This window comes from Chamaea fasciata, unplaced genomic scaffold, assembly GCF_029207755.1.
Source record: "Chamaea fasciata isolate MVZ Bird 193981 ecotype frontalis unplaced genomic scaffold, bChaFas1.0.hap1 SCAF_7, whole genome shotgun sequence".
In the NCBI taxonomy this organism is placed as follows: domain Eukaryota; kingdom Metazoa; phylum Chordata; class Aves; order Passeriformes; family Sylviidae; genus Chamaea; species Chamaea fasciata.
The window spans coordinates 11,947,789-12,217,974 of record NW_027094092.1 but is presented as its reverse complement, the minus strand read 5'-3'; the positions used below and the strand labels follow the sequence as shown (position 1 = coordinate 12,217,974).

The 270,186-nt window shown below is 42.2% G+C and overlaps 3 protein-coding genes and 1 long non-coding RNA gene across 15 annotated transcripts; 2 read left to right on the top strand and 2 right to left on the bottom strand.

The window, feature by feature from the left end:
• The first annotated feature begins 32,283 nt into the window (after positions 1 to 32,283).
• RRAS2 (RAS related 2) lies at positions 32,284 to 74,586 on the top strand. The gene is made up of 6 exons (XM_066187589.1): positions 32,284 to 32,597; positions 63,255 to 63,342; positions 63,823 to 63,925; positions 65,316 to 65,424; positions 72,525 to 72,643; positions 73,112 to 74,586. Exons 1-6 carry the CDS (start codon positions 32,493 to 32,495, stop codon positions 73,197 to 73,199), a joined length of 612 nt encoding a protein of 203 aa, XP_066043686.1. The 5' UTR covers positions 32,284 to 32,492; the 3' UTR covers positions 73,200 to 74,586.
• A 12,112-nt stretch (positions 74,587 to 86,698) lies between these two features.
• On the top strand, positions 86,699 to 225,708 carry TUB (TUB bipartite transcription factor). Of its 10 annotated transcripts, XM_066187581.1 has the most exons (14): positions 113,910 to 113,938; positions 137,536 to 137,648; positions 184,866 to 184,917; positions 186,267 to 186,429; positions 197,525 to 197,662; positions 206,084 to 206,251; positions 210,160 to 210,231; positions 211,168 to 211,289; positions 212,075 to 212,266; positions 212,845 to 212,957; positions 213,929 to 214,043; positions 219,074 to 219,172; positions 219,582 to 219,753; positions 220,160 to 225,708. In XM_066187581.1, the coding sequence occupies exons 2-14, from the start codon at positions 137,608 to 137,610 to the stop codon at positions 220,291 to 220,293; spliced, it is 1,581 nt and encodes a 526-aa protein (XP_066043678.1). In that variant the 5' UTR covers positions 113,910 to 113,938; positions 137,536 to 137,607; the 3' UTR covers positions 220,294 to 225,708. The 10 variants fall into 10 exon arrangements, with proteins under 10 accessions (XP_066043677.1, XP_066043684.1, XP_066043676.1 ...); XM_066187580.1 differs by lacking the exons at positions 113,910 to 113,938; positions 137,536 to 137,648 and adding an exon at positions 86,699 to 86,899; XM_066187579.1 differs by lacking the exons at positions 113,910 to 113,938; positions 137,536 to 137,648 and adding an exon at positions 113,761 to 113,885 and having other exon boundaries at positions 197,528 to 197,662.
• Positions 225,709 to 235,227: 9,519 nt separating this feature from the next.
• On the bottom strand, positions 235,228 to 252,368 carry RIC3 (RIC3 acetylcholine receptor chaperone). Of its 2 annotated transcripts, none has more exons than XM_066187576.1 (6): positions 252,239 to 252,368; positions 246,416 to 246,639; positions 245,764 to 245,842; positions 244,170 to 244,263; positions 239,333 to 239,481; positions 235,228 to 238,237 (listed from the first exon to the last, which is right to left on the bottom strand). In XM_066187576.1, the coding sequence occupies exons 1-6, from the start codon at positions 252,366 to 252,368 to the stop codon at positions 237,750 to 237,752; spliced, it is 1,164 nt and encodes a 387-aa protein (XP_066043673.1). In that variant the 3' UTR covers positions 235,228 to 237,749. The 2 variants fall into 2 exon arrangements, with proteins under 2 accessions (XP_066043673.1, XP_066043674.1); XM_066187577.1 differs by having other exon boundaries at positions 239,333 to 239,478.
• Positions 252,369 to 253,577: 1,209 nt separating this feature from the next.
• Positions 253,578 to 267,424, bottom strand: LOC136291717 (uncharacterized). 2 transcript variants are annotated; one of them, XR_010721677.1, is made up of 3 exons: positions 267,244 to 267,424; positions 260,607 to 260,769; positions 253,578 to 255,819 (listed from the first exon to the last, which is right to left on the bottom strand). It is a non-coding gene; the product is annotated as an uncharacterized lncRNA (long non-coding RNA). The 2 variants fall into 2 exon arrangements; XR_010721676.1 differs by having other exon boundaries at positions 260,612 to 260,769.
• Between the last annotated feature and the right edge of the window lie 2,762 nt (positions 267,425 to 270,186).

Below are 270,186 nucleotides of genomic sequence, written 5' to 3'. Positions count from 1 at the left end.
TGTCTGAAGTTAATTCTGGTGCCTGGGACTGAACAAAAGATACCTATCTCTCTGAAGTTCCACCTAAGCCTCAGCTTTCATAACCTAAGTAGCTACTGAGAGAAATGGGTCTTAGTTGTTTCCATGCAGAATTTTTGTGATGAAAATAGGATTTAAGCTTGGGAATAACTGACTGATGATCATCTCTGCCCTGTTTGGATCCAAGCAAGTATCATCTCATGCACAGCCACGCTGCAATGTCAGCACTGCAGTAACTGAGTGTGAATTTAAGTTTCCTCAGGGCTAGGTTTGGGACTAGTACATCAATCAGATCATTGATAAAGTAGACAAGAAAGGTTGTGATTCCCTAGAAGTTGGTCTGAAGTGATGAGGGGGTTTGCTGGTGTCCCAGTCAGAGCCAAGTTAGAGCTTCTTGGAAATATGAGCAAGATGGAATCTGAAACCTGGAGCATGAGAGGCTTGGGACTGGCTAAGGCTGGGCTGTTGCTCCTCACAGGAGAAGGATAAGGAGGACTGAGGGCAATGGGATGGTTTTTCCTCTTGTGCATTCATTACAAAATCTACAGGCAGGTTCTAACCATGCTTGGAGTAGCAGTTATTCCTCTCTGTCTTGGGGTCGGGACCTCAGCTGACATCCTTAGAACAAACCTCTTGTATCTCTCACAAATTTGCTGAAGCTTGTTTCTACATAAAAGCTTAACAGCCCTCTTCCAAAGGGGATTAGGGATCTCTGCCAAGGACTGTGTTGTATTTTGAAACCCAGGTACTGTGTGTTTCCTTCCACAGTTGTTCACAACTGTACATAGTGTGGCAATATGTAACTGAAACAAGGGTGCTCCTTGGTTCCCCTACATCAAAACCCACAGGGATGAGCACTTCCCCATTCTCACACAGGCCCATGTACTCTCAGACCATCTGAAGCTTTCCAAAAGGCTCCATTACTCTAAATTTCTTGAAAACTTCCTGAAAATTAAAAATCAATCAGTTTTCTCGATCTCTGTCAAATTGTAGTCTCATGGAAGTACTTTTTGTGCCCACAGTGAAGGACTGTGACAGGAGACAAATGCAGTCATTTACCCTGGCAGACTCATTCTATGCCTGACCTCACCCCAATGGCATTTTGAAAGTGTGGGCGCGTTATTTTGTTCAGGTGAATCACTCAAAATTACCGTTTGTCTGAAAGAGTTTATCAAAAACTAATGGGATTTTGCAGAATAAATGGCTTCACAATTCTTCATCTAGCAGATTGCTGAGAGATGAAATGAGTCTGTGAGGTATTTATTAACTTCTGTGGGCAGCTCTGAATTTAAGAAAGGCACGTGCTTGAAACTTGTGTACAGGAAGTCTTACACTCTTTGTTTATCAGTGAGAAGTTTCTAATGCACAATCAAAATGCCAATCATCTATTTGTCTGCTGCCTATAACACTGTTTGTAACATTAGACTATTTTAATAAAGAATTCAAATTTTCTAAGAGTAAATTTCTAAAAATCAGAATTTTTAGAAAATTCTTTGGAATCCTATTTTCTGAACAATCAGTCTTTTCTACCAGCTCAGAACACTGGTGGATGCATAGCTCCTGAGAAGTAGGAGAAGGGTTTCTCATGAACTTGGAAGAAAATGGCAGCCATGATGCTCACCCTCTCAGAAATTCTATAAAGTTGATTGAATAGAGTGTCAAGTTTTGATTCCAGATGTAATTATACCCTAGAGGCAAGTGCATATTTAATCCTGAAGGATAGGAGTGTTAAGTAGGCAGGGTAGTTTTCCTGTATGGACTACTGCAGTCTTTAATTGTGCTGGAGGAGGCTAAAGCTTATTCTCTGCTTTTGTCTCTACGTGTCACATCATGAACATGAATCGGAGTTGGTACAGTGCACATGTGATGGGCAAGTGCAGTTTAATTCATGCAAACTCTGTCAGTGAGAGGGAACTCACCTCCCAAAAGGGACTCCTCACACTGGGCTTCAGCCAGGAGTGTGTTAACCATAGGCCAACAATTCTCACTGTAAAACTGTGATTTGAATCTTATGCAGATTGTCAGATAGGTTTTATGGGGACAGGGATTGTATGTTTGTAATATGTGCTAGACATGGATGGACCATGATATTCTGTGCCATCAGCTAACACTGCATTAGCTGAGCCAAACCATAATAAAGGCTTCAACTGATTTTTGCCTTCTCTTTACCTACTCTCGTGGATATTCTCATACTGCAAGGAGCAAAGGATTGTGAAAAAGAAACAAGGGAAGATTGTGTGTAGGAAGGGAAATTCCTTCTAACATTCTGTGGTTCTGTACTTTTCCATAATCACCTGTATAAGTAGTTTACTTTTACTCTTTTTATCTAAGCACTTAACAAATAATAATAAAGGCCCAGACAAAAAAAAAAAAAAAAAAAAGAAAAAAAAAAAAAGAAAAAAGGACAGTATCACTGTTAGATTGTTTTAATTTTGTTGGTGAACAAAAAGACTGTTCAAAGGCTGTTCAGCAATGCAAGGAAAAAGCAGATGGAAGCAGCGACTGTAAAATTTTACATTAGTTTTCAGCAGAATGTTTAATTTTTAATAGACATTAAGATCTCTTTACAGCTTGTTGTAAAGGCAAAATATTTTTAAAGTAGTTTTTTGTCGAGCATTCCGCAGATGGGGAGAGTTGATTGTCACTAATGAAGTGTTTTATGGCTAAGACCACTGCTGGAATAAAACTGTTGGCTACTTTTGCCTGCAGGTTCTGTCTGCATCAAAATCCTATATACATTCATTAAGTTTAGTTTCCTCCTTTCTTACTGCTCTTATTCATTAGTGAATACTGTGGGTTTCTTTATTGCATCTTCTTCATCCTGGATCATTATAGGGTCACTAAATGCAATTTTCCCTGTGGGTGTATATTAGCTGTTCCTGCTCATTTCACAACATTGTAATTATGGAGAAACCAGAGGTTTCAAATTATGAAAACAATTTGGTTTAATTTAGATTCAGTGTCAGCTGTAGGGGAAAATCCTTTTATGTACCTACTTTGTCAGGTTTGGTTTTTGCTTTTTTTTTTAACAGAAAAGGACCTGGATTTACTGCTCCAATGCCTCATAGAAGGCAGGAATCTTGTGGCAGTGTCCTTTTCTTATAGCCAGTGGGTTTTGAGATATTACTGTACTTTGAATTAAATATTTCTTCTTTCACTGGGCAAATGCAGGTGGGGTCCTGGGCATGGTGCAGTGAAGGTGATGGTCAGATCCCTCAAGGGCTGTGCTGTGCATGAGGGCACTGCCTGTGCCATGAAGGAAAGGGGAGCTCTGCTGCTTGAGGCCTCTTGCTCTGAGTTTTTCCATTTCTCCTTTGAGGGCAGCCAGGTCCTGGCATAGGGCTGGCTGCTGCCTGAAGGAATTGTGTTTCTCCCTTGTGCCGTATGCAGTGCTGGGAGAAACGGCAGCTTCAGAAAGATGGCAACTGACTCCTCTGATTTTTGGAACAACTACTTTTTTTCTGATCATGCTGGCATGGAATTGATTCCCCATCAAGGACAGCTAAGAGAGGGCTGTCCATGTTTTCCCTTTCTAAGTTTTCAGGGTAAGGGGTAGCACACCTTGCTTTGCACACACACTCTCTGTTACAGCATGTCCTCATGCTTCTTGTATTCCTCTGGATGGCCCAAGGAATGTACAGTTGTGCTCAAGAGGGAGAGTTGCCAGCAGATCCACACACTTTATCTGATTCTGAGAGAGATGAGGAGAAGGGGAAAGACATCTTTCACTGGTCAGTGGCAGAAATGATCCCAGCCGGGTTTAGTGTTACACTGATCTCACTCGTGTAGTTGGCGTTTAAACCCAAGGATGACAGGTGACCCCGTGGTGCTTCTGACAACAAAGCAGGTACTGAGTACAGATCTGCACACAGTGCTGCTGTTGAATATCAGTTGTTTCTGCCTACAGGACATCCATTATTCCAGTCCTCAGGCTCATGAGGAAAAGGCTACTGTGCAAGAGCTGCACTTGGAACAAATCCCTGAAGTGTCTGAGGGCCATAAGCCCATTTCACCTCTACCCATGCATCAAATATGAACTCATGTCTCCAGTGACTTAACTTTCTGCACCACCGGTCTCCAGCCCTCTCTGTAATGCTCTTATTTCTGGATGGGTCACAGGGGATCCTCTCAGCCTTTTAATCTCTAGCTTATTGTTTAAAGATTTATTTGTTTTGCAAGGCTACCACCAGTGCTGATCACAGGCCAGCAGCCATGGAAGGGAGCTGGGCAATTGGAAGAGTTTCCGCTCTTTCCCCAGTGCTCATCTGTGATGAGGATGCTTTGCAGGATTCAAGTAATTTGCAAACATCATCTTAAAACTGCAGGTGCTTAATTGTTTGCAGGGGAAATGTGTGAGAGAAAATGAGGTACAACCAGCAATCCCTTGATGGTGCAGAATAGCTTTGGTGGTTTTTGGGGTTTTTTTCTTCTTTTTTTGTAGGAGTGTCTTGTTTCCATGGCTACCCTTTGTTGAGATTCCTGCTGTTGGGATCAACTTTAAGTCTGCAAGTACCAGAGGGTGCCCAGCAGTGGGATGGTTTGGTCTCAGGAGGGGATGGATGCAAGGTTTTCCCCTGCACATGCAAGCAGCACCTCCTGTGCTGGGCTCTGCTAAACCCTTCTCTTTCTCCCTCACTTTAAAGAAGGCAGTCTCACATTTCATTCTGTGCTTTCTTCTGTCTCCAGCAGACTTTCCCACTTCAGTGACACACTGCCACAACAGGCAAATTAATTAAATCAAGAAACTTTAAAGAAAAACACTGATCTTTTTCCCTGCTGCCAAGACAAGACAGTATAGCCAAGGGAACACTGGAATTCTTGCTCTGATCCCTCTGCTCATCCAGTGTTCAGTCTGTACCCTGCTAAAAAACTCCAAAGAAAGAGAAAACCAAACCCCAACCAAAACAAAACAACTCCTGTCTCTTGGAACTGCTCCTAATTGCAAATGGAGATATTAATGTTGTTGTTTCTGTCTCATACTTTTCCCATGATTTTTCTTTTCTTTTCTAGATTCTCCCTTCCCCATGCAGGCAACAACACGTTGATTGGATGAAGTTTTAAATTTTGGTTGTTAGTATAGCTGTACTCACATGCCACAGTCTCAGGAGTGTTGGGTTGGAGATGAAGCAGCATTCTCTACACATTCACATAAGTAACTGTAATAATAGGAAAAAGCTTCTGAAAGCCTAATGGTGGTTTGATAACACCGGTAACTTCTAAAAGTTTGCTTGGCTGTTTCTGTGAGTTTCTAAGTGTGTCACGTATTGATTACTTGATTCCCTCTCTTCTGTGTTGAAATTTCATGTTCTTGTCAATGATGTGTGTCCAGAAGCAGTAGACTTCAAACCTATTCATGGGTATTTCTAACTCCTCGTTATCTCTCTCCCTTTAGAACTGATTGAATATATCTCGGGCTGAGCCTTTCTCTCTTGTCACAAAAAGGAGCAAAGCTGCTTGCAGCCTTTCCTCCTACTTATCTATTTCTGTAGCCATGAGGTACAAGAGAAATCTCAGCTTCTATTTTCTTCAATTTTCCGCTAAATTTCCTTTGAAGGTTATCTTCCCTGGAGGCTTCAACTGATCCATTTTCTTTTCATTTCCTTCTCTTTTTTTTTTTTTCTTTCTTTTTTTTTTTTTGGCACTGTGTAATGTGTTCATGTAAAAAAGAAGGGAGAGGAGAAGAAAGTATACCTTTCTGCTGGCATGAAAACTCCTCAGTTCTTACTCTGCTTCTGGGCTCTCTGCTTGGAGATCCTAAATACAGCCATGCATCTCTTCTGTGCCATAAAAGGGAATGCAGCTGTGAAGGATGTTATTTGAAGTTATTTTCCTTATAAACTTTGAATCAGGCCCTTTTGTAGGAGATCAGTTGTCCATATATAGATATAGATATAGATAGATATATATATATTCATATAATCATAGGTCTTTGCTTTATTGATTTAAGGTCGGTTTTAATTGGTCCTTACTTTTCTAATTCATCTGGAGCCAGTGCAGCTAAACCACATTTATCTTATTTTGTAGAGGGTTTGAGGTTAGGAGAGTAGTTCCTGCTCCATGAAGCCAGCTGGTTTTGCTCTAGGGTGGGAAATCCCAGCACTCCTGCCCAAGGTCTCTGCCACGACCAAGCAGTGAGGTGAGGAACAGGGCCATGCTGGTGGTGGGAGTTGAAATGGAATGTGCCTGGGTGCTTGTGGTGTCCCAGACCCAAGGTATGTCCCTTTCCCTGTATCCCTGTAAGGCAGTGAAGATGGGTTGTGTTTGCATTGTTCTCTCTCCTGATGGAGCTCATCATCATTTACAGAATTAATTGATGGCATCTTTTCCTGAGCACGCTCTGCCTCACCTTTTACTTTTGCCTTCAACACTCAATGTAGAGTTTTCAAGCAAATTTATCTTTTGACAATTTGACCCCACTTTCTCAGCCACTCTTCTAAGCCTTTTTATATTTTCTGACTGTACCTGAGTGTGTCTGTGAGCTGTCTGAGAGTTTGGTGAGTATTTAGAAAGCATTTATTTACACATTTCCCAGCATGTAAATAATCAAATGGATGGGTAAGTCATAGTCTGTACCTCAGAACTAATTTGGGGAGATTATTGCATCTCTCAAATTCAGAACCTCTCTTGTCCGAAAATCAACTTTAGACGTACTGAGAGCTGTTTGTGTTACAGGAAGATGTGATGCAATGCATTTCAGATCAGCCCTGCTCCTGTCACAGGCTGTCTGAGGGGGCTGTAAGGATGGCTGGCACCACAAAGTCTCCTCAGATTCTGGGCATTCTGTGCTAGAACCTCAGTCTGATTTAAACCTGCTTTTTATATTGACACCAAATTTCCTTTGCAGGATGAAGGGTTTGGCCTGTGGATTTCTTAGTTGAAAAGCACAGCCATAAAATCCATGAGAAAAGCAAGTTTTCTGTTCACAGCAGAGCTAATGTAGCCTTCCTATATATATTTGTATCTTCCTCACATGCTCATATCCACACTGCTTTTTCTTCTGCTTTTATAAGACTTTCTAGTTCCCTTTCTGTATTTCTCTGGACAAGCTGTAGCATTTTGGTCAATGTGGAGTTATGGAGGGGCTGACTGGTAGATCAGTATTGATGCCCTTGTTAGTCTTCCTGTTCCTTCATAGTATCCATTTTTTCCTCTCCATGTGACTACTTGCTCGGGTTTCTGTCCTCCACCTAGCTGATTTACATGAAGAAAAAAAAATGATCTCAAGTGGTATGTCAAATTTGGCTGAAATTTGTATTAACAGGAGTATCAGTTTACTACTTATGCTGAAAAACTTCAGTGTGCTCCTTTTTGGCCCCAAGTCATGTTATGTTTTATTGAAATATTTGCCCATGAGCTTGAAAAGATAGTAATAATTGAGCTTTCATCCTCATTTTTTTTTTTCCTGTGGAATTTTATTTATTCATGGGGGAGCAATCTGGTAGCTTATATAGCATGTAGACCATTGGCTATATGACTTTAGTAGGAGGTCATTGTGCCGATTAATAAAGGTATTTGACTGTGTTGCATTTCCTCTTTATTCATTGTATGAGCAGTGTTGGCGTGTGCAGTACACTGATACAGATTGTACTTTTTCATCCAACTACACACAGTCCTATTCTCCCTATGTTTTGCCTTTAAAGTGAACCACTTGTAGTTGTGAATGATGTGATTTATTTTATTAATGGTATCTTTGCTGCAGGCTGTAGCATTGAGTCTCTTTGTCCCCATGAAGTCTTTTTTATGACAATGAGAATATATGACTTAGTATTTGTTTCAGTAACAAGGAGACAACTGTATTTTGCTTGTACTTATTTTTTTCAGTCTCAAATTCTTTGCCCACTCCCAAAATAGACAAAATGGGCTGAAGCATATGCAAAGTTCCTAATTTCAAACTTAGAATTATCTATTGGAACACTCTTTTTAACTGGAGACAACAGCTCAAGAAAACCAATGCATTCCTTAAGCATATTCTCAGGTTTCGTTGAAATTAGTCTAAGATTTTGGGGCGAGTTCAGTATCTCCAGCCTGTTAACATTCCAAAGTTAACTAGAACTGCAGATCACTGTGTTTCTGGACTGCACATAGAGAGCCCAGGGCCCTGCGGAGGGTTTGCTAGGAAGGCAAATCCTTGTTGTATCCAGCTACAGCAAGGATTTAGGATGCAACTACATAGTCTGGCAGGATATCAGGAAACCCTACTCCAAGAAAAAGTGGCCTGGTGCTTTTATTGACTGCTCATCACCAGGGCTGCCCTTTAGGGCCCTGTGTAAGAAGTGACAGTGCTGCCAGAGTAATTCCTTCCAAACCTCGTCCTGCAGTTCTGGCTCAGCCTGGGTCAAGCCCAGCTCTCATCAGCATCGTTTCCTGCCCGCATTGGTGCCACTTGGAGACCTTCCACTGCAAATATTGATCCAGCTCACACTGCTTTGCTTATGAGATCTGAGGAGATGACAGCATTTGGCCTTCTGGCTGCAGGCTATTACGAATCATTACAACATGAATCAGATCCTCCACCTACCTACGAGGTACCACATTTGGGATTCTTTCCCATCCCCTGCCCACGCAGTCTTTAGCCCAAAGATTCTACCTGGGTAAGAAAATGTGCTGCTGGAAGGATCAGGCTGGCAGACTGCCTTCTGGTTTGTGTTTCTGTCTCAAACACATCAGCTTCTTCTGTTCATTATATGCTCACAGTAAGGCCTTGGGTGAGTGGCAATGTTTGGAGGTCTTTTGGCTCCAGCTGTGTCACTGCTTGTTCAGCTCAGTGTTATGATTCACAGGTCTGCATTCTTTGCACTGAATCAGACATTAGAGGTGCAAAAGGTCTGCACCTAGCACGCCCTTTGGTGACTCTTCCTTTCAGGATGTAAGTGCAGTTTCTGTTCTGCTTAAGAGGAAAAAAGGAAACAGGATTACACAGTGTCTCTGCAGGTCTGGACTGCTACGTGAACCCAGATCTTTGGTCCTTTGTGCTTGTGGAGAGCTTTAGGTCCTTATAATTTCAAAATATCAGTATTGTTTCCTTTTTGTTCCCTGATTATGTGTGAGTTGATACAGCAGACAGAATAAAAGGCACAGTGCATTGGGTAATCGATGGGGAAAAACTTTCTAAATTGTGGGGTTTGTGGATTTGTGCCACTCATTCTTTTCCATCACTCAGGGACAAATACACTACATGTGTATCTTCCCTGGCTTATTTGCCCTGACATTTCTCTTTTTTTGCTGCACTTAAAAGCATTGTTAGAATTGATATTACTCTGATGATCCTATCCAGGGTCTTGTTGATTGTCTCACTTAAGAGAAACTGGTGCAAGAGGTACTGTTAGGAGCAGGTCTTGTTCATTTTAGAGGCCAGCAGTCTTCCTTCACCACTAAAGCAAATATTCACTCCATGCTCTTAGAGCTCTTACATCCTCCTTTGCTCACCAAGGTGTTTCTCATGATTACACCGCTGTGCTTGTTCAGGGTGAGCTTCCCCCTCTCCTTGCTCCGTGCCCCTCCTTGGCATTATGTGTGTGCCTGAGTGTCCAAGAACAAAGGCAGGACTCTGACAAAAACCTCCTGCCGCACTCAGGTTTCTAGCCAGGCTTGCATTTCTGCTTGACTTTGTGTGTCATATTTTGGAGATTGTTTCAAGTGCCATCTCTCAAAGAAGAGATTACCGATTTCCTAAAGCCATTAAAAAAATAAGGTCAGTGTTTAAATCCCATTGATTTAGTGAGATATATATTTATCCCCAGCAAGAATCAAACTAGATTATTACCTGTGTTTCAGCAAGACCTGGATGGAAGTTTGTCTTACTGGGCTCCATAAATGCATGATGGGAGACAACCTGTATGTGGAAGAATTCACTATTTGAGGAGGCACTGCAACAAAGGGTAAACAAACCAGAATCTGTAGAAGTAGCAGATTCAAAACAGCACACAAATCAAGCTGGAAGTCTGACTCAGAAACTCATCTTTCCCGGGTGTGCCTAAGGCCCAAGTACTCCAGAACTTCCCAGGTACTCTCTTGCAGAATTTTAAAAACATTGAAACAGTAAAAAAAAGCTGATGACTTTAAGTCCATCATGCAGGATTCTCATTTCACTTCATTTCATACTGAGGAGACTTATTGGATGAAAGGTGAACTTAATCAAATCTAACACAGGAGCCTTTCTTGTCAGTGGGAAAGGGAGTTGCTGCCAACTTGTTTGGATAACAGCAGCTAGCCAAGCCTGTGTCCTGGAGTGTGCTTTAACCCTCAGCAATTCCAAGTTCTCCAACTGGATCACGGCAGACATGGTGGGAGCACAGGTTTGCAAGACCTTCATGTCTGGCCTTCTCACCAGCCCTAGTGTGGTGGCAGCCTGGACTTACTCTTCCTCAGTGAGAAGCACGCCAAAGAAACAGGTGCACAATAGTTGCAAGGTTCAAACTGGGGTTAATTTGTGTTTCATTTGCTGGATAGCAAGACTAAAAGGATAACAGTGAAGACCCTTCCTCATTTTCCTAAAGAGGTCTTATAAGTCCTTTGAAATTGGATTATTTAGGGGGAAAAATTCCTCAGAATCTCACTGCTCAGGAGGAGCAACTGTGATTTCAAACAGCCTCTGTCCTCCCCCAAACCCAAAAATAACCTAATGATGCTCTCAGGCAGAGGAGAGCTGGTACCTCCTTCTAGCACAGGCTGTTCTGAGCTGGAGTTGCTCTCTGCAGTGTCCCAGTGGGATGTGGGGTTGCAGGCAGGACAGTGGGAAGTGGGGTTGTGGCTGCCAGCATGGAGGATAACAGAAGAATGACTTTTATCCTCTTTCTGTTGCAGCTCTGCATCCTCCTTCCCACACTGTGAGGACACTTAAACCCTACCCTTTTTCTCGTGAGTAAGTGATGCGTAAAAAACGAGGGAGGAGTTGGTTTTGGTTTTAGTCAGCAGCAGAGTTTTGTGTTTTATTTATCTTTGGGGGAGTAAAAAATTCATGTCTGATTGTTCAGGATGGGAGATCTTGCCAATATTGTTCTGGTCATGCCTCAAGGCTATTTGGGAATTCAGTTGATGAAGTCCACACTAACAGCTAAAGACCCATACCTAAGAATTGCTTTTTATGGTTTTTATAAATCTATGAATCTTTCTTAATGATTTAGGTTTTGCTTTAATAAAACGAGCAATTTTTTAAACACAGCAATCTTTCCCCACATGTTGGTGACCTGAGTTTGTAGTTCAGGGGCCCAACAGTCACTGGAGGACGAGACATTTCCCAGAGAGGGGAACGCCCAGATCTAGTGGTGACATTTCTATGGGCCGCACTTGCTTTGCTGTAGGATCCATTCAGATGAGAAATTATTAAATTTCCCAGCTCGGATTTTTTGGGTTTTTTGTTTTGTTTTGTTTTGTTTTACTTGCATTTTCTTTACTTGTGCCTGTAAAGCCTTCCTAGGGTGTTGTGAGAAGTCATAAAATGTTCCTCATTCTCTGGTGCTGAACAGGTCCTATCCAGGGATGCCTCCTACCTGGTTTATTTCAGCTTACCTTTCACAGAAAATTCAGGATGCTCAGCAGCTCAAACCCCTGTGGTTTTACTGCATCTGCTTTATGATAGCTAAAATAAGTAAAATAATATGAATCTAAAAATAGATAAAATTATTTTTACTGGAAAATATTTGGCTTACAGTTCTTAGTCTGTTCATTGATGTCTCTCTCTGAAAGGAGAGATGAATCTCACATTTCCAAGAAGACTATAAATACAGAGCAGTGCAGTCTCATTTACTAATATTATGAAGCTAATTTGGCTGTAAATTCAATCCTACATCTATCTCTCTAAACCATCAAGTAAAAAGTCACCATGGTGGAAGACTGAGTTCCCAGCAAACATCTAAGCAGGAGCACAAGTCTCTACTCTTCCCTTCCTGTAAATCACAAAAACAGTGTCCTCTTGAAGCTCTGCAATTAGAAAAACTTTGTAGATTCAGTATGTACTGTGGTTCAAAGGCACCTTTTTATGTATATATATCCTTTTAATTTCTCTTTGCTTTGTGATTTCTGTCTGTTTAAGGATTACAGAATTTTTCTGCAGGTAAAAGCAGGAAGGTGTCTCCTCTGTTACTAATTTCAAAAAAATGACAAGAGAGAAACATTTGATAGTCTGCCTGGTGCTTTTCCAATAATTGAGTGATAATACACTGTTCCAGATATCTTGAGCAACTCATCAAGCCTTTCAGCACAAAGCAGGCCACTAATGGATGCAGAATCAGTCCCCATTAAAATACAATCATCTTTACTGGAAATGGTAAGCTTGTGACAGTGTACTCCAGTGTAGTGTGGCAGGGTTCTACCTGAGGTGGAATTTGGTGCGACGCACAATTTATTGTCACTGGCTTACAAGATGTTCCAGGAATTTCTTCTGATTCTCTGAACTTTCCCTCACGTCACCTGACTTTGACTCAGAGCCCAGACTGCAAAATGTAGTTTGGTTTATGAGATAAGGTTTTCAATTTCAACTTTAACAGAATTAAGTATTGACTTGACATTTATACAGATTCTGACTCGTGGGATGAATTGACTGATTAAAATGAGGACAGGCAATCTACCAGAGTGTGAAAAACAATGATGAATAGTGAAGAAATAATGACTGATAGTAATTAGGGAAGATTATATCATGTCTGTAGCTCTGTAAGGCCTCATACTGAATGATCTGCAAAAGTTAGTTGGAAGACCCTTCCATTAAAAAGCAGAAAATTCCAGTGAACTTGTTAAATGTGGTTGACTTAAGAATTTATTTAGTGCAGGTCTTATTACATCAGGTGAGTATTTAGCAGAGGTATGCAATATTATTCCCCACATTTCTCCTCCAGTGAAGAGGCAAGGACAAGGCTCACTTGCACGTCTGTTTAAAATTTGAACTCTACTCTGCATTTTTCATAACTTTTAGTATTACTTTCCATTATCTAACTTTTGAGTGACTGCTGAATAAAACAAAACAGAAATGATGAAAAGGTGCTCTAACAAATGTGTTGGGGGGTAACCTTTGTCACAGCTTTTAGAAGAGGGAGACTGAGCAAATAAGGAGCTGCATCCTCAAAGTCCTGGCTTCCTGTTAGACTTTATTTGCTTGTTTGTTGCCTATTTTCTTGGCTGCCCCTGTCAGTCTTTCCTCTTTAGTCTCTCCGCTGTGTCAGGACCAACTCATAGACTGTGAACTTCTGCACTGAAACTGTCTGAGTGAGCACAGGATTTGTCTACATTTTTTAATTCAATAGAAGTGGTGTAATTTATTAGAAGTGGTGTAATTTATGTTAATTATCCCTATGTTGTATTCAGAAATAGACTCTTAGTTTCTGTCTGATATTCCTAGGCAGTACCTTAACTCAGACAGTAATCTGGCAATCATATGGAACCTGTCAGCAGATGACCTTGAAAGCTGACTTTTTAGAACCAGATTTGTCATCTTTTGTTCCTCTCTATAAAATTTGTCATGATCTATCCATAGCCCCAGTCTGCACCGAGTTATACCCTGGAACCATGGGGAGGCAGCATGAAGAAGTATTGTAAAATCTCTCCACTAACAGCAGATGGGGGAAAAAACCTGCTTTGCTCCCAAAGGCAAAATATCTGGGCACAGAGACAAGTATCATTTATAGCAAGAGCTGATAATATTTTAATTTTTTTATTAACTTGCTTCCCTCTGGAAAATGCGGCTTGCTTGTAATGATCTCTTTTAGTGAAACTGGGAAAACTGTGAAGTGGTTCAATACTGACATGGATACACTTGTAGATTTCCTTCTTGCCTTCATATTCTTCCATTTCTTTTGCTCCAGTGTCTTGGTTTTATTCCTAGTATGTACTTGATAGGAAGGATATGATATTATATATTGAAATATTTTGATGTTCAGAGGTTTTCAGCTCTATTTTTATTCATGTTCACTAGCTTCCCACCCTCTGTTGTTTGGGGGTTTTTTTAAACTTAATATTGGTTTAAACTTTGACACCATTTCTCACCTTTCAATACCTTTCTTCATTGCTCTTCTTCTCTAATTTGGCCCTTAACCATGCCTTTAATGATGTCCTAAACTTTTAAATCTTGTTCTTTCTTTTTCTGTTTGACAACACCTAAGGAAAGGTTTTAAGGGAAGGATTATGTGTGATTAACAGTGTCCAAGGAGAACCCTCAGGACACTTCCATGCTTTTCTGGTGCACAATACCTTGTTCTTCTCTTTACTTAGGGGAAACAAGCTACTACAATTCTCAGAAGATGCTCCCAGCAGACCTACTAGATATTCACCTTAACCTGTGGGATAATGGGTTTTCATTTTGTCCTCTTGGTGGTGATGAGCATCAGGAGAACTCAGTGCAAAATCTTGGTATGAGGGGTAAGTAAACAATTCTAACAGTGGGGTCTAACCTTGGTTACTGTCATATCCTTCTTTTATGCTTGGCGTGTGCTACAGCTCTTGGAAATTCTCAGTAATTGCTCCTTTCCTTGCTGTTACTGCTATTTCTGTTTTTACAAATGCGCTAAACACAGCTTGAGGACACATTTAATAGACTGTATTAGCTTGATTCATGACCTCTGATCTCAGACATTTATGATCTCCTAAAGCCTTCCATGAACTGTAATTGTGTCTCCAATGTGCTTGAACAAAATCTCAGTTTTAGCACGTTGCAGCTGAAGAAAGGAGATGATGGCAAAGACACGGGGTTTCAGTGAGAAGAGTTGCTTGGCAAAGCTTTAAGGAAAGAAAGGGGGAAATGGCAGTGATGATGGAAGTGAGACTGTGTCAATCACTGAAGCTGGAAAACATGAACACAAAGGAAAGAGGCCAGCAAAGAAATTCTTTGAAAGAGTGGATTCCAAGACAGTGTGAAGGGAAAGATGGCTTACTGTTAGAGCTCTACTGTGACCAGCCTAGGGCAAAGTAAGGAATTGCTGTGAGGGGTTCGGGAGCCCATGGAGGGAGTTCAGAGATAATCCTATTGAGTGGGGCTCAAGCTTTCCTAGCGGGGGATGTCTCTGGTGAGATTTGAACTGAAGAAAATGAGTGTTGGTGAAACAACGCTTCAGATGCTGTGCCTGCTGAGAGAATAATGAGTGGTGAGGAGGACCGGAATAAGGAGTAGGTGGAGAGATAAATAGAATCTGTTTACTAGAGGTTTGTAATGGGGTGGACATGAGCTGCTTTTTATTGAATAAATAACTCTCACTGCAACTACTGTGTGAGTGAATCCTCCTCTTTATCCCTAATGTGTACATCAGTGAAGTCATGGCTGGCTGCTCCATGGCTGGCTCTTCCAAGGCTGGCTGTTTTAAGTGGAGGTGAAGGGCTGTTGCAAACCAGGCTGCAGCTCAGCTTTCACATTTGTTCAGCATTGTCATATTTGCAGTGGGTTTTTTTGCTTTTCTCATTCTACTAATTTCTGTTTCAGCTACCTAAGGGGATGAGTGGAATAGTATTTGTGTTGCTGTATTTCTTATATGTGTTATTTAAAGAAGGGCAGAGTTCACTAGTAACTAGTGCAAATTGCCTTCTGGGCAGGTGCTGTCTGGAGCTGAAAGATTCAGGAAGCTTTGCTCTGTAAGGATGCATGGACTGAATTGCAGCCCTCATGTTTCATTTCTCCTAAGCTTGGCCTTTAAAAATAAATAAATAAATAAATAAATAAACATAAATATTGGTTGCTGGATCACAGAATACCTCCTGTCTTAAGTACCTATATTTATAAATATTATTTTATTAGTTGTGGCGAATTAAATCCAAACATTCCGTTGCAGCAGTGGAGTGTGAAGAAAGCTTCTGAAAACTGAAACGCAGCCTCTGTGGCAGTATCAAAGGAAGGTGCTGGGGACTCTGACACAGTTCACGTGCCATTTCCATGACTAAGGTAAGGTAAGTGACCCTGTTGCCTTGCAGAAATCTGCCTGTGCCTGTGACCTGTGGCACACCCTCCTGAAGAACAAGGCCAGCTCCGTGTAAAGGTGAAATGGAATTGCCTCCCTTTATTGGTTATAAACTAATGTGTTTGGTGTGCACTGACAGATTGTTTGCAGATAAACACTAGGACACTTAAAAAGCAGATCTATTTCCTGTTTCTTCATGTATCCTCCAGAGTGGCTGCAGAGCCCTTTTTTAATGTCATATTTGATAGCTACTATTCTTATTAACTCTGTAGTGAAAACCTCACCAATTTCAGCCAATGTTGCATTAATCCCTTAAAAACGGATAGATAAGATGGCACTCTTGTGGTGAACTGCTGAGTGCTTTGCTTACCTCACCATGGATACTTCAAGCTCAGGAACCCTGCAGTGAGATCAAATCAAATTCATCTTAATCTCAGTGTAGTGGGTCAGGAAATGGTATAAATACATCTTTCTCATTCAGTAGGGAAAAAAACAGGGAAAGTATAGCCCCTTACTCTGTTTTGTTTCTACAACAGACTTCCTATATCTGTGTATTTTTCTCTTAATATGGTAGTTGCATAGTTAGAGAACCCAAGAGCTTGTTGATAGTCACACCTGTGCCCTTGTATATTTCTCTGAAAAGCATTTCAGTATCCAGTGTTTTAATTGTCTAACTAGAGATTCATTGCCTTCGCTTTTATTTCAGAGAAATCCTGAGTGACATATAAAAGTACATGCTGAATGCATTGAGATTTTTACAAAGGTTTTGTGAACTTACTGCAAACCTATTTTAAAATACTTACTAAGTCCCTAACAAGTAAGTCCTGAACTGAAACTACTAATGCAAGGAGCCACTTCTGATATTTCTAGGGGAAAAAAAACCCCAACAACAACAACAACAACAAAAAACCCAACAAAAAACCCCCAAAACAAACATAAAAAAGCATTAACTGAAGAAATCACTAAATTCACAGAATCATGGAATGGGTCTGTGAACGGACCACTGGGGGATCATCTCGTCCAACCTCTCTGCTAGAGCAGGGTTATGCCATGGCACAGGATTGTGTCCAGATGGCTCTGGAATATCTCCATTGAGGGACACTCCCCACCCTCCCCGGCCAGCCTGTTCAGTGCTGGGTCACTGCACAGTAATGAGGTTCTTCCTCATGTTCAGATGGAACTTCCTGAGCATCAGTTTCTGCTAAGGAGTGTGCAGTCTGCTGTACTTCCCACAGAGGTCTTGTTAGTCACTCAGGAAAAGTAAACTGCATTTGATGAAGTTCACCCTGGTATTTCAAGGAGGAGAGCTCAAATCTAGCTCGCTCTTACAGAAAAAATAAATGATCTGTTGAAACAATTAAACTGCAAAATGCCACGCCGTGCAATTTTGGCAGTGATCTGAATCATTACACACCTTCTCCCATTTGTGTGGGAGAGATCTCAAGTGGAATGCAAGATTAATTATTCTGTGATGGTTGGGTTTTCTTCCACTGGAGATTACCTCTTTGCATAGCTATGAGCTGCTGGTGATAATTTCTGTCCATGTCCCCAGTAAAAGGATGTCCCAGTGTCACAGAATGGAGTCAGAGGCCACTATCAGATACAGCTTCACCTGGTGCAGGAAATGGGGCTTGTTTCTATGCATGCTGCAGTTCTCAACTGTTCCTGTCTAACAGTCCCCATGTGACCTGTTGTGTTTGCACAGAGACCAATTTGATTTCAGAAAGGCTCTGTGCAGTCACTGCAGCCTGTCTTGATGTTATCAGCTGAGAGATGAGAGTCATAGATCTTAATTCTCGCTGTTAAGGAGTGTCAAAAATACACAGCAGGAGCCCTTATGTTATGTGTATATTACTTAGACCTGCCTGTTATCCCTAGGGCAGTTTTTTTTATACATTGAGACACAAGCATAATACAATCATGCTGCTTTGGATGTAATGTCTGTAACTGTGTGCAATCTATTCCCACATGGCTAGAAAAGGTGGTCTTTGCATTATGCCTCTTGTTATTGAATACAGACTGACATGAAAGAAGTGGTGAGGATGAATCCATGCTCAGATATAGCATCACACTGAAAGGTCAAAAACAAAACTGAAGTGTTGTCAACATTAGACACTATTTCCAAAAAAAAAAAAAAGGCCTATCTTTTACTCCCCACACTGAAAAGCATTTACACTTCATTGCCTGATTATCTATGAATGTTCTCCAATACTAAGGCAAGTGCCAAAAGAAGAGTCAAAAATCCTGTAGGGCATGGATGAATGACAGGTTTGTTTTTATGACTTCCTACAATGAAATGAGAAATGACTTTACTTTTCTGAGAGTGGGAATTGCAAAGAAATTTGGTCAAACATGTAGTGTGAAATCTTTGCTTTCAACAAAGCAAGAAGCATTTTCATCAAATCTGAAGTCATGGCTTAATAAAAGTATTTGGAAGCCAAAGCCTTTTAATCACTTTGGGCCTAAGTGTAAAAAATCTTAATGCCAGTACTAAAATCTGAATGTCTATCATTTCACTAAAATCAGGTAAATCCAAACAAAATGAAAATCCATACCATGGACAGACCATACCTTTTGGCTGCATCATCAAGTGGCTTCTGGTGATGGGATTCTTATGGTCCTGTTGAGGAGCAAGCTGGGTTTGCTTCCTCCTGCCTTGGGCCCCGTCCTGCCATGTAGGAGGCTCCTTGGCCACAGCCAGACAAGGATCCTCACTGCTCTGGACTGTGGCTGAAGCCACACTCTCACCTGCTCCCAGTCCCTGTGGGGACTGCTAACTTGGCCATACTTAGTTTGGCTGTGCTTGTGATCTGACGTGGTGCTGAGCTATGATCAGGGCTCTGCTGTTCTGTCTGATCCCCGGGCTGTACCACCGCCGTGTCCTTGGTCTGTAATTCCCTCACAGCAGCACTATGGAGCAACTGTCATGGGGTACAAGTTGCATTTTCTGCCAGGATAGTTCCTTGCTCCACTGGTTGTGCTCCCAAGAAGTGCCAGGTAGGCCTGTTAAGGGAGCACAAGGAATAATAATGTCTGTTGTGTCCTCCTCTCTTCAGAATCCTCTCTAGGTGTGGGCTGAAGGACACAAAATGGCAGCAGGCTCTGTACCACAAGGTGACCTTCTGGGAGTCTCCTTTCCACAACATGGAGAGGGTTAAAACCACCTGGGGTGCAGGTGGCCTTTTGTGAGGTCCATCAGGCACAGTCACTCCATGAATAGAGTGGTTGGCCAAAAGCCTTGGTAAAAGGGGAAATGGCCAGCTTCCCTAGAGATAAAAAACAAAGAAAATGGGACAGGATAGAAGGTCTTGACTCACTGTGGACAGGAAGGAGAAAGGATTTCCTTGGTGAAGAATGATTTTTTTTTGTCCTGCAGGATCCAACCAGCTGGTTCCTTTCCTTGCCTTTCTAGCCCTCGTCAACTCTTCCTCCCCCATCCATACAAGCTGCTTACACAGCCTTATTCCTCCTGCCAGTCTCTCCACTGCCTCCCAGGAAGCAGACAGCAAGCAAATCTCTCCTCACCCTCCCCCTTTTCCTCAGCTGCATGGCACAGCCACTTGTCAGCCGTGCTTTTTCCTAGCGGAACACGTAGCCCTCAGCCCATGATGTTTCCTGAGGGCTGGGGAGGCAGCAGTCACAGCTGCATGCCAGAATGCTCAAAAGGTCAAAAAGGACACAGAGGGCCAGGACAGACACAGTCAGAGAAACCATGCTTCCTCAGAGGCACAGACTGAGGTGCCCTGGGGAATGAGGGTAAAGCAGGCACACCTAAACCTTTCCTCTGGAAAACAGAATGGCATAGAAAAATCACTGAGCTCCACCCTACCTTGCTCAGTTGACCCTGTTAATGAAGGCATGGTCAGATACAGAGGGTCATCTGGCTTCTCCAGCTACCCACAGACTGCAGAAGATGAGCATAAAGCTGCTGAAGAAACAGTCCTTGCTCAGTCCAGATGGAAAGGATAGCCAGTTCCTTGCAGAAGCTGTGTAGGACACAACAGCCATCAGGGCTGCACTGTTTGTGCAGCCTGTGCAGTTTGCACATTTGCGTCTAGTCTGTCAATCAGGACCTGCCATACTGTAGTCAACGAAAAAAGCACATTTCATTTATTCACAGTATTTCATAGCGTGTGGTTAAACTAGCCCTGTTCCCTGCTGTTGTGCCAGTATGGCTTCACCACCAACTGCACAGAGGGCTCTCAGCCTCTTCCACTCCGTTCTGTGAATGATCCTGCTTGGACTGGAGAGCCCCTTCAAACCTGATGATGGAGGAGGGGAAAACACAGATACCACAAAGCCTCCTGGGGCAGCCTGCTGGGATGTCTGCAAATGTGTGTTGGTTGGTCCATCAGAGAACTGACCACTGACTGGCAGTCCTTGTGGGTTACGTAGTTGGAGCTGCCCTGGGGTGGGGTCTGAATGGGAGAATGGGATTGTCATAAAGGGGAATCCATGGAGAGCAGTGTTTTGGATGCTCAGTGAGAACTCTGACTCGTGAAGTCTAAACTGAGGTTGGATGAGGGCTGCAGGATTTAGAGGGTAGCCGACAAGGGCCACAATGAGCTTGAGAAACTCAATGCCTTTTTCTTCTTCCCCCAAGCAAAAGCTGTTCAGAAAGAGCCAGTTCACTGTGGGTGTCCTGAGGAGTTGCCTTGGCCACATCTCATTCTGCCTCTGCCTGCAGCCCAGCTCAGCGCTGGGAGGAGGCCTGGACAGCAGGTCCACAGGGTCGCTTAGAATAGGACATGGAATACTAACAGGAACATGGCCAGAAGAAAAAGGTGTGCAAAAACTCTTATCTCCTTTTCCACTCCTGTTTCACTGCATTCCTTGTTAGCAGGCAGTTCTCAGGCAAGAACTTCAGTGTTTTTATTTGCCAGGAGCCAAGTAGGCAAGTATTTCCTTGCATCTTCTAAGCTGTTCTGAAGAAGTGCAAATCTAACACACTAGACTTGATGCCAGACCCAGGAAAACTGCAGGTCACTTTCCGCACTTCTCCACACAGCTCCTGGAATGTGATAATGTGAGAAAAAGCTGCTGGTTTCCTGCACAAGCTCTGCTGTAGCCAGGGAAGATGTGCTTACCTTAGGGTTGGATATCTTGCCAGCTCTCTTGTCACCACTGAATGTGTTATTTAACATTGTCTCTGCTGATTTTCATTTTCACCACTTTCCTTTTTGTCCTTTGTGCTTTTTGAGATGTCATTCGTTAAAACCAGACCGCAGCCTTGACAGTGATTTTGGAGAATGTCCATGCAGAAGTTCTGTCTGGGGAACCAAGAAATTATTTAGTTGGGTAAGAGTTAACTGGAATACTATTCATTAGCATTCATTTACTACAAAGTAGTAAAGGTAAGTGGTGTTTTGAGTACATGAGTGAGTTTGCTGAGTGGTGAATGCCCACATTTCAGTGAGCTCACAGGTGTAAGCTCCTCAGTGTGAGTGTTTATTCTATGTAATATAAAGATATATTTATATTTAATAGTAAATTTAAATATTATTGTAGGTTTTTTCTATGATGATTTTGTGTGACTACTACTATTTTTAAATATCTTTCAAATATACTTTTCTTTAATAGGAGATTTGACAGTGAGCCAAAGTGTCTTAAATATTTTGCTTTATTGCATTAAGACTTTTAAAGATGGGAATTGGAGTTGCTAGGAATAGAAAATCCTAGAGATGTGTTTTTTCAATTTTTCTGAAAGAAATTATTTGGCAAGTAGAACATTTGTCTTGCACGATGCTTATCAGAGAAGACAGAATTTTAAAAAAATTGTACATTGAAAAAATAGCGTCTGATTACATACAACATGTTCTGCCAGATATTCTGAGACAGCACCAGAAGGCACCACATTTCAAGTGGCAACAACATGTCATGAAAATATCTGAAAAGTCTCCTTCTCAGTGAAATGTCTGTTTACCATGCACTTGTTGTCAAGCTAGCCTGTTTACTTTTACCTGAATTTCCCCATTTTTCCGCCTTTAGACATATTTTCTGTTTTTCAGGTAGATTCTTATTTTCAGTGACATAACAGTTTAAAAAAGCAGAATATTGGTTTTAAAATATATATTTAAAGGTAAATCATTCCTACAGCAGATATGTTGATCTCATTGATTCTTATTGACTTCAGTCTCTTGTTCTTATGGACGTAAATAATGACAAAAAAAACCAAAAATAGTTTTCAACAGCTTCTTCACCTGTGGTGTTCCTGGTGATGAGTTAATAGGCTGATTTAGGGGAAGATACAGAGTGTCTGGAGCAGCAATAAGTAAAGGGCTTGTGTTATTCATACCCCAATATGGCTCACTTGACTGATGTAGTCTTTCTAGGTGTCCTCAGGCATATTCCTTGGCGTGTTTGTGCTTGAATGAGATGGGATAATATGTGTCTGTGATGGGATAATAATATTTCTTCTGTCTGTCTAGATGGTAATTTCCTTGTGACAGAAACTGGATCTTACAACATGTTGGTGCAGAACCCACTGATGTGATCCACTAGTACTGCTTCTTTAAATTGATGGTAAATAACAATTTGGGCAAATATGAAAATTAAATGTTAATTCCTCAGCTGACCTCTCAGTACAATCTAATTTCACATATTTGAACAAGCACTTTTTTCTGCTTGGCAACAACCTCATGGGTCAAAACATGAGGGATTTGGCAAAATCTCCTACTACCACCTTTGAACCAAAAGCTCAAGTGCCTCTGAAGCTGGACAGAAGATATTGTGAATATAGGGTGTTTTGCTATGTGTGTAGGGTTTCCTGGAGGTATGCAGATCGGGGCAGGAGGAAAAGGAGTGGAAGAGGAATTACTCAAACTCTGAAACAGGCTATTTCCTCTCCTCTGGCAATTTTTCTTGCATTCCTCTGCCCCCATACCTAAACTGGGGCAAGCCAGAAGACAGCAATCTCACTTGTGCAGTGTATGTCTGTTGAGTTTTGGAAAAAACCGCCTTCCAGGTCCTTGAACTGCCATTCAGCAGTGCCTCACAATACCTTGTATCCTGAGAAAGGGTTCCCTGACCTGTTGATGACATGAAGAGCATGGAAAGGATGTTGACTTCATTGTTCATCCTGTCTTGAGATGTACAGGGGGTTTGATTAGCCCACTACCCTGCAGAACTCAGTGGTGGAATCTTAGAAAAGACTGGCAGAGTAAATCAGTGGTGAGAGAGTTTGCCAACAAGGAAGAAAATACAGCAAGAATGGTAGAGAGGAGAAAAAGATACATTTTACAAGATTTTTACATTGGTATTTCAATTCTCATACCCAAAGAAAATGAACTGCTGGACCTTCTCCTGTTCACCCACAAGTAACCCTTACATGATGAAATGACAGTGCTGAGGAAAATTGTTGTAGGCTGAGAAAACAGTTTCCCTAAGCCATAGCTGTGATTTCAGCTAGCTGTGACATTTGAAAACACAGCCAGACTAACCTGTCCTTTGTTCCCTAGCAGCAGAGATGCCCTGATATGTTCCATAGGCAGCTGTGATCAGTAGCTGAATTGACCCAAATAATAAGGGAAGCCTCAACTGTTGGGGCGTGTTGAGAGTATGAAGAAATGTGGCACTTTGGTGATAGGATGGATGAAAAAGAGTGTGGAGATGGGAAAAGTATTTTTTTAAAAGAAATTCATGTCCCCAAGCAGCTTTTAGTCCTAGAAAGAGTAATGCTTATGCATCTATGAACCTCTCTCCAGACAGGACCTTGCTGTACATACCCCATTGCTAACAACAGCACTGTTTCAAGACATCTCTAGGTGAGGAATCCTCCCTGCCTATTTTTAGCACTGGAAATTTAAAATATGATGTAATTGTTTTGAAGAACAGGTCTACTTGTGGTGCCTAGATGGTGATGCCATATTGCATGAAGTTTTGGTCATTTCAGACATCTGACGAGCCAAACATTAAACAACCAACAGCAGAGGGGTTATCACCATCAGATCAGTGCTGATGGTTCAAGGAAGAGCCCCACATTTCATATCAATGGGGAGAGAACCTTTCACTGTGCTCAGGATGTACATGCATTGCACAGATAAGTGCACACTGGAGAGGCAGGGCTGGCAAACTAGTCTGGGCACCAACGTCATGGTTCCACATGTAGATATACTTGTTTAAATATACTTGCAGTATCTCTATCCTATCCAGTAATCTCAGTTTTTTTAAACCACTCTGAAGTACTGACTCTTAAATCTCATAATTTCCTACACTCAGACATCTGGTAAACTCCATCTGTGCTGTGGAACTATGCTATTTCAAGGTCATGCATTTCAGTAAATGATTCCTAGTGCATTTTGCTCCTCTGTGGATTTAGAGTTCTCAGAATTTACCAGATAGATCTCTGCATCCAGCTGAGGTACAGAAATACTGGAACAATGAATTCTAGAAAAATTGTATCCCAACGTTAACCAGTGGGAATGGGTCATGAAGGGTAAAGGGAAATAGAACCGAGGCTGGAATTGAGTGGCCTGGCAAAAAAGTGAGTTTATAGGAAATAGCAGAGTAGGCAGTTTGCTAAATAAATGCCATGAAGCACAAGCACACATCACCTCGGTGCAAGAGGAGGATGGGATTTCAGTCAGACCAGTGCCTCAATCATTAGCTCTCCTTTGATCTCAGCATAAGGAGGAAATATGCAGAAAATGAAATGTAGGTCATCATGCTAAAGAGTTATACTAAAATTGTAATGCAAGCCTTTATCGTGGAAATTACACTCTAAGTTAGCCAGAGAAATAAAATGCAAGGAAGGATATTTCTGAAAGTATGTATGTAATAGGAGGGAGTTCAGGCTCAGATGGTGTAAAACACCAAGAAGCAAGAAAAAGCACTGAGGAAAGGGAGAATATTTTTTTCCAGTTTTTTTCTAATATACATAACTGCAATCAAATAACTAACAAATTCTTGTCTACAGACAGAACAATATGTGCATTGTTTCTGAATTGCATTTTCTTTTTTTAGAACTTTTCTTTAATTCTTGTGGTTATTCACGAGTCTTGTTTTCTTCCCTAGCATGCAGCTTCTGAAAATGTAGGACATGCGCTTTCTTGTTTCATAATCTAGGTTATGACTAAAATATTTAATAATACTAGATTGTGTGACATCTTCTGGATTGTTGTGCGCTGCTACCCTCGGTTCTGTCCATCAACCACTGAAAATCACTGGGCCCAGCTGTCCCACCTGCCCTGCTGCAGCTTTACTGCTGCCATCTAACATAACACAGGGGTTATGTAATCGCCTGATTATAAGCACAGAGAATCATAAAACCATACAATAGCCTGGGTTGGGAGGGACCTTAAAGGTATTCTAGTTCCAACCCCCCGTCATGGGCACGGACACCTTTCACTATCCCAGGCTGCTCAGAGCCCCATCCAGCCTGGCTTTGAACACTTCCAGGGATGGAACGTCCACAGCTTCTCTGGGCAACCTGTGCCAGTGCCTCACCCCCGTCACAGTAAAGAATTTCTTCCAAATATCTAATCCAAACCTTTTCTCTTGCAGTGTGAAGCCATTCCCCCTTGTCCTGTCACTGTATGTTTGCATAAAAAGTCCCTCTCCATCTTTCTTGTCAGCTCCCTTTAGATTTTAGAAGGTACAGTTAGGTCACCCTGGAGCCTTCTGTTCTTCAGGCTGAACAAACTGAATCATGAAAGACTGCACCAAGGTATAGGATGCATGCTGCTTCCTCCTACTCAAATGGATCTCAGGAGAAAAATATTTTGATTAGACACCATTTATTCTTGGAGAAGGACATATTTGTTGTCAGTTGCCTCCTTGTTTTCTTAGAGGTATTTACAAATAGTTTAAATATTTGTTTTAATACTTTTTCTTCCAGAAAATGAGAGTAGAGTGACGGATAGACAATTTTCTACTCTTCCTTTTTAACATTCACCTCAACTTCTCGCTCACTTTCTGTAAAGTTCTAAGGGTCACTATCAATGCCTCTGAGACTGCTAACCATGTACCTTACAGCAAATGTTGTGAGACTCAGATGATTTAGTCCAACCTACCTAATTTCTCACCCTTTATTTCTCTAATCAAGCTTAACTATCACCTAAGTGGATCTAGAGCAGCACCAGTGTGGGAGCTTTGGTGAGAAGTGGAAATGTGGCTTTCTTGGCTGCGCCATCTTGCCAATTCCAAAAATGCCATAAAAGCCAACCAAGAGGTGCCCACAAACTTTCAGGTTTTTGTAAGGTGAGCAGCGGAGTACTCTTGGGACAGGTGGTAGAAGCTGCTTCTCCATTTTGGAACAGCAGGATTGTGAATGATGGGAAGGTGTATGAAAATCTGGCTGTTCCCTAGGTTGAGATTCAGAGGCAGGTTTGGATAGCTCTGTGTTTCCTACACAACCATCTTTTTATTGTGCTGCCTCTTGTAGCTCTGTGGAAACATGATAAATGTAAGAACGCACACAGGCTCATAGCATTAGGGGATAAGAAGTTGCTTATGTCCTGTATGAGGGGAACAGAAACCAGCAGTGTTTAGCAGTTCTGGTGGTGTAGGAAAAAACCCAGTTTCTGAGTCTTGTGGGGGCAGAGGTACTGATCATACTGCAGTGGTACATGGAGTGGCTGTGTGCCTTAGTTAAGGTAGCTCATTTTCTGGCCAAGGAAGTCCAGCTGTGGTTTGTGGAATTGCCTTTCACAGCACTGCCAGTTCATCCCCTTCCTGAAGCCCCAACACTGAGGAGTGGTGCATGCAGTGAACTTGGCTGCTGAGCCCCACCAGGCTGGAGGGGACCTCCTGCAGGTGCCAGGAGAGAGGGGCAGCTCTGTGGGGTGAGCTGATGTGAGTCTGGCAGGCTGGGAATCCTGCAGACTGCCCTCATGTAGGTGGCACGTGCTGCCATTAGGGATGCACAGCAAGACCAACACGGGGACAGAGAGTTGCAGGTGTTAGCTCAGATCTCAACTCTGAACTCGCCACCTACGGGTTCTCTGCAGCAAGTCAGGAGCTGCAGGGCTCTGCACTCCACTGGGGGCAAGTTGTGGTGCTGCATGACAGCTGCCTTTCCTGGGAGACAGCCCTCAACCTGCCCCTGCATTGTGGAATGGTGGATGCCATTCCTGTAAACAAGTTATCCACCAAGGAATGGGCATCATAACACAATCCTCTCTGGGATCTCTCTGGCCCAGAGACAGTTCTCAGAAGATGTCATGAAGACCCTGCAAGTGGTACAAACAGTGACCGAGGGCACATGTGGAGCTCACCAGCCTCTGGGGAATGCTCCTGTCAGGTCCCATACCACGAGGAAGATGGGTCAGTCATGGCCACACTGGATGGAGGGGAGTTTGTGGTGTAAGGGATTGAAGCCACCAGCTCCTTGGTGCAACCTGGACATGGCCACTCTGCTCCAGAGGGAATGCCATCTGCTCTGAGCTCATTTTTGTGGTGTATCACAGCCAGTGTCTGTACCCTTACTTACCACCTTCACCTTGAAATAGACCGGGAAAGGTACAGGCACTTTTCCAACAGAGTAAGGGTTTTCTTTCAAGCAGTAATTTGGAGGTGATTTGTGGAGAAATTTCCATTTGGGATCACTTTCTCATTTTTAAAGTCTACAGGGGAGGTCTAAAAGGCTTGCGTTTCTTCCCTGCCTCTTTCTTTTCCTAGCAATATAATTAAACGGATAAATCAATACATGTGTTAAAATAGATAAATACATACTATCTAAATATACCTGGAATCACATAAATCAATCAAGACTGGATTGCTTGGTTTGGTGGAGGATTGACTGAAGGCCCAGGTGTGCAGAACCTGAGCTGCTCACTGAAAATATGATGTTGGTGCATTCTCTAAAAAAAACCAAAATATATATTGCCCCACATGTTGATTGCTCAAAGCAGTTACATAAATGTTAGGGAAAACACATAGCATCACAAACTTAAACAATCTTGTCTAAAAATCCTACTCCTACACAGTTTATTTTACTCTTTTCTCTTGGGATATTATTTCTCTGTAATTATTCCTGGGTATAAACACATGTGAATTGCTAATGTAATCATAATAATTAATGAAAATTGACAAGCCCATCTTAAACATTACAGAAAAAAAAATAGGACTTTTGTTTGTAGATCAGTTTCAAGCCTCCAAGAAAATGACACATTTTGAAGTGTTTACTACAGACTATTTACTGGAATAGGTAGATGTAAAAATAGATCAAGATTTATAAAAAGCTGTAGCTACTCGGCTGAAAATAGTTTTACTTTTTACTCAGATAGAAAGTAATAAGTATGTCTGGGAAGAAACAGTTTATTTTTCTCCCAGTTTCTGAGTGCTCATTGCTCATTACAAAGCTCATGTTTTTCGCATAGACAAGAAAAATTATCTCCTGTTTTATTCTGAATTAGGTCTTACTTTCCTATTTTTTAAATCTTTTTTTCCAAAGCTTTTTGTTTTATGGATTTGAGAAAGCCAGTTTTCTCAAATATTCTTACGGTCAGCAGTGGAGTCCTTGATGGGAATTGCAGCACATGGATGTCCTTTAGGTGACACTATCCATATGATACGAGGGGTGATATTTAAGGCCTGTTTGAGCAAGGTCGATCAACAAGTGCCAGTGATAGGTACAGATACAATCCTAAATCAGTGGAATAACTCAGAGTTAAAGTTACCTGCCACTCTGACTCATGTCCCAAAGATTTTTGTAACTTTTTTTCTGTGCTAAGCCTGAGAACAAGTTTTCTTCTAATTAAGCTCTTAGGTTCTCACGGAGCGCTTTTTAGCTTTCAATATGTCACTTACTGCATACACGTCTTCTAACCTTCCAAACCCACATCTTTGCCAGGCTGCCAATGTAAAATAACTTTCTGGATCTTTCCCTCAAGCACTTCCTGAAGGTTTTTTTTTTGGGTTTTTTTTTCCCCCCTGTCATTATATAAAGCACTATGGTGATCTTTCTTTTAAGCCTGCCATCTGGATGTCATTCCTGATTTTGTCTCTTTTTCAATATGCATATTTAGGCTAGACCTGAAGTGACGCAGCTTCTTTCCTTGCAACGCTTCTAAAAGCTGTTCTTTCTTTCCCTGCTGCTTCATCAAAACTTTGGTCATGGCTTCATCATCTCAAGTCTTGGTATTTCAAGTTCTTCCTCTCTGTTATGAAATCTCACACTTACTACCTCCCTAGGGATACGAGAACTGGTGCTGCAAAGTCTATTTTCCTTGGTGCATGGAACATTCCAAACCCCTTTTGCATCATCTTCCCTTGCTGCATCCTGTCAGTCACAAGTTTCTTGTCTTCACCTGCTGGGTGAAGTCAAGTCTTTCCCGTTAGTTGATCTTGAAGTGAATCCTGGAGTGTGTCGCTCCCTCTTATCCATGTCTTTATTCACATGTGTACCCCTTGTCTTCCGAAACCAGGGCTCACAGCAAGGGCTGCCCCTGAGGGAAGACAAGGTGTTGACTTGAGTCAGGGCTCAGGGTGGAGGGAGTAGAGACTGGCACTTCCAGGGCTGGATCTGCCCTGGCTGCCCTGGTTTTAGACTGTCTCTATCGTTGATATTCTCTACCTCTACCTATGTTTATACAGCAAAGAGTAAACAATTCTTGCTGACATCTTTGGGTGCAGTTACAAAACTACAAAGCCCACCGCTGTTCATTAATTGCACTCCATCTCCTGTTTTTCTGTGATCGCTGCTTTGTGTTTCAAAAAAATGTAACTCTATTTATGAAACTAGATTTCAAAATTTACAAATGCAAAGAATTTAACACTATTTTTTTCGCAATAGAATCTTTTGATCAGAATAGATTATTGCATTATTTTTACCTATTGTCATATATGTCAGTGTTATTTAAAGAACAAAAAGATTTTCTTGCAGAATTCACAAGATAGGATAGCTATATCAGTGACAATATTTATTGTTTTCAGAATACTAAATTTGTTTCAAATTATGTAAAATGAAACTGAAACCTAAAAGATAAGGGATAATAAAAATGTTTGGCTTTCTATGTAACTTTGAACAAAGAACTCAGATATCCTATTCCAATAGTTTGCATATAGATTAGTGTGTTCTTAAAGCTCTCTGAAAATCTACTTTTCATATCACTGCAATTCCTGGCAGTGGAGTTTAGTGGTTACTGTACTAATGGCCAACTGTGAGATTGTAGCTGTATTTTGATTAAAAAACACCCAATACTTGACAAATTAGCTGCAGCTTCACTTCCTCACAGTCTGTACTTTTGATTTTTCTTAGGCCAGAGAATGTAATTAAGAATTAGGAGACTTGTCCTGCTGGATTAATACTCGCATGGGTCCCTGATCCTGTCAGCGGCCAGTAATTGATTTGTAGGTGAGAGAACACCAGAACCAGGACACATGGGAAGAAACTGGGTTCTTTGTTTAGCAAACCTGCCTCCAGGCTGCCAGAGCTTTCGGGACTTACCTTCACTGCCCTTAGTAGCTGCTTTATGCTGCTTTCTGCTCTGTGACTTTGTCTAACCTTTTGTCACTCACATGCAGTTTTATTTTCCACAGTCCCTTGTGGCAGAGATTTCCACAGTGCCATTGATTGTGTCTGTGGAAAACAGTATCCTCTTTTATCCTTTTTTGTTTGTTTAAACTTGTTCCTTTCTACTATCACTGGGTGTCTCTTAGTTCTCCTATTTTGAGGCTTTCACTGTTCAACTTCCCTGTGCTGCTTAGGAATTTATAGACCTCTGATTTATCTCCCTCTCACTTATCTTTTTTCCAAACTGGAAAATATTAGGCTATGTATTCTCTCCTGTGTGAGTTGTTCCTTATTTCTGATCAGCATGAGCAATAAGGAAACGGATGTGGAAAAGTAAAAAGCAGCTTATCACTATAGGAGAGTACTGAGGCAACTGAGCCTGCCTGCTGGCATTCCTCTTCCAAAATATTGTTGTGAATCCCGGGGACAAATCATCTCCTTCTCATACAGTTACACTATTAACTCACAAGGTATCAGTTTGTTTCCGGTGTGTCGGACACTCTTCTCCTCTGAGACAGAAAGAGTGTTGAAGGCTGTTGTCGTGGTTTTGAAGTTTCGGGGGTTTAAGCAGAGGAATTCAGTTAAAGAATTGCAAAGCTCAGCATGACAAATTGGGTAATGGTGGAATTAAGATTAGGCTACATCATGGATTTGCCCCCATGTGTATATATGATATCATGTTAGTTGTTAATTAGCTGCACAAGCTGTAAATTCTCTGTGGATATCTGTTAGTTACTACACCAGGCAGTCAGAGCTGAAATATGTGTTGATTGTTGAAAGTCTGGGTTTCTTGGACAAGCAGGAGGTGGCATGGATTGCTGTCCCTTGCCTCCCCACACAGCTCCAGTGTCGTACAGATCAGGTCCCTTCAGCAAAGCTCCCATGCATGGCCACTGCTTCTGCAGTTTTGTGGGGAGGAGGAGCGTGTCTGTCTTGCTGATGTCATGATGCCATTCAGGAACATGATAACAACTCTCTGTCATTCTGTGTGGGCAAAAGGAAGCACGTATGTACAGGCGTGTAAGATTAGACAGACATGAGGTCGTTGCTTTATATCTTCACAAAAAGGGGAGGGGAAGCGAAGGAGGAATTCCCTGAAAGCAGGTCTAACAGCCAAACTTCTGTTTTGTATTTTGGCCATCTTCTAGTTGTTGGGTGCGCAGAAAAATCCTGGCCAGTGAGATATTAATCAAAGGGGCAGGACACCACTGGAAGATCACAGCAGCCTGTCCGCAGCCGAGGTGGTGCAGATGCAAAGGGTGAAATCACCACACACTGAAACCAGAGTACTCTGACCAAGTACAGAAGGGGATGAATATGGGGCTGTGACATCCAGCAGTGAGTGACACTCGGGGGAGAGGGTGGGTTTGATCTGAATGGCCCAAACCAGTGAGAAACCCGTTCACGTGCATGGTCACAAGAAAACCTGATGAAGAGTGGCGAAGGGCTTTAGTCACTACGACTTTTTCACATTTTTCCCTCTCAGTGGGAAGAGACATTAGCGACGCTTTGGCTTCAAACCTCTCTGAGCCTTGCCTCTGCATCTGTACGCAGGGTGACCAACACCTCCCTCCCCATCCCGCGGGCACCCCGAGCCTCATTAATGTTGATGAGGCACTCAGACGGGCGCCCCACCAAAGCCCATGGGGACATCGCTAATTACCTCCCGTCTGGCGGGGGGGCAGAGGGGACACGCGGGGGCCGCCACCACCCGCACGGCACAAACACAGCGGCGCGGCGGGGCCGCGGGGCGGGCACCGCTCATGCATATGCATCATCTCATTAGCATGGCGGTGCCGCGGCCCCGCCCCCGGCGGCTCCTTGTACGGCGGCTCCCCGCTGGCCCCGCCCCCGCGCACCCACCTAGTTAGCATGCAGATATGGACGCCCCGCCCCCTCATTAGCATGGCGGTGAGCGGCCCCGCCCCCGGCGGCCATTAGTGCCGCGGCGCCCTGGCTGCGGGGGCGGGCGGTGCTGCGCGCTCCGCTCCGCTCCGCGCTGCTGCTGCCGGCGGCGCTCGGCGCGGCGGGGCCTGCGGCTGCTCAGCCCCGGCGGCACCAGGAGGAGGAGCGGGAGGAGAGCGCCAGCGAGAGAAGCAGGCGTCGGACCCCGCGGCGGCGCTGCCGCGATCGCCCCGCTCGGCTCCCCCATGGCCGCGGGCTGCAGAGACGGCCCGGGGCAGGAGAAGTACCGGCTGGTGGTGGTGGGCGGCGGCGGCGTGGGCAAGTCGGCGCTCACCATCCAGTTCATCCAGGTGAGGGGCCGCGGCGCCTGGAGGGAAGCGCTCCGCTGGCCGGGGCCTGGGCGCTGCCCGGCGCGGGGGGGCCGGGGCTGGAGCCGGCGCGGCGGGCGGCAGCTCCCGGCGGCGCCGTGGGATGCTGCCGGCGGGGCAGCGGGAAGCCCGGGGCGGGGAGGCGGTGGCGTGACCTTGAGGGGCCCGGGGCGGCGGCGGTCGGGCTGGTACGAGCCCCCGGGAAGGTTCTGGAGGGCGGGAAGAGGCGGCAGCCGCCCCCGGCCCGCCGGGCGCCGCCGCCGGGGTGGGGTTCGCCGGCCGGGCGCGCTGGGCTCCGGGGCCGCCGCGGCGCTCGGGACCGGCGGCTTCGGTGTCGCGGGCGGGGTCCGGCCCCGCGCTCCGCCCGGGAAGCGGCAGGCGCGGCCGGGGAGCGGTGACACTCGGCGTCCGGCTCCGAAATAGCTGCCCCGGGCTCAGCATCTTGTGCCGGCCCGGCAAGGGGCCAGGAAGGTCCCGCCGCTCCCCCCGAGAGGAGGGGTGTTCGCGGCGGGGCACGCTGTGCGACCTGGGGCCAGCCAGCGCCCACCGCCCCTCTGAGCGTCTGCTGTTGATCCTGCAACTTGTAGACAATTGAACTTTTTCGTCAATTCATTTTCATTAAAAAACACGCCCGAATAGGCGATACAAAGGGTGGGTGTCAGTGTTACGAGGAAGATCTCGTTTTATTGTTTCGCCACGAATTCAGGCGTACCTCCTTTACTTGTTTTCATCCTTTGCCCTGTTGCTGTTAGCATTTCTACCTCTGTTTATGGTGGTAGGAGGAGACAACTCCTTGCGTTCTGCTTGCTGTTGTTGCTGACGGCAGAGCAGCAAATCTGGAGAGCATGGCTTCTTGTTTGTTTTCTTTTATTCCGCTGAGAAGAGGCGGTAATGCTCTACCTACCCCTAAGATGGGCTGCTTGACAGCGGGGCACGCTTGTCTTTTAATGCTTGAGGCAATGATGTCCTCAACCAATATTTTGTTAGAACAGGTGATCTGATAGCAAATAAACTGTTTCTGTATTTCAGCGGGTTTTTTCACCCACACATGCATCCATGTGTTCATTAGCTCAACTACTCTGTTAACAATTTAAGCTCTCCAGCATAGACTATGTAACTACATAGAAAACAGCGCTCTGAATTTTTGGGTAAGTGCTGGATATCTGAATGCTTATAAGATCCAGTATTGTACAGAGCATTAAAAGAGGGGAGACTTTGGGAGAATTCGTTCTGTGGAACTAGTTTAGTTTGAATGGTATTTTTTGAGATGTATTGTATGGGTGTCTTTTGTCAGATGTATAGATGGCTGGTCAGTTTTTGGTAAAATATTGCCTGGTTGGTCTGTTTGAAGGTGATGGGACTGGAATAACTGCAGTCCTCTCAGTGTTTGGATTGAATTCCTCATTGCTTGCGTATGGAGATAATTAAACCCTGAGTTTTCTGCAGCTGGTTTCGGGTGCCATTGACTCAAACACAGCACTGCTGCTTTAGGGTGGTGTTGCCTGGGTCTTGCTGTGGCAGTAATGTGTGCAGCTGGATATGGCTGCTGTTCTGAGATGCTGCTGTCTTGGGAAATGTTGCTGAAGGGATTTCTGGATTCTGTGGCAGCATTGAGGGCTTTGGGATGACTTTACCTTCGCAACAAAAATGCTGTAATTTCTACTAAAGACGTAAGGAGGAAAAAAAGGGAAGTTCACACTTAATGCCTTTGTAGAGCCATCTTTTTTAAGAGTAGTAAGGTTCTGCTGAGTACTGGATAGCATCAGTATCTGAGTACTTGTAAAAATTAATTCTTTCACCTAAAATTTTGAGCTCATATTAAGTATAAATATAAATTTTGGGTCAAGTCCTGTGACTGACGCTTGTCTCTCAGCAAATATCTGCAAAAGAGGAACCTGTGTCTGTTTTGTCACGTACAAGGATCTTTTCAAATCAACAGCGGAAAAATAAGTAGTTCACTTTGAAAGAATGTTGAGGGAACAGCACCATGGTGTTAAGCTGACACGTTGAGAGTGAATTCTTCCAAACAACTTATTGTCAGTTTGCATTAAGTTATCTCCATCTTCTTGCCCTCTCGGCAGCTTTATCCTGAGATAAAATCTCCCTGCTGCAAAGTGAAGTTTAGCAGAAAATTCAGTCTTAAAAAAACCCCAAACAACCCAGAACAAAACCAAAGAAAAATAGCTGGGATATAAAGACCTGGACAGTACTCAGGTACCTTAGAGAAGAGCTTTGTGTTGTTTCTGTGCCTGCTGTCTGGTTTTGGACAATAAGAGATGAGGCTTGGTGTGCTATTTATATCCCACAGCGTCTTCCTGAGGTCTTAAAGCTGTGATGTTATCAAGTGTGTGCTTTGCCATGCAGGCACCTGCATAGTTTCTGTACGGCAAGTGTATTGCCAAATAGGTTGTTTGTCTTTTAAGGCTGCACAGAAACTGCTCCAAGTTGTTTTAAAATTGATTACAAGTAAGTCACGTGCTTCATTTTTGGAATTTCTTAGGATTAAGTGACAAACGTGTAGTGGCCTTCAGTAAAACATGGATCAGTACTAGCTTTTGCTACATGACAGATCTTGATGTCAGTGGAGGATTTAAATTATTTTTCGTTTCTTTATTGCTTGTGTTTAAAATAAGGCTGTCACCAACTGAGTTTTGAAGCTTAAAAAGGAAAGCTTTTTTTTTCTTACCAGCAAATATTTCTACGCTTGGTTTTGCTTTCCTTTTTAATTTTGAGTAAATCAGTACTCTTGTACAGCTGTTGCTTTTACTTCAGTGCTGATTGTTTTCCAGTGGATAGGGCTTTTGTGGTGATAGGATATCATGAGGAATGCAGCATGCATGTGCCGCAATTTAGGTTGCGTCTTTGAAAGACAACAGGGGATTCATATTTGAAAATGGGAGAACTCTTCCTTGATTTCAGATAAAGGGAAAGATGAGAAAGTGGGGATGTAGGAAGAACCAGTTAATCTTCTTTCTTTTGCCAGCTTTCTGGGATCTCTGCACAGCTCATCCTTCCCTTCCTTGTTTAGACGATGGTGGGGTGGCAGAGAGCATTCATTCCTACCCGAGTAGCAGTGGCTGAGGTTATGGCAGGGCAAAGTGCTCTGGTGCTTGCTGCCCTGTGTGAGACTATCAGTTCCTGATGATTGTTGTGCCTCAGCCTGGCCTGAAACGACGGTGTGTTTGTAAGGAGGCTGAGTGAGCTAACCCATTTCATGCAATGGAAGCTGTTTGGTGTCCTCGGTTCAGCCTCACTGTGCTAATTAGTGCAGTGCAGGAGTAGATGAGGTGTAACTGGTCATTTGTGTACAACTGCCTGTGATGTTGGGTTTGCCTCTCGGACCTTCATCTGACACCTTGGAGTAACTTTAGAGTACAAATTAGCAGATCAAAGCTTTCAGTGGTTAGATGAGTAGTGTGTTCCTCAAAATTCTTCCTCTAGGGAGGTAAACACGGCTTAATATTGCTGTTGGTGGGCCAGGATTTCATCCTGGAAATATCAGATCATTTCCTTTAAATCAGGATATGATAGATGAACTTACTGCTGTTGAGCCTGTTCACTGGTAAGCCAGGAAGTGAAGATGTTTTAATTGTGGAGGAGAGTTAATGGGATTAATGTTGCAGCTATAAACTCTAGGAAAGCAGGAGTGAATGATAGTTCAGCGTTACACCGCAGCATTTTGTAAAAGTCTAAGTGGTAGAACTAAGCATTCCTTCTGTTATTGAAAACATACACAAATAATCCATCATGCTCACATCCCAAGAGGCAGAGAACTTTTAAAATGCATTGCAGTCAGTTAACTGGCCTCTTAGCAAGCTGAGGTATTTGGGAGTATGAGCTGTGCAGAGCACACAGCTGTTGCCACAATAGCTTTTCTCCAGCTGTCATGCAGAGGTCTGTCACAAAATACCCCACATTCCCTTGTAACTCAGCCCTTTGTAATATTCAGGTTTCCTTGCTCAAAGGGAACACAGCCTAGCAACTACCTAATCACCCTCTGATTTTTTTATCCTGCAGTTGCCATTTACTTCATGCTTTTTTTTTCCCCAAAACTGAACAGTATGTAGCTAGTTTTAGCAGTATGCAGCAAGAAAGCCACTAATATTTTATTCTTTCAAGTCTGCTGTGCAAAATACTGTTTATTTTTGATCAGAATTGATGAAATTTATTAGTCCAGGTGTTTTTTCCTCTTTGTAAAACGATGGCTTTTGTTTTGTGCCAATTACATGTATAGTTTTGCATACTGAGTAGGCTTTAGTGACTTGTATGAATGTATCAGTTAATAAATGTCACTAGATCCTTGAGATGGTATTGAACGGATGTAATTCAGTGTGGCTGAGATGAGCTCAGTTTGTCAGTCAGTTTAGTGTTACCTGTGGTAATGCACGAACATGTTTGAAACTGCCAAAACACTTAACACCATACAAAATCTGTGTAGGGCTTCAGTGTTTGAGGCTTGCTTTGTTTGTTTACTGATTTCATGCTGTATTTACAAGCTGAAATCTTACTGCCAAGTTTGTAAAAGAAAATACTTTTCCTACTGCTCCTAAAGTGTCTGTAACAAATTCTGATTGGAGCTGAGCTTACTGTTACACTCACTAGTGAGTAAAATAACTTGGATGTAGATTTTTGACTCCTGAATTTTCAGGCGCTTTGTCTGAAAGGAGGCATATGACTTGCAGATGGATGGGTGAGCAGTTGTTCAGGCTTTTTCCCCCCTTTTTCCTTTCTTTCCTGAGCTGCTACTTTCATGAGACTGTTCTCATTAACTGGCAATAAACCCAAAGGTGGGTTATCTCAAAGTGTCTTTTATCTCAAAATAGCTGTTGGGCAACAAAACGGCTTGTTCTGGATTTTATGCTCTATATATGAATTCCAAGCTCCAAAATAGAGTAGTAAAGTAGATTGAAAAGCAACAACTGAACGTGCAGCTGGTGTTTGAGCTGGCCTGCTGGGTGTTTGACAGACCCTGGTGCCTTGGTGCCCCTCTTCCCTGTGCTGGACTTGCTGGTTGTGCAAATCCCTCCACAGGTTCTGGGTATTCTGACTAACCCTCGCTGACCGTCAAAAAACGCTCTCGGAGTAAGCACGCAAGCAAGTTAAAGGAATAAAATGCCACGGATTCCAGGCTGCAGATTCACACAGGGCTACGCTGGGGCTGGTATGCTCACACTGATAAAGCCTGGGGCCTCCTTACGGTAACTCAAGGTGACAAAATACAGTTTAGGAGCAACTGATTGTCGACATCTGTTGAGGTTAAAGGTGGGAAATAAAATCCCCAATCAAAACAAAGGACTTGTGATGCAGTCACCTGGAATAATAAGGGCTGCTTGTCGCCCCTCTTGTGAAACTTGAACCGCTCGGCTCCTTGCTTCCTGCAACACTGCTACCAGGCAAAACTCTGGGCTCGCTCTGGTTACAGATCTACAGCCTGGGAATGTAGTAGGTGACTTCAGGCTTGCCTTGCAGGCAAGCAGGAAACCTCAGGCTGCATGTGAGTGCTCCAGTATAGCCAGCAGTGGCGTAAAGAATCCTGTTATCCAGCAGTCACGTCTTGGTACTAGTGCACACACAGGGTACAGCTGAGCTGGGTTCAAAGGCTGGCATAAATTTGGAGCAGTGCTTAAGTTTTGAGATACTCACCTTTCTGGTTTTGAGTGATTTACAATTTTTTTTCCCAAAGTGAAATTCCTTTGGGACAACTTAACCCCTGTGGCAGTCCAAGAGCACCTTTCTGTGTGTTAGCTCCTAGCAGCGGTTGCTTATATAGCGAGTAAATATTGACGTACCTTTTGGTTATCAGGTCGTCTCCTGCTGCCACTTGCACAAGGAGTGCTGGCACAGTTTCCCAGATCACTGCCTGCCATGGCCTTTGCACTCCTGGCCATGAATAGGCAGCCGCTGGCCTCCAGCCCTGTGCCTCCTTCCCCTGCTACAGGGAGAGGCTCCTGCCTCTGGTTTTGGCTGGAGCTCTGAATTCCAGTGCTCAGTAGTGGTGGTGGAGGGTGGCTCTTATAAGTAGGGCCCTTATATTCCAAGAGTTTGGAAGGGCCTAAATGGCTGGTGTTTGTGTACCTCGTACAACCTGTTCGCACTTAGCGAAAGCGTTCCCAGCACTGAAAATGTTGTGGCTGAACTCCTTGAAGTATCCAAAGATAAATACCAGCTTCGTGAAGTGGAATGTAGCAGGCTTGTGGCTGGCTGGTAGGAAGCTAGTTTTGCTGCAGACCTTCCCCAATTAGTCAGTCTGCAGGTCTAGACTGGTGTGACACAAGCAGAGAACTTCTCCCTTTTTTTCTAACAATTCAGGTGGCTTAACTGCACCGGTTTGGTAGTCTTGTCTTCAGTTATGGTCATAAGGCACTGTTAAAGGAAAATGGAACCAGATTAATGTACCACTTCTTGTTCTTATTCAAGAAGTATGTAAAACCAATATTAAAACAGAAATCGTGCCTGTAATTGGTACTTTTTTTTTTAAACTTGTTGCTCTGCATAGGACGTGTCCAAAGATTTCTGGATGTAACTTTGACCAACCAAGACAAACCCTTACTGTGAGGAGTAGGAGGGAACCAGATTGAAAGTTTAATTGCAAATAAGGTACTTAGGTGATGTTGGCCTGCAAGTGGTTTGCTGTACAAAGTTGCTGGAGTTCTGTTTTGGAATTTGAGAGATAGCAGTGGTAGCCTGCTACTACAGATTTCTAGTTAGATCCCAAGTGAATTATTTCTGTCTGGGTAGTGAGTGAGGCCCTTACTGTTCACCTTGAACTGTATCCTTCTTTACCAAGACCTGCTCTGTGACTGAGAACAACTCTTTTCCTGGTCTCTTTTTTATCTTCTCTTCTTTGGTATTTTATATGTGCTGTCTCTTGGCTGAAGTGTGGTTGCAGCTTGGGTTTGGGATAGCCTGTAGGGCACTTAATGGGGACAGGTAACACAAAAGAAACTATTTCTTTCTTCTCTTTGTAACTTAATTACTTAAAGTAGATAGCAGACAAGGGATGTTTGCTTAATATGTTCGCTTTGCCTTTTCTTCCTTTTTTTCGGCATCCCTATACTTAAGCTGGTCATGTCCCACTGAAGTTCATGATGGGCAGCGGTGCTTCTGGATGGAACTTTGGTGAGGTTGAAATTACTTTGTTATGGATTGCTTGCTTTTGCTAGGTTGTTTTTAAGAGGGCTGGCTGGACTGTTGTGCCTGGACTGTTCTTGGTTAAGCTAAAGAAGGTCATGCATCCACGTTTGGAGTGCTTGATCTTGAGGCTCATCAAGCATTGTGTGCAAGGGCTGTTGTTGCAGCGACGTCAGGGATGCTGATCTGGAATGGAGAACTTGGACTTATGCAGAGCCTCAAACCTGACTAAGTGAGGGCTACTGAGGAGGACTGTGTGCACTGCTCTAGTTGCATGGGGAAATGCCATAAACTCTGCCTACAGAAGGGAGATCCTGTTGGATGATGGAATTTGTGGTGAGTCTTTGCATCATACAAATGTGTTCATGCTAAATCTCACAAAGGATGAAAGAGGAGACCGTGCCTCTGGAAGAGGCTTGTGTGGAGCTCCCCAGAGCTGCAGTTGGCAAGTGAGGGCTGCATAGTGGCCACGAGGGCTGTGCTGGTGCAGATGGGGAGCTGAAGGGCCTTGAAAGCGAGGGCAAGTTGATTGTTTGCTTTTTAGAAGGGACTGGCAGTAGGGAGGCACAAGGCTGGGGAAATGTTTTTGTTCTTCAAGCCTGAAGAAACAGGGCTGTGCTGTAATTGAAGGTTTAATTTGATAAGCTAGTACTACAAGTAAGGAAAAATGTTCAAAAGGTCCCCTTGCTGTCACAGCAGTTTGCCATTATAGCTATTTACTCCCTCCAGTGCACCGAAACTCCGCAAGCCATCTGAGTTAAAAATAACCAGGGAATGTTTTTACCCAGGATCAGTTACCCTGTCTGGTTCACTGTGCAGTTCTGCAAACAACTTCATCTGGCAGTCGAGCTCATTTAACCAGGCCTGCACCAGCTTCTCAGCTGTGAGCAGAAAGTGAAGTGTAGTTTTTGGTGAATCCAGATAGGAATGAGTTCAGGTGATAGGAATGTATGCAGAAGGGCACTATTAAAGATAGCATAAAGTGCTGGCTGCTGGGACCAGCGTGCTTTAATAATTAACTAGATGTTAGCACTGACACATAAAAACGGTGCAGTTGAAGAGAAGAATTAGTGTAACACTCACAAGCAAAGTACTCCACGGAGGTCTTTATTCAGGGGACCTATGAGAAGCGTTATTTCTCAACAGATTAGCTGTGGGTACACGCATTAATAACTTTCAAATGTGTCACTTTCCTCAAGTCTTCTAAACCAGAAAATAAACTTGAGCTTCCACACAACTGAACAGCAAATTATTTTTCCAGTCCTGTTCAGAGCATTCTGTAACTGTAGTCATATAATATGTTGAGTCACCAGTTGTATTTGCTAGGAAAAGAAATTTTAAAATCACTCTCATTACCATTTTGAGTTTTCCTGACAAAACTAACAGCCCAGCTCATAGTGCAGAGCATCTTCAGTATTCCTCATTTAAGCAGACATAAATCTATAAACCTGCAAGCAAATCTGAGTGTTTTGCTTTGAATGTGGTAAGTAGACCATGAAATGGTAGGATGCCAGTGATAAATCTGTGTGAAAAATCTGGCATCTTTGGGTAGAAAAATGATCTACTAAATTTCTTCTGTTATTAGACTTGTTTCATGCAGGGAAAATAAGTGGGATTACTGTAATATGCACTGCGTGAGGTAGGGAGTTACTTAACTGTGTGTTCATAATATTTCTGTGTTTCTCCCTCCTTTTAAGAAGGTGCTTTATGATCATGTAAAAAGGTACCTGCCTATAATATACTTGTATATGTGCTGCCAGCTCTACTAAAAAAGCAGTGTTTTCCTCTACTAGCTCACACTAACAAACCTTCATTAGCCAAACCCAATAAAGTAATGGTGATGTATTTAAATGGATTCTGGCTTTGCGTGACCCAGTATTACGGAGAATGCAATAATGAGTATATTTTAACTTTGCCTTGCAATTTCAGTTGCTGCTCACGATTTTTTTTTCCTAGCAGCTTGTCTTTGAAGTCCTCCAGAAACTCAGCATCTTTGCCTTTGCATCCTATACTCTTGCCTCCTCTCAGACCCTAAACCTGAATCTTACCTGAATCTTGACCACATCCTGAGAGATTTCCAAGATGTGCCCATACGTGCTGTATCACTTTGATTCTCCTTAAACTGATGTTCCCCCTCCTTTTGAAGCAGGCTTGCATCCTGCTGGGAATTCTGAAAATGTCATGGATGGAGGTGATATCCTCCTGTGCTCAGCAGCACTCCTGTAGTGTTGCAGCAAATTCTGAAGCTTTTTTCTGATGGATGTATGCCATGATAAACATTTTCCAGACCCTCCAATTTGGAAGTGAACCTGTGAGGCCAAAATCGTTTTTAGCACATCAGCAAAGTTAACCAACTGTGCCTTGTCTTACCATCTGAGAATATTTAAAAGAGAATTTTTCAACTGTGGACATAATCTTATTTCTGTCTCTGTAGGGGCCTTAAGAGGGATGTTTGTGATGGTTTTTTTCTAGTAATAAATTGTTCTGTCTGTGGCATCCAGTGGACCAGTCACTTTAAATGTCCTCCCTTGCTGCTTTTATTGCTGGCTCTTAGCAGGTTGTCACCAAGCCATAGTGCTGTTGTCTGCTTAGCTTTGGAGTCTTGTGCTTCCAGCTCTGTTGAGTCAGTTTAACTACTTCTCTAGCTGTTGGGACAATAGTATTTTATGTTGTACATGATACTACCAACCGAAGGAGTACTAAACCTTAAAGTACTAAACCTTAAAGCTGGTTTGATTGCTGCAATGACTGCATGTCTAAGCTGCGTGCCATTCCTGGAATACGGGAGGTTTAATCCTCTGGGAGCACTCCAGAATCATCAAGAAATTATCAGAAGGGAATCAGGCTGCTCACGGTAACTTTTGGAACATGATTTTAGTATTAAATTTTACATAAAAACCAGACCTTCTGCCATAATGTAATTTAAGATGCCTCTGCTTCTAGCAGTTATATAGTTTGTAACTTGCTCTGTCATACCGTGTCAGCCTCGGGGTGATGCTGTAGAAAGGATCACAAAGGTCCAGGTAGAAGTGGAAGAATTCTCTGTAGCTCACGGGGGCCAGCAGAGCCATGGTGAGACCCTTGTGCAGGCAGGGTGGGTGGGACAGGCAGCTGCTGCTGCGGTGGGTTAACCACAGAGGATGATGTGTGTGCAGCTGGCTGCAGCCTTGTGCAATGGGGGGAAGTTAACCCGTTCCGGGGTGCAGGCTGAGACTTCAGGGTGCTTTTCCTCTTGCAGAGGGCACCAGGAGAGTTGTGAAATGCCCCTGTGCATAATCCTCATGAGCGAGTCCTGCTCTCAGAAATGAAGTCTCTCAGAGGTCAGAATGTGTCAGAGCAACTAATGGAGCAAGAGGTTTGTTTTCTTTCAGGTTCACCCTATAATGTCAATGCAGCTCTTAGTTTTTGAGGTGTTGTGGTGTTCTGGCTGATCCAGCTGCTGCAGGAGCCTGCACATCTCTGAGACCAGAGTCTGGCAGTGGGTTTGCTCTTTGATCTGTCCTGAGAGCATTACTTGGTGCAAGGAGACGTTTTAAACAGAGTGCTTTACTTTCATCAGGGATGTTTAAAACCTGAAGCATTTCTGAATTCCTCTATCTGTGACCTAAATCTACTAACTATAGAAAATGTTTTGTCTCACACAGAGTTTCTACTTTGTTTCTATCTTGCTGGAGCAGTACACCAAATATATTGTTGCAGACAGCTTCTTTGAATTAAAAAAAAACAACTTGAAAGCTCAGCTTTTGAAGTAGCTAAAGACATGTTTTCCTTTAGCTGTCTAGACGTTTTTGCACCCATTAGAATAGATATAGTGTCTATCAGGTAACTGAAGGATTTGACAAATTATTTTTGTCTGTTAAACTACTTTTACTCACGTGTATCCTACAGAAGTTGATAGAATTCACTAGCATTTGTAAATTTGAAATTGCCCAGTGTCTCTGTTGGTGGGACTGTATGGGAAAAGAATCTCAGATCTGAAGTAGTCGACTTCCTCGTCTCATTATCTGCCTTCTGCCGAGTAGGTTACATTCCACACATTTTTAATAGTGGCTTCCCCTCCTCCTTAGCTGCTTTGACTTGTTTTGTGGGAGGGCTTGAATATTTCAACTGACACACCAGAGGTCTTCTCCCAAAAAAGGAAACTGATTATGGAATCGTTCGCTTAAAGCAGATTTTGAAAATAATCTGGTCTGTGCTGATCTGGGTGTCTGTTTGTTGAAATTGTGACCTGGGGTTTTAAAATCCTATTGAATCGGGGATTTTGCTCAAGGTTTGAAGGGGTTTTTTTTGTTATGTGGTTGTTGTTTTTGTAGTTTAAAAGCTAAAATTGTACCTCGAAATTCTATCTTCTGTACATTTCTTCAATTTACAAATACTCCGAAGAAAATAAACATAAGCCCTGTGTCTTTTGAGCTGATCTCCCGAAAAAGGTACTGGATGCCTGCCTGCAGGAGGGAAGGGGGTGATGTGGAAGAATTTGTTCAGGGTGATTTCAGCAGATGAATAATTTAAGCTGCAGCCACTTGCTTCAGACTAGATAATTGAGGCTGGGTTTTCTAACAGCTGAACAGCTTATGTTAAAACTTAAAAAATTCCCTGCAGCACATGTACTTTAGGTAGCTGTTTTGTACATGAGTTAATCCCATGCCAGTTGAGTAGCATGAGAAATTTAAAAGTATCTCGACTTTTCCCCTGTGCTAGGAGTTGAGAGATGCTACTGTGCACTGTTCACCTAGTTCTTATCATCTTTTTGTTATTTCTTCCTTGAATGGACTGTCTCTCCTCAGTCCAGAAAACACATGATAGATATAGGGAAAGGGACTCGTGCTACTTGATTCTCCTGGACAAAACCCCGTGTTCTGTTATTGCTGACTAAACCCGTGCAGGTTGGAGCACTGACTTTTGTCAGCTTCCAGCCTGTGCTCTGAAGTGGGAGCTGTTGCAAATGAGTAGCTGCCTGTTCTCCCAGCAGTGAGGTGTCACTGCGATTCCCGGGAAGATATCCCCACGTTTGTTTCTATGTCTTCAGGATCTGACGGGCGTTTCCTAAACCTAAATCATGTAGACTGTCAGTGGCAAAACTTATTTGAAGAGGACTTTGTTATAACTCTGCTTTCCTGGTTAAAAAAAAATATATATATATATATATATATGAAAATCAGCAATGCATTAATGGGCTTTGATTCTGTCCCACATGTTTGTAACACATACGGTGCCTCCAGGCAGTTTTGAGTTTTGGTCATTATGAAAGGTCGAGTTTAACACATGCACAGGAAATGAGTCTTCTAAGATGTATGACTTAAATTAAAATACTTTCTAATGCTGGAAGAAAGCTCAAAAGAGAGACTACTTGCCTTTAATTGGTAGCATCCTCCCTGTCTTTGTAAATAACATCAGCTTTGCAGCCTGTTAAAGGCTGGCAGAGCTGTGTGGTGCTAATGCTGTCATCAGAGGGACCTTCACACTCGGCTACATCCAAGTTAAGCAACAAGGAAGATCAGGTCTTCTAAGGGGTTCCTGCTTGTCACACTGAGGGACTGCCCGTCCTGAGGCTTCATCTGTGATTGCTGGAAATCTCAGTAGTCCATTATTCTAAGGGTGATGAAGTCGAAGAACCTGTTTCTAATCTATAAAAATTGAGAGAAACTAATGTCCTTTCCTGTGGCTTTTGGTGCAGAAGGCTGTCTGCCTGTGCATTCCATGCTCTGTTTTCTCTTCACTGAATGCCTTAACCACAAGATCTCTACTTGGTAGAATATGGGAGCGGAAATAGCAGTAGGGTTTATTTTTTTTTTTTTAAGCCAACAAAAAAACCCCTGCTGATCAAAACCCGTGCATTCTAAAGCTGCCTTCTGAAAGTAAACAAATTGAAGGTCTTTGCATACTGCTCACACATTTCAAGACGGCATTTGCTGTACTGCTGCTTCTTTATACCTTGAAATGAAACATTTGCAGGAGTCCTTTGCTCAAGAAAGCAATCAAGTAATGACGTTCCCTACTTATTTGTGGCGATACTTTATTATGTGTCAGACCGGGGGAGAATGTTGCACATTGCAATTTGAATTTAGTTGTTGCTCTGTAGATCAATTTCCTAATGAAAACAAGTGGCTTTAGGTGATGGAGTATGTTCTTGCCTTCAGGACAGGATGTTTTAAGCTGTCTTCCCTACTAGATGCATGGTAAAGCCACTTTTTCACGTGCTGTTAAACTGTTAATAGCAGGTTAGCTGTACAGAAGGACTGTGACATGTAGTGAGTCTGGTTGGTTTGCTGAGTTCCTTAACTTCTGGACATGTTCTGAACTGGGACTGGGTAATTTACTTGCTGGCTAGTCATTTCCTGTCAGTGTGAACTTGCTTGCAGAGAGAACAACTTGAATTTTGTTTGTTTCTAATGGTTTTGTTTGTGGATTTTATAATTGCTGCAGAAGTTCTTGGGTTGCCTTCTTGCTCTTTGCAAGGGGTAGCAAGGCCTTCTTGTGCTGTCCCTTCTGCGCTCTAGAATCAGCCTCTGCAGGATTATCGCCTCCAGAAATGGAGAGTGGAGGGATTGCTTTGGAGAGGACTAAAAGGCAAGTAAGAGCAGCAAAGAGTTACATTTCGGGAGTACTTGTTCCTCTCCTGGAAAGTCTTACAGGACTTGTCAAGTTGAAAGACTGTAAGCTAGCATAGTGTGACTGATTATGGCATGGAAGTATCATTTGGCGTGTTGAGATGGTAAACAAAAAGGATCTTCCTCGTAAGTTGGTTCTAGACTTTGGAGAAATCTAATACTTTCTGTGCTATTTGTGGAATTCATAAAGTGCCCTCTTTTCTGAGCTTGCTAAATGCGTAAAGAATATTGGTCTAACATGGTTTTCAAAGGCAAAATATTTTAGTAATAAAGAAATTAGAGTTACTTTTTTGGCAATGGCAGTTCAGTGTCTCTTGAAGAAGGTAGCTTACTTCACTGAAGATTTGTTACAAGTTAGTGCTCTTAAAATCAGAGGTAGAGATAGCAGCTGCTAATGGAACCAGCTTGTCTGAACTGGAGAAATACAACTTGCATGATCAAATTATTTTTCATCAACCCATGTCCTTCTTCCCTTTGACGATCCTTGTATGTGGTTCAGACAGCGTGTTTACCAATGCTTCTCATGACCTATATTCCTCTGATGTGCATCTCTGTTTTCCTAACAGTAATGCTTTTTTCCTCAGCTGATATCTGTAAAAGAATAATGTATAGAGAAGTCAGCCTGTATCTTCTAATGCAAATTAGGTAAAAATCATGTCGCCCGGCTGCCCTGTGCAGGCTGGCCTGTAAGTTTAGAAAACAAGTTTATTTGAGAATTTATGTAAATTCTTTGTAAGAATGAGTGCACACGGGGCAGAAGGGAAACCACCTTGCTGGAAACCCCCGGTGCAGGTCTTGAGTATGTGCTGTTACTGAGCTGAAGCATCTGAATTTGAACCCTTAGTTTTTAGGTTCACACCTTCAACAATCTGAAAATCTCAAAGCCTGCCAGTCTTCTTGAGGAGGTGATGATAAACTGGTCAGTGTGAGTACACTGTAGGAGAGAAATAAATTCTTTGCATTTTTAGTGGTGTGCCTTCCTTATTTTCCCTTAAAGCTTGAAAGCCTGCTAAAGTACTAGATTATTTTATTCAGAACAGGAGTATCAGGAGAGGGAGAGAAGAATTTATTCAAGTGAAATTTGTTTGAAGAGTTGTTTTTGAAGGTTTGTGTGGACCTACCTGGGTGACTGCAAAGATTTAGCTCTTACAAAATGGCAACAGAAAACTGTGCTCAAATCTGCTTAAGTAAGCACATAAAGTTACAGTTTTGCAAAAGGATGAGAAGAATAGTTTGTTTACCTGAATTGAGCTGAGATGAATTGTGTGTGGTCTGATGATGCTTCTGTCCTCTTCTAGTTGGGATGGAGCATTTCCCTAAAGCAAAGCATGTGACAGAGCAAGATCCCTCAGCCAAGATCCCTTTCCTTTTTGTTGATGGTTGGTCTGCTAAGCCTTGGGATTCCAGCAAAGGCCATACTATAGATACCATCTTGTCAGTATTTGTGTGCCTGCAGCGTAGATGGTGTCCCAGAGATTTTTAATATGAGGGTCAGTTGAAGAGCAAGAGAAGAGTGCAGAAAGTTTCTAGATCCAGTGGAGTTTGCCTGCTCTTGATGGTCTCATGTTCTGTAGATGCATTTAATAGTTTTCAGAGTTTGTTGCTGTACTGTAGAAAGAGCATTTTGACGTTAAAGCGCTGTTTGCTGTATTAATTTGCCTGCCCAATTACTTAAGGAAAGCTGTGTTTACAGCTTTAGATGACAGAACCAAGAGTGGAGAATGATTGTCTGTGGGTCCTGCTGTCACAGCATGTGTGGCTGGGTCGGTATATGGAGCACTTGTGCTTCAAACAAGGAATTACCATACTCATTGTTTCATGACAAAAGGTCTCCACTGGAGAGCTCAGGTTCAACCTGGGCATCCAGCTCTGGAAGGAAATGAGGCGCTGTTTCACTTCAGCAGTTCATGTGCTTCTGAATGGGAGATGTTTGCTCTTAATTTGATCTTTTAACTCTTCTTCCCCTTGGAGGAACTTTACTCACAAATGGATAGAGAACTATTTTGGAACCTGCTCTAATGTACTGCTAAATAGGATGTTGAAGAAAAAAATACTAAACAGATTTTCAGTGATCCTAAGCTCTATGTGACTCTAGAAAATGCTTGTAGCTCAAACTGTGAATTCCTGAAATAAGATGGATTGCCTGTAGATGTGGTGTTCAATGCAAATCATGTTTTTTATCTGTTATTTGGAATCAGCTCCGCCATGGGAAGTGATGGTACTCGGTGTGAAACTGTTCCAATCTTTCATTTGCCTTCTTTATTGCTACCATAAATGGCCATACTGTAAAAACATTTGTTGACTGTGTGTGGTGTTTGATTGTGTAGCGCCTCAGCTGAATGTTTGCTTGCAGTTTCTTGATGTGGTTCGTCATAGATGTGGCTTTTTGAAACGTGAGGGTAGGTGTTTGCACATAAAACTAGTTTGTGGCATAAAGTAGAACTTAACATTAGAACAGGTCTCCCAACATGCATCTTGTGTGTGCTGTGTCTGTGTTTTAATGGGATGAGAATGGTCCCCCGCAGCAGGTGTTTGGCTTTTTTGCTTTAGTTATAAGGGCATGTGGTTTGGGGTTAGTTACATTCTCATTGCGTTCTGAGGTAGAACAGTCCTTGCTTTTAAGATACACATGCTCTAAAAGTTCAAAAGCCAGGATTAGCATCCAACTGGGTGCGTCCTCCAACTCAAGAAGTCATGTGAAAAATTCGTCTAACAATCACAGAATCAGTTAGGCTGGAAAAGACCTCTGAGATCATCAGGTCCAACCTTTCACTGATCACCACCAGCATGTTACCTAGACCATGGCACAAAGTGCCTCATCCAGTCTTTTCTTGAACATTCTTAACGTTAACATCAATGCCATAGATATTAATTAATGTCAGCTATCTGTATCTTCTTCTATTCCATGCAGTATCTGTGACAATTCAAAGTGAAAATTAAACTCCCTCTGAGATTTCTACCTGTTTCCCTGCCCTGTGAGTGGGGTGATGCTGACTAAGAGTGGTACTACACCCGCAGGTGCACAGGCGAAGGGGAAGAAACACTGTGGTTGGTTTTAGTACAACCAAATGTTTTGCTGGTAAATAAGGGGTTTTTTTAGATGGAAATCGTTGCTTGCTTAAATTTGTAGACTGACTACTGAGGGCAAAAGCGTTTTTATATAAAATTTGAGGACATAAATGTGTTTCCATTTGACACTCTTTTGACTTCATAATCTGGAGCTGCTGACGCTGAAAATTCTGGCACTGCTTAAGAGCATTTTAATTGTGCTTACTGGGGCTTTAGCATCTCTTCCTTTTCCCTGTAGATCTGCTAACAAGCTAATTTAGCGAGACAGTGCTTATAACCAGTTCTGTGCTATGAAATCGTACTCATGTCAGGATCAGCAATGGTAAAACCACTCAGTAGTTTCTGGTTCCTGGAATTTGACTGTGTGCACATTTCCCTATATGTGAGTTGCACCAATATTGGTCACAGTGTGCTTTTAAAGTCTTGACTAATTGGGAGGATAATGCTACTCAAGAACTTGCCTCTGTCAAGCTCTGTAGTGGATATTCCAGTTATGGATGATTTGGCTTCGTGTCTGCCACGCTGCTGGGGTGGGCCTGTGCATGGTGCTTGCTTGGTGGAACAAAAGGATGGCCATCCATGCATCTTCTGCCAGGAAGGTCTCTTCTGCCCAGAAAGCATCTCCCCCTGCCTTGTTCTGTGGTTCTGATGTTGATGGGACTTCTTGCACACTGTAAAATAACTCAGGAAAATATTTACTGCCCCATTTGATACTCTTCAGCTGAGTATAAGCAAATGTGGCTTCTGAAGGAGGGGCACAGACAATGTTAGGGTTGCACATAAGCTTCATGTGTCACTCTGCAAATGTGCTGATTTCAAAGTGATCTCACTCAGTAACCTTGTGCTACTGAGGTGCAGGGTCTGGAGATACTGCAGGACAGCATGTTTGGGTTGACTTGTGGGACGTTGATGCAAAACATGGAGTGGAGCCATAAATTCTGTCTTCCCAACCATGAGTCTGGTGGTCTGGGTTTCCTTGTTGTTGTTATTTATATTTAGGATAAAACTTTCTCTTTTCCTTCTTGCGCTTCTTCTAAGAACTTCAGCTATCTGCCTGTAATGTAGAAGTTCCAGTAGACATGGCTTTGCCTCTGAAAAACCAGAAATTAAGTGCTACATAGCCTGTTGTAAACAATCCTCATGTGCTGTACTGTGCCCTAGCCACTTGATGAGAAAACCAGGCTAAATTATGCTGTTGTCAGATGGGAAGGAGTAATAACCTTTGATCTTGAAATCTGCTTCTGCTGGTAGTGAGAGAGACTATGAAGACATTCTTCAAGGACATTAAGATTAAACTTCTCTGCAAGCACTGATTAGGCTGGAAAGGAAAGCACTGTACTCCCCTGGTATCTGTGTTGGAAAATACTCGGTATTGGTTTTTTTCAATGTGGTTTGTCCAGCTGACACTTTGTTTCAGTTACAGCAGTCCACATGGCAGGCTCTTGCTCCCTATGTATTTGATTTCCAAGCTTTTGTTCTTCCAGAAACCTGGAATTTAGAGGATAGTGATAATTATTTGAACAGTTATTTCTCAAGCAGTAGTGTCCACATCTGTGAGACTAGCCTCTGTTTAATGTACCTGTGCTTTCTGACAGGCATCATGCCTCTGGATGATCTCAGGTCAGCCCCCATCACTGAAATATCTGTGTTAGGTATCTCTCTGCTCACATGGGGTAGGATTTCTTCATCTTGCTCCGAAGGTGGAGTGACTTACTACGTTGCTTTGCTAGGTTCAGCTTACAATGGCTAAGTCTGGGTTCTTTTTCTTCCCAACATTCAGAACTGGATCTGTTGAACAAAACAAAGGCTTGTGTGCCAGGAAGGTCTGAACGTGCTGTCCCTAGCGTGAAAAGGCTTACGCAGAATGCCCTACCTTGGAAGAGATCCCCTTCCTTCCTTTCCACTCTCACAATTAGGTGGGTTAATCTGACACCTTAGGTCAGAGCCACGACAAAAAAATATTCTCTTAGCTTTTTGTTGTTTGGCTCTAAATCCCAAACTGAGGTTTTGAGCGCTTCTCCTTGATGTGTGTGGGTTAAAAATCAGATGCTGAAATTTGAATCTCTTGAAGAACTTCACTTGGCAGAGGGGACATGAAGGTTACGGAGCTTTTTGCTGATTTGGAAGTGAGTGGTGTGAAGTGCTTTGTTCTGCTTCTTGGTCCCTGAGGGAGCCTGTGTGCTGGCCCCGTGCAGAGCAGCCAAATCTGCAAGTACACATCAGATGGAAAAAAACACCTACTGACCACTGCAAATTCTCCTTCTTTCTGAGGTTTTGCTGCTTAGTCACAAACTTCTGAGAAACGGTTTCAGGTGGAGGAAAGCACATTTTCATTTTAGAGTACAGTGTGATTGATGACTGATATGGATGTGCAAAAAAACCCTGGGTACTCCTGACTGCTGAGCTGCTGGGCCTGCAGCGTGGGACCAATGGGCCTTGGGTTAATCAGCCTGGCTTGGTGTGGCTTTCGTGCCCTGTCACTGTGGTGTGTGGAAAACTTTAGAAATTGCTGTGTTAGAAGTGTGTGTTTAGTATGTTTTTGCTGTTGAAGTTTTTAGCATGAATTTCTTGTTGACGCCTTGCCACCTGCAAGCTGTTCAGACACCCTTTTCTAAAGGAAAGTTACCCAGTGTGTTTTTATTTTAATTAATTTTGCAGCACATTTTACCATTATAATATATGCACCATGCAGCCTCTGATGCTGGCACTTCTGAATGATTAACACACTTTGAAGGAGTCCATTATTTCATGGGTAGGCAACCAATTATTTCATTATCATTTAAAATTGTCATGCTCCAGAATAACTGCAATGTGTTTTACTGAGTTGGGTGAGGATCTGGGGGGAAGGCTGGTAATTATTAGCCTTGCTAATGAAAATAGATGGCTAAATAACACTTGCACAGCTGTAATTTCAGCATTCCTGGCACTTCTGGTTATGACACTTTCCAAACTTAAAGATAATAGTTATTGTCTGTAGTCTGCAAAATTAGTCTAGACAGTCTAATCTGAGGCCAAAAGGTTGGAATTGAATAAATATGTAATTTGGGCAAATAAAGCTATTAGAGCTGTGCTTATCTTCTTGAAGCAATAGTTCTTACTAGATATAAGTGCTATTTTATAGCTTTTTCCTAAATAATTAGCTTTTAATGATCAGTCAACAAATCTTTGAAAAATAAAGTACTCCAGACTTTGCTAATGAAACTGAGTGTTATTGTGTTGGATATTGTCCAAGTTGGTGTCTAAAAATTCCATGGAATTTACTGGTAATAGAAAAAACCTTACAGGACAGGAACTAGTGTGTTGCTATCAGTGTCTACAGTGATCTGGCAGTGTAAATAAAATGTCTTACTGAGCCTGGAAGAGTCATTTCAACATTTTTGTTTCCCAGCAGAACAAGTGGTATGATCAAAACTTCTGGAAGCTTTCATTCTTTGGGCTCGGTCCCTGTTTGGCACTTATATATTTACGCAAATAGTGTATTAATAAAATAGTTGTATGTATTGAAGTCGGGTCAAAAGGCATCTCTTGGTGATATTACGTGAACTTTATTAAGGTGCCTGGACATATAAATGTGGTTTGCATGGCTAGTATTTATTTGGATGAGGGATTTTTGTAATTTTTATGTGGCATTTTGAGCTCTCTGATCTTTTGATCGTCCTGAAGGCAGCAGGGAATTACGGTGGTTTGTCAGGACTGGGGATGATAAAACCTCCCTTTTTCACAAGGAGGTTGCTGTAGTTTAATTGTCGAATGGAATATTAGCCTAGAAATAGCTGGAATTTCTAGAAAAGCTAGAAATCCTAACTTGGCTCATTCTAGAAAACTGTAGGCTCTGGGTTTAGTGGGCTAGTCAACCTGATTGTATCTCCATGTTAAAGAGACGTTTTAAGAGGAGGAATGTGGAGAATTTACCTTCCTCGAGCTTTCTACCTGACTCTGAACCCGTCAGAATAAGAAAGGTGTTAACTTCAGAAAATTTCGATCTTAGAATCCCCCTGTGGATCCGAGGGTCAAACATTTTCCAGTACTTAAAATGTGAAATAGGGGTTAGAGTTGCTGGAGTGCAGCTTTGTTTTACTGGCTTGTTGGGCTGGAAAATCTTCTTACTTTAATTAATTTAATTAATGTAATTGTCTGGCTCCAAATGTCCAAAACCTAAGCTAGACAAGCTGAAAAGTCCAAGTTCATCAGAGTTATGAAGTGGCTGCTTTGTTAATAGACTGGGAATGCCCTCAACATGGGTCTCCTCGGAGCCACTAAGCTGCAGTCTGTTGCTGACTGTGGTATAGTTACATCTAAATTATGGAAGTGAAGAGAGATTTTAATTGACTCTAAGTCTTCTCCAGTTACTCTACTTAGTTTAGAAACCAAAATCTTTTAACTACACTGTATATCTTGAGGTGTTCTAAGGATTTCTTGCGTATAAGAAAAAGTATTCTGGGACTTCTGCCTGACCAGGGGATTTTTGGAGCAACTTTATTTTTTTCTCTTACAGCTGTAGTCCCCATTGTCTGGTTATACGCAGTCCTAAAATCAGATATGTACTTCTAAAAAAATATCCCTGCTTTCTTGAGATAAAACTTGAGTTCATCATTAAGGGCTTGTGTGAGCTCCTAGTTTGAAAACTATCTGAACATGATAAAATTTTATGGATGAAAAGACAGTGTATTGTGAACGTTTTAAACATTCCTTGAATTACAAGTGGTTAAGATGAGGAAGGTGAAGTACCTGGAGTGTTCATAGTTCCTGCACATATTTACTGTGAAGCAAAAATGAAATGAAATTAAATCAAGACCCAACTAAGCCTGCAGTATAGAATATGCTTCACAGTCAGACATGTTTCAACCTGAAAAATTGCAGAACCGCCTTCAAAGAATTCTGTAGGTGCTTACTGGCATTAAAGGGAATTAACTGAAGGCATTACAAAGAAGTCTTCTCAAACAGTGAAAGTGCACCTTCTCTGATCTTGAGCAATGAAAACTCCACCACTAGGAAGTACTCAAGAGGCCAAAGCTTAGCGCACATATTGCCTAAACCAGGTCTCTGAGTGAGTGTGCTTGGTTTTGCTGTGGTTTGATTTTGAGATATTTGAGAATTATAAATTGGAGGGAAATGTTCACAGGCTGGTGAGCTGTTTAAACCAAGTTGCTGTCCTGTGGGGAGAACTGTAAGCTGGGAACTGAAACGGGACCTAAGCACAGTGCAGATTCAGTTAGAGTTTAAAAGGTGAAAGCTGTCTTTAAAAAGTATCAATCTGCTGATTTTTAAGGAAGTTAATATTTTAAAAGATGTTCGCATGCATTGCAAAATATATATGAAAAGAAAACCCACTCCCATCAGTATTCACAATAAGTTCATGTAGCCAGCATTCACTCTGTCCATAATTAGACTCATAGAATCCTTTAGATTGGAAAAGACATTTAAGGTCATCAAGTCAAGACTGTGCTGGCATCTGATGGTGTGTTTAAGCTTGGCAGTATGTTAGCAGAAGGGCATGTAACTTTTCAGAAATGTGGTTTTAATGATTCTTCGTGAAAGCTCTGTGATTTGGACATACACTGAAAGGCTGTCTTAGTCAAAGTCTCAAAGACACTTTGTTTTTCCCAAGCAAATCTACTGTATCTGGGTTGGTTTGGGTTTGTTTTTCCACTGGATCTTGTAATTATCTGTTTAGCAGTTACACTCTCCAGATTTCTATCTGTAAACTCAAGCTGTTTTGTCAGCTATGCCTTAGGTGCCAGGTTTGAGGGAGGGGGAAAAAAGGGTGGGGTTGGAGAAGGTAAAGCTGCTCTAAGTAGCAGTTAGGCGTAGGACAAAAATTTGCAGACAGTTTTTTAGGCGTGCTGAAATGTGTAAGAGCTGATGGATGTTCCCTGTCAGTGCACAAAAGTCAGCTTGATTTCAGTCTTTCATATTCCTGAGTCTTGGTCCACTATGTGACTGCAGAGTAAGTTGATGCTCCAGAACCAACCTGGCTTTTGAATCTGTCACATAAGTCAGTCCTGCTTAACTGGGGATGAAATCTGAAATTTCCCAGCATACAGCTATCTGGAGAAATATCATTGGAAATGAATGTGTTTGTGGATACAAAATCCAAGTGTTCATTTAGGAAATGCAAAAGTTAAAGGTGCATAGACAGATATATGTGTTAACATTTAAACTGAAGACACTTTACCCTCCATACCATTTCTCCCTTGCCCCCCATCCTAACTCATCTTCCCTCACACCTGTGAGGGATGCAAAATTAGTTTTGGTATTAGGCATTCTGGTAGTGAGCAGAACAAAGCCCATGTAGATGAGAGCCGTGTTATATTTAGCTATGTGCATTAATTGTGCCCATGCACTGAACGAATTTTTCTTAGGAGTTTTCTTTTTCTGATGAGCTCGCTCAGTGATCGATGTTCAGTGTCCATGGAGGGAGAGGGACAGAAGAGTATGTGCCTGTGTAATAGGACTCACACTTGTACTGTTTCCTGGCTAAGAACAGCTTTTGACAATCCTTGCATTGCATAAAAAATGTTAGGAGAAGACTTACCTCCATGTAACCAAGTCAGGTGTTTATTTCTGTATCTTACTATCTCTTCTGTCTTTGAGTTGTATCTCGGCAGGGGAGTAATCTAATGGATGTACTCTAAGGCTGCCATGGCTTATACAATAATTGTGCATTTCCCATTATGATTTTCTTCTTTAGTAGAACCATTAATGTTTGATTAAGCATGTACTTAATTGTAAAGTTTGGTACTATATGTATGTGTGTTGCTATTTTTTCAGGAACAAATAAACGTTTTCAACTTGTGTGTGAATTTCCAAAGGGCTTGGCTTGGACGTGTCTCATGTCATCTTTCTTCCACTATAACTTCCTTCAGGTTAATCCTCTTCCCTCTTTGTGCCTCAGTTTTCTCTGTTCATGAAATGAAGTGTTTCACATCACTGGGTAATGGCAGTAATTGAAGTTACAAATGACATTCGTTTCCCTGGACAGCCATAACAATGCTGACAGTACACATTAAGGCAGTGGGAAGTAGTGCAAATTGAGGGAAACGTCATTGATTACTTGCAAGCACTGACTGTCTTTTAATTTATATTTCTTGGAAGAAAGGAATGGATGCTCTTACTGTTTGTATAATTAAAAGAAAGAACCTCTTAAAGATTTGTAGGAATATGGGATGATTGGATGATGACACACTTAGCCTTCTGTAGCATAAGGCAGTGTTCAAATCATTGTTTCTTTAGTCTGGTCTTTATCAGGATAATTCTAGGCCTTTGGTCTCCTGTTCTCCCAACATTCAACACCAAAATATTTGCCCTCATTCTGTAAAGTGTGACTTTATGCCAGCAAAATGCACTGAATGCAGTCCTGAACATCTGTGTTTGAAATGGTGCTTGGTTGCTGTGGGTGCCTCCTGCGGCCCTTTGCTGGCACTGGTTTGGGCACTGCACAAAACCTGTGCAGAGGTGGCATTTCCTGTCATCAACCCCAGCAGCATCCAACTCCTGCTTTTCCAGCACCAACCAGTTAAACCTGTCTGGAAATACTGGGTCCTAGGGAACCACCTGCTCCGGGGAAGGTGTATGTTTGCTATTGGAACAAGCTTGTCAGAGACTCTCTGATTTGTGGTGTGCTTCTAGTTTGTTTGGGTTTTTCTGTGACCCAAATGCTTGGGGCTCTGCAAAATGCTAAATTCGTGTGTTTTGCTCTGTCTGTTCCTTTATTCTGGAATGCTGTCTGGGTTTATGTTTGCTTCTAGAAGTCAGTCAGGTTTTTTTTACAGCATGTTTTCCTTGTTTTCTAGCCAGCCAACTCATGTACTCTAAAGAAATGACTTCTCCTTTGTGCTGTGAAAGGAGGTTCTTTTAATCCCTTGAGGTGCTGAGTCCCTGAGCTGCTGCTTTGCCTGATTGCCCCTTCTGCTGGGCAGGTTATCTCTGGACCGGGGGGCAGCGTGCTTGGGCAAGGTGACCGATTACTGTCACCCATCCTCTAGGAACTTGCCTGTGGTGACATAGAACCTATCTGCTTGCTCCTTCAGAGACAGGAACATAGATTAGAACTCCTAGAAATGGTCTCCCACCTCCTTTGCAACCTGGAGCAGGGCACAATGTGTCACTGGGGTCACTTCAGTACAGGCTTGGCTGCTCTGCCAGTTGAAGGCAGAGGCTGTAGGATTTAATGGGTGGGAAAACAATGGAAGTTGTGAAGGGAATTATGCAGTCAGTCATTTAGATCTTAAGTCATGGTCTGGGAAGGCTTTTATGGTGTAGCCAAGCACCTCAAACAGAAAGCTGTCCACTTATGGCCCTACTAACTGGCCACGGCACTGGAGCTCTGGTCTTAACCCATGGCACTGACTTTGTCTAAGGCTCAGAACAAATGGTAGAAATACTCATTTAAATGAAGAGAACTTGGGTTTCTGTCTTTTTCTGGGTTAAGTATTCCTGATGTGATCAGTGTGGTGTGTGATAGGGCTGTAGCTGATATTGCTATTTATTGTATGCCCATGGTGAAGACCTGGCAGTGCAGGGGATGAATTTGGCTTCACATTGGTTGAGTGGGTCAAGAGCTGGCATGTTCTTGGTGAAGGGCAGGGGAAATGAGGCAAAACCTAGAGATGAGATGATAGTATTAGAAGCAGGCAAAGGAGAGACGGCCAGAAGAAATTCTCTGTCAAGGAGCATAGCACGGGAATGTTTTGGGATCACTTATTTTAGGTATTTGGGAATGTATTCAAGTCTAAAGTTGAAGCTTTGGTGTTGGTGGATGCTACACATGTTAGTTTTAAGTTCCAGCGTAAAAATTATGGCTGGGGAGGATTTTTGGGCTGTTTGCGATGCGCAAATTGCAGATGCTTATTTAAATCCGGAGCTGGTCTGTAACTGTAGCTGGAGGGTGGAAACCCTTCTATTTCCTTGCCTTTACTGGGTTTGAACCAAAAACTTTAAACATGTGGAAAAAATTTAAATAAGCAACCAGTGGCTCTTGGAAACATTATGTGTATGTTTAGTAAATACAGATGGAGATTATAGAGACAGAAAGGATGAATATATATTTTGGCATGTACCTCTCCTTTAACTTGCAGTGGTGTGCTCTCACTGTGCTGGGCTGCCTTTCATTGCATGGCCTTGGTGTAAAGAGAAAGGGAAGAATGTTGTGCAGCCAGCCTCTGGACTGCAGCTTAGAGCAGCTTCCTGTCAACAACATCTTACTTCTCTCCCACCCTAAAACATAAAAGTGCAAAAAGAAAGTTATCTCCTGGCTTTTCAGTTTGTGAACTGTTGATTACTTTATGAAGGGTAAATAAAAAGCTGCATAAGAGCAGTGAATTGACACTGGGGATTTCCATCAAAGGTGTCTTTACTTAGTAATTTTTATTAACTTATGGAGTGGGACTCAAGCTTGTAAGGAATTTCTCTGTGTATTAAAGGCATCGTATAGATGGAGGAAGATGATAAACTTAAAGCAGGTTTTCATATCTTGACCCTACCAAAAGACTTGAGTGATTAAAACAAATGATTTAGGGATTGCTACTGCCTAAGACAGAGACTGCTAGAGCAGTATTCTGTATAGTGTCATCGTTTTCAAGCACTGAGAGCAGAAACTCCTGTGGAGGTCAGGAGATTGTTTGAAATGTGTTTTAAGATGACGAGTGTGTATATAAGAAGGGATTTTAGTGGTGGGTTGCCCAGCTCTAAGTGATGTAGGTAGTGTGGGGATGGGGATTTTTATGTTCTTTTGGTTTTTTTCCCCTTTGCAGAAGTCCTTGGCGATGGGCTTTCCCATCTCTGGACTTGATTGCCTCAGCAGTCTTAGAAAGAGAAAACCTAGAAAACCTGTTGCATAATATTCTGGGTAAATTGAATGGTTGATGAGACTACTGGGCTCAACTTCTCATTTCCCTTCCAGGAGATGGGTGGAAAGAGCTTTGATTTTGCTGGTGATTAAGGGAGTGGTGTAACAGGAGAGTGTGTTCGAGTTACTATCTCCTTAGAAGAAATTTAACTGCTTCTAATTATTTCCTGCAGGCAGTGGCCAACTGCAGTGGAGCCAGCTGAGTGAGTCGTGGCTCTTTGGATTTGTCAGAGAAACTCAGCTGCTTCTTGAAGAGGGATCTGACAACCTGGGCTGTATCAGGCCGCCCTAGACAACTGAGCCATGTGTTCTGTGCCAGCTCTCATCCCAAGCTCCTGCTGTAGCTTCCTGGGACTGCTGTAGCTTAGCAGGGTAGCTCTGAGGTGTTGGAGCTTGCACAGACAGCTTTCATAAAACAGACAGCAGTAGGCAGGCCTGGGAATTCCAACATTCTGGGATGTGCTTGCTCCTCTAATTTGTCTAGGCTTGGCATCTGTTTGAGACCAGTAGGTTGTCAGTGGTTTGTGTCTGCTGGAATTGTGCTCCTGTTAGGCTTTTAAGCCACAAACTCCTTGACCTCTACAAAGTTAGTTATGCTGGTGTAGGGTCCTGGGCTTGCTGGGTGTGCAGGCAGCTTGCCTGGATGGCATTCAGCAGCAAAGGGATGCCCTCATGGAAGGTTTCAGGATTCTGCCATGCCTTAATTCTTTAAACACTGCCTGAACAGCAGCAGGAAAGTCCATTTTTGCTCAAATTGATAAATACTGTGTCTGCTACATCTAATTTTTGTAAATCAGCCCAGACTGAATAAGGCCTGCAAGCTGTGGTTGTTGTGTTTCCTGCAGGACATAGTCCCAGTGCAATTTGGGAAGACTCCTTCAAAACCAGAAGCTGTTTCAGGCACATAAGCCTTGTCCAGTGCCTGGAGGTAAACCACAGCCCTAATTGCCTTGCAAACCTTTCCTGTAGTGGCTGTGACAGCAGGTTTGGCAGTGCAGCTCCATGGGAGGGAAGAAAATACTTGCAAGAGCAATTGTTACATGGGGGATCTGTGGCATCTGCTCATTCTGAATTTGACATGTGGCTGATGCTGCATCAGGACCACTTAATCTTGTTTCCCTTGTTGAGGGAGGAACCATGTTCCATGTCTCTGAACCTAGTCTTGCACTCTTGCTTTGTGTGTAACTGGAGTTTTTTTTAGTTTAAAAAAAAAAAAAAAAAAAACCAAAACAAAAACACAAAAAACTAAAAAGGGTGGAGGGACTCACAGAAATGCCCTGCAGATTACAGAACATGCTGTAGTTGTTGGCCTTTGGACAGATAATGAGGAAAATAAGAAGAATCTGTCTGAGATCATTATGGCTTTCTTTTTCTGAACACCCTTAGTGAAAAATATTGCCCTTGCTGGATATAAACTTGCTGCTTTAGGTGTTCTACTAACACTGATTCATGAGAGTAAAATAAATCGATTTCAGATTTTCCCTCTTATTTAAAAGCATCCTTTACCATTTTGTAGATGTAAAGATTCAGACAGTAACTTTGAATTCTGCAGGATGGAGGAATGAAAGCTGAAGCTGGAGAGGGATAGGGAGTAAATTCAGAGTGCAGGCTTTATCTTCCATTGTTTAATCACCTAATGCTTTTTATAAATATCACTATTTCCTTAATGAAACATAGGACTTAAATTCCCTTCCTTGTGATCATCCCTTAAAAGTCAGATTCTGTAAATGATTTTATTTATACATCTGTATGCTTGCATAAGTTTCTCATCCATCTTTCAAGGTTTGTTAAAGGCCACAGAAAAACTGAGACCTTATTTAGAGTTTGTGTGAATTCACTCCTCAAAGTCTCTTCTTAAGGTCCTGGATAGCACATTTTGAGTCATGGATACAGGCAAAGTAAAACAGGAGAGCAGTTCTGAAGGCTGAATTTTTTCCTCTTTAAATCTTAAAGGGAAGCAAGGTAAAGGGATGTAGTTGCAAGAGCTTCTTCTGATGTGCGTGTTCTGCTGCCTATAGATAGGCACTTTGGCACTTTGGCTGTGTGTTGCATTTGGGATCCCATGCCTGTTGGTTTACTGGAATTTTTTGAGTGGTAGAGGGTTCATTTGGGGTGTTTTTTTTACTTTTGATTGATGTGTGTGTGTGGTTGTGGATGGGGTTGAAGCAGGGAGACTCTTTAGCCGGGGTGCCATCGATGCAGAGCGGCTGAGACTGCTGTGTGGGTGTATCCTGAGAGGACACTGGTGTCTGCTTAAAATGCAAAGGAGCTGCTCAGGGTCTCTGCTCTGGGGGGCAACAGTTTTCTAGTGTGGTGCCAGATTTAAATGAGCAGGTCAACAGCAACCTGTACAAACTCCTCCTGCAGCCAACTGCACGATGGCTGTGGTGAATGAGCACAGCTTATAGATAGCATCCACAGCTGGTCCAGTGGGCCACAACTGGTGATGTGCTTCTCCCAGGAGAGCAGCTGCAGCTCAGTCCATGAGCTCTGCTGGGGAACCCCTGTCCATGCTGCTAAACCAGGAGTCTGGCATGGACATGTCCAAGTGGTGGGGTCAGCTGGGTGCTGTCAGGGCAGTGTCCTATAGGCTGCCCTCATGAGCAGCTCCTAACCTGAACTGGACAAGGGCAAATACACCCACATAAATTATCTGCAAAGAACAGAATTAACTGTTCTGCACTGACAGTGGTGTGTCTGAACAAAGTTAGTGGGCTAGTGCTGTGATTTCAGTTCTTCCTTTTATTTTTGTTTTCCCTTTTCTTTTTCTTTCATGGGTTTCCCAACCATGACATCTGTTAACTTGATTTTGGTAAGTTTAGAGGAGCAGCAGAGTGTTGTCTTGATATCTTTAAGTTTGTAATGGGCTTTGTTTGTGTTTGTTTGTGGATTTGCTTCAGCAAAGCTCCCTTTTTTTTTTTTTTTTTCTTCTTCCTAGGAGCCAATATGTAATTTCAAAACATTCCTAATTCCTTACCGGTTTACAGAACTGAATAATGTACACTGGTGGTACTCCTGCAGTTCTGCACAAATTGTGCACTGAGTGCCTACTGGGAGCACAGATGGGAAGGAATTTGATCAGGGTTCAGATTTCTTATGCCAATGTGATTGCTTTAGTTTTAGGTGAAGTTAACTTTACTATGACTGCATGCAAGCTAAAACTTCATCCTTTGAATTCTAAACTCGTCTTCTGATGGTGTTGTTAACCCCGTATTCAACACCTGATCACCCAGTCTCTAGAAAAATGTCCCAGAATGTGCTTTGCTCCACAGTCTGGGTGATGAGCAGCAGCCTGGCAGTGTGTGATGGAGCCTTGTGCTTAGGCCATGGGTGGCACAGGCATTTCATGGCTTATTCTGCTTTCAGAGGTTGTCTTTCTGGAGGATGTGAGTGCTTAACGTCATTAAAAGCAGGAGAGAAATCCTGGGAACGAGGATGTTCCAACTAACTTCATTCAGCTGACAAACCGAGTGCCACTTGTGCTGTGTAGAGCTGTTGCTAGAAATTGTTCTAAAACTGCTAGGGAATTCTAGAAACAGCTGGGATAGTCCTGGTGCTTCCTAGAAATTGCTGGCTCTGGGAACAGGAGAGGAAGTCCTGTAAACTTGAGAATTTGAAAGAACTTTAAACCCTACCAGAAGTTCAGAGAAATTACAAGAGGCCTTAGAAGCTCCTAGAAACTTTCAGTCTCTAGGTATTTCTGAGAAATCCTAGGAGTTACCAGTAATGTCTAGAGAATGTTAGGAAGGCTGTGGGAATCCAGTTAACTCAGTGACTCTGCTAGTAATCTCTACGATTTATGACCATTTGCTGGGAGTAGGAAAACCATTGCTGGTTATCTTTGGATGAAATATCAGATGATTGTACATGGATAAACACACTCAGCTTCCTTATGCTGTCAAGTGTCCAGTTTTAGCATCTCCCTCAGTGAATGTCCTGTGTGTGCTTGTGTAAGAGACAACCTTCTTTTCTTCTCTGCAGTCCTACTTTGTTACGGATTATGACCCAACCATTGAGGACTCCTACACCAAGCAATGTGTGATCGACGAGAGAGCTGCGCGCTTGGACAGTAAGTAGCCCACCCACAGTGCCCACAAAACTGGGATTAGGAATTTGAATCATTCCCAGGAGTTACCTGGGTGACATGGTGGCATGACAAGCACCCCTCTGTGCTGCCTCTCCCAAGTGCAATATCAATGCTTTGCTTTAAAAATTTCAGTTCTTGCATGTTGGTGATTTCTTTAAGAATAAACCAACAGTCCTCATCCCCACGTGTGTCTGAGAATTTTCCATCTGTTTCAGATGGATAGGAATTAGCAGAAGTCCTCAAGTGTTTTGTTGTTCAGTTTGTTTGGTAGGTCTTGAATTGTTCAGTCAGTGTAAGAACTTGTTGGGAATATTAGAAAAATATCCAGTATTATCTGCAAAAAGTGGTTTCTGCTTTGCTGTGATGCACAGGAGAGACTCTCACAATATTTTATCAGGAATATTTTTTTTTCAGTCTATCAGAACATGCAATGTAATAATCCATATATTTGCTTATGTTCAGTTCTGGATACAGCCGGACAAGAAGAATTTGGAGCCATGCGTGAACAGTACATGAGGACAGGGGAAGGTTTTCTGCTTGTTTTCTCAGTCACAGATAGAGGAAGGTAAGTCTGAGGTCAAGTTATTAAACAAGTTTTAATTATTCCTAAATGGTACCTTATCCTTAACGGAAATAACCTCAAATAAAACATTAGGTATGTGTTCACTCTTAGGTTCAAGGTGTGATGCTCTTTCAGCACTGAAGAGGACCAATTTTGAACCAATCACTTTATGAAAGTGTCTGTCTGTTTCAATAGATGACTTTAAAGCATACACAAAAAAAATGACAGCTCTATTCAAGAACTTCATTACAGTCCAGAATACCCTTTTCCCGGGAGTGGCTGGTATTCATTCAGTCCTTAGGAATATCCCTTTGCCATGTGCAGCATCAAGTAGCTGGGTCTGGGTTTCTGAGTGGGTTTAGGGTATATACCTGCACTCTTTTGGAGGCAGAGGTCCCTCTGCTTACTCCTATGCATTGACTGAATGGCTGCAGAATGGAGGTGGAACATCTTAGAAACTCATGGAGAGCTGTGCTTAGTGACATACATCCCTTCTAGTTCACGTTTGCAAGAGGTGTCTGGCTATCTAATTCTTCTTAATGTGACTTTTTTACTGATTATCATCTTGCTTTTAAATTTTAGCTGACAAATTAAGTGTAAATGCCTTCAGACTATGTCTGGAAGGCTACAAAAAGGTATGTGATTGTCTGCAAATGTCTGTGTTGAAGGTCCTTATGTAGTGATGTACCTTTAACAGTATTTACTTAAAAGCAGTGATTTATTTATTCATTCTCCCAAAATCCTTGCTTATGCCAGAATTAGCTTGTTTAGTATGCTATCTTGGAAGAAGTTTTTTGCTCTGCTCACCTTTCCTTAAACGCTGCTGGAATATTCCTTATGCTTGAACAGCATCAGTACGTGGTATAACTTAGCTGGTAACTAGAAAGCTTTCTGTTCATTTAGCCCTGCCATTTTTCTGTCCTTGATGAAACAAAACTTTCCAGCTTTGATAACTTCCCCCAAAATTCTTAGAAGTAGCTCTGAAGGTTTCCAGTTGAAATATTGATCCACCAGGGTCTCTATGCTGTAGTTTGAATAATCTAGATGGAGTAGAACTCCAGAGTCAGTATTTGTAAAATAGACTGTGGTTGCTTGATTCTCTGCAACACATTGACCCTGGGTCCCTAAGGATTGAGACACAGTCAGTGTTTTGTTCACCCTGCAGCCCCACCTCAGCCCAGTGCAGAGGACACTGCTCACTTGGGGATTTTTTTAGTTTGAGTGTTGAATGGTTCTCTAACTGGTCATGCTGTGACTCTGGAGTGCCTGCAGCTGTCTGTGCTTGTGTGTCATGGCAGGGCAAGTCCCAATAGGTGATTCATCATTTCTGAACTTTTTCAGAACCTGAGAATCTGTGAATTAGCACTGATGATCTACTCGTGTTCTTTCACAGCTTTGAAGAAATCTATAAGTTTCAGCGACAGATTCTTAGAGTGAAAGATCGTGATGAGTTTCCAATGATTCTCGTCGGTAATAAAGCAGATCTGGACCACCAAAGACAGGTAATTCATTTGCTGTTAATTATTGCTCACTTTGTTCCAGAAAATTCTCTTTTCCCCCCCAAAACTCAACTTCCTCCCAGAATGGAAATAAATGAAAAAAGTGAATCATACAAACGAATTCCAGTGCAAGAAACTCCACTCAGTTTTTGTACTTGAAGAGCCTTAAGAGCATGATGGCATTCCATACCCGGCACATCTCCTGCCTGACTCAGTGGGGTTATGTTGAGACCAAGTCTATTCACAGAGCTGTGAGAGCCTTCTGTCATGACTTGATTACTCAGGCATGAACGTGTCTAATTCCTCAGTTCTGTTACTCACCACTGCACTGTGCCAGCAGAGCGCATTCCAACAGTAACTCAAACGATCCTTAGTCTTCAGTGCTCTTGCTTTTACCTTTCACTGCTCTTATGTATAAATTAATGGCTATTCACTGTTTTCTCTTTGGCCACTCATCTTCTGCATAACTGACTTAAAGCTTTAAAAGTTGGAAGTACAGCAACACAATTTCTGTTACGTTTATGTACCTTAAAGTTTTTGCAACCAGTAGTTTTCAACCTCACCACTAGTCACAAGGCAACTTACAATATTTAGTTTAGAATGATTTAAAGGACTTTCAAATGTGTTTTTTGTAGTTGCTGTTGATTTTTAATGAATCGAACTAATTTGAGCTGAAGTGAAAATCTTATTATAGCAGCAGGAAAGGAACAGATGTCAAACTTGTATTTTCTTCAGCAGCTAATTTGAGAAGCTTAATATTGTCTCATGAGACAGTAAGATGACATCTAAAGCTTGGTGGCAAACACATGATTTTCTGAGAATAAAGTAAATATTACTAAAATTGCTGTAATTGTTTTGAGAGTTTCTCGAGAAAAAACATAGCTTAAAGAGCTCAGTGAGTTTGTGCAATGTTGAATTGCAGTTACAGTACAGATAACGTTTCTGTTGAATATGGTCCCTTGACTGTCACAGCCTCTTCATCCTGAAGCTGTGTAGAAAGATTAGGACGAAATTAAAAGCTGTGCACAAAGATGCTGCCTTGAAAGAAGTTTTTGCAGAAGTAGCTCACAAATTCCGTTGAAGTAACTTTGAGTACTCACACATTCACAGAACAGCCTGTCCCTGAGACAGAAGCAAAACTCTCGTTCTTCAGTTACCATCATGCCCCCATCAAAATTCCTAGATTTAACCTTGCAGGTCCTGGAGCATGTGTACTTTATCTCCTGCACAAATGTTGGCATGGAAATTATGGACGTGAAACTGAACTATTCTGCTAATTGTAGCTGCTGAAGGACAAACACCCAGATGCTTTGGGAGGGAAATAACATCATTGCTGTCGGCCCCAGCTCTCAGGATACCTGCAATTGTAGTTGGTAATCCTGTACATCCATTTCTAGAAACAGCTGTGAATTTTGTTCCCTCTCCTCCACCCTCCTAATGTTATTATACTGCCTCTGTTTCTCCCTTAAAGGCAGAGAGGTGCCTGTCAGCTGTTCTGCTGGTCCCTCTGTCCTGTTCCAAGCTGCTTTTTCAGGTGCAGATGGGCTGGAACACATTCAAGCTCAAAGCAACTTTATCTAGATTGCCTAACTTTGCAATTTTGCTGCTTATATCAAATATATGTCTCCAAAATTTCCTTTTGCTTTTTATGGCTATATTAATTGCCTTAATTGATTAGATGCTGATGGTCTTAACTTTTTTGGTGCTCTCACCATTTATATACCAATTGGTGGGCTTGTCACTCCCATCATAAGCTGGGGCTTAGGCTGATGTAGCTGAGAAAACTCTTCTGGGTTTGCTTAAATAGCTACTACATATTCTTAACTCTTCCCTGCCCTTTCCCCATCACATGGTGTGTTTCACTTGGCCTTCAGTCAGTGTGAAGGAATGGTTTAGGGATGCTGAGCTGACATAATTGGTCCCCACAAGGGAGATGCTCCCCTCCCTCTTGGCTTCACATTCCCACTCTTCCCCAGATCTCACTTGAAGCACTTTTGGAGTTGAATCATCTCTCTGGATGGGGAGGAGCAGGAATGGCTTCCTGGGACCTGTGTGAGCTAAATCAGCTTGCAGAAAGATTCGAGTGCCAGTGCTGGAAGTATGGGATGGGGTGGGACTGTGGCTTGGAGCAGAGCAGGGAGGAGCTGGGGTGGGGGGAAGCCAGTGAGACCTCGCCTTTTGGCAGCAGCAAGCAGTGTGATGTTATCAGCTGGGTGTTAAACTGGGGTTGTTTCTGCTCCACTGTGGGAGCTCTCAGTACAGCCATCCAGTCACTGAGGGGCACCAGCTTGTTCATCTGGCTGAAAACTTGTCGACTAGTCCTGCCACCAGCTAAACCAGCTAGTCCAGAAGTGAGGAAAAACTTCAGCCTGACAAGCAAGGTCATCCTGCTCTGGCTGCGGGTTTCTTGAGCAGGCAGCTGCGATGGGAGGTGTGGGGTCAAAGGACAGAGTGCTCCCTCCCCTTGGCTGGGAGTGCTGGGTGAGTGGGAAGTGTGGGGTATCCCCGGGCTGTAACCTCAGGGCAGAAGCATGAGAAGGGCAAGTCCTCTGTGTTTTTACACTTTGCCTGCTGATGTGTCAGGCCTCATTGTGCACCACCAAAAACCTGCTAGGCCACGCTAGCGTCACACGTATCTTTTACTTACCTGATTCTTCCTCTCTGGTTTAATCCCAGCTGAACATTTTTCAGCTTCAGAATTAATATAACATTTTTAGAAAGTCAGGAAGCTGAGTATCAGCTTTTAGAGCAAAAATGCTTGTACTGGGCATCTGCCTGCTTTTTCCAAAAGGCAGGAGGCAGACCAGAGAAACACATGCAATCTCTGAGAGACTTAAACTAAGCTAAGGAAAGTAATTTAGTGTGTGTTTGGATCAGCAAATGATATTCAACAAATCTTCCCAGAAGCCAAAAGAGTTAAACATGTGGAAGACTTCTGGGTGTCTCAAGGGTGTGGCCACACCTCTATCCAAGTAAATGTGTGTAGAGGTTGAACAGAGTACAGAGTACTATCGGTGTGACACCATAAATCTGGAGGCTAATGATGCATAACTAATCATCCTCGTGTGGTGGCAACTGTTTCTCAGGAAATACATGAACTGGGTTGTACAGCAGAAGTGCACAAACAATGGTATGATCTTGATGAATTGCTGGGGCTCACCAAAGGTGTGGTGTAAATTAGTGGGGCTCTTATATACCAGAGACCAACTCACAAGCGGTTTTGGGAGGGACGTGAAAGAGTGAGTTTGAACTAGCAATTTGTCGTGGTAATAACTGTATAGATAAACAGAGTTAAGCAGCTTTCTTGTGATTTTTGTCTCTCAATATCCACAGGTTACGTTGACAAAGAAAAATGAGTCTTTAGAGGACAAGCAAGCATTAATCTTTAGAATGTATGATAAGGAATGAAGCTACCAGTGTTTCCAAATTCCCCAGTCACAAATTGCTGACTCTGAAACTAGAATTGAAGCGCCATCTCTCACTGCTCTTTCCTAAAGTAAATGCTGTGTAGCAGTCTTCCTGTTAAATGGGGTTAATTCCTTAGAACTCAACACTGGATGTTTCTACTGTAAGATAATTCAGTAGAGCACCAGATGTTTTAATAATAACCACTGGAGATGGAGGAGTAGACTTGTCAGTGCAGGATATGTATGACTTTCTGTAGATAACTGCTAGCTTACACTGGGTCAAGTCTGATCATTCCCCAGATGGCAGGGTTTCAAGGAAAATCCAAGTTGCAACAGGAAAGTGCTTGGGTTTCATTAAATGCTAATTATTCTTTTGCATTGTGACTGAACTAACACCTATGACCTAGTGCTGAGATCATCTCTGCTGCTAGTTACCTTTAAAGCAACGTTTTAAAGAGAAGTCCAAGTGACTTAACTCTTAACTATCACTTTGTTGTATGAAAGTATGACCATAGCTTCTTGCAGTGGTAGATGTTGGGACTATGTCCAGGGACACCTCTGTGCTCACAGACAGATTGCACCTTCTGGTCCTGCCGTGGCTTGTGTGATTTTGGGCTTTATGGAGACTGAGCAGTTGGGCATCTGATGTGGTGTCTGAATACAGTGTGCCAGTCTGAATATGTGTCAGTGCTTACAGCCACAGTTTGCATGTGCCAAAGCCACCTTTGATAGGAGAGTGTAGGCAAGCTGGAATTAGGGGATAGTGAACTACCCCTGCAGGAAAATTGGGGTGACAGATGCGCTCTTCGGGAGCGATGGAACTCTTGGCAGAAATGGACAATGGTTTTGTGCTGGGAGCACTGTAGGGTAGCCATGGAGTGATACAAATGGATTGCTCTCAAACGCGAGGAAACATTTAAATGTTACCTCTATGATGTGTCCCATATAGTCTTATGTAAGTGTCCAGGCAAAACAGAGGTGCAGTGTTGAGTTAGGCAGCCTTGTAGAGATTCTTTAGGTGGAGGAAAGCTTGGAAACTTCCGAAATTAATGTATTTCTGACAGGTATCAGACAGAATAGCGAAGAGAGAAGGACATACGTTCACAGGACTATTGTGCAGATACTCAGATGGGAACTGTTTCAGAAGAATGTTAACTTAGGGAGGTGGGTAATAAGCTTTTCCATGTTTGATTGGCTCACATCTTCTGTAACGAGTTCTCATTTGAGAAACCTTTACTAACTCTCTGACAAGCACAAATGGGTGATATCCAGAAACAAAGAGTAAAATATCCTATAACAAAAAAGGATGAGTGGTTCTCATTCCTATTCAGCCTTAAGCTCGCTAAAACTGTGGAACCAACAGACACAGATGTACACACAGTCACCACCATCAATCTGTGGTTCTCTTTAGTTCTGTCAAAATAACATCCAGTCTTCTCTGAAGAAAAAAGATTTTGTTTTTCTTTTGGTGGTGATGTTAAATAAGCTGTCCCATCACAGTTCCTGGAAAACCTGTCATGTTGCAGGGTTGTCATGCTCAAGAAGGGGCAACAAAAAGATGGAAATTCATGTTTTTATTTACAAGTATTTCTATGTTTGTACTTGCATCTGCCTCAGCTTTGAAGATGGAACTGGTATGTTCTGGCCTCTAATTTACATCTTGGGCACTGCTCATGTTTCCATCGTGTTTCCAAACCAAGTATTTTTTTAAAGTGACTTCGAGGTCACTAAAATTGACCACAAGTAACTTGACAATATACTCTTAAGACTGACAGAAAATTATTTTGGAATTTAACAGTTACAGATATTCTAGTAAATATAACAAGAACTTTAGTGTATTCATAATGTTTCAGATGAAGGGTATTGTGGAAGTGTAGCTAACTTTGTTACAGTGTTAGTGCAGGGATGAAGAAAAGTAAAAGGAGTTAGTTTTGCTAGAACTGTTAATAACTTATTAGTCTGAGGTAGAGATGTACAGAAGGTTCTGGTGCAAATTTTAGGAGATTCTACAGTCATTCATGTGCCAGAAAACAGCTATAAATATTTGTCCAAGTGCAGCCTTCATAAGCTTTGCAATTGGAATATTTCAACATCTGAGGTCAGAGTGGAGGGTTCAAGTGGAGTTGTTCTAGCTAGGGGAGCAGGAGTCTTTATTATTATTCAGTTTTTAAACAGCAATAGAGGATTGAAGGCTTCCAGTTCTCCTTATGTGCCCTGCAGTTAAAAAGGCAGTTCCTGTTGTTGATCTTGGGGTTGAGTTGGTTCAGAGGGTTTCTTTTTTGGCTTCAGCTGGTGGTGATAACACTGAAATGAATGCAGAGTTGCTGTGGGTGTTTGAGATCAGCAGATGCATCCTGAATTACTCCAACTAATGGCACAGGGTGCTGGGAGCATTTTGTAGAGCTTCATGAGGGTTGAGTGGGAGCAGCCCTGATTTCAGCAGGAAGTATATGGCTATAGTAGCAGTGGGATGCTAAGGACAGAGGAATCAAACATGTGGAGATGCCATGCATGAAGGCTCTTAAACCACTGTGCAGCTGTTAAGAAACTATTTTGCAAGCTGAGAAGTACTTCATGCACTGTGGTGAATGCTGCCACTACTTTTCTATTCCCGTCTATTTCCATTTCTGTGTAGCTTCCTAATCCAATGAATATTCTGAGTTCCTTTTCAAAACTAATTTTAAAATAAACCCTCCTTATTTTTGTTCTTTTATCAGTCCTCTACGTGCTGGTTTAATGTTTTTCTGTGAAAGCAGTGTAATCTTTGACATTTCTTCCATTAGGCATTGTCTTGGCAAGATCTGTTGTACTTCCTTTTATCACTGAAAGCTGCCCTTTCCTCCCTGGCCCTGTGGGTGACCTTCCCGTTGGAGCCTCGCATGCCTTGCACCACTCAGGGTGGCCTCTGTTCTCTGACCTCACTGCTTTCCACCTCATCCAAAAATACTCCTTTGGTTTTGCCTTGTGCCTGACTTACTCCTCCTTCCTAGAATGGTCCACTAGGCTTCCTGTCTTCTGCCTCATTGCTTTAAATTTCATACCGACTTTTCATGGTCCTTGTTGTTTCCTGTTCATCTCCTTTTCTACTGTTGTCTCAAGGAGTCATTATGTAGCCAGGGTTTCTTTAATATTTCTGGATTACCTGAAGGGCCTCATGGATTTTTGGAACTCTGGTAATCTGAACTATGTTTAAAATCGGCTGTGTTAAGATTTTGCTGTGTCATTAGTAGATTTTTTTAATAACTTTTATAAACACTTATAAGCTAAACAGCAGTTGTTTTAATAGTAGTCTGATTTTTTTGTTGTTTCTCTAGATTTAGCTGGGACATTGCAAAGGTGAATTTAGTAATAATGTTCGGAATTCTGTTAGTAATTCAGCAGATGCTGACTGAAGCACTTGCTTTGAGGAGACCAAGGGACTGCTGTCTGCCTGTGAAGGAAAACTTGGTCTTACGCAGAACTGAAGTGAAGGCATCTGGAGAGAGGGGAATTTCTTGTAAAGTCAGTCTTTGTCTGTTGCAGAAAATTCATTTAAAACAAGTCTGTTTCCTGGCTGTATAACATGGACAGGGTGAAAACTGTGCTGTGCCCAAATAACTATTATTGTTTGAGGGAGCTGGATCCTTAACATGCAGTGTGTACTGATACAGACCTGCCTGCATAACCCTTGAGCTTAATGGCTGCTGTCTGTTACAGGTGACACAAGAGGAAGGCCAGCAGCTGGCACGACAACTTAAAGTAATGTACATGGAAGCCTCAGCAAAAATCAGATTGAATGTAGACCAAGCTTTTCATGAACTTGTCAGAGTTATAAGGTATGTTAATTGAGACTGGATAATTCATGTCCATATATTAATGGGTTGCTGCAGCAAAGGTGTTGAAATGCAGTGGGAAATTGCTGGGGAGATTCTTCCTGCTGTTACCTCTAAGCTTTAGCCAGTGATCTCCATTATAAAATGCTCAGGTGCATTAGGAAAAATGCTTACATGAATTTAATATACATTTAAAAGAGAGTTTTGCCACTTTAATCTTTCAGATTTTATTGATCACCCAGTCAGTAAATGTGATAAACTACTTCGGAGACTGGCCTTCTGTAAAAAACTGTTTCTTAAAAAAACCCCGAAAGGTGAACTCAAAAACTATCCCTTATTTTATCAATAATTTGAATGTAAAAAGGAAGTGCGTTCCCTATGAAAGTATAAAAAGAAAGTGTTGAATACAGTAGTTGTGTTTATTTGCCTGAAAATTATTCTGTGAGTTTAATCTGAAATTCCTATTTCCAGGAAATTTCAGGAACAAGAGTGCCCTCCTTCACCAGAGCCAACACGGAAAGAAAAAGACAAGAAAGGCTGCCATTGTGTTATATTCTGAGAATCCCAAGAACCAAGCTGTCAACTGCCAGATCATTTTTTTTCTTTCCATCATTTTACATCACTTCTGGTATTGGTCTAGCCTTATACATGCATGTCCTAAAAGTGGTCACCAGAATAGCCTTAGTCCAAGAAGCTGGCAGAATAGTTCTTGAAGAAGACTCGGTCATCCTGGGGCAGACTTCAAACCAAAACACTAAGGCTGCTTCTCTAATACCACAGTTCCTTCCTTTTGTCCCTTCAGAGCTTGCACCTTGTGGAGTTTTATTCGCAAAGGAGATGAAACAAAACCGTGTAGGACGAGGTGTTGAAGTCATGCATAAGTTGTCTCTTGTGAATTAATTTATTTTTACTTCTGACATTTCATTAGCTATTACAAAGACCTATATTGGAGTATAGAGAATACTTTTTAAAAAAGGGGTGGATTGGCTTTTTTTGTTTGTTTGTTTGTTTTGTTTCTGCCCTCAGTTAAATTAGACTTGAGTATTCAGCTAGCCTTAAGAAACCTACACTGAATTTCATTGTCAGCAAAAATTTTCATCTCTCATTTATGCTGCAGTTTTATTTCGGTGGCCAAAACATTCTACTGTATTTATTTTTTGAATCCAGAGCAGCTACAGGATGATTACTACTACTATTAGGATATGGCCAAATACCTGAGCTCATTCTGGATTGAGGCATTTCAGCTTATTAAGAAATTTCACATTATGTTTCAAAACAAATTGTGTCTTCCTTTGTATTTCTGGGTAAGGGATTAAGGAAAACTAAAATTGTAGCTGTTTTTGTTTCATGTGATATAAAAACGAATTTGATCTTTCCATTGTCAGAGATGATTAAATGTTTTTGCTATATACTTTTATACATTATTTTCTTATCAAACTAGTTAACAAGTATTTTTATATGTTTGTAAGCAAATATGCTTTCACAGCATAACTTGTGTATATGTAAAGATGAGTATTTAATTCTCACAGTTCACTTTTAACTGACAAAATGTGGGATTTGCCAAACTGTGGTAAATTTCTCCTTACTCTCCCGGTTGTACCCAAGAATGGCCAATTATGTGCCTGCCCAGCACACCTATAGAGTAAAATCTAGTGTTGTGTTTTAATGAATTTCAGTATCCCTTACTAAAGACTGACCATTATGTGAATTATTAAACTGTAAGACTTTTAACTGATTGTTTAGTTAAACTGTGGATGGTTGTTTAATTTTGAGTTCTGTGGATTGTGTTTAAACAATTCAAGAGTATGGTCCCTGATATTGAAATACTGAGTGGTATTGCACAGTTGTCACCTTAACTGAATGTGTCCAACAGTTCTTTGAAACTTGATTATTAAGCAAACCCTTGTATAACTTCAGGTGCTAGAATTAAAGATGATCTAACCATTTTCGGGGGGTAAGCACACTGCCTCTTTCTGAATCTCTTCCTAAACCTGCATTTTTTGGGGGGTAGGGGGAAGAAGGGATTGATGGAACCTGGCTAGGGAGTAGCAGCACATGTCTGCAGCAGCATTTTCCTCAAGCTTGCAAGTAAAGAAACTTTACTTTCAAGCAACATTTCAACTTAAGTCATGACAGATGACAAAAGCTGATGTTTGCTTTGACTGGAAATATGTAGTCAATGGTCCAATCAACAATCCTTGTGTTGTCAGGCTATGCTCACTGTCAGGTGCTCTGCCATAGATCTGGAAGTGTCTCCTGAGAAAAAAGGCTGAAACAAGTTCCAGGTACCTTTACAGCAGCAAGGCATTAAACCTTGAATTCAAGCTACTGCCAGGCATTGCAGAGGAATTTAAGTTCTTAAATGCAATTTAGATTAGCTTCTGTAATGCAGTTTTGAGGAGCGGGTAGCTTCCCCTCCCCAGTGGATTTATTGGTTGATGAAAGGCTACTTAGGAGGAGAGTGTGGAAGATCCAAACAAGAAGTTACAGTGGAAACACATTTGGGAGATACATTGCATTTTTTCGAGTCAAACGTAAGAAATTACAGCCTGTAGCAAACACCATGTGCTTCCTTAACCATGTAAAGCTCTCTGGAGTTAAATCACTGAATATGTGGCATTGGAATGAGTTAAGACAACAGATTACAGCATGTGTGCTGAGACTAAACTTGTGAAGTGAACATATCTTTAGCTTTTATAATTATTTTCCCTTTTTTTTTTTCAGCCTTTCACTCATGGTAGAATGGCTTTAAATAGTAGAGTGTTACATAGATACATCAGTTATGAGTAACTGAGATTGCAGTTACTCATAACTGATAGAGAAGGTAGTAGAGCTCCACGTGGAGAGATGGATAACTTTGAGGAGGTTCATGCTAAGGAACCTACACCTGCTAAGCCACATTGTAAACATGGAGAACCTTACAAAATAAACAACCCTGGGACCTCCAGCAGCTGCTGTGCAAAGTTTATTAACTAAGACATGTGCATGTGCTTTTTAAAGCTTCTGTTGGAGAGAAGGTGCAGAGAAATCTCTGCGTGATGTTACCATCTTTTTTAAAGAGTGTGGCACTTAAAGGAGATGTTAAATGCAGGCATTTGGATCCTTCTCTTCAGGCATGAAGTAAATATTTAGAAAAGTAAAAGAGATTTTTGGCCTGTAATGGTGATCTAGGTGGTTGTGAGTTCAAAACAGCTGAAGGTTTTTCAACGATTTGCTCTTCTAATTGTTGTAGCTGAAAGTAATGGTGAAAAATGATCCTTCTGGCCCTGGTGTGGTGCTTGACAAAAATATAATAGGGCCCTTGTCAGTCTTTTTAAAAGTAGTAGCCCTGATCCATATGCCTTGGATTGGTTGTGAATTTACAACATTGCCACCTTGCTGTTGGATAGAGTTTAGCTGACAATCCAAGAGAGATTCTTACAACTTTTCCTGGCAAGAAGGAAGCTTTAAGATTTGTCACTTCTGTTTGTAGTTACTTCAGTTCAAGGCCACATCCATAGATCTATTAAACTTGCAGTTCAGGAATCTAGAGTGCTTAAAATGTACCCAGAAATGATCTCCTGTTCTTCCTAGAGCACAGGGTAGGGTCTGAATCTGTGTTTAAGCACAAAATAACCCCTCGTTCTGGCATCTCACACTGCTGAACCTGCTGCTCCACTGGATGAGGAGTGGGGTTGATGTGCTCATAGGCAAAAGCCTTTTTATGCACAGGAGCATGAGCTGAGCTGTTGTGAAAGGGTTAATAAAGCAAAATATGTTTGGAAGGTGTTAACTCCCACTAATGCCAAGGGAAACTCTGACTTGAATGCATGGCCTTGTGGTTAGTCATCATTGATAAAGTTCAAGTCTGGATTCAAACAAAAATATTGGCTAACGTTCTCCTGACATCATTTATGTGACAGGATTTCACCCGTGGTGCAGTGTAGTCACTGACTGGCCTTGCCACGTCTTGTTACAAGACTTTGATGAACTTACTCCAAACAGGAGACTTTTGAAATCAGTCACCACAAGCCCAGCACTGCCAAAAATTATCTACACTTATTCTTTAGAAGTTCATTGCTGGAGAAGAGTCAGGGTGAGCAGAATGCATTTGCTCTTGATTTAGGCATAGATTTTAAAGTTGGTTACTCTCATGTACCAAAACCATGATAAAAGAAACACTCAAACAGAATTTAGGAAAACATCCAAGCTGGAAATAGTAGGGCATGGGAGTGTTTCCTTTGTTACTGCACTGACCCACAGCAGGGCAGCAGTCTGCCAAAACACGAAGGCTTAAAACTGCCACGATGGGCTCTTGCTCTGAGCATCCTGAATGGTAAATACACTTCACATCACTTTGTCAGTGTGGCTTTTTCTGCCTGCTTACCTGAGTCTGTTGTAAAGTCAAGGTAAAATTGCAGGCTTGAAGCAAATTCTGGGTTTTGCATGGTGGTAAGTGGAGATCTTAATCCCAACGTTGTGTACCCATGTTGGAAGGCCAGAAAACTTCAGAAAATTCTTGATACCTAAATGTTGTTGTAGGGCTCTGACCACGGGAACACTTGTATCAGGTGCAGAAATGAGGATAGGATGGGTGGCAGTTAGAGTACCCTTTAGATGGGAAAATAAAGAGCTTTAAATGAGAAACCACAGATGTGGAAAAGGCAAGGGATTAAACCACAAGGACAACTTAATTCTCAGGAACAACATTGTGAATATATGCTGGGCTTGCTTTCTGTTCTAGACTTTTCTCTTTCTTGCTTGCTATTCTAGACTTTTAAGACTTCCGTTATTAAGGGTTTGAGAGACTCTTACTTGTGGTGACTTCAGCACTTCTTGAATTACTACTTTTTTTTAAAATGCTTCTGACATTAAAATTTTGTAGAGGGAGAAATTAGCAAGCAAAGTGCAAACACCAGAAATGCAAGTAGAGACAGTGATTAAACCTCATCATTCCCTATCTCCTGGTCTAAAGCATGGATTAGGGTGTATTAAACCCAGTTTTCACATCAGTTTAATTGAACTGGAGAGCAGTGGAGCACAATTACTTCTCTGAACGCCCCGGGATCTCCTGCAGACCACCACGAGATGGCACCAGGGGCAGCCCTTTGTGCTGCTGCTTTCCCCAGGATCCCCGTGCAGAGTTAAAGTGCCTGCTCTTGCAGGCATGGTAGGAATGAACAGCAAAAACCATAACAAAGCTGTTGAGCTGTAGTTAAGCAGGGCTGTGTGTCAGGGCTATTTTAGAGTAATTATTTTCCATGGATTCTGTAAAATCCAAATGGTGACTAACTGGGGGGAAAAACGGTGGTTTATAAATAGTGGTTCTGAAGAAATTGATATTAAAAGCAGGAAGGATGCTTGCAAATCTAAAGCATTTTTGATGCACGTTAATTAAAACATTGTACAAATTATTAATTTCTTCAGAGTTTGCTAACTTTTATAGTTGCCAGCTGTGTCAGGAATATCGGAGTAAAAGCAAAAATGAGTGATATTTGTGTATCATTAGTAGCAATGATAACAATAAACAACATACAATTTGCAGTCAGAAAGTTATGTATAAACACTTCATGTTCAGCTAAATAATACATCCATGATGATTACTGATACCAAATTTTGTTGGGTTTGTAGGATATCTGGGAAGGCATCTGTCACTGCTGGGTTCTAAGGTTTGGGCTCTTCCATTGCTGCCAGGAGCTGCTTTGTGATGACTTCTTTCCAGCAGTATTGCTTGTAATTAATGTCCTTAAAGGCCTCTGGAGTGGAAATAAAAAATACGCACCTGTTTCCATTGGTAGCACCAGAGCAATCCCTTAGAATTCCTAACTGACTTCTTCATAATTCTGGGACTGAATGTGACATATTCCTCCGACTGTTGCAGACCATTCCCCTCTGTTTGTTCGTCTTTCAGGAGGTAGGTGCTGGACAAGGGAAACAGGGAGCTGTTCTTGGGTGGTTTAGTGACAGTAGACACAGTACCCAGAGCCTCCATTCATTGCCTCCTGACCAGCGTGGTTTCCAAGGTCCGTGTGAGGAGGTGGAGGGAGGAGAAGGGGCAGGAGCAGTGGGTAAGGATCAAGGCAGGGGTTACTTTGGAGGGCTCAGCCCATACAAATTCACAGGACCTGATGGAGCCCATCCAAGATGGAGAGAGAACCTGCCAGTGCCCTCACAAGGCTGCTGGGACATCTTTCATGTCCATCTTCAATGGAGAGCAGGGAAATTCCTGGAGGAAAGCAAGTGTTGCTCCCCTCTTCAAGCAAGGTCTGGCAACAATGTAGGGAGCTGCAGGGAGTCATCCTTGCTTCTGTGTGTGGAAAGCCACGCAGTGAGTCCTCCAGGAACATGTTTCTGGGCACATAAAAAAAATTGGTTGGGAATGGTCTCGGTAAATGTATGGAGTTGCTGGAGTCAGTCACACTTGACCACCAGGATTGCCCTGTGTGACAAAGTGATGATAAATTTGTGGGTGAGGAGAGAGCAGTGTATGTTTTTACCTCAACTCAGCGAGCCTTTCAACACTTTCCCACCCTGTTTTGATGTCAAGGTTCAGGGTGTTGTGGGCTGGGTAAAGCACTGTCTGGTGGATTGGGTTCAGAGGGAGTGGTCATCCTCAGTGTGTGACAGACTGACCTTCAGGTAGAATCTGGTGACTAGAGAAATGCTGCAGGGATCTCACCTGGCATCTTGAACATTTTGCCAGTGACCTGAAGGAGACAACTCAGTGCACCCGTAACATGTTTGCAAGTGACACCATGTTGGGGACAACCAGCTGGTGAGCTTGGGCATGGGGCTGCTGGAGGAACAGGTCCATGGAATTTTACAAGGACAAAGGCAAAGACCTTTTTAAGATCAGAAGTTTCCTTTAAAGCAGCTTGGAACTCCAGCAGAGCTCTGTGACTTACCATGGGGTCAGGTTTGCACTCATGCATGCCAGAAGGTTGCACTGGGCCATGGTGGCTGCCCAGGGCATGCATTGCTGGCTCCAGTTCATCAGAGATCCAGAAAAAAGGAACAGGAGCTGTGGCTTTTGCAGCTGATGTGTTTTAGGGGGTTAATCAGATGCCTCTGTTATATTTTTGAAAGTTACAATTTTGAATGCAGAAGTTGCTTGTTTCTGGGCAAGGAGTAGCTTGTTGAGTGGGATGTCAGGAAGACAAAGGTGAGGTCTTGCAGCTCCGGCTCAGATGTTCTAAGTGAACCATGAAACAGGTATTGTACCTTGTGTGCAGAAGGACAAGGGGCTTTGGTCTTTAATGATGAGCTGCTGCCTATGAATGAGGAATAAATACATTACAAGGCTTTTGCAGTTTGGTTTCCAAACTGCAAAACAGTTTTGGTTTTGGTTTCTGGTCCAAACAGTTTTGGTTTCTGGTCACCTGCCAGAAGATTCTGCCACTTTAATATCCATACATGGATCCTCTGAAGTAATGCCCTGCAGGAGAGCAGACCTCTACTGTGGTTTGACAGTCTAGTGAAGGATTTCATAACTCAAAACTCTTCTCAGCCTGAGCAGGATCAAGTGACATTTTTTCCATATCTAGCAATTACATTATCCATTTGAGAACAACATTAAAAACCTGGAAAGCATAACTGCTGTGTTCCAGGGTGAAATCTGCCCCTGTTTATTGCAAACCTGAGATGTGAAAGGGCTGATGGCTGGAGGGAGATCTGTTTGTGCTTTTTTACCTGCTCTACTGAAAATGACAGGGTTTTTGCTCTTTGAAATGTGGTTGCTATTTCATTTTTGGCTTGTGTCACTACACTGAGGTTACAAAGTTCCCATTTTCCAGTAGCAGGGACAGCCTGATGCATATGGCATGTCTCTGGATTTCAAATTCACTTTTTGATATTTTCATGTTCCATTTACCTAAAGTAATCCAAAATTCTCGTGACATTTAAACAATGATGATGTATTTTGTAAGTTTTAAAAATTAATTTTTAAAAGAGTTAATTGGTTGAAATGTTGATTTGTTTCGCTATTTCTGCCCCTCGCCCTCCAGATTCTGGTTTATTTATAAATTATGAGGAGCCTTTTTTAATGCTCCTAGTGCTGAATTCCTTCTCTAGCAAAATGCCTCATGGAAGAAAGTTTTTACTGTGAAGGTGTTGAGGCACTGGAACAGGTTGCCCAGGGAAGTTGTGGATGCCTCTTCCCTGGAAAAGTTCAAAGCCAGGCTGGCCTTGAGTAACTTGGTCTAGTGGGAGGTGTCACTGCCTATGGCAGGGGCTTGGAATGAGATGCTCTTTGATTTCTCTTCCAACCCAAACCATTCTGTGACTTAAAATCTCTGTATTAGAAGCCAGTCAGTGTCAGTCTTTGTTCAGGACAGGGCTACCTGGCTGGCTACTTATCCACTGCTAATGGTAGTTGCAGAAATCTGGGGATATCAGTATCGTGTTTGAGGACACAACCAAATGAGGCATCAACAGTTTCCTTCTGAATGCTGAAGCCAGCAGGAACCATGGAGGAACAGGAATGGGAACAACACATGTAGGGCAGGGCAAGGATTTAAAACACCTTTACTGACACCTGGTTCTGTACTGGGACTGATGTCATTGCTTCTGCAGCATAAATTGGAAAAATAACCCAACTATTGTGGTTTTGTTGAACCTGAATTTCAGTTGGTAAAGCTCCGAACTTCTTTCACAGATAGGAGGATGCCAGTCCAGAGGGATGAATGCAATATAAAATTCCCCAGCAGATGGGGACTGGGATTTCCCAAAGAGTGACACTACCAGCTGGCTCCTGAGGGGCTTCAGGGCTGACACAAGCTGCTGCAGCCTGAGGGAAACACTGGGAGGCTGCTGGTGTCCCAGAGGAGGGGGACGTGGTGGAGATTGGAGCATCATTGTCCAGAGCTGCTTTGTGCCTTCTTTAACACAAGGGAAGTTCCAAATTGTCAGAGCAATTTTTATATTTCAGCTTTTTATTTTTATTAACAGAGCAGTACCTCACAGAAGGCCACTATACTCATCCATTGGCACAGTCTTATGTTTTATGTCCCACCATTTCTGTACGTGTGGGAAATCAGGATATATTTCAGAGAGGAGTAGAGGATGAAAAGAGCTAATGAATTACTAAGAGATTGCCTTAGCAGTTCACACTGTACAGATGGATGAAACCAGCACACTGTCCTTTCAGCAATATGGTCCTTGAGGGAGACTGAGCTGCTAAAAAATACAGATCAGCACCCACGCTGCTGTGGACTTCCTCTGCTTTAGTATTTATAGTATTTTCTATAGATCAAGTAGAGCATACACATCATACATATATAGTAAATATAGTATTTTCTAGCTCTTAAAAAGAAGGAAGAAGTTGAGCTCTCATGAACACAGTGCCAGTTTCTTACAGTTATGAAAACTGGGACTTTAAAACCACCATGGATGGCACAGTCAGGTTTCTAAACACTTCCAGGCAGAAGATTACCAGAGGGTTGGGTCATCCTGTGGCTGTGTAAGAATGGGGGCATTGCAGTGTGGAGGCTGCAGGGCCAGTGTGGGTGTCTCCCAGGGTTTCTTGGTTGCTGCTAGGAAAGCTGTGCTGCTTCAGGTTCCCCTCTGCAAGATGTAAATTGTCATGCTGGCTTCTTCACAAAATGCCTGGAGCCTGACGAATGAAGTTGTTTATTGTATCAGGAGCACCATAAAATCATAATGGCTCTTGGAGGGAATTTTTAGAAGCTGCATTATCCTTGGAAAGGAAGATGAAATACAGACATATGCCAGATGCTCTTAAGGATGTAAATACCCTCTTTTCAGGCAAAATCGTTAAGCCCAACTTTCACAAGCTTTACCTTGGCAGAGTAATGTGAAGGAAGGTGGAAAAGCAGACAGGCTCATTCCTCCTTGCCGAGTTCCCCTGCATGGAGCATTTTGTCATCCCAGGCACTGGCTTACAGAGTCCCCAGCATGGATGCTGGGTGTCCTGGAGTCACCACTGCTTGTCCCATTGCCTCGTGTTTCTCCTCATTTTAACGAGCTGCTCCACAAGCCTTTTGTGCTGTTGTCTTCTTCTTTTAATTTTAAAATTATGTAGTGGGTTTTTTTCACAGGCATCTCACGCTTCTTGTAAGGCAGCAGAGCTCCTGTGGGGCTGCAGGCCCTGCAGTGCTGTTCCTGTGTCCCTGGGCCCAAATCTCCTCCTCCTAAGCGAGGCCCAGGTGTTTGTTTTGCAGGGGAAGGCGCTGTCCAGGTGTGAAAGGGTTTGTAACTGCTTTTCCTGGAGCTTTTGCTGGGGCTGTCTTAGAACCTGTCTGGTTAACCCTGGAAAATCCCCTACAGTGGTGCTTAGGAGACCATATCTCCCCTGTCCTTACTGTCCCCCCACGTCCTCCTCACCTGCAGAGCCAGGTTTGAGCCCGGGCAGCCCCTCAAGAGGACAAAGGGAGGAACTTTTTTGTCAGAGCAGCAGGGCAGGGACATTAATGCTCAGACCCGGCAGCATCCTCACCTCCAGGCAGCAGCTCCGAGGGCTTGAAAAAATCCCTGCTTGCGTAAGCACTAATTAGCACTGCTGGAGGATTCTAATCTCATTGAGGAACTGTTTGGGGTGGTGGGGGCAGCGTCCGTGCTGTTGATACAATATATATACATAATCACAGAGTGGGCATGACCAAAACGCTCACTTAAAACTCAGAGTGTTTCTAGAATATCTAATCTGGAGTTCAGGTTGTGCTCTTGACTTTCCACTGTTAAACCTGTTAGGCTTCATCCAGTGACTCAGCAAGTACTTTGCCATTTGTCTGCAGGGAAATGCAGTAACAGCCTGTTTGCTCCCGCCCTGCTGCCAGTTTAATTTCTCTGCTATTTCAACAGCTCAAGCCAGTATTCTAGATCTCATTGATTTGGGTGGTAAGGTCATTTGCCATACTCTGAATACCTGAAACAAGGAAGATTTTGTGCCTTTTCAGTGCTCAGTTCCAGTCTTTCTTCCAGCTGGCACTGGGTTGGGGGGGGGGGGGGGTCTGTGGGCAGCTTCTCAGTGTTTTTAAGAAGAACTGAAACGTTATTACTGCTCCAGCATTCATATGCTGTAACCCAGAAGCCCAGCTCCTTGCTCCTCCTGGATTAAACGTGCTTGCTTTGAGATGCTCCCTGCATCTGCAGCGGTCAGAGGGAATCTCTGGAAGCAGGGAGCAGACGTGACTCATTTCAGATGTGTGTGGATGCAGCCGTGCTCAAACACATGCTGACACATGCCCTGAAGCACTGGGAGCAGAAGGAATGGCAAGAAAAACGTTTCTGTCTCTGCCTGAATTCCAGCATGGATCTCATTTGCGTTGCTGCCCCTTGCGCGGGCCCGTGAGTGCCCCAGCTTCACCATCAAAACCTTCTTGACGATTTCAGCTTTCAAGTAACATTGTCAGCGACGCAGGCTGTGGGGTCGGGGGGCAGGGGCAGAGCTGGGACACGTGCAGAGGAAAGTCACTGCCCAGCAGCAGGACCTGGAGCTGCCCACAATTGATCACAGGCAAAGAATTCACTGTCAGTCATTAGCATTTGGTTGGAATTAGTGAAACAAGAATTGACTCACTCCTGAGCAGAAGGGTTGGGGAGACTTTGCATTCAGGGAGCTGTCACCCACGTGCAGGAAGACAGACACCTGCTCCCAGGAGGCAAAGTCTGCTGCCCAAGGTATTTTTCTGAGGACTCTCAAGCCGTTGTTTACCTGCAGCAGAGCAGTGGAGACCACACTTGGTTCTACTCTGGAGCACCTCTTGTGTGAGGATGTGTGTGAAGGGGTCCCCGGAGGCAGGCACAGGCAAGTTCTCCAAACGCTACTCTGCCAAAATTTGTGGGGTTGGGGGTTTGGTTTTGATGTGTTACCCGTGTAGAGAGGCTGTGCTTGCCCTGAGGTTCAGCAGGGTCAACCCCAAATCTTTGCATCCCACCTGCCTCGGCATGTTGGGACAACACAGCTCTGGGTGTATGGCTGTGTTTGCACTGTCAGAATGAACCACCATGGCTGACATTCTCCTGCTCAGTGCTTTGGCCCAGGATGGGTGAGAAGGAGCCTGAGGTGCCAGTGAGTTACACTTTGAACGAGGCATGTGAAGAGGAGGGCGGTCAGCCTGTGCTCCTTGCTTTTATTGAGGGGTTTGTTTCTGACAGAGGCTTCTCTGGGCTGCAGAGGCTCATCAGGATGATTTTCAGCTGCTCCCATGTGGAAAATGTTGGCCTGAGTAATCCCACAGACAAGTAAATGGTTTCAGTCTGCCCATTTCCAAATGTCTCAGTTTGAGCAGAGCAGGTGGGTGGAGGAGATGGGCTGTGAGTAACTCTGCTTTCCAGATGGTCCAATTCATCCAGGTCACTCGATGTGGATTATAAGTGAGATAAATGGGAATGCACTGTCTATACATCACATCAACAACAGGGTATATGCAGCTACAAGGAGCAGGGCTCAGGTCTGGGCATTTTTATCGCCATCCCAAGGAACCCTGTTTGATGTTTCCCCTGTTTGAAAGGAGTATGTCCAAGTACCACCCATATTCAGGGAAGGTTTGATTTGGGTTAAAACTGGTACATGGAAAAAGCTCTTGGGGTTGTTCTGTCTGTCCTGATGCAAAGGGATTGAGGGTTTGGTCTATTCACCCTTCAAAAATAAAGACTGGATATTTAAAGAGTGATGGCAGGCATTCATTTACTTAAACTAAAGGAAAGAATGGTGCAAGAGCAATTGGCTATCTGATGTCCATGAATACCTTTGAGCTAGGAATGGGAAGTCTCTGTCAGCAGGGTAGAACTCCAGTTCTTTCAGGTGCTTTCTGGGGCTGTGGGAGCTCTTCACTAGCAGCCTCTGGAGCTTCAGCCTGAAACCCTCAGGTACAGTCCTTTGTGAGATGAGTGACTGTGCCTGATTGACCCAAGTCCCTTCCAGTCCTTGTTTATGTATCCTTGGGATTTTTTTACATTTCTCAGGAGAGATCTTACGCATAAGAGCTGGGCTGGGCACCTGGCTGGCCAAGCAGTGAAAGAAGGAGCCAGAAGATGCTAGCACAGACCAAAGAGTTGGGGCTGTCTGGGAAAGGTTTGAGAGCAGTCCCCCACCTCTCTGTGTGTCTGTAGATATCCTGCATTGCCCTGGGCGATGACTGTGCTGACCTGGCACTGCTTCTGGCAGCATCTCCCTTGACCTGGGGCTGCTCAGGTCCTCTGGGCAGCCCCATGTGCTGTGGTGCTGCAGGGGATGGGGTCATGGTGCTGCTGTCCCTGCGCCTGACACCGCGCAGCCTCGCACCTCAGCAGCCAAGCCTCGCAACCGTGTGACGCTGGGGAACAAGACCTGCACCCCAGCCACTGGGCAGGTGTGGGCACCGAGGAGCACCACAGGCCCTGGGCTGCCTTCAGCTGAGGGAGGTGAGGACCAGAGCCCCAGGGGTGCTCGGCACAGGGCCTGGCACCGCACACTGCTGTCCCCAGCAGGGCGCGTGTGTGCAGGAGCCATGAGGGGTGGTTTGGCCTTCGGTCCCGCACGCAGCTCCTCGAGGAAAAGCCCCTCGAGGCTGGAGGGCTCCGACATCCCTGCGCTGGGGTGAACTGGGACCACGCACTGTGCAAACCCAGTGAGCGAGGCTGGGAGCGCAAAGCGTTTGTTCTGCGCTCTGTGTGCCCCCTGCCCACCCACCTGCGGGCTGCAGCGGGCGGAGCGGCGGGCCCGTGTCCCGGGGGGTGATCCTGACCCCGGGCAGCGGGGGGATGGATCGGGGTGCGCCTGGAAGATCACGCCGGCGAGACCCGGGGCCCGGCGGTGGGTGGGAGGCGGCTGATGTCAGCGCGATGGGCCCGTAGCTGTGGCAACCGGGATAAATAAATAAATAAGGCGCGTGTGCCGGAGCAGGAGGCGCACAAGCCGCTGCGCTCCTCAGCGCAGCCCCGCCGAATATCCCTTAAGCGGCTTAGCAGCCGTGCTCCAGTTTATTACCTGCGCGTCCCCGTGTCTGCCGCCTGCCTCGGAGCATCCAGCCCCCTCGGCGGGGACCCCGGGAGCCTCCCCCTCCCTTCATCCCTCCCTCCTCCTCCTCCTCCCTCCCCGGCGCTGGCAGTGGTTTGCTCCGAGCATCCAGAGCTCGATGCGAAGCCGCTGCCGGGCGGTGAATTTGGGTGCTGCGGCGCAAGGCCGGAGGCGGCTGTCCCCATCCCCGGGGCAGGCAGGTGTGTGAGCGCCCAGCCCTGCCCGCAGCAGCCGAGCCATGCCGGGAGTGCTGTAGCCGAGCCGGAGATGGATGGTGTCAGCAGCAACAGGAACATGTCTTACAGTAGATGGAGTTACAACAGGTATCGTCTGTCTGGTTTTGGTTTGTTGTTTTCTTGTTGGTTTTTTTTTTTTTTCTTTCCTTCCTGATATTGTAAAACCATCGCGCTGTTTATATAAACCGAGATGGGGAGCCGTCTTCAGGGAAGCAAAACCCTTCACTGATGCCGCTTTTCCAGTCTTGGGACACCCTGTGTTCCCAGTAACTCCAGCTGCGGTGTCTGATGATGTTTGGCGGGTGTTCGTCTGGAAACCAGGGTGGGAGTTTCACCCTGGGATGGCCAGACTGGGGGTGCTCCCAGCCCTGAATACAAATGTTTCCCAGGCTCTCTCCTCTGAGATGCACTGATCACCTCAGCAGCCACCCAGACTTCTGAAAGGTGGTCTGTAGGAAGTGCCGCTCAAAGCTTTCAACAAATATAAACTAAAGCTTGGGAAATGGAGGTGGCAGGGAGCCAGGATGTGGCTAAAGAGTGATGTTATCGAGTAAGCACTGTGTGCAGCCCAGGTACCACAGAGCTGAGAGGGCTGAATTTGGTGTCTCATTGAGACAGTTGAAATATTCCCGTATTCCCACTGTGTTTCATACTGGCTTGCGTGCTTTTCCTCTTCCTGGAAACAGAAATTTATTGTAGCATTAGTTGTTTCTTTTTTTTTTCTTTCTTTTTTATGTGATTCACAGCTGTGACTGACAGGTTCCTCAAGCCTGGATTTAAAAAAAAAAAAAAAGGTACAAACTTCATACTCTTTTCTATTTTCTTTTTTTTTTCTTTTTTTTGTCTTGTCTGTGTAAATGTTACACCTGAAATGCTAAGCATAAGCAGTGTTAGCATCCCACTGAATCATTATCACAAGCCACCATGATAATCTGGAGAAATAGCCCTTGGAAGTGGTTTTCAGTGCTCAACCAGGTATTCAGCATTGCCCACACTCCCTGGATGCGTGGGTATGTATGTTTTATATGTGCATCTAGAGAGTTTCACTCATTTTTTGTGCATTCCCACTACCTCAGCAGTAAAAATACAGATACCATGGTGCCAATGGAACAGTATCTTCTTTTTTAAAAAAACTGCATGTGTTTAGGTGTACATAAAACTGAGTTATACAACAAGCTGTGATTTTGTGTGTGCATTGTCCCATGCAGAGGATCCTTTCCATCTGATGCCACATCCTCAAAGAGCAGCAGTGAGACCTGAAGAGCTCAGTCTGCACCATGCAGCCCAAGTTCACAGCAGTTTCAATATTCTTACCCTACAGGAAACAATCCAGACATCTCACACAAAATCCTCTTGGAGGTTTTCTCCCAGTGCTATCACATTGTGCTCTAACCTTCTGTATTACTAGCAGTCTAGTTCTCCAGTTTTCAGTCTTCCTGACCCTGACAGAGAAGTCACTGATGAGTGTTCATCAGCCTGGGAACATTCTGCACTCATGTGTTCACCCTGCTTGGCTCTCCTACGTCACCTGGGGGGATAAATACAACATTTCAGTGCCTTTGGTGGCCTGCTTTCAGATTTTTCCTAATAAACCCAACTGTGTACTATATATATACGCACACATACATATGTGTGTATATACATATATACACACACACACGTTTCAGTGCTGTGAGGATGAGGAGTGAATCATGGCTTTTACTCACAGTCTTCTTCTGAAAACCAGTGCAGAGTTGCTCTCTCAGGCTGAGCCTGCCCTTCCACACCCCCCTTGTGCCCAGGTTCCTGGCAGGAGAAGGAGCTAGCTCTATTTTATCCCAAACCCTGGTGGCTGATGTTTGCTTTTGGATCATGTCCCAGCCTTGGTCTCGCTCACCAGTGGCCACATGAGTCCCAGCTGCTCTCAGGGTGGCAGCTCTGTGGCAGAGACATGTGGGACAGCCCCCTGAACAGCCAAGCATTGTGTGAAGTCTTTTTCTTGGAAAATGTCTTTTTCTTGGGAAAAAGAGCACACGAGCACTCCTCTTACGTTGTCTTCCTTGAATCAGCATTCAAGAGGGACATGGCCAAGGGATCAGGTGCTACCTCCCATAACACAATTGCATCCATAATTAGAAAAGAAACCAAGCATTATCTATGAAATTAAGCTAATTAAACTAAGAGTTTGGCCATTGGACTCTGTAAGATGCGTGCATGGATTTTTTCCCCATGGAAATGAGGGGAGTTGCTGTGTCCCTTCTGAATGGCTCACATGTGTGCAGCTTGCAGGTGTTTTTCTAATGGGGTTTATTTGACATTTGTTGTGTATCTCAGCATTTGGCTCTGTGACTGTAGTATTCCCTTGGGCTTGCTGCCCAGGATACCCACAGGTTGTTCCTGCTGATGATTTGTGCAGCCAAGAGTGAGTCCAATCACTTAACTGCAAAACTCGAGGTAAGGAAGCCCTGCTCAGCACAGCTGCCCTCAGCTGCTCTCCTGACCAAGGGGAAGCTTCCCCCACTCCCTCCCCCAGCCTAGACCAGTGTGTGTGTGTGGAAAAGAAACAGGTACAATTGCAAAAGGCTCTTAATGATCACTTTTGGCATTTCTACACCTGGCTCCGAAAAGCTGGCCTTATCTTTGCCTTCCTCCCATTTTAGTGTTGTTGTAACTCCTTGGTCACTCTGAACATTGCCAGCTGAAAGCACAGGACAGGCAGCAATTTAAGCAAAAACTGGGGATATTATGATGAACCCTGAAACACTTGGGAACTCTGGGTTCATATGGCTAACTTCTAGAGTAAAAAAAAGCTTTTCTTTCACCCTCTGCCCTTGGTGACAAGCTGTTCATGGGACAAGTTTATATTCAGTTTCTGTTGGGTTTCTTTTCTTGCTCATCATGCCTGCGGTCCCTGGGTGTGCAGAAATGCTCATCTTCCTGGGCAGAGTGAAACTTGCCCTCTTCCAAGCTTTCAGTGTTCAGTGCTGGTGCAGGTTATGGCAGCTGGGCTGGTGCCCATCAGCACTCTTGCTGCCTCCGCCCAGCTTTCTTTGGGAACCGTGCAGGCCCTTGATCTTGGAGATGCTTGAAGCCTCCTTGTGTTAGTGCTGCCTGCAAATAGAGGTGGCAAGTAGAGGTTTTACCCAGTGCTTCTCATCCTTCCCAAGTGGTTTCATTTCCCATGAAAGCTCAGAGAGAAGAGTCATTAATATGATAGGAAGGTGGAAATGGGGAATAGTCTTTGGCTGCTGTAAGGCTGAAGAGCCATTCTCATGAGCTGGAACACCTGAGTCCTTTGTGGCACTCACAGCAGCTGGTGACCAGATTGTCAAATGCTTAAACCTCAACAACACCACCCAATTTAGACCACTGAAGGTCAAAATGGTGCTTGTGAAGGCTTGAGGGAGCTTTGACGCCATTCATGTGGTTGAATTCAGTTGAAGGCACAATTTAGGACTGTGCGTAGGATTCAGCCAATCCATGGGCACAGAAGACCAGTTTGAAATCAATTGTATGGGCAAGTACTGCAAAATGGGAATCTGCAGTCCAGATCTGGAAAAACTGTGCAAGAAATCAGTGGTTCTCTAAGATTTTGCAAGGTTTTTTCATGAATCAGTTGTCTGTGCTTAGCTCTCATGACTGATCCAGAAGGATTTCTTCAGGAGCAGCAGGGAGCTTTGCAGAAGGAACAGGTAACCTTCATATCATACCTGTGCATGAATAAAAATGGTTTTTTTACAAAAAACCAACAAGCCACAGCAAAATACCAGATGTGGAGTCATCCCTCTTTTCTCACATCTCTTCCTGACACCAATACATCCAGAGTTTTCCACATACCCCGCCCCCCCCCCCCCCCCCCCCCCCCCCCGTTTTCTCTCTTTGTTTTGTCTCCAGACTTACTTTCTATTTCTTTCCTGGTGGGCTTCAGTGCAGCCATCCCGACCTCAGTAATTACCACAAATGAATGACAGAGGTCTTATCCACCAGCATTTGGAAGTATATTTTGGGAAATCTACTCCTGGGATGTTTCAACTGCTGGAGACAGCTTGAAACTTTTTTCTATTGATCTATATCTTTGTTCTGTTCATCAGTGTTGTTTTTTGCTTCTTTTTGAAGCTGCTATTTCTGGTTATGCCTTTTTTTAGCCTCTGTTGAAAAGCTGTGACAGTGCATCTGGGTCATGGTGTTGGAGGGTATGGATCTTAGATCTTTGTTTTTGATGGTTTTTAGACTCCTCTGCCTTGATTTTTCTGGGACATGCTTTCATCAATGAGTAAATAGGGGCTGTCCTCCAAACTTAATCCAAAAAAGTTGTCTTAGAGAAACTTAACTTTCTTTTTCCTTCTCTTGTTTGAAGTAGCGTCTGTGGAATCCTGAAGCATGCACAGGTTTGCTGGAGTGAGTGCACTTTAACTACACCAAAGAGCAGTTCCTCTCTATTGGCAGCCAAGCCACCCTTCTCTCCTCTGCCTTCTTGTGTCTTCAGGTGTTTCCTCCCGGGTGAGGTACCTTTAAAGCTGTAATCACTGGGCAAAGGATCTGGGAGGACAAAAAGAGGAAGTTGTTCTACGGGACAAAAGGAGAGGTAGAATCAGGCAACCGTCAAGTGAAGCCAGAATAAAACATTCCTGTAACAGACACGCAATCCTTATAAGTTTATCAGTCTTGTGCACTTAGTTTGCTGGAATCAGTGTCTTTGTTTTTCTTTCATTATAAAGCATCTTAATTTCAATGACATAGGAAAACTAGATTTTGGGAGTGGTGTTTCTTTCCTTAAGCCAAGGCACTAGGAATGACCTGAGGTGAGTACATGTGCATCCTCCCATGCTCAGGGTGAATGTTTTGCATTGGTTGGCTGCGCATCCTTGGAGTGTGTGAATTCTCCAGAGACTTGTGACAGCCCTGCAGAGAGGTGTGGGAGAGGAAACTGCAGCTCCCGCTTCCCTGAAGAATACTGAAGCTGCTTAAACAAAAGTAGCCTGAGAATATAATTTAAACCTACTTGGCTCATGTACAGCATAACAATCCTAACAAATGTAAGAATTTCTTCGCTGAAAGAGTTGCAACTCTGGAACAGGCTGCCCAGAGAGCTGGCTGAGTCTCCATCCCTGGAGATATTTAAAAGCCGTGTTGATGTGACTCCTGGGGACATGGTTTAGTGGTGGACTTGGCAGTGCTGGTTTAATGGTTGGATTTGGTCTCCATGGTCATTTCCAACATAAATGATTCCGTGGTTGGTGTGTGGAGCAGTAAAAATCACAGCCAGCAGCTCAGTAGTGAGAATGAAGGGTAAGTTCTTAAAGGAAAGTCAGTGTTACAGCTAGTCTTGGGTTTATCCCTAGTAACGTTATATATCCAGGTAACATAAGTTAGGAATTTTCAGTAAGAAGGAGAGAATCACTTGAGTCTTAGCTTGCAATAAAAATCGACACAAAATGTACGCATCTTTTGTCAGTATGGTTATAGACCTCTGTAGAAGTTCCAAGATCTCTGCAAAGTTTTGTGTATAAATCCTGCCTTCAGGTTGTCCCTTGAAACATAAACACAGCTCGAGCATTTCTTCAGGATAGAAGGGGGAATGAGAAACCAGCAAAACTGTCTGTGAAGAGTGATGTACCTCAGGAAATGGCATGTGAAGTATCACAAGAAATTCTGCTCTGGGTCTCTTATTAGCACTTTTCTCTCTCCTTGCTCTGTTGTCTTATCGCACAACCCCTGTGAACGCCTTTGGTTACCATGTCTAAAAGACACATTCAGTGCCTCATCTCTGGTGCTGGAGCATAGAATTGTCACTCTGCTGTGCCTGAATGCATGCACAATGCAGGGAAGATAGAACACTGCAGCTCTGAGCTATCAGATACTCTCCGTGCTCTCACTGCAGCTCGCAGCGTTAGATTGTATCTTAAAGAAAAATCAACCACGTCGCTCATGGTCTGCATGATCATAAAATGAAAACCTTTTCTCTCTCCAATATGTAATTTGTGTAAATGCCACGACTAACGGAAATCTGAGGAATAATGTTCATGGCTGAACACCAACAGAGATGGTTTTCCCCTTCAGAAATGAATCAGGATAGAAGAGCCATCCCAGCTGCTGACACAGTGGGATGTCCAGTTGAGATGGCCAGGCTGAGTTCAGCCAGCAGCCACCTGTACTTGTAGAAGGGGTATGTTAGTCAGTGCTTGGATACAGCTGAAATGCTTGAATGCTGAGGTCAAGAACAGGGGAAAATTCCAAGAGCTTGTATAAAAACAAAGATGCTCCCAGAGGAGTACAGGTCTTTGAAGAGCAAATTGTCAACAAATCAGCTCAAAATCAATTTCAAAAGTAATTCTTAAGTTGTAATTTGTCTCTAGAAGTATACTACTTAGATGATCAGACAGGTAAGTCACCTTGCTTGAAAAAACCAATATTATTTCCTTACTTTTATGAGCTTGCTGTGTTGTGTGTTTGATTCCTTTTATCCTGCTGGTGCTGTGGTGTGTTACAGTCCTGTTACTGTGACAAATTGCCACACTGTGTCAAACATCCAATTACTTACTTACCTGTCGGGTAAATGTACCAGTTCAAATTTTTTCCAATTTGTGGGTCCTTAGGGAGACAAGATCATGCCTAGATGTAATTCCAGAGGCAGTGCTCTTCTGTTTTGGAAACAGTCCAGGTTGTTTAGAAGTTTCACTGTTTCATGAACCCCCAGCTGAGCATTTCTGCTGCCTGTGAACACAAAGGGCTGTTTGGAGGGTGGAACTGTTCCTTGTGGCCTCTCCAGGCACTGATGTCATTAAAATTAATGTTAAACTATTGATCTGTTCTTGGGGAATTGTGTGCAAGCTCACCTAGATTCACTCTTGTCTTTGCAGAGTTTGCTGGCAATCCTTTGAAACATATTTCTCAAAGTGAACCTTTTCCAACTTGAAAATCCTGCTTGAAAATCCTGCTCCAACGTCTTCTGCTGGGACTCTTGGAGCAGCAAAGCCAATTCCTTACCATGGCTTTTCTAGATATGCTCTCACGGGTAGTTTTGCAGTGCTGTAACCTAAAATCCTGCTGAAAGCCAGGGAATTTGCTTGGTTGGTGAGAGATGCTCCCAGAGAACTTCCTGAGGGAGGCTGTGTAAGGAAGAGGTCTGGAGGGACTCAGCAGGGGCTATCAATCAGAGAGTCAGTCCTGGAAAGGCTGGCTCCACACAGATTGTTTTCTCTGTCTGCAGGATGCTCTGGTTTCTAAGAATAAACTCCATTTTTGCTTCATTCCTCGCTTTAATTTGGTTCTTTTTTAACACAGTACTATTGAAGTACAGCTGTGTGAGCTTTCCCAAGCTGGAGTTTCTGCTCAAAGTTAGTTTATCCCTCCACCATAATTCTTTTTATCTTAGGTGGAACAAATAAAGTGCTCTGCTTTTTAGTATAATTTGGCTTGTTTCAGGAAGGATAATAAAACATGGGCTTCATAACGGGGCCTCGTAGAATTATCATCTGGATTGTGAAACAGTGCACTCAGACTAGAAAAGATTTTTTTGGTAGGAAGGTGCAGATGAATCAGAAGTAAGAAATGAAGAGAGGGGCCAGTAGAGAAACTGGGAGCTGTTCATTATTAAACACTGTAGAGCAGGTGAGCTGATTTTTATGTACATGTGAGGCAGTGCTGTCACCAAGAATGATGTACGTGGTCAGTGGATTTGGTTGGGTTTGTTTAGATGGGCCTGAGTAAACCTCAGAGGAACTAACTTGCACAGTGCAGATTTCTGGAGGGGAACAAAAACAGCCTTCTAGATAATGACTGGTTTATAGCCTTGTCTTACTAGCAAAACGTGGGTAACAGGTAAATGCTGAGAGGGTGCTGGGAATCAGTGGGATTGGAGTGGGACTCCAGTGTACTGTGTGAACAGAAGGCTTGAAGGTCTTGGCAGCAGTTTTCCTTCCATGCCGTTCTGTGCTTCAGCAGGCCTAAAATCCACACACTGATGGATGAGTGCCCCCTTATCTTGGAAGCTGTGATGTTGCCTGCTGTGGTTTTCTCCCCACCTGTGCTCTTCGGTGTGCACAGACACCCTGCCATATTTTCCCAGGAACTGCATTACCCCCATCACCAGCACCCCAAATTTCACTCCTCCTTTCACCTTCAGCATGCACCACATGCACTTTTGTTTCTCTCTGGCGTGCTTCATTTTTCTTCTCGCCTTCCCAGAAATCCCTTCCATGTATTTAATTAGGGAGGATTTTGAAATTCAGTGTGGGCCACTCACGCAAGAAGCAGAGGAGCCAGCCTGGGCTATGAACCCCGGCTGAGGCCAAAGCCCCCTTAAGTCCCTTCTTACAACCCTTCTGTTCTTCTGCTAATCACAGTAAGAGGATTAACTCCAGGAGTATGGCATGTTGGATACTACAGCCAAAGATGTTCATATCAGACTCTGGGCTATTCTCATTCATCCTTTTGCAAATGTAAAATGATTCCTGAAGCAATGGGCGTACTGAGATCCAAGGCAATTTACTTGTACTTGGAATGCAGGGGTATGGATAGCAAGGAAAGGAGCTTTGAACTAAAAAATAAGAAGCTGTTGAAGATCAGAGCTGCGAATTAATGTTCCAGACTTGTTGAAAAGCATAAATTTTGTTTCCACTCTCCACTTGTATTTGATAGTTGTATTACACAGATGTTGCCTGCTCTCTCTTATGAAAAATAATGAGCAACCCCACAACGTTATTCTGCTTTTCCTGATGTCTTAATTATACCTTAGGTGAAGGTGCACTCCTCCCATCATCTCCAGGTGCAGGTGGGCTGCTCTATGCAAGAGAGCTGAGGCTAAGCCACAGGTACTTATGTTTGCAATTTTCAGAGCTCCTAGAGTTGAACTTCAGTCTGACTACAGGGATTATTAAATATATCACCTCAAATATGGCACCATTAAGTGCAAATACACTGCTTTTTACCTCTGAGACTGGGAAGGAAGGTGATGATATTTCCCTGACATTTACTGTCTCCCCTGGACATCAGGTCTTGGCTGCCAATAAGGCAAAAGGCCTTGCTGCCTGCAGCCCTGCTCTTGTGCTCCTCGGGAGGTGAAACCAGGATTTGTCCACCAGGACAGACTTGGACTGCAGGTATCTCAAATCTGCCTGGGAAGGAAACTGAGGCTAAAATACGGTGACCAAACTCTGTTTTGTTCACTGTAATGCCTTTATGATACATTATATGCAATTGATTCATTCACTGGGAAATCTGCATGGAATAATAGGTTGTTTTGAAATGCAATTCAAGCAAAATATCTGCAAAAGCAGAAGCATTTGTTTTGCCTATCCCTTGCAGTGAAGTTTTCCTGTTGTCTCGGCTGAGCTGTAGATTTGTTAACAGAAAGCAATGAGGTGCTGAGTTAAAAGTTGAAAGAAACCTAGCTCTAAGGGTGGGAGACAAGGATCTGTTCCCATCTCAGTACACGAAACTTCACTTATTTAGATGCAAGCTTTCATTGTTAATTAACAAGTATGAGTGTTCTGCTCTGCTTCTGTGGCCATCCCATGTGGAGCATTCCCATCCAGCCGGGGGAAGCTGTGCTGTGGGAACAGCCCCGGAGTGTGGGTGCAGGGTGAGGCTGAGTGCAGCTCCTGAGGTGCTAAACTCTCTTGATAGAGGAAGCCATGCATTTAACTTTGACTCAATTTGATTTTTTTGGCGTTGACGATTATCTTCCTGCTAAAAATCTCTCTTTGCTTTCACCTTGCTCCTACTGAACTGTGGGATCATCTCCATGCTATGAAGTATGTGCCTAAATCCCTTTCCTGTGGTTCTTATGGGTCATGCCAAGAACAACATTGCAAACCTTGATTTGCATCTGATCCTTTACTTTCCTTGATGGTTATTAGGTCCAGACTTTGTCACTAAGAGAAGCTGCAGGAATTTATATGCATATATTCTTCTGATGTGCTGTGCAGCATTAAAGTTCTTGTGCCTCCAGTAGCAGTGTGATACTCCAGCAGGGGTGTGAGGCTCTGAGTGAATTTGAAATTCTTGCTTCTTTACCAACAACTGCTTTTTTCCTACAATTGTAATGTCCAAGTTTACATTTTTGATGCCATCTCAGTCACAGTGCAGCTGTACAAAAATTCTGAATTCTGTGTACAGTAAATGAAGTATGAAGGTTTCAACGTCAATGCTGGAAATGTAGAGAATCTTTTTCTTCTTCTTTTTTTTTTTTAATTAAGTTTCTCTTCACCACTCTTGTGTAGGTAGTTGGCAAGTCAAGGTAGATGACTCGGATAAGAATAGGTACGGAGAGAGGGAGTAATAAAACAGATTATTTAGCAGAGAACAATACTAGAGCCCTTTAATGAGCCTCTTCTGAAATATCTCAGATTGAGTCTTTTAATATGGTGCAGAAATTATGCAAAAAGTTTTCTAATGATACTTGAATTGTGTCCACAAGAACTATCAACTTTTTTCATGCATAAGTTACCAGAGGTCTATAAGTTTATAACTTATGCACCATTATAACTTAGGCACTGTCAAGTTTTTCTGTGCAAAAAGTACAGCAGATTTATAAGTTACAACTTTTTTTTTTTGGGGGGGGGGGGTGGGGGGGGAGTTGAAAACCCCATCTCTGTGTAATGAACTATTCAAATATATGCTCAGATCCTGCTGTCTATGACATGGGGAGACTTCTTAAATGCTTGTTAGTCTAACTTAAAAGTCACCTTTGCCTGGATGCTCTGCATGAGGCTTTGCTAAATGAAAGAAAAAGAGCACAGGTACCGGGGGAAGGTCTCACTGTAGAGGTACTGACTGTTCAAATTTGAGTTCAGCTTTGCTTTGGTCACAGCCTTGTGGGCTGACATTTAACTACAGCCTCGTGCTCTCTGCCCTGTCCCCAGATGGGCTTATGAGCACTCTGGTCTATGGATGTAAGAAGAAAAATAATCTATAGTAGAAGACACAGAACATGGCTGAGAAAACAAGAAGTGTTATCCAGCATGTCTTAGGGAATAGGATTGCTGACATCAACCAGCCACCCTCCATCTTTTGCTCACCCACGTGTAGGAGGGATGTTCCTCATTGGATGTTGGAAGAGGGAAAGTCTCTAGAATCAGATGTTCAGAGTGAAGTTCACTCCATGATGCTCCCTGAGAGCTGCCAGCGTGCTCCTTGCTCTGCCATCTTGTTTGTTCTATGACTGGGAACTTCACTTTTCCTTCATGCTTTTCAGACACCCTCTGGATATTCTAGGAGACTTTTAGGGCCAATAAATAACCTTTTTTTTTAACCAAACCCATATTCTTATCTCTCTGTCTGGAAAGGTGTTGGTGCAGGAAGTGCCTCTAACAATACAGGAGGTTTAGAAAGACAGTTTGTTTACTTCCATCTCTTTCAAGTCCTCTCTTTTGTATTCTTTTTTTCTGCTACTTTACTGTCTTGTCTTTTTCTTTCCAGTTTTACTGCAGGTCCATCCCTGGACTATAATAAAAAAACCCAAATGTGTATTACTTTTGATTCACCTTAGCAGTGGACAAGGCTAGAGAAAATGGAGGAGGACCTTCACAGCTTTTCCCTTCCCTTAGCCGTTTGATGAAGGATTCAATTGCCTCCTGTATTAAATCTGCACTGTCTCGATGGTGCATTATCTGACAGCTGGCCAGAAAAATACAAGCTGCTATTTTGAGGTGTTTGATCCCATTCTGGAATGGTATTACAGTGTGGTGGTTGTGCAGTGAGAGCACAGCTTTGCAGAGGCAGTGGCAGGTGAGCAGGCAGGCACCTCAGAACAGGAAAGACCAGGTGAGCAGATGGAGAGCAGCCCTGGAGAGAAGGACTTGGGGTAATGATGGATGACAGGCTGGACATGACCTGGCAATGTGTAAATGTGCAATTGCATCCCAGAAATTACCCAGATCCTGGGCTGCATCCAGAGCCCCGTGGGGAGCAGGGCAGGGAGGGTGTTCTGCCCCTCTGCTCTGCTCTGCTCAGACCCCACCTGCAGTGCTGCACCTAGCTCTGGAGTCCCAGCACAGGAAGGACATGGAGCTGTTGGGGTGAGTCCAGAGGAGGCCACCAAGATGATCAGTGCAATAGAGCATCTCTCCTGTGAGGAAAGGCTGAGAAAATTTGGATTGTTCAGTCTGGAAAAGAGAAGGCTTTGGGTGACCTCATTGTGGCTTTCCAGTGCCTGAAGGGAGTCTGTAACAAATAGGGAGAGGGACTTCTCACAAGGCCACGTAGTGACAGGACAATGGGGATGGCTTAAAAAGGAAATGAAGTTGCTCTAGATTGGATATTTGGAAGAACATTTTTACTGTGAGGGTGCTGAGGCACTGGCAGAGGTTGCCCAGAGGAGTTGTGGATTTGCCCTCCCTGGTAGTGCTCAAGGTCAGGTTGGATGGGGCACTGAGCAACCTGGGATAGAAGAAAGTGCTCCTGCCCATGGCAGGAGGGTCGGAATGAGATGATCTTTAAGGTCCGTTCCAACCCAACCCATTCCATTTATTCTGTGATTCCTCATATCAGAAATGACATGGACAGAGGTGTTGATGTCCTGCCTTTCCTCTCCCTCATTCTCAAAATACCTGTTACCAAAGGGTGGAGGGAATGGGGAATCTTCCTCCCAAACATGCATCCAATTCCTACCCGTGAGTTCAGCTGTGCTAAGCTCACGGAGCTCCCCTGCCTCAAATCCTGCACATAGATTCCTTTCTTCCCTCTACCTGCCTAAATATATAATATTCACCCCCCCTGCCCAGAGTTGCAAGACATAATTCTTTTCCATTTTTAATTTAATCAATTTCAAAGCTCTAATTAATGGAATAAACACACCTTTGTCCTCCTATTTGTGGCTTAAGACACTCATCAGAAACAATATTTTTGTCTCAAACTGAGGTCTTTTCCCTGGAGTTTGCATCCTGAAACTCACAAATTTTGGGCCCAGGACCCCCCAAATGTCTGAATTTGAGCTCTGGAACCCTAAATTCGGGTCCCGACCCCCCAAATTTTGGAGTCCTGACTCTAAATTTTGGGATGCTGACCCTCTAGCCCCACTAAATTACTGGCCTCCTCCAATTTGGTGTCCACACCCCCCCCCCCCCCCCCATGTCCTCAAATTTAGTGTCTTGAATGCTCGATTAGGGCCCAGGACCCCAAAATTGGGTGGTTTTATAGTGTCCTGGACCTCCCACACCTCCCAAATTTTGAGGTCCTGACCCCAAGTTTTGGGGTTCTGATCCCTCCAATTTTCTGCCACCCCCAGAACCCCCTCAGTTTGGGCTCCCAGTCCCTTCAACTCCCAATTTTGGGGTCCAACCCCCCACCAAATCCCAAATTTGGGCTCTTGAATCCTGTATTTTGGATCCTGATCCCCCAAATTTTGTCGTCCTGAAAATAATATTGGTGGATTAAAGGGTGAGCAGCTCCTGGGACATGTCACAGGCATCGCTGTAGCTGCTCAGCACTCTTTGAGGCAGAGCTGCCTGGAAACTTAGGAAACACGTAGACAGAAAATGGACTATCCTTCACCCTCCAGCTGTTGTGAAGCTGTGAGGAACCCAGTCCTGGGCAGTTTTCCTGCACAGTTCCCCCCATTTGGGGCTTGTTTTATGAGCAAGACCCAGAGTGGCTGTTTGGTTCCCAAAAATGTTACCAAGAAGTGTTACTCCAGAGTGCTCAGTCACTCAGCACTGAGCCCCTGTGGCAAAAAATAGCTTTATGTAGATTGCAGGAGGTACTGAGAGGAAGCTGAATCCCCTGGGGCTCTTGTAGGAGGGGGAATGAAAAGGCTTTTTTGTCCGACTATGTCATACTCATGCAGTCATGCCGAAGCGCAGTGCTGCACTGCTCCTGCTTCTCAGAGGCCTCCAGATGCATTGTTTGTCTCCAAAAACAAGACAGCTGGAAGTCTTGGTGATAAATGACAGAGCAGCCTTTCCTCCCTCCCTGCAGGTCAAGTCTTTCCAAAGAAGAATAAGGAGGCTGCTAACATGGGGCTGGGATTTCTTCCTGAGACCTGCCAGATCCAGAAACTTTTTTTTTTTTTCTCTCACTCAGTGCATTTTTTTCCCATAATAGAAACTGTCATCTGTAATTGAGACTATCACATTGAAAAGTGAGAATGGTGCAGAAGTGTACGTAATTTAACTTATTCTGAGCCTGCTCATCCCCCCTTGCTAAAACAGACAACATTTTTAGAAACCCCATCCAGTCCTTTCCAGCCAGCTGTAGGTTTTCCTATAAAAACGAGGCAAATCTCCCCCACTTACACTGCAAGGCAGAGGGAGGGATGGTGGACACTGGGCTGCCTCCTTCAGTTTGAGCTCTGCCTGTTATCCTTAGTGGTCATGGAGATTTGCCCTTTTTTTTTTTTTTTTTGTTAAGCACAGGGCAGCAACAGTGCAGGTGGATGATGCTCCATCTTAATGTGGCATAGTGGCCCCAGCACAAACCTTGATTCTTTAAACATGTTTTTTAAAATGTTGTTACATAACTTGGGGTTTGTGTCCACTGAATTGCAGGTGGGATTTGGAGGAGCAGTTTGAGACACCTGTTGTTGTGTGTAACTGCATCAGATTTACAGACTGCATCATTTACGGGCTGATGTCTGTAAAATGCCATTCCTTTCCTACACCATGCATCAAAGAGCTGGACAGATAAAATAGCTAACCAACAATTTTTCATGGGTTTGTTACCACTCTAGTATCTATGACCTAACTGAGGTTTTTTATTAGCCCTCCACAGGGTGCAGATTTAATAGAGTACCATTTTCTTTGCTGAGGTTTCAATGTATTTCAGATTTCCAAGAAATGGTCCTTGAACTCCAGTTCAGCACTGGCTGCATTAGAGTTGTTTGTCACTAAGTCGTTGTGAAGAGTGGAGTATAATCCACGTTCATCTTGTAAACCCTTTTGATTTTCCAAATGCAAAAGGCAGAAAACTTGAAGCAGACATAAGGAGCATGGCATTGTATTCAAGGCTTAGTGGCATTAACAAAAAATGCTACTTTCATCATCACAAAATCATTGAGATGCTTCTGAAATATTTTTTCAGCTCCTAGTGGCTTTTATCAGCTCCTGTGTGGAATGTGCAACGGTTTCCGTTATTAGCAATTATCTTTTCTCATAAATGTCTCTCAGGTCACATAGAGCTGCTTGCCAGATAGACGCAAAAACGCCTTCTTTGGTGTTTAACAGCAAACTGATGAGATGCTCGTTGCTTTACTGTCACTAATTAGGTAATTGCTTCATCTGGGAGAGAGGTTGCTTGTTTTTCAGATGCTTGATTTTTCAGGTGAGGTGACTTTAAACCCAGGTCACTTGAGTTCACTTTTTCAAACCATGGTTGAGTTAACAAGTTTGCAAGTATTGGTCCAAATTTTTATGGCAAATTTCCTGTCCCGCTATGATTGACCTGTGATTTAGAGCATCAGTCTGCTAAACAAATCCAGGTATGTTTTTCAAATTCTAACCATAGCATATTGTGAATGAGCTTAGTTGATCAATCTTCATATTTCTTGATATAAAAACCATGTTTAGGATTAAAAACCCTCCAAAACCTAAATTAAGAAGAGATCTAGCATTTTAAAGGTGTAGGAAATTGGTAACACTTTGATTGAAGGCTGAAAAAATCCCAGTCTGTTTAGAGAAGCACTGAAATCCCTTGGTCTCCTGAAAATATTGCATGCAGCTCTTCATCCCTGTGTCATTCCTGATCCTCTGATAAAGAAAAGGTGAGCCTGATACTTGCACACACAGGCTGGAAAGGAGAAATATGCAAATAGTGATGCCTAGGGAAGACTGACCTGAAACAGAGACTGGCCAGAGCTTGTGAATAAAGTAGAGATTTATTGAAAGGCCTTTAGGATATACCTTGGACAGGACAAGAGTCTGGCCAGGGCTACACCCAAGGTGGACTTAAAATGGTCACAAAATGGGCCACCAGTCACAAGATCTTACATTTTCATAAGGTTTGGTCCATTTGCATATTGGGATTTAATTGTCCAATTACAGCTTCAGGTTGTGGGGTCTCATCCTTCTTGTTTCTCTCTTTAATCCATCGTTGTTTGTCCTTTTGGGCCTGAAAGTTGTCCTTGGTGTTCAGCAGGAAAAGGATTTGTTTTGTCTCCCTACTCTGTGAAGAGAACTCACTGGCACTTAATATGAGGCTCGGAACTACACCCCTAGGCAGCACAGAATCTGAAAACATGAAAGCTGAAACTTAAGGCATCAATAGGCACAAGTCCCCATGAGACTTGAAAACATAACAGTTCCTCTGGTCTGTCACTTGCAGGACAAGTGACGTGGCTGGTGCTGTGCTTGGTGGCCTGTGGAGCCTGAGGTGGGTTGGTGAAATATTTTGGTATGTTCAGCTTGCACCCCACTGGACAATAAAATAGACAGGAAAATCATTCATTAAGGACCCCCAACTCCTTGTAAGGGAATGGCTGAGCCCTGACAGCCCTGCTGGTCAACTTGTAATGGACTTTGGGACAATTAAAAGTGACTTAAATTGGACCCTTACACCCAAATAATGATGAGTGATGAGACAAATTGTGGTAAGTGAAGCTAAACTAGAAGGTGACAACATTTCCTAATTCCATAGGAAAATGTATCACAAAGCAGCCCACATTAAAAACACAGAGGCATTAACACCAGAAGCTTTAGTGAGATTGTGCAGTCCCTCAAAATAACTTTTCTTTACGGCACTTTTAAGCAGAGTTCGGCAAAATTTGTCAGAGTTTCTCAGAGAGGAGAATAAACCAAAAGCCTCACCCCAACTCCAACCCAAATTATCTACATCCTTAAAACAGTTAAAATACCTTTAAAAGGCAGAGAGATGGCCAAGCAGAATAAATGGGTATTTTATTTAATTATGATTGCCCTGCTTGAAATACGTTGGGGAAATGAATAATTAAAATCTCATAAGACTGGCTAAATTTGGAGGGGAAGAAAGTTCAAATATTTTCAAGGGCCTATAAATTAGTTTCAATAAAAGATGACTACATACTACTGTGATTTTCCTTCCCTCTCCCCACTCATCTTTCAGTACATTTTGGGCATGCATTTTCTTAAAGTGCAAATTTCTAAAAGAAAACACAGTGGAAGAAATCCTCAAAATTGGAAAGAAACACAAGTGCCTTGCTCCATCAGGAAATGGAGAGCAAATTCTGCATGAGCAACACAGTGAACTTCCTCCCACGTTACATCAGTGATATCCCCCAAAAGATGGTGACAGTGTAAACAGAGGATGCTGTGTAAAAACCGTGGAAGGGGTGTAACATAGATAGTCATGTTTTATGGATTCCTATCATGCTGAGATAGGATTATTTCTTTAGCCAAATTATGAAAAATCTTTTTTTTTCTCTGTGTGGAGTAACTGTACTCAGCTTTATACTCAAAAGTGCAAAGTCACTTTGGCTTTCCACATACCCTAGCTGGAAGATGTTACCCTTTTAACTTGCAGTTTTTGGGTGTGGCCTTGCATGTCTGCTGGCTTCTTGTGCTGTACAGCACGTCCCAGGTATGGCCAGGGATTGTTGCCCTGACAATTCACTGCTACTGAATCACACTTGTTGTCTAGGCAACTGCCTTCAGCTGGAAAACCAGGAGTTAAAACCCAGAATCTTCATAGTGTGAGCTCTCCGAGGGTGGCCTCATCAACACTTAAGGCTCTCCTAAGCCTTAATCTTCACAGGTGTGTTCTGTAGAGATGCAGTCCGAGGGCAAGAAGGGGAATGTGGCATCAACAAGGAGTGAGAGATGATTTACTGCCGTGGAGGGCTGCTGCCTCCTGCACAGAGCAGGAAATCTCATTCCTGGGCAAGGACTCCAGATCCCTCGGGAGAATGCAGACGGCGGAGTGGGAGCACCGGCTGCCCTCTTGTGCCCTGCAGATGTCTGGCATTTCACTAAATGATATAAAATGTCAAACTCTTTCCCATCCGTCAAAATTTCTGTGCTGGGCAGAGCAGCCTTTTATAAGGTCCAGCGCAGACAGGGGAGACGGATTGCCAGCAGCTGGGCCTGACCCGTGACTGTGCTGTCATACTCTTGAGCATGACAGAAAAGAGGGACAGAGACTTTTTGCATGGGCTGACAGCGATAGAAGAAAAGGGAATGGTTTTAAACCAGATCAGGAGAGACTTAGATTAGGTATCGGGAAGAAATTCTTTGGCGTGAGAGTGCTGAAACTCTGGCACAGGCTGCCCAGAGAAGTTTAGGCTGCCCCATCCATGGAGGTGTTCAAGGACCGGGTGGATGGGGCTTTGAGTGAACTTGTCTGCCCGTGCCAGGGGCTTGCAACTAGATGATTTTAAGATCCCTTCCAACCCGAGCTTTTCTAGGATTTGCCAGCAAAGTTCTCGGGAAGAAGGCAGAGAAAATGCTGCTTCTGGCTTTTCAGTGTAGATGTAGATCCTACTTCTGTACTGAGCTTGATGGCACCTTCCAGTCCCAGTCCTGGGGCTTCCCTGGCATGAGGGAAGATGGCAGAGGACACAAAGGGATTTCCTTGTTCTTCTTTGATTCACACAAATTCAAGAAAGGTTCCAAATAGCCTAGGCTGCCTCTAACACAGTCGTGACAAAGTTGCCCATTTAGAATCACATGAAATTAGCACTGAGATGAGAGTTTCAGTGCAGGTGCTTTCCAGTGCACAGCTGGGTAGCTGCAAAATAGCATGAACCAGGGGTACTGAACGTGGAAAATTCAGTGAATGTGTGTGTGTTTATACCGAGCTTTGGCAATTCCGGTTTTACACTATGTACCAATGCGCGCTGCACTGATGAAGCAATCATTTCAGGGATTTGTGTAAGGGATAGAAAAACATCTCTTCCCTCTCCTGAGTCTGTGGCTGTTCTGAGGGTGTCTTTTTCTAGACTTGTGCTCTGCCTGTGAGGGTGTGGGCACTGCAGAGGGTCTGTATGAGGGAGTTCATGGGATGCTGGTATAAAACAGAGGTGCTGGGGCAGAGAATGCAGGTGAAGCCAGCAGGGTAAGGAGTGAAATACAGGAAGATGCTGAAATACAGCAAGAGCCAGAAAACCACACCCAGCATCCTCCTGCAGAGGTTTAAACAGAGCTTCCTCCCTGGGGCTGCTTCATCTCCAGGGTCTCAGCTCTTTACTTCTGCCACTTGTAAGCATCAATGGAAATAAAGAAAACATCTTTTTTTAAGAACCTGCACTGCCTACTGAGTGAAATGTCTAAGCTTCCACGATGCTTTGTCCCAGTGAATTTGAAGTAATCTCTCCAACTTTATGCCAGGTGCCTGTGTTCTGCATTTGTGTTGAAAATCTGTGTGGCCAGACAGACACTGTAGTATGAGTCTGAAAAGAGAGTCATAAAAATGGAGAAAAAGATAGACTTTGGGAATAGAATAATAAAATCATAGAACAGTTTGTGTTGGAAAGGAACCTTTAAAGTCTAGCTCATCTTGTTCAAGCCTCCTGCAATGGGCAGGGACATCTTGAACTAGATCAGGTTGCTCAGAGCCCTGCCCAACCTGCCCTTGAATGCTGCCAGGGATGTGGCAAATAAAATGTGACCACAACTAACCCCTGTAACAAATGTTTCAATGCAGACAGATGGAGGTATATTCTGTAGAAACCTGTAGAAGTTGTTACCTGAGACCTCTGAGGCAGAACAGGTTTTGCTGCTGTGCTTCTACCAGAGCCATCAACTATCCTGGCAGTTCTAGTTTCCTGCTGAAATTGAAATGTTTTGTGGGAGTTGATTAATTACTGCTAATAATCTTGACAGAATGCCATCAAAACATGTTGTTTTGATTTCTGTGGAATACAGGAAGCAAGTCAAAATGAATCACTGCTGCTTGAAACAGCACGTTTTGGCATTTTAAATTTAGTATTCTCAATTCTTCATTAGAATGAGTTCTTAGCAAAAAAACACACAAAAAACCCAAACAAAAAAACCTAAAAAACAAACAAACAAACAAACAAAAACAACCAAAAAAAACCCAACTTGAAAATTCTGCAATTGCAAGTTTTTCCCAGTTGATTCCATCTCATAGTTTTCTTTCCTTCTCAGCTTATATTTTAACCAAATATATCCAAGGCATATAAAAGAAAATTTAAAATGGAGATTACTGATGTGTGTAAAACCTTCATATGAATGTACTATTAGCTCCAGACTTAAAGCCTTAAATTACATTGGATATTTTAATTGATGTTGAGGTTCAATACAGTATATTTGTCACATTTTGGGGAGAAGTATAATCATCCTTTTTTGATCACATCTACTGAAATTTTGGGGGGCATTCCTAGGAATGTGCTATACCTGAAAAAGATTTTAATTCTATTTTTCAGAGACACCAAATGTATTTTTCTCTAGAAAAAGATGCTACAGCAGACCTTCTCAAATGTGTTGCTGATTTGTTTATCAGGAAAATGAAGCCTCTTGTGGCACAGGGCCCCATCCCAGCTGTAGTTCCCTGATGTAGTGCAAGACGATTGATGGGATCTGAAAGGAAAACAAAGGGGGTCTCTTTTTTTTTTCTACAGTGCAATGCTTATTTTGTAATGAAATAGGTGCAAAGGTGTGATGCAATTAATGTTGGAAGAGACAAGGGAGAATGGCAAAATCTAATTATGACTGGGAATGTGTGAGTAAAGTGCAGGGTGCAGCTCAGGACCTGCACCCACAGGCACACGGGGTCTGGCACTTTTCAGACACATCTGGGCAGCACCAACTTGCAAGTTTTAAAAGCTTGGTTCCTTTGGTGAACTCAGAAGGTTCAGGTTCCCCTTGCTATTTTAGAAATTTCTTCCCCCGTTGCACTCCCATGATAAATATTCCCCTGGCTGGAGCACCTGTGCTCAGTGCCAGATTTCAACAAAGGACTGGAAGTGTAACACAGGAGTCTGTCTGTCAGAATCTCCTGTGCTCAACAATAAAAGATATTTCACATTTTGGAACAGTGTATGCACTAGAAACCAACAAATAGTGGATTTTTCAAAACAGAAAGTGAAAAATGAAATTGTTCGGCTCATTCCACTGAGCTGAAGTCCGTGGAAGAAGATTGTTTGTTCCTCTGGGCATGAGGAAGCATTTTGTCCTGATTTGCTTTAGACTTCTGTATAAAAATGACTGAACCACCTGGGTATCACTAATTCTTAAAAAAAAAAATTCTCCCTGAGAAATAAGAATAATTTATGACAGCATTTAATTGTAGCTATAAACAAGGTTTCTTCAGCAGCTTTACAGCCATTTGCCTTTTTAAGACGTTTTTGTATCTGTAAACATCTCAATCTGTTTCTGTGAACCGTGAAGCTCACACAGCATTTCCAGACTTCTCATGAAGGGCAGCTGAAGAAGCCAAGCACAAAGATATTTGAAATATCACTGCGGCTCATGCAGGAAATCTGCAAGCATGGCAGGGCAGGTATGTGATCAACATGCTGCCTGATGCTTAGCATGCAGACAAATGAACCCAAACTCTCTCTCTGCTGGCATTAAATGGGTGAGGGAGCTGTATTGGCCCACTTTAACAAATACTCTGGCATTCTGCATGCCGTACTGAGGATTAGGATATTGTTTGTCGTTTCAGTCATAGCAGCCATTATTATGTACATTCTGGAATTGATTTTCCCCCTTTCACTTCATTGCTTGACAGCTTTATTTATTTCTACTTCTCTGTGTTGTTTCCTAGAGACGTAATGAGAATTGTGATTTTCTGGGTTAGTGTCAGAGTGAATTATTCTAAAGGAAATTTAGGTGTAGAAGCATAACTTGTTGGATATTGTATTCTATCAACTAAGTCAAGTTGCAAGGTGGGATACAGGAAATTTGCTGTACATAAAGTGGGAGGAGGAAATATTCTAAAATCCAGTCTACAGTTTAGGACAATCCTAATTGGTGTTTTCTGCGCATATCTAGTGCAAGACTGTTTTGGAAACCAATGTAACATGGAATGTAATCTGCATTCCCTTCAAAACTAAGATGTTAGCACCTCTGTTAATAGGGGAGAAAATGAGATGCCATATTGAATGATATCAAATATTTAATATCCATATTTTGAATCTCCTTGTGCCTTCAAACTCTCCAGCTGCCCGAAAACTCACTTGTTGCTCTAACTGAAGTAAACAGCACTTGTTATTATGGGCAGATCGTGCTGTCAGAGAGTTTTTAGCTGGAGCATTTGCCACTTTTCCTACCAGAGTTTGGTTTCATGAGTCAGGAGGTGGTTGAGGCAAGTGATCAGGTAGCTTGGTGTTTACCAGTTTATGGTTTATCTGTAAAGCCCATTGGAACCCACAGTTCTGGTGTGGAGGGAAGAGGAGGGAAAGGAAGGAAGGAAGGAAGGGATGCTGAGGGGTCAAAACTTGTCCCTCTTGTCAGCTGCAGTGAGTCCAGATCCTGGCATCTGGAAGTGGGTGTAAGGGGCTACTTATTTTATTTGGGATTCTGGGCAAGTATTCTGAATATTTAAAAAACCCTCTTTGTGTCTAAGGTTGCTAAAAGCAGCATTTTTGTAAACCTCAACTCAAGTAATTGAAAGGGGATTTTCCCCCTTGGTATTTTCAGAAAGCATAATATTTGTATATAAATACTGGTTCTCAAAGGATTTGTGGGGTTTGCCAATCTCTTATTTGGGGGGTAAGAAGAAGGAGGAGAAAAAAAAAAAGAAAAAAAAAAAAAAAAAAAAAAAAAAAAAAAAAAAAAGAGGGAGAGTCCCCTACATATGATGAGCTTTTCCTCTCCTCCCAGTTTAGTGTGTCCTTAAGCCTCAAAGTGTTTTATAGTAGAAGAACTAGTAGTCGGAGCAAACCAAGCTAGTGGGAGACATGATCAAAACAAGGAAAAGGAAGTGGGTTTTCACACAGCAGGCAGCAGACGGGGAGCTGCTTGCCAGAGAAAGCTGTGGATGTGAAAGTTTGTCAAATGGATCCAGGAAATGCCCTGAGTTGAAAATACTTGAAGGCTGCAAAGAGAAGTATCACTTTTTTTTTTTTTTCTTTTTTAAATTTCAAGACATATATTTACCTTATTATTTTTTTTTATTTTTTCTCAGTGTGTCCACGTTTGCTGGTGCTGCAGGCAGGATGCTGAGCCCGGCAGCCCCTGGGTCTGAGGCTGCACAGCGTTCTGCTGCTCTCGCTGCGCCTCACACCCCGCACCGTTAGTGTTTCCATGGCTTTTATGGAAACAGAATAACACCCCAGAGGGAGCTGCACGCCAGCATGTGCTGATGTAATCCCTCAGAGATGAAAGGAGCTCTTTAAGTAAATACCAAGTCATGCTCTAACCTAACACTTATGAAGAGACAGTGAACTGATTTACAGGCCAATAAATGTGAATAACTCTCGGCTAGCAGTTCTCTTGCAGATATCCACGCTCCAAGCAAACAGGCATAGCTCTCTGTAGCTCATAAATTCCCGCTGAAATAATAACTGAATTTGGTAAGGCTCTTACCTGGAAATCTCTGTGTGGACAATAGAAGCTTCTCATCATTTTTGAGACATAAAGAAAGAGCCATTCAACCTGTCAAAGTTGGGGGAGAAACAAACAGCATGGACAGAGAGGGATTCTGCAGTGCTGGATAATCCATCTTCTTTCTAGGTCCTTGTGGGCTTTTTACCTGCCTCATTATGCTCCTTCACTTCCACCTGATTATTCCAGTGTCAAGAATAGCAAGAAATGGTCATGAGTTGGAGACAGCACTTGTCTCAGAGACAACTTTTCCCTCTCTGCCCCCTCGGTTTGCAGCCTGGCTTCAGACCAGAAGGAGGCTCATGTTGCTGTTCAGTGCAATTCCAGCAAAATTTGGAGGGAAGGAATTACAGCACTGCTCAGAGTCCAGCAGCACAAAGTCTGCAAGGCTCTGCTCCCATTCATGGTTATTTCCCACTCATCCACGTACTTGTCATTGAAGCACTTTTGTCCTTAATCTCTGTGATTAACTGCATATGCCATATGTAGACAAAATGAGTTTATGATTACATGGAGCCTGGCTTTGCTTTCCTTTCTCTTCCATATAAATAGGGATGAGTGCAAGCAGGCCAGAAATAGGAGCTGTTACCTCATCTTGAGCTCACATTGTGGCTGAAAAGTACCCAGGCACCTCTTTGACCATGAACTGCTTTTGGTTTGAGAGGTATTAGTGATATTTAATCAACAGGTGTGTTTGTCTGACAAAATATGAGCAAACACTATGCACAAATTGCTTTTCCAAGAAATAAAAATAGGGAATACATCACAGTGTAAGTGGATAGGCAGGAGGGTTGCTTGTTTATGTCAGGTGTTTCTCTTAAAGGACAGACTGTGGAGGAGGACCAAATTCTGCTCTCTTCACAGGGGTAGCTGGGATTTATGGCATATTATTCCTGCTTCTCTGGAGATTTGGGGATATCCAATACTAATCACTAGTTAAGGTACTGAATATTTAAATAAGAAAGCAGAATAGATGAGTACGGTGCTCAGAAGGAACACGAAAGGTGGAAGAGAAGCAGCTCAGAAAGGTAAGAATATTTGGCAACTCTTCTGAAGGCTGATGCACAGGGAACATCTCACTTAATCCACCAGTGTAGAGCTCCAACAACAGGGAGAGGGGGGGCAATTGAGCCCTGAAAATGCAAAAAGGTGAATTGTCTTTCTCTGTGTTTAAAAGCCAAGAGGAAATTAGTATAACATTTCCCCTTCTGTTCCCCTGTGATTGGAGCTCTTCAAAATGCTTCTCTTGCTTAGTGAGCAGGAAAATACCGGGAAATGTCGAATAACAACAAGACTTCTATACCAAGCTGTCCCTAGCCTAGACATAGATGCATTAGTTTTATCTATGCTTTGGTTATTTAACATGGTGACCTCTGTAGGGACAAGAAATCTCAGCTGTGGGGTCACGTTCTGTGGCCCTCCATGCTTTAAGAACAGCCACACACAAAGGTTTTTCTAACAGATCCATGCTCTGGGGGGAGACGAACCAAAAATAAGAATTGGAAAGTCATATGAGCACAGTCTGCATGTTTGCACTTCCTTCTGCCTCTGTGAGAACACCACAAAAATATCTGCATTTACGTCTTTTGTCAGGGTCATGGCACAGCCCTTGGATCAGAGGCCAGCAAATTAATGAACTTCTGAATCTCGGCCTGTGGGTCTTTCCCTTCTTGTCTCTGCTGCAGGAGGGCAGAAAGCTGAACCCAATAAGATAAATCTGCTCTTTGGTGCTCACTGCAGCTGGTACAGGACAGGTCACCTCCCACAGGTGGACAGTGATGTGCTGTGTTGCTGCAGAATCTCTGCCAGCATTTAGCTCCTGTGCCTCTCTCCGGAATAATAAGAAATTAAAAGCTGTGATGCAAGTAGGATTGTGGGTCAAAGAATCTGGTTTTCTTCAGCATGTGAGGGCATTTTCCTTGTGCTGCTAAAGGCAAAAGGCTGATTTTTGGAAGGCCACCCAGTCTTGAAAAGTTTCCTCCTTTTGCTTTTATATTTCAACAGTAATTTTCCTTTGGTAAGTGTTCATTTGTTGTTTTCAAACACTACTTATACCTCAAATGCACCAGAGATTTAAGTAAATTACTGGAAAAATACCATGACATTGATCAAATTTGTGATATATTAGTGCTGTAATTGGGTGCATTCAGGTATAGCTGGAAAGAAATTGAATACCTCCTATGTTATTAGTTTTAGAGCCTACTCTCTTGGCATTAGAAACCAATCTAATTCCCGAAATCTCTTTGCCACCCTTTAATGCTGTTATTGATGTAGTTCCTAGAGACTGGATTATTTTCATTTTGAGAGTGGAGAAGGGGGATTGTTTTTTAAAATTTCACTACTTCTGAAATTAAAATATTGGACAGATCTCATTATGCCAGCAGAGAGAACTGAGAGTTATTTTGAAGAAAGCACAAAAAAATTCTGCTTTTTTAGTGGAAGGATGTAGGTACGTATGTGTGTTCTCACAGAAGTAATCTGCTGCTGTCTTGATGCCATCCAATGAATCTTGATGTAAAATTTAGGCTCAGTTCTCAGAGAAAAGAGAGCAAAGGTCTGACTCATGAGTCTGAAATCCTGCCTAGGCCTGGCTGAGAGAACTCCGAGCAGATGGGGGACACTGGCAAGGCGCTTCTCTGATGGGGAACCACTGAAGAAAGTGAGTTCTGGCAAAAAGATGTAATAAAATGCAATGTTTCCATAATGGCAAATGGGATGAACACAGCGTGAGTTGGTTCCTGACCAGCCAGCCCTGCTTTGTGCCTCACCTGCTCACACAGGCCCGAGCATTCAGATGCTTGAGTTCTCCTCTCAGCTCTGCAAGATCAAATAAACGCAAATAAACACGTTCAGGGGCAGAGCAAAGCTCTGCTGTGCTCTGTTAGGGTCAGAGTGGTGTTTGTGTTCACAGGTGGATTGGTGGTTACTGTCTGTCACTGGTGAAATTTAACTCATTTCCTTCACGCAGAAATTCGTGTGCGCTGCTTCATTTGCATTAGGCATTGCAGACAACCATGGAAATGGCCTTTTTAAATTTGCTAGTCAACTTCAGTAAACCTAAGCTGCCAAAGCACCTGCTCTAGCTTGATAGCACTGAGAATTTTACAAATTCAACAGTGAAGTTATCCCAGTGCTTTTCCCTTGGTGACAAAACACATGCATTCGGGCATTTGCTAGTAGAGAGAAGCAGGAGATGAAGCATAGCTCCTCATGTTCAGGGCAGCAAATCAGGGACAAAAACTTCTGAATTCAGCTGAGTGTCACTAGGCATTTGTTGGAAAGAGGCTGCAATGTTGTAGGGGGCAAAGATGTAGGATCAGCTCACCACAGCAAGGAAATGGCTTTCTGACCTGATAGGCCTTAAAGCTCGTGATTTAGGGTATTCCTAAAGCTGGGTCAAAGGACATAAAATGCCCAAACGTTACTGATATTGATGAAGCAAACAGCAATTAGGTTTCTGGTGTGTTTCATCACTGATTTGAATGTTTTCTAGACAAAAGGCAATATATAGCAGCCGTGTACCTGTCTCTTCATGTCCTTCTGAAGTAACACAGATGTTTATTGTAGGGCTGTTCTGCAGCCAAAAGCTCTTAGGGCTGGCCGTGCTTTGTCATGCTCCTTAAATTAATCCCAGCTGAACTGGTCAAGGCCAATACTATTTCTTGGAAGCAGCAGAGGGGGTGAGTCTTTCTTTAGCTGAAGAGGAAAGAGAAAACACACATCTGCTCTGCAAGTAAACATTTATTTCAGCTTGAACCTTGGGATTTTGATGCTTTGTTTGAGTTGTGGCCTGACCGTGGTCCCTGTGTCATTGACCAGATGGGCATGGGTACTTAACAAGCATAACTTATATAGCTGGGAAATGCTTGTGGAAAAATAGGGAAAGGAGACTTTTATAAGAAAATGCATCTGTGTCTCTGAGGGTGCTGTGATGTCAAGGAATATTTTTAATGGTCAGGTTGGTGTGTAAGCTGCAGTGCAAGTTGCAGATTGAGCTACCTGCTCTAAATGTATCCCTCAAAAATGCGAGGGGGATTGGCTGTGGGGATGAACAGTTTTATAGAACAGCCCATATTTTCAGAATGGCTGTGATGTTGGGCTATATCCTCTTTCAGAAATTGTTTGCAATCTCTTGGGGAACACAAGCTTAAGAAATACTGTCTTATACCATAGTATTGATTGGAAAAATACTTCACCACCAAAAGTTGTAGAAGAAAACATTTGATTTTGACAGACAAGGTGTTGCTTTACTCAGATGTTCCAGGTTTTAATGAACTTATTGTTTACATCTTTTGGAAATTGATTTATCTAAAGAAGGTCTCTCTTCTCTCTCTTGTCTTAATTTCTCTTTGCTCAGTGAAGCTATTTTTATTTCACTGTGAAATAAACTTGTTCAGATCTGTATCTAGATCAAAGACTGATGTTGGTAAAGAAGCACAGGCAGCTTCCAAGCAATTTCTGTTTCTGGTTATCTAACAGGTATTACTTAATTGAGGTAGAAAAGCATTGCTAAGAGGGAAGTACTTCAGCTGTAAAAGTGTGTTTGCAGCTTATATCAGAGATTGGGTAATTTCTGCTCTGTGTATTTCAGCTCTTTCTATATCTTGAGCTGTATGAAGCATAGAAAATTCCTCTAGCTGTTAAATGTTGCAGTGTTGATGCTTATGAATCAGCAGTGGGTTTTTGTGCTGTGCACTCATGTGGCAAAAAGCCTGTAGTGAGGTCTGCAAGAGCTGAACTTGTGATTAATGGCTCTTGCAACTCGAGCAGGGCTGTGGATGACATTATAGCAGCATGGTAATGCTGCATGCAGATGCTGTACTGTGCTGGAAACCAGCATAACAAACAGCATTTTCTCATCCAGTGTTGGAAGCACCGGAAAAGCAGTCCTTAGCAGGAGGGTGGAAGGAAGGCTGGGAATACATGCTGTGGTGTGCTGCTTTGCATCCCTGAGGCAGGAAAGAAGTTTCAGGAAAAGCTGGCATGTCTTGATTTTTTTGAAAAATTAAGTTTCTTGACTTTTGTGATTTCAAAGCTCCAATTATGAATACATGTAACATTTCAGGGTGGTTTATAGCTGTTCATCTGAGAAACATCTGTCTTTTAAGGCGTTCTTATGTTCCAGTCTGTGGTCGTTACCAAGTGGCACTTTGCAGAGTGTGATGGTGACTCAGAAAGTTTCCTTTTGAAGGTTTCAGCCTTCTCTTACCTGCCCAGCAGCAAGGCTGTGGGAGGATCAAGAAGAATTTATCCTCCTGTACCTGGTGGTGCAGAAAGAGGGAGGGGAGGTGGCTGCTGCCTTGTGCAGGTTGCTGGTTGGATGGAGAGGAAAGATACAGGAGGTGTCACCAGCTGATGGGGAAATGGGAATGGGTGTTTTGTATCTCTGAGTTTTTCTGGCAATAGAATTACAGTGGATTACACAGGAGGGCAAGGCAGGAGTGGGAGTAAAGGCAACAGGGAGAGGATGATAAATAGCTGGAGACAGGCAAGAAAAACAGAGAAGTTGAAACAAACAGGGAGACATAAAATTAAAACTATTTATTTACAGGTGTTCCCTGGTATCTTCCTGGTTATGTGGTGGGCTCTTTGTTGGTTTTGCTTTGTTTTTCCCCTGCAGAAGCTGAGTTGGCTTTGCTCCCTGTCTGATCAGAGGTGTCTGATGCTTCCACACATCCCCAGGCACAGACCCTGTGCTGCCCCTTGCCCAGTGCAGCGGCCCTTGTTTAACTCCTGTTGGAGTGACACCCAAACTGAAACTGGGAATTAGTCTCACATTCGAAAAAAGAAACGGTATATGGGAGTTTGTCACTTTAAAACATTGAAATATTACTTAAAATCCTCACAACAAAGTAGTCTGTTGCAGGAGATGGTCAAATCAATCTTCAGCTCTGTATATCTTCTGAAGTTTGGCTATAATTTTTTAAATAGTCAGTCCAAAGTGAAAACCTGCCCAATCCAGGTATCCATTCTTTGTTTGTATTTTTAGAACCAGACACCTATAAACATGATACTTTTGCTGATGTTTGCTGATCTCTTCTCTTCTAAAATCAAATTCTCTAATTATTTCTTCAGCTATCAGAGTCAATTTTTAGCATCAGAAATATTATTGTCTCTGTCAATATTACTGGGTCAAGAAAAAAGTTATGCCTTTTATCTTGTCTCTTTGATTTGGGATATAAATGTAAAATAGGTTGCCAGGGTTTTTTTCCAGATTACAAAATCTTTGGCTCTGAAGAATCAAAAATACACTGTTGTAATGTTGTATCTGTCTCAAAGGATTTGAAATTATACATTGAGGTCAGATTTCAGTATTTAGTGAAACTATTTTATTTTCTGTGTTTTCTTTGAATAAGGCTGCAATGTACTTGCAGCAATTTGCTTTCTAGTCCTTTTGTGCCAATAAGGAAACTTAAAGTTGGGGTTTCTTCTCTCAAATTGAGATACAGCCGGGGTGTGAATGTGAGCATAGAACTGTGTGGGACCCTCCAGATTGCTTTTGTGCACAGCATCCTTGAGCCTGACTCGATGCTCCTCTCTTCTTAGTCTAGTTGCCTTACACTTGATGCAGCTAAATTTAAATTCTGCCTTGTTTCTCAGGGTCTTCACAAGGATCTAAGCCATTGCAGAGGGTATAAAATCCCATACAAACACCACCTTACAGTTCACAGTAATTTCCTGTGTGAACTGAGTCGAGATGAAGGAGAATGCTCTCCCAAACACACAGGGACACCACTTCATCCAAACTACGCATGAACACACACACAAAGGAATCCGAAACATTCATATGGGAGGGAAACGAATTTCATTCCTGTGGAAATAACATGGTTTTGTAGGCAGGTGGGACTTAGTGTGGCCATGCACGTTTTACTGCCTCTGAAGGACATCGGGAGCTTTAATGTTGGAAAGACTGAAAGATGTAATACATAAAATGTTAATGATGGAAGGGGAGCAGGTGTTTTTTCTCTCTTAGTAATTCATAATTAATGTTTACAAGGCTGGAGAATGTAGGGGGTTTTGTTTGGGTTTTTTTCCTCTCTTTTTAACTTGGGGAATTTCAGACCACAGTAAACAATGGGTTTTCCATTCCAGTGAACAAGCTGTTCCAGGCTCTCAAGCTGCAGCTTTTAGCCCATTAGGTTGAATTCTGCTGGAGTGGTGGATGCTGCAACCACCATTCAGTTGGCAGTCTGGTGTGTCTCCATGCTTAATTAGTCAGAGAAATCAGCTTGAAAGGCAGCAGTTGCCTTGACAGAAGCACCGAGCGAGGTTGGTTGTCATGTGTTGGGGTTTTCATGCAGTAAATGTTTGGCTCCCAGGGGGTGACAGTTGGCTGGAGCCTGGAGCAGAGGAGGTGGAAGGGAGTGTGAGCACTTAGCCAAGAGGTGTGGGAAATCCTTTGAGTAAGAAGCAAACAGGGTTTGGCTCTGTTGGCACAAACCTACCAACCTCAGGGTAGGATTTCAAGAGAATATTGGAGGTGGGCTTGTTGCACTCTGGCCTTGTATTCTGAGCAGATGTGTGCCCACCTTACCCCAGCACACAAACTAGCTGTGAGATAACACTGTAATTTCATAAGATGATGGTTTTTAATATTCTCAGTACACTCTTGGGCCAGACACCAGCTGGTTCTGGTAGTTTGGCTTAATAGGGAATGGGTCCAAATGGTGAATCATTTAGAGACAGCCATATCCTGTGCCCACCTACTCCTTGGCTGCTTTTCAGGGAAGACTGGCCTGTCCCAGCCTCTGCCAGCTGAATATTGGCTCTGATGTCAAAAAACTGTGCTGACAGTGTGCTCTCCTTGCAGATAAGGCAAACAGTGCTCTGGGCTGCATTGGAAGGAATGCCCCAAGCAGACGAGGGGAGGTGTTTATCTCCCCCTGTGTGGCCCTGGCCAGGCAGGACCCAGGGTGCTGGATCCAGCTCTAAGGAGGGGATTCCTCAGTAGCTGCCTCTGGCAGTGACTGTAGGCTGTCTGCTTTTATGTCCCTTGCAGTGGTCAGTGCTGCTCACACTGGGCTGGAGAAGCCTGAGATTGCTTTACAGGGTACATAAAAGGCTCTGTTTTCTGGTTAGCTGTTGTTTTTTGATCTTCATTCCTCACCGGTCTCTATTTCAGGTCTCCCATAGAGACTTTCAGCAAGCCCCACAGGGCTCAAGCTCAGTTGGTGTAAGTTGTTGTACCAGTGTTTTGGTTTACAAAAACCAAACCCTGTTTGGTAAAAAAAACACCTTTCCCATTCCAGTCCCTGCGTGGAGTCCTTGCTACTGGATATGAGGTGGCAGGAGGCACATCTGCAGCACAAGAAAGGCAACAGATTTAACAACCACACTAATTAAAGCAACTCTTCCAGTGATGTCTGTCTAAATTGCACTCTAGGGTAATTAACGCTTTATAGTTATTATACTTTTTCCAAAGCATCTCCTCAAATAGAGGATTCCCTTCTGCCCATGTTTTTCAAGAATAATATTCTCGTGGATTGGCAGAAACAGTTTTCATCTGTGTCCGAACAGAAAATTTCCTGTTATTAATCAGGTTTGGGATTTGGGGGGGGGAATCCTCTTATTACCAGCTTTTGAACTGGTCTCCAGAAGTATCTTCATACATCAGAGCATGGCTATTTGTAAGATCACCTTGCCTGTGAGCTGTTGTGAGAGGCTCTGAAGGGACAACTGGGTTATGTCTGAACTAACAATGCCTCTGTCTTTTGGGTTCTTTGCCTTGACCCCTGATTTTTATCAGGTCCTTGTCCCAGGTGTCCCTTTCCACCAGGTTTTTGCTGCACTTCAAGCACACTTCAGCTGCTTGCTTGCTTCCAGCAGTTCACAGTCATGCTATTATTAAGAGCAATTAAGATGCTGAAACCTTGAGCAAAAGCCTCTTTAGCTAAGGCAAGCTCCTAAATTCTTCAGGACCTCAAGGCAGTTTTACTAATTGGTACTAGAAACACTCAAGTGAAGGCAGAGAGCCTGACACCTTCTGCCAGAAAACATCTGAATGTTGTGAAGAGTGAAAAGGCCCAGAAGGCTGTGCAGTCCAGCACACTGTTTTGAAACAAGGAAAATGGCTCATGGCAATGCTAGACTGGAGCTAAGAAAAGCTGTGAAAGTGTCACAGGCAACAAAAGATGGTCAGGCATTGGACTTCCCTGAGTACATGCCTTGCAAGGGCTGCTGGAAGTGACAGCTATAGAGCCACGCTGTTTGGTGGCAGCTTGAGTGAATTTTGTTTGCTTCTCAGGCAAAAGGTGGCCTTGTCACAGTTACAAAAGTTGACACAAGCAGTTCACAGGGAATCAGTGAGACAACTGCAAACAGAGCAACAGCAGAAAATACCCAGAGGAGCAGGGGAGGTAATTCCTTTAGATAATACTTGATAGGGTGACCCCTCGTGCAGGAAACGGGAACAGCCTGCGGACCAGACACCAGGTTACAAACAGACTTCGGTAACTCCAAAATCATAAATTTTCAACGCTTTGGTTCTGTTTAATCAGCTCCTGGAGAAAACCAGTCTGTGTCTCCCATGCCCAAAACTAACTGCTTAAATGTTCATTGCCCACAGCAGGAGCTGACTCAAAGTAAGGCTTTGAACTGAAACTAATTCTTTCTTATTTCTTTCGTATAATTTTGACTTATAATCCTATGGTTTGTACATGGATGTTGTACACCGCAGCCTGTCAGTGTTGTCACCCTTTGTCAGGGCAAGCCTTTAAAGTACAAATAAAAACCCTCACTGCAAAGAACTCAACTTCCCCATAGAACTCTTCAGCTTTAGCTTGAATGTGGCTTGGAAGGATTAACAAGAACTGCATAGTAATCATATTTTTTACCCCAGTATCCAATAATTTTTTGCAACATTATGTGTTATAGAAATGCTGAACTCTTATAAAAACTGCTTTCCTATAGAACTAGGGGGATAAAAAAAGGTTTTTTAATACAATTTATTGTGTTACATTTTAGGGCATCCATGAATTTGATTTCCTTTTCTGCCATTTAATGAAAATTCGGGAATGGGACAGGATTAGTTTGACAGGTATATTTCTCTGTGTGCAGTCCTCCCAAGGCATGTAAAAGGCAAAGACTTTTCCAGTATGTTGGAGTAAAATAATTACTTTCTCGTTGAAAATTCACTTTTATTTCCAATTATTGAGACCTTTCTGGTGTTTGTTTTCAGCTCATAATCTGAAGTCCAGGAGCCAATCTAATTTTTTTGCGGTTCCATCCCTAGGCCTTTGTTTATCACTTTAATATGCAAGACCAGATAATGGCGGTTAAGGACCTTTATCAGAGGGGGGAAGTACAGAAATTTCTGGGGGCCAGCTGCACCCTGATGTGCTCGAAGACCAATTACACTCTGCTGGAAGAATGAAGAAAGATGCTCCAGTGATCCCTGCTGCGAGCACAGCCTCTAAAAGGGGACAAATATCGCCATCTTGAGGTTACTGCTCTGTATGGAAAGGAGAGAAATATTCTCAGCTACAGCAAATTAAAAAGAAAATATCTTCAATTTTGCTTAAAAAGCTCTGATGGAACACAAAAATCAAGTTGCTGCAATAGAGGAAAACCTGATTTCTCTGTTGCTGTTCTCTCTTTTTAATAAAGAAAAAAAATCGGTGAGTAGCATTTGTCAGGCTGTCAGAGTCCTATTGAAATAGTAAGTGTTCCTTTGTTAAATAAAAGGAAAATGTCCAAGTGATATTTTAGACATATTTCTTAAAATTAAGACAGCCTAACTACCACCTGTGCCTTCATCTAAGAATGCTGCATTCATTTTTACAGGTAAAGCACAGCAATAGGTTCAGGTTCTTAGCAATTGCTATCATGTAATTTTGTGTGTTTTGACTGTACAAGATCATTCTCTTTTGAGAGTTGTAACTGTGTAAATCTGCTATTTCAAGAGCCAAACACACCAAAAAAATTACAATTCTACTTTTTAATCACCCTGGCACTGATCTATTACGCACACATAGAAGTGGTTTGCTGAAGGTCTGAGCTGCCAGGACAGAGGAATGTAGCCTGAAATATATTCCCAGTCCTTTAAGTTATTGATTTAAATGATCCAAGATCTAGGTGAGCAAATGGAAAACAAACGTTACACTCTAGCACTTAAATTGCTTGTAATTTCAGCATAATGTTTGTGGGGTTGAAGTCCAACAGGATTTCACAATACTTCAAAGGCAAACTTGCAGTGCTTGTTTCCAGACAAACTAAGATCACCTGGGAGCGATTTTACAGCTCTTTCTTACATTCTTGACCTGGTTGCTGGCTTTCTGATTAACCCTGAACCTGTGACTGAGTGCCTGTGTTCGACCTTCTCTGCCCATCAAAAAAGGTGATTTGCTGCCTGAAATGCATAAATGAGAGGAGATGGACAGTATGTGCTGAATGCAGAAACTGGTCAATTTTACAGTGGAACAGCTTCTCTCCTTCCCTGTGCTCTGCATTTCTCACAACTGATAACTAATAGGTTTTTTGGTTTTTTGTTTTCGTCTTTTGGGGGGTTTTCTTTGTTTGGTTTGGGTTTTTGTGGGGTTTTTTTGTTTGTTTGTTTGTTTGTTTTTCTTTTTTTTTTTTTTTTACATGGGGAATGGATTTTTTCAATATCCTATTCAGTGCCATCATTTCTGCTTGGGGGAAAAAAAGGAGGGGATGGAGGAGGGAAGGTGCTCCAAACAGAAGCCTTAGAGGTCCTGATTTCTGAAGGTTTAGGGCTGTTTCAGGTCACAGTAGAGGTCTGACTAGTCCACTAATATTTTCTGACAGCCTGTAGGAGAAGATTCAAAGAGAACAGTGTGAGAAGCAGCCAAGAATATTTCACCACCCATTTTTTCCACTCAAGGCTATTGAATCTGCTGATGAAAGAGCAGTGCAGACATATTCTTGTGTATTTACATTCACACACACAAGACTTTGGTTAAAGAAATGGCTCAGCCGTGCCAAGGATCAATGTCAGGGCACGTAATTCAAAGAAAAACACTGGTGCTTAATGGCAGGTGACTGTAAGTGTGAATATCATCTTAGAAACGAGCAGGGCTGGCTGGGATGTGACACTAGCTGGTTCTGGGGTGCACCGGGAGTTCCCTGTGTGTTCTGGATTAACCCAGCAGCTCCCAGCTAAATTCAACAGCCACTTGCAGTGGGTGGGGGAGACAATCCGGGGCAAACAGGTAGAACTTAGGAGTGGAGATAGAGTTTAATAGGACAGGAAAGGAAGGGAAAATACTAATAAATGAATGCACAAAGAAGTGATGCACAACGCAGTTGCACGTTGCCCACTGACCAGTGCTCAGCCAGAGCCTGAGCATCAGGCTGACACCCCCTGCTCAACTCCCCTCAGATTTATAGTTCAGCCATTTGCTATGGAATATCCCTTTTGCCAGTTTGGGCCAGCTGTCCCAGCTGTGCCCCTTCCCATCTCCTCGTGCTCCCAGCTTCCTCACTGGCAGAAGCTGAAAAGTCCTTGGCTCGGTGTAAGCTTTGCTTAGCAATGACTGAAGCGTCAGTGTGTTATCATTATTCTCATTCTATAGCCAAAAGGCAGGCTGTACCAGCTACTGGGAAGAAAATCAGCCCACACAAAATCAGGACAGCATGGTCCATACTGGAACTCTCTTTATCTCAAAGTGTGTGAAGGGGAACCCTGGAAGGGTTCAGAAGCTCTGTGTGTGTGTGTGTGTATGTGGCACCTGGGGATGTGGTGCAGTGGTGAGCACGATGGTGTTGGGCTCATGGCTGGACTCAGTTATCCTGGAGGTCTTCTCCATCCTCAGTGACTCTTTGATTTTTTTGTGAGTACCTGAAAAGTGAATGGAGCAGCTTCTGAGTGAAAGCTCTGCTTTTTGAGCTTGCCACCCCAGATACGACCGAGTCTCTGTGGCTGTTTGTCTCAGGAGATGCACAGCTAAGATTAGAGCCATGCCTGTGAAAATGTAACTCAGTTCTCCCCTATAGTCCCTCCTTTTTTACTCCTAGAAGTCAGCGTGAGGCAGAACTGGCTCATGGTAATGAAATAACATGAGTCTGTTGTAATCTGTAAGAAACTAAACTAAAAGTATCAGGCCCTTTGGTTTCTGTGTTTCTGCTTTCTGTCCTGTCAGGGCAAATTGTGAGCCCTCTTCTGTTCTTGGACGGTGCCCTCTACATGGCAAATATTGTGATTTGGGGCTAAACTGCTGGATCTGAGAATTTATATATCAACAGTAAGGATGTTTAAAAAAACCCCCTGAGTTTAAAAATTAATTTTGATGCTTTACTTTGTTCCTAGATTTTTGAACATTTTAGAGGTCATGGTTTTCAAGCTCTCCTCCATAAGCCTGGTGGCAGAATGCTTTATAAGAAAGTGGATCTTCTTAACCAGAAGCCCTTATTTAAGGAAAAAGGTTAAGCATCCTGAGAATCTGGATAAATATGTTGTTGTCCAAGCTTGTAATTTTTATGGGCTTCCTCTTTTCCCTTTAAAGGAAATGGCACGTACTCATCAGAACAACTCTGTTCTAGTTACAGCTGACTCTGCTCTTAGATGTGTTTCCACGGTCTTGTCTCCCCTGCTTGAAGAACTGCAGGAGCTTAAGGGACTGTACTGAGGGTCAGGGGGTTTGGCTTAAGCCCGTGGTGTGTTCCAGCCCTCTCTGTGTTCCTGCCTGGGTCGTGTCCTGTGGATGCTGGCTCCAGGCTCAGTGAGGAGCAGTGGTGATGCACTAGTGGTGCCCTGAGCAAAGCCGCCTTGTTCTGAGATTCCTGCTCCTGCTTTCTGGCAAACCAGATGGTGCTGAACTCTGCCTTTGTGGTGAGATTTCCAGCCCAGTGGGGTTTTCTTCTTGAGGAAAGGTAGCTGGAATCACAATGTGTTTGCAAAAGCCTCCTGAGAGCATCAGCCGTGCACAGAGGCAGGAGGGGAAGGAGCTGAGTGTGCAGTGCTGTTGGAACTCATTCCAAGCCACTCTCTTCGCATTTTCTCCTTTTCTTGCCAAATTATAGATCAAAGCACAGGCCTGAATATGCATGTTAGGAGAAAGCACCCAGATAACTTCTCCTTAATTATGTTACAGCCCGTTACTGCATTAAGACATAATTGTCAATTTCATTAAGAGTTAATTGTTGCAATTTTAATGTCACTATCAAAGTGAAGTATCCTGGCTGTAAAAAGCAGCACTGTCATCTTCTTTTGTGTCATGGCCCACATGTTACTACACCCCTAGGATCAAGGCTTGGCCGTATTTCTGGAAGACAGATTTGACTTTAACAACAAACCATCAGGGGATGCTCTGAGTCTCTCCAGGCAGGAGGTCAGAATAGCTCTCCAGGGCCAGCCTGTCTGATTGTGGTGAAGCTGAGATACCTGTGGTTCTTTTTGTACTGCTCTTCCTTTTTTTTTTTCTTTTCTTTAAAGGGCAGGTGCTTAGCTGTGCTAATATGTTATTAGGCGGTTAGGCAGGCAGCTCCCAGCTCTTTCTAGGGATATTGAGTTGGCTTGGTTTTGTCTTCCCAGATGTGTTGGTGTCACTTTGTTTTTGGATAGTACCTCATGTGAGTAGGTGCTGCACTCCCTGAAGTGGCTTCCACCAAAAGCTGCCTCTGGCTCATCATATGAAATATACAATAATTTGATGCTTGGGATCAGTGTGGGGTTTTGAGTGATTAAAACTAAGCCATGGTAGAAAGAAAAGCACACGTTATTTAGACAGGTCATCTTATATTATAAGCTTATATTATATTATAGTTTTATATTATAAGTTTATGGTATGTAACCTTATGATTATTTGTAACATTGTTGACCCTCTTTTTGAAAGACAGAATGGTTAGATGATATCTTTGTTCAAGTATAGTGTACTACTACTTTGGCTCCTGAACAGGGGGGAAAAGATGCTAAATATGATTTAGGAGGCACTTAAAATTGTAGAGTGAAGCTGCTCCTAGGGATAGCTGTGATAAAATGGTCACTTAAGGCTAAAATTAACTGGTTTATCTCAATAAAGGCCAGGATTTGCTCTTCTAATGGCTTTTAGTGCCCATTTCCTTCTTAGCTAGCCAGAGAGGCCGTATAGTGGGACTGGAAAATCCATCCATTTGAAAGAATGAGCCAGATGTTCCTGGGAAGATGTAGGGAGGCTTGTGACTTATTTTCCTTTTTTTTTTTTTTCCTTCTCTTCCTCATTAACCACTTTGGGCACGTACCACTGAGGTGTTTCCCCTTTGGTGAGGTCCTGGGAAGGATGCCTGTGTGAGGGGGAAGGAGCCTGCGGCACATCTGCAGCCAGAGAGGAGCATCTCCTGGGCTTTGGTGGGCACAGAGCCCACAAGGTTTCTCGCAGTGCTGTTGGCATCTCTATCAATTTCGGATTTATTTGGGCACAGATTTTCCTTGAAATAACTAGTCTAAAGACAACAGGTAAACATAGGGAGAAACACAGACTATTGCCAGGAAAGTGCACCTGCTGTGGGGTGGGACACCACTGGCTAACTGGCAAGCCTTTCTTCCTGGGTGCTCGCTGCACTGCTTGCTTCAAATTAAACCAAATGCCAAACCAAGGGGATTTTTTTTATGTCATTCCTTTCTCAAAAGGCTGAACTCAAGACAGCCCAGTTTGGCAGAGGCAGGAGGTGGCCTTTCAGAGGGAGCCCTGGCTTGTAGCCAGCCAAACCCCTGCTGTCTGTGCAGCCACAGCAGTCAGTGAAGTGGAGCAGAGCGAGGCGGTGTCGTGAGCCCAGGCAGGTTGTCTCAAAAGCTCAGTGTCAGTTACAGGGAGGCAAAGCTGCCTCCTCTTGGGAAGTGGGGAACTCTGTAGGTGCCTTCCAGACTAGAAATAGGAGTGCAGTAACAAATCACCTCTGTGATTGGCAGCAATCACCCCAGCCAGCCCTTCCCTGAGCAGCCTCTGCAGCACCTATTTGCATTCTGCAGTTCCCTCCCATCAGGGTGTCACTCAGCCCTGAGACTCCTCTGCCAGCAGCTACACCGTGCCTGGGGATGCCAGCACAAGCAGCAAAGTGACATTTTGAGAGAGATGTCATTTCTTTTTCAACACTGCAAAACATCCACCCATCTGTCACAAACATGTCTTCCTTGCCAGCACCCCGGCATCTCTGCATCAGTCACACACAGAGTACAGCTTATCACACAGGAATTCATCAAACTAATTTCATTGCTCATGTGCCAGTTTGCATTACTTGGGAGCTCCAGAACCACCTTCCTTTCACCCCTCACCACCAAGTTGGGGCTTATATTTTAAGCTTATCCTAGAGAAAAGAGCTGGAAAAAGCACAAGTGGGGAAATAGTGCCGAAGTATCTCTGAAAGATCAAGCTGGCTTGCAGACAAGCTGAGTGTCCATGTCCTGAAGGAAATCTGCTGTCAGATGGCAGAGTTGGAGGTAGAACTCTTAAAGCCACGTGTAGCTGATTACTCTCCTCATCTTCCCACAGATGCTTTTTTTTTTTCAAAACTCAGCCTGGTGTGTTTGGTCTGTATCAGGGGATGCTGATCCTTCACAGGAGAAGAGTCACTTGCTTGGTGAGCTGTCACACCAAGAGCAAGCCAAGCAATCTTCACCCTGTTCATTTTGGAAATCTTGTTGACCCTAGTTAAACACTAGTTACCCAGAGCAATTCCATTTTTATGGTACTTATGGATAACTTCCCTTAAAAAGGTAAAAAGAATACATGGTTCATACAGTCACTATCAGGATCATCAACTTACTGATTTGCCCAGATGTTGCACCAATGTTTTCCATCCAACCCTTATGTCACCTTTAGAAATATCTTCTTCTTTGAGACAAATTTTATTTCCTTTGTTGGATATTTATAAGTGTGCCTTGGCTATCTGTGTATGACTTGCTGAGATAGAAATCAGCCACAGTAATTCTGGAGAAAATTCATTCTCCTTGTGTCCCAGTCACCTAGAATGCTGATTTCTAGAAGTTGGATTGCATTTGTCATTCTGAAAGTGCTGCTATTTTGCCAACAAGATAAAGTGAAAACAGGGATTAGTGAAGCTCACACACGGCTTCTCAGATAATTCCATGTATTCATGTTAGGTTCAGAGAACTATGAGGGATGAGGTCAAATCAGGGACTGTTATGCTTTAGGCCTTTACAAACTTGAGTTTCCTTGGATTACTCATCTATGTACTGGTGATTGTCTGTCATGGGCAATGTGTGCTTATTAAGCAGGCCCATAAGGCAGCTCCAAAGGCCTCAGGAAGTTACTTCTTCCCCTCCATCAGCTTTTAGACTCCATCTTATCTGGAGGAATCCAACTCCTGCTCTTACAGCTCCTGAGACTGAAGTGTCAAACCTGATGGCAGACAGTGAGGTGGTTCTGGCACTCCCAAGAAATGAAAACTTCTGGTTCTTGATCTTGGAAGAGGGATAGCAAAGAGATTCAGCCCATTTCTCTGAGAGGAAGAGTCCATTTCCCATGCCCCAGAGATAGGAAGGAGATACATTAACAGAAGGCAGAATTTTCTTGCTTACTGAAGAGTCTGCTCTCTGAAAAAAATAATTGTTCCTGTCTCTGAAAATCTTTTCCAGCCAGAGCAGCAGAGGACGTGGCAACTGGCCAGAGAGTTCAGACCAGATTGCATTGAGGTTTATTACTGGGACAATGGTCCAGCTGGACCACAGAGATGGGCAGGCTGTCTTCTTAGAGAAAAAAATCCCCAAAGGACCACTCCAAAACCCCTCAATCACTTTATCTCCACTATTTTAATTGGCATATCTGAGTTATGGCCAGAATGTGAAAATAGCATACTCAGAATTTGCTACTTTTGTAGTAATAGGTCTGTTGCCAAACTGCCAGTCAAATCCTATTTGCTCCAAAGGAAAGTGTGGAGACAGCTTTTCTGCAACTGAGACTCTATTATCCATCACCTGAATATGCTATCCAAACAATGCAGCATCCTTCAAACGTCCTCAATTCTTTCATAGGTATATTTTACTTTTGACTAAATCATTGTAAGGAATTTCTAGTCATCTCTGCTAGCAGAACATAATTCTTTTTAAATTAGAGAATAGAATGCAGCACTCTCACCATCTGCAGATATCCTTAAAGATATAGAAAATGCTTTATGCCGGGTTATTTAGTGCACCTTTTAATGAACTGTCTGAGGGAGAAACAGAAATATTGATTGTGGAGCTTGAGGTTATGTAAGGGAGTACAGGTGGAAAGCTGATGGTTCGGGAGGGGGTGGTTATTTGTCAGACGTCTGGAGTGGAAATGTGCAGAAATTTCTGAATTAGGTCCCACATCTCATAGTCCTGCGCAGTGTCCAAGTGGAGTGAGCTATTTTGGTGTTCTCAAACATGATACAGAAGGAAATGACTTTCTACTCATGACCCAGACACAATTAATGCCTGGCTATGGATAAACTCTTGTTGCAAATAAACCTTATGCTTGATCCTATTTGATTAAATACCATTTCCAGATATAAATTCTGCTGAAGGATGATCACTCAGACTTCCTTCAATTTCCCTTTCCAGTTGGTCTGGAAGTAAAATGCTCCTTTTGTGATTTTGTTCCCTCATGTTCATTTAAAAACACTGCAAGAATGTTTTTTAATTTCAGTTTTAGAGGGTGGACAGACTTAATTTGAGAACTTTCATTTACTCCTGCCTAAGCAGCTTGCTGGCTAATTCAAATGCCAAATGTATGATCTAATTCAATAATGACTTCTCTCAGATGAGTGCTGAAGGCATGTTATGTTTTAAAAGTCTTAATCTGCTTTTCTAGTTAAACAATGAACAATCTATGTTTAAGGGTTAAAGTAACTTCGTCTGGACTTCAAATGGGGATATGTGAGACAGGAAGGTTGTCACAGACAAATATCTCTATCAACAGAAGAGAAGTGGGATTCCACCAAGGTAGGAAAAAGGAAGATACATTGTGGGAATAAAGAACTTTACCTATTAGTTCAGAAAGCAGCATATGAGAAGGAAGACAGAATCTCCTCATGGGCAGTCTGGAACTGGGAGAACTGTGCTAGAGAAGCAATTTCAAGGATCAAGTGTGGTTGTCAAAAATTTTCAGCAAAGACAATGATTTTGCTAATGTCAGCTCAAATTTGGTGACTAAAGCTACTGAGAATTCTAAAATTACTAGGAAAAAAGAAAGAGGGAGAATGAGATAAAGTTTATAGTGCCCTATTTCTGTTCTGTTACCCATTTTGCATCAACTGGAAAACAGCAGAAGTTTATTATTTTCTCACATATTTTATTTATAAAGTCAAAAAGTGTGGATAAAAGTCTTGGCTGAATTCAAAAGATCTATTTTCATTCCGTTTCTGTGCATCTGTTCAAAGTTGTCTCTATCTTTTCAAGTGTACTAAAAATTGTTTTCTATAAATATTTTTCATTGTTTCTGGTGGCAGCTGTTAGCATTTTCTCACACAACCTTAACAAAGGAATCCCAAAGCAATCCTAAATAAGACAAGTTATTGCATGTGTGAGTAGAAAACAGCTGTTCACACCAGCCTGGGTGTAGGTGCTACAGTGATGGAGAGGTGATTAAAATCCTAACATGTTGTTTGGCTTGTGTCAAAAATAGTGTGGCCAGCAGGAGCAGGGCAGGGATGGTCCCCTGTACTGGGCACTGGTGGGGCCACGCCTCAGTTGCTGTGTCCAGTTCTGGGCCTCTCAGTTTAGGAGGGACATTGAGGTGCTGGAGCAAGTCCAGAGAAGGGAAAGTAAGCTGGGGAAGTGTCTGGAGCACAAGTCCTGTGAGGAGCAGCTGAGGGAGCTGGGGGTGTTTAGCCTGGAGAAAAAGATGCTCAGGCAGGACCTCTTCACTCTCCACAACTCCCAGAAAGGAGGCTGCAGCCAGATGGGAGTTGATCTTCTCCCCAGCAACCAGGGGTAGGACAGGAATGAATGGCCTCAAGATGCACCAGGTGAGATTCTGGTTGGACACCAGGAGGAATTTCTTCATGGAAAGAATAGTTAAGCACTGGAATGGGCTGCTAGGGGAGGTGGTGGAGTCACTGTCCCTGGAGATGTTTAAGAAAGTGCTGTAAGTGGCACTTGGTGCTGTGGTTTTGTTGACAACTGGTGATTGTTCAGAGGTTGGACTTGATGGTCTTGGAGGTGTTCTCCAACCCAAATGTTTCTGTGATTCTGTTTTTAAGCACCGTGACTTAGCTTTAAACACTGTGGTCAGTTTGAGTAGGGCCGTGTTAAGAATTCCTTTAGTTTATTCTAACAACTAAGAAAACTTGGAGAGGTCTGATTGGGCTGACTTAGATGTGCAGTGTAGTTAAAGAAGTCAGTGAAACAGCTGAAGTATTTTATGTCAGACCACGAACTCTGTAGACTGAAATACTGGGATGGAAAATCCTTTTATGGGACATTCTGATACAATCCACTTGAGAAAACCAAGCTGTGTAGTTTCCATAATTTTCTTCATCTAAGAATATAGCATAAAATGGTGCTGCATGGCAGATCAGAAAAAAAACGCAAACCCATCTTTTCTTACTTCTTTTTTAGAACCTGAAGCAACATTTGAAAATGTAGACTGTAGATGTATGAAAAATACAACAAAAATAGGAATTTTGATTGGGAGTTATTCTTTCTGATTCAGCTTTTTTTTTTTTTCTATAGGTTACAGAAAAGGAAATGTGAAACACGTACTTATTTGCTATACTTATCTTTTATTTTTGAGTTTCATTCTTGCATGTAATTGTTTGTGCAAACTATAATCCTCCTCCCGAAAATAGTAACTGTGAAGAGAATTATTACACTTAGTTTTATGTCAAAGAATATCCAAAATTACAGATCAGTATCAGCTGAATTATAACCAAAGGTTGGAGACATTTATTTTCAGTGTTGTAAATTGAGAAAATTAGCATCCTGAAAAAATATTTAATTACCTTATCTATGGAGAAATGTTTAAAAGAAAGTATGTGAGGAAAGTCCCCGAAGGTTTCTGCTGAGACACAAATCAGAAACAGTTATCATTAGAAACCAGTAACAGGCAGTAGCATTACGTAGGAATGAAAGCAAACTTCACTTAGAAAAGCCTGCGTCTGTTTTTTCAAGATGCCTGATGTTGTTTTCTTTCCTTTACTATGCTATTTCCAAAATCTTCTAAGCCTTTGGAAGTAAAAGCCATACTTTGGCCGATAGCCAGGTTTTTCAAAATGCTGCATGTTTCTGCAAAGTAACAATATTATGTGGCCAGTGGCACTTTACTATAATCTTATCTAGATGAGGCTCTTGCCACTTTAAAGTGTAAAAGCATGAGAACAGCTTGGCAAAGTGATTCCTGATTTATGTATGCATGTCAGCACTTCACAAGTACTAAAATATAGCATTTGCTGATTTGCATGATGATGCCCGAGCTGTTAGATATCAATTTAACTGCCACTGGTTTATTGGCTGCTGGGTCAAGCTTCCCCATACGTTTTCTAAAAGTGAAACTGTTTTATCAGTCTGGTCCTTTTTCGGTTTTATTCACCATATGGAAACGAATGATTGTTCTCTTCAGCACAGTGTCAGTGTGTGCACGAACATTGCCCGAAACATCTGAACTTTGCAGGTGTCCTTGGCTCATCTTTGTGTCTAGATTTGTGCCCTTACCCAGCAGTCCTGCTGTTCACAGTCATGACTAGTCCAGCTGTGTGGATACCGGGTCACGGGTTACCCAGAAATACAGAGTGAGGTTTTCCTGCTTTGCTGCTCCCTGCAGAACCTCTGAATATTCCACAAGGAGGTGCTTTGCAGCAGTCGTGCAGCACAGAAGTTGGGCAAGTAATGCAAGGGAGCTCCTGTCTGCTGCTTTTCCAGGAGAAGCGTCCAGATTTAAGTACTCCGCTGATTTCATTCAAGCACTGGAAATGCTTTCATCCCTTTGGCATTCAGCCTGTTTTTTCTCTGCTGTGCCACCTGATGGTGCTTCATCAGGCAAAGGGCTGAGCTGAAAGGATGTGAAGGAGGTGCAGTTAAGCTGTGCCACAGAAGAATATGTTCATTGGGCTAAAACCAAGACAGAGATTTCAAAAAAAATATCACCTGGGAGTTGGGGTGTTGCAAGAGCTGATGTACCTTTATATCTGAGGGAATGCTCAGCATCATGGTTGCCAAAATAGTTTGAATTTCAAACTCTGCAGTTCAGCTGAGTAAATCACGTGTTTAGAGGCTTTAAAAATGTATGACAGAACAAACTCTATTGGGTGTTCCTTATTTAGAGCTAATTAGGCTACCTTGACCTGCAAAGAAACTAGACTCAGTGTTGCTGGGAACAGAGAAAGTATTTTTATTTCAGTTTTTGTCCTGGAGGGACAGTTTTTGCATGGCACCCTTCCATAACATTGATCTTGTTGAATATATTCCTTTTATTATGCATGTATAATTTTGATTTACTAATTAGATTACTGTTGCTCTAGAAGGTAATCAGGCCACTTGATTATTCACTTTTTATTGCCACAGTAGAGTTTGAGAGGAAGAAGCAAAACCCTCAAGCAATCTGTAAAATCTTCTGTGCAATCCACTTTTTCTCCTGCTCCTATTCCTCTTTGCAGTGCTGACAGTGATAAATGGGGAGAAGAGAAATTAATGAACCTGAGTATTTTTGAAAGCTTGTTACTCTCTACACCACCCTTCTGGATTGCTTAGTGTGTCAAAAAAAAAATACTGGGCTTAAACTAGATGGGTTTTAAAAGTGGAATCTTTGTACAGGTCAATGAAAAACATTGGCGTGCATGCAAAGAAGAAATGTTTGCTGACGCATTTATAAAATGCAAAAAACCAACCCACTACCAACAATGTTGAAGACTGTATACATCCATTTGTAGTGATTCATTCTCACGACCAGTTGACCCATCTTTAAAATACAAAATGAATTACTTTTTTGCTTGGCAGAAGATGTGAAAATATTTGGGTTTATGTTTTGGGTGCGTTGTTTTGGTTGTGAGATCTTTTTTTGTTTTATTCCCATTTGTCCTTGCTTGCTTTTGTTTTCTAAATTACAGTGAGATAGTATAAATTCTCCAATTTGCTTCACTGTGTCTTTTCTAAGAAGCTAAGGGCATGAATTTGCCACTATATACATACATACATACATATATATATATATATATATATATATATAAAAGGTTTTTTGCTGTCTTTCACTATTTTTGAAGGCAAATGACCCCTTCATGATAAATATTAAATTATTCTTTCTTAATCAGATTTTTAGAGACAGATCAGAAACAGATTCTAGCATTTTTCAACACAAACATTTTTATTTTGTCACAAGAGCTTCCCTTCCAGTGTCTTTTCCAGTTTGCTATGTGCTTTTGGAAACAGGAGGGCTAAGAATGTGCGTGGTATTTGTAATATGGGTGCAACATACATTGGCTTATTGAGATAATGATGTTCAAACTTTCTCTTCTATTTATTTTCTTTTAAATTCAGACCATCTACTGACTGCCTTGTTCACAAAGTTTCTTTGAGACTTCGCTGACTTATAATCATACAAAACTACTTGTTTGTGTAAACAATGGATTATTTTTCCAAACTGAACTCCTGCTAGCGCTCCCATTCCTGGCCTTAGTAGGCTGTTCTGACACCCAAGGGACTGCTACATCTTATCTTGTGTTCACCTGAGATTTTTATTCTGTGTCAAATGGATTTAAAAGCATGGCTATGAACTCATTCATTCCTGAAAGTGTTAGTTAATCCATAACATTTGCATTACTTTACTTGAGTTACATAAAGTGACTGTTTTAAAGAAAAAAAACAATTACATATTTTTGTAATGCTAATGCAAGCAGCAGAAACTCTGTAATGAGTTTTTCACAGGAAAGTAACCAATAACCGACCAGGAATGGAGTTCTTGGCTTGGTGAAGGAAACAGTAATGTTTCCATTGGTCTCAGGGATGTGAGCTTCTGAGCAATTTCAAAATACTGAACAGGTTTCTGAACATTATGGTTGTCTTCAAATGTACCTTTTGAACAAAGGAAAGACCAGCAGTTTGACTAAATGCCCATATTTGCCTGTCTCCCCCACAGGCCCCAAGTGAAGTGGTCACACTGCTCCCTCCCTCTCTGTAAACTCAGCTCCCAAAAGCCCAACAGCTCAGCATTGCCAGACTGAGCCAAACTGCAAGTGATGGATTGATATTTATTCAGGGCAGCTCTTGGCACCCCATCAATTTATATGTTCTCCTACTTAAGGATTTGCTCTTCTGTAGAAAGCAGCTCTTTAGAACACTAAGGGAAGAAGATTTTGTGTTCTTTCTTGAAACATGTTGAACGTTTTGAATAAAAGAGTAATTATAGTTGTTAGAGTCAGCAGAACAATGTGAAGTCATTTTACTCAGAATGATATGCAAGCACTTGTCAGCTTGCCATTCAGAGGAACCTTTTAAAATGCCACAGTAGTTACTTTCTAATTGCATAAATATTAAGTCATTGGAACACAATTAAAACAATCATATTCAGGGAAGGATTCTTGCATTTGGGTTTTGACCACAAAATCCATGGCAGCAAATCTATGTGTTTCTAGGAAAGCACTAAAATAACATTCCATTTAAGACAGATTTCTTTCTTAAATGGCTGTTAAAAAAAAAAAATCCCATGCCAGTCACCCCCTCCTTATAGTCCTCCTATAAGATTGTACTGTCCCTAGTACTTGACAGTAACCTATTTTAAAAAGTGAGTAAAATAGAAAACGCTTATGCCAATACATCCATTGTAGGAATGTCCACAAGGTGTAGGAAAAGCTGTATTTTGTTCCAGTGGTTTGGGGGTTCTCTGTTTGCAGTTTACCACCCGGGATGGATCCCTGCACCACACTGAGCCAGCACTGGGAAGCACCAGGGTACTGAGCCACGTTGGATGCATTGTGCTATTAGATTCTAAAATGCTTAAATACCAAAATCACATAACACTGCTGGCCCTCATTTTAACAAGCCAGGTATTTCTGTGTGATGCTATCCCCCTGGATAGTTGCTGAGGGCACATAGTACAGGAGGACAGATTTTTAATTCCCATTACGTCTGTGTAAATCCAGCCAAAGTTCATTGAATTCAGTGGACTTCCTGGTGGGACTTTCTCTTGTACAACAGGGCAGAATTTGGGTTATGTTCTCGTTTCCTGCAGGCTTCTGTGCTGCTCCATGCTGGCTACAGAAAAGGCACTGCAGAGCTCAGATAGCTGTGTCCCAAAGGCAGAAGTGCTCCTTGACATTTGAGCTCTGGCTCATGGGGGCTTTGCTGCCTTTCTGCTCTCCAGCTTCTGCAGGCTGACTGCATTCATGGGGATGCTGTATAATAAAAATAGACTGGTTACTAAGACATCAATAAGCCACTTCATTTAGAAACAATGCATCCCCACAATTGCTGGGGATCTTGGGAGAGTGGATAAAATCTCACGAGAAAACTCTAGGGCTGTTTTGGTAGAGCGTCAGCTTGGCTTTCAGCTAGACCTTCATGAGATTGGGGGTGCAAGTAAAGTTGCTGTGCTCCTTCTTCTGTGAAATATGCTTGGGGCTGTGGGCTCTTAGAGGATGTGTACCAAAGCCCACTACCTTTGGATGGGCCCCTGCCAAACCAGCCATGCCTTGACCAGCAGACTGTCAAGGCATGGCTGTCATCAAAGGTTAAGCCAGCTCTGTATCCAGAGGGAATGTGCCCTGAAAATGGGGTACTTATGATGTTTAGTACAATGTTGTTTTCATCTTGAATGGTAGCATGAAGTCACTGGTCTGTATTTGTGTCCAGATGGGAGAGTACTTTTTGAGGGACAGAGTAATCTGTGGGTAGCTCAGATAGGTTTGCATGCAGGTGTTAAAGGTTATTTCTTGCATCACATACACACCAATAAATGCTGACTGCAGGAATGAGGAGGTTCTTTGTGCAAACATGTTGAAAAACTGAAGATTGTCTTCACACTAGAGAGCCTACAGCAAATTACCTGACACTCAGGCTGTTAATTAAGAGTCTGAAGCAAGGCACTATGTTTAAAACACTAGTCATGATATTACTAACCTATTTTTTCACACAAAAAGCTCGAGGATCTTTCCTATTCACTGGAAAGATGAATGAAAAATCATGCAGGTTGAGGTTTATGCTCATGCTTTTTCTCTGTTAATTAGAAAGTCACATCACACTTCATGATAATTTTCAAAAAATTCCCTGAAATTCAGCTTTAATGATTTAAAGTTAAACTAGGGCTTAGTTTAAGTTTGTGCTTTTTTTGGTCTCTGCAAGTATGTTGGGACTGATGGGAAGGGGTATGAGAGCTCAATGACCAAAAGAAATAGCAAAACTGGCTGTGGAAGCAAGAAAATCATTAGTTAAAGAACAAAGCAGGGTCAGGTTATCAAGAAGGTCAGAAAAGTGCCCTTTGAGGGATTTGTTTGACAATGACATGAAGACAAATCCTTGTAAGGAATACTGAAACCTAAGTGTACAAGGTTTGTGCAACACAGCAATTTCTTACATCAAAAGTGAAGATGGTGCTTTTATCTCGGGTGAATGTTTTTTGATTCATTGATTTTTTTCTTTGCTTCACTGGGACACTATCTTTCCACATGGCAAAATTTGACTGCGTTACACGAAACAGCAGGTGTGGCAAGGCATTGGCAGTATTCAACTGTACAAAAGCAAGGAAGATATATACATTTAAACTGCATCTTATAAGAGTTCTATGGGGAAAACAGTGCAGCGTTTCTGGTTCTGAAAAGTATGTGAGACTCCACCATTTTATTTATTTTTTAAGTGGAGAATGAAATGGGCAATCTCACAGGTATAGTCTGTGATTGTATTTCGGGACAAGAAATGCATCCTCCCACCAACTGTTCACTCAGTGGTAGATTTATGTATTTAATGCATTGCTTTATCTGTCTCAGGGGAAAGAATATAATAAACCTCAAGAATATAATAAACCTCATGTCTTTAAAAAGAACATGCCTTTGTATTTAGCCCACAGACAGTCCCCTGAGGTCTAACTTCATCAGAGGCTTTCAGTAGCTGGAACATTAATCAGGGCAGGAATGAACCCAGAGCAGAACACAAGCAAATGGGGAGAGTCTGAAATATTCAGGGTCTATTTGGGAAAACAAGATGAGTGCTAATGTCTGGGGCACTGTTATCTTCCCTCAGTCTGTCTCTCTCTTTTTCATATTTTTCATTCTTATGGCTTCACTTTGGGTCAGGGAATTCTTTAAAAAATAGTTTAAAGTTTGACCAAGTTTATAAATGCTTTATTTGGATTATTCCTTTAAGCCAAATATTGCGCTTTAAATTTTTAAGGTTCACGGTAATTCTTTCTTCTCTAGCCTGTGGACAATTGTGCTACCTACACTTTTATGGACCTGTCTGAAAGTGGTATTGTTCCTCCTTCCTATTTACAGCTTCCCTTAAATCTGGGTTACACAAAGCACTGGACACCTCATTAAGTGCAGTAGGAACCAGCCTGGTCCTGAATGTACAGAATGGACACACAAGGAGTAAAATCTTGCTCAAGGTCAGTGTCAGCCTGTGGCGGAGCCAAGTGGAGAATTCGGGTGTTCTGATGCACAGTACAGTGCTTTTCCACTAGGATGCAACATCATTGTTGTGCAGATAATGTGCTAAGAAAATGAGAGGAAAAAGGAGGGGTGATAAGTCATCTGGACTGTGAATCACCTCTTTTTCAGCATGAAATGAATAGCAAGGTACTACAACAAGGCAATGAGCAGTTTCCCATGCTTTAGGTGTTTGCATTACTGCTGGTGTTTTTAAAAGACACCAGAGAATGGGCCATGCAGACTTTTCTTGAAGCTTATGTTAATGTTATTTTATTTTAATGTCAATTGCATGTTTTAATCTGTTACAATTCAGTATCCATTTATTGATCTTTTCCTTCATGCCTTCTCAAAGACTGATGAGAACACCTTTTACCACAGTGTTGCATGGGATCACACTACCACAGTATTCCTGAGTGATATTCTGGAATCTGAATAAGAACAGGGTCTTCCTTTCACTTTTTTAAAGAGAACGAAATTCAACAAGAGAGACTTTATAGCAGTGGTGACATTTAGGCAACACCTTCTAGCCCTGCGTCCCCATCAACTTGGCATGCCTCTATTGGAGCAGAAATTGCTCTTCTTTAAGGGGATGGTTTGAGGTTAAGCAAGACAGACCAAGGTGTTTGAAAATAACACTGTGGCAGCTGAGTCATCTGAGGACGTCTCTGACCATGTGTTTGTCACAAAGACACATGTGAGGCCACGTCGTGGATGTCCCTTATAGTTCTGAGTTTCAAAAACTTGTGTCCTGAAATGGTCTATGACTCACCTGTATCTGCAATGCTAGCCCTTGTGTCCAGAGGATTTTATTATTTTAATGTCCTTCTAACAGAGCTGCCAGCAATTCTTCTTCGGAGTTTCTCATTTGTCCAAAACGCAGCTGTCTGCTTCCTTGCTGAAGTCAGCAACTGTGCCTGTTCTGCTGTTACACTGACAGATTGCCTTTAAGCTGCCCCTTTGCTTTTTAAAGACCTTAATGGATATGCCACTTGGTTTTGTTTGTTTTTCTTTGAGCCTTGTGCTTTGAGATTTGCCTTCTAGCAATGTCAGAACAGTACAGATCCTAAAGCTGTATTTTGTCTACTGTGGCTTCTAGGAAATCAATTTCTCTTCAAGTAAAATACTGGTGTATTCTCTCTGCCTTACACTCTTTTGAATCTTTCCACACTGAGGATTGCTGAATGCACATAAAGTTTAAATGTAAAACTTGCGCTTTAGTCACACTGTGACTGGGAAGCGTTTTAAAAACACAGTCAATACATTTCATAACGGTAGGGTAGGCTGGAATAGTCCTTCAGGACAAGAGCATGAGGTAACCAGAACTTTTAGTTTAGAAAATGGGACATTCTGAGTCAACTTTGACCCAAGTTTACAAGAGGAAGAGCGCAAATGTGTTACTAGATGTGGATGTTAGCTGGAGAACTTGAAACTTAAGGAAGCACTCTATTCTGAGAACAACTTAGGGTAATTTTAGAATATGTGGCTCTTTAGGAGAAACAAAGTTCTTCTGTGGTATTTTGATTGACTGATTGGATGACTGTCTGAGGGTCTGGTTTAAAGGGGACCCCGAAATTTCTTTTTGGGGGCAGGCAAGAATTCTGATTCAATTCCTCTTGATTGTTCAGCAGCTGAGCAGGTGACAGGCACAGTCATTATCACCTTTTAGGTTTTCACACCATGTAAAGCGAGTACCAGAATCGCCCCACTGCCTTTCATGCTTCCTTCGTCTCCTGCAGTTCGGCTCAGCTCCTGCAGGCTTCTCCTGAAGCTTGGAAGTGCCTCAGGCTTCCCACTACCTAGACTGTGTTATCATGAAAAGTGAATGAGAGCAGAACAGCATTTGAACAGCCGTGACTTCCAAGTTTAAAACAGGAATCTGAACGCTAAGTTTGGGAACCGTTGGGAATTTGGAGGTGAACCTCTGAACTGCATTGCCTTTGGGGGCTGGCACCATAAACCCATCAGTCCAACACCTGCTAGGTGCCCGTGTTCTGCAGAGCAGCACCCTAGCTCACTTCTAATTAAAATTCAGGCTTTAATCTGAGTGGAGATGAGCTAGAACATTTTCCTTATTTCCTTTCTACTCTTTCTCTAGTATCTGCGCTACATTTCTGTTTCATTTACTCTCATGGGGTCTGTTCAGAGGTGAAACAGGCAGGTGGCAGTCATGGGATCCCAGACGTGCATTTTGTTTGTGAATGTTTCCAAGTGACCAGAGTTTTATTTATTGCATCATAGTTCTACTGCAGAACTCAGATTTCCACTCAGTTTTCTCTTTAGGAAGGGGAGAATCAAACTGCTTGGTGAACAGCTGAGGGATGCCTTCTTTGGCAGTGGAACTGCACCCATTGAGAGGACCAGAGCAGGTTGAGAGGCTGACCATATTTTGAACACATTACCTATTTCTTTGAGCTGTGAGTAACCTCCTGAGGGGTGACACACTTACAAAAGTAGCTCTCCATCTTTTTTGCCACAAGCACAGTCTTGCTGAAAATAGAATCCTCAGGAAAAGCAGAAGACAGTGACTGCAACTGCTCGGAGCCGCCTCACACCATCCACAGAAAATATAAAACCCACAACGTATGCTCAGCTGCTGGTACCAGCTGTCACATTCATTATAGTAATTGCTGCCATTAGTGTGCTATTAATATTTCTCTTACAAAATCGTACAAGAAATCAAATGAAAGTGCAAAGTCTGCTCCGTCTGCAACCGTTTGTGTTCTTTGTGGGTCAAGTCTCACCAGCCACAACTCCTGGCAGTGCTCTTGTCCTCCAAGGAAACAGTTCTTAGGAGAAACTCCATTTCCCTGAGTTGCTTGTGCAACTTTCATCCTGTGCTGGAGGAGAAAGGCAGCATGTACATAGGGGAGGGCGCAGGTATAGCTGCTGCAGGCTCTGCTTGCCTGTTGCAGCAATTCTGTCACCCAAAAGCAGAAGGAAGCTTTTGGGGCCTGTTATGCCTTTGGTGTAGCTTTGTACAACTTGTCGACCCTGGAGCCGGCAGCAAATGCAGCCTTTTGCCAAAAGGGCTAGGTCTGAATAGGTGCCTAAACCTCCAGACTGGAGGCAGCATCCACAACCACCCTCAGATGTGGTCTTGGTGTGGATCTGAGGTCATGTCATTCAGACCATTGTGAAGTGCTCTTATACCAGCTCTTCATCATCAACATACTCCTAGAACAGCTTTATTGTAGACCAGGATTTGGCCCTTTTTTGTGGGGTTTTACCTTCCCTATCCGATTTTTCTCCCTTTCTTTAGGGAAATTCTCATCTAAGAAAGTGCTATTGAGTCAGCATCTTTGAGTTCATGAGTGGCAGCACTCAACAAGAAGTAGCTGAAAAAAATGTGTTCATTTCAATTTTCTTTTTTGATATGAAATATTACAATGGAGAACATTGCTGACCGAAATGACACCTTCATGTAAACAGTGAATATAGCTGAGAAAAGACTAGTTAATTTTTCTAGTTCACCTCACAAGAAAATGCAGTGTACTGGAGAAAGGTGCTATACTGGTGGTTCGTGATCTGCACCACTTTCCACTGCTATGGACAAAACGATTGACCAGAAGTATATTGGAGGTAAATATTAATTACTTAGTGATCAGTTAATGACTCAAGACCATATCAGTACTGTTCTCTGCAGTGGAATGCACATGATAATGCTGCACACATATGGCTATAGCATGGTTAGTTCATGGTGACTCTGCATTTGGGTGCACTTGAGCTCTTTTAAGCCTGTCCATTTACAGGGAAAATACTTCCAAACACTCCACGTTGTACAGAGAATGTGAAGAGCAGAATTCCAAAGATAAAATCCACGAGGCAGATCAAAATAGCCTCAGTTTATCGGGGAACAATATGGTTTTCAAAGCCAGCGCTGCAGCATTGGAGAGGCTTGGCACAGCTCATGGATGCACGGGCTGCTCTGTGCAGGAGCCCGTGCTTTCTCAGTGCTGCAGCTCTACTTAGAAGCATTAAGAAGCAGTAAGTGTGATTTTATGTCTTTTAACTTCCAAAGATGATTGGTGCCTGCTGAAACAGTGGCTTCCCTGCACGGATAGGTGTCCATCCTTTATTTGGCAGTGATGTGGGCAGGACTACTGCCTCGCAGAAGTGTGTGAAAGTGCCATTCTCACGCTCTTTTCACACCCTTCTCTCACTGCCTGCAGGGGAAAGGAAAGGCAAGCTGGTTCTGGGAGTTACCTTCTTCGTGATTCTGGATTTCCCCTCCATCCTGGCCCAGAATCGGCTTGTTCACCCTCCGGGCTCAGTGAGAGGGAACTTGTTTGCCCATCAGATAACCCGACTCTCACAGGAATTTCATGCACCCTCAGAAGTGCAGGAAGGCTGTACTCAAAGTGATCTCTAATCTAGGACTAGACCTGAGTACGTAATTTGTCCCAGCCGAAAAGCAATCACCTCAAGGAGAAGCAAAATATAAAATTTGATGGATTTGAAATGAAAGCAGTTTATTCCAGAAGTGTCACACGTAGCCCTGATTGAAGCAACAAGGTTTTGGGGAGACCCTGGTTAAGCTTTAGAAGCCCATCATTAATGCTGCGTCTGTCATGTTTTATGATGATTTAGATAGTATTACAGAAATAATGGACCCAGCTCTCAGCTGATGTAAATCTTCATTGCTCACTCCAACTCTGAGAAGTTCTGCTAGACTCTTTGGAAATCTGCAGTTTTATTGCATTTTTATTTGCAATATTTTACTTGCAGTTTTATTGTTATACACAGCATTTTCCCTGCTTGCAGAGGTTTTGCAGTATGTATTTCAACCAATACAGACAATGTTGATAAATTCATCTGAATGCAGAATCTTCTCTGCACATTAATAACACGAATTTAGTCTCACCAAAGGAGAAGTACCTGACCTTGCATTGCTAATGTAATTAAAAATACTGAAGAGATCCTGGTACAGTATTAGCTGTTAGCACTGCTGTTCTTCCATCAAAAATGTGACATGATGTTTATGCTGCTACAGAAAATTCAGTTCTACTAATTCCCAAGTTGCATCCCTTTCATGTGAGAATGCCCATCAATTTGTCTTTATGATTTCTGCTTTCTACTAATATCTATGTGCAGTGTCTTATGATCCAAGAAGTTGAACTGATCTGTTCATTTGCAGAATGACATTTGATGTGACCTCTGTTTCACATCTCTCATTATATTTTCATCCCACTTCTTCCCTACAGTTTGTTGTTCTGAGCCAGGAATGTAGAGCTTGATTTTTAGGGCACTCTGCTTCTGAGATGTGAGGGGACAGAGACATTGTCAGTCACCCCGAGCTGGGAGTAAAAGGAGGAAAAGTCAGTAACGTTCACAAATTTGGCCTAAAGGGGAGACTTGAACATGTAATGGTGTGCCCTGCCAGCCTGTCCTCAAATAGATCACACAGCTCTTAAATCCAAAGCCTGTGTGCCAGCGATCTTAGACAAAGAAATGGAAAAGCTTTGGGCTCAAAATCTGATTTAAATTTAAACCATAATTGATTTTTTTTTCTCATTTTGATTTTTATGAACAGATGGACTATAACTAGCAGTTGCCCTTGAGGAGTCTTTAAAACGTAGTTCTGTGAACTGTTTCCCTGAAGATTGATACAGCTATTTCTTCAGCTATCTCTGAATCATCCTCAATTACTACATGTCTTTATAAAATAATTATAGGTTTTATCCAGGAACAGAGCTCGGCTCTGTACTTTTCATAAAACACTTATGCAGAGTTGGTTAGCAAAAGAGATGATTTAACCCACGTTTTCAATTGTTTAGGTTTGAATTTTATTCTCTTATTCAATGTTTTGCTATTATGTAGAAGCTATGTCTTCTTGAAACTGAAATGAAAAAGGTTTTGGCTCCTCTATCCATCTCTCTACACTTACTAATTTGTCTGTCAGAGTAAATCACACACAAAATGAACTTAGGAGAGTTATTAGCTCAGATGAAGCCATTCAGACTAAAACCAATAAATAAATTATTATCTTGCCCTGCAACGTCTCTGCTTGTGCAAACGTTGGTCCACTCTTCCCCTTCCCCTCTGCATGGATAATGGGGAAATGCCTTGTAGAAAAAGACCAGTTTTAAATGCAAGCTGAGAATGAACTGAATAAAAGTACCTGGCATTAGCTCTGGGTGACAGGGTTATGGAAGCTGGGGGGAAGTTTCATTCTCATATGAAAATGTCACACGATGGTGCAAACTCAGTCCACTATTTTATCTGGTCCTTGCCCCTCTGTACCTCCAGATATGTCTTTGACAATGTCTTGGGCAATGACAGAGGGAGGGCAGCAGGTGAAACCTCTGGACACAGTCAAATGTCCAGGCAAGGCAGCTCCTCACACATTAAGGTTGGCAGGTCTCTTCCCTCAGGCACCCTAGGACATTTGGGCTAGAAAACATTTTACTAAGAAAATGGTTTTTTCCCTCTGCACCTTCCATTTTTTGCTACCCTTAAGGACATCTTTTACTCGTGGCAGAGATTGGGCTAAAGTAGCAATCTTTCTTCTGGAGAAATGCGAGGAATTTGGGAGCCATATAGCTTCCATGAGCCTTTACAGAATGGCACAGTGGGGATTGTTCTTATTTCAAGGTGAGTTAGAGAAGTAATAGATTATCAGAGTGTTAGTAAAAGAGATTTTCAGCTTTGCAGAAGTTGTATCTCCTTTGTTTTCTGTATTATTTTGATGCACAGAACCTGTAATTTACAGGCACTGTTAAGGAGGATTGCACATGCTAATCTTTTGCCTGGAGGAATTTTCAGAGTGTATCTCACGGAAATGAAGAATGGAAGGAGTCTAATCCCTAGCTTGCTTTTCAGTCCATTGTGCCCAGCGGCTGCTGCTGGAATTTTGCAGGGCTTCTTAATGGAAGTTGCCACTTCCATCTGGATGTGTTCAGAATAACCTCAGGATCCTCGTGTTTCCATTATCTTTAGTACCTCAAGAGTGAGTGCTCAAAAGGCACATCAGTGATTTGGGCCTTCCTAAAAACCTCACAGATTTTACTTAAATTACAATGGTTTCCATGTTCATCTTAGCATAACTGATTCAATTTATTTTACATGTTTGCTGTTTGTTTATTTCTTTTGCACAGCTCCTCCTCCAGAAAATGGCACTGCAAGGGCAGGCAAACACACTTGGAGGCTGTCCTGCATCACACTTTGGCTGCCTTGTGTGTTTCTGCTGTAAACATTGCACAAGAAAAAGAGACCTAAGGGTGAAGTGACTTGTTCAAAATCACATAATCAGAACCTGGACTCATTCAGCTGAAATCCTATCTCATGTGCTCCTGCAATTAAATTGCAGTTTGCTGCCTCTTTTGATGCTTTGCTTTGATGCCTGGAGTCCTCTTACTCTTCAGGGACCACAGGTGTTCATTACACTACCTTTGTTCATTAATATTTTCTTTTAAATAAAGGGAAGATAGATTGCTTCAGAGATGCAGCTGATCACAAGATATGAAATGTAACTCAAGCACCTTTGGAAAGAAATGTGTGATGATGAAAACCTGGAATTTTTCAAGATAAATATATTGAATCAATCTTGCTCTTGAGATTGCCATTGAGACAGAGGCACATCTCCCTCTGTACCTGCTTAGAATTCACTTCATGTCAGTGGGGAATGAAAATAAGTTATATTCAGTGACTCAAACCATTGATTGGTAGGTGCTAAAAGAGCCCAGACTCTCCATTTTAAGTTTGGTCAGAATGTGCCTGTGTCATGTAAGCAGGCAGGAGTACTCATACCACTCAATATTTTTTTACAGCTGCTATTTTGCAGGAGTAAAGTACACTGATCTCAGTGTAGGGGATATAGGCACAGAGGCACCTTCACTTTTACCGTCAGCCTAAAAACTCACTGGTGGACAGTGAAGTTTTGTTAAGCAGGATGCCAGTATGAAAACCTAAAAATTTCCAGTACTCTTTTTCTTATTTTCATAGACCAAAGGTTTCATTTGAAGGAAAATGACATTTGCTGATTCTTCCAAGTATTTGAACTAATGAACAATGTTCTCTAAATGTCCAGAGTTAATTGCAAATAGTTAAAAATTTTATAAGGGAAAGATGACACTTACTGAAATTAAGAGAACACGGTATAATACATCTCAAGGCTTGGGTTTTCCTCCTCTCAAAACCCCTATCCTGATCATGTCAGGCTGACCACAGGATATATTTGCATAAATAATTCCATCGATTCCAGTGGAAATCCTGGAAATGTCTATTTATTGTCAATTACTTCCTTACAAAACATAATTTTCATCTGAGTCTGCCCTACAAAATCTTATTTCAATGTAATAATGCATTTAGGTCAGTTGAAATGCCTGCACACAATGAGTAGCAAAGGGAAAGCCAGGAACTCTTCAAGTGTTTTTTGACAGCTAGGGCAAACAGCAGGGAAAGATGTGGCACTCTGTGAGGCTGGGTACTTTCGGCAGAAGTTAGCACCAAAATATATATTTTTACAAACTGATTTGCTTTTAGAAGACAATCTGAAGTCAAATCTGCTGTTCATAAAAAATATGCAGTATGTTTCCTTTCAAGGGTTGCTCATTTACTATATGACTGGCATGGCTGTGCAAAAAAATTGCCATGAAGCTGTAAGAAGTTGGAAAATAAGAAAGTATCTTTACCCACAAGCTGCTTCTGTCTACTTCAGGTCCCACATCCTTTTGTGTAAGTAGTCTGTGACACTTTTCTAATGGACTGACTTACTCCAAGATCCTGTTACAGTATGTGGTATTTTTGGAGACTTTTCATTGTTGTAGGGTTGATGTGGATTTTTCCCCCCAGCCTGCTGATATATGGACCTTTTGGTGGTGTTTCTGATTGTATTTAGTCCATTAACACCTACTCTGTCTTTTAGACCTGTTCTCTGTGTTTGTTTTTATACAATTTCCCCCTCTGTCTTGTTCTCCCCTTTTCCACAACAACTTGCTTATTACACCTTCATGAACTTTTTCAATGTTGTCCGGATTTGCCGTGGTTTTTTTCTGTTTCTCCTCGATTTTAACTTCTTCCACTGAGTCTTGCTTTTGCTTTGACATTTCTGTGTACAGGAAAGGTCTTCTTGTTGAGCTGGGTCTGGAGGAGAGTTAAATAGGAAAACAAGCCAAGAGGCACAGGAGGGAATTTCTCTGGGTCTCAATACATCTCTCTCATACAGGAGTACAAGGCAGCGTTGGCTGCACACAGGCTGCTGTTACATTACCACTCACTTCATGTAAAGGAAGACAGCAGGGACCAGGATCAATAAATAGCAAATGTCAGAATGAGGAAACTGCTCAGCATTTCCTGAGGAAGAGGCAGAGCTGTGGGCACAGTGGGTTCTCAAGGACACTGTTAAATTTGGACTCCATGAGAGGGAGCAGAATCACACAGCAGGTATAGCAGGATATATAAGTATGGATGGATATATCAGGTATAGCCTGTGCCATCCACTACCTACAACTGCTTCATTATGGCTGCTAGAGGTACAACATGTACATACATTATATGTATATAGAACACAGCTAAATATACTACTGTTTTCTGGGAAAGGGGCCATCAGTGGGTTTTGAACAGTTTCCTAGTAAATGCAGAAAACCTGGTGGCTTTTATAATGCCTTCTTCCCCCCAGCTCTTTCCCATTCCTTCTTGTTTCTCTTCCAGTCAAAGTGTGCTGACCTTCAGAGGTTAGCTGTGCTGTGCAGGGCAGGTGGAAAAGTACTGCAGAGACAGAGAAATCCCTTCCCAAAGACCTGAACCTCTGTCTTTCCTGAAGAATCTTAATTCTTTAGATCCAAGAAAATGGGATAGAGCTGCGAAAGGAAAAAATGTAAACTGAGACACTCCTACATGGATCATACAGGAATGGGAATGATGGGTGCTACCAGCAGGCAGGCAGTCACACATTCTGACGTCCCAAGTTCTCATGCTCTTTACCTTTTTCCTCTCCCCAGCTCTCTCACTAAATCCAGCCTCGTGACTAAGCTTACATAATAATTATTATTATTATTATCTTTTCCCAATTCAGATCATCTCCCTGGTTTCTTATTCTCCTTAGCAAGTACTGTATCAGTGAGTTCACTGAAGGAGAGTTAGTTGCATTGTTCTCACGGCCTCCTTTTGATTTAGTCATAAATAATACATTTTGTGTGAAGCTGGAATCATCCCTGCTTTCAGGCAGGGATAATTTGTAACTTACTGCACCTGAAGGGGGGGTTGAAGGGCACGGCTGCAATGATGTTACCGATGTTATGACCCAGACTGGAGTAACAGTGTTTGGTGCAAGAATGAAACAGGCACATGAACACAGCTGGAAGGAAAGAAGGGAAAATGCAGCTTCTATGCAAGGGAAGCATAACAGGATTTGGCTTGGAAGAGGAACAGGGAACTGTCACTTATAAGCAGGTGCGAAGAAATTCCAAAGAGTCAAAGTAGCAATTCCTGAGTTGGATATTAAATAGAATATCCGTAAATATCTACCTACAGTCATTTCAGATAAAGTGGATGTTGCCTGAAAAGGGTCTGAGAGGCCAAAAAACAGATTGGTTTATGCAAAGCAAAGTGAAGAAAAATATGTCAGACAGTCATCTCCTTGTATAATAATCTGCACAGGCTCAGATAATTTTGTATCCATGTAGTTTTTTTACAGCATTTACTAGAAAGATGTAAACTGTTTGATTGACCTTTGTATTTAATTCTTGTCCCAAAATTACATAAGAATCGTTGCTTTACATTATCTTCTGCCATGGTGGAGAAGTCTCTTTGAAGAACCTAAATTTCTAAAGTGGAAGTCTTATTTTAATGCATCTCCAGCCAAAAATAAATTCTGCCCTGGCATTCTCCAGTGGAAACTGGGGCCTGCCCAGCAAAGAGCTGTTAAACTTTAATGGCCACATCACCTAGTAAACACTGAAAATAAAGCATTTTATAAGAACATGCTGAAACACCAAAAGAAGAGGGCTCTTTAGGCTGGACCACATTATTGAACGCAGTGTCTCACATTTAGCTTATGTTGAGCTACTTGGCCACAGCTTCAGTCATCACTCGAGGCAAAGTGAAAAACTGTGTGCTGAAATCAATAACGTTAATAGCGTTTGCAAACAGAAATTCTCAGCCAGCAGTTTAAGTTAATTTAGTGTATCTGTGCACTTGAAATTATTACCAGTTGCATTAGACTGTAATTTAGGGAAACACTGAGTAAGCAAGGCTCTCGCATCTTGTCCTTGTCCTGGCAAATATGGAGGACTCGGAAAGCGCCTGGCACACACTACTCAGAAACTACTTTGTGTGGGGATGGGTGTTTGGGGAAGATCAACTGATCATTCCCCAGCTCATCCAGAGGCTTTCTGTACAGCTGCAGCCAAACCAAATCATCTGGCTCTTGCCTCAGTTTGTCACCTCTAGCGGGAATGTGACATTTTATGGTGTTACAAAGATGATGTAAAGCAGTCATATTACGAATGATGTTACAGATTGGCCAGAAGCGCAGATGATTGCAGTAAGCCAGCTTAATAACTTGCATAAATTCTGAAGGGAAATCAGGTGTTTCCATCACAAGATCAAATATATTCAGCCCATTCTAGTGGAAAGAGTGCAGAAGGACAATAATTTAAATATTTACTCTTGCTCCTTTTGAGAAGTTTTACCAGCTAGATAATTTTTAAGAAATCAAATGAAAATAATAACTTGATAGTATTTAATCTTAAATATGATCTGAAGACTTTGAGGACTGCAGAATGTTTTCTTTCAATAAAAACGCTCGGCTATTCTAAAGCTGGTTTCCAATTTTCCAGCTGCTTTGATTCCAAACAAAACCATTCAAATCTTTTTTCTTTGTACAGTGAACTCAACCTCATTTTAATTTGATTGCAGCTCTGTGCTAAAGTGTAACGGAACGTTAATTCTCTTAAAATCTGTGGCTCTCCTTTTTTTTTTTTTTTTTTTTTTAAGAAACTGACTTGGAGTAATCATGTTTGATGGAAGAAATCTAGAGGGTATAAAATGAGAAGGTCATTATCGTGATGTTCCATCCAAACACCTATGGCAAGGCACTTCATGGTTCTACTTACAAGTTCTGCTGGGAGCATTTCAATTTTCTGGCTCATTGTCAGGTGAAGTTAACAGCTTTTAAGGGCAGATAAGTCACAACTGAGTTTGAACTATCTGTGAAACAGAAATATCCCTGAGACCAGTGAGGATTTTGTTTGGCTTTGTGTTTCACTCCTCCACAGCTATGTAGGAACATTTAAAACTAAACTCTCAACTGGGGTAGACAGTTTTACATGTATAATTTCAGTGTTTGAGTTTTTGTTTTTGGTTTTTTTTTTTTTTAACAATAACTGGAAGTAATTCCTATGTATACTTTCACAGAACAGTTATGAAGGATGTGCTTAGCTTTAGGTTAATCCTGGTGTTTCGCAGTAGTAAGTACAGTTGCTTCCTCACCATGCTGCAAAGGAAAGGCTATTTAATATGAAGAAACAGTCTGAGATTTATCCTTGCAGCAGGATAAGACGTGCTACCATTTGCTAACAGCTTGCAAGAATTTCAGGATGGCTCTCCCAGTCTGAGTTGGAAGAGCCTACTTTTGTCCTGGAAGGACACCTCAGGCTCCTCTACACTTGGGACAGAGGGAGGTGCAGTATGTTCCCCTCTTGCTGGCTGAGTGTAACAGGATCTCCAGAAATGAGATTCTTCCATTGCCACCTATTCTGTGATTCCATGAAAACAAAACAGAAAAGGAGTCAGAACTGAAAATGATCCTTGACTTTTAGAAGGCAAAAAACACACCCCAAATGACTGAATTTTCATGGAGAGTAAACTTGCATTTGCTTTCCTACAAATTTAGGCTTGTCTTATCAGAAAGAGATGTGTAATTTGGGCAGGGGCATTTTTTGATAATGTGTCTTTTTTTATTTGGTATTATAACTGCCTTGATTGATATTTAAATAATGTAAACGGTTCATTTACAAAGTCCAAAGAGCATAAGTGCCAGAGATGAGAGCAAAATTACAGTGCAAAATTTGGTATAATAATAAATAAAGGGAAAAGAAACCTTTTAAAGCAAAACTTATGTATCCTGAAATGGCAAAGGATTATCCAATTTTGTATTTAAGCACTGTCATGGGAAAATTCATCCTTCATGAACAATCTCTTTAGGCATCAGGATGTAAGAATCATGTTAGAGGGCAGTCAAACAGGGAGTCTGAAGGGAATTTGGAACAGAATCCGCTTCTAGTTGCCCCACTGGATTTAGGTAATTGTTCAATGGGACAGCAATTCCAAAGATGACAGGAGCTTCAATTACGATGATACCAGATTCTCACTCAAGTTTCAGTGGCTTTATGTCCACCAGTAACATAGTCTGTTTTCCTCTCAGTAACGGGATTTTTTACTTACCCTGGAAAATAAGAACACTGGATGCACAGTGAATGATTTTGAGAGAGATGCTGAGTGTGTTACAGGATGTGGTATCAGACTGAATTAAAACTTCTTTAGAAGGTGTTGAAAACAGGCCACCATTGTTGAAAGCAGGCCACCCACACAAGGACAGTGACATATGAGGTTTGATTTCCAGTGTTGGCAAAGGGAGCTTAACAGCTTTCCCTCCTCAAAAGTTAGCATTTTCTCATACTTTCCTATTCTATGGGAATGTGTAGATGTAGGTGTCAGCGTGATATTAACTGTTAAAGAAACTGGTATTGGGCAGGATCTCCTGGAGCTAGGCAAGTTCAAACTGAAGTGCCTAAAGTGAAAAATTACCCTAGGTGGCAAGGGAGCTCTATTCTGTTATTGCAGAATAGATTTTATTTCAGGGTGTTACTGATAACTATTCATACTTCACAGCCTCACAATAAAGAAGCAGGAATGTACTTATTGGAATGAGAATAGATGAAATGCATTAAGGAAAAGCAAACTTTTATGGAGACATGGAGAGGATCAACCATGTAAATGCTGCGATTAGTCTTTCATGTACCAATCTGTTTCCTCCCCAGAGCTTCACCTGCAAATTGCTCATCTTTACCATAAAATTTTCTTCTTATATTTTAAATATATCAAAAATAATGCTTTTTTCCTTTGTTTGCTTTCTTATTAGGAAAACAAGATCTAACCTGGGCTTCTTTCTGTTTAAGGCACAATGGCAGTGAACTTGGCATAAGCCTCTTCCAAAGACCACAACAACGGGCAGAATTACTTCTGTCATGTCTTTGGTGTTACTGAACTGTTTAAGACCAAAATTACCACTTCAGGGCTATGATTTTTTTCACTTTTTGAAAGGATTTTATTTTTGATTTGGAAAAGTGTTAACACCCTTACTGTCATCCTGAGAGTTTATTTTGAATTTGATTCAATGCATTTCAGAACTCACTGGTTGGGAAGAAATATACTGACCCTGATGAATATCAGCTCATTATCCAACACCTTCAGCTTTTGCACCTGGTCCTGGTTAGTTCCACAGTCTGATTTGCAAACAAGTAAACAAAATATCCTAGATATGCCCACAACTAATCTGAGCTTTATACAGAAAAATCCATTTACATTTTTAGAAACTCCAGATTTGTAAGAAGTACAGATAAATTTTATTTGGCGTGGTTTAACTTCAAATATGATCTCTTGATTCTAGATACATTGGAATGGAAAAATCTAAACACAACCACTTCTGTAGCTGTGCCAGCACAAACACATCCTTCATTATTCCTTGTAAGTTGGAGCTTAAAATTAGAAAATCTCAAGTCAATAAATTAAAGCTCAGGATCTTTACACATTTATGCCAAATCTGTTGTGTTCGTGCTACTGTAAGATTTAAAAGGCGAGATAGAAGTGTTTCTGCACTGTGCTTGAACTGGCCCAGAGGCAACAAACTGGCAGCTCATGCCCTTTTAAGAGACCTAAAAAGTAAAGATAGTTTTAGTCTCTTAGATGTCTTTTGAAAGGCCTGGGAACTGTGAGTTAGGATGTGTGTTACACCCCAGCATAAACCAAGGATGGGTTATTGAGTTCATTACTATATTTTCCCTTTCCTAAAATCAACCTTTATCCAGGTCAGCTAAAGAGGCAAACGAGGCAGGAATTTAATTCAATACGTAACCTGAGCATATTGTGGCAGCTCTGAGGTGTAGGAAACCTACGGCACACAACAGGCAGACCTTTCTCTCTGCAGCACACAAGCTCTGAACAGTGCCGTGCTCAGCAGTGCAGATGTAACAGTGGGCCTAGAAAGAAATACAAAGGACTATAGACAGATAAAAACTGCTCTATAAAAGATACACTATACTCCTTTTCAAATCAGTATATAAATTTACTACTTTAATTTTTATGGGCTAAACAGTAAAATAATTCATTTCCCCATCATGGGAAAAATAGACTTAAAAGTAATGAATCTGTACATTTAGGAAAGAGGTTACATCAGTTTCTTATTTTACTGCTTTCTGAGGTTCTCCAGGCTCCCTTTCAACAGTGCTGCTGCTTTGATGTCTTGCTCTCTACCCAGATTGCCAGAAGGCTTTCTGTTGCAAATGCAGGTGTTTTCAACTGTTAGATACAGTTGTGTTGTATTATTCATCACCTCAGTATAAAAATGTATTAGTGAGACACTTTATTTTACACAGAGGACAAAACAGGGATAATTGGAAAGATGGCAGACTGTATTTAGACGAAGATGTTGCTTAGTGAGACATGTTTGGCAGTGGAGGAGACAGGTTTGCATCTGCATCGTTGCTGTTTCATGTATCAGTCCTTGAACCTTTAAAGTGCCGTTTTTCTAACAGACTGCCTTGCCCACCAGGCTGGCATCTGAAACTAATTAAACACGGCTTTTGAGAAGTACAGCTCTATTCACAGAGAGCACCTAAAAATCATCGTGGTATGTCAGTGTTATTTGTTACATGCTGGTGCCTTTTCATGGTTTTTGCTTGTTTTAGTGCTTGATAAAAAGCTGTGTGTGTGAAGCCAGGTCCTCCCTGAGCTGCTGAGAATTACTAGAGATGCCAGTGAATGGATCTGCACTCAAAGGGCAATCTCTTACACAGTGAAATGAGCACCTCAGTCCTGCTCCTGACAAGGATTTCTCTGGAACACTTGCCCTGTCATTCAGAGATAGCTCTGTGTGCCACACAGACAAAGCAGAGGGACATCTAGAGAAGGCTGGTGAGTTGTGACCCTCCTCAGAGTCAGAGGTGTGCAGTAACCCAGCCCTTAATGCTGCCAGCGGCAGAGGAATGGTATTCACCTTTCCACTCCACTCAGCTGCTTCAGAAATGGAGGCTGAGCATGGCTGGTAAGAAAGAACCAAAGCTGGACAGTGAAACCATATAAAACATATTTACCAGAGATGGTAAAGGGATGAAGGAGAATTAGGGCAGGGGAGGATGAGGAAAAGGGTTAGGGGCATAAATGAGCCATTCAAAAGCAGATAAAATGCCAGAAAATTGTTTTCCTCTTCTTCCCATAAAATATTCCTTATCTTTCTTCTCCTCTGTCAGCTTTCCCTAGATGGACATTACGCTCTGTTGCAAACCCATCTTTCAGGGCACCCTGGCAGTTCCCCATTTTGAACACCTGGTAACCCTGTATGCTTTGTATCTGTGAATACAAACGTGATCTGGGGCTGCTAAGTGGCAGTAAAGCACTTCCATATTTTGAATCACTCCAAAGTTCAGAGGCATCTTTTTGGTGCGTGTGCATTTGCTCATCTACCAACCTTGACACTTATGGCTTTTTGAAAATAGATATTCTAATCATTAGTCTTGAGAACTTTTGTCTCTGAAGGCAGGGAGCTTTTCTTTTGTCTTTCACCTCTTCCGCAGAAGCCTCAGTGCTTAAAAAGCATGCAGCTTAGTACCAGGAGATTGGAATCTCTCCTCAACCGCCTCCTCATGCTAATAACACTGCCAGGTGGTGAAGCCCGTTGTTTCACAGCTCCAGGTTGTGCCTGGCTGGAATGGAGGGAGGTCTGTCGAATGCAGTTTTCTTGCAGTTTTCTTTTCTTGTCAAGAAAGCAGCACAACGTTTCATTTGTATGGATATGAGTGAATTCTTCCTTAAATGCAGTTCTCTTTTGGACTTCTGGAACAGGTTTAAAGTCTGTTTTCTGGATTTAAAATAACTTCTGACACTTCATGGCAGTGAGGAACAAGATAATGTTTGTGTTGTCTGCTAAGTGTGCCATCTTCTGTTGACTCTGCTGGCTTCCTGGCCCTGGCCATGATCATTGGTAGTGAATCCAACCACAGAGTTACATTGAGTGAAAAAGTATCTTCTTCAATCTGTTTCTAATTTGCTAAGTTACAGTAGTCTCCTTACTTTTTATGCTATAAACCGAAAATGAGGGCTCTTTTTCTGTTTTACTCTACCGTTTCTAGGCACATACCTCTAAACTCCCCATCTCTATTTTCTTGGGTGAAGTTTTTGGTTTTTTTATTCTGCTCAGATGTGCATCTTTCCAGAGCCTTAATCATTCATCTTTCCCTTTAATTCTGCAGTCCTTGTGATGGGATAACCTGTACCACAACCTTCTTCCAGATAAACTCACACATCAGGCAGAGGACCAATGTTGCAATTGGGGTATGGCTTAGCAGGTCAGAGCTTCACATCTTCATTACTGAAGTGCCCCTCACTATCTAAGCCTTTCCAAGGTACAAAGAGTCCCACATTTAACTTTTCGGTTGTTTATTTCCCAATGTCTGTTTTGGGACAAAAGGCGACTTCAGTTAACTCGTAAATTTTCTTTAAGTATCTCCCCCATATGCAGTACAAATGCTACCTACAACAAAACCTGTGAGATGCTAGGGGCCAGACTGGCATTATTTAAAGCCAATACAGACAGTATTTTTCATTAATCCTTATCTTTCACTGATTTTTTTGCTCAGGTCGTGTTTCTTCTGTGAAGTCAGTAACCGTTTCTATAAGCTTATAATCTGACACGGGATTTACATGGTTTAAAAGGGCTTTATTTCTGCTGTGGCTGTGGAGCTGGAGCAGAGCTGGCCTTGCTATGCTGAAAGGATGGTGGCCTGCACTACACCCGTGTAGCAAAAGGTGGGTTCCTCAGGGCGCCGTGGCTGTGCTCTGCTCCCAGCCAGCCGCAGCTTTCCACCGTGGTTTTCCCAGGGCCAGCAGAGGCGGCTGCGACCACCAGCTCCCAAAAGCTCTCATCACCGCAAGGCATCAGTCCGCTGTCGGCAAACCGAAACCGTGGATTCCCCCTTAAGGGCCGCGGTAAGCTCTTACTAACAGTCCCCAGGCCGTGGTTCCTCGACCATTTTGGGTTGAGTTGCTGCAATTCATACATTTTTGCGGCGGGCTGGGCTGAGAGGAGCCTGCTTCCAGGCTGCGCTCTCCTCGCACCTCTCCACGCCCCGGTCAGCCGAGGGCTGCACGGCCAGCGCCCGACTCACGGCGGGGTCTCTGCCGAAGCCAGGGTGGGCTGTGCCGAGCCGAGCCGTGCCGTGCCGAGCCGAGCGCAACCCGTGCCCGCATATGCCCGGCGGCGGCGCGGCTGACGGGGCAGGGGCGGGCCCGGCGCGGAGGGCGGCCCGGCTCGGCTCGGCTCGGCTCGGCGCGGCTCGGGGCGGCGGGACCCGCCTCGCCCGGGCGATGCCTGAGCGCGGCGGCGGCGGCGGCGGCGGCAGCGGGGGGGCGGGCGGGTAGCGGCAGCGGGGACGCGGCGCTGCTGCCCAGCCTTTCCCTGCCCGCCGCTGGCCCTTCCCCCGCCCCTCCCCGCTCCGGTGCGCGACTCAGCCGCCGCTCCGGGCAAGGAGGAAGGGCTGGGAGCCGCCTCCCGCTGCCCCCGGCCGCCCCCTCCCCATGCAGCCCGGCCCGCCGCTGGGAGCCCTCCCCGGGGGGATGTTTCTGCGGCCGCTGCCGGGATAACCGGCGCGCCGCCCGCCCCCGCCCCGGACGGAGGATGCTGCCCGCGCCGTGGCGGGTTCCGACTCGGGCAGCAGCGGCCGCGTCCGCCTCCTCGGCTCCGGGCAGCGTCGCCGGGGAGAGATGAGTTCGCGGCACCAGGCGGACTGGATCCCTTACAGGTACGGGGAGACCCCACGAGGGGCGGCGGGTGGGGCGGAGGCACCGGGGCTGCCCCTGGGCAGGAGCCGCTGCCTCTCGGGGTGTCCCCGCCGGGAGCCCGCGCCTCGGTCGCGGGGCCGGTCCCTGCCCGGGGCGCGGCGGGGCGGCGGTGGGTCCCGCCGGGGGGAGCGGGTCGAGGGCCGGCCCGACCCGTGCGGGCACTCCCCGGAGGGGCGCCCGGTCCCGCCTTTCCAACTTCGGGCCGGTGCCGCTCCGCGAAGTTCGGGGGCTGCTGTCGGGGCGAGCTGTCAGCCCCGCGGGGAGCGGGTGGAGCGCGGAGCCGTCTTGCCCTGCGGCCCCGGGGAGCGGGCGGGCGGGCGGAGCGCTGCGCCGTCGGTGGCGGCTGCCGCGCCCCGGGCTCGGGCTGCGGGCCCGCGCTGCCCCCGGCGGCTCCGGGAGCGCGGCTGCGGGCGGGCGATGCGCGGGGCGGCCGCGGCTGGCGGTGCCGCCATGGCGGGGAGCGGGATCGCCATGGCAGCGCCCGGCCCGCGGCTGCCATTGGCTCCGCCGTTGCCATAAGCTACGGGAGCCGCGGCGCGGCGGCGGCCCGGGAGCCCCGTGCGTCAGCGGAGCGGCCCCGAGTGCGCCGAGCCCCCTGCCCGACACCGAGCGCCCGGGTGTGGAGCCCGGAGCACTGCGGCCGGAACGGGGGAATAGTCTGTGTCGGGCTTGCCGGACCGAGGGGGAACCGAGCCAGATATTTCGCTCCGGGCGGGATGGGCTGCTCTAGTAATAGACCCCGTTCCGAATCTTCTCTTCAGATTTTTTGTTTGTTTGTTTTGTTTTTAGTTTTCGCTGAAGTGTCTTTTTCAAGCTGAATATTTACAGGAGGAAATTACGAGGGGTTCAGCAAGGTGCTCTGAAAACGACAGAAAGCATGTGTCATTCATTTGTTTGGTTGTCAGCGAAACAAGGTAGATACAGTAACACAGGACGAGAGGACGCAGTCTTAGGGTGCGCCAGGGGAGGTTTAGGTTGGACATTAGTTGAACAAAAGTTCTTCGCAGGCCGGATGATTGGGAATTGGAATGAGCTGCCGGGGGGGGGTGGAATCACCCTCCCTGGAGGTGTTTAAGGAACGGCTGCATGTGGCACTCGGTGCCGTGGTCTAGTTAACAAGGTGATATTCGGTCACAGGTTGGACTCGATGATCTCAGAGGTCTTCTTCAACCCAGTTGATTCTGTGATTGTGTGATAAACGTTATATTGTTGTCGGTAGAGAATCATGGAATTAAAAATATGTACAGAGTGCATTTTAAAACAAAGCTGCTTAAGCAGGTCAGTTGTAGTTTGCCACATTCTCAATGACAGTGCTTGTAGCAGACGTATGCCACAATGAATGCCATGTGAACACAAATACATCAGAGAAAAAAATAAAACCAACCAAGATAACTGCACAAGTGGAAATCTGCTATTTTGATATGTGCACATCATAGTTCAAATCAGGGGAAGAATTAGAAAGAAAGAAACATGATTACAATGAATCTGAGATTATTGCCACTCTCTCAGCAATAGCACTTTCAGCCCATGCATTTTGAAAAGATGTAAGGAATTGGCAATAAGGCTTCAAAAATGACTAGTGGATGCATTCTGATGCAATTTGAAGCCTTGTAATGAGGACAGAAATACCAAAGGAACAGCTGTTCATGGCTCATCCCAGCAGCAGAGGAACAGTTTCTCCATTCTCTCACTGTACACAAGGCTCTGCAGAGGCCAATGCCAAAACTTTGCTGAGGGGTTTTGTAGCAGTGGCCTCGAAGAAGGAAATAAAACATCTCTACTTCTGCTCAGTGCAGCACAGAGAAACAAAGGGAGGCAAAGCAGTAAATCTTCAGAGAAGCACAGATTTGTTGTTACTCGTATATTTTTGAATATAATGTTATTCTTGAATGTTAATGATGTGTTTATGGTCAAAAACTGCTGAGGACTGCTTGAAACCAAAAGGGAACCAAACCACGGTTCTGCCCTGAAGTGTCTTTATTTAGGCTTCTAACAGCATTCTCTTAAGAAGCTGACTTATTTTTCAGTCTTCAGAGGTAATTCTTGAGTTAGAGGTATACCATTGCAAATCTTACTGGACCTGTGTGTGTAAAGCATCTTCCAGGATCCCCTAAACATACTTGTCCGGGAAGCAATGGTTTGTGAATGCATATGTGACTGAGTTTACGCATGAAAGCACTGTGTGAGTAAATTAGGTCAAAGTACCATTTCGAGGGAGTGAAACACACAAGGAGGAGGAGAGACCTGATGTGCACCCCTGGGAACAGTTCATCTTCTCTCTGAGCGCAAAATGCCCCGTGCTTATCTGCCCTCTTGCTTCACATTCTTCTTTGCTGGGGTGAGTTCAGTGGTTGCTGACTCTCAGTACTCAGAGGAAGGTTCACCACCTTCTTTATGGTCTGGGTGGCGTGTGACAGCCAAGAGTGTCACTGCTGCTAGTGTGGGGGACAGAGCATAGGCTGCTGGGCATGCTGAAGTCTGGGAAGATGTATTCTTCTAGTAGTGGAATGTATGTGCAGCTATATACGTGAATTAACTCAAGCAGAGAAGAATTGTATTTCCACTAGTAAAATGTCATATTTTTCCTTTCAAGTGAAACGAGCCAGAGGGAGTCAGTTCCACATGTGTCATGTACAACTCATTAAGCAATCCACCTGCGTGTCCACAACTCACAAACTTATACTTCCCCTTTTAAGATGCTGAGAACATTTTGAGTGAGTTAACAAAAAATAGTAGGCAATTTTTTCAGTGTCAGTGCTAGTTCATGCTGAGGTCAATAAAAGATTCGTATTATTTGTGAGTTTGTGATTTCAGTGTTTTGCCCTTACCTCTTTTCATCCTCGCTGATGTATTCTGCTTTTGAAACACTTATAGTCATAGGATGAGATTTCAGTTGGCTAATGTTATGAAAAATAGTTAAGAAGCTGTCTTTTAAAATATTGCATTTATTTTCGTGAAACACATTTCATAGATAGAAGTATAAGGACATGATTAAGCACTTTACATGAAGCTGCACATCAGGTACAATGAGGTAGAAATTCTTTTAATTGTACCCATTTTTAACAATGTCTGCTCTTTAGTATAAAGATTCGCAATAGTTTAGATGCATTTAAAAAAAAAAATCACTTGCAGTCCATCAGTAGCTGCCCCCAGCCCCAAAAGTGGTTTGCAATGGAAGTTAAGAGTCAGATGTAGCTTCTTGAGGAATTATGTTCTGAAGCACAGTAGTGTTTTCTTTTGGTATCCTTCAGCAGTTTCCAGTAAAAAATGCAATGCAGAAGTGTCTGGGAATCATTGCAAATTCACAGGAGTTCAGTTTTTTGTTCAAAGGTATGTTTCTGTTTCATACCTTTTTCTTGAACTCATTTTTAATTGATAGCATTTCTTAAATATAACATACTCCTTTTTATTTTATACTGGTGTATCTTGAATAAGTGAAGACATTCCTCATACTATAAAACTGCAGTCAAATAAAACTGCTGCTAGGTAAGATGAAAGTATCAGTAAACTCAGTTTCAGTAAGGCCCCAGTCTCTATTATTATTATTATTATTATTATTATTATTATTATTATTATTATTATTATTATTATTATTATTATTTCTTATATTTTCAGCTGCTTGAACAATAAATCTTGGTCCTGTATCTTTAAAAGCAGCATTTACACAACCAGCTAACCTGTTCCATGAGAAATATCTAAACACCACCAGCTGAAAAGCCCAATCCACACAAGAATCAACTTAATACAAGTCCCCAGAGTTCTCTGTAAAGTGTCTGTGTGATGCTGCTGAGCCTTGGTTTGTGTGGATAAACCTGCCATGGCCAGAGGGGACCTATGAACTGTGCCCTGGGGGGACCTGGCACTTGCCACTGAGGGCACTGAAGAGAGCAGATCACACAGCCTGCATTTGCAGTGGCAAAATATGTCTTGATATGCGCATGATGGTGGTAATAATACACATTATTTTTGTTTGTGACAGGTTTTATAACGCTCAATTTTTTGTAGCTTTCATGAATTTGCTCTGAAGCTTTAAGGCTGTGCTTAGATATTGCAGCTATAAACAGTCACAAGTTATTTACTTGCAAAGGGGAGGATTACAGTTGGAAGAAAATTGTGGCGCACAGCTGGGTTGTAAATTCATGAATCATCGCAATTAGGGCAGATAAGAAGATTTCCGAAAGTGTGATGTGTTAACGAGTGCTGGAACAAGAACGGCCTTGAAGACCAAGGGTGTTCCACACTTGTTTCAGTGCGTGTTGTTGAGCCACTGGGTCATTATATACACTTAAGTTTTGGCCCTGTGAAGGCAGCAGTGCAGCTGGAGTGCTCCCCTTGCTGCAAGGTGCAGGTTTCTGTGACCGAGAGCATCGCAGTGCAGACAGGCTCTCTCCCAGCCTCCTGCCGTGGGGAAAGGCATGGATAATTTACAAGAGCTGCTTTTTCTGAGGAAAGCAGTTCAAAGACTGTGTCTGTCCTCTTCTCTGAAACAGGCTGTCTTGTCTCAGGCCATTCAATGTGTAAAATTAGCCCGGTCGCGTGCTTTTAAAACATTTAAGTTAGTGCTCTCCTTTAATGGAACTCTGTGCTCTTGCATGGAGTGTTCCTGCTGTGGTGCATAGCAACTCCAGCAGAGATCAAAGGTGGTTTGCCCAGCATCAGTGCGAGGGAGATGTTGCAGGCTATTGCTACCCCGAAGCTGGTAGCCTAAATCAACCAGGCGGAAAAGAGAGGTGAGGAAAATAAGTATCCCAAGCCATGGAAGTTGCGGGGTGTTGGCTTAAATGGAAATGGGACGAGGCTCAAGGGAGATGAGCTGCAGAGCCGGGCGTGAAACCTCGTTGTCTTGTGCTTTGCAGTGTGCTAGAGGTGGATTTAAATTTAAGTAAGGGGCTGAAGGGGCTTTGCCACCCCTTGCACGGCCCTTATGGCAGTAGGTGATGCACCAGTTGTCCCAGAGCACGGTCACCCCCCACCACCTTTGCGGTATCAGCAGCCAGATTGAGGCGAAAACTGATTTTTTCCACAGGCCAATGGGTTTCTGGTAGCAACAATCATTTGCAGGTTCCTGGCAGTGACAATCATTTACAAGCCATCTGTGCCAGATTTGGATCACAGCCGGGAAGTGGATATGAAATGCAATGTCTCTCCTCTCGCACTTCCCTGAGTCGGACAGTTTTGATTCTTATGCCTGAGGGTTTTTGGACATTCCCTGGAGTGGCATCCATTTAGACATGCAAGCAGCAGTTTTTCTGGAAGGTGGTACTTTTTATTTAGTAACTAAAAATTGCCATTCTAGAGAGCTAGATTCTTTTCACACTTCCTCCTCGTTTTTCTTCCTCTCACACTAATGACTTATTTTCTAATTCATGCTTTTCTGTTCTTTCAGCTGATGAACAGATTTCTTTTTGCCATTTTTTCCCTGTATCTTGCTCTTCTTCCCTCTTTTTCTGTTCTCTTTTCTACTTCGAGATTATTCACAAAAATAGAATTCTGTCTTGCCAGCTGTATGGTGCCTGCAGAAGACACCTTTCTCTGTAAACATTTGCTATTTAATTTGTACTTTATCGTTTGTAGCTTTAAAAGGAATCCATCCCAACTTCTCATTGTGTAACTTAAGTAGTTAGGACATTTGCAATTTTTAAAAGCTGAAATTATTTATTTTGCAGATTATTGAGAATTAATTTCAGTATTTGCAGAGGTGTATTCAAAGATTATTGCCTTAAACATGGATATTAAATTTGATGTTTATTTTGTGTCTCAGTTACTGCTGAACATTTTGTTCCTGTAGTATGTGATGGCCAGTAATTGGGACTAGGAGATGCCCTTCGTGATGACAGGTCTGTGCCATGCACAGCGGGTGGCAGGGATGGAAGAACTGTTTTTCCACAGTTTTGCAATCTCTTTTAGCTTGATGTAATGGCAGGGTGATGATGATGATACCAGCAAGTTCTGAGGACTCTCAGCTGAGAATGTAACACCTTTCTGGGCCCTGCTGTCATTTACATAATGCTAATAACATGTAGGTAAACAGCAAGGCAGTCTTCAGGCTGGAAAATTTTCAGTTTAGAAGGCAGGTCCAAGAGAGGCGCACAAAATGCAAATAGAAAGCTCAGAGTGATTGCTGTCATGTGGTGGTTTTTTTTGCTTTCATTTTTGTTACAAGCATATGATCATTAGCTTCTTTGGACTTTCTGTTCTTAAGAAAATGGGAAATCAAGGGTTACTGGCTTAGATAAGGAAATGTGCTCTCAGGGAAGGATGTATAGCGTGTACAAAGGCAACAGTGGGAGAAGGGGGAAAGACTGGAATAATCATTTTGGATGAGTACACATCATAAAAGATGAAACTTTTTTTCCCTGACATAGTTATTTTACACCAGGTTGTTTCACATAACACTTGATGGCAATGTAATTTATGTAGTTTATGTCTCCATTGCGTAGCTTCACAACACTTTGAAAGTTCAGTTTGCTCCATAATTAAATCACTTTTTAGATGGTTTTGTATTTTATTCTTTTATAAGGAACTAAAAGATATCTTTCTCTTTCAGTGATCACAGCAGAAGTAGGTTTCATAGTTTGGTATTGCTAATAAGTTGAGGGATTACATATTTATCTATTTTTTATCCTTCAAGAGAAATGGTGACCCAACTGAAATCATTTCCTCCTTCAGGGAAATGCAGCAGGCCCTACAGAGCAGAGGAGAGGAACTGCCTCCGCCAGGACAAAAAGCAGTTTTGTATGGCTTTTTTTGCAAGTTTGGCTGCTGACTTTGTGCATTCAGCCCAGTGTTCTTCCCCCTGAAAGCAGGGATGCTGTAGGGACTAAGGCTGCCCTCTGCCATCCGTGCACTTGTGTGGTTGCTTGCAGGGAGCTGTCACAAAGAGGTGGCACCAGAGCCTTTCTGCTGACTTACAAGGGGGTTGGATTGGTGCCATCCCCTTCTCTAAACTCCTGGTTTAGCTGAGCAAATAACAACAAGCGGTCTCTAATGCATGAATATGCCAATGTGCTCGTGAGTGGCACACTTACCTTGCTCGCTGACAGCGCAAGTGCCCGAGTCATTCTTTCATGAAGTTGAGTTCTAGCTTGGAGTCTCAGATGTTTATGAAAATTAAGTCTTGAATTGCAAATTTCAGTGGAAACCTCGTGGTCCCTGTTGTGATGCATGTTAACACAAGCCTGTGAATATCATAATTCATGATTATTGTAACTCATTTGACACAGGTAATGAAACCACAGCATGAAGTTTTTAATGGTAATTTTAATTCCAATCACAGTTCTAACTACCAGCAAATGAGATATTACAAGATGAAGAAATTCCTTGATTAGCTTCAGATGATGACTAAGTTGGAAATTGTATTTGCAAGTGAAATACAAGTACATTGGTATTTGATCTACAGTTAGGGAAGGGATCTGAACACTTCTGTCTTTCAAATTTGGTATCAGTTTGAAAGCAAAATGAAGTTAAAAGCTAGGTATTTGCATTAGCTATTCCTGTGCCACAGCAAGAAACATAAAGGAAACAGGTCTGATTTTTTTTCAGAGCAGGTTGTTGCTAGCCCATATTACTACAGCAGCATTTTCACTTGGCTGCAGTAAGAGCAAAAAAAAAATTACATTGCATCATGTAGCAATTCTCACTTCTGAAAATTTGAGGAAATTATTGAATGTACTGTGGAAATTAAAGAGTAGATAACTTGCCCAGACAATGACTTAGACTAACTGCTCAGATCAGGTTGAGTGGAAACCGAAAGACTAAGACACATACTGTACCCTGGAATTCATCCCACTATTTTTGGCAGATATAAATCCCAGTACTCAAGCCAGGAGTGTGAATTTCCATTAAACTGTGTTTTGCAAACCTAGGGATTGCTTGAAGTCTTCTGTACTGAAACTTTAGCTAAGTTGTACGGGTGAATAATGCCTCTTTTGGGACACTGCATCTGTAGAGCAATGTTAAATAACTTTGAAGGTGTCTGTACACGCCATTGAGTTAGACCTTGATAATTGACTCTTCCAGGTTACTGAATCTTAAATTATTCCACTGGCTGTTGCTGCAGATTTAAAAAGTGAAGTGTAAGGTTTTAGAGAAACTTTTCCTCCTTGCCCTAGAATAACATTAACATTGTGTTATTGTCTGTCCTTAAGGCAGAGCTCATGTGCCTCTGCATGTGGTGTATTGTTACATATCTGCAATCATAGAATCATTTGGTCAGAAAAGATCTCCAAGATCATCAGGTCCAGCCCCTTACCCCACATTGCCAAGTCCACCACTCAGCCATGTCCCTAAGTGCCATATCCACACAGCTTTTAAATAACCCCAGGGATGGTGACACCACCACTTCCCTGGGCACTTCGTTCCAAGGCTTGACAGATGTTTCAGTGAAGAAGTTTTTTCCTCTCATCCCATCTGAACCTGACCTGACAGAACTTGGGGCTGTTTTCTCTCATCCTATTGCTACTTACTTGGGAGAAGGTACAAACCCCCACCTGGCTATGGCCTCCTTTCAGGGAGTTGTGGAGACCAGTGAAGTGCCCCTGAGCCTCTTCAGGCTGAACAGCCCCAGCTCCCTCAGCTGCTCCTCACAGGACTTGTGCCCCAGACCCTTCCCCAGCTCCATTGCCCTTCTCTGGACTCTCCCCAGCCCCTCAATGTCTGTCTTGCAGTGAGGGCCCAGAACTGGGCACAGCACTCGAGGTGTGGCCTCACCAGTGCCCAGCACAGGGGACAACCCCTGCCCTGGTCCTGCCAGACCTGCTATTGCTGATCCAGGCCAGGCTGCCACTGGCCACCGCTGCCCAGGCTCACGTTCAGCCTGTGCTGCAGCACCCCCAGGTCCTTTTCCACTGGGCAGTTTTCCAGCCACTCCTCCCCCAGCCTGTAGCATTCCCTGGAGTGGTTGTGACCCCAGGACGGGACTCAGCACTCAAGCCTTGTTCGACCTCCTGCAGCTGGTCTTGGCCCATCAATTCAGCCTGTCCAGATCCCGCTGCAGAGCCTTCTGCCCTCCAGCAGATCAACCCTCCCACCCAACTTGGTGTCATCTGCCAACTCACTGAGGGAACCCTCGACCCCCTTTTCCAGATCACGGGTCATGGGCCACATCAGAAATGCACAAGTGATTTACTCCTTGGAGTAACAGTGCACTTCAGTCTGGGAGGAGCTGGCGACTGCTGCATTTAAATTGTTTCCAGTAAATGTGTTAGATTGTTTACAGCTAGCTGGGAATCTACCACAGTGGATCCTGAACTAAACTCTGTAACTAAAAGTTATATGCCCATCTGTTCACATCTGGCTTCTGAGCCACTTAATCTAGGCTCTGGCTTTTCAGAATACTAGGGTAATTCCTGCATCTGCCAGATATATTAAGAAATACTGTATTAATATCCAGAGAAACTGGGCCATCGTATCAGAACAAAAAGATCATGACATTGCTAGAAGTTTGAGGAGTCTTAGAAGATGCTTTTTAAATGTTGGCTATTTCAAATAATGATATACTGTAGTATTCTGGCAGCATTGGTGCAGCTTGAAAAATTCTTAATTACCTCCTTGGGGCTTGAATATCATTCTCAGATTTTGAAGATCAAGAAAAACCAGCACAGGAGAAATTTAAATGAAATTAAAAATCCTTCCTAACTTCCTTCCTTCCTTTCCTCTGTCCTTCCTTTCATGTCTTTTTCCTTCCTGTTATTGTTCCTGGGCACCCTCTGGTTTTTTTATTAATTTAATGCTGAACGCCTTAGGATTTCCAAGATATAGGTTGTTCTGAGTAGTATTGGAAGGAAAAAAGTTCTCCCATCGTGTGCACCTTCTGTCAGAGTGATTTGCAGGTTATTCTGCTGGAAAAAATGTGAAGGTATAGGATGCATAAGATGGAAAGTGGGATAAGCAAGTTCAGGTGTTCAAGTCTCTGCCCTTTGTTTCATTCTTTAGAAAGGTGTTTCTAATGCCTCAGATGAATGCCTGGATTTTCAGTTTTTTTGTTGCTGTGTGCTGGGCCTGCCTCCCCAAAATTTTGTTCTGAGACTGGGGGGGGTCATCAAGTTCATAACCTTTGGATTTGATAAATTGACATTCTCTTGCAAAGACTTCTGGTAAAAATCCAGTGAACTCTAGACTTGGAAGAAAATATTTAATTTTTTTAAAAAAAATTAAATATTTAAAGCTTATGAAATTAATTTCACTTACAATAAACTGTAGTTTCTGAAACCCATCCTTTCATTGATATGGTATCAAATAGTGTAAGCTGTAACCAAGATTCAAGGAGATAGTAAGGCAATTGGGAGATCACTGGGAATGTGGCTATCCCATTTATTGCCTGTTGTATTCTGTTAAAATATAAAGGTTTTGAAACAGAAGGTTGAAAACCATGCAGAATAGCTGCATTTTATCTTTAGGCTGGTATAGGCCTTTCAAAGGATGGAACACTGTGAACCTGTCTATGGCTGGATTTTCAGGAGTGCTCAGATTCTGTTGAAAATACTTAATGTGGTGGAATGAGAAGGGAGGAGAAGGACTATTGTGCTGCCTAGTCAAAATGACAAACAGCGCATAACACAGTGCGGGTTTTATGTGTTCTTTGGCAAGAACAACTAATTTTCTTCTGAAAAAGCTTATTCTGAAGAAAAATGTAAGATACATTAGAGGCACAGAGGTTTTCGGTGCATTGTGTGATGGACTGTGAATATGCCCAGTTGACATTTTGAAGCAACCTCAAAATAAGCCTCTGTGTGTTGGGGTAAAAATTCAGCCCAAAGGGTTTTAGTTTACAGCCAGCTCTGCAATATTGCATCTGCTGTGGTCTTGGATTAACAGTGCCAAACATGAGTGCATATTGCAATAAAGAGTGAACAGAAAGATGTTGTTCTTTATGGTTTTGCTTTTCGCTTTGCACTTGATGACATCTGTCTTGGTGCTAATTTTTCATGGCATGGCTATGATACTGTTTCTATTTTTTGTTTTCGTGCTGTTAGATCTATAACTAGCAATGATTGACTCATTAATAATAACTCCCTAAGTTATTTACTTTGGGAAGTGAAGGCATTTGTTTCCTTTTATATCATTAAATGCCTGCCTCTGTTTCCTAATGATACTCAATATATAAGGAAGCCTGTTTTCCCTGTTTCTGTGGTTCTTCCCTTTTTTGTGTGTGTCCTCTGTACGTGGCTGATGTTGGTTTTGGGAGAACAGTGGATGTGCTGCTGGGAGAGTGCCTGGACATAGTGTGGCTTGTGCTAAATTTGTCAGTCAGTGGCACTCTTTCCTTATCTTCCAGCTCTTCTTAAATTAAATCTTTTAATAATTGTAAAGCTGATAAATATTTGAGCAGGATTCCAAGTCTCTGCTGCCATCCAAAAACTGTCAGCAGCAGTCTTTCTAAAGTAGATTGCAGACTCTGGCGGAGGTCCTTCTGTCAGCAGGTAGGAGCAGATGTCTTCCCTGGAGAGCAGCCTGGTCTGCCAGCACACAGAGCTACAGAAGGGTGGATGAGCAGTCTGTAGTCACTGGCCAGTCCAGGCAGACACCCTGTGTACTCCCCAGTTTGACACTGGTGAAGATAAGAGCGTGTGCACTGGTTGTGTGCAGCACCATCCCACAGCAGTAAAAGCGTTTGGAGGGTCAGATACAAGGAGCTGTTGCCGTCTTATAATTTTCTAGCTTGCTCGTACCAGCCAGCCCCCTATTCCATAATTCTGCTGAACCTCCTCACCCCGTGCCAGGTTTGGTAGCTCCTGAGTGAGCAAGAAAATGGAGCCCTCTGAATGTGACAGAAGGAAGCTGAGTGACATTCAGAGGATGCTCCTTCAGGCTGAAATGGCTCACCTTGTATCCTGCAATAAACACAAACTCATGGGTTGTGCACTGAAGTATTAGAGCTGTGAAAAACGTGCAAATAACAGTGATCACATGCTACATCAATTAGACCTTCTGTGCAGTGGGCAATTAGTGTTTCATAAAGAAACCAGAAGATACACAGTCATATGTATTTATCAGAGAGGAGAAGAAAACATCTGCTGGTGTGTATGAGTCTTGATTAGACCCAAAGGGGAATCTTAGCTTCACTCCTTTTTAATGGTCCAATAGCTAAAATCATTCTTTCTGCCTTACTTAAATGCATTTGGAAACCACTTCCCACAGTGCCTGAAGTGGTTTAATTACATCTGATGTGGTTAGAAGAGGTCTCCAGCTTTGTGTGATAGAGCTTCCTCTGCCTGAGAGGATGCGTGCTCACTGATTACACCTATGGTCATCTCCTTTGCCTGGCGTGCTCCTGGTGTCTGCAGTGTGGCTGTGGCTCAAAGCTCAGTGGGACAGGTCCCTCAGTGTGCTGGATGCACCTTGGCATTGTGCTGGAGCGTGCTGCCAGGCTTGTGGCTCACTGCCTTGGTGTGGAACTCCAGGAGAGGCTGCAAAGACAGAAATGTGTTACCCCTGTGTTACTGTTAGGGACCCTGCACATACAGAAATGTGGCTTTTCCAGGATGAAAACTCAGTAGCAAGATTGGGGAAGGAATTACATTTGCTTTATCTTCCACCCTTCTTCCCCACAAATAAGATCATCCTTTTTTATTTCACTTACATTGCTCTTTGTCAAACCCAAAGTGGGATAGTGAGAACTGTGCACAAAAAGCCTAAGCCCAGTAAATTTTCTTCACAATATGTTGATGTTGGAAGGAATCTTCTGCATGTATCTGTAAGAAATGGTCCTAGGATCCATATGAAGACCGGCATCCCTGCTTTTTAGATAGCAGAATTCCTATAGCTGTCCTTCATAATGTTCCCTGTGTGGATTCTCATCGCTCTAGTAATCTTACGGAGCTGAGCCTCAAAACTTCCTCTGGGAGAGAGCCTCTGATAGAGGCTTTAGCCTTTGCCTCTATCAAGCCACCATCTTCATTATGAAATATGATGGATTTAGAAATATTAACTCTCTTTAATTTTAGTTGAAATTAATCAACTGAAGAAATTATTATAGGCATTGTGAACACATAAATCTTTCTTTGTTGCAAAATCAGGCAGAACCTCCTCATTATAGGAATTGTCAGTGAAGGAATTTTGAGCACTCTGGTCTCATTTTATTGTAGAAGCCCCACAGAAATGAGAATTCTTCCTGAAACTTCTAGAGGTTCCCCGCCTTCTAAAAAATGTGACATTAACATACGTGTTTCATGGGAGATAAATAACTTAATTCCTTCTCTGATGAAGACCCAAATATTTAAAATTTAATTTTACTTATATGGTATGATCTGCTTCTTCTCCTAGGAAATTAGCAACCAAGCTGATAATCACATATTTCTGCTCACATTTTACCCTTTTTAACTGGAAATATTTCATAGAAGGGAAGTAACAGGCTTACAGGTGTGTCCAGAGGCAAGACTGTGCATGGCACATCAATCCCCAGTGGAGATTTCCTTTTGTTGTAGTTGTTGCTAACAGGCATTCTACCAGGTGAAGTGGAATAATCGAAATGGCAACTTCACTCAGGTATTAAAAAGACATGAAAAGGGTGGTGGAAGCCCTTTCCTGTAATGGTTTGCTATGGATGTCACAGCACCTGAACAGCTCTTTGTTCAATAAAAATGCTTTACATCTTATTCTGCCAGCCTTGGCTTTGCAAATTAAACACAAGGCGGCCTCCTGCCAAGTAGGTTTGTGTGTTTTTGCTGTGCCTTTTGTATCCACAAAAGGTGTTGGTAAACTTTTCTGTTTACCAACAGAAGTTTGCAGTTTGTCAGTGCAACCCTTTAGCAGTTAATCTGATCTACTTCGGCTGTGATCTGTTTAGTTACATTTTTAAATGGCACACGGGAGCAAATTAGATTAGGCTTGTTTTCTTTGTTGAAAAATGGAAAGCACAAAATCCAAGACCTGTAATATCTTGAATTACCTCAGGACCTGTTTCTGTCACGCTTAAACAAATCTGCTACAAGGGCATGGCTGCATCAGTGGCAGCTCTCTAAGGCTGTGCTGGTTTAGAAATCAGAAATTGATGTGCTTTTAAACAGATTTGTTTTTTATTTTATGGTCAAAACATTTAGGGTGGGAAACAATTTGTACTTTTTCTGAATACATGAATAGTGACATTTGCTAAATTATGTATTCTTGTTGCTCTTTCTTTCCTGAAGATTTTTATTAAGTAGGAAGCAGTACTTGTCACAATATAATTGCATATTGGAGATTCATGTAAGTTCCACACCTTAAATCCACGAGTTGAAATTCAAAGTGATACTATCATTCATCTTCCTTTAAAAATCAAAGAAGGAATCACACAGCCCTTCCCCCCAAAAGTACCCAAACCCAGTGATAGACGATTATATGAGTTATATTTTAAAAAGGAGAATTTGACAGTTCTATGCAGTGTGTAGAGTCAGTAGGTTTTTCCTATGTTATTTCTTATCCCTGTCTTTGTGTGGGCTGATAACATGCTTGAATGTTAGAGAAAAAAGAGGAGAAAGACAAGGAAAACAGTTTTTGTCTTAATTGTTAAGTGAACTGCAGTATCTATATCTAGCATGAAAGCAGCCATTGGAATTGCAGATTTGGCTATCCATTTTGTTTCTAGGAATGACAAATGTACAATTTGCAATCGTATATAATTATGATCTGATTCTAGATAGAGTGCTGTAATTTCTACCAGTATCTAGAAATGTATAATTTCAGCATAAATTTTCAGTAGAGAATGTGCAGGGATTAGTGGCACAACCTTAATGAGAATTACACTGCCTAATTCCTTGGATATTATGCTAGTACTGTGTCCTTTTTCTATTTTGAGAGGTCATATTATACTGAAAACCTGCAGCAGCACGTGAACAGCAAAGGATACATGTGGCTTTGCATGAGAGCTGTCCATCAGTTTATAGAAGGTGGTACCTCATTTGCTTAGCCATTGGCACATGGTGAAGGAAAAAATGAATGCTTAACTCAAGTAAAAACAGTTTAAAAAATAGTAGATTGGATAAATGCTGAAATCTTTTTTATCTAGTTCCTTTGGATATTTTGTTACAGTCACAAGTGACAGCTGCTTGCCAGTTTAAGAAAAACAAATACTTACAGTTGACACAGCTTTTTAAATCTAATTATCTTCTGCATGCTTTATTTCAAAGACAAGGTTACTCTTTTTCTGTGTAACGTATTTGTGCAAATCTTAAGAGTTTTCAGAACAATAATAAAAAGCATCTTAGTGTCTTTTTTAGTTTGTTTTTTTTCCTTTTTTTATTCCTCCTCGGTTACTGTTTGATAACACTGGTGAATATTTGACAAGCAGTTTAGAAAGCAAAGATAAAAATGAACAATTTTTTTAACAGCCTTTTATTCAGGTGTTTAACATTCTGTGTGCTATAAGCTTTTATTGTGCAAATACTTAGCCATTTGAGTAGGTCTAGATATTTATGTCCAACATTAATAAGTTATGTTAGGCAATTCAGAACCTTAAAAATTAGGTGGTGTGCATCTATCAGGCCCTATTTTCAGTCTGATTCAAATGCAGTGAAAATGATGTTCCGGAGTCTGAAATGTCTTGCCTGGAGGACTGACTTTGCTCTCAAGCAGTACCACACAGACTATTCATGTGACAGTGTTTTAAAGCCCAGAACAATGATTTGAAAAAGGTAGTTGCAGTTAGAAATATGAATTAGTTAGGTCATGACCATTAGCTCATAGTTTTTCAGTAATTTGATAACTGTGTCAGCTATAAGCTGCATACTGCAGAGTAGATTTTCAGCTGGAAATCCAAAGCTTTTTGGGGACACGGATTCCACGTTATCTGAAGCTGTGAGTCTGTGTGCTATCTCGACTCCTCTGGCACAGCCTTTCTCGTAATTCTCATTTCTTGCTGGCAGCACACATTTTTGCCTGTTGTATACATCTCACAGAGCAAAACCGTGTGTCCTGAAAAGGAATTGCCATATCAATTAACTGCCCAACACTGAAAGAATCCAGCATTTGAGTCATACCAGTTAATGATGATAATTTTCCAGACTGTATTAAGAAGAACTAGTAGTTTTCCACTTTTTCTCTCCCAGTTTTTTTATATATATATATATACACACACACACACACAAAAATATCTAGGCATATATACTTAAATACAAGGAAACGTCTCGTGTCTGTTGAGACATCAGGCTGGATAGAGCAGATATTGTATCACTTTTCCGGAGTTACCACTTCTTAATAATGAAATGCTTTTAAAATATTTTTCCATTTATGCATCACTGTAGCAAGGCATTTCACTTAGCTGTATGTAGCACCACACAATGTACTATGAAGTGTTGAGAGAATAATCCAGAGTGATTATTAGACTAAGTGATGATTTCTTTGGAGGCAGTTAAGGAGAGCCAGATGAAGATGATTGTCAGATGTAACAAAAATGGTCACAGAGTAGTCAAGGAGTATAGTTGGGATTCTGATGATTCGTAATGAAAACGGAACTAAAAATACTGCAATAACATGTACCTGACTAGTTTTAAATTTCACTAGTTTATTTGAAATACGTAAAGCTGATATGCTAAACTAGGTGTATAAATTCGAAGTGGTGAGCATGGTTAATGTTTATGAAAAACAAAGATGATTGAATTTTGTGCAATGTACATATCTTAGTATGCTACAAAAAGAGGTGTATTGCATAAGAATACTGAGACTGTTACTTGATGTGACACTTCCAAGTACTTGTAAATGTAGTGAGTGCATTTTGCTGTTAAAAGCAAATATTTTCTTCAATTTGAAAAAGAAAAGGCATGTCAACATATTTGGGTTTAAATGAAGTATAGCCAGAATATATAAATGCGGGTTGAATGGGACAAGTTAGGTTTTTTCCCCAAATGTGTCAAAAAGTACTGTTTGTTCCTTTTCCTATTACAACCTCTGACATATAATTCTAAATAGTATTATCCCATGTTATGTTTTTCCCCTCCTGTTTATTTTCTCTCCACAGTTATTTTTACTAGAGAAAGTAAACTCCCTTGGCTGGGAGTTAGGCACAGATGTGGAAAAAAAACCATTTAATGTAACAAAAGCAAAGAAAAGCTGAAATGGGTTCCAATAATGTTGGAAGGGGCCTTTAAAGGACATACTGGAAAACAGAGCTAGAAAATTGGCTTTCACTGTACACAAACAAGGTGGGTTCACAGCTGCAGCAAACTCTCTGTGTTGTAAAGTTTTTTTTCTGCTGGTTCTTAGGTCCTGAGAGTAGATTCTATTTACTTCACTTGGTTGCACACAGAAGCAAAGGAAAGAGATTAGCTTAGTTTTGAAATGGAGAACAATGCTCATCAGGTTGTTTACTCACAGGATCGTCTTCACACAGGGAACTGATAAATTGGAAGATTAAACATGTAAGTTGTTTTGAAATTATCTTTGAATGCTGTAGACATCACCAGGATTGAATACCTATGTCTCACAAAAAAAAAAAAAAGGGTGGAACATCACCGTCCCAGCCTTATTATTATTATTATTACTCTGGTTTCCTAAGATTTATTAAAATCTGAGAAAGAGTCTCTTTCTGTGCAGGCACTGTGTATGCACACTGTGAAAACAATCCTTTGTCTTCAGGAGTTAATAATTAAAAAGCCCAGCCTAGAGGGATTTATACATATGCATCTTTTTATGCAACGTGAAGTCAGTAGCAATATTCTCATGAGATTGAATTCATGGTTTTGGGGATTCAGGGCCCAGGTATGGGGATCAGGCTGTATGGAATACCTCATCTGCATAGAGTGCTGTTAGAAATAATGACTTAGTTTTCATTGTAGGGAACAAAATAGAGCCCAGGTGGTGTTGGCTACTTCTGATAGCCATCAACATCTTGCCAGTCTTGAAATCCATTTCATGTACTTAGGCACCAGGATCTGACAAACTCATTTTCCTCTGGAAATGCTGTCCAGGATTGTCAGTATTTGCTAGTAGTATAGAAGGTAATACAGAGAAGGAACTCAAACCAAAATGAAAAATCTGCTTTCCTCAGTTCCAGCACAAGAGTACTAGGTTGGATTATAAAGATAGTATGTGTGGGGGGGAAAAGTGACAAAATATTTTGTTTCACGGTTAGTATTTATCATGAAATGACATATCTTCCCTTAGAAACTGTATTCCATAGAAACTGTAAAACCACCTGTAAAAAGGAAAAGAGAGCTTGGCTGTTTCAATTCACTAGCATCTATCAGAGTTACAACTCTCTACTGTATGTTCAGTTTTGATTGTTAGAGAAGCAAAGGTAAACTAGGGAGTCTCTATCGCCTTCACGTTTTCAATAAATTGATAGCTTAATTTTACTATTCCTTTAAAAAATCTAGTAAATACAACTCCATCTTTTTCCAGCCCTGTCCTAAACACATACACAGGCAGTGGGATCCGTTAATACTTTGTGGCATTAGTGAATTACCTCAAATATAATCCATTTCAGCAGCAGCGTGTTTGATCTACATATTCATGCCTGTGTTTGCACGCCTGCTGCAGGGAGAAGCCTCACTGAACACCTGCAGCAGTGACCCTATTGTTGACATCAGTGTTTTGTTTGTTAAACACTTCACGGTTATGCTGTTATTTTAAATGCCAACATTGTTTCTAGGTTAATTGCTGGACCTGTGAGGCTTCATTCTTGCTTCACAAAGGTGTTTCCAAGAGGAGTTAAGGCTTGTTTGTTACCCTCATTTTACAGGTGTCTTGGAATGTCGTGCTGTTTGATGTAAAATAGGCCCAGTAGCTGCCAACTGGACAAATCCATGTTTCATGGAACAGGTATAGGACAGGGAGGGAAAGGAGCCAGCAGTCATCTTGTTCAGATTTTCTCTTCATCACAGTGGCTCACAGTGTTTTCCACATCGAAAAAGCAGAGGTCTGTTCTAGGTGACACCTTTTACCTGGTCAGCAGTAATGGAATGGGAGAATCATTGTGGTCCAGGCAGAGAACTCTTGTTCTGCAGTATGTGGATGTGTAAGTGCAGTCTCCTTATCCAGACAATACTTTTCCCTAGTTTCTGCTCGTTTAGTTTACTGTTTGTTGTGGTTGGATGCTTTGTGCATCAAGGGGTTTGGTTTGTTTGTGCATATATTTTACTGTTTTAACAACTGAGATGAGCTGGGTTTTGGTACTGAGAGAGAAACCTGGCTGCTAGGGCTGGATCTTTGCAGTGGCTGGCAGCAATATGTTTTTGATAAAGGCACTTCCTGAAAGTCGTGTCATTTGTCATCTGGATCCATCTGCATTGCAGGTAGTGTGTCTCCAGGTCATGGCATTTTTTTTTTATTTTTCCTTCCCAATTTGCTTCTATTCAGGTAATTCATCAAACTACTTTAAATACAATTTTAGCATAGATCACCCAAAGACTATTGTGTTTTACTGCTCCATCATTCATGTTTATTAAATTCGCCTCTCTCTTTTGGGACATAGATTCCTTCTCTGACATTGTGTTCAGAGTTTTGTGTGTTGGGGGAGGGCAAGAAATAACCCGGCTCTTCCCGTAGGTGATATTTTCATTACCTGTATTTTAGTGCCATATGCTATCTTGTTCAGTTCTGTGTAATTGCAGAGAATGAATCTGTACAAATATTAGTTCAACTGATCTTTCCAGGGCAGTAGTGGCAGCCCTGTAGCTCAGTTATTTAGAACATGCAATGTGCTGTAGGGAACAGTTTTGCATTTCATCTCACTAGATCTTTTCCTGGCTTCTTATTATCCTCACTGAAAGCTGTCAGCCTAGGCATTTCAGATCCTAAACTGTAGTTTCTTCTTCTTTATGACTACAGTTTTGTTGTGATTTAACTCAAAGCTGGATCTCATTACTTCAAAGCATTTCTGAAGTATCTGCAGAGCTCCTGCTGTTCCCTTCAGCACTGAGAGTCTCCTGGGTTTTTTGCTTAAGAATGGTCAGTGTTTGTTTTTATATATCCTGTAATACATGCATCTAACAATACATTTTACCTGACTCTGATGGGTTTTTCAAACACTTAGTCTAAGTAGAATGTTTAGAAGATTTGATTTCTACAATTGCTGTTGGTTTCATCTACCCCTAAAGTTGTAACAATTGGAGATCTATTTTGATGAACTGTTCTAATTAAAACAGACCAAAATGCTGTTAAATAATAAAATGTTTTGGGTCAGAAGGGACCTTAAAGATCATCTCATTCCAACTCCCCTACCATGGGCAGGGACACTTTCCACTAGACCTGGCTACTCAAACCTCCATCCAGCCTGGCCTTGAACACAGCCGGGGATGGGGCATCCACAACTTCTCTGGGCAACCTGTGGCAGTGTCTCACCACCCAAATGGTAAAAATGTTTTTCCCAATATCCAATCAAAATTGCCTCTCTCAGTTTGAAACCATTCCCACTTGTCCGGTTACTACATGGCCTTGTAAAACGTCCGTCTCCATTGTTGCTGTAGGCTCCCTTCAGGCACTGGAATGCCACAACAAGGTCTCCCCTGAACCTTCTCTGCTCCAGGCTGAACAGCTCCAACTCTCTCAGCCTTTCCTTATAGGAGGGTGCGTCATTTCTCTGATCCTCTTTTTGGTCTTCATCTGGACTCCAACAGGTGGACATGTTTCTTATGTTGTGAGCCCCAGACCTGGACACAGGTGGGGTCTCAGGAATGCTGAATGGAGTGGAAGAATCCCTTCCCTCACCCTGCTCTCCATGCTGCTTTTGATGCAGTCCAGGACATGTTTGGCTTTCTGGGATGAGAACTCACATGGATGGGTCCTGTTGAGCTTCCCATCAACCATCACCCCAAGTCATTCTCCTTAAGGCTGTGCAATCCCTTCTCCTCCCAGCCTGTGCTTGTGCCCTGGCCCAGCTGCAGGACCTTGCACTTGGCCTTGTTTAACTTTCTGAGGTTCACACAGCCCCACCTCTCCAGCCTGTCAGGGTCCCTCAGTATGGTGTCCCTTCCCTCCAGTGTGTCATCACACCACACAGCTTGGTGTTGGCAGATTTACTGAGGCTGTCCTTGATCCCACTGTCTGTGTCAGCGTCAGCTGCACTAGTCCCAGTACCAACCCCTGGGAATGCCACTCCTGACTGGCCTCCACTTGGATACCAAACCGTTGACTGTGACTCTTTTAAGTGTGACCATCAAACCAGTTCCTCATCCACTGAGGGCTCCAGCTGTTAAACCCATGCCACTGCAGTTTGGAGTTCAATAGGGACTTCCCTGGGCTGCCACATCTTCTCAAGTATGATGGGTAGTGGCTTAGCTACTCCTTCTGCCAGTTCCCTCAGGACCCATGGATGCATCCCATGAGGTGCCAGGGACTCCTGCACCTCAAGGTGCCTTAGATGCTCTCAAGGCTTTGAGAGCCTGGCTTTCTCCTATGGAGAGCAGTGCTTCATTGTCCTACTCCCTGCCTCTCCCTGCTGCATTCAGACTTGCTAGTGTAGTCTGACTCCAAAAAATTGAGTACCTCAGCCCTCTCCGTGTCCCAGTAACCGGGTCTTCTTTTTCCTTCTGGAGAGGGCAAATATTTTCCCTTCTCTTCCTTTACTCTGCAGTGTGCCTACAGGAGCTTGTGTTGTTGTCCTTGACATCTCGGGCCAGATTTAATTCTATCAGGGCTTTAGCTTTCCCAACCTGATCTCTGGCAATTCTGTGGCCATGCTGAGGATTTGGCTGGAGTTAATCTTAACAATTATCTACATGGAATTAAGAAGAAAAAAAAAAAAAAAAAAAGAAGAATGTGTTCCTGTTGTTACGTTTGCTTTCAGTTAATCTGCAGAACTGTTGCCAGACGTAATGAGTGTCATAGATCTTAATGTACAAAGGACATTTAGACAAACCTTACTGGAGCAAATATTACCAACAACCTTTCAGGAAGGTCTCATTAATTTGCTGATTTTTAAACTAGTTTGCCATCCAGGATTTGAGAAGAAAATAAAGCATTTGGTTCTGTAATTATTTGTGCAACTACAAATGCAGTCTGCTATCAACCATCTGCCCTGCAGGCATTACTTTTAGTGCCATTTGGATCATCAGCGCCGCGTATGATCCTCTGCATCTTCTGTTTTGTGCCCGGCTTGGTGCTGATACTTCTCATAAAAATATCTGTTTCATGTTTCTGCCTTTTCCCCCTATCCTTTTGCTTTATTATTTTCAGTCTTTTTAAGGCTCTTCTGCGCAGGCAGAAGAGGTGATGCATGCTCTGGCATGCTCTAATTTATTATGTCAGTTTCACAGTGAAATTCTTTATTCCTCTAAAGCTTCACCTAAAGAAATGCAATTTGGATTTCTGCAGCAGTTCCTGGTGTCTGTACTTTCCTGGTCAGTTCAGTGGTGACCTGTAAGGGTAGGTTGTTGCCCTCTCTGCCCTCTGAACATGGCATGGGAGAAATTCAAGAGTTGCTGTTGCTGCTCTTTGCAGTAGAAGGGCAAAATAATATTCAGTGTCCTTGGGCTGCTCCTCAGTATTCAGACTTCTGCTTGCTTAGGTAGCCCAGGAAAGCTGTTACTCATTTTACTGTAAGAGAGTAGCTGCAGGTTTTACTCTAAATCAGGTGACTGACCAGCCGCTTTAGGGTCAGAAAGCCTTGATGATTCCTGGCATGAGGGGAGCCATTGCAGTCTTTCCGTGTGCTTTGTGTCATTTTTAAGTCTTTGATTAGCCTGTGCCGGATACAATCGTGTTCTCCCAAGGGCTTCTGGTGTGCTCAGTATAAGGCAATCATGGGGCAGCAGACCTTGGTTTTGGTGGGGACTTGGCAGGTGCGGGGATTGGCAGGCTCTGGGCATTTTTGCCGACTTCACTGCTTAGGAATTGGTTGAATTTCACTTGTTTGAAGAACCCAGATGTGTGCCATTCCCCCCAGAGCATGACTTCAGCCTGCAGGTCCCTAACTCTGTTCATGGGCTTTTGCAGTAGCATTTCATCGGTGCTGCGGGAAAGCTCGTTCTTAAGGACTTAACAGTACCATTATTCAGAGCACTTGGGCTCTGTGGAACTGCAGAGACTTTTTAGAGATTACAGAGAAGTGTAATTGGGTGAATATGACAGATGGTATCCAGTCAGCCAAGTGCTATCTCTTTACAGGAATTTTATTTCCTGTGTTTTTGGAGACTGTAGTGTTCAAATGGCACATTACAGCCATTCTTGTTCTTTTGAGTCTGTTGTGCTCTTGCTTGACACAGCAACATAGCAGCTTTTTCTTCCCAGCAGGAGTGCATGGACAAAGATCTTAGGGATCTTGAAGATTACTCTGATATGGTGCATTTTTTTTCCTTTCTATCTGGTTCAGTCATCCTTTGTTTTTGAATTGCAGCTCACAATATGGCAGGAGAAACTCAAGATGAAAATACCACCTCTAATTTTCCATTTGCTTCTGCTTCCGTGTTCAAAAATGGGAGGAACAATTTCTTAGCCAATTCTTCATATTTTTATAATGTGAACTGTTTGTTTCAGGAATTTTCACTGCCCAGGTATATTCATTTTGCCTGTGCAAAGGTCCCCGATTTCACACAGAGCTTTTGGGTGTTGCTGGTAGTGATATATTATAAAGCAACAAAACCAGAAAATGCAAGGGTGACACTTCTTAAACAGTATGTTAAAGTTTAGTGGTAGTATGAGTCTGCTTGCTTGACCAGCCATACTTTTTTATGCATTTAGTGCTGGGCTGCAGAGATGTGCTAGGTGAGATTTTGTCCTGGTTAAAAAGTTATTTTCATGGAAAATGAATCCATGAATTTTCCATGAATTTCATGGGAAATGTTCCTTTATGAAGCAGTGTCAGGAAGGAACAAAATTGCCTTGTTCATCAAGCAGAAACAATAGAGCTGCTTTACTGTGGCAGACTTTTTCTTTAAAAAAAAACCCTTAAATAAAATCAGTGACTACATGTATCTTGGACATTCTCATTAGAAACATTTCTTCTTTTTTTTTTTTTTTCTTTTTTTCTTGCAGTGGCTTCTTGAAATACAAGCAGTTTGCATTTTCAAAGAGCGAAGCCGAAGTACTTGCTGTGAACAGTGTTATTTGAATTAAGTCTTTTTGGATTTTACTTCATCTGAAATCACCCCATGTGGAATTACAGTAAAATGTAGCAAGATGTTGACTTACAGAATCTTCTGCCTTCATCTCAGCAGTAAAGTGTGGAGCTTTCTGTGATCATGAAGTTTCATGTTTAAAAATGATTGGTCTTGGGTTTCTCTCTAAATGCTTTTTAAGGAGTAGAGATTATAAAAAGCTTAGAATACTAAAATTCTTTCATATGTTTTCATCTTTGTTATGACATGCAGCATTTTAGTAAGCCTGGCTTACTAAAAGTTGAATTTAATGTTGAAACTGTTTCTGCAAAATAGATTTTGTGCCTTAGAAGGGTGGTATGAAAAGTAATATTTTGACTAAAATGTGATTTTACTTTTAATGTTTTTTCCCTTTAAAAAACAGGAGTTGAGATGTTTAAATCAAATGTTGTATTTGAAAGTTGAAAATAATGCTGTCTAAAGATAATACTTACATCTCTGTGGGCCTTGGTCCAGCCAACTGATATGAATCTTTACAATAGCTAGCTGTAGGCTTGACTTCTTAAACCCAGCACTAGTAAATTCTAATGGGTGGATTGTTCAAATTCTGTATAGAAGAATGGTTTTTCCCTGAATCTGCTAGGAAATATATACAAGCTCTGATTTGTCAGCTGAATTTGGACTAGGCTGTTATGCAGAGCTGAAGGGCTGCTTACAACGTTATGTATAGTGGAAAATTGCTTTTTGTTTTAAGTGGGTCAGAGCCATAGCCAAGATGCCAGGCAGATGCATGATCCTTGATCAAATAGGAGTAAAAATTTATCTTACTGGATCTTCAGGATACTTCAGCATGCTGAGCAGATTGTTAATATGTATGCATGCTCTTCAATAATTCAATTTTCATGAATTATAAAGTTATATTTCTCTATTAAATCTGACTGAGTTTCATGCTGCTCCTGGGATTTTCTAGCATCACATCAAACACGTGGGCAGAATTGTTCTAACAGCCTCTCTCTCTCTCTGAGGCTACTTCCTGCCATCTTTCAGTCAGTTTTTCTGCTGTATTGGGCCTTTAGTTTCTGATCATCCCAGTTATTTGGACCAGAGTGCAACAAAAAAACAAGGACAAGTTGGGTCCTCACCATGCGCACGGCCCTTCCAAAGGGATGAGCAACTGATTCCTGCTTTTTTTGAAAGACCAGGAAGGGCAAAGGCTTCTCACAGCTCATACACTTTTGCGTTTTCCAAAAAAATAAAAGGCAGAAATCCAGAACTGGATTTCAGGTCTTGGACCCTGGAGCATCTGACAGAATGCACAGACTGCCAGATGCTGTGGTGAGATGATCTGCTAAATCCTCCTACAAGGACTCACTGAAGTGTGCAAAAAAGGGTCCGTGGCACTTACACGCTTCATCTCAGAGTCCTCTGCAGATGTTTTTCCAGGGAGCAAGAGCGAGGGCCTGATGGAATTGCTATGGAAACAGAGCTGATATTATTTATTTATTTACTTATTTATTTAGGCATGCATGTATTTAAACCCTGACTTCCCTTGATAGAATATCTTGGAAGTCACCCAGTTTCAGGAGACTTTGTCCATTGGAAATTGGGGAACGTGAAATGTTGGCTGCTGCTGAGGAACTCCAAGGTCCAGTAGCTCTGCAGAAAACACTGACAAAGTGCAGCCTGAAACTGGAGTGCTCTGTTGTTGTAGCAGAAGAATATATAAGCTAAATTGAACCCTTTTTTGCATTTGGAGTTGCGTAAGTGTTATTAGACACCATGAAAGGACAGAACTGCAGCTTTCCAGTGATACTGGAACTGAGTAACTGTTAAAATAGATAGAGTTGGTGCTAATAAAGTCTTTTTTAACATTATCCTGTGAAGGATTCAGAAGAGTGGTGTGGCTGGCTGGTGGGGGCAAGGCATTCTCATACCACTCCAGCATCCTGAAGGGAGAGAGGATTGTTGAAGCAACCTCTTGGTGTTGGTGAAGAAAGCTGGAATTCAGTTTTATTTCTTCAACGTTAAGTGCAAGGCTTGTCATTAATACATGCCTAAAAAAGGTTGTGGAAAGCTACTCAGAACTTTATAAAATATGAAGTGGGATAATGGAGGGAGCTGGAAGCTCCAGATGACGTTGTCATCTGGTTTTCAAGGCACGCTGCTCTCGGTCTCAGCTTTGATTGCATATATTCAGAAGCTTTCAAAAAAAAAAAAAAAAAAGTCTTGCAGTAAGAAGGGCAATGTGGAGAGGTGTTTTAGCATTCCAACATCCATAGTTTTTGGATAGGGTTTTATTTTTTTTTTTTTGGCAGTCCTCTGGTGTATCTGATAGTTGCTTTGCATTCCTGGAATGCTGAATGCAAATCACACCATTCTCTGCCTGGGGTTTGCTGTTGGGTGTTATTTAAACTGCCACGTTTGCCATGCTACTTCTGGGCATTAAGAGACATAAAGGAGCTGTGGCCTGAACCTGAATTTGCCTTGTTGTGGCTTCCCACTCAGGCACATGACATCTTCCTGCCCCCTTGTTCCATGCAGTATGTCATTGCCAGGACATGGATGCTAGGATGGTATTTGCATAGCTGCTTCTACAGTTCTTGGGGTGTCTATTAGCATCATTACATGGTTTTGGCTTTTTTTCAAGTATTATCTGAAATGAGGAGGATTTGTTCAGGCCACTGAGCCTGAAACTTTACACTTAGGCATCTATTACTCAATTGTTTGGCTGAAAATCTCCATTAGGGTAGTTGCATTTTCTGGCAGTGCAGCTAATATTGCTGCAGTCGTAGTGAACCACTCTTTTGCAAACCTGATATTGTATACCATGGAGGAATGTGTGTCTTCCTTTTGCAACTTCTGTAATTTATAAAATGAAGAAGGCTTGGTGTAAAGCAGAACATTTTTATGAGTGTGAAGGCTTTTTTTCTTTAATCTTTTTTGTGGGCTATGGGTAATGCATTACTTCTACAAGAGATGGTAATTTCATACCTGAAGTATTTGAACAGCACAGTATCAATCTGTGGAACATCAGCCTTTTGCAGCATATAACCTAAGAGAAATTGTGAAAGGCTGATGCTGCCAGAAATGCTTAATTATAGGTGTTTGATAATGCTGGCATTGGAAAGGTGGCATTCCACATGCCTTTATTAGCCGTTCTGTCTAACTCTGCTACAGTGTTGCTGTCTCCTAAAGACTGTGAATTAATACATGAATACATTCACATTTTTTATGCAATTTCCGTGGCAATACTGTTGTTTTCTATGTAGGTCAGAATCCAGGTTTGTTTGTCCTGTATCTTTTTTTCTGCACTTTTTGATTGTTAAAAGTGATAGAAGGGACGAACATTTTATAGAAGTGTATTGTAGGAGAAAATGAATTTTTCTCGTAAGAGGCTATTGTTTTTGTTCTATAGCACTATTTTCCTTGTAGATGACATAGTACTATTTAAAAGATTTAATTATCTGTGTTCAATGTTTAACTATAGTGTTCTTACAATAGAGACCTTTGTTCTCCAGAAAAATAAAGCCTAGTCAGTAGTTTGATAAAATACTTCGCAAAAATAGCTTTTTGATTTCAATGCCAGTCTTTAATATCTAATTAATGAAGATGATTGAATGCACAGGAGCTAGTCTCCAACAAGCAACAATTAGCAGAGAGAAATATGGCACTGAGCAGTGCTGTTTATCTTGCCTATCTCTAGACACTGAAGGATGTGACTTCTCAGATATTCAGGAATAAATTGTGGTATTCAGTGTGTAAAACATCAGGTGGTTAATTTTCCTACCATAATTTTAAATACTGCTGAGTTGCTAAGCAGTTCACCTATGCTCCTCCCTTTTTCTAGGCTTTATATGCAAATTTTCAATTTCACTGCTGCATACATTGTTGTTTTGCATTAGAAGAGAGTGGAAAAGAAACGAAGCTGTAGACAGTGGATTTTGCATTTCTTAGTCAGCCGCCTGATTATATATTTTTGTTGAAGTTTGTGTGAGCCAGAGTTTTTCAATTTTTTGTGGACTGCATTTAAATCCTCTGAAGCCAAGTTTTTACTTCCATGGAACATAGTGGGAGTTTTGTATGGATAACTCCTGTGAGAGTTCCCTCCACTGGGTACTGCTAGGTGTTGTTTTGAGTGATAAATTTGTTCCAATTATGTACTCTTTGTCTTTGCAGTGTTCTGGATGATGAGGGGAGCAGCCTGCGTCAGCAGAAGCTTGACAGACAGGTAAGATTTTGGAGGAGGACCTTCTTGCTCCCTGAAGTCTGAATCCTGGAGTAGTGAAAACACCGATAATTGATAGAAAATTGCATCCTCTGACTGGGGAATGCAGAAGAGAGATCTGTGGAGGCTGAAATAAACTCACAAGTCGAACTTCCATTAAAATTTGTCTTCTGACTGTGGTTTGAGTGATACCCACTGCCTTGGACTTGTTTCAAGCTGTTGTACAATGTGTTTGTTACCCCACTGATGGAACAGTCACACCAGCCAACAGAGGTTAACCACAAAGTTTTTATTCAGTGGGTTTAGCTCTTGTGGCTGTAACCTAGTGGCACTGTGTGCTTATGTTGCCTGTTTTCTGACAGTATTCCTACATGACTTGTACAAGGGAGTCAGAACCCCATGCCTGAAATCTGAGGGAATTGTGTTACCAGGTTTTAATGGGAGTTGAGGTTTCTGCTTTTACTTTGATTTCTGTGGTCCCCTTCTCAAAAACCGTTGTCATTTTCATAGTTAAACCTTGTGAGTTTAATTTTATCCTTTTCTGTCGCTACTGTTTAATCAGCTTGCATGTCTACCAGCATCTCATTTTCAAATTCAAGTACTATTTATGCCATAATCCTGTACTTAATTCTGATTATGCTGGAGTCATGTTGAGGTGTTAACACAACTTAGGGAGCTGAAAGAGCTCACTCTCCATTTTTATTCCTCAGTTTTATTGCATCTCCTTTCTAGAAGCTAAAGTATCACTCTACAGAAGCAAGGAAATGGTAAGGTAATAGAAAAATAAAATTAACAGTTCACTTCTCTGAGGTTCTGGAAGAGGGCTCAAATAAAGTCCCTATGGTGATGCTGGGTGCCAAAGGTTTTGGTTTTCAGCAGGTCTAGCTGAGAAATTTAAATGTGTAATTAAAGTTCATCTATTATAGCTGCTAAATTAGGCTCATGTCCAGTATTATCACTCGATTCTAGTTTGCAATTACCTGCTTTTAATTTACAGAAACTGAAATTGGCATCTCTGCCTCATGCCCTTGCTTACCCTCCCGTTGCTTCGCAGCCAGTATCCTCACACTGTTGTTTTCCCAAGGGTTATTTCCAAGCAAGCTCTGACAGCTGGTGGGCCGCTCAGGAAGATGTGTTTTAATTATTTGCTGGTTTCAGCAGAAGGTGTTTCAGCAGTGGGTTGGTTGTGGTTTTTTGGAAAGATTTCCTGTAACCCGACATCCCAACCTCTCACTTGCCAACTGCTGCCGCTGTAAAGCTGGGGAAGGTGTAAAGCTGACCCTTGTTTTCCGTGGTGGGTTGCTGCTGTTTGGAGTCCAGTAACAGATGTTTTTCTCTGTGCTTTTCTCCAGAGAGCACTGCTGGAACAGAAGCAGAAAAAAAAGCGCCAGGAGCCGCTGATGGTCCAGTCCAACGTGGACAGCCGGGCACGGACGCGCAGGACCAAACACTCGGAGGAGCAGGCCCCACTGGTGGAATCCTATCTCAACAGCAACAGCAGCACCATCTATCATGGTACAGAATGGCACCTCCTGCAGCTGTATTTGCTGGGAGTCATGGTGGGGTGCTCATTTTATGCCTGTGAGAGCAAAGGCTCTTGTTTTGCCTGTTTTAGTAACTCATTGATGTCCTTCACTTGTGTTTGGGGATAAAACCATCAGAACTTGAAATTGTTCCAAAAGCCCAGCAAGAGGGAGCAAGGTGCCTAGCTGCCGTTTCAGTGCTGAACTGGGAAAAAGACAGCTTGTCTCTTCTGCTATGACTCTTTGAGTGTCTCCAGCCTTGGTTCCTACTAAGTAAAGCTGATGAGTTCTGCTCTGATTATTCTTCTGCATGTAGTTTTGCTTAAGCCTGGCAGGGGTAATGATAAAGTTGAAACCTATTAACTAAATTCAGCTAGGACTGAATATAGTAATTTCAAATTAATTCAAATTTCAATTTCATGTTTCTGCAAAGTCCATTAAAACAGGTAGAGAAGAACATTTCAAACTTGTATGATGTCACCACTTATTAAAGATCACAGGATCCAGTAGAGACAGAGTCGCTTCTGGTGTCATACCCACAGGGGAATAAAAATTGTAATGCCATTTCTTTTCAAAGACCTTAATAATCAGAAATAAACCCTAAGGAAACCAGGCATTGTTTAGTTCTGTCCTCATACAGCCAATGCTTTTGGCCCTCTAAAGATGGTATGGGCATACTTTTCCTCAGGATTTGGCAGCTTGAGTAATCCTTGTCCAAAATTTGACTCTTGTAGATATCTTTCCAAGTTGATAACACCTCCAAGATATATAGAGAACAGTGATTTTCCAGTTTTCTTGTTTTGCAGATCATTAAGTTGAATGTAAGTCATTCAACTTAAGTTGAATAAAACTAAGGGATTCATAAGCTTCAACAGCAAAAGGCTTCCTTCCCTGATTATTGATGAGTTTGTGGGACAGGAGCTGAAATCTACTGATACTGATTGGGAATGCAGTTGGCAGCTTTCTGGTTGGGAATGGTGTTAAGTGGCAGGGTATTTAGGTTTTGAGGTTTGCACTTTAAATCTTAAGATACCTTAGTGAATCTTACTCTGTTAAAAAAAAAAAAAAAAAAAAAAAAAAAGGACCAACCAGTATCCTATTCTTATACAAACAAAAACTTAACCCAGCTTTCAGTTCAAATTTCTGTCAGTTTTACTCCAGGTGGTGTACTTTTTTTTTTCCCGTGTTGTTTTATTTTCACATGGCGGTCTTATTTTTCCACAAAAACAAGGTGGGTATTTAGTGGACTAACAAATCCTGCTCTGAGAAGTGCAGGTTTCAGAGTCTTTTCTTCCTGGTTAGCAATTGGTGAAAATTTTTAGCTGATTACAGCTACAGAATTTACTGTTAGAATCTGGAAATTGCATTGTTTAAATGTTGAGGTTTTGGTAATAATGGGCCTTTTAAAACTTGTTTCTGCAAGCAGATAGGATGCCATAAGTAGTTTCAGATGGAGAATTATTTTTTCAAATAAGTATTTTTTTTTCTAATAAGTATTAAAACATTAGTAATATTTCTCTTTACTGTCTGTTTCTCAGGGTCTGCGATGTAATTTTTAAAGATTAAACTGAATTTCTTTCCAGTCTAAACGAAAAAAATTGTTTTAGCACAAACATTTAGTTTGTTTATTTTTTAATCAGAAAAAACCAGACATTTTCTCTTTTTCCTCTTACACTCAAGAGTTTATTAAAGGTACAGAGCTGTTCTAAGAAATAATATCTTAGAGTAGAGAGATGGAGCTGTTTATTAAACCCCCTACGTTGTCAGTCAAACAAGGTTTTAATTTTTACAAATCAAAGAAAAAGACATTATGATCCCATAATTGCTAACAAATTTCATATATGCACTAACTGAGCTGAATTTTACACCAGTTGGCACCAGAGTGGACTTTCTCACTATAAGTGAGATTAACTGTGCTCTTAAGGTAAAAGTGACCCTTCCTGTCATATGGTACCACCCCATTCACTGGAATACTTAGGATTTATTCTCTCTAAATCAAATTTGTTCTAAATTTGTCTCTCAACCCCTTTTAATGTTTCACAAGGTTTCAGAGAAGCAAAGCAATATAATTTTTCTCATATTCAACATGACATTTGTTAATCCCTTGGGACAGCTCTCCGTGTAATAAACCATGCAGTTTGCAAGAGCCAGCTTAGAAGAATTTAATTACCTAGCAGGGTGTTTTATTGCCTTGTAAAATCCTTTGTTAGGCACACTGCTTTTGAAAACACTGTAAGAACTTTAGAAGTGTCCTTTTTTGGTGTGGCCTTCTCTGGGGATGTGCTTAGTGTCTCCAGCTCCCCAGTTTGCAGGGTACATTTTGGGATCTGATGGCCATTTTTAACTGTGGCATTGAGCTTCAGGGCTGGCAGGTTTTTTTCCCCCCTTCAATGAAAACATTTGTATGTGGCAGAGTGGGATGCATGAGACAGCTGGGCTGTTTCTAAAGAACTATTCTGCTCTTTTCCGTTCATTTGTTGCTGTTATGGGCATGCTGATTCCGAGTTAAGAATGACTCTTTGATGGGAGTTGGTGCTCTGTTGAATGAACTACACTGCTTGGATGAGCACGTTTGTGAGATCAATTCCTGTGCAAGCAAATGCTACAGAAAGAACACTTCTTTCCACCTATCATCCTTCTCTACTCTCCCTTTTAGCTTGTACTAATTCTGTGTAGCACAAAAGTACTTGTTGATTTCAACAAATAATTGGATGCCTGTGTGGGGATATCTCTATGGTACTTTGAGCAAAGTAGGTCAGAGATAACATCTCAGCAATTCTCAGATGCTGGGCTTTCTGTGCTGGGAAATTCTCCTTCATACACTGCCATTGCTTATTCTGATGCCATTATCTGTGCTGGGAAATTCATACACTGCCACTGCTTATTCTGATGCCATTATCTGTGCTGCAATGGTTCCCTCATGGGCAACTCTACTCTGCAGTAAAAACTCATTTAATTCCGGAATAAATACCAGAGCCTGGAGTATAAAGTCACTCATTCTTGTTCTGGAATAGGACATCAGCCTGGTGAGCTACTTGTGGGTAGATAGAGTAGAACACCATATTTTGCTAGTTAAGCTAATTGTGTAGTGCCAGAAACACCATAATTTTTTTGACTTCAAGGCAGAGAAATGACCCATTGGTAGGACAAACTGGTATTTATGTTCCCTACCAAGTGTTGCTAGCAATTCCTCTGGGTGCCATGAGACTTTTAAGGAGTTGGGTGCCCTTCCAGTGAGGAAGTGGCTCTGCAGAATCCACCTTGTGCAAGTCTCCACACAGAACATTTCTTCTCACTTGTGCCCATATTTCACCTACAGATAAAAGTCTTCTTTTATAGATACTGTAGCTTGTAAATGACTTGCATGTAGTGTATCTTTTTTAAACCCTTTTGTTGTTGACATAAGGCCTAATTAACTAATAGCAGCAAAAGTTATCTGTGGGAACAGAGATGAATTAGGCTGAAAAGACCAACTTGAGATAAAAACTCCTTGGCACTCTGGCCTACAGTGAGTTAGATTTGGCCAGTGGTAACAGAGTCATCAGCATCTGTAGACCAGGTAGTTAGAATTAGGCCCTATATTTCTGCCTGCCATTTCAAGGACTAGGTATCCTTCCACTGGGTTCCATGATGTTGTTCCCTGGCTCTAGTTGGTATTATTGACAATAAAGCCTCTCTCTCACAGTGCCAAACACAGCTCAACTGCTATTTCATCATTATAAACAGCCACGCAAGGAACCCGTAGCAACTTCTTGTATTGCTATTGAATTTAAATTCTATATAAAAGACAACAAAGGCATTCATTCACCGGAAGAAATTTAATCCTTCTTTGTAGGAGAGATCACTTACATTGTCTTTTCTTCATGTGTTCTGGTTTATTTTCAATTCATGAAGTGTCCTTCATAAGGACACATTGCTACCTGTAAGTTTGAAGTTTCTTTAAAATTTTACTTGCCATTCTGTAATATGTCGCAGTTACATCTGCTTGCTTGTTTTCATGTATTTCAACTTATTTTGTGACATTTGTTGAAAACCTGAACAAACGTTTTAGCTCGATTTGACATTGCAAAATTCTGCTAGAAATACAGTTCTTTTCAATCTGGATTGCAAATACTGAGCATTCTTGGAGCCAAATAGCATGCAGAGATACACTAATTACTGCAACAATTTAATTACATTATTTAATTACATTTAATGCAAATGCTGAAAGCCCATTTTTACAGAGATTTTACTTCTGTGAAAATGGTGAATTTCCATTGGGGAGTGATTTTTCTTTCCACAGCACTGGGGAAGGCAGAGATTTGAATGAGTGCCAGATATGCTTTCATTAATATTGCCATACTTTGTTGCAGCTGTGCCTTTTTTTTTTATAAGACTTGAAATTAAAAATGTTTTCAATTAGATACTCTCAAAGTAATTTTCATTGCAACTTCCAATTTAGCGATTTAGATTAACCATGTGTAAAAAGGCAGAATGACTTTTTTACTTTTCTGCTTTGACATTTGGCAGCACATCTAGATGTGATGGTTGTGTGGTGTGTTAAACAGACCTCTGATGACAATTCATGGCTTTGGATTGTTAAATTTGACGTGTCATTCTGCTATTTACCATGAATGATGAAGAGAGTTTTCTGATGAGTATCCGAAGCTGTCAGCTTTAAAAGATGACATCACTTAACTATTCATTTAAAAAATCATTTATTTGCCTGTTCATCAGAAGAGTGTCTCTCCATCCCTGTTTTTCACTGACCTTGGAATGAGTAGGTACTTGTTTATTTTTTCAAGATAGCGAGGAATGTTCTTTGCAAGGGGCTGTTAATACTGAGAGATCAGGCAGCGCTCCAAACATCATGTGGACAAAATACTGAACTTCCAATAAGCATATATTCTGAAATCTTTATTTCAGCTACAATCTCTTCACCTTAATCTTTAAAGCATCTTTTTGATTTGTCAGCAGTCCTTACTGCACCAGTGCACTTCCAAAATAAACAAACTAACCCAGCAGCAAGGGGCAGAGGGCAGTGGGTAGCAAGTGTTTCACAGTTCTTTTTGTGGCTCTTGGTACTGAACGATTTGAGAGGAAAATTTAGAGGAAATAGCCTGAGAAACTCCCTTCTCTTTCCTTTATTGTCCCACTTCAAGTGTATTTACTTTCAGTTACTACTTCACATTTAGTTGTTTTCTGCCCTGGGGAGTATCTCAGGAGCCAGGAGTTGGGGGTGCCCCCAGCCCAGAAAATGCCCTGGCAGGTAGAGTCCCATCCCAAAGGCTGCAAGCAGGGCAGGCAGAGCTGCCAGCAGGATTCCCTGCAGTCCCAGACATGGCAAGGGATGAGCCAGGGGCCCTCCAGGGTACCAGGCAGGGTGGAAAGGAGATGCTGCAGTGCACATATCTCCGCTGGGCAGATGAGCTGCCTGCAGTGCCAGGATGCTCCCAGGAGACAGGCTGGGAAACAGCACCTACAGCACAGCCCGGGGCTCAGCGGGAAGAAAGCCCATGGGCAGGTTGTGGGTGGAACCCCCCAGGGAGGCTCAGGGCAATTAAACCCTAGTCATGCCCTCAAGACTCCAGTATCACAAAGTAATTATGTAATTTATCACTGTCTTTAATCTTCTTGGCATGGGTTTTTCATAGATCATTTTAGCTTCCCTCATTAGTTGTCTGCTTTCCCAAAGTCTAGTTCATTTCTATCAACTCTCCATTTCACATGCTTCCTTTGCCTTCCCCCTCCCCAGGATCAAGCAGCAGGTACATGGGGGTTAAGAAGAATCTTTTATTTAATTCCTTCCCTTGTTCTCTCTGAGGAACTCTTAGACCAATGAGCTTTTAATAATGTCCTTAAGCAGCACCAAGTTCCCAGGTACATTGGTTCTTTTTTTTTTTGGAGCACTAAAAAAACCCATCCCATTTCACTTCTGAGTATTTTCAGGTTTGCAACATCAGCCTGGTCAGCACATCACTGTTAGAGGTATAAAATGCAAAGAGCCTTAGGGAATTTATTGGCAATAAGGTTTGGGGAATCTGGAATCTGACTGTAAGTTACTAGCTGGAGGAGTAATGCCTTTGATTATAAGCATTTTGAAGCAGGAATCAGATCTTTGCATGTGATTAAACAGTAACTAACACACCAAAGTCCTTGTCCTAATTCAGGTCCTTGTATTTAACTATTTGTGTGGTCTATGTAAAACTAATAAAAATACTTCACTGCACTGTAAAATATCTTGGGTTTGCCCATCTTCAGAATATTTCTGATAGACTCCAGTGTCTTTCAAATGACTGTAGAAATACTAGACCAATTCAGAATCTAAGTTGATTAAATAAACTAGTAGTAAACGATAGCCCAAATAACCAGGAAGATTGACTAAGACTAGAACTTGACAAAGAAAAGCAACAAGCCATTCTTACGGGGAAACACAAGAGCATCTCAGGCAACAGGAAAGAAAAGGACAACCAGTTCACACTGAGTTGTTAAGGTACACCCTGTCTGAACTGTAGTTGATCATTCTTTGCATGGTACTCAATCTGGGTTTCACTTTTATTGTTGAGAGGATGTTGGAAAATAGAATGAAAACTTGTCTTGTATAGGATTTGCCTTATACTTGCCTCACATACCTCATTGTCTGGTTTAGCCTCTTTCTACTTAAAGTGTTTTCCAGACAGACTGCACAATTTTAGAATTGTTTTTCCTTTTTGTGATTTTTCATTTACTTCATTCTTCACATAATGTACTGATCAAATGCATCTTTTTTTTAGCAGATGGCATTTTTATGTGATAGAGATTGGTAAGTTATGATTCATAGATTTTTTTCTTCCTCTAAGATCATAAGAGTGTGCAAGCACTCATATCAAGAAATATGGTCATACAAATGGCAACAAGAAATCTGCATTTTCATTCATGCTACTTTGAAACTTATTTCCTGTGTGAACTTCTCATCATGAAGGCCAGATGGAAAGACATGTTTTACGTTTTCATTCACTCATATAAATATATGTGGGTAATTTACAGAATTGAAAAAGAACTTTTTTCTGCATCCAAGTTTACTCACATGCTTACAAACTGCATCCTTTTATTTAAATGTGCATTGCAGTTTATCCCTGTAACCTGGAGTGTTGTCCATCACACAGCTGGTTCATGGAGAGGTTTCTGTTTTTCCCCTTTTCCGAGTTAGGTCATTGGTGGTGCAAGGCAAAGCTGGGACACTGCCCTTGTCTGCCTTGACAAAGCCCTTCCATACTCACCTGGATGATGTTAACAGAGACTGTTCTTTTCTTTTCTGAACTAATATTACAATCTGTGCTCCTTTCTGTCTCCTGAAAAGTACTTTTTAAATACTCTGTTGAGGTTAGCAGTCAGTATTTGATTTCATGAACATGGATGAATAATACTGAAATTAAAGTAATGTAGTTGTTTTATTCGTAAGCTTGGCATTTATCTCAAAACTATTTTTTACGATTTATTAAGTTCAAACTAGTATGAAATACCAGGTCTGAGAGTGCAGTGGATTTTTCTGTTTGGAATGCTGACTCACTACAGCACCTGCGTCTCCATTTTTTCTTGTCTGAATGCAAATTCTAGTACAAACAAAAAATTTTTATGGAAAAGGAAAATCTCGGGGTTTTTTAAGGGAAGATTTTAATAATCTGGGGTGGGGCATATGAAGTATCAGGATAGATTTTCAAATCTAGACTCCTACTATTTACGATAATGTCAGTAAGGATTTTTAAAGCTGCCTAAATGGGTAGCTGTACTGAAATTAATGCATTTTGGAGTGACAGTCTTTGAAATTTCATCCCGATGTAGCTGCATTAAAGGTTCTCAATGATAGGCAGCACCAGAGGATAAATAAATTGTTTTTAACTTTTTGATGTCCAGTGAAGGACATAATCACATTGTTGTATCAGTGAATATTATTTAGGGAGCCAGTTTATCCCATTTTCCTTATTCAGGCTTTCTTGCAGGGAACTGTAAATTGTTTTATGGGGCTATCTAGAGCCTGTGGAAAATGTAGGCTAGAGTTAACCTCAAGGTTTCCATCCTGCTGAGAAGGGAAATTTTTGTCAGTCTGTTAGATAATGATCCAAAGATGCAGTGGAGGGCAGAGGGGAAGACATTTGATCCCCTGGCAACATGGCTGGGGATAAACACTGCCTCTCTGACTTGCTTCATCTCCACAAAGGCAGCCTGGAAGGAATGCTGGTTGGAGAAGTTCAAAGCTGCACATGCTAATGGCCAGCTGCAGAGCAAATGAGTGCACAGAGCTTAGAAATGGTCCTTCTTCCAACTCTCCAGGGCAGGAGAAAGCACTGGAAACAGAAAACAGGATTTTTCACTTTGCTCCACATCCAAGCCTGCTGGACGACCGACTGAGCAGGAGAGGCTCACAGACCTGTCCCTTTGGGTTTGCAGGCTGCAAGGTTCCAAATCCTGGCTGGCCTGTTGACAGGAGCTTGCCTAAGTGCAAGGATATAACCAACTGCCCTGAACTGAATTTGTACAGAAAGCAAACTTTCTTTGGTGTCTGCAGACAGCACCAGAGAAAACATGAGGGAGTGGGTGAGCCTTAGCTGAGGTCTGCTATTTACCAAATAGCTAAAAGCTAAGAATGAGGGGGTTTTGTGGTGGAGATGGCATGTTGGGATTACATTTGCAATTATGATAGAGGTAGTACTTTAAATGTAGTGGTAATGCTCAGAAATGTATCCTTTAGAAACAGGACATTCTGTGCCAATTCCTTTCATGAACCCAGGCACAGTGTCATTATCTTTATGATTTAAATCTTATTTTGCAGCCTCCATCGCTTGTGTCTGAAAGGCCCATTTACCACAGACAGCAGCCAAGTTATAATGCTCAGAATGGCTACTGGGCTGAAATCCTGTTCTCTGCCTCATAGAGTAAAGCAATGGAAATATTCCCTTCTCCGTCCTTTGGAGCTCCCTCACTGAACTTAAAATCAGATATTTCTTGCTTGAAGTTTTGAGGCAAAAGTAACTAAAAAAACTTCAGAGCTTTACTTGAAAGATCAAAGAATGGCTGGCAAGATAGAGAAGATAAATCTTTAACTTTGCAATTAGTAATGTCAGAAAGTCTCATCCTTTGCTGATTGATCATTGCTTTAGACCAAGTAAAGGTGCTGCGTCTGAGTGAACAAATACAGCCAGATTTAAAATGATTTAGAGAACTGTCTGGCCATTTGGTATAGGTCATTTGTAAAGTACAGAATTTAATTATAACATGGATTATTGTCTTCAAAACAATTAAAAGAACACAGCCTAGTTTTGAAAGAGAGACTGAGGTACAAATATAGCAAGGGTGCTGGGTTGGCAAATCACACCTGTTTTAAGACTGTGGGGAGCTGACTCTGGCTCCCTGCTTAGTCTGAGGCTGCCATGCCCATGGAGGCAGGACCCAGTGTACTGTCTTTTATGTGCCATTTTCCCTGTGCACTTGCTCCTTTGATTTTGTCCTACTCATTTCCAGTGCTGCTTTCCACTCAGCAAAGGGATTGCAGTCCTGTGCTTAGTGTTTGACAGAGACAGGCATGAAAAATGGGGTGGTGACAAGCTGTTTCTTTGGGCTTTAAGTCTCTCCTCTAATAATTTAATGTATATTCTCTGTAGAACTGGAACCCTTTCCCTGCACAATGAGAAGAGGAGCATGTGTTTCCTGAGTGCCTCAGGTGCCTGCTGTGTTGTGAATGCAGTGCTACTCATAACAGATTGCTGTGCTGGGGAGGGTAGCAGCGGGTTTGGGAGCTGCAGTCTACACAGACATGACTAAATCTGTTTCATCTTTCTCCTCTGAGAATCTCCCTGGTGTTTCTATTTCTGTTCTTGTGCGCTTGAAGGATTTGCTGAAGAGGAAAGTTGCTTCACAGAGCAGAAGCTTAGGGAGAATTTTCCCCTTCAGAGAGAGAACAGTGTCAGTCCACACGTCATTGAGAATCATTTAGTCTTTTGGGCGTTTAAGAAGTTTGTCTGGATATTTTTGAAGTAATTTTAGGGCAACCAGTTCTTTCCTGTAATGGTCCTTGGTGGACTTTTTTTTTTTTTTTTTTTTTTTTTTTGTTTTAAAGAAAGTACTTTAGTTTTGGGAAAAAGAAAGGGTGGATGTGCATGTGCCAGGGAGAGAAACCATGGTCACCACATGAAGCCAGTGGGGCTTAGCACTTACCAGTGATCAGCAGCCAACCCCAAAATCTCTTAGTGCCCACCTATAGCTTGGGGTGGGAAGTTTGACAGTTTCTTTATGCAGTTCACGAGGGCAATTGGGATATTTATCTCACTTCAAGGTTTGGTCTAGCCAGAGGAAAGAGTTATGGCATGTGTTGCTTTCAGAGATTCAAATATTGACCTCAAAGCGGGTTGTACTTTTAGGAAAATGATAAAGCCTCTTTTTACTTTGAAAACAAGGAACACTGCATGAATTATGCTGGCATTCACACTTGATGCCATGCATATTTTGTAGCGAGTCCTTCCAAGGAATTAATTAATTTGTGTATGCTACAAAGTAGGCAGAGTTTTTAAATTCAGCTTGGGTATAGTTTCACCGTAAAATGCATGGCCAATCTACTCATCATGCTGTGTTACACAATTGTGCAAGATGTGCTTTGAAAGTAACCTTCAGTTGATTCCATGTTTAGAGAGCTGGGACGCAGCTTTAAGCATGGATGCTACAAAGTCAAAATAAAATTTTTCTGCCTTCATGCTGCCACTGCTGATGATCCTTCTGGCACAGCTTTACTATGAGGAAAAATGCTTTCTACAATAGCTTAGTAACACAGTAATATTCTGATGTCACTTTTGGACTGAAAGTTAGGAGTTGATATATTATTGAGTGGAAGAAAAATGTAAGGAAATATATCTTAGCTAACCTAACACTTTCGGATTTTTACTGTAGCTTTTGCAAATTCTGGCTTACTTGGGTTTCCTCACTGCATGAATTGTCTGAAATACCAAACTCTGCTATGTTTGCTTTCTCTTTTATGCCTTTGCAAAGTTCTCAATTCATTCTCTCCTCTCTCTCTTTGTTTCTCTCTTCTCTCTCTGTTTATTTTCTTTTTTTTGGTGGGGTACCCTGACTCTCTGAAGCAGTGCAGGAGGCTGAACAGGAAGATGTAAAGGTGGTAGTGGACGCCCAAGCTCCGAAACCAACTAAAAAAACCAAGGCAGCAGCTGCGAGCTGTCAGAGTAGCAGCACCAGAAAGGAGAAAAAAGGGAAACACAAAGGTTAGCTGCATGCAGCTGCATGTCAGATGTTAAATTCATTATTTTGCTGTCAATTCTCTCTCTTGTTTTTAATATAATTTGTTTGAAAATCTGAAAATTGTCTAAAAGTAATTTCCTGATGTTTTTCTGAGGTTGGAAAATGCATGTGACTTGGTCGTGTCTGGGCATGTTACAGCCTTGGAGTCAAAAAATTTATACATGGAGTCTTTTCCAGAGGAGAGTGTTTGTTCAGTGTTTGTGCAGAGGAAGAAGAAAGTTCTGAAGGAAAGATGATGGTGTTTTCCTGCTGTGGCCAAAAAAAAGAGAACCATCTTAAGAGAGTGTGCTTTTTTAGATTATCTGAAACTGATCTTGTTTGGAGAAGCAGCCTTAAATTGCAGCTGCTTTTGTCCAGACTCTGAGTGAGGTTTAAACTATACAAATCAGAGATTAAGGAGACATTTTGAAAATCAATTCAACAACACTGAGATAACATCCTCAGAGGGGTTTTTCAAGTTGTTACTTGTGTTGCTTTGTCCCACCTGGCTGACAAATGGGAGGTGTTTGTGTGAAAAGTTTTCTGCAATGCCTTTGTGTGTGGTTAAGCAGATGGAAAAAATGCACTACTGGTAATGACGAAAAGAGTAGGTAGAAATGACATTGCCACTCTTAGATTTACAATTTGGGCTAGGTGGAAGAAGTAATGTGCTACTTTAAATTTTATTTATATATACATATATGTATATATATATACTCACAGTAAAAGGGAGGCTGTTGTACCACATACAGTTACTTTTTGATTGGTGCTGAATGACTAATGAAATGAAATAACTTTCCAGTAATTTGCAGTTCTTGAATAAGGCCACTGTAACACTGTCCTGCCTGGGCTGTACTGTGTTCCTGTCTTGTGCATGTCCAACAGTTTCTCCACCGTTGCTTCAGTGAGAAAGTAATGTATATCCTTGACAAGTCACTTCAAAGATAGCAGTGGCTAATAAGGTTAATTATTGAGGTCAAAGTATTGGGGCTTATCTGTAGGGATTTTGCAGGACTTGAGCCTACCTTAGTAAAATCCTTAGTGTATTGCAGCTTAGTTCTTGAGATCTGAATCTACAGCATCTCTCTGTCTGTAGTTCTTCTGGCTGCAAGGGAAGCTCTAGGTTATACAGGCTTTAGAGCCTGGCCCTGAGCTAAAGGCTATTCATATATTTGAGAAAAGATGGTGTGTGTCAAAGGTAAAATTAACTGAATGGGAAGATTATTGGCAAAATAAATGAACAGAGAGCGAACGTTTCCCAGTTTAATGTAAAAAGTAATGACATTCCAGCTTAGTAATGCAAATGCCAAATTTTGTTTTGAAGTACATCTTGCTGAAGAGTAAAAATTCTTTTGCTGGTTTAAAAGAAAACTTGTAAGGGAGCTAGTATTATGTGAGCTAATACTTAAATCATGGTTACGGCATAGCCTTGAGGCTCTGTTTTATCTCATGTAATACCTCTTTTGACATGCCTGTGTCTGTATTGTATTCAGAACTGAAGATATTGTGCTGCACAGTTTCTTTATTATCCCACAGCAGGTAACACCTAGTATTTTTCCTCACATGCCAGTTATAATTTTACTCATCTTCTGAAAAATCCCTGAAGCAGGCAAATGTTGGCCTTTGTTAATAAGAGCAAGTCGTGTCAGTAAAAGTAAAGTCACTTTGTGTAGACTGAGAACTTTGGCATGCTGACACTGTTCTATGTGCTGGGAACTAATATTTTTAGCTCTAGAAACCTCAGCCTCTGCTCCAATTCTTGTTGCTCATCCTGCTCTGCTGTGAGAGCTCTTCCCTGGCCTTCAGCATATGCCCATCAGTTCCAAGTTTTCAGAGAGTGGACATGTTATTCATCAATAACACATCAATTACAGCAAAGGAAATGCTGAGTATCTCCTCTTCTGAAGTTCATGTTGATGATTGGAAGCCAATAAAAGTCAGTCAAGCTATGTTCAGGGCATACACATAGCACCTCATCCAACTTGTCTGCTTTTTCTGTACGCTGGGATTTAGCTGTTCATTCATGTGTCATTTCACCCTTGGAATAATATGTGTTTTACCTTTGACAGTGTTGTAAACTTGGGAGGATTATGACTGGATTTCTAGTTTTCCATCCTTATCAAAGGTGCAAAATATTTTTTCATTGGATGTAGAGGTAAAACCAAATGCATCTTTAAATTTCCAGAGGGATTTTGCTGATAAATCCACTACAGACATAGGTAATTTTGAACTTAGGAATGAAGAAAATGCAAGTGGTTAACAGAACCCTGTAGTGGAACTTGTATTAATTTTCAGTTACTTTTAAAAATAAATGTGAGTGTTAAGAAAAGATTTTTTTTTTTTAATAACAGTATTGAATGGATTTGCTAATAAGTTCAGATCTGACTATGGAAATGGATGAAGGGGAAGGGGTTTTATGCCATGTTTTAGCACTAGAGATTTTGTTGGAGGGAGTTAATTGGTAATTAGAGCAAATCTTGGGAAATTTTAGGTTCTGCTTTTAGCTTTGCAATTGCTTCAGGTTTGTCTCCTCTCTGAGTGTAACCTTTGTATGTCCTGTAAATGAGAAGGATGAATGCTGAGGAGTGAGTGCACTTAACATGCCAAAATAGCATTTTAAAGGTTTTTGTTAGTATTTAGCTATAGTGGACCTTCCCTTTCTAAGCATAGCGCAGCTCTTTGTGTTTTAAGAAAAAAGAACACTTAGAGCAGATTCTATGAATAAGAAGCTAATTCAGAGCAAAAAAATTGTTGAATTATACATGAGTAGCTGTTGAAGCTGTAGTGTAATGACTGCACTCTGGTTTTAGATGTGTAATGCTTTTTTAAGTGGCTTGAAGAGTGATGAAGCTGTGATCAGAACAATGTGCTGAAGACAAACGTGAGAGAAATATCAGGTTTAATGAGGTTACACTGGCATAGGAAAAGGAATGTAGCTAACTGCTCATGTCAGTGCACTTTGTAATTCTGTGAAGGGTAACATGGTATTCAGCAATTTTTTCTAAATCTGTAATTATTACTGGTATTTCTTAATGGCAGTATGCAGTGTGCACTGTGCCTATTTTTAAAAAGAGCCATAATTTTTGTGGGACAGAGCCTGGAACTGCAGTAAATTGATGACATTTTGTAGTAGCTTAGCTCATTAAACTGGTATTTCTGAAAGCTTCAGTCTCACAGTTTATTGCTTGCAATAATATTCAGTATTGGGGAAAAAAAAAAAAAAAGAAAAAAAAAGAAAGCCCCAGATGTAACAAATGCACATGTGCAATGGTTGTCTTTCAAATGGAGATGGTGGATCAAATTCTGGTTTGATTTGTGGCAGATTGGGGTGATTCAGGATAGCAGTGAACCCAGTGGACAGCATCACTAGGTGGTTCAACAGAAAAATCATGCAAATTAGTGGAAAGTATTTGCAGCAGAAACCTGTGAAAAATATGCACCCTACATAATATTACAAAACCAGAGCATCTTTGGCTATCAAATATCTTGATGATTCTTTAAAAAAGGGAGATTCATGGAAGTATTAGAGGTAATAGTGGAGTCATTACTTTGTTTGGTGGGGTTTTCCCCCTAAGATAAGGCATAGGTTTACAAAGAAGTTAATAAATACACAGGATAAAGTGCTTTTTTTGGCTGTGTGCAGTGAATGGGGCAAATCAGGAAGATAAAATGGAATGTTTAAAAAACTCCAGAAAAGCAAGAGAAGCCAGGAGTTAATACAAAGTTAAATCTGATATGAAAATTCAGGAATCATTCTGTGAAAAGCTATTGATGGTTGGTTGGATTTGTTTTTTCTTCCCAAAATTCTTGCACTTAGACTATGTAAGTACATTCCAGGAAGACCATGCTCTGAAGTGCCATGGACAACATAAATGATTATTACTTTTTCGTCAGTGAAATCAGGAACCTGGATGTGTTTAGAATATCAAAATAAACAATACTTTTTGCAGAAAAAACAGCACTTTTATGCTGTTTTTACATACCACTTTTAAATATAAGTGGTACACTGGGAATTTCCTGCTGACTTTCTGGGAGCCAGGAAGCTGCTGTGACACACAGAGCTTTTCCTGCCAGGGTGGCTATTCCATGTTGTCATTTGGTTGGCTTCTTCTGTGTTTCTTCTCTCTCCTTCACGCCTGTCTGAGTGTTTTGATATGTGCATCCTGTCCCGTTTCCGTATGTAACAAGCAGCTACATTAACACTGGCTGGCTCAGAAAGCAGCAGCAGTTGTTGGGTAAGAAGCATCATTTCTCACTGTAGCCCTTCCTTTCTGCTGGGGGGAGGGAAGTTCATGTAAAGCAGATTTATCTCAGCTTCCTTGGGCACTAAATAAAAAGGGTGGGAGGAACAATAAGTGAATTTCCACCAAGAAAAGCCCTGTTATTTCTAGATCTGACAAACCTTTCAGGCTGTGCTTTGGCAACACATGAACTTGATTGTGAAGAAGTAATTTTGACCTCCTAAGGATAAAGATTTATGAATGTACCGTTCCAGTTTACTGTTTTAGATTTCATCAAAGTGAATGTAGAGCTTAGTGCTCAAGTACTTGCTTTTAGTGTCCTGATCTGGTGCTAGCAATAGTCTAATGGAGGTTTGGACTAAACCACCTCTAGATATCCTTTCAAGAAAAAATTTCCATTTGTTCCCTTTCCCTCTGAACAAATCCCTTAATGATTTTGCAGTTGTTTGAACCTCTATCAGTGGATTCACAGCCCCTATGAGAGCAGGAGTACAATGGCTTAGAAAATATTGACAGCAGGATGTGCTTTAAGCCAAGTTCTCTAAAGGATGGAAACTTTGTTCTGGTGTCAGACCTCCCTGGGATCCCCTGTCTTTGACCCCAGAGCAGCCATCCTTTGATGGGTCATGCCGCTGTCCCTCAGCTGGAGGGAGAGCTGCTCTGCAGAGATCTTGAACAGCATTTGCACCCACAGCCTGGGGTGTTATCCACGTGGCTATGACTCCCTTGTCAGACTGGTAGCTGAGCTCAGGAGATGTGTGTTCTCTTCCAGAGGCCTCCTGCCTGAGCTTGGTCAGCTCTCCAGGTCTGATCTGCAAAGGGCTTAATCATATTCCTAGTCTGTGAGCAGTGTGCCCAGCTTCATCCATCAAACTTGTGCCTTAAATGCTCTGTAAAATGAGAACAAGAACGTCCCTGTCCTGCAGCTCCTCATTTGTAAAGCAGGGACAGAATTACTTGTTTTCTATGTTTTCTTTCCTGATATGTAATCTTGTTTGCCATTCAGTAGTTTAGATTACCAGCTTTTAACACATTGGTGCTGCCTATTTATAAATATTGTCTAGAAGATTTTAGGTGCTAAGGGAATACAGGAATTGATGAATATATTGAGGATATAAATGCCAGCAATGCTCATTTACTGATGCTTTTCTTTTTTTCCCCAGTATTGCTTTGTTTTAATTTCTGGCAGCTCTGGTTTGCATCTGAGACATGATCATGTCAAAGTGTACCAAAAGGCATTTTCTGAAGGGACTGGAATTCTGAGAGTTGTTCCAATCTTCTTTCTTCTCTGCCCTCTTTCACATTTGCCTCTCAAATGTTCCCCTTTCTTCTTAGCAGGAATTCAAGGCAGTCTCTGTCAGATTTTTTCCCTACCTGATTTTTGGGAACCACTGTAAAAAATGCTGACCATAGCAATAAAAACTTTTTTGGCACAACCCACTCAGTTTCTTTGCCTCTTTTGACCGTGTCCTTAACCACAGAAACTATAGATGAGTGGCTTGTTTTATTACACAGAAAACCAATTTTCTAGGAAGTGGATGAAAAGGAGTCAGTGAGGCAAAGAGGGGGAGAGATCCACCTTGAATATCATGGTTACACGAGCCTGGAAATATTTTCAGACATTTGGTAGGTGGTGGCAAAGCTGCCTTTTGAACTATGGCTTACAAAGATGCACTTGTACCTCATGATATAGAAAAAATATAAGTATGCCTGCATTTAATCCCATTTTACACATGCATGTATAGCTACAAAGATTATGCACACACACAAGTATTAAGTAGTTAATGTAGTTAATACTGCATTTGCCATGAACCACCTACAGAGTTCCAATGCAGCAGAGGTTCTTTTTTATCTCTCTTTTTTTTTTAATCCTCTCTGTCTTGCTGCATATTTCATTCCCTTAAATGTGCTCACCAGTGGAACCATTCCTAACGCTTAATAACACATCTACCAGTGATGCACTCTTCAGAATACTGAAATTGATTTTTCTTCTCTAAGACTGTGACCTGCCAATGTAGCCTTTGTCCTGACTCCTAATAAGACACGATGTTCCTGACAGCATGGGGTGTGAGTGCAGATGTTCTGCAGGCATCCAAAAAAGCAGCCTCAGTGCAATCTCCAGTGCTGTTGAAGGCATTTCATTTGCTGCCGATCAGTGTCTGCTCTGAAGAGGAAAAATTAAGGTGTTTTGTTCCTTCTCCAAAGTGTTCTCAAAATTAGGTTTGTATCATCCAGTGCTTAATAAGGGGCTAGATATGATATGCATGAGGCATCTTGTTAAACTCATGGATTCTTAACACTTCTGAAATTCAGACTATTAAGGTAAGAACCTATCTATAGGCAGTCACTTTAATGATAATGGTTAATATTGTAAAGCTGTTAAAAATACCACAGAGGATCTGAGCAGCTGCCGTCTGTTCTAGAGCACCTTTGCAGTGGTGCTTCTCCTAGGATAAATTTTAAGAAAACTGCAGTTCTTTTCACTGCCATATTATACCTGCAGCATAGGAGATGATAGTGCTCATTCTGTATCATGCAGAGCTGACATGAAATTGTCATCCTAGCAAGGTCACAGAGACATTTCCACGGACTTTATCTAGTCCTTCAAGGTTGGATGGACAGATTATTTATTTTCTGTTTGTTGTTGTTGTTGTTAGCTTTGCTGCAAGTAAATCAGAATTTGAAGGCTTGGTGCAGAAATTGCCAGGGTCTGTGTAATGCAGATGAATCAATAATTCCTTGTGGTCTTGAAGTCTGTGAGTTTAACACCTCTGCAGTGTCAGACTGCATCTCATCGGGTGGTTGCACAGCCAACGCTGTTCCTGGGGATATGGCCCACTCTTTTTTCCACTTATGCTTCCTATTGCAGTGGCAGTGACAGCAGATATTGCAAAGTACAGCTAAGCATGCTAAATGTATAATCCAGCTGTCTTTTAATGCAAGTTGACAGCTGCTGGCAAAGCAGGATGAAATGGCATTCTTGGGGACTTCTGCTACAGATCACAGTCCAAAAGGAAATCCCAGTCCCTGCAGCTCCTCTCACAGGGTTTATGCAGCTCTCTTTGGTGGGAGAGGCACCATATTCCTTTACTGAATTAGCTCTTTGTAGTGCTAACTCTCCACAACGTTGCTTGCTTATTAACAAAAATTTCACAACAGCGGCAGTATACAGCTCATGCTATTTATTATAGCTATACATGAAAATATTACCATTTTTATAGATGCAGAAGTGCATTTTTATATAGCTGATTTAGTAACATATTCCAGCTCTGTGTCTTAACTAAGAGCTGGAGTACATTTGCAGTCTGTTTTAGCTCACTGTCCTGAAGCAACAAAATGCAGTTGGCTTGTGGCAAGAACACCCCCCCACCCCTTATTTTCTTTTTCTCCCTTCGGAGGTGATTTACAGCCATAAGGAGGTAAATAGTTTCTTTGCGGCTGTGATCAGGAGCCGCGGGATCACAGCATGGCTGAGGCTGGGAGGTGCCCCTAGGCACCGTCTTGTCCCTCATCCCTGCTCACAGCTGCTTGCTCAGGACTGTGCCTGGTAGGGATTTAAGCATCCCAAGAGGTTGGAGGTTCCAGGGAATATGTAATATCTTCCTTATAGTTTCACTCTGATGTATTAACTGTGTGGTGATTTTCCTAACTCAAAGAGTGTATTTAGACTTGTTAACATGCTGCCCCTCTGTTGGATACACTGCCAGATCTACTTGTGAATTTTCCTGGCTTTTGAAGCTTTGAAGTATTTCATGACAGCAGTGGTGTTTATCTGGGGATATGGCATAACCTCAGGTTCATCTGTTCCTGGGTCACCTGTGTGCCCTTATGAAAATTTTATCTGTTTTCTTTGTCAGTTCTCTCCAGTGTGTTCCTTTTCTGCTTTTTTTTAGTGTTTCTGGTGCATGGGGCAGGTGTGCTTTGGGGTGAGGAGGGCACCAGTGAAATCCTGATCCTCTCCTGGAGATTTTCTAGTGCAGTATGGGGAAAGTAAAACGTTTGCCTTGGAGGCTAGCTTAGTCTTGTTTAAGTCTAGAAACATTATTGAATGTGAACATCCAACCTGTGATTCCTAGAAAAGCTGCTGTTCTTGTGAGTGAGCAATTCTCTTTTCAGTAACTTCTTGACACAATGACAACTAAGGCTTTTGCTGCTGTCTGACAGGGATTGATGGCCCAGCTGCTTTTCAAGATGATGTTCAGAAGATAGGAAGTCAAGTGCAGATTCTCACTGTTGGACAGTCTAGCCATGATGAAGATGATGGTGACAAAGTGGCCACTGGCCAACAACAGCAAAGCAAGCAAGATCTTAGAACAGCAATGCAGAAAAAGGGTAAGTAGCAAAAGCTTCCTTCGTGTTCTCACTACTTGCTTGATGGACATTCACTCAATTTCCTATTCTCGCTCTCGGCCCTAGCCTAAGCAGAGTTTGTTAGTTCTGTCTGTCTTCTCCTCACAGCCTGTTAGGCTCTATTCTGTTACCTAAAAAAATCCAAGACCCCAAACCTAAAAATATATATAAAACAATGAAGTTCTCTCTTGTCCCAAGGAACAAGAGTTCTGCAGGCTCTCGGGGATGTGACTTCCCCATCTGCAGTGCAGTGCCATTATTAAGGTACCAGGCAGATGCAAATGCTCACATCCATCTGTTCACATTTTTATAATGTACAACTCTGGAAATCACTTACTTGGTGGTTAAAAACCAGCATGAAATAGCAACATTCAAACTAGAATATTAATTTTAGTGGTACAGTCAGTTACACATTGTTCATGTTTTTGTAGTGTCTGTTCAGAGGTGAAAAGTACACTGCATTCTGCAGCATTTCCCACGCAGAGTCCTCAAATGTTCTGGAATTTATTTTTCTTTTTCCAGAGGCATGCATGCTTTGGGAGATAGATTGTGTATGTACACATTCATGCATCTGTCTCTTCCTTCCTGCACTCTTATCTCCTCTCAGACACTAACCATAGGAAGGAAAAAAAAAATTCCCCAAACCCTCACAAAGCATTTTCTGAAGACATTTGCTTTGGAGTTGTTCTTCTTCAGTGTTCAGCTTTTGAAGCAAAGATGGCTCAAGCCAAGTGTGCTCTGATGCTTTAAGAATAAACTCTTTGTGTATAAAGAGCAAAATGTAAGTGCAAACTTGACTCGTGTAGAATGGACTATTCATACCTAAATGCTGCCTCTTGTCCGCAGAGCAGTTCTCACTAAGATTCATTTTTTCTGGGACGTTACCCTGCAGATGTGAGCAGCTCCAACTGAAATGGGCAGATTTTCTCCAAGTGTGCTATTTCCTGGGCATTTGAGTTGCAGGGGTGCTGGGCATGACTAACAAGTTCTGATCTGTGTGGTGATTGTGTTGCCTTAGACCATGGCTCAGAATATTTAATCGTCAGGCACACTACTAAACTAAAGCTGATTGACTTAAGAAGTACCCACAGACTTTGCAAATTAGGTCACAGCACTCAGATTTTTACTCTGGGGGACACTTCTGGTTTTGATGTTTTTTTGCCAGGTTATCATATATTTTTATTCTCCCCAAATTTGTGTTTATTTTTAATGGAAGCAGAGAGTGGAAATTTTCTGGTTTGCATTGCTACTGTATGTTCTTAAACATATGACACAACCTTTTTTACCAGGTCTGAGTATACTCCTGCTCAGAACAGACACTGCTAAGAGTGAACCACTAGTGTGTTTCCAGTTGAGGTGAGGGGGACACTTTTATTTAAATCAGAATACTGAGGTTTATTTGCTTTTCTTAGCAGCAGAGCTATGCTGGGTGAGACACAAAGACAGGTATTAAAACAATGCCAGCAGCATGTCTGTAAAGGATTTTTACTATGTGTGTGTGATTTACTGCTTGTTTGGAAGAAGTTTTGAGTATCCCACCATTCATGTGATACTTTTTTACTTACTGGGGAAGCTTCACCTTGAATATTGTGTGCAGTTTTGGGTGCCACAGTGTAGAAAAGATATTAAACTGTTAGAGAGTGTCCAAAGGAGACCACGAGGATGGTGAATGGTCTGAAGGGGAAACTGTATGAGGAATGCCTGAGGGCATGTGATATGTTCAACCTGGAGAAGAGGAGACTGAAGAGAGAGCTCATTGTGGTCTTCAACATCCTCATGAGGGGAAGAGGAGGTGCAGGCACCAATCTCTTCTCTGGGGTGATCAGTGACAGCACCTGAGGGAATGGCCTGAAGCTGAGTCAGAGGAGGTTTGGGTTGGATTTTAGAAAAAGGTTCTTCACCCAGAGAGTGGTTGGGTGCTGGAACTGGCTCCTCAGGGCAGCACTCACAGCACCAAGCCAAACAGAGTTCAGGAGGTGCTCTGGGACACAGGGTGTCACTCTTGGGGTGTCCTGTGCAGGGCCGGGAGTTGGACTCCATGATTCTGAAGGGTCCTTTCCAACTCAGCTTATTCTTATGATTCTGTGAAATGCGAACTGATCTCATGGAAAAAGCTGAATCCCATTGGATTTCCACAGCCCTAGTTCATGCCTGTTCTGCTCTTTGGCACTAACCTGGTGGAGAGAAACTTCTCTTAGCACGTGTCTCTCCTTTCCCAGTGAGTCAAGTTCTGTAACAAGACAAGAGGTTATAGGCTACCGAGTGTGAAAAGAATATGCCACTTGCAAGAAAATGCCAAATGCTTTATTTGATTTCTCCATCTGTTGGAAATTGCCATGCTAGAATAATTTTCCTCCTGTAGGAAATACTCGTCCTTTTGATTTCCAAAGTGTTAATCTGTAGAGTTCCTCCCTGGCAAATGAGTCACTAGGACAGAGTCAGACTTCCAGAAGTTTTAACACTGAATAAGTAACATGTAGTCCTCACACTTATCAGTTTCCAATATGTCTCTGTAAAGGGCATGGAATGAGCAATTGGGTTTTAGTTCTTCTTTGCCACCTGAAGTTTTGAGATTTAGGGAAGGGATCAATTTCATTTCTGGATTCCAGAACAGAAGCTTCCTGAAGCATTTTTCCCCTCAGGTCGTGAGTACAGACTTTTCTAAGGCTGGCACAGGATTTTCACCACTAAAGTATTGGTGGTGAAATAGTGAGCACAGGTGTGGAAATAAACCGGTTCTGTCTGTGGATATGAATTATGGCTTTATTGTGCAGCTGCCAGCTGAGGAGATGGACTGTCTCTGTTACCCATGCATAGAGCCTAGAACACTGTTGTCCTTATTAAGAAATAATACTCGTGATTAATGAGTGTGTGATTAATAATGAATGAATTCTACAGGCTTTGAAAATATCTGTTGACCTGTGAACTCAGGCCTCCCTTGCATAACCAGGTCCTGTTGAAAGGTTTTGCTGTCGTGCTCTGTGGTGTATGTCAGCACTGGGGGAGCTGAAGAAGTGGATAATGAGAGCTTTCACAGGGCAGCTGAATGCAGTGCAAGCATTGCTTATGCTCCTGGTTCACTTTTATACCCTCACTCTTACTACTGTGGTGGTGTTTCACTATCCAGTGTGCATCTAGATATTTTAAAGGGATATGCACTGAAAGTATTAGAAGCAGCAATAAAAACAAAAAGTATTTTAATGCCTTTTTTGCTGTCTTTTTCTTCTTCTGTTCCAAAATTTGAACTGAAGAAAACCAGTACTGAGTCTGTATCTTCTGTCTATACTTCTGTACATCAGTTTAATTTAGTGTCTGCTTGTTACAGACCAAGTTCATAATCCAGAAGACTAAACTACAATAAAGTCTTTATGCATATCCCTGGAGCTCCCAGGAAAACAGTTTAGAGAGCCTGATTTCATCTTTTGATGATGAGGACGCAGGGACTGAAGTAGAATTTAGGCCATCTGAATACTTCTTTCAATATTACTGACTCAATATTGTGTAGAATCTGTGTGTATCACTTATGTCAATCAGGTTTGAGGGTTTTTATTTTGTTAGAATTCAAAAGTGGGCCCAAACCCCACCATGCAGTGCACATCACACACAGAAGTGTTGGTGGCGCAACTGCTCATTGTGAATGATGTTTGCTGAAGCTTCAGCTCTGTGATCCAGGGTTTTTTCATTTTATTCAGGGTACTGAAAGTGAAGATCACAGCAGGTATAAGCAGGTAGAAGGTGAATTTGATTGTGCAGTGCAGAAATTGTGAATCCAAGAAGCAGCATTGTGGCCCCATCCCATAAGACTTGTGTGGAGTCCTCTCGCCAGGTTACGCTTGTTCACTCAATTAAGGGTTTGCAGAATCAAACCCTTGGATTTTTTCCTTTCCCAGATCCCCATGCAAATACATCCTGGTCCTCTTCCACCTCCCAATCCAGCCTTGTCGCCCTGGATCATGTTCCTGGTGAGTACAGAAGGAAAAAGTTAATTATGCCCATGCTGCTTGGCTCTGGAAATCTGCATTCCATTTATTGTACACTGGACTTACCCATAACGGGAATTCTGGACCAAGTGATGTGGTGTTTTGGGGTTTTTTTGTATGTTTGTTTGTTTTGTTTTGTTTTGTTTTGTTTTGTTTTTTAAGAGGATAGAATATAGCCTGTAATATATGGAATTTAGAGAGCTTGAACTTGGATATGGGGTGGCTTCATCTGCATGATACTCTTTGAAAAACTAGGCCTGGCAAATGTCCCACCATTGATGCTGTTTGCTGCTAAGACCTATTTGATGTTCGAAGTTGTGTTTCTCTTTGAAATGTCTGAGGTTTTGAATTCCTGTAAAGTCAAATTTTCAAGTACTGTAAGGCAGTTCCATTGGCCTGGGCTCATACTCTTCTTTATATGAAATGAAGATGCAGGAGAACAATTCCTTGATGTGAATGTTTCTTCTTGCTCTAAGATGTGCTCTTCAGCAGATCACACAGCTAAAAGTGTGCAGTAAAAGGCACACAGTTTTAATTGTGAGGGTTTCCAAGTGGCTGTGCTAAGTTGTCCTCTCAGCTCCAATTTCAGCTTTACGATTTTGTGTTGTGTTTGAAGTACTTGATTGGATGAAGATGATCTGAATTTAGTTCCTAACCTGATATTTGCTCCTGTAGCACTGAGTATCTTGATCCTCTCTGTGGAATAGCAACCATGATGTTTCCTTTCACTTTTACTTGAATGTTTAGGAGAGCTGCTGTCTGACCCATGTATTCATGCTCTGCCTCACACAATGAACCACTCTCACACACCCCCTCACTCACCTAAGGGTGCAGCAGCCTGAAAAGTGGTGTTTTACAGCAAGTATGGGCAGCTTTAATCTATCACTGTTTCATGTAAATGTGCTGTTTTCTCCTCAGGCATTTCAAGCAGCATGAATTTTGATGAGGAAGAAGATGAGGAGGATGAAGACAGCTCCAGTTCTTCACAGTTAAACAGTAACACTCGGCCTGGTTCTGCTACAAGCAAGAAATCCAATAAGGTGAGGGGAGAGTGCTGAAGAAGGGGTGTGTAAGCTGCCATGAGCTGCATGATTTTAGGGTGCACCCAGGGCAGGCCTGGCTTTCTTGTTCTGTTTCTAATATGCACTAGAGTATCTCCAAGGTGATTTACTGTGATAGCTCTCAGGCTTCGCAAGAGCAAGCAATGAAAATAACGACTTGGAGAAAAGAATGGCAAATATTGTCTGAACTTGAATGAAGAGGAAGGGAAACAGTAAATATTTACCTTTCTACCTCTTGCAGGTGCTCAGAAGGATCTTTTGTTTCCATTGACTTTTTCTGGGCGTTTTCCCACCCTGTTCTCTCTGCTACCATCTTAACATAAAGCAAGACTTTGGCTGATTCAAATATTCAAAATCACAAGCTGTTGCCAAACCAGTTGATGGTGCCCTGCTCCTTTATGTACTGCACTGACTTCTCACCTTTCTTAGATCTTTCTGTAGCTTAAGCTCCTGCTCTCTATCCCATTTCTTCCTTTCATCGGAGGCCGATGCTGTCCTTGAGCATGGCCTTTCTGACAGAAGGAGTGTGGTGAGATAGGACGGTGTGAGGCAGGGTTTGCTCTGTAACTCCTGTACAGCGTTCTGTCTGTGCAGCCACCTTGTTCTGCTCCACCAGGTGGGTCTGTACACAGAGTACCAGCAAGACAATATGGCCCTTGGTTTGACTTTTTTAAAGTGCAACTTCTATCAAATGCCATTCCTTTGTGCTTATAACCTTGTTGCAAATGGAAGCTAAAAAACCTGAATTTTGCTTATTGTTTTAGGAAGCGGCCTCAGCCCCCAGTCCTTCCACAAATGAGCCTCTCATAGATGTGGATGACCTGGAGGAGTTTGCTGTCAGACCTGCCCCACAGGGGGTCACTGTCAAATGCAGGATCACAAGAGACAAGAAGGGAATGGACCGAGGGATGTACCCTACTTATTACCTCCACTTGGAAAGGGAGCATGGTAAAAAGGTCATAACATAACTTGAATGGCATACCCGTTGCATCTGAATATTTAAAAAAAAATAAATTAAAATCTGAAGGAGTCTTACAAATGAAATGTAATTTTATATTTTGAATACATTTTTGCTTTTGCTAGACTACCCTACAGTCTTCCCAAAGCCAAACAGCAGTATTACTTTCTTCCACCGCCTTTCTTCATATGTCCCATCTTTGGCCTTAAATAATCCATGCATGGCACCTTAATGTGACTGTCAGCAGTTGGGGCTCTCTGCATTCTGTGGCCTGAAAAGCATCTATTTTCAATTTAGCTGGAAGAGCCAGAGCAAGTTAGAATGAAACATTTAAGAAAATAGATCAGATTTAATTATTTAAACCATAAATAATGGAATGAGTGGTTGAGAAGTCATTTTCCCTTACCAGATTATTTTTCCCTGGTTTTGCTAAATCCCAGGAGATCTGCTGTTACTTTGCTAGTGATGCTTGAAGACAGAAGGATTGCTTATGGTTTCCTTATATCAAAGCAGGAAGTGGTGTGTGCTGACCCCTTTAGCATTCTACAATATGTTGGGTTTTTTTGCATTGCTTAGGTGTTTCTGTTGGCTGGAAGAAAACGAAAGAAGAGTAAAACCTCTAATTACCTCATCTCTATAGACCCAACTGACCTGTCTCGGGGTGGAGAGAGTTTTATTGGAAAACTGAGGTAAACAGTGATAAGTCCAGGAATTTTCTTTATATAATGTAAAGTTTATTCGATATTAAGAAGTCTGTAATCCACTATGTTTTCTTAGTTAGAGGCTTGACTACATCATGTGATTATGGTCTTAAAGATCACCAGTATCCAAGGCATGTTTTCAAAAATATCTCAAGTACTTACAGGATCACGTTTTATTAAAAGTCAGCAGGACTCTTAAGTGCTCAAAGGCCAGATTCTCAAGGGTGTACCAGCACAACTTATCTTAATGGGATTTTCAGAAGTGCGTGAGTACATTGTGTCTAGCCTTTATTGATATAAATACTTTGGAATGTGCTGTTACACAGTCCGAAAATCCCTTTGGTTTTGCCTGTTCCTTAAGATCCAAATTAGTTACTTACAGGTAGTGGAATTTTTTCAGGACCACATGTTCCTTTTCTGCCTGTCTCCACGTTGTACAACCAGTCCGCTGTTGATCCCTCTGCGAAGCCTCTGGGTGGGTGTTCAGATCATCTGTGCCTGCTTTGTGTTTTGCACTCCTTTCCATTGCAATGGGAAGGATTTGACCTCACTTATGGCTTTATAAAAGCCACTCCCTATATTCTAACAGAGTTTAGTAGTCAGGTAAGAAAGCAGATGGTTTTGTAGCGAGTAAGTGTATTTTAAAAATGAAGCAGACACACAAAACAACCCCACCCGATGTTTCCTTACAGCTTTCTTGAATTTCCTAGTTTGCAAGATGTTATCAGAAATCTCCAGCATGATGATAAGGGACTTTTAGTATACACTGCTGTACTGTACCTTTACATTTTTGTCATTTTGGCCTTTAATCCAGGAATTGCCATGTGGCTGGGATTCGAAATAACAACTCTCTGTACTCAATATTCGCCTTCCCTCTGGGGCCACAGTGCAGTAAAGGGTAGATGACTTGAGCAGCATTGCTGACAAATGGTGATTGGATTTTCCGTTTTTTTTGGTAGATCAAATCTTATGGGAACTAAGTTTACAGTTTATGACAATGGAGTAAATCCAATGAAAACAACATCCAGCCTGGAGGCGAGTACCCTGCGTCAGGAGCTAGCTGCTATTTGTTACGTAAGTACTGCTCACAGGCACAGCGTGCAGGAAGGGCAGCTCAGTTTCTGAAGCAGCACACTGAATTTCCTTCTCACTTATGATTATGTAAATCAGCATTCAGACTTTGATATAACCAGGCAGCTGATCTCCACTGGAGAAACCGGGAGGCTCAGTGCAAAGGAGATGTGAAAAACGCTGTGCCCTGAACAGCGTTGCCCAGTTCTCACCTTTGGTGAGAAGAAGGTGCTGGAGCTCTTGCATAACCCTCTGGAAACGGTGGGAGCACAGCCTTGCAGGCACCACCTGAGGGAACCTCCTGAACTGGGAAGAGTTGTGCACATGGCATTACTGCTTTAAAGTGTGATTGTTTGTTATGGCATTTTGGAGGAGGCCTCTCTGATCCAAACTATTGGTAGCTGACAACTAGGTCTGCAGCAGCTGAGATTGGGATAAAAACTCTAAAACTTCTTTTTACCAGGAAAAAAACCCAAGTAAAATCCAAAATTTGATTGAATGAGAGAAACCAGACTCTTACAGGAGAGTAAGTAGCATGTGTCAGGGGCAATGCAGACAATCAAGACTTGAAACACAGTTGCTGTTGTTTCAGGGTTGCTGGATGAATAACCTTTTTGGTGAGAGCGTTCCTTCTCTCCAGAAATATTTGGGCCCAAGAAACCCTTCCAGTGAAAACTGGTATGTGCACTGCTACAGAAAGTTGTCTGGGTTCACAAATCACCAGCTCCCAATAAAAATATCCAGGAATGACTTTTCTGAAGAGTTCCTGCTCAGCTCTAGTCAAGGATGCCTGGAAATCTGTCAGGTTGAGGTCCACCACATACCCCATGTATGCACAGAATGCATTCCTAGAAGAGTCAGCTTTAGGCTGTGGGGAGCTATGCATCTGGAAGATTCCAGAACAAGGAAGCTGAGAGCCATCCTTTCCATGCAAAGTGCTGGGAGTCCTGGAGGAGGGCAGTATTAGCTGCCAGCACATTCCCTTCCTGCTGCTTGGGATGCAGTTTTAATGTGGACAAAGTGTGTGTGTGTTCACATGTGCTGTTACTCAGGCACATGGTTCATGGTTGAAGAGAGACAGATGAGCAGATACATATCCCTCCATTCCGGTTGGGTTTGAAATTCTGAGAATTTCCAAAAATTCAGCTTGCAGGGTTTTAAAAGAGGCTCCAGGATTTGAAGTCACTTGGACTGAAGTCTCAGTAGAAGCCTAGCAGAACATACATGTTTAATAAAGGTGGTTTTGCTGGTTTATATAGGATGGCATTCCCTGGAGCCAGGAAACTAATCTGGTGCAAACTGGAAATGCAAAAAGAAAACCAAAGCCAATTTAAAAAAAAAAGTTATATATTGAGAAATTCAGGCATTGCTTAGGTCAACAACAAACGATACTTGCATGATGAACAATATCAAATAAAAAGCTGTTGTGGTCAGCCGAGGTAATTAGAAATGTGGGTGTTGGAAAGAACCAAACTATGGCCACTGTTTGGAGAATGGGGCTGAGATAAGCTGCTTTTATATGTCTGTAATCAGCAGTTTGAGACTGGTACATTTGTATAAGAAAATTACTTGTTCCATTGATATTTTGGTACTAATGGAGAAAGGCAGCAGGCTTGCAGGTGTGCTGTGGCCAGAGGACAAAAGGAAATTGGAATTGTATTTCATTTCAAACTAGCCAGGTTTGCTGAAGTGAGATTATTGTTCCTGGCTGCAGCAGAACCAGAGCAGAGAGTGCCAGGAACAGCAGAGCCGAAACACCCTTGTCCTAAGGCAGTCTTTTAATTCCTGCCCTGAGATTTCCCCTGCAGCAAAAGCTATGAAAACAATACTTTGAAAGCGCCACTATGCCTCTCACTGTCCCTCAGCTCATCTGAGCAAGTACCCATGTGGAGATCAAGCTGTACCCAACGCACTGAGCGTGACCTGCTTAATGATCTCAGCAGGTCTAGTTTCTATAGGCAGAAACTGGTGATGCATCTGGGGCTGACTGTGGGACAAGTTGTGGAGAGGGCTCTCTTTGTGGAGCTCGCCTTCAGAGGTGTTTCAAGCAACAGGAACAGAGCTAGGCAAGGTCAGAGTTTTCTCAGGTGCTGCTGACCACTTCTACTCCCCTCGTGTTGGCAGCCCAGCTTATTAATAAACCTGCAGCAGCACCTAATGGCTGATTGCAGAATCGTTGGCAAAATTTATCCAGGAGCGACTGTGAGGTGCAGCCGTGTCACTTGGCACCGGGACTTTCTGCGCTGGATTCCACAGTACCTCACAGTTCAGTTTGTGTCAGATTCCAGGCAGTGAGCTCAGCTGGTACTCTGAGGTGTGGCCCAGGTTTCAGTACAAGACTCTGTGTTCCTACTCAGGTCCCTGTCACTTGCGTTGTGCTCCTCCGGTATTGTGGGTTCTGTGATTTGGGCCTTCCCTGGAATGGTAGTTTCCACAGTTTCATATGGTTTCATAGTTTCATATAGTTTCATATGGAAACTATTCCATAGTTTCCAATGGTACAGAGAATATTAAGGACAAGGCACAGCTGTGTGAAACAAGCCCAGCAAGGGAAGTGGCTGCAAGAAAATGGGGGTCTTAAAATCGTGAATCTCCTGGGAGCTGCTGGGATATTCACCTTGCTGCTTTTATCATGGCAGCTAATTGCCACTAAAGCAAGGTGCTTACATAATTATTTGAAAGTGTGTAAGATTCAGAAGGCAACCCCGGGGAGAGGCTCTGTGTTCTTGCAGCCCAGTTCAATGTGAGGCTGACAGGATGGGCTAAGACAGAGAGTGCAGCAATACTGGGCTATGTCCTGAGCTGATAAAAATAATTGGTGTCCTGGATGAGTCAATAGGGCTCTGCCAGTGAACAACATTTGTGATCCTGTGTTAAACCAAAACTGTCAGTGGCGTTAAAATGGTGTGAAATCAGAATTTTGTTTCTGTTCCCCTAATAATGCCCTTTGTAGTCTTAAATTTCCACACACAAAATAGTGGAGGAGGGAAATAAAAGAGAAGCAGGGAATGAGGCAGGAGGTGAGGTAATTCTACCCATTTTCCTCACACATTCCATGTTTATGTAATTTCAGTTTGGTGCTGTGGGTTTAGCAAAAGGGTAGCATTTGCCAGCACAGCGTGTGATAATTAGTGATGGTGGTAATGTGCAACTAGTAACCATTCTCTTGTCATGTGCCAGAAGTACCGATTTCAGTGTTCTGAGTAAACCCAAAGAATATAGTCCTGGTTTTTTTTGGGTTTTTTTTGTTTTTTTTTTTTTTTTTTCTCTGCTCGTTGGGAAGGAAGTGATTCAGCACTATTATTTAATTTTACCTTCAACGATGTCTTCAACAAGTCAGCATCTAAATTAATTATGTATAGCAGAACTGCAGCTTGAGGAGAAGAAAGGCTTGTAAGGCATAGCAGGGAAGCCCAAAATTGTCAGTACTTAGTGGAAAATAAGCATAAACATGAATATTTTCTTAGAACTTGTTCTCTGCTGTGCTGAGTCTCTTCTACTTATAAAATCTGCTGGCAGTCATATCAGTTTTCATCTTCCCATGATGCAGAACCAGCTGAACTGATAACATGTTTTACTCTGCCAAAGGAGGGGACATAAATGATTCAGAAAAGAGGCAGAATCTTCCCATTAATGTGCGGAGTTAGGAAGATATATGACTATGCCTGGATTGCTTCAGGAGCGTGCAGTAAAACAATCCAGCAGAATTTCTCTTGCATGCATGCGAATCTTTAATGAGTTGTGGAGAATCTCCAGATGGTTTGCTGGAACAGGCAGAGTTATTTCAAAGGTCTGATGATGGCAAAGCTGTGGGTATTTTGGGTGGGTATTTTCAGATGTCTCCAGTGGGCTGAGATGCATGGATTTTTGCTTGCAAAAGTAGAGTTGTTTTAATAAGTTTGTGTTCTATAAAATCAGGGCATTTTAATTAAAAATATCAAAGCAGAGACAGCTGAATACATCATTTTTAGATGTCCTAGTGGTAAAGACACACCAGCTGCAGCCTAGGGGTGTCTGGTTCTTGGCATCTTGTTGCTGGGAACAATGGGAATGTTCTTCCTGAGATCTCCAAGGCCCTTCATTTCAGTTTGGCAGATGGGAAAAAAAATACATGTGGCTGAAAAAAAGCTATCACAAAACATGAGGAGAAGGACTTTAAGGTGTCGCTGTTTAATTTACTGGGTTAATGCTAAAATCAGGTTTTACTGGAAAATATTGCTCTTTACTTTTTCTGGTTCAAAAGCAGATGATGAATTACTGAAATATTTGGCCCTGGTTGCTTCTGTGGGAGGTAAAAAGGTGTCAGATGAAAATAAAACTTTAGGCTGGTTTAAATATTGATGGTTGTGTTTTGAGAGGACACTGCAATGCTGGAGTCCTCTTGTGAAAAGCTGGTCAGGAAAGCATCAGATCCTGTTTAATGGAAGAACTTTTTTTTCTGTGGATTTTTTTTTTTGCTTCCCACATGATTTCTTTACTTTAGATCTTCATAGCTAGAAAATTTGCCTTCATGCTAATGTGTTTGGTTTTTTACCATGGTCATCTCTAAGCAAACTTTGAAAACCACAGCACTGCTATCAGATGCTCTGACTTGCATTTCGTTTGCTTTTGTGCAGGCTTTGGAATAAATGGAGCTGGTCCATATATTTCATTTTGTCTTGCATCAAAATGTGTGACTGCATCTTATGATTTTTAAATTTCAACTACTTTATCTTGGGATCTAGGAGTAGCCAAGCAATCTGGTTAATTCATATCCTTTTTTAACAAAGGGTTTTTTAAAAAAAATTATATTAAGGTTGCTGGCAGCCAGTGTTAGGAGTGTTTTTGGAAACTTCTCTATTTCCATTTTTCCTGTTGTTGGAGCTTCTAAGACAAAGCTAGAATGTTTGGCAGTGCCAGTGAAGGTGGGAGTTTCAAGATGTTTTTTGAGTTGACTAACAAATAAGTTCCCTGGGCTGCCACCGTGTTTCTCTGCTGAAGAAATTAACTTTAAAAATAAAGAACATGATGAAATCTTTTCTAAATATTTTTAGGAAACAAATGTCCTGGGGTTTAAAGGACCTCGTAAAATGAGCGTGATCATACCAGGAATGAATATGGATCATGAAAGAGTTTCCATCAGGCCACGAAATGTAAGTCATACCAGCAGCCAGCACTAAAAATTACATGAATTCTTTTTCAGGTAGAGTTGGGATTTCTTATTTGCATTTCTGAAGGTCTAGAAGTTAATAAAATGGTATTCAAACAATTGCAGAACAATAGGGTGTGTGACTACTACTGTGACTCACAAAAGCACTACAAATAAAGTATTTTGATAACAAAAAGTACAATTAACATTTATCAAACTGTGGAAAGGACTCAAATGCACATTTGCATTTTGGTCCTCAGAGTTCTCAGTTTCATTCATTTATGCTGTTTTGAGGCTTGAGGGTAAGAGTTTAGTCTTTGGGCCAGGATTGATGAATTTTTTGTTCCCTAATAATGTATTTTTTTTGTCACGTGGGCATGTTAAACTGAAGTGTGTACCTCTGGTGTGTGCAGGAACACGAGACGCTCCTTGCAAGGTGGCAGAACAAAAATACAGAGAGTGTCATTGAGCTGCACAACAAAACACCAGTCTGGAACGATGACACCCAGTCCTATGTTCTGAATTTCCATGGTCGAGTCACACAGGCCTCGGTGAAGAACTTCCAGATTATCCATGATAACGATCGTAAGTAGAGCTCTCTGCATGTGAGGGGAAGGAACAGCACTGCATGCACAGTCTGGGGGGGATTCTGCCCTCACAGTTGTCACCTGAGCAGGTTTAACTGAGATCTGTATAAGAGGCTTCTATACATAAGACATCTTCTCTCTGTTCTTGCAGAAAGTATTTTTTTATATGCGTCATTTTTTTGACACTAACAAGTCTTGTAACCCTTTATCACTCAAGCTGTCCCTGCTTCTCGCTCTGCTGTCAGCACACCCACTTGCATGAATAAGTGCTGTGAGGTTTGATGAGTGAGCACGTTTGGTTGGTATTTCCTTGCTCTGGGACAGAGGGTAGTGTTGGATACATAGTTTAGTGAGGGCTGCAAGCGACAGTAAATGCTTTTTGCCTTTTCTGACCTTTCCTGCAGCTGACTACATCGTGATGCAGTTTGGCCGCGTGGCTGAGGACGTGTTCACCATGGACTACAACTACCCGATGTGTGCACTACAAGCCTTTTCCATTGCCCTTTCCAGTTTTGACAGCAAGCTGGCTTGTGAGTAAAGGGGCGTGGGTGAGCATCCTCTCGAAGGAAGCAGTTTGCCATATGATTCCCAATTCCTGCTGGTGTCGCTTATGGTCCATACTAAAAAGGTCAGGGAAAAATGCAGTTGTGGAGGACCACTCTGTTGCTGAAGAGAAAGTAAAAGGAATCTCTAAAAATTCAGGACATTCAGGAGATTATATTTCCTTTTTTTTTTTTTTTTTTTTTTTTTTTCTCCCTGTCATATTTTTCTGGAAGCGAGATCAAGTTTTTGTAAATAGGAGTTGTCTCTCACGTCCCTGGTTATGTTATGGATGTGTGCCATGATGTACTGTACCGTGGCTCCAGTAGCACCATGACAGTGGTGTCCTTTTTTAAAATCCAGGAAGGGCATGAGCGCTCCAAACGTTTCTTTTTACATTTAAGAATCATTCCAAGGCTGCAATCGTACCTCAAGGTTGCATTCCTGCATCAACTAATCAGAGCTTCACGTCATCCTGCGTTAAGAGAAAGATGAGGAAAAAAAAAGATGCACTTTTTTTTTTTGGATTGTGCAAGGATCTCATGTAGTATAAAGCCGAGTCTGAAGGTTGATAACCTCTACTGGACTGAACTTGATGCATTGCTATTGTACATGTAGTAGGGCATGATGAATTTTAATTGCAGTAGGAGGAAATGGAGAAGTGGAAAGCACAAAATAATGTTGCACAAGTCACTTGAATTCTAAGCTGTCATTATGTTTTAACATCTACATGCTTTTTAATTTGTTTTAGATGGAAATGTATTTGCAGTACAGAAAGGGAAAAGGAAAACATCTTGATGCCAAGAAAGCATAGCTTATGTTGAATTTGGCATTTTGTGGGCTGGGAATTTATATCCTTGTATTGCTGTGGTAATTCAAACACATATTTTGTATGGAGTGATATAAACAATTGGATAAAGGCACTCTGCAGAGAATCTTATTATTTTGAACAGGCTGTGTAAAGCTGAGGAAGGTAAATGGAAATATTTTATTAAATTTGTCTGGCCTTTTGAGCTTTTACAATTTGTTGATCGCATTTTTTGAACTTTGAGCAACAACCACTTTTCATATTTATTTCCCATTGTAAGAATGCTTGAAATCGATTGAAACTGTGTATGTTGTTCTCTGATGTAAACGTGCCAGCTACTGAGCTAAATCCTTCTAGGCAAATCTAGTGTATGCTGCATACAAATGAGACACTGGCAGGACACAGAATAGCTTAAAATAGTGCAGATTTTGCATTTCCCTTTTTCTGATCTATCTGGAATATATAAACAAATACCATTTCAAAACAGAACACAAGCAAAGAACAAGCCATTTTTATCTTCTCTCCTGAACATTTCAAAAGCCAGGAGCTGCAACTCGAAAGCACATTGTAAAACATCTTCAAAAATAATGGTCTTGCTGCCCCTGTTCTGTGCAACGTTGTCCAGAATGGCACACAGAGTAATAGGATTTATATGTTCACCAGAAGGGTGTGAAAATGTGAGTGAAGTAGTAGCTGTGTTTTATACTGTGTGTATTCAGGCCCTCCTTTTTATTCCTTATAAACTCTTACACCCACAACCAGAGATAATGCAATGTAAAAAATGAGATCAAATCTGATTGTCTCATACTTGACAAGCCCTTTTTGATTGTAGGGACCAGGCCATAAAGCTCTCCTTAAGGTCGTGCCATTTGGACTGCATCATTTCAACTAACAAAAGAAAAATGCTCTCTTCACCTTTGCCTTCAGCTCTCCTTCCCAGTATACAGACAAAGGAATTTCAGATAAGAGATGAAAATAAATAATTGCCAGCATTTTCTCTAATCCTTTAAACAATCTATGGGAAGAAAGTCTGCTGGCTTTAAACAGTGTTTTGTTGATAGGCTCAGCATGTCAAATATTATCTTAAGTTAACAGGAAGCTCTTATTTTTTTCCCTTCATCTTTTTGCAAGGAGCCTTTCCATGCAATGGGATTAAATGGAAAGACACCTTTTGTTTGAGTGAAACGAGCATCAGTTCCCTCCCTGAATGATCGAGGTGCTGAGTCATGAGCTGCAGGGTGATACTTTGGCGTTGCACATGGATGCTTTGTTTTTAGCTGCTGGTTTCCCACAGTTTCACATCCCCATCTGTCATCTCACTTTGGAGTTAAGAGGGAAGGCCCTTAGGCCTTTGCTTACCTCATGTCAGCCTTTAAAACCTAGCTCCAGTGACCACCAGCATTTTTTGTTTGGACTACTGCAAAACCAATCAGGAATTCCCAGTGCCGGTATTTAGGTGTGATGTGGATTTCAAGAACTCTGCAGCAAGGGAATGGCTGAATCTGCAAGGCTTGAATTCTGTGCCTTGCCAGTCACACGCTTACTTTAGAGCCTGAGAAAGTGGCACCTGACACAGTTTTCTGCCTCTGTCCGTGCACAACACTGTGTCAAAGGAGCCCAGTGTCTCATGGTGCAAATACACAATCTGCTGGCCTTAGTGGTGGAGTTGGTTTAGGAAGGGTTATTTTTAACCCAGATCATAACAATGGTCTGGCTCATGCCATGACCCCCCAGGGAACTGGCATGAAAGGAAACTCATGTGCAGTGAACTCCTGCACAAGGGTGAGAATGAGGGGCTGGGGAAAGGCTGCAAGTTCAGCTTCTTGGGACAATTTTGCTGCCAGCACATTGTGTAACTTCACTCTCACTGCACGTTCTTCCCAGCCAGGTATTTTTTTTAACCTGTAACCATGCCAGGAGGAAAGCGATGACTCAAATTCCCATCATCTTAACAGAATCGTACAGGGCTGTCAGCCAACACGCTGCTGAGGGAAAAACTCCCCACAATAAACTGAGGTCACTAGAGGGGGATGTTAACCTGGGTCTATCCTCTAAGAATGAGGAACTCTCATTAAATCTGGTTCCGTTAGAATAGGATTTGTTCCTAATGCCCTTTGCCAAAACCCTATTCCTCACAACTGTTGGGCAAGGTACTGGGCTTGATTCACTTGATCTTCACCATCTGCTCTGGAAGTAGTTTCAAAGATTAATTTCAAATCTGCATAATTTCTGATGGATAATTTTTGCTGGATATTTTCTGGTGAAGGTCACATGCAAGGTGCTACCACAAGCTTTCCAGCACATCTCTAAATTTTGTCCTCCTGACTTGGAAAAGTCAAAGCAGGTTTTGTCTTAGCGTAGAGTCATACCTGAAAATGCATTTTCCTCATGAAGTTACATTTTCTTCCCCATCAGTAATAAAATCTTGGTACTAGTAAGTATTTTCAGAGACAGGTGCACACTGAAGTAACCAAGGAGTAGTTAGTGGTAGACTCCTGTTAGTAACTTCTGCTGGGCGTGCATTCAGTGTGCAGCAGGGCATAACCTTGTTTACTCAGTGTGACAAAGAATAGAGAGGCCCCGAGCTGTGTATTTCCTTCACACAGTCTTAGTGAATGTTTGGATACAGTAGATTTAATGTTATTTAAAATCCCAATATTGATGATTTTTTGCAGCTGCTGTTGGTTTTGGCAGAGTTGTAAACAAATTCCTTGCTTGAATTGCTTATGGGCAAATGCTGCATGCTTTAATGAGAGTTCTTAATCTAACTTGTCACTCTGTTTACATCAAACAGTTTCTTCCTGGCCCTTTATCTAATTTTCTTCATCTCTGATGTTCTGTTCCTTCTCATTCTCTTTACAATTCCTTACTCTGCTCTTCAAGGATGTGCAGCTCAAAAGTGTTTGACAATATTGCTCAGTGATCTCTCCACAGATGAATAATGCCTTTGGTGCACATTCAGTGATGCTCCTACAATAGAAGCCTTATCAGAGGGGTGAATTTGGCCCTTTGGCTTTTCAGTAGAGTAAATTACCACATTAAAAGGTAGCAGATAAAAAAGCTTGCCTAAAATATAATCAGAATTTTTCTCAGTAAACATTCAGTTTCCAAATCATTGGTTGCAAATCAATGAGCAGAGCTGTCCACAAGCCTGGAGGCAGGCTGTTAAATTCCCTTTGTAGTGCTACCTTTTTTTTTTTCTTCTTCTTTTTTTTTTTTTTTTTTTTTTTTTTCCCCCTCCCCAGAAGATTGAAAGTGATTTTGTGAGCTGAATTGTGTTGGTGGCCTAAAATAGTTTATTTTTTGGAAGCCAGGCATCACTGTTTCTTTTGTAGGATAATATATGGCACATAAAACAGTAATGTCATAGGCTCTCGTTATAAATTCTGCTGTTAAGAAATCAGTGAGAATGGTTTTGTAATTATTACTGGGCAAATCTCTTGCTATTCAAGTTGCCTTACAATAGTGCTGGAGTTCCCAGCTGGCTGTCCTCATGAGGTCCTAGCACGGAAGGAGCTGGAGTGAAAAGGGCTCTGTAATAAAATCTGGTGGCTGCACAAATGAAAAATATCGTTGTGGAGTCAAATGACACCACAGAGTTTTATCAGTCATAGGGAACCAATGCCATCAATTCAAACTTTCTGAGGTTTTGCTCCCTTGTGCTTTAAACAAGCAGAGACACCAGTGAGCTCTCTAAAAGTATTTGCATTAGACCTACTTTTCTGCTATTAAAATCTTACCCCTACCTGAGCGATGCCCATTAAAAAAAACTGAGAAAATCAATCCAGTCCTTGCTATGGAAAATCATTCTCAGTTCTTGTATCATTTTTTTATTTTTACAATTCTTTTACAATTTTTACAAATTTTATTATTGATTAATTTGTAATTTCATATAAGGATAAAACAAGGATGGGGAAAGAAGAGTTTTTGCCTTGAAGGGATGATGAGTCTAGAACAATGTCAGATTATTTTGGTTTTGTTTGTTGTGGTAGGACAAGACAGAGGGTTGCCTGGTGTTCTGGGCAGAGAAGGTTTCTCCTAATGTATTGCAGGTGTCAGGGGGAAGATTTTGGGGTTGATCCTGTGCCATTCTATTTGCCCCATACTGTCCCATTGCTCCTCTAAAACATAATTTGTGAGATTTTTTCCTGCTTTCACAGAAGCCTGTGCTCACCAATCAGATATCTTTGCTTGGCAATTAAAGACAGCACAGCGGTCACCTTTATTAGAATTACGGGCTGATGACTCAGATTTCTCAAAAGGCCTAATTTTGATTACTAGAATAAAGTAGTTTTATACATATAAATCTTGCAGTAGAGTTAATCTAACTGTAGGTGCAGGCTTCTCTTGTATGTGCTACTTAATGAAATCAGGTTCCTGTTGTTCCTCATGTACAAAAAGTACCTTCCAGGGTTCTGCCCTCTAAGTGTTTGAAAATAATTACGTAGATATCCTTGAGTTCTTTTTGTTGCTCGCCAAGGAACTAAGAAAAGAATTTGCACAACTATCTCAATGCTTTGGTGTTTTGCTATGAACTATAGCTCAGTAGCTGATACTCACAAATGCCTGTATATTGGATGAAAACGCATTAAAACTTATTTTGTATGTTGTATTTTATTTAACTGCCTATACATTTTCGACTCCCCTCTTTCAGTAAGGGTATGTTTATCTATACCTTCACTGAGAAGACTTGAATTAAGTGGCTTTCCTGAAACTCTTTAATGGAATCAATCCTCTGGTTTGCTGAATAGCTCTAGGAAGAGGACACTGTTCAGTAAAATTATGCGTGCATTTTTGAGAAAAAACCTTCCCTATTCATATCATAATTCGATTATACAATAACACTGGAAGCTTACCATAGTTTTATTTAAGTCTGCAATGGCACTTTGAAAATTACTCTGACAAAAGCTTGTTAAGCACATGAACTGTAACAAAGTCCTACTTGAGAGTCAGAACCTCACAAGTACCTTGAGTACTCATGATCTATTCTGTGCTTGGGTAGGCACAGGCAAAAAACATCCTGAAGAGTCAAAATCTGTGTTAAAATCAACACAGTCTTCTAGGCTGATTCATCACAGGCCTGGGGATCGGGTCACCTGGGCTTTAATCCCAATGGAGTGTCTGACTTTGTGCAAGTCTTGGTACCTCTTTGTGCCTCAGTTCCAACAAGTTGAATGGAACTCCTGGTTTTTGGCCTGGCTGCGTCCATCTCTGTTCTGCTGAGAGGATTTCCAGGAGTGCTTTGAGGCTGGTGGATGACAGGTGGCGTTGCCATGCTCAGAACCCAATGTAATGCTCCCTGAACCAACCAAAATGTGAAGTTTTCTGCTGCCTATGTAGAAACCACATAACTAATCAATCTCTTAGGATCAAATCTTGATGCTGCTGAATTCTTTGGAAATCTTGTCAATGATTTAAGTGAGGCTTCAATTTTTTTATCTTGTGTTATTTTTGGTTACTAAAAGTGCAGAAATAACAGCAAGGACAAACTATCTGATACACTATTTCTTCTGACAGTGTGTTGTGTTTTACTTCCCAACATCTGTTGTTTTAAAACTATTATTTCTGAACACATTGCAGAGGTTCAGTTAATGCAATCACCTATTTATGCTTTTATGTAGCAAACTGAGATAACTGGCAATTGTGCTGAAAATTGCCTTTTTGTATTTTTGTTTGTTTTCTTTTCTTTCCCTTGGATGTGACTCAGTTGTTCAGAAATGTTGTTACTGCCCACTTTGACTGTCATGCACATCTGATTTAAAAACAACGAGCCTCATGATTTCTGATTACCTTTATACTCAGCTGGGATGTTTACAGTGTTTCTCACATTTCACCCTGTATCTGTGGCTTCTTACTGAGGCTGTCCCAGTTGGCACAATGCCATTAGAAGTGTCACTAATTTAGGAAGGATAAGAGTAATTCTCAAAGTAACAGAATGTAATTTATAAACATTTTTATAAATTTTACCATTAAAATCTAGCTAAGTTTAATGCTTACAGTTTGGATGAAATTGCAAGACTATTTGTTCAAAATTTTCTTTCCTTAAGCTGGGTTTGAAGCTTGAGCTCGCATTTAGAAGATTTAGTAAGCTTTAGCAAGCTTCTGATCCTGCAGCTCCATGCAGATGGCCATACTGTGATCGCAGCAATCTGTCAGTGTGATGAGGACACACTAAGTGATGAGAATTCCAAAGTCCTGGCACAAGTGCCCCTCCTAATTCTCTTAGGCACTCCTGAACATCACATAGGAAACTGTGTACCTTTTCTATGTTGACTTACCAAATAACAGCAGGAATATTTTCACCTCCTTTGAATTTTAAGGTTTGGTTTTTTTGTTTTGTTTTGGTTTTTGGTTTTGTTTTGTTTTGTTTGTTTTGTTTTGTTTTTTTTTAAGGCCTATCATCTAGGCAAGTGTAAACTTAACAATTAGTCTTGATGTGCTGGGAAATTACATTATGAGATCACTTATTTTGCCAGTGCAGAAAATATCACCGGTACACAAAACCAGAGTGTGTTGGGCAGGCTTTGGACACTGCTCATGGAATTAGTAAGGTTGGAAAAGACCTCCAAGATCATCAAGTCCAGCCTTTGATGTTCAGCGTTCAAACAGGTTTATGAGCCCTGGCACCTCGTGGCAGGAGGTCTTCATTCCAGTCTGGCCAGCAGAAGACAGATAACCCAATTATTACCATCCTCTTCTCTTCCCTAGGGAGAATTTCCTGGCCTTCTAGAAATTCGAACTTTGCTGATCCTGATGTGTCTTTAAACATTACAGCAATTTTTAGCTATTTTAAAAACGTTTTCAAAGAGGTGTTTTAAGCTCAAATAAAATAGTCTTTCAAGTAGTTAGAGGTGTACCAAGTTGGCTTAGTTGAGAGGCAGCTGCTATTTCCAGCAATTTCCTCAGTTGTTGTATGAGCAGAACTTGATAGTCCTGCTGGAAAAACATAACATAGCTATTATATTATATTTTTTATATATATATCTCAGCATATTATATAATAATATGCTTTCCTTGGATTTTGCCTAATGATGCTGCTGGTTTGTGCATCACCACATTTCTTTCTGAAGGGCAGTATTTCCAGTGCTAAACACAAATAGAGCCGTGTTTTCTAGTAAGGGCTCTGCCTCATTTCCTGCTGCCTTACATGTGATTTGGTATTTGTTACTAAAAATATGAACTTTTCATGCAAGGAAAAAACAGGATTTCTAGACTAAATCACTTCATTTAGTGCTGTATGCCTGGATTGGCAGAAGGCTTTTTTTGCCAACCAGGAATATTATTCCTTACTGTTACAGCTGTTGCCATGGGTGAGCACTGGGAGACAGAATGTCTCCATTTTGAACTTCATCTTGAAGACCAAACTATTTCACTTTAGAGTACTGGAAAACCAAACCATGTAACTGCAGAGTTCTCATCAGGCAATTAAGTTGCATTGAAATCGAGTTTCATGCAAATTAATTTATGAGAATGACCCCAAACAAACATGGGAACACTGAGCAAATGTCAGGAACTGAAAAGTTGCTCAGCAAAATATTTAAATCAATAGCACTGAATTTTCCTCATTTAAAAAAAACCAAAAAAAACAAAACCAAACACAAAATAAAAAACCTCAAACAATGAGGCTGTATTTCATTCCTAATTGTATTTAGTTGGGGATTCAGTGTTTTACAATGTAGGCTGAGAATAAATTCCATCTATTGTTAATTCTAACTTCTGTTTTAAAGTAGGGCTGCAGCAGTGATGTGTACTCTTACAAGATTTCTAACAGTGTCATCTCAAAAAGCTGATTGTGGAATATAGCTCTAACTGAGGAATTCTCAAGAGTTACTGAGTCCAGTGATACTGTGACAAGGTTTTTGTTGGTTTTCTTTTCTTTGCAAAAAAACTCCAAACCCCTGTTTTCAAAAGCACTGTTTATTCTGTCTTTTGAACTACATTGCACAAGTCCATGAGGTTGAATTCCTATTTGGTATCACTTCAAATACTTTCTGGCAGGTGGTAGGTGCTTTTCAGCTTCTTGGTAGTCTATGTCACTGGAATTCCTTGTTTTTCTTTAAATTCCCTGATTTTTTTTTTTTTCCCCACCCCATCTATAACTTTCTCTTCTTTCAAACATGTGCAGTTTTTTCCATATGGGGACACTTGAGAATACTAAGTCAGTGAAGGTTCTATAAAGTCAATACCTGTGAATTAAAGCGTGTTAAATCCCTGTGTATATGTTCTCATTTTGAACTAGGGTGGCCTCCAATTCTGATTGCATAATCTTCCACCTGGGTATTCATCAAGTTGGGCAGTTCAAGGTTGTTGGGGAATTTTAAAGTGCTGAAAAGGTTTCTGACCAAGCCCTGGTGAACAACCAAGAGAGATTCACCCCTCTGCACTCTCAGGGTGGCACTTAGGACTTACTGCACCACATTTTTTGGCTTCTTGAACTGTACCTCAAAGCTCAGCACCTGCACAGTGCAGAGGCCACATTTCCCAAGTCCTGTTTTCATACTGCAGTAGTTTTCAGCACTCTCTGATTTATTGCCACCTGTATGATGAATTTAAGCTTCCTGACAACAGTGTGCTTTCTACTTGGGATTTTGTGGTGCCAGGATGCCTTACTAGCGTAGCAGAGCTTGGCTCTAGGAGCGTGATGTAAATGATGCCCATAGAACTAGGTTGATTTTACAGTGCCCATCAGAGGGTATGCTTGTTTCTCAGAAAATAATCTTCCTTTCTCTTTTTCTTCTTCATTCCTATCTGCCTGGATCTGGAGGATGAGAGCCCCTCTTAGCATTCATGCAAGCCGTGTCAGAAAAGCACACACAGCGGGTTTATGACGGAGCGCTGCAGCTCTCTCTCCCGTGCCCACTGTCACCCTGCTCTGTCACAGTGCATGCTTGTCCCCGTGTGCTGTCCCCTACCTTGTGTGTCTGTCGCCAGTCAGAGGACACGGCTGCAGAGATGTGCATGGAAGCTTAGCAGAGAAAATGCTGAACCGAAGCCATTAAGTTACAGCTCTCCCAATCCTGAAGAAAGAGCTCCTCCTGAAGGCAAAAACTGGGACCTGTGGCTCTTTCAGTTACTTGAACTTTCCCTGTGTTTGCATTGCCTTGCAGAAGAGAACACATTTTTGCTATACTTGCACTATTTTGAGCCCTGTGCCCAGAAAAAGGCAGCACAGAATCCAAGGAGGGCAGACAAGCTCTGTTTGCAGATGTGGAGGAAGTCCAGTATGGAGGCTGGGCAGTGGGATGTGTTGGGAATGGCAGGAGGGGATTTCCTGCCAGAGAATGGGCACACTGCTTGGCACTGCTGAAAGGGAGTCCCGGATTTCAGTGTTCAGTGATAGACTGATGGTCACTGCTTATGTTGTGTTGTATTGGTAAGAACTCTGCCCATACCATTTGTTTCTCATCTGAACTGCTGGATTTCTGTACAAATCTCCTCATGATGTCTTTTTCACCTGTTTATTTCCATGTCAGGCCTAATCCCAAGCCTGCTGGTGTAACCAATGCTTTTTTCTAACTTCTGTTGTGTCTCCATAATGCCACACCTGTGTGTCCCTGCCAGATTCCTCATGTCTTCTTGTCTTTGTTTAAATGTGGGCTTACCTGGATCACAAAAATTGGGCATTATTGGCGTGAACACTTCAGAAAATTTGGTTTGGAAGGGAGGCCAAAGTTTGCTCTTACATACATCCCATGCAGACTTGTTGACACTCAAAGAGGGGATCTTGAATATCTGTTGGTGAAAAATGCTCACCTTTTCCATCAAATGTGCTGCCAAATTCAGTGATGTCATCACTGCAACTCCACAGAGCATTTAAAAGAACAAAACCTTGCCCATGATTTAAGGGATAAAGTAGGGTGGAACTGAACCTGCACGAGAACTAGCAAATGGCACAGGGAGTTTCCCTAAGAAACAAGGTCTGCAAAAAGCAAACCTCTTACAGTAGCTGACTGAAAACCATGTATGAAAAAGACAAATATTGGAGCTTTAATAATTTTTATTATCCTAAAATTATAAACATCTTTTCTGATTATTGAAACTGAGTTTATGTCAAATTAAAATTTTGTGCTCAGTGACAGGAAAATCAGGTCTCTGACAGTTGTATGGAAAGTATAAAGGGGACAGCAGGATTGTCAGTATTAAGTGTGGGATGGGTTTAGTTTATGACTTTCCCAATATTTTCCAGGTTTAGATTTGCAAACATTTGTGCACACACACATATAAATATGGATATAGTTATAAGAAAATTCCTTTGGTGGTATCTTCTTTCCTCTCTGTTCACAGTGACAGCATAAACCATGATACTAATTTGCCTTGGGGTTAATAATTGCAAAAAAAAAAAAATCTCTAAAAGAGTCAGTTATTTGAAACCTCTTTTAAAATCATTTTGAGCAAGTGATTTTTTTCTATTGAAAAGATTACATAGAATTATTCTCTCTCATGCTCTCCATATCAGTATCTATTACAAAGAACCATCTGCTTTTCCTTTGAGCTGACTTTTCAGTGGGATTGATCCATGCAGTGAGCCATTCTCTACCCCATAATCACAAGACTGGGCCTTTTGTTTCTCCTTTTTGAACAATTTCTTATACTCAAGAGCAGGGAAACAAAACAAAAAAATGTCTGTGGAGGATGTTTTGTAATTTGTTGCACCTCTAGAAGTATCTCAGAAAGTATATACTCTAGAGGTGGTTCATTTCTGAGAGTTCCTAGTAGCCACTGAGCTGATTTTACTTCCATCATTCTTCATCCAACTAATGGCAGTCTGAAAGATCCAGTGTTTGGGAGCAGCTGTAGAAATACCCATTTTAGAATATGTTGAGACTACATCTGCCTGTAAAGAAAAATAACCTTTGTTTCTGACTTGTTTACTTAAACTTCAAGAAGTAGAAAATGTGCTACCTGAATGTTTCTGTCCCTAGAAAATGAAAAAGCAGATTAATTAATTTTTTTTTTTTAATTCGCACAGTAAACATTTTCTGATTCATCTCTTTGCCTTTCTTAAATAAACTGATGTTATACAATAGAATTTGCATATGTTATGGTCTATATTTTCTTTACATGTGGGGTTTTAAAGAATGGAATATATCAAATATATCAAATTTGACAAATAATTACCTAATCATGAAAACTAATATTTAACCAGACATGTTATTTCACCATAGCTGTAACATGTCAGGCTTGTTTGCACACAAGACTGTCTTGGCCTGTTTCAAGTAGTCGGGCATCTCCCTTTTTGTTCAGACTTTAGAGAGTTTTAGATAAACCTGCAAGAATGTGCTTTTGCAAATTAAATTTTTTAAAGAAACTCTTTGGTATTCTGGAGTAAACATGTTTATTAACCAGTATGTGCAAGGACTGATTTTTGTATTCTCACATAACTTACCTGGTGTGTGTCATAAAGGCTCCAGTGTTTGTGACTACAGAACACTATGCAGAAATATTAAATTTAATTTGTTTGAAACAATGTCTTTCCCTACCCAAGGTCGGAAACACCTCAGTAAATTACTTCCACTGGATATGGAGTTATTTAACATCAGGACTTTCCAGTGCCATTCAAACCGTATTTTTACAATTTCCTCTATCAGGAGCAATATAGTTTGGGTAATCTTGCACTTGGGCAGGTGTTTGATCCCAACAGAGAGGAGGAGTGACCACTGAGTACTATCTAAGCCATCCCAGGAAGATCACCGAGAAAAACGAGAGCTATCTATTTGCTCTTTAGGAATCTGTGCCCCCCAAAAAGCTGATGAAGCTCCAAAGCTGAGAAAAAGCACTTGACCAGACCAACCTTTCCAGCTGTGTTTGGGATGCTCAGTCTGTCTGATTCATTTGCTTTGAAATATGTGGTCAGTATAAAACCACTGATATACAGATGCTTTTCTAACTCTTGATACATGAGGTTAGAAACAGAATTTTATTATTTTTTATTAGAATGTGCAAGTAAATGTTATTTAAATACAAGCTTATTACACTAGATTGTTCTGTGTTCTCAAAGGTAAGCATTGTTTTCTTATTCTTAGCTGAAAAATTAAAAATCCAAGATATGGATACTAATTGCTAATGCAAAGAATTAAGTCATAAACTTTTATGATAATTATCTGTTTTCCAAATACCATTTGATAACTAATGCTCTTTAGAGTATTTTTGGGGCCAGCAGTGATCTTACTGTTTGCCTTTTTCCTGATCCCATGGAATGCCCAAAACAATCTATAACCATTCTCAAATATCCAGGGAGAACTAAGCCCGTTTGTGGGTTTTAAAATCTAGTTTTATCATAGTATTTCATTTTAACAATACATGTGCTGTTTCTTTTAGCTTTAACAGAAGGTACAGCCATTTCATTTGCCAGGTGGGAAACATCACAAGTAAAGCAGCCTGTGCTTTTAAAGAGTCTGACTGCTTCCAATGGGCATCCACCTGAGCTTCTGTGACTTTTCCTCAAATTCCCTGCTTTGCTGATGTTCTGACCGACGATTTTTATTTACTTAATCAAAGTTCTCTGAGAATCCTGATTTTGATCAACTACGATGTCCTTCAAATTACAAGTCTTCTCTAGTAGAAGTGAGTGGTTAATAGTTGTGAAAGCTGGAGACACATATTTGCTAGTCCTTTTCTAAAATGCTCCTCTAAATAGACATTTCTGTTTAGGGAAACATTTCTGGTTTTCCTCCTGAGGGAGGAAAGCTGAGGCAAAGGGCAAAAAGGAAATATTATTCAAACAGCAGGAATCCCAGTTTGAAGGCTGCTGGTGAGCTGTTACACGAGTCAAGGCTGGCTACATTCAGAGAGCACTTAGTGGTCCCTGGGGAGGGGCTGCCAAGGCCACTGACACCTCAGGGATGAGCTCTTGAGGCTCTCTAACACCTTGCTGCAAAGAAACAGGAAGCCTTTAGCTCTGTCACAGGTGTTAAAAGTAGCCCTAACAACTCCTAAGGTGTAAGGGATTAGAGCCCTTGCAAGGCACATGTAAAAAGGGAGTTCAGCTACTTTATTTTTCCATGTAAAAGGGGGGTTCAAGTCCTTCTTAGTGCTTGAAACAATCGGAAATATCTGGCATTGAAAAGGGGACCCCCTTGGCTGAGGTGTTGCAAATCTGGGAGAAAATGTCTGGTACAACATAATTATTCTAAGAGCACACAATAACACTGTGCCAAGAGGATAGGGCAACTCCCACCTGGAGAACAATGGCCATCACGAGGAGCTCCTGATCCACTCAAATCCACTTTCCCGTGGTGATGTCTGCCTGGTGGATTCCCACGTTGTGTGGATTATTGGTACGTTTGGAACAATTGCACCCGGCAGTGGTGGTGGCGGTGGTGAGGGCGGTGGTGGGCCAGACCCATAATTCAGGGATACCGAGACTCTGGGGGCTGGGCTGGGGGGGTTGGCATGAAACAGGGCTGCGTGGTGACTCTGGATGTGGCCCAGGTGCTTCCCATGGGGCATTGCCATGGGCAGTCCCCTCACACCCCATCCCAGTACCGAGAGCCAGTTCTGTGCCCCAGGCCAGCACCCCACCCTGACTGGCACCCAGCATCTGGCTTGGAGCTGGTGCAGACCAGGGGAACCCAATTTATGTCATTAAAGCAGTGTCCCAGAGGCCCATGGTGGGTGTAGATGCAGTGGGATGCCTGCCCTGTGCTCCTGGGTTTCTGCCTCAGTGTCACAGTTCTGGTGACACCCAGGGAGCACTCACCTGTCTGTGACAATCCAGGGGAAGGGTGTCAGCCTCACACTGGGCTGTGCCTGTATCCACAGCAGGGCTCCAGCACACCTCCTACCATTTCCTTGGAAAGAGTGGGGAATGATGTAAGGGCTTGGCTTGAATACTGGGGTGAGGTTGACACTAGACCAGATTGGTCAAAGCCCCAGCCAGCCTGACCTTGAACGCTGACAAGGATGGGGCATCCACACTTTCACTGGGCCACCTGCTCCACCACCTCCCCACCCTCGTCACTAGAGGCAGCGCCCTCAGCCTGCCCTGGTGTGCCAAGGCCTGGGCTGGGCCTATACCCCACACATCAATACCCTTCCAGGACTGTGGAGACCAAGAGGGGACAGAGGAATCCATAGGGACTCGCCAAATCCCAAAAAAGAGAGGAAGAAAGAAATTTTGCTGTTAGTTTTTTGGTTTATTGGTTTGGTTTTTTAAAATTTATTTCCCAACATTGAAAAGAACCTCCTCTGAAGCAGCTAGAAGGGACCTCCATGCAGTTCTTCCTGGCTGAACAGCCATCTGCTGCTTCTCCAAGGAAACAGCTGTCTACATTCTTGGCTTGGTCTGCTAATGTTCTTTATGCAAGGCTGACTTGACTTATCCATCAGGAATTGTTGCTGTCCTCAGACTGAAGCAACCCCACCTCCAGACCCCAGGAACCTCAGTGTCCCCGTCTTGGGGATAACTGCTGTCACCTCAGCGTAGCAGCCTGGTGAAAGCCAAGTCAATTCATGTCCTTTCCCTGTGGCTCAGAGCAGAGAAGCTCCAGGAAGGGTGGGGTAGGGGATGAGAAGGAAGGGCTCATATAATGCACGGCAATCAACACGATTGCTGATGCCAGGAGGTGGAATGGGTGAGCCAGTGGGACAGGCCCCACGTGGAGGCTGGGACTCCATAATATTCCCTAGCACACTTGCAATGTAGAAATTCCTAGGGCTCCATGCCTTCATTATGATAACTTTACTCTGTTTAATAAAACTAGTCTCAAATTGTTGATGTGATAGCCTAAAAAACCCCAGGATGTGAGGTGGCACCAGTAAGGCAGGATGTGGACATGGAACAGGAAAGTTTCTAAAAAACACCTCCTACTTAAGGAGTCACGGGAGCACAGGTAATGTCACCAAAGTACCAAAGAAGGAGGATGACAGCATTTTCATTTTTGTTGCTTATTTTTCAGTCAGACACGTACGGACTTTGAGCCGCCAGAATTCCTGGAGGCATGCGCTGGATGTCGTCCCTCGCATGTTGGCCATGGCTCTCATGGTGCAAGGGCTGATGCTCCTCCTTCTCCCCTTTCCCCTCCTCCTCCTCCTCCTCCTCCTCCTGCACCGTCGATTGCCGTTTCTCATGCACAGCGGAAGTGACTCCCTCTCTGGCCGCTGCTGGACGTGTCTCTGTGCTGTCCCATGCAAAGGTGGGTGAGCACCCAGCTCACTGCCCCCGTGGCTCCCTGGCAGGCCGATGTCCCTGCGCTGGCATAGAGCCAAGCTCTGCATGGCTATCACCAGGGAACTGAGGGAGGTGGCACTCATGCCACAGGGGAGATTTTCTTCCTCCTCTTCCTCCTCCAGGCACATGTCTTCCTCTTCGGCCATCACTGGAAGAGACCCTGCTGCCATCCCTTACAAAGGTGGGCTGCCATCCACCTCACTGCTCTGGCTTTTCTTCCTTCCAGACATTCATCAAGGGCCCCAGAGCTGGGTGGACAGGAGGGCAGCTGCAGAGGGCCCTGCTTCTATAGTGCCAGAGCACTCAGGGGACTGGTGACATCACAAACAGCCACAGTGACTGGGCCACGAGTGTGGCCCTGTACATCAGGTTATGGTGGGCTTGAAAAGTGCCCAGATATGGGAGAAGCAGGAGGGTCATGGGAGCTGAGGGACCCTTTCCTGGAGCCCATCCCACCTGCCATGCTGCTTGTACAAGAAAGGCTGTCCCTTGGGCACAGGGACTGCCTGCCACCTCCCCTGAGGAGCCCTTGGCTCCAGCATCCTCCTCATCCTATACCTGGGGTTGCCTCAACATGACCCTGGCAACAACATTCCAAGAGCACAAAAAACCCACGGGTTTCCAGGAAGAAGGAAAGGCCTACCTGCTACCTTCAGTCTGAGGGTCCCCCTCATGCTGTTCTCTCCTTTACAGACAAACCTTAACACTGCTTTTTTGGTTTTAATCTCTAGGGATATTTTTAGTGCTCTCACACATTGTGGTCCACTTTCTGCAATCATCTGGGAATTTCACCATGGCTAAGGCAAAGTTAAAGCATGACTCACAGAGCTCCAGTCTTGCTCACAGACAAGTAACACAACATGGATTAGGCTACTGTTCCAACAACACAGAATAACTGGGAAAGGGCTGTGGGGTAGTACAGGAGCTTTGTGGATTGTAGAGACAGCAGTTTCTCAAGCATAGAGAGTAATGACAGAGAAAGTCATGTGTGTGACTATGATCTGCTCTGCTGACCAGCTAACACTGAGCTAAGAGAAAGAGGGCATATTTTGTCCTCCAGCATCCCAGTAAACTCATGTTTATATAAGGATTTGATTGACTCTCCTAACTGGTAGCACACAGATGTTTCTGAAAAAGTCAGAAGAGACATTTGGTTAACTCTGGGGTGGCAAAGGACAAAACCAAGGACGGCTCCTTCAGCATTGAAAAGGAATGAGTCACAAATATCTGCTCCAAAATACAAGGCTTCAAAAACCAAGGACAAAGCACTGTTGGCAGCATCATGGTAACCCTTGACAAGTGCATGAAAGAGCATTGGCTTCCAGTTCAGGCAGATAATGTGACTGGTACCACGAGAATGCAATAGGTACAAGGAGATGAACACAGAGAAGTCCTCACTGGGAGGAACAAAACCCACGTGGATGACAGTTTATGACCTCTACCTTTACCATCCAGATAGCACCCGCTGTTGTCCCTATCAACCAAGTGCTTTGGTGTTGCGCTTTCTCAGTGTACCTGTCTCCTCTGAATCACTGACTTTTTGCTTTTCTAGTGCTGCATTTTCATGTTCTGACTCTGCAGACAGGTCCTCTTGACTTGTCTCTTCTACTTCACTGCAGCTCTCAGAGTGGAATCCAGCATTCTCTGCTATGACAGCAGGATCATCATCACAGCAACAGCAGCACTCCTCAGTGCTCTGGCTGGCAGGAAGGTCACTCTTCTCCTCCCTGGTGAGAGTTACATCATCCTTTTTCTGCATTAAATCCTGACCACCCATTCCTGTGGTGAGATCACTTAGCAGGGTTTCAGCATAAGGATATTCCTCATCTTCCATGCCCTCCATTCTTTCTGCCAGCTCTTCTGGAGAGGGCTGGCTCAGGTCAGGGTAATCTACAAGGATTGTGTCCTGTTTGCGCTTGAAGCAATCGGAGTTATCGTAGACAGGATAGGTCTCTTCTGGATAACCTTAGGAATAAAGGGGAGCTTGGAGTATTACCAGCATTTAAAAGTAGTCCTGACCTCAGTGGTGGATGCAAGTTGGCCAGGACAGTTGTTTTTTCTACTGGCAGTGCAAGGGTCAGCTCTTTAATGCCAAGCACACATCACAGGATTAAATCCATGGTAAGAATGTGTAAAGCAGGTCATCTTGGCACAGGATGAAAAAAAATTCACTTACTTTTAGGGAGCCAGGATATCAATCCTGACTTTCAGGAGTGAAAGCTGAGCATTGCTGGAAGCTATGGGGGCTAGCAGGAAAAAATGGTGTGTCTTAGATTTTTAAATTTTTAAATCCTTCTTTTTTTTTCTGCCTAGAGATTGACTGATACATGGTTTGAACACTTGCTATAAACAGCATTACTGAGAAAGTTGAAAAAACAGATACATCAATGACTCTGTGCATTTCATTTTAGAAATAACATCATAAACTTGACTTTATGAACAGAGCTCAAGGCCACTCTTTATGCTTTATGTTTTGGATCATTTCTGAAAGCTGTTTAAAAAGCAAGAAATTAAATCTGCATTTAAAACTATGAAACAGAGATATCTTGAAAGCACATTTACGTAGCAGGTAAACACCAAGGAATGGAAAGGACATTAAAATAAATAGTTTTTAAAAGACTTCCTGGAGTTGACTTTTACAACATTGGAGCTAAGAAAGAGTGACTAATCAAAAATAAAAACTGTAAGTTATCTAAAACATACTGATTCTGATTTCCAAGAGTTTTATGATTGTCATGAAATCCAGCCCAGCACCGAAAGGGAAAGATACAAACTCAGAGCAGCCAAGCCCCAGCAGCAGATGGAGCATTTCTGAATATTCATATGCCACTTTGGGCAGCAGATAGTGCACTAAAAGAAATGTTGGAGACCTCAGAGTCTGTTTTTTCTGTTATGGTTGGGGAAAACAAAAAAGCCAAGCAACCTCTTGCACAGTTTCGAACACTAGCTTCTGGAAAAGGAAGGATAAAGTTAACCAAAACTTTGACAGGATCTGGAACTGTGAGTAATCTTTATCCAATTTTCCTTGTAAGGGTAATGGTAAGAAAAGCTCTTGCTTACCTTCCCAATCCGCCATGTAAGGAGCTTCCTCAGCTTCCTTCTCAGGAGAGATGTCATCTATGAACTTCCCTTCTTTCATAACTCTAGTAATTTCTCGGAGTTGTTGAAGTAACATTTTTTCCTGGTCTGTTGTAACATTTTGAGTCCTGCTAGAAAATATTAGACACCAGAATTTAGTCCACTGTTATTGCAAGCTATGAGAAGAGTTTGAACCCAACTGTTTGGTCCATGCCAGCAGCACAGTCTGGAGAAATCTGCTGAGGAGTGTGTGCTCTGCACTTCAGCTGGGTATAATTTATCCCTTTATCCAAAAAGCCCACAATTTAAACAGGTAAAGGGAAGCAGGTAAAGCCAATGTGAGAGCAAGATGAAAATGACACACAAAGAAGAGTTACAGTACAAAAGACACTACAGGAATTTCTTGCCTTTAAAAGTGTGTTAGGCAAGAATTAGGATACAGTGCCTTGTATGAAGTATCATAAGGAAATGAAATTCTGAATCTGTGCTACATGTGTAGCTTGTGAGGCTGATCAGAATTTCTCACAGTCATTTGTCTCAAGACTCTAAAATCCCTCATTATGACCATTAAATTTGCAAGTTGGACAGATCATCCTGTTGTTATAGACAGTGAACAATGCAGCCTGGTGGGGAGGTGGAGGGGAGAAACAGGAAGGAAGATTTAAGAATGGAAAGAAGGTGTTACATTTAACTGTAACTTGCCCTTTAGAATAAGAGGGAGAGGACTGAGATTTTTATCAGATTGAAAGCAAACTTTTGACTAGTTCTACACTGCTGGATATAGTAATTATTACTGCCAAGGTAATACAACTACTGCTGGAACAAAAATGCTTCCAACAGGTAAGATCATGTAGTCATTACATGTTATCTTCTCTGAAAATAAAAAAGGCTTCTAAAAATCTTATGGACAAAAAGGTAGTATTTGGAGGGGGGTGCTCTGCAATCTGCTAACTCAGTAGGTCAGAATGAGAAAGACACTGGCTGTTACCAGGGGTGAACATGGTTGTGACCAATGGTGCTTGTTTCATCTTGAGTTTAAAATTATGATATCTTGATGTTTAAGTCATTCTTGAGCAGTAATGCCAGTTCAAGCCACTCCTCTGGCACTCCTCTGGATCTGTGTTTCAGTCAGGAGCTGTTGCCCCCAATTACTTGAAACGGTGTCCCTTGGCATGCACAGAATGCTGAACTGTGGGTGGTATGTGAGGCCAGACAGATGATCCCTGGTGATCTCTGGTCTGGAGAGCACACAGACAGAAAACATCCAGGAGTAGATTCACTGTGTAGGCTGCTCAGTGAATCGTGGGGAAGAGATGGGGAGAGAGGAGCCAGAAGCAGATTTTGGCTTTAGGTGGTTAGTATCTATGTAAACCTCATTTTAATTATCAGAATTCTAATAAACTTGCAATTTCCTCTTACCAGCTGCTGGGACTGGAGCAGCACTCCAAGAGGTACTTTGTGCCACTCTGCCTAAATGGGAATGACGGTGACACGATGGCTATGACACTAAGGGCAGCAAAGTCACACTGGTTTAAAGTAAGATCAGCATCCTACTGCTGGTTGGTGTGATAGTGGTGGAAGTGCTGATCCTGGGCTGGATTTTGTGTACAGCTGCAAGCACAGGTGTCTGTAACTGAACATAGGTCAGGAGCTGGTTTGATTAGCACCTACCTAGATTAAACTGCTTCACTGAGGTCACAAGGCAAAACATCCCTTTTCTTCATTTCCACCAAGAAGCACCTTGCCCCACAGTTTGAAAAGTTGATATTCCAACACTCATGTATCCCCCAAGATATCCCCCAGGCTGTGGTGGCAATCTGTTCCACAAACAGCTGAAGGTGTGAGGCAGCATCCTCCCAAAAGCCTGGCTTTTGCAGATGGGGAATCTGAGATGTGAATTAAGAGGCCCACAAAAAGGAATGGCTTCATCAGCCTTTGACCAAAGCTGTGACAGAATTGCTGAACTAATCCTCCTTTTACAGACAAAACTGTACCCCTTTTGAATATGTATCACTTGGCAGAACACAGAGAGGCCTATCTCTTTAGCACATTGGGCAGATAAGCTAGCTCACATAACAGGATCAATCAATGCAGCTGCATCACTGTGGCATTTCATACATGAAAATCCCTAATATGTGCGATACTCTCATTAGAAAACACTCCTGTCTTATTGCAACACAAGGCCTTGTATTTCAGAGCATTCCTCCTCCAAATACCTTGCTTAAAAGGCAAATTTCCCTGCAGAGGGGGAGAAACTAAAGCCCACGTGTTATTTTGACTTCATTTAAGGCCTCTGGGAAGACTTACTCTAGGTTGCTGGCAGTGTGTAAGACATCTGGCACTCCCTGCACATGGGAGATTTACCAGGATATAATGCACTAAGGAATACTAAGAGGATAACAGATGCAGAAGGTTTACAGTGCAAGAAAAGGTCATTATTTTTGCTCTCTGTATTTGTAGCTCCAACATAAGTATTGTTTTCCATAATGGCAACACTTACATTTTGTAGAGTCCCAAAGAGCTCACTAACAGGTGAAGTAAAGGTTTCTTATTCTTACTCTGAGATTAGAACATTTCCTAAAGAGCCATCCTGACTGCAGGGAAAATAATCTAAAAAATCTAAAATGGCATCTCAGACATGTTAACTGGTATGTTTTTAGCTTCGTGAACTTAAAGTAATCACTATCAAAATGCAGCTACATCCCAAAAAATGGCACCCCACAGAGCCTCTCACTCTTCCATATCACCTTTGCTCAGATTAGGATTAAAAAAGGAAGTTTTTTCAGTTGAAAGCCTGGAAAACAGGACTTTAAAAACCAATAGGTGATCTGCATTCTTTCTACATCTTACCTAACTAACAGAAATAGAAATTTTTCGTAGCATTATTGAGGACCTGGCCAGGCAGTTCTTTCTTCCTCTTGCTTTCTTTACCTTGCTTCTCATTCTTCCTACAAAATGCTAGGCCTTATTAAAAGTACCTGTACTTGTACTTTTTGATACTTTTGCATTTCTGGAAGGTTGTTTCTCTACATAGTGGTGTAGCAATTCCAACTGGTATGCTGGTTTGGAAGGAGGTCTCCTCAGTTGGTTTGGAGGTTGGTCTTCAAACCTCATTAAAAGAAAAAGCAAATCCAAGTTTCTGGTTGCTGCCTTCTACAACACAGGCTGGCTGTTGCTTTGCCATACCTGGGGTAAAGGGCTATGGTCTCACCTGGGGTCTTAGCTGAAACTTGATACCAGTTATTTCTGTCTCTGACTTTTCTCTGTAAGGGTTTCTGCTTAACTGCAGATAAATAAATAAAGCTCAAGTAATTTTTACTCTCTTACTCTTGCCTTTTAATTTAAATCTATCAATATCCAGATTGAATAAGCCTAGCCCAGTACTCTAACTACACTTTCTAACCATAGGTTATTTTAATAGATTTATCCAACATTAGTGAAATTAATGAGTAGATTAAGAAAGCTTCAAAGTGTTTGAAAACAGCTATTTGCTCCATCAGGAGGTGCCTTTCTCCTCCTTTTCAAAGAGGCAACCTACAAAATTCTTTATTAGATTCAGATTCTCATTTCCCCTGAGACCTTTAGACCCATCTCTATAAATAGTCTCGTTAAACAAAGAAGGGAAGTTCTACTAAATAGAGGCTTTGGGCCAATAACACAAGAGTAGAACAAATACTGGATCAGACCCTAAACCGATTTTCTCAGTAAAAAAAAAAAAAATTCCATCCTGAGAATCAGCACAATATCTGGGCAGCTCATAAGCCTATTTCTGTCAGCTTAGAGGTGCATGTAGAGCATTGTGTCAGCTCTCCAGAACAAAGATAAGTAGCAGTCAAAGCAGGATCCTTCTGTTCCACTAACAAAACCAGGGCAGTTTAGGGGCTCTCCCACTGGGGCCTGACTGAACATGGGCAAGTTGGGCATCTTGTCTGCCCGAGACAGTGCAGGGCACAGCACAAAGTGGGCAAAACTGCGCTCAGAGAGAAGTGGTTCCAGGCAAAAATGAACAAAATGTGCATGTTCAGCACTGAATTCCTACAGGATGGGTTAAAACAGGCCTTGGCTGATCCAGACAAAATTAACATGATTTACAATCAGAACAGCTCTCACTTTTTGCCTTTATATTTATGGTATTTCAGTTTTCCCACTGCAGTTATGCAGTGTCCTACTGGCCTGTTTTTTTTAATCCTTATGAAAAACATAGACTTGTTTCTAGTGTTTATTTGTAACGTAGATTGGTGATATCAGATTTGTAGGAAACATTAATAAACATAATAAAATTTGGAATGCTGATTTTACAACCCTTTGTCTTTTATATTTAGAGTGGAACTAAGTTATGTAATCAGATTATTATACAATTCTGCCTTAAAGAAAAATGTTATGGTTATTCTAACAGGAATTTACATAGATTATAACAGCATTTCAATTTAGGAAAATAATCCACAGAACTGGAAAAGAAAAATTCAGGGTATTATTTTGGTCACATAAAATAAGCTATTTTATGTACTTTAAAAATGTAGATGGTTTATCTTCTGTTTACATATACCTGTCATTTTCTTCCAAATAACACACTGTACAAAGTGGGGAGACAGGGACAGTTGCTTTTCTGGTTATGGAAAATGAAGCTGGAAAAAATTATTTATTTTATACATAGCTACTGAAAAGAGAAAACTGTAGAACAAGAATTGGGATGTGTAAAATCAAACTTCTATAATTTGAAGTAGCAATAAAAATGTTATTTTAATATAGATAATGCAAGAAAGTTTAATTTCTAATCGGACTAGAACCTCTCCTAAAAATACTCTAATTTGAAACACACCTGTCATTCATAGGTCCTACTCTGTTGATTAATTTTTCCATTGCTTCTTCTGTCTCTCTCAGTCTTTCCTGGAGTTGTGTGAGCTCATAGTCAGCTGTAAAACAAAACAAAACAAAATTCCCAAGATCTGTCGGTAGCAGCCTGGAAAATGTATCCCTGACCCATTATCACAGGTAGCAAATGCTGTACCAAACCAAACTGGCTGTGAGGAAACTAAAAGATTCAGCTTACAGTGTTCTACCTATTTTTCCTGGCCCAAGAAAGTGAAGAATATTACCAATATTACACCCATTTAAGCAGAACAAAGGCCCAATGGAACTTCAACACAGCAGGAATGGAGAAATCCATCAACAAACATCCTGCTTTTAGAAAAATCTCTATTCTGCACAGATTGTCATTACTTAATGCAACACTGATGTAATTATTTTTCATGTCTGAGACTAAAAAAAGAGGAAGGGGAATTGGCAAAGAAAAAGGAAGTTACTTCCTCCAAGTCACTATGTAAGTGGTGACTCAGTCTTCAGGTTCCTAATCCAGTGACCCGACCCCTGCTCTGATACAGCTTGCCATGAATGCTTTAGGAATATAAATGAAGAGCTCTAGAAAAAGGCAGAATGATTTTCACTGTTAGTTCTTTGGGATATAGTGATGGCAAAGTTACCTTACTGCAAAGTTACTTTCTCTCACCAAGCAGCAGAGAAAACAAACAAACAAACAAACAAACAACAATTACCATTGCTAATATATTGCCCAAAATTGCCAGGCACAATGCAGTACAAGTTGCACTGGAGACACAATCTACAGCACTGAGTGCATTAGGTATTCCTAATACGTGCATAAATGTCAAGAAAATTACAGCTGTGTTAAGAGAATTACCTTCCTGTTACGACTTTCTATTAAGCCCTAAGGACTTTTCTTTCCTATTACAGTTTAGCCAGCTAAACACAACACATTTAAATGCTGTAATGGTAACTACTCTTCCAGTCCTCAATAGTAAGCTTATTAATTTATCTAATAAGTGCCTACAAATACTTGAATCTATCTCACTAATGTTTAGGTAAAATCAAATTAACATTTCAGAATACTATTTGCTCTCCTTATTGCATGCATGAGAACAGCGCATTGCAAAAAAAAAGGACAAATTAGGGAACTTCCTGATAATGGCTAAGAATTCCCCAATTCAAAAAAATTAAACTAGCTTTCATGGTATCTTTCTATGCTCTTATTAGACTATTAGGGATTATACAATAATTATAGCTGGACATCTTATTATCCATTTTTAATCATTAGTGACACAGCTTTTCAGCAAATCCATGCAGTTAATTCAGCAAACCTCATGAAAAGCCATTCATTCCAGAGGGGCTTGGGATCAGGCAGCTATCACAGCCTCATGGGCTGAATGAGATTAGAAAGTGACAGTGCAGTAATTCTTTATAACTCTTGCTCATTCCAACACAGAAGATTCTGGCTTATTTTTTGGGTTTTTTTTTTTTTTTTTTGGCTGGAGGGAACATCAGCTTTACAGTGCACCCAGAACTTGAAGAACCCTGTTGGAGTCAACAGCTACACAGATACAACTCAGAGCCGTACTCACTGATTTTCCTCTTCATGTTCCCAGGTGTAGCAGTGGGGCATTTCCGCTCTGCAGGAGTAGTTCTTCCCTTGGAAGCCAGCTGATGGGGACAACAACATGGCCCTTCTATGAGTTACAACAATAGTAATAGATAAGCCCCAGAGCCAATGGAAAAAATTACAGAAACCTGAAATATGCCAGAAGGCAGCCATAGAAAAGCACACCCAGCAGCAAAACCATGAAAGATGCCTAGAAGATTTTGCCAGCTGAAAGTTCCTATCAGACTCTTGGAACAAATAACATGTGCCATACACAGTACATTCAACGTGTAGCCACATACAACAGGGAAAAGAATACTACATGTATATTCCAAATTAATCTAACATTACTCTAAACAAGCACATCTTCCAGGGGAAAAAAAAAATCCTTAAAAAATTGTAAGAGGTCAGAGGCCAATGCAGGATCAGAGAAATCCTTCCCTGCATTCTTAGCTACAGTCTTTGCAACAGCAAAACCCACAGGACACACCAATCTTTTGACCACCAGGCAAAGGTCCAGCATAAGCATTTTTTTAAGCATAGCTGAAATGGAACAAGGTACTGACATGAGCATAAATATTTTTTCCAGGTTTTTTGAGTTATTTCCCTGACTTTTCGATTTATGTTGTTCTTACCTTAAATAAAATGTACAGAATATATAAGAAGATGCCAAATCCATATATAGGGATAATCTGCCCCACAAGACCTCTTCCACTTCCACCAGTGCTTCCACTGCCACCTCCACCTGCCTTGGCTTTGGCAACTGCTTCAGTAAGGTGAGACCTTGGGAAATGAGGGACAGCTCGGCCATCGGGAGTGGCGTGGGAATGCATCCTCGGTGGAAAGCGACTGAGCTTCCCTGCAGAAAAACACACAGTGGTCATTTCCCTTCTGTTATTTTCCACCCTTTTACATGTAGTATAAACCTGCAGCAGGTGCAAGTGACTTATTTTCTCTGCTTGAAAATTCACCAGCACTGATGGATAAGTAACTTGTTGGACTAAGTCTGTAAACTCAGTCCTCAGTCTCTTGTGATGTGCAGTGCTAGGAGTTGGGTTTTACTTAAAGCCATTTACTCCTAGCATTTTACTCCTACACAATTCGGAGTAGAATCACACAATTAAAATCTCTTGATTTTAAGCAGAGAAAGAGCTGGCAGGGCAATTAACAAAACATGGTTTTTAACAGGTATGTTCTTGTCTGAATACCCAAGAGATCAGCATCCCCAGTGGGATGAAATGCCAGATTCCTACTTATTTCTCTCCTCAAGATCCCCCAGCAACATATCAATTTTCCACTGTGAGTCTACTCTTTCAATATTGCCCAAAGGCATTTAATGTATAAATGTATTAATGTCCAAACCATTATCCACCTAACACCCTGACACATGACTGCAGTGTTTGCCCAGCATAGATTTTTGGTTATTGCCGTAAGAAATAGTATTTTATCTGATTTTACCAAGTGAGTAATGAAAGATTAAGAAAACTGGTGCTACCTCAATTTGTTCTTCTTAAAAATGTCCAAGATAAAGCAGTGTGAGAAAGGAGATTGAATATAGCTCAGGACATATTATCTTTGGTATTTTAGAGGCAAAAAAAATTTAGAAGTTTCTAACCTTTCTAGGCAGAGTTAATTTAACACAAGAAAGGAGAGCAAGCATAAATGGAAGTACAGATGCCAGAGTAAGACTGCAGAGAGCCTGAAATGGTGCTGCAAATGATTTTACACAACTGAAGGGAGCAGGAACCTCAATAAATTTAAGCTCATGCATTATTCTATTTTCCCGCTGCCATCAATTCCACAATCCTGCTGTGAAATTCACTATTCTACTTCTCTGTGTAGTTGACATCCTGCTTTCCATCACCATATCCAGCTTGGACGTGCACCTGCACTCCCCTGCACCGACTGGTGTTGAGCTGAGTTAGCTACTCTGCCACGGAATCTGGCGGTGGGAGGAATCTGGATGGAAGCAGCAGAGATGGGGATTGCCAGGCTGGGTTGCAGCTCACTCCCTGATCCCAGCTGGACAACTGCCCCTCCCTGGCACACATGGCCTGAATGCTGCTGCCTGGTGCTGGGACAGACTGCCAGTGCTTGCAGAAAGAAAATGAAAAGCAGGTTTGAAGCAGCACTGCAAAAAACTGACTTTACTTCTGTGAGTACTTGCAGCTGCAAATACTTTTATGAGACACAAGAGAAAAATTTAATTAACATTTGGTCTTGCTAGGAAACACCATCATAGGCAGCTAAATTCCTGAGCACAGAAAATTGCAGTAAACACTTACTAGGAAGTGATATCAATAATTCATGAAGTTCCACTATTAAAAACACATTTTTCTTGTAGATGATAGCACGCATTCCATGAGTTCTTTAGTGCAACTTCCAGGGTACACTACCACTGACCAAACCCACTCTCATATTAGCCTGATTTCGAGGAAGCTGTTATCATGCACTTAAATTTTAGTGAATTATTCAAAGTCTGTGATGGAAAGCATAGCATCTTATTTACAAGAAAGTCCCCCTGCTCCAGCAGCAATGCCCTGTAGCAGTAGGTCACTGTGGAAATGAGCGTGATGTCGTGCAGAGAGCAGCATCACTAAGGTGGGGATGAAGCAGCAGGACAGATAAACATTTATAAAATGTCTTATGCAAATATTATTTATTTAAAAAAAAAGAGAGATATTAAAAAAGCAGAAAATAACTGACAAAGGTGAAACTGTATTCAAAGCGAATAGTTTTCTAAATTATTCACAAGGCCTTGTTTGTGCTTTAAGATATTCAATTTAATTAAATATAATCAGGCCAAGAGGACAGACATTAGACATTTCATTATCAAGATAATTTTAAAGGGGAATTTCACGGCTCCTATTTTTAAATCTACCCTGTTGATTTTACACTTTTATAATTATTTCCTTAATAAACAATACTATTTTCCATAGTTTTTTTATTGTGAAGAACCCATGCAAATTACATGGGAAATTAAGGGCACAGGCAACTTGAAAGCAACATATCCACAAAGCTCATAAAGGCACAGTATATAAATGGAAAATGTAACTATTTGGGGGCACTGTGACTTGAACAAGATTGCACACTTCCAGGGTGAAACAAGCCACTTTCAAATGGAGACAATAAAATACCCTCCATGGAGAAAATCAAGTGACACTTGAGGAGCACAGAAGAGCACGTGTTGGGTGCTTGTTTGCTGCCCTGCCCAGCTGCCAGTGGGGATGTGTGCACTTCAACAGGACGTTTTCCTGCTGTGGGAGTGCTGTAGGAAGAGCACCAACTCCCGTTAGCTTCGGAGGGTGCCAAAGTGCTGCTCTGCTTTTGAAATATTTCTCAACTCCGCTGTGACAGCCCAAGGGCTGCCTTCATGCAGACTGATTGCTGTGTGTGTGAACTCCCACCACAACCACACCCTACCCGGCTTTGCAATTTTTTACCTAGGTTTTATCCTGCACATTTAATAATTTTGTCAGTTTTAAGGCTTCAAATCAAATTTGCAAGCCGGCTATAGGGCAAGCAGAGCATGTTTTGTTCAACCTAGTCCCTTCAATAGCTTGAAGTCCAAAAATGAAATTATGCTGCAGTAAACATTTGTGTTGTTTAAAAGGCTGTTTTCTGAACGTAGATTAAGTCCTCAATGACATTTTTACATGAGAGTGACTGTGGGGGTTTTAATCTCGTAACAATATTAACACTCAACTGAAAAGAAGCGAATCTTAAAAACTGTCTTTTCAACACAATGAAAACAACAACCAACCACATTATGATACTCAGACCATTTAAGCATCTTTTTTTCCATGAAAACTGCTACTTGTTCTGCTTAATGGGTTTTAGGAATTGCTACTGAGCCCAACTCAACTATTATAAAGTTATTTAGGCTTACATTACTGTACTATTCGGCAACTCTTAGTCTAGGTAATGATGTCCTCTGGCACATCATTTTCCTCAGGACACCAGCAGGCAACTGAAGTGCACATTGCACAAATTCAAGTTGACCAGGGTGGTTACCTGAACTGTCATATATATTTTTTTGTAAAGCTGATGACACTTGATTGTTTGTAAGAAAGCAGAGTCTGCTGCTGTCATGGAGTTGTAAGGTTTATCTGAAACTACCAACTTAGAGAGTAGCTTTACAAAATGCACAGCATGTATTTATGAACACTAGACTTAAAATATACTTTTAAAACTGCTAGTAAGATCAACATTGTATGTAGTCAACTAGGAATGTGATACAAACACAGTAACTTCTTTAACTAAGCTTTGTCATATATATGAAATTATTACTGTGCAAAAGAACAACATTCTTGCCTGGAAGAAAATATTAACTCCTATGGTTCAATGCTCACCATTTTCCTAAAAGAGACACCTGAAAATGACTTTATTAGAGAAAGTTCCATTCCCATGCTTAAAGCCTGTTTTGATAAAAAGCCTTCTGGTAACAATGAGTCCTAACAGTACTAAACTTTAAGCATTTTTTATTCAGAGACATTTTGCCCCCAAGACTACCATAAGCATTTTATTAACTTCAAGAATGACATGATTACCTCAAGCCCCTGAAACTCCTGCCAGGTAACTGCAGTTATTAGTGCACTGAAGAGGACAGCTAATGACAGAGATATGAATTGAGCGATTCAATCAAGATTTATTCTTCCAATAAAAAAATAACTTCGGGTGAAATACAGTTTGGTCTGCAGAGCAGGTGTAATGAAATCCTTGCTATCAAATTGAAAATACGGACTATAAACTCTCATCTGGAACTGACCAGCTGAGTTATTACACCCTCAGCCAAAGACACGTGCTGGGGTGCAACAGGGGAGCAATGCTGGGGGCCTGTGATCTCTGCAGGAATGATGGGAGGTATTTACAATATTGAGGATGTAAAGAGTATTTATGTTACCTACTTTAAGCATTTAACTGTAGCTGTGATTAAGCCACCGCATCGCAGCACTGCTCAGAGCCAGCTGTGCTAGGATAGGTATGAACATCATTAATTTGCCACATGGCACTGAAAATAATTGGGGTGCACTGAAAGTAATTGGAGAACAAGCTTCTTGTTGGGTTTTTCAAAGCTAGTTTTTCTGTCAGACCAACTTGGAGCCAAAGGAAGGAGCACCACAACATTAACTGACAACAGCTAAAGACTACATTGCTGAGGGGAAATGGTGTGTCAAATTCCATCATCTGGCACCACTGTGGGATCAGTCAGGAGCTGTGCAGGGGCAGAAGTTAATGGGGAGGCAGGTGCCAACCTCCCAGAGCACCTGCTCCCATCCCTGCTTCAGGCAGGTGGCTCCACTGTCCTCACCTCTGCTGGCTGATCGACCTTTATTGGTTTTCCGTGTGAGGAGATCCTGCAATGGAACTGTACACCCGCACATCTATCTATAGTGCTGACTAACTTATTTTCAAGTTCTTAAAGACCAGAAATACACACGGTAACCATGGAAGGGCAGTTGTGGCATGGAAATCCTGTCTTTGGCTTCAATGTAACACTGTTTTAAAAGTAACTTCAGCCTGAAGGTCCTCAGAAAACCCTGAAATGAAATACTAAGTGAAATCCAAGCCACTGAAGAGTGCAGCCATGAAAGAACCATGCTGTTGGAAGGATGCATATAACAGAGTCACTGAACGAGTCCCTGTGGGACAGCAGCCTGAAAAACTTGTAAGTTCTCTGCCAAGACTAGGGGTTATGATACCAGCTACTCTTGTGAAGTGCCTTGGGCAAAAAATACTCTACAGTAAAAGGCAATGGGCATAAAAAGGATGGGAGATGCTTGAATGAACCCATTCCTCGAGAACTGGAAGAGAGAACATGCAGAGTGGGAAGGCAGGCACAAAGGACACAGCTTGGGGGGCTGCATGGACAGGACATGAACCTAAAATAACCCACCAGGAGGCCACAGCAGTATGAGAATCTGGCGCATGAAAACAAAAGTTTAAAACGCTGGCGCAGGGAACTGAACGATGAAGACGGTTCAAATGAATTTTTATTTCGTATGCAACAACAAAAGCATTCCATACACGAAATAACAAAATAATGAAGGGATGCACTGCAATGAACAAAAAAACAAACAAACAAACAAACAAAAAAAGAAAAAACCAAACAAACAACAAAAAAAGGTGGAATGAATATGTCACTTTTCGGGAAGCTTTAATACGCCGCACGTAAATAAAACGATATTTTGAGGTTTTTAAACTATTTAAGGGGGAAGAAAGATGACAACGGTAACCAGGAACGACTCCTCCGGCACTCCACACGTCGCTAAGGGACGAGCCCGGGGGGGACCCGCACCAAGGGGGAACTACGCTACGTTTCCATACCGGGCTGCGGAGCTCCCGGCCCCTCCCGGAGCCCCCACAGCCCGCCGGCCCCGGGCTCACCGCCAGCGGCACCGCGCCGTCCCGGGGCGGGGGGCACAGGGGAGGGGCGGCGGCGAGGAGCGGCCTCTTACCCTCGGGCGGAGCGGCTCCGGGCTCCTGCCTGCCGCCGGCCCGGGGCAGGAAGGTGCGCGGCAGGAGCAGGGAGACGCAGAGCACCAGGCAGGACACGGCGGCCACCCGGCAGCACGTCCAGGCCGCCATGGCGCTCAGCCGCGCAGGCGCGCGCAGGCGCGGGGCGGGGAGCCCGAGGGGAGAACGCCCCGGGAACGCCCCGGGAACGCCTGAGGGCGGCGCTGGGGGCGCTGCGGATTGCCGTGGGACGAGGCTGCGGCTCCGTGCGGCGGCCCTGAGCCTCGGGCAGGACACCGGTCTCCCTTCTTCTCCCTCCACTTGCCTCAAGGGAGCCTGCAGGAAAGATGGAGTGGGGCTTTTTACGTGCAGTGACAGGACCCACAGGGAATGGCGTCAATCTGAAAGACGCGCCTTAGATGGCTTAGGCTTATACATGAAAGATGTATTCCAATGTCTTTCCAAATACGCCCGCGGGTGAAGGAAGATAGCGGTGTTGAGGTCTTTGAAATGGGTCCCGATGTCTCCGCTGACTTTGGGCAGCGGGTCTGTTGCAGAGCCCAGGCAGCTCGGCTGCTGACACAGAAAAAGGAATGCATAAGCCCCAACTTCTGAACTTTGGGGGGAAACAGTAGGTTTAAGGAGGGAATATGCGGTGGGCGGCTCGGGAAGGCTGTCCTTTCCTGCTGCCTCGGCCCGTGGGGAAAGGAAGAGGGCAACATGCGGCCGGGAATTAGGATTGAAGGAGACTGCTCCTTCCAAAATAAAAAGGAAGAAAACCCTGTGGGTATGCCTGGAGGAGTCTCTCCTTTTATTCTAATAGTTGAAGAACTCCTCTGTCTCCTTTTTGGTCATAAATCTGTGGTTGTGGATTTTCCCGGACTCAAATGACCTCAGGTCACCCCACCAGGGAATTAAATGACCTCAGGTAACCTCGAATGACCTCAAGTAACCCCACGAGGTGATTCAGGCTATCCTGTGATTTTTCCTTACCCTGCATAACCATTTTCCAGGCTCTGGTCCCTTCCTGCTTGTGGCACTTTGCACTTTCTGGGGGAGAAGAAAAAATAAAAATCTCCTCTGTGCCCTGTTTTTCTCCCCTGTGCAGGGTCTCAGCTGATCTCTGCTGGAGGCAGTGATGGCAGGGATGGGGCACAGGGTGCCCAAGGCTTGGAGCATCCATGGCAGCGTGTTTCCCATTCTCCCTGGCTTGAGAAGGGGTCAGGACTCTTCCTGTGGCAGGACCGCTGGAGTTAGGGCAGCCAGGCTGCAAGGACAAGAAGGCAGCTTGAATAAAAGCACTGCTTGAGGCCATGGCTAACCTGGATTCTCCATGTGGATTTGTTTCCTTCCTTTGAGCATATGGGACAGATGTAGAAAAGTCCAGACCATATCTAAGCTTAATTCAATTTACTGCAAAGATCTAAAACATTAAAAATGAAAAATGTGCATATATTTTCAAAAGAGGGTGTGAAATATGCCTCTTGTCAGTGCATTTGTTTAGGGTGCTGCTGTGCAAAGTCATCCTGAATCCAGCTTCCTACTGCACTAACAATAAAAAAATCGAAGAGGGAAGTTCAGTGTTTGTACTTGTTCATTTTCACCGACTTAAGCAAAAAACTGCCAGTCATGTCAAATTAAATTATATGGTTTTGTATTTCCATTATATTTATATTACACTGTATTACTGTAGTTGAATTAGACTATTTTCCATGGGGTCTGGGCTGTGACTACTGAATTTAACTCACTTTACGCAAGAGCTACCCTTAATTAGACTTGAGCTGAGAGCAGAATTGCTTTGACTAACGCTGCAGACCACTACGGCAGCAGAATACCACAGGCTCTTAAATGACTTCAAAAGAGATATCCACTGTGTGAACAGCTGGAGCTGGATGGCCAGTTCCAGAAATCCTCCTCAGTGAGCACCTCGACCCTGGGGAGACAGCAGTCCTTGGTCAGGCCCCACCAATCCTCACAAACCAGCCTGGCTGCACTGTCTCCTTCCACAGCTCCTTCACAGAGCACTCATTCACCAGCTTTCAGGCTTCCTGTGGTAGGATTTCTGAGAGTACCTGCACTGTTCCTGGAAATGAGAATTGTTGGAGCTGTTGTTTCAGTGTCTGTGCCTCTTTCCTAAACTTGCAGCAACTCTTGATGCCTCCAGAGGCCAAGTTAACAGGTAAGGGCATCAAAAAGAACGTTGCCTTGATCAGAAATGTGTCATCAGTTCACTAACAACAAACAATTCCCTCATTCCATCATGAAAAATACATTGTTGTTCTCTGGCAGTTTATAATATTCAGAAGCAAGACTTATGTAGCAAAATACCCTCCAGCCAGTGTAATAGATATTCTGCAGGTATCAATAAAAAAATCTCCAAAAAATCATTTATTTTGAACTTCTGGACAGGAATGTTAGAAAGTAATTTAATTTTATTGCTATTTATTTAACCCTCCTGTTTTCCCAACTACCTGTGTCTCAGCTATCACATGCTTACTGACTTTACCAGTTTCTCTTTATTGTGGGACAAAACTTTAGAGGTAATTTAGCCAGTATGAATCAGAGGTGGGTTTTTTCCTTGTTTTTATGCCTTTTCCTTAAGGATGTTCTTGGGCTATTTTATTCAGCAAGAAAGCTCAAAACCCAGCAAATGACAGTGGGAGTTGTGGAAATTGCAAATGTTCATGCTGCTTTCCGTGCTAGCAATATCAGCATTGAAGCAACCATCCCTTTGCACAAGTATTTGTAACTCATTTTAAATTTTATCTTTTATACATACATACATACCTTTTTAAATTTTACCTTTTATACATCTTCAGAAAGGCAGAACCTTTTCCACATGTAGGTAAGGATCTGCACGAGCCACTGTTTATAGCCTAAGGAACACCAAATTTCCGATTATGTAAAGCTGTTTTGAAAAACAGGAACGGCATGAATGCTCAAGAATGATTGCTGATAATTCAGTGAAGAGAAAATTAATGTGAAAGAACTTGAATGAATCATTTAAAGCCTGTCTTTTTATCTTCTTTAATTTTTTTTTGGTCTGCTCATTCTTCATTGGCCACATATAAATTGCTATAAAAATGAACAATCTCTGATATAAATGTAAATCAGGAAGAAATTTCTTAACTTAATCAAACTAATGGATGACACAAGAGCTTCCTCATCTGTCTAGGTTTTGTCAAAAGCTGTGCTATCACAGCTCCTCACCTAAATTAGGGAGGTGCTTAGGTGCACGCTGCAAGTGTTCTCACTGCAGAGTAGTAAAGAGTAGTAAAGTAAAAAGTAGTAAAGAGCCAAACGCTGCAGTAGTAGGTAAATGCTAACACCAGTTAGAAGAGCTTGTTTTCTGAGGAAGACTGTAATTCCTTGGCAATTCCCAAAGCTGCTGATTAGCTGCAAAGCAGGCAGAACTTGCTGGCTGGGCTGTAGAGGCAGAGTTCTCTGGGAAGGTCTCCGTGGTCTGCAGCAGGAACTTCGTGCACAGCACACGGGCTGGCACAGCTGCCACGCTCGGCAGCAAAAATGGGTCTTGGCATTACTGATCAGCAGAAAGAAAGCTCTGGTGAATTCTGTGGCTGTTCTGTCACCAAAAGGAAAAAAAAAGAAAAAAAATAAGGGGAGTAGTATTCTGCTCCAATTAATTAAACAAACTGATATAAATTCTGCGCTTAAATCGCACTTTGCACATCCATAATCTCTGCACTACATTTTATGTATACTTTACCCTTGGGTAAAAATTTGTGAGCCTATAAATGCTTTCTCATATAATCTTGCTAAAGCATGCTCTTCCCTATAAATATTCATACCACTGCCAAAACATTTGCAAGCTTTCCCCAAAGGTGAAATATGTGTAATGTACTTTGCCTTCTGGGTATAAATATTATCCAATACATTTTGGTTAATATGAATACACTAATTATTCTTGTAACCCTTTTTAAAAGGGTCATCCTCATGATGTGAATTTTTTAAAAATGTAATTACAGTAATTGGATACTTAATCTAATTAAAATTGGCTTTATCTTTAATGGGAATTTTTCTAAAGAGGCAGAATGACAATTGACTTTCTGATAATCACTGTTTTCTTTCAGCTAGAGGATGCATTTAGTACAGTAGGAACCAGAGAACATGGCCTCTTTACCACATGCCAGCCACCTTTAGGGCCAGTTAAACTACAATTTTATCCATTACCAGGCAAAACTTCCACTTTACTTAGAAATAAAAGTTCTTCATGCTGAATTGATTTCATTGTGGCTCAGGTAGAGATAATTTAGGGAGTGTTTATGGTGCTGATTATGATGCAAGGCATGCCTTAGAGAAGATGTTGCACAGGGGAAAGTGCCAGCTTCCCAAAGCCTGGCTCTGTTCAAGTGTGTAGGCACAGTCATGTACAATGAGCTTCCCTGTCTTTGGAGGTGCACCTGGAAGGACCCCAGCACGCTTGGCATGTATGCAAATTCTCACTGACATCAGCAGAACTCCAGACAATTTGGATGATCTCCTGGGTTTATAATTCAGATCAACATTTCTAATGTGCTCTCTTAAAGGCACTTTCCATGCAGAGTAACAGGCAGGACTGCCACTGTTCAAAAGGGGAAAATTATTTTGAGTCCACACTGCATCTTTTACTGTGGGAAGCCAAGGAGAACAAGTCAGGAGTTGTATAGGAAGGAGTGGAGAAGCGGATTTATGTCACTGCCTTCAGATACCCGTGACATAAACATTTATGTCTGCTATAAAGCTGCTGCACCTTTCAGGGCCTTTGCTTTACTGGAAGCCAGGCAAGAGAGAAAGGCCTTCAAGGAAAATCAATCAACTGTTTTGTAGGCTCAACTTGCCAGTGGTGTGTTCTCATATGACTAAAGACAGACATACATTTCATAGAGGAATAAATCATCGTTTCGAAGAGGGATAATTGTCTACATCTACATAAGTATTTCCTAAAGAAAGATAAGGAAAAAGGATAGGTTACACAGAATGGGCCCAATCATGACCTAGTGCAAGGAGACACCACTGATTGTGATATAGTTGTATTTGACTGTTCTCAGTGCCAGCTGGGGGATGATCTGATTGCCAGAAGAGTCTTCGGGGTCTTGTCCCTTCAGCCTGGTCTGTGCCAAAGTGAGACCAAACCCCCTTGCGGGATGGCTGTGGCAGTTCTGACAGGAAATCTGTGTGCCCATGTCTCTGTAAATGCTCTCTGTGCCTCTCCCATGGGCCCAGGGGGAGTCACCTGAAGCTGATAGACCAGAAGCACCAGCATCACATTTTCCATAGGAAGCTTTTCTTTGTGCCCAGAGAGTTCCTGCTGAGCTCAGCCCTCTTGCAGCCCCCTTGGGCAGGCAATCAGCTAATGAACAAAGAGAGCAGGGTGGAACACTGTGCTACTTTTTGGGTCAGGGTGAATAAACGTGTGTCTGCTTCTGTTGAGCATGTGAGGAAGCAGTGGCTGCAGAGCTGCTGAAGGAAAAGAGCGTGGAGGTGATGCTGTGATTGAAACACTGTGTTTCAGCAACAACCTGTATGTAGAACACATGACAGCAAGGAGGCTTCTATGAGAGTCACTTATGTACTATGAAGGAACCATTAATTTTGTAGTGAAATTAGCACTGATTAAAAGAAACAGTTCAGTTATAGAACAGGTACCAGGAAAAACTGATGATAAAATGAGTGTCTAAGTTCAAAACAGCATCAGAAGTACCAAGGAAGCCTCAAGTTTTATCTAAGAACTGCAAATGGTCTCAAACTTTAGCTTGTGAAAAATGTTTGCCATGTGAAAAAACATTGATGCTGAAAACATTGAAAAGCATGTAATTTCCCATCAGTTTGTTTTATCAAAGTGGTATTTTTGTGCAAGCTGAACAATTGGATAAAGAAATAAGGATATTATGTGCTAGCTTTCATTAGGCTTGAAGATTCCAGGTTGAAATTGAACATGGAGGCAGTATTGAACTTTCCAGTGCACCTTTAGTGGCAAAACCCCAGTGCACTGGCAGGTAAGTGGTCCTGTACCTGAGACACACAGACATGGCAGTGTGGGGAGCTTCTGCTGCTATTACAGGAAGTGCATTTTTAGGCCTGGCAGTACTGCAGAAATGCTGTGGGAGGTGAAAAAAGTGGGCATTGTGGTGGCCAGCCATTTTTCCAGACCTGAAGAACCTTCTGGTTGGTGTTTTTGTTTTGAGGCCATTATTAGCTACTCAATACAAAAGAGCTGAGAGCACAGCTACTCACTAGAAAAATCTGAGTTCTTCAGAAATAAATTTTCAGAGTGCCATAGGAATTCCTGTCCCTATTTACAAGGCCGGTTCTGGCTACACTTGCAGTAGCTTGTGACTGAGGAATCTTGGCAGATGCCCATCTGAATACTTAGAAAAACAGAAGCAGCGTGGATTCCCAATCTGTCTTGGGTAAAATCTCTACACTGCTGATGTGGTCTCCAGATAGGTTTATTGTGAAACTAATCTCAAACACTGCTCTAAGCATGAGAGAAAAGTATTTCTGGCTAAAGGGAAGAGGTGTGTTCAGGGAGGGAAAAGTCTGTTGCCTCTCTTCTCTTTGCAGACATGCAAATGTTCCTCATCTATCAGTGGTGCAGCTGTAGGAAGAGACTGCCAAGTAACCAACTTGGCATGCACATATCCTACAAAACCACAGGAAAAGTTTTCTTGCCTAAAAGAAAACTGCTCTTGTCTAGGAGAAAGGTCTATGACAAAGTGCGATGTAAAAATCTTGCAGAGGAGATCAGGTGTTTCTAATAAAAGGAAGGCCAGACATGACTTTTGCTTTGACCATAGTCAAAAAAGTAGTTGCCACTTTCCAAAATCCTGCTATCCACAGGATTATTTCAAAGAGCAATTCAACTCTATGCACGGTGAGAAATGAGCAGGCTGGGCAATTGAGTGCTAGTGACTTCCTCTGCAGCAGCTTTGATACCTTACATGCATCACAGGCAGACAAAAAAAACAAAAAACAAAAAACAAACAACAACAACAAAAAAAACCCCAACAAAAACCCCAAAAACACACAAAAAAATAAAGCCCCAACCTGAATCCACAGGATTAGTGAAAGGCTGTGCAATTTTTGGGTGTTTCTGAGGTCAGCATCCCTGCAGCACATGGAGTGTGGTGGAAGCAGGAGTTGTGCAGCTGGAGCTGTGTGTGGCTGCCTGACCGAGCAGCCTACGTACCTGTATTCCAGCACTGTGGAGATGGGAATGGGCCCAGCTGAGTGTGGGTAATAAAACATGCATAGTTCACACACAGCTTCTGCCCAGCAGACAGACAGGAATTGGAAGTGAAATTTGAGTTAAAAAAAAAAAAAACAAACAACAACAAAAAACAAACAAACAAAACAAAACAAACAAAAAGAAAACCAACCAAAAAAACCCACCTGGTTTTGATTGAAAATATGAAAATATCCTGAATAAAAGGCATGGAAGCACATAAACTTTGAATAAAAAAACTAACCCAGCACCTAGAGACATGGGAAGCATGCTTGGAGATGGGGGAAATCTTTCAGCACAGCCAGGACCACTGCTTAGTAAGCTGGTAGGATGGTCAATGCTAATTATCACAGGGTGGCTCAGGAAAGGCCAAGAAAGCAGACAAAAATCTACAGTGCCATCTCCTTTCAGATGGAAGCTGCAGTAGAAACCTCTTCACTGCTAAAACCCTGTGGGCCGAAAGCAGCTGTTGCTGTGTAACTGAATGCTGGGGGCATTAAGTAAAGAATCCTGCAAAATTCCTTGGTGGGCAACCCATTTTGTGTTTAGGGTCATGCTTTGTAAAGAAACACCAAACTGCTGGACCACTTGGTCATTCCCACCATCTCCTTTTGATAGGAGTAGCCCACAACACTCCTACACACCACATCCATTCTTCTTTCTCAGCAAAATCCTCTGATAACAAAGAGAAGCCATCTCTACACCAAAACCGAGCATCTCAGCAACATCTAAAGCCTCAATTTTAAGAGATTGTTGGCTTTTGTACTTAGCCTCCCTCTTGCTCTTGAAAAGTTTCTTTCAAGGTGAAAAATTTGGACGCACAATTTCAATTTTTCCAGGAGATGGCAGTGCCACTACAGAAAATAGCTGAGTGGTTCAGCTGCTAAAGTAACTGTTCTGTAATTTGCCAGTTTAAAACTCATATGTAACAAGTTTTGATTTTTTTCCTTTTAAATAGATGATCAGATAATTATACTTCAATGACTGTCAAAAGCAATAATGATAGCACTCATTACAAGTTTAAAGTGTGTCTGAATTCCCAAGGGCTCACAACAAGCATTAATTCATCTAAATGGAAACAGGAGACATAATTGGGCAGTAACTCATTTCTATCACATATAGTATATGCTATAATTAATTTTCACCTCACGTTTTCACAGTGGATGTTGAACTGCCCTCCAAGCACCCATCTCCTCTGACTGGGGCAAGTGCAGGTGTTGCAGGAGTTGCAGCATCAGGCAAGTAGGCAGCAAACTCTGGATTCAATCCGAGGAAAAGCCACCGCACATCTGGCAGCACCTGGCAAATCTGAAGCATAAAGCAGGTGAATAAATGTATTGAAAATTAATAAGGAACAGAGCACTGCACCAGATGCAGTGGCATGCTAAGTACATTGCTAAATAGATTGCAATATGCTAACTAGATAGTCTAAAATATATTCTTGCTTTCCTGAACTCTGTGAGCTGATGCCTTTAATTTTCAGATTGAGCTTGATTTCTGATTATTTTTTGTCGCATCATATTTCGAGGATTTTGTATTATGATTACATGTGATTTACTAAAAATAACAGATCAATGAAAAGATGCCGAACTTACTGTGCTTCTCTTTCCATTCACTTATTATATTTTCAAAAGTCTTTCATTACAAAAAAAAAGGCCTCTATTCACACTAGAAAGGCTACCTACCAGTTCAGTGAGAAGAAGGCAAGCAAAGAGTTATTCTACACCCTGCTAACATATTCATATAAAACTCATCCAATTTTGTTAAGACCTTTTGTGGAGAATCAAAAGTTAGCTAAGATTGTATTGTAATTCCTCTTCCTGACCTGAAAGTCACACAGCTGGATTCAAGTAGGCCAGAAATACGTGCTTTATAGAAGCACCTTGTAGTTGGGGCTGTTTTTGAAGCTCTGAAAGTTTATGCTGCTGACCCTGCCCCCCGTACCAACGACCGAGTCTCCAGTAGGACCCCACGGCAGAAGACAATTTGTCACAACTGTCAAATAGCTGGCAGAAGGAAAGATCTGCCTTGTTTCATCCATGTCAGCCCCTGCCTTTCCCTTGTAACAGGGCAAGAGTTGCACACTGCTCATTAGACCCGAGAGATTCTGGTTCTGTGGGACACATCGAAATTTAAATACCCCAGAGGAAAATAATTTGCTGCTGGATCCAACACACCTTTTGAAGTCAGTGTAAAAATATTCATTAGCATCAACGAGATTCAGATTAGATCCTTGCTTCATAGTCAGCAGTAATATAACCTAATTGGCTGCTCAACATCGTATTTTTCAAATCATAGGAATTCGTGGAAAGCCATGTCAACAGCAGTCTCATTTGTTAGAGCAGCAGCAGCAGCACCTCCAAGCTTTTATACAGCCCTAGAGGCACAAATGTGCTCTCATTTGCACCCCTCCTAGGTGGTGCTGAACTAGGTCCCAAACTGTGTGGGAGCACCACTTCACTGGTGGGTGCTGGTAGAAAGGAGTGATAATTTGCAATAATGGACATAACTAAGATACAAGAAGGAAATGAAGGCATGGCATAGTAACATTTTATATGTGTAAATTTTAGTTCTCATTGTTAATGATGATGGTGAAGTAACTGTAATGGTATTTTGCATTACATACATGATAAAAACATCAGGAAATTAATGTACATTGCAGCTAATCCCTCCCTTATTTATCCCTTTTAATTTACTGCTTAATCTTCACAAAGAAACCCCCCACATAAATAAGGTATTTAAATAATAATTTTTCAAATATAACATTCCACTTATTAAACTGTGCATCAGATGAGTAGGACAGGGTGACACTAAGAGCTGATGTCCTATGGCTGATAACTCTCATGTGAGGGAAAAGGAAATTATCACTCCTGATTTCTCACTAAGCAGTGCTCCCACCAGCCTCATGAAGATCATGGCATGACTCTGCACTGGTGGGTTAAGAGGATGGCTGGGAAGGGCTTGAAAACTGCACTTGGGTAGAGTCACCTTGATTTATATTCACTCAGGATTGAATTCAGAGCTTGAATGAGATGTTGTCATTTAGTACAATGCCAACACAGGTGTCACAGACTGTGTTATTCGAGGTGTTATTCTGCAAAATGAGCACCCAACAGGCCAGGTCACTGTGGAGTGTGGAGCACCAAAAACAGCAAAAAGAGCACAGCAGGTTCCTGTCACATATGAGAAACAGCCAAGTGTCAGGGGTAGAACATTTCTCATGCACACACCTGACAGCATGCAAATGTCTGTAAAACTCCAACCAGACCCTGGAAGAGCACCCACCCCAAAAAAACCTGATGGAGCTGGAAGCAAACTGTATGAATAAGACTTGATAGCATGTTCATAGTCATCTGTTGTCACCAAGGTAGTTTTCAGAACTATACCTTTGAAGGCATGCGCCCCTCCCACACAAAGCTTAAGTGCAACTTGCCCTGGGATGTGATTCAATGCCATCCTTCTCATGCAAGAAATGCGTGTGCAGCCCAGCTGCAGTACATCCACCCCTCTGCAGCCCCAGGTGGGGTTAGTCACCAAAGGACAGGCAGATCAAGGAGCAGAACATTAACCAGGGTCTCAGGGGACTTGTTATTTCTGGGACAGTTACTCTCCATGTGTCTCTACTGAAGTCATTCAACCACTCTTGTCTTTCATTTCTGCTTGGTTGGAATCTTCAAATTGCTACCAGGACTTCAGCTGTAGTCCCCATTTTAAATGTTTAAACTCAGTTGAAGCCTCTGGGCACACCACTATTGCTGCTATTGAGAGATGGTTCCCACAAGTGAGGAAAAGAAGAATGCCACGAGTATGGCTTGTTTTAGAAAGTCCCATTCTCAGAAACTGAAGGGACAGCCTCAGAGAGAGGCACTGGGGCTGCAATAGCACCAGGGATGAAAGAAGATTCAAGGGCTTGGCAGAGAGGGTAGAAGTGATAGCTTGTGATTTTCAGTGATTGGCTGAGAAAACATTCAAGTTTAAATAATCTCTGGATATGCAGCTGTAGGGACAGTTAATGCAGAGTTCCTACAGAGAGATTAAAAATCTCTCAAGAGATCTTGCAAGATTAAATAAAATTAGCCCAAAGGCCCAAATTCTGTCTGCAAATCAGGCATCATCCACTGAAATGAAAAAGCCCCTGAAGAACACAAGATCAGCCTAGCCACATGAGCTGACAGTCCCCCCATGTGTCTCTCTGCCTGGCCCCCCACCAGCATCTCTTGCCTGTCGTCCCTGCTCCCTCCAGCTCTGCCCCCAGCCACTCTCACAGCCCACTCTGAAGCTCATGGCTCTGCTCACACATGCAGTTACACATTGACAAGTGCCTGGGGAAAAGGCGCTTGGTTGATCCCACGTGGACCAAGGCTGGATGTGCCTGATACAACTGCCATTGAAAACCTGGAAGGCCAGGCACCTGTCTTTGGGGTAGGGATGGCAGTGTGGGACTGTTTGGCTGCTACTGTTGGCTCACACAGCAGTGACAAATGATGACAGCATGAAAAAATATAAGGAAAAAAATTAAAGAAAGTGAAAAAAATCCCAGAGTTATTAATGGGTATGAGCTGACGGTACAGGTTTTCCTTACTTTCCCCCATTACATCCTCAGGCTGTGCAGCAGACTCTCACATTGTGCCACAGCCTGTGACACAACTATGGCACTGAGGCTCTTCTGATGGCAGACAGATCTTGGGTGGAACTGCTGCTGAACTGGGGGCAGGAGATCTGCGAACCACAGCTTTGCAGCGTGTCCAGCTCATCTAATACAGCAGCCAAAATTTTTATGCCAGTCATTACTGCTTGCATTTGGCAAACCCCGGCATTGCCAAGTACCTGCACCTGCAAATAATTCCCTGGGAGTTGCTGATGCAGCTTGGAGCTCTGCTGGTCCATTAACTCTGGGAGATGTTTATTATGAAGCAAGAACTTATTCAACCAAATCTCACAACAGAATAGAAAGCATAAGAAAAATATTAGGTCAGCACTTGGTAAAAAAGGTGAAGAATATGCTGTTTACCAGGGTAGGTCTCAGTGCTGTATAATGCATTGCAGGAGGGGACCTGACTGCACAGCTACAAGGCGCTGATTTAAGCAGACTTTTCCTCTCTGGTCTATAAGGATACTTCTGTGGGAGTTGCTCACCTGTGCTTCAGTCATTGGGAATGCAAAGCTAGGTCTCTTAAACCTTCCCAGAACCTGGTGGGATTTAGGGTAAGAAGTGCTGTGTGTTTGAGGACATTCAGGCGCCTCTGGCTGGCTGGCAGGCTGGTTGGGGTGTGGGATGCTGTGCCAGGCACACATCCATCCTGCTGCCCTGGCACACAGTCCAAGATGTGGTGCAGCTTCTCCAGGAGTGAATCCATCCACATCCATCTTCAGTAAGGGACAGTTTATAGATCGAAGCAGGGGATAATGGGAGGACGGTATTTTAAATCAGAGTAGTTAATTGCACCTAAGGATTCCTACCATCCTCTTAGTTTCCTAATTGCTAATATACTTAACACTGATTTTATCAATAGTCCATGATATATAAAATTACTTCATATCAGCTCATTAGTTAATTAATTTTAGGAAGGACACACACATCAAAGCCAAATATAGACTGAGGACCCAAGCTTCTCCTTGAGCACAAGGAGCAGCTCTAGTGCAGTTGTGCCAATTCCCACCACTCTGTGTGGTTTTCTAGGTACTTATTCACAGCAATGTAATTTTGCAAAGGACAGGTAAGGAGATGAGGCCAACATGCCAGAACCAGCCTGTCATCTCACTTTTTGAGGCTTTACCTTTAGGGACAAAGAAGTTCCTGGGTAAACCACAGCTCAGAGCTGCAGCAGCAGATCAATGACTACAAGAAAGTACAGAATTAAATTTTATATATATATATATATATATATGTACCATTTTTTGAACTTCCTCCAAATAGCTGAATGAGTATGCTAACAGCTGGGATATAAAGTTAATTTTGCTATGAAAGTATCTCACTAAACCAACAGAGAAAAATATTAGTTATAATTAGACAAGCATTCTAAACTGTGTTCAGTGACTGCCTTCTCTATGGCTGGTTTTGATGAGAGTGAAATACCATATCTTTTTCCTACCTTACACAGGAACTGGGTGAACTTAATGTTTCTGATTACCCAGCCCAACAAACAAAGTCATTTCAAGCCACCACATTCTACTTCTAAAATAAGTCTAGAAAGGGACAGGCAGCCATTAAACTGATGTGCAACAACCCTCTAAGTGATGGTCTGTCCATAACCTGGAGGTCATCCCATTCATTTATGAGCAAGGACAGATAGGACTGTTCAGTAATTTGTGGGGGTTTGCCTTTTTCTTTCCTGGTCAAAGTGGAGCAGGAAATGGAGGAAGGTTCCTTCTCCAATGAAGAGTTTTTATCACACAGCAATCTTCTCTTTGATTGTCCAGAAAGTTAAAATTTAATTCTCTATTATTAACGTCATTGACAGAGCAAAACGATCACACTTTCTTCCCAACACTGGCAAATGAGTAGTTTCGGTTTCCTCATCTAGGATGTTCCCCTTTTATGGAGACCCCTCTGCCCAGCCCACTCTCAGTCTTCTTCCCTTCAGCTTCTGCATGTGATATACATGCATATAAAGCCAACTAAAGTGAACAATATGAATTTTAGATTTGCAGCTTTCAATTCATTATTTACAGAGAAACCCAAACTCCAGTGTTTGCTTCGTGCTGATTATCCTTCTGGGGATTAAAAACAAAAATGTGTTGATTTTTCTTTTACCCTAATTTCCCCATTGCTTCTGTGCAGACAGTCTATATACCCCCTTACATGATTTTTTTCTTCCTGTTGGAGACCAAAGTGAGGACTTCTTGCAGCCACAGACTCTTTATGAGTGACTTGTTTGTCCCATTTCTCACCCCAGCCTACAGCTACCCCTCTGGTTTCATGTGCCGATTTATTCCTAAAGACTGTATTTTCCATTAGGGGAGAAGAAGGGAGGGAGTACCAAACAAACTCCAGTGGCTGCATTCAAAGTGTAATGCTTCTTATCACAAATAATTTAAAAAATGCAAGAACCCCAATTTGCAGCTAGGAGGCCCACTTGAGGGATCAGTTAAAATTTACTCCTTTATACGCATGCCAACTTTGACTTCAAAAAGACTTTATTCCCAAGGATAAACAACCCAATATTTGTGTAATATAATTAAGTGAAGGCATCTTTAAATGTCATACCAGCTTGTGCCATGCTTTAAATTGTTATGCATCAACAGAATTTAACGAGATGGCCAAGGATCCTGCTTCCTGCGTGAATGCGATAAGCCACAAATACTGTATAGCTCTTTAATAGATTGCCAAAATAAAGCATTTTGTATGCAAATTATTCATGGAGTGGCAAAGCTAATATAGTGCCAAAATTACGCCCACTGGTCCCCTGCAATTAGTAGTTAAGTTGAAGTATCTTCAAACTGCAGAATTTCTTTCAGTGTCTCCCAATACTTGAAACATCTTTTCATTTATGAAAATAGGAAATAACGGCTTTTATTTTCTTTTTAAGGTTTAGGGTATGTGTGCTATAGCACAGAAGTGGCAAGAGGGATCTAATCAGAATAATTGCACATAGGCTACCCAGGAAATAAATATGAAAGTCCAGTGACTTGCAAGAAAGTTGAAGGAGAAAGGAAAAATTTGATTTCCCCCTCCCCAGCCCATACCCCTGAAATAAAGTCTGTGAGCACTGTGAAGTGTGTCTCAAAAAGCTAAGTGGAAAAAAAACACAGCAAGACTGAGGAGAAATTACAAGCACTTACCAACAGCTGGGAACAGATTTTGGTGTGCCCCCAGGTACAGCACCTTCCCGTCTCCTCCTGGAATATCCCTGTTCAAAAAAAACACCCACATTCTCCTGGCAGCACCAGGAGAAAACTTCCTTGGGGTGCACCAGGCACAAGAGCTGCCACCATGAAAGGCCCACACCTGTAAACCATTTAAGCTATAGCTTCACTGGCAAGAAATCACCTGAAATGTTCTTTTCCAATAGATTCAGGGATAAGCCATCCATAACCAGGAGTTTCTAGTTTCAGGTTAAGTACACAAATAACCAACAGCCACATCACCTGGGAAATACTTGCAAAACTCTCAATTTTTCTGTGAAGTAATAATGCTCTGGCTATAATATTTGTTACAGGAATCCTTTGTCAGAAACAGAAAGAAAGAATTTCCCAGTCCCCACATTTCCAGTGAAAAACCTCTTTCCCTCTTTTTCTGCGCTCTGTGACAAACATAGGTCTGGTGGGGGACCCATGGCAAGGGGGGAAAGCAGCATTGCTCCTTGGTGGACAGGTTTTTTGAGAAACCTTAAACTGCAAAGTACCCAGGCTACATTTACCTTCTTTGGTCACTTGCCACAGCGGGTGGAGATGCAGCTCAGTGAAGAAGTGGAGGCGCAGGTAGGTCCTGTAGATCAAGTCCCCATTCTGTAGAGGGAACTCCAGCTGTATTTTCCATTTACAACCTAATCATCAGAGTAGTGTGGTCCATGCCAGGGGCCTGGGATGGTGATTTAAGGAGCCTGTGTCAAACTGCTTGGACCTAGATGGCCTTTCCGTGCTAACCTGGAGGATTTACTGCCAGCAAAACAACAAATGTAATTTCACTCACAAACTGTTCAATGAAATGTTGTGGAATACCATAAACAACCGTGTTCAGTCCAGTGAACTCCAAAAGCTGTAATCTACAGCACTCTCTTAACCTGGGGGGCAGTGGGGAGACCCAAACCCACCGGACCTACTTCCATATTTTGATGTTAAGAGAGGGAAAGAACAGCAGGCCTTACAGCAGAAAACTGCAGTCCCTGGGAAAAATAAATAAAAGCAGCCACCACCGCTCATAACATAGATCTTGCATTTTGTCATTTTTTATAGCGAGACGGGTTTAAATGTGTCCCTTTTTACGGCGATGTGGGTTTTAATGTCCGCCCCGTCCAGGGGAGCTTTCCCACAGCGTCTCTGCCGGGCAAGATTTGGCAGGAGGCACGGGGGGCACACTGCCCCAGCATTTCCATCCCGTGCCATGGGGAGCACTTGCCAGATGCTATTGGTCAGGGTCCCGCACTGACAACTTGTCATCGATTCCGCTGGAAAGAAAAAAAAGTTAAAAAAATGGCAACCAATGAAAATCAATCTTCTGATGCTCCGCTGCCTTAAATACCACTAGAGCAAACAAACAGCCCTAAACAATACAACAGAACCCATATATCAATTACCCTAAATGCTCAAGCATTTTTACTTCACAGCCTGCAACATCTGACTGTGGTACCCGCACCCGCTGCGCCGGGATGATAATGGTGCCGCATTGTTCCCGGGCGTCTGGCGGCCTGATAAGGGCTGCCTGTGCTTAGATGATAATGAAAGTGGGCAGGCTTAACATTGTGATTGGAAAATTTCTTGGGTCTCAGAAAAAGGTTCTATTAAGCCCACTGACCCCAATTGAATATTAATTAGCTAATTAACAGATTTATTGTTCCACGCAATTTCTGGAGAGGCGATTTTTTTTCAAGTGCCATTATTTTTTTAAATTATTTTTTGCATTGTGTATAATTGAATCTTTGCAGCTGCCAGCATCTTCTGCATGATTTGGCAAAAAAAAAAGAAAGAAAAAGCACTTATAGCTTTCTCTTTTTTCTGAGACCCAAATGTTTCCAATCGCTTTAGCAAGTGTTTGGGGGTTGGGGGAGGGAGGGAGGGGGAAAGACACAGCTGATTTATGTTACATTCTACAGATTTATTTATTCTTAAAAGCTTAACTTAAAAATGTCCACACTTTTTTTCTTTTCTATTATGATTCACTGGTCTGCCTTTTAGCCTGAGGTTACTACACAGTGCACTATTATTCCCAAGGAAGACACTGAGGTCTCTCCCCTGCCTTTCATACACATTCTTTTAGGCATGAAGCATCTTGCCTCTCTCTTACCTGTTTGCTCCTGCTCTTTTCTGCCATGCCGATGCTTTCTGCCCAGCTGGGGAGGGCAGGGGACATGGGCCAGCCTGGCTCTGCCCTTCCTACAGGACGGCCCCTCTCATGGACCAAAAGGTTCCACATCTTTTGCGAAGTGTTTTCCTAAGTACTGAATTATTCGTGAAGAGAGGAGAGGTGATGTTTTACCATATGGATGATTTCTGACCATTTCAAGGAAGTTTATTTGGCAAAGGCTGCTCCAAGAGCTTCGCGTGGAAGTGAGCAGGGGCCCACAGTGATCTGTCACATTATGCTCTTTGTCAGGGTAGGGGACTTGTTGCAAATTTCTTACAATTCATTTACTGCATCATATCTTTTTTTAAAGGTGAAAGAAAAAAGTAATAAATAAACCATGGTAATTTTGTTGTTCAAAGACGCTAACATAAGCACTTTTTAAAGTTTCAGTATTAAAAATCACAGATATTCTTTAATGTTTCAAGCTGTAGTAGGGAATGTCAACAGAGAACAGCATTATCCTGTTAAAAGTGGAAAGGACAGGAATAATCTTGCATTAGAGAATAGAGAACTCAGAATTTATATGGTGCAAGAGGGCCTACAGAGCCCTGTAGTCCTTACACCTGGACTTAGGGCTACTTCTGATGTCCAGAGATGGGATTTGCATAATCTACTGTGGCAAATGTGGTTCAAAACCTAGACCTGGGTCTTCTAAACAGTGTCTTCTTTTGGGGTATGCATCTTCCTTCTATGACCATCGTGTAAGACCACCAAGACAACTA

Bases quoted from the DNA above. Each gene is read 5' to 3' on its own strand.
- RRAS2 (XM_066187589.1), top strand. From the start codon at position 32,493: ATGGCCGCGGGCTGCAGAGACGGCCCGGGGCAGGAGAAGTACCGGCTG. The intron at 63,926-65,315 runs GTAAGTCTGAGG...GTTCTTTCACAG, and splicing joins TCAGTCACAGATAGAGGAAG to CTTTGAAGAAATCTATAAGT. The intron at 72,644-73,111 runs GTATGTTAATTG...TCCTATTTCCAG, and splicing joins GAACTTGTCAGAGTTATAAG to GAAATTTCAGGAACAAGAGT.
- TUB (XM_066187578.1), top strand. From the start codon at position 113,818: ATGCTCCTTAAATTAATCCCAGCTGAACTGGTCAAGGCCAATACTATT. The intron at 210,232-211,167 runs GTGAGTACAGAA...TTTTCTCCTCAG, and splicing joins CGCCCTGGATCATGTTCCTG to GCATTTCAAGCAGCATGAAT. The intron at 211,290-212,074 runs GTGAGGGGAGAG...TTATTGTTTTAG, and splicing joins CAAGCAAGAAATCCAATAAG to GAAGCGGCCTCAGCCCCCAG.
- RIC3 (XM_066187576.1), bottom strand. From the start codon at position 252,368: ATGGCGGCCTGGACGTGCTGCCGGGTGGCCGCCGTGTCCTGCCTGGTG. The intron at 244,264-245,763 runs GTGAGTACGGCT...TTTGTTTTACAG, and splicing joins GAACATGAAGAGGAAAATCA to CTGACTATGAGCTCACACAA. The intron at 239,482-244,169 runs GTGTGTTTCAAA...AATATTTTCTAG, and splicing joins GTAGGACCTATGAATGACAG to CAGGACTCAAAATGTTACAA.